A 257,368-nucleotide genomic window follows, 5' to 3' on the forward strand; every position below is an offset into this window, starting at 1 on the left:
CTCCTCTTCGCGGATGGCGAGACCCGCGAGCTAACGCCGACTGTGCGGCAGAATGCCTATTCAGCCTCGAAGGTGGACACGGTACCCCTGTGTACAGGGAGCCAGGGCCCTGCGTCCTCCGAGAACAGACGGAGTGGGCGGGGTTAGGTCGCGGGCGGGGCCTGGAGGGGCGGGGCTGAGAGCAGAGGGTTGAGAAGGGCCGCAGGAGTGAACCCTTGAGTCTGGGGACTTGGGAGAGAAAAGGCGGGGCCGTGCGTGTAGGCGAGCACAGGGACGGACAGCTTCCAGAGGAGCCTGTGCTACATTAGAAAAGGCGGGGGTTCTGAGTTGTGAAGGTGCGACGCTCCATAAAGCCGACCCTTGGGATGAGGGCTGGGGTCGCGCTGGAGCTCAGGAGTGGAGGGGTAGGTGGGGGGTGGGGCTGGGTCGTACTGAGGGGCGAGACGCGGGGGGGGCGGGGCCGTGGACCTTCCAGAGCAGAGGACAGGTGGGTGTTTTGTGAGTGCAGGCCGAGCAGAGGTGCAGGGAGCCAGCACCCGGGACCGAGTGGGGCCGGCGCGAGGTGGGCGTGGCTGGAGTGCGGGCGGGGACGGTGTGGGTGCTCGGCCCGGCTGAGGAGCGTGGAGCGGGCTGGGCTGAATTTCGGGGGATGGGAGGCCGGGGCGGGGCTTGGAGCCCTCCGAGGAGCAAGGAGTGGGCGGGGTCAACGCTCGGGGCGGGGCCTACGCCGGGCGGAGGCGCGCGGGGCGAGGCGTGGGCTGCTGCGCGTGAGCCGACCGGCCCTCCGAGCCCCGCCGAGCCCCGCCGAAGCCCGAGCCCACCCGAGTGCGCCCGAGCCCGCGGTCCCCGCCCGGGGCGATGGAGCCGGAGTTTGGTGGGGAGGCCGCTGCGCTCCTGCGGCAGAAGAGGGCGGCGCTGCGGCGCAGGGGGTGCAGCTTCGAGAGCCCCAGGTACCGCGGCCGGGAGGGGTGCGGCCGGGAGGGGCGGAAGCGGGAGCCGGCCACGTTGGGATGGGGGTGACGGTCGGAGGGAAACAGGGCTGCGAGGCGGCAGTGCAGGGAGGGGTCACAGGGGGGGACGGTCTGAGGAATCGGGCGAAGAGCCCGAGCCGAGCGGCCGGGGGTCGAGGGGGACTGGGCCGCCTCAGCGGCAGGTGCGGGAGGGGGTCACCCCAGAGAAGGCCCTGGAGCGTCGGGGACCCAGACCCGACGAGACTCCCGCCAAGCGTCGGTCCCGTGGCAGGCCCGGAGCAAAGCCGTGGCCCTAGGCGGATCCCGGGCCGTGGAGGATGTGACCCGGGCCGGCGGCAGCCTCCCATCCTCGCCCCGCGGGGAACGCACACCTGCTGCCTCACGGCCGCGCCCCTGCTGGCGCGGCGAGGCCCCCGGCAGGTGGAGCCCCTCATGCCCCTCTGCCCCGCCAGCTCCTTTCCTACGCCAGGGGTGCCCGTGCCCCTCCTGACCCCCTTCTTCTGGCTTGAGATGTTGGGTTCCTTCTCCTCCCTGGACCTTGACCCACGGACACGGGCTTGACGGCGCTCGCTCCGCTCCGCCACTCATTCCCTCGGAGAGCATTTTCCTAACTTGGAGCGCCTTCCCCGGCTCCAACGCCGCTCAAGTTGGCCCTGCCATTTCTCAGCTCCCCGCGCCCGCGCTTCTCGGTGACTCCAGCAGCTTCCCTCACTAGACTCCCGTCTTCATTCGTCCTCCTCTCCAATCCACATCCTCACTGGCCGCAGCAGGGGACTTACCAAAACTGTGAGCTGTGCCCCTCCGCTACCTAACCCCACCCACCCCACCTCGGCCTGCCACCGGGAACTCTCCATCTCCCTCGGCAGTGATGGGGACTGGGGTGGGGGACGAGGAGATAGGCGGTAGGACTCTGGTCCTCATTGAGGCCAAAAAGAGGGTTCACGTGCTAGGCTAAAAAACAAACAAACCAGGGTCCTAGCTACACACCTCGCCTCACAGCCCTGGGTGAGAGTATAAGCATCCCGAGGACAGGACCATCGCTGTCCTGGTCGCTGTCCCCCCCCAGAACTGGCTCAGGCCTGGGCCGTCACAGACATTTACTATCTGCTGAGTGAGTGAATGCCTGACCAGCTGGTACTACTTCTCTCGTAAGCCCCGCTTTTTCTCATCTGGGCCTTTACTCATATCATGCTCCCTCCTCTGCTTAGAGTAGTCTTTTCTCTGCTTGTTGGGTAACGCCTGCCCCTCCTCCTCTGGGAAGACGTCCCTGAACCGAGCTCTGTGCTCTATCAACAGCCTGCATAGACGCTCTTCCGTGGTATGTAATCACCTGGGTAATGCGTCTTTGCCACTGGACCGGGAGGACCAGACAGATGCGGTCCTTGCGCTTCTGGTGCTTACACTCTTGTTGCTGGAGGACGAGAAAAAGTGTACCAAGAGGCGAGGCTGCAGAGACGAGGCGGGAAGCTGGGGCCAGGGTTGAGGAAGGATGTTCCCAGTGAAACTCGCAAGTCCTTCTATAACCTGTGCTGTCTGATACTGTAGCCGCCAGCACTTACGGCTGTTGAGCACTTGAAATACAGCTAATGCAACCAAGAAACGGAATTAAAATTGTACTTAACTTTAATTAATTTAAATTTAAATACTCACATATGACAAACGTTTACAATATTGGACAGTGCCAGGTAGAAAATTTTTTCCTTCCTCTGAATTCCCACTTTGACCACCCCCTCCTTAATCCTCATGACCTTCTACCTGAAAGACTAAATGCTGTCTTGGCTTCCAGAGTTTTTGTTTTGTTTTCTTTTTCTCTCTATTTAACACTCCACGATATAATCGTATAAACCTTAGAAATAATGATCACCACTTTCTGATGTTAAAAATGTTAGTCGGAGGACAATTTATTTAACTCATCCTTTATTATTGTACATGCAGTCTATTGCCAGTTTTTCACTTTTACTAAAGACACATTGAATCCATGTACATTAGCCTGTGTATGAAGAGGTAATCATTTCCTTGAGCTAAAGATATAGAAATGATGGGAATTACTGGATCCAAGGAAATGAACATTTGGCATAATGCCAAATTGCCCACTAGGAAGCTGTGCGGTGCACAGTCCTCCCGAAACCACATGAATGTGCCTGTTTTTACTCATCTCATGCTGGGCATTATCGTTTATAAATATTTGCCAGAACTGTACCTTATTTTAATTTGAATTTCTTTGTCTAGTAGGGAGGTGAAACTGTTCCCATATTTATTTACAATTTGTATTTTTAATGAAATATATATATGCATTTTGTCCTTTTTTCCTTTGGAATGTTTATTTTTTTATTGAATTGGAGCACTCTATTTGTTGAGGGAATTAATTTTTTGTCAAATTTGTAGCAGATCTTTTTTTTCAGTTCATTATTTGCCTTTTAACATTGTTTATGGTATTTTTGGTCAATTTTTTAATTTAGTCAAATCTGTTTATTCCTCCTGTTTGTGTTTGATTAGAAAAGACTTCTCTAACTTAAAACATATCAGTGTCCATCCTCAGTTTCTGCTAATGTTTTTGTTGTTTTTAAACAACATCTCTGTTTAATCTGTTAATTAGAATTGTCTTACTTTTAAGTGAGATTATGAAGAGCCGCCTTCTGTTGGACAGAATGGGTTCTTGTTGCCAACAGAACTGACCTGTGAAACTTCTTAACCACACAAGTGCGTGGGTCCCTATTGCACGCCTATTGTTCCAGAAAGGCTGGGGTGGTCGTGGGGCACGTGGAGCTCGGGGAGTTCTGCAGGTGATTCTGATGGGCAGCAGGGGTGAGAGCCTGCTCGCACTGGTGGGCATGTTGCCAGATTAGCTGCCCTTACTCCCAAGTCCTCAGTTCTCATTTCCTACCATATCAAGTTTAAATGCCTTTACTTCATGTTTAGAATCTGGTTTAATAGTATTTACTCAATCGTCTCGTGGACGTCGGGGAAAAAGGCATTACTTTCAGGATGGCAGCTATCTTTGCTAAATATCCCGTCAGCTCTGGTGACTGGCCAGCAGACACAGAACGTTATGCCTGTAAAGGAGCAGCCCAGGTGTGGGGCATCCAGGCAGGTAGCGGTGAGGAAGACTAGCTGGGAAATCTGGAGGCGGCAGGGCAGGGCACTTATGCTGTGAAGCCGCTTGCCCTAGATGTATGTGTGCTGATGTTGTAGGAAGCATATCATGTAGCATTCAGGGACACAGGCTTTGGGATGAGACCGACCTGGGTTCAAGTTTCTGTCCTTTCACTTGCTGTGTGTATGGTCTTGGACAAGTTGCTTAACCTCTCTGAGCCTTGGTTAACTCATTTGAGAAATGACAGTAACACCTATCTTCCAATATTGATGTGAGCTTTAAATGAGCTGATTTAGGCAAAGTGCCAAAAACAGTGTCTGGCGCAAAGCATGCTACATGGTCACTTTTATGGACAAACGTGATTAACATTTATATGAAAATTCTCTGCCTTCCCCTTCCTTCGGCTTGTTAAAATTCTAGCTTTGCCCATCCCATTTTTCTTCCTCCTCTGCCCTCAGAGCAAGGGCCCGCCTTGCTTTTTCACATTTTTGAGCTGCAGATATGAGAAGAGGGGACAGAGGAGGAGGACAGTCGGTGTACAGGGTGCCGGTTAGGACTGGCTGGAAAAAGACTTTTAGAGGGTGTTTCAGAGGTGAGAGGTACAGAAACATCTACTTTGTATGAGGGAGGCCAACATGTCCCCTGTTGGTTTTGTTGCTTTAAGATATATTCCAAAACTATATCTGTTCTCTTTTTTGATTTTGTGGACAGTTCCTGAACCTGAGTTATTTTCACCTGCTCTTCTCTAGCTGAGCTGGATCATTTTGGCTGCAACACGTCATGGAGCCGACACACGTGAGCCATGGCATTAGCAGGTTTACACACTAGTGGGATTGATTTGCAAGGCGAATCCTAAAGATCAAAGAATCTCTACACTGATAACCCTGGAGACACCGCAGAGGTCAGCCCCGCAGACAGTGGTTCGCAGAGTGTGGCCTCTGGACCAGCATTATCCAGAAATTTGTTAGAAACGCGCGTTCTCAAGCCCCCGCCCACCCCTGCTCACTCAGAATCTCTGGGGCTGGGGCTCGGGAAGCTGAGAACCAGTGCCCTCTAGTCTGCTACAGTGGTTCTCAGTCCCGAGGTGCTTGAGAAGCAGCGGGAGGGCTTCTCAGACCGTGTCCTGGGCTTCACCTCCAGAGATTCCCCGTGTCAGGGTGGGCCTGTGAATTGTGTTCCCAATGAGCTCTCCTGTCATGCCGGAGCCGCTGGACCCAGGCTTGGGAGATGATAGATCCAGGGGCTCAGATAAGGTCATCAGTAATTCGTCTGCTTTTCTGGCTTGGCTTTCTTCTTTTCTAGGGCCTTTCCTCATGGAGGCCAGGAAGGTTAGTTATTCCAGGCTTACTTTCTACCAATGTCCAAACCCAACAGAATGATAGGACCTCTTTCTCAGTGGTTCTAGAATGTGTCTCAGGCTTAACTTTCATTGGATCTCTTGGGTTCTGTGCTTCTCCCTGAACCAATCATTTTGGTCAAACAGAGGAAAAACATGCTAATAGGCTGGGCTGGGTCATGCCCAGCCCAGAACTGAGGGGTTAAATCACTTCCATCCACAAGAGACAAAGAGGTAGTGATTGTCCAAAGGAAAAGTTACAGCACCGTTGGGTTGGCCAAAAAGTCCGTTATGTTTTTTCCATAAAAGAAAGGACACATTTTTCATTTTTACTAATAACTTTATTGATTTGGGTATTTTGAGTATGTTGGCTATTTCCCACTATTGGCTTCTAGTGAGTAGAGGCCAGGGGGCTGCTAAACATTTTCAAATACACAATGCATAAGAGCCCCACAGCAAAGAATTATTTGGCCAAAATGTCAGTAGTACCAAGAAACTTTGCAAACCACTTTCACAGCACCTTCTCCGTACACTGCACAAATCTCTTTTTGCATTTCCGTTGTGTTTTTACCTTTCTTAAAATAATAAAGCATAATACGCCAAAACTGTTGCTTATTTTCTTCCATCTTCAATATTAAAATGGCTAAACAAAAATTCACCAATTTCCATAGGTTTTTTCTTGAAGCACGCTGATATGACAGCTGTCACAATACAGTCTAACAAAACTGTTTCAAATGAAGTTAAAGACAACTAAGCACTATAGAGCCATCATATGGGAAAAAATGTAACGGACTTTCTGGCCAACCCAATATTACCAGGAGAGGGATGGATACTGGGTTGGAAAAAACAATTATAACTGGAAATCTTTCCCAAATACAGATGCCACCCCAGAGTCACAAAATTGGGGTTTCTGTATTTTTTTTAAGTTCTCGTCGTAAAGGACTACTAGTTGAGCGGTTACATTATGTTTATGCATTTAGGCACAGTGGGTACAGAGCCCTGAATAGACAGAAGACGGTGAATTACAAATGGAAAACAACATATTTTCTACTTTCCCAAATATTGCTTCCTCCATAGTGGCTTCCTTGTTAGAAATGCATCTAATCCACGCCTTTTAAGAACAAATTTGATGCCAAGACAAATGCTTTCTTGTTTCTGAATATGGCTTTCCAGGCCAAGACAGGCTCAGGAAAGAACAGTTATCCCTTTTGCATTGGGTTACCTACTTTTCTTCTTCCTTCTGTTTCTCTTAACTCACAGATTCTTAACAGATTTTTTTGTTTGTTTGTTTGTTTCTAGGAGTCACATTTTTCCAGGTAGCTTTGTAAACAAGTATTTTAATGTGAGCTGCGTTCATATTCTTCTTCCTTCCATAGTCTGTCATTATTCTTTTTGTCTGAGCCAGGCCTGTAAGTATTTAATCACAAATAAGTCTGCTGCTGTCAGTTTTCTTGTGGAAAAACAGCAGACTTCCTGGGAAGGACTATTAAGAGCTGTCTTGCATTGGGCTGACAGAATGGGCTCTTAGGACCAACAGAAGAAAATTAATTTTCATATTATGTCTGCTCTTCGATGAGAAGGAAAAAAACCATCTTTTACATTCACTAAGAGTTTATGTTAATACAAACCAGCTTCCTTTCTTGGAGGAAGACAATAGTCAAATTAGTTTTACACTGGGAGGTTAATATGAAAAATTATGTTTGGTTGTCTGGTTTCCAGAGCTGAAGGTCTGAACAGAGACGAGGTCTGGCAAATAATGCTATAAGAAAATTATAAGAGATTTGGCCTAAGCAGTGAGATTCACTGCTGGTTTTCCTGGGGCGGGATGGGGTGGGGATTCTAAAGCTACATGTGAATGCGGACATGTGGGAAAATACGGATCACACAACTGATTGTCACTAGAGCTAGAAAAATATTAAACATAATTAAGATAATTTACCTTCTTTTTCTGTACTGTCTGAAGTCTGGTGTGTATTTTATACTTATAGCACCCCAGTTCGAACTGTTCATATGTTAGGTGCTCAACAGTCGAGTCCAGTTTGTGACTACCTTATTGGACAGCGCAGGTGTGGACCCTCGGGTAGGAGATGTTTGAAGAACGCATCCAGGTTTTTATTTTGGTCTTCAATGTGACCGTGAATCACAGTGAAGTAACGGAAGGTCAAAATAATGTGGGGGAAAAAGGGATAACAGGAGTCTTTAGGAAAAGGGAATCCCTAAATAAACTTTGTGAGTTAGGAAGAATGATGATGATGTGATGAACTGTGGTCAACTGTTCATATAAACCCCAAGTAAAGGTCAGACTTTGAGACTTAAATATGAAACCATCGTGTCATGGATATATGATGTCATTAAAATTTTTTCTTATTTGGGGAAATTAGTATAAATAAGCAGTTAAAAAACAGGGAGTGATTTTTCTGTGTCAGATGTTGCTGATAGGTCAAACAAAATGAAGAACTAAGAACTGGCCACTGGGTTTAGCGTCACATGTTCATTGGTGGCCTTTGACGAGAACTGTTCCCTGGGAAGAGTTAGGATCATAGTCTCCCGGACTGGCTTCCAGAGATAATGAAGGGAGAGGAATCACAAACAGTGAATATCGTCAGCTCTTTGCAGAGGTGGAGGGGGTGTGAGTTGGAAAATTGGTTGTTTGATTTTCTTTTCTTTTTCTTTCTTTCTTGCCTTTGTCTTATAAAGGTGTTTATATCTGATGGGAATAGCCCAGTGAAGAGAAAAGATTTCAGTAGGGGAGGGGTATCTTACTGGAAAAAGAGGAGATTCACGGGGGCTCTCATAGCTGTCTTGTCACATTAGAAAAGGTGTCATGAAATAAGCCAGGCAATGAAAGAAAAATACCATATGCTATCACCCAATACAGGAAACTAATGAACAACACAAATAAATGAACAAAATTGAACAAGAAACAGAGTAACAGTTATCCGGGGGGAGGGGGAGGGAGGGAAGGGGCTAAGTAGGGGAAGGGTTAAGCAAAGGAACTAGTGTAGATGACCCATGGACATGTACAATGAGGGAGAGACTGACTGTGGGAGAAGGGCTGGGCTGGGTGGGGGGGAGCAACGAGGGAAAAAGTGGGACAACTGTAACAGAAAAACAATAAAAATAAAAATTAAAAAAGAAAGAAAGAAAAGGTGTCATGAACAAAGAGTCAGGCCCGCTCTGCTATGGCCCCGGCTGAACCTGCAGTCACGTGGGTTTGAGGGACAATTAGGCAGCTCAGACCGGGCGTGAAAGCGCATCCCTGCAGCCCGCGTGCCGCCCACCAGCGCGGCTCACTTCAAGGCACAGTGCAGTTTCTATTGCTGGAGAGGTGACAGCATCTATAGGACATACTGGTGTTTCTCGGCTTCTTTGTGTTTTCTGCAACATGCACAGTTGACCCAGCAGTTTTTAGTGGCACGCCCTAAAAGACTCAGAGCTAGTGCGCTGGTCCCGCTCTCCTTCACACTTGGATGGCGGGACTCCCATGTATTCCCCTAGGAGCGCACAGCCTGCCTGTCGCCCACTGGAGGGGATGCCACTGCACCCACCGGAAGGAAGCTGTGCCCTGCTCTGCGCTCTGCACAGGGCGCCGTGACCTGGCGAGCCCCAGATCCAACCTGACAGCCATCACTGTTGCCACCAGTCAGTAATCTGTTGCCTACCACAGAACGCACTTTGCCTCCTGGAAGTGGGCGAGATCTAACAGGGATACGGGGAATTAGATGCTTCCAGAGGCGTTGCCGGGCCAGAGAGCAGACTCCTGTCTGCGCTACCAGCAACAGCTCCACGCGCTCAGGACCGCTGTGCTCTGCGTGGTCAGAAGAGCTGCCACTTCACAACGAGAAACCGACCGGCCCAGAAGCAGCTGCCACCTTCGCTAACTGCACAGCCACGCTCCTGACTCTGCTCTGAGCACCGAAGCTGCCACTGCTGCTTCTGAAAGCGACAGACCCGAGAAGCTGCTGCCCGCAGAACCACGACAGCTCCTTCGTGACCCACAAAAGCCAAACGATGCCCTGGGGCCTCTCTCTGAGTCTGCCTGGCTCTGCTCCAGATCAAAGCCTCTCACAAGGGCATCTGAGCCCTGGGGTCCAAATCACAGGCAGGACTCTGACCTGCAAAGGAGGTTAGATGCCTACGCTGTAGCTTTCCAGCTCTGGCACACTGGGTGGGACCGACGTGGGGACTGAGCAAGTCGTCCCACAGTATCTGCCGCAAACAGCATCTTTCTTCAGTCCAGCAAAAGTACATTAGACTCCTTGGTAGAAGTGGGAAGCTTGCCGGGGAGGCTCCTGTGTACTGGAGGGCCGCGGCATCCCTGCGTGCCGGTCTCAGCTGCTGCAGAGGGCGAGGCGGCCAGAGCGGGAAACCAGGCTTCCAGGGGCGCTGGAGGTGGGCTTTCCAACCACGAGTGACAGTGATTCCGGACTTCGAGCTCAAACGGAAGTTAGGATGGAAAGGCCTGTCTGACATTTTACGGCCACAGAGAAAAGTGACTTCAGAAGAGCTGCCAGCTGTGAAGTATAATATTTTCTAGTATCACTGCCATTGACCAGGCCTGGGGTATTTTGCAGATGGATCGTCTGCTCCGTGCAATTGCGAATCCTCACAAAGCACCTGCCTGTCAGAGATTGGCAAAAAAAATTGAGCAGGTCCCACAGTGGCCTACTGAGGCCACCAATGACCCCATTCAAGAAAGGCCAAGCCCTGGCCGGCGTGGCTCAGTTAGTTGGAACATCCTCCTGGAAATCAGAGAGTTGCAGGTTCAATTCCCGGTTGGGGCACGTTCCTAGGTTACAGGTTCGTATGAGAAGCAAACAGTCAATGTTTCTCTCACATTGATGTTTCCCTCCCTCTCTCTCCCTCCCTTCCCCTCTCTCTAAAATCAATAAGCATGTCCTTGGATGAGGATAAAAAGAAAACAAAGACCAAATCAGCCTGACTCCCTCTTCCAAACGACTCTTTCCCTCATGTTTTTGGCATCCACACAGTCTCTTATCCACTCTACCAATATTTATTGAGCACGTCTACGCGCTGGGCGCTGGGATACACCGTGAGCAAGACCGACGGGGTTCCTGCTGTCGTGGAGCTAATGTTCTAGTGGACGAGGGTCGATGATGTTCCAGCAGGAAAACGCATAACTAGGACGACTTCGATTGTGCTGAGTGCTGTGGAGGAAGGAGGGTACAGGACAGGGAGTGACTTATGTGGGAGGGGGCAGTTTAGACTTGGGGACAGAGGGAATTTGTCCTCCCGCTGCCCCCGCTCTGCAGGGGACTGCTGCCCCCGGGGCTGCTGAGCCAGCTCAGGCCCCAAAAGCAGATGTTGGTTTGAAGAGAGGCAAGAATGATGATCTGGGCTTGGGTGAAGGTAGTCTTCAGCCCACAGTCTGAGCAAGAAATAATGTACAAGATCAGAAATGCAACAGAGTGGGTGTGGCTCCCGGAAGTTTCCCCCCTCCTCATGGAATTAGGCTGAAGCTCGGTGATCCGTGCTGTCTGCCCCATGGGCGACACTGGCCGTGCCCAAGGGGCCGGAACTGAGACCTTGCTGCCTTTGAGGCCACTTTGCTGCATTCAGGGGTCTCCCTGCCAGCGTTTGAGATGGCACGTGTGCCACAGTTGTGTGCTTGGTGGCCTGTTTCTTGCTGCATCGCTGGGCCCCAGCAGGCCTGGCTGCTCCACCCCCACTGCCCGCCCCCCCCCACGCCCCCCCCGCCGCCTCCCTGAGCTCTCCCTGACTTCCATGGCTCCCTCGTGGCCGACGGCGGAGGGCTCGCTGTGAAATAGGCCACATTTCTCGTTGCTGCCCTCATTTAGACTCAATACTCACACTCGGTACACTGAGGGCTTGGGAGTCACAGCAGAAGAGGAGCAAACTGGAAACGGTGGCTTCTGCGGGCTGTCCCCAGTCCAATTAAAGACCCCACACATGCACTCGCAGGCACCCTGACTTCTCCTCCTCAGGCCCACTCCCCACCACCCCGTCCCCCAAAGCACCGCCACGCTGTGAATCAGCTTTATTCCTGCCACCTTCTGGCAGCTTCATCCTGGAGCCTCCTGAAGTCTGTCTTGTATTATTTGATCTTTTGTTTTGAGAGAGTTCTTGTTCTTTCATTTTCTTGAGAAAACAAAGCTGTTACATTGTTTATCTGATTCCTGTTAAAAAATCTTCCGATCTGTACTCTTCATCTGCCTTTGCAAACCTTATCTCACAGGTCCTGTGCTCGTTTATTGCTGCCTGTTCACCTTTGAATCGAAGCAGCCCCGTCCGGGTCCGTGCGTGCCTGGTAATAACATGCGTAGCCTCACCTTGACCCCCTTCCCCGTTTGTCTGAGCAACAGCGCGTCTTCTCTTGCAGACCTTGAGCTGGAGCTCTGGCCTGAACACTCCTTGGGAGGCGGAAGGGGACAGGCGCTGTGGGACGGGCCACCCCATTGTGCTCCTCCCAGGCTCCCCCCCCCCCCCGACCACCACTGCAGAGGCCACTGTGCCTGTGGGACTCTAACCCCCCACTTCAGGGCAAACAAGTCTCCAAAGAGGGCCTGGGTTCCCGTGAGTTTCCAACTTATGGCCCTTCTTTCCGTTCATTCAGATATGCCTTTGGTTAATATCGTTCAAGGGGTTCAAAGAGCTCGTAAGATAAACTTTTCCTTCTCCCCTTCAGCCTTTCTCAGGTCAGGCCACCCCTCCATATTAGAAGCTGGGGCAGTGGGGGGTGGGGGAAGGGAAGAAGAAACAGCCCCTGCCCAGTCCTGCCCACGCTCCGCGTGCTCAGCTCCGCATCGGGCAGCCCGGCCCCGAGAGCGTTCCTGCTCATCTCCCGCTGACGTTAGAGGGAGAGCCCGCTGCCCGCTGCAGTTCTCCACGCTCTATTACGTGCGCAGCCCTTCACAGTTACCGCGTGGGGCTGGCCGTGTCTTATTTCCAGACGTCTCCTTTGAACGTTGGACTGCGTTTGCTTGTTCTCGTGGGTTCCAAAGAGCTGTGCAGATGAGCGCTGTCTCTGCTGCCTTTCCAAGTTCTTCAGCTGCTGACTATTTTAAACGCCGAGACAATTAAGATAAAATACGTCCGAAGGTTAGCAGGACATACATTTTTTATATCAGGAAGTTAAGACTAGGAAAGATAACTGAAATGAGCAAAAGGATTAAAATTAACAGTGAGGAGACAGAATCGGAACAGTGAGAAAATGAAGCTAAAGAATTAGATGAAAGTATAAAAAAAGAACTCAGAAACTAGGGGTAAAGTTATGGTAAAAGGACAAAATTAGATGATGGGAAAGGGTTTTAAAGAACTAGCACTTAAGCGTTTTAAAACAAAATTTAAAGTTTAAAGGGCTAGAAAATAACATGCTAAGACACAGAAATAATCTTAGTAATTCAAGATTATAATAAAATGAAAGACAGAGTGTAAGCTGTCAGAGGGGAGGCGGGTGGAGGGCTGGATGAAAAAGGTAAAAAACCCACCTCACAGACACAGACAATACCGTGGTGATTAGCAGAGGGAAACGGGGGTGGGTAGTGGGAGAGGGGGTACAGGGGGGACAAATGGTGATAAAGGAGACCTCACTGGTGGTGGTGAACGCAAATATAATATACAGATGATGTACTATAGAATTGTACACCTACAACTATATAATTTTATTAACCAATGTCACCCCAACAAATTCAATAAAAATAAATTTAAAAGAAGACATTATAAAGAGTTCCTTTTTTTTTTTTTTACATTTTCAAGTCAGTGGGTCTTGTTTGCCTGTCTGTCACTTGAGTGAGAGGTGAGTGAAGAACACCGTTCATTGGCCGAGAAGGGAATTTCCATCAGGAGGAGCAGGATGCCTGCATTTCCCTAGCAAAGCCACCCCCCCCCAACCCCCCAGCCACCTCCCCACCTTCCTCCTTGGGGCAGGCAGCCTTTAGGGATGCATTTCTGAATGTATTCCCATGAACAATCCATGTATTAATTCAGCAAGCGCCACTGCTTAATGCTCTCTGCCCTTCCTCTTGCAACATGGGTTTGGTCCTCTTTTTTCCACAGTGTTAAGTCCTTCTTACGGCTTTTCTTGGGAATTTCAGTGGGAAATGAGGAGATCATCTAAGTTCCCCTAGACTAACACAGTGATGGCCATGAGGTACCACCAGTAATTATTCCCCCAAAGTACTCCAGATACAGCTGTCCCTTACTGGGTGACCGTTGCCTTTTCCTCAATAAATCTGTGGCGGTTTAAATGCTCACTGTCCTCCTTGTTTCCTGGTCCCCGCTGACTGCATGGTGTGGATGACTTCACTCATTGCCGAGGGACTCGGTAGGATTTGGACGGTGCCTCTCAGTCCCCGCATGCTCGGGCATCACTTCGTGCAGTAAGGTCTTGGTGGGACACCGGGGTCCCTAACTTACTAATGGGGCTGGCCTCCCGGTAGCGGTACCAGCGTCGGCCAGTGACTGGCCTGTCCTCCTTGTTCTCTGTTCTCAGTGCCTGTCCCGACTCCTTCTGCTTCAGTACAGCGCGCCAGCCTCCAGGCCCACCGATGGATCCGCTGACAAAGGGTTCCTGTGGCGGTCAGGTCGCACAAACCCTTCTGTGGAAAGCAAAGTCATCTCTGTCCTTTGGCATCCAGCCCCTTCAGCCATGGTCAACAAAAGACCCTGAAGTAGAGTCCCAGGTCAACCTGTAAGTAAGTAAAAGAAACATCATCTGTTTGGGCTCATGTTCACTGTAACTTAAAATCCCTTAATGCTCAAGAAGAAAATTACCATTTGGGGGAAGAATAGGGAGGGAGAAGGAGTGGATATTGAGATGGAAGATTTCATTTTTGTCCTTACTGATGTCTTATTTGCGTATTTATTTATTGAACTTAGCAATATTCACTGAGCACCTACTCAGCCAGGCCCAGTGTCAGCCATAGCGAGCAAAATAGATTCGGTTCCTGCCTTCAGGGGATTTACAGTTCATGGGACAGAGAGCCGTCAATCAAATAACTACACAAATAAATGCTAACTAATTTGTGATAGGTGCTATGAAATGTGTTGCCTTGATTTAGTCAAGATTTGCAATGCCGCCTATGTGCCGGCAACATCTGGGGATGTAAGAAAATAAGAGATGTCCTTACCCTGAATATCAAATAGTATCTAGAGGAGGGAAGTAGCCAATATTGTTCAGACGAAGCGGTAATAATAACTATACTATAACTAATACGTTAATAGATTCTAAGTCCCATAGGATGGTAACTATGTTTTCCTGTTTACTCCCGAATCCCCAGGGTTTTGTTATGGTGTGCAATGGTATTTGTTGGGTGAATGAATGAGTAAATGATTGAAGAAGATAGTGCAAGAGAGGGTGCTTAGCTTTCCAGGGGAATCAAAGGCAACCAGGTGCCCTGATGGAATTGACTTAAAAACAGATGAGAGCTTCATCAATTCAATGCAGCAGCTACTGACCGATGCTTACTGTACTCGGTGCTTTTGTGAAGCGAGTTCCCGGCCAGGGACATGGGTCAGAATTACCTGTGGGGCTTACAAAACAACTAGTGGCTCTGAAGTGGCTAAAAGAAGACTCTTCAGGATGTCGTCTTCTCAAGGAACTTACAGCCATTCCAGGGTGACACCAGTAACCAAGTAACTTCAGTGCTGCTAGAAACAAACACACACCCAGTGCTGTGGGAGCAGGTCACCTGCTGGAGGACAGGGAGAAAGGGTAGCAGTTGAGCTTAGCCAGGCAGGGTGAGCTCTGCCGGGCAGGAAAGAGCAAAGAAGGCAACCTTACACAGAGGGAGCTGCAGAGCTAAGGCTCAGATCCATGAAAGCATGTCCCAGCCATGCTGGAAGGCATTAAACCAGCAGTCCGTAGCCCAGGCTGCACATGAGGACCATCCTGGGATCTTTAAAATAACATGGAAGCCTGCACCATCCCTCCAGGATTCCAAGGTCTAGGATGGGACACACATGGCAATATCTTACAAAGTTCCTAGGTCATTCTCATGCGCAACAAATGCTGAGAAAGGCTGCTTTGAAAAACGTGATCACATATAAATGTCACGAGTGTAGGTTCATGATACAGTCTTTCCTATCAGTCAGCTGGGCAACCACTGAGCAGCAGCCCAGCACCCAGGAATGGACAAGAGTCACACGCAGTGACTGTGCTCTTCACTCAGCCTTTAGGCAGCTTCGCTCAAAGTAGAACATCAACGTGCATTAGTACCCTACTCACACTCTAACAGTCTAAGAGAATTGTAACACATACACAACCATCAATGGGGGATAACGAACTTGGGTCCCAGAGTCTCAGTCTGCAGGTCCTGCAGGTGGGCAAGGGAATTGTCAGTGTCTTGCAAGGAAGGGTATCTGGAGCCAGTGGGCAGCAGGGCAGACAAAGTCCTCAGTCCAGCAGGGCAGAGCCTCTGGCAGCTGATACCAAGGGAGAGCAGCGTGGCGTGGAGCAGCGCTCTGGCGTGGGCAGCTGAGCTGTCTCAGCAGTGGTCTGGAGCCTGCCTCAGTTAGACTTTGAAAGTGGTGGACCCCCCCCCACCTTCTGGGTCTTTTTGACAGATGTCTTGGCACCCCTGATGCTAAGTCTGGAATTTACCCAGGAGCCTATGGGTGGTACATGGCTATTCTGCTTGACACCCCTGATGGCAAGTGTGGCATTTCCCCAGGAGCCTGTCTATGGGTGGTCCTGCTCTGCAGACATGGCTGTTCTGATCACATGTGCAGATACCTTAGGTGTGTCTCCTTGCCAGATGTATCTGCTCTGACTGAGGTAGTTTCTCTCTTGAACCAAAGTGTCATGGCTGATTGACAGCCATTTGGGTTGACATGAGTGGCTCCACTTTGTTTTTTATATTTTATGCTGTCTTGACCAGAGCAATGCTATTTTATTGGTCTTGCTTTCCACAATAAATCAATACAAAATACTTATGAAGCACCTACATGCCTAGCTAAGAGGTCTGAATTTTATATCTTAGGCCATGGGGAGCCATCGATAGCCTTTATGATGTTATGATGTAATGCAGTTTGTAAATGACAAGGTTCGCAGAGTTTGATAAATTTATAATTTCATAGCTATGCACAGTTCTATTGTGGATTCTTCAGGGAAACTTGGGAGTCACTGCTGTATTTTCAGAGCTACCACCATACATTCCACAAATGGCTCCTTAGGTCTATTTATGAGAATATGGGAATTGAGCGTTTCCTTGATTTGAAATTGAAATCTCAAATTTCAGTGAATTTTCTGAGCAAAAGGCTCCTGGTTTTTTGGAAGCCGCTGTTAACCAGAGCCCTGGGCAGCCCTGGCAGGCCGCAAGGAAGGAAAGGGGTGCCAAGGCTCCATCTGCCGAAGGTGGGGTGGGGAGAAGAGCCACTCGCTGTCCCTCCCAGCACCAGGCAGAGTTACAGTCCCCACAGTGGTCGGGCCGGCACCTCCTTTTCGCTAAACTACCGGCCCCACAATGCATCGCGAGGGTGATGCGGTCAAAGGGGCGGGCAGTACTGCAGCAGAGCCCATGAGAAACATCAGAAACAGCCCATAGTGGCATCTTCTGGGCCCTAGGGTGAACCTGGTCAGGGCGAGACCGAGCTCTGGTGATAGGCAGCCACAGGGCTGGCGAAACTGGGGGGTGGGGGGGGGTGGGGGGGGTGGAGGCGTTGAGGCTGGCAGGGTCGCATCAGAGGCTTGGAACTGATTCTACCAAGAGCCAGATGATGGGTTCTCCCGAAAACATGTAGGAAGATGTGTCTTTAGAAACTGCCAGTCTGTGGGCCACTCATTCATCAACTCATTCATTCAACGAATATTTATTGATGACTTGCATCATAGGCACTTGAGCAAACATCCTAAGTACGTTGACTTATTTAATCTTCACAAAAAACAAAAACAACAACAAGATGAGGCAGCTACTGTTAGCTTCATTTTACAGATAAGGAAGCTGGGGCCCAGAAGGCTAAGAGACTTGTCCAGGGCGCACAGCTTGTAAGTGACGGCAGGGGGTTGAACCGAGGGCTTTCTGGCTCCAGTGCCCACAGCCCAGCCTCACTGTACTTAGCCGTGCAACCAGGAGCAAAGTGTTTATGGGATGTCCTGTCCACAGGGCACGGTGGTACTGGGCAGCAGTGACCATAACAGTACTGTACTGGACACCAGTCAAGTTGACCAGGCACAAAGTTGGGGCTGGTGCTAGGCACTGTGGTGATACAAAGACCTATTCTCTGCCAGAAAAGGCTTCTGGTGTCTATTAAACAATTTCCGGAGCACTTGTGTGTTTTGCTGAACCTTGTGCTAGGCACTGGGGATGCAAAGAAAGCATCTCTTTCCAGATTAAGTAGGGGATTAAGAAAGTGCTGTTACCCAGGGAAGTCCAAGGAGATTTCTCAGTGGAGGGAAGACTTGAAGGACAGGAAGTTGACCAGGCAGAGGTGGGGGAGACCTTCCCATACATACGTGTATATGTGCAAAGGCCAGCAGCATTAAAGCAGTTTGGGTGTTCAGAGAACCATGAACAGCCTGATTTGGCCAGTGCTTCTTGGCGAGTGGTGAGCAGTAAGTCTGGGAAGGTAGACAGACGCCAGTTCACTGGGGAGCGGGAGGGCTTAGCCACCCTTCTAAGAAGTTTGATCTAACTCTTTAGGTCTGGGCGTAGCATGATCAGATTTGCCTATTGGAAAGGTAACTGGTGTCATGGGCAGCTAGATTGCAGTATGATAAGGCTGGTGGCCAGGAGACCTATTAACGTGGGCAGGTAAGATCTAGTAAGCAGGAGCAATGAGATTGATTGAAGACATATTTAACAGGAAGATTCGAGTTTACCTGGTAAACTTACAGGTGGTAGATGCAGGAGGTGAACCACAGAGTTTTGACTCGGGCAGCTGAATGGTTGGTCTTGCCATTAATAAAAGGACCCTGAGATAAGACAGCACAAAATCCAAGCTAGAACAAGACAAAGGTCACTGGATAAATGCCGTCAGGAGGAAGAGGGGTCCAGTTACATCTTTGGGGGCAGAGGTTACTTAGGAAAGTGTTTTTGGAGTGAATAACGTGAAATGGGCCTTGACAAAGGAGTAGAACCTTCCCTTCCTTCTTTTTCTCTTGAGTGGATTTTATTAGGCAGAGACGGGGGAGCAGGATATTCTAGAAGGCCTATCCTGGTTTGCGTCTTGTGTGGTAAAGTAGAAGGAAGCCTGGAAAGTCAAATTGGAGGACATATTACGAAAGATGCTGTACTTCATCCTTGGGACATTGGTTTTGAATGAATTTTGAGACAGGCAAGTGATGGATTGAGCTCTGATTTTAAAAAGTTAATTTCACAGCTATGCACAGTAAGGAGGCCAGGAAACCAATTAGCAGACGGACTAGGGAGGGGCTTGTTTGTTGTAAGTGACAGAAAACCAGCTCAAGAGAGTTCAAGCCAAAAAAGAATGTGGGGTCATGAAACCAAAATAGAGAAAGGGACAGGTCAGGCTGGAGGGGTGACCAGATCCAAAGACTCAAATGCTGCACAGTCCGTTTTTCTCTTACCCCCTCAACCACCCGTGCCTTAGCCCTGCTCCCCGAAGCCCTGAAAGAGCTAGTTTGCTCCCTGGTGAAGGGCCACTTCATTGTGACGCACAGGCTGGGAAGCGAGCTTTTTCATTTACTATTAGGGGAAATGCTAGGACCCTGTCCTCGTGTTTCCAAACTTCTGCTTCCCTCCCATGGAGGAAAGGCTGGGTGGCTGCCTTGTCCCCTTCCTTCTTTCCTCTCATGTTTTTGGGGTCTGGTTGCCCACAGAGCTGTGTGTTATTTCCTCTCTTGTTTCCATGGGGAAGAACACCCTGGAGTCCTCTACAGTCAGCTGTGGAGGCCACCTGCCTCGATCTCCCCTGTGGGAGCTTGACAGTGGAGCCCGGCACGGCACATCATCCCCTGGCAACCATGTGTCTGCCCCTCCACGGAGCAGACCCCCCACGGTGAGCTGCTCCAGGTCTACGCGTGGGGCGGGGGAGCAGGGACTAGGAAACCCACTTGGCTCTCGGGCTCAGTTAGCTAATGACACTCTGGCAGTGAGGAAACTGATATTTGGGTTTCCATTTGCCTCTCCTGTCACTAATCCGCAGCCGATTCCAAACACAGAGAAGGGAGCAGTTTGATTCATTGATCAGCTCCCAAAGCTCCAACAACGGTGTGACAGGCAGGGATCTGAGTGGGTCTGGTTAGGAGAGGTTCGTTGGGTTTTGTTGGTTTTGATTCTCTTGTCGTTCCCCATCTCAGCAGAGTACCTGGCACGCAGGGAGCGCTCACTAGGCGTATTTGCGGGCTGTAAGTTAAGGCTAACAGAGCGGAGGTGCCAGGCAGAAGGCTTCTGCACGGATGAAGGTCTGAGCGGAAGCAGAGAAAGTGGAACTGGAAAGGAGAGAAGCGGCAAGGGACTCAGAGACGCCGCGGGGCTCTGCGCACGTCCTCGGGGCCAAGTGGCACACTCAAGGCTCTGCGTTGCAGTTTGGTGGTCGTTTACCCAGGGGATGGGGTATGTAAAATCGGGTCCATTTACTCAATGGAATACTCTGTGGCCATAAGGAAGAATACAGGAGGTCCTGGTCCAGATTTGGAAAGATCACCGAGATACATGAAATGAAAAGATAACCAAGACAAGGAGCAGAGCTGTGTCTGGTTTGCTGCTGTTCGTGTAAAGAAAGGGGAGGGATACGTGCGTTTCTCTTGGTTTGTAAATGCATCCAGCACCTCGGGAGATAGCGCAGTAATGGTCCAGGCCGAGGTCGGGAGAGGAAGCGCAGGGCTGAGCGGGCAGAAGCGGGGCCTGGCGGCTGGTCAGACGTCGGGCGTGAGAGAATTCGGGCCTGACCGTGGGCGTGGGGCCCTGAGCGGTGCGGCCCGGCTCGGCGCTGCCTGCGGGGCTGCCACAAGGAATTATTTTTCCTCACGGAGGTCGTGCTGTTACTAAGAATGGCATCCCTTTGATGACTCGAGTTTTCCATTCTTTCAAATTTGACCATCCTCATGGGCCCACAAACCCATTTTTGGTGCTCACCTCGTCTCAAAGTACAGAACACCGTAAGGACACACTATAAATAGTGACTAGCTGTTGTTATTCTTTTAATCATTGCTTTGAAGGGACAAAGTGAAATAGTTCAGGCTCCCCTGTCCTAAGGGGCCTGTAGCCGACACTCATTTGTATAAATCCCATTTGGGCTGCGGAAGCAGGCCGCTGGCTTTCCTGTCGCCCCCTCTGGCAAATGTGCGCAGCGAGACTACGTTTCTGCCTGTTTCTCTGCGTTAGGTTTGCCTGTGATTCTGCTTGCTTTAAAGAATACCCCCTCCCCTTCCCTTACCACTCTCCCTCGCCCATGGCTTCATTTTCTTTGACTATCTGAGAATCAGCATAGCATAGTGAAGTAAAACTTTTCGAAAATCTTTCAAAAGTATAGTTTGACCTTAAAAGCACGGAAAAAGCTGCTTTACTTCCGCTACGTGCTCTGAATGTGTCTGGAGGAAAACAGGGCAGATAATCGTGGAGTGGATCCAAATTAGTCCAGAAAATTATAATACGTTCCAGGTATTATTTAAAAATTAGCCTGGGCCCTCTTCCTCCCCTAGGTCACCTCAAGGTGAAATTCAGTCAGTGCCACAAGCATTTATTTTTATGTTTGGGACTAAGAATTTTTTACACATTGGTATTGGCTATGAAGGAGAGCAGAAGATGCCACCTGAAAGTATGCCACTTTGGCCTGAGGATTATTTTGAGCTGAAGGCAATTGAGAACAAGCAGGCACTGGAAGAAATCTCTGCACTGCCCCATCTGCCTAAAAGTAGGGCAGAAGTTCCCTTTTGTAAAGGTTCCCCCCTCCGCTCTCCAGTATCAGCAGAGACAGAGAAGGCACCGGGGTGAGGCTCACGCGGACACCTGACTGCACAGCCCTTACAGACCGTGGGCTTCCCCCACGTGTTTACCTTCCCGTCACGTGCCGCCCTCAGAGGCCCCAGCTCCCTTTTCTTTTGTGAAGTCACGTCTCCACGATTTATCGCCCTTGGTTAAAAATGGTATATAAGTTCCCGAGGCCAGCTGCTTCTTTGGGTTTGCTTTTTGGTGGAGCCCTTATGCCCATAAAGTGAGAAATAAAATGTGTGTGCCTTTTCTCCTGTTAGTCTGTCTTGTGTTAGTTTAAGTCACAAGCGCCAGTCATAGAACCTAACAGGGTAGAGGAAAAGATTTTCCTCCCCACCGGCTGTGTTCCTAAAATGAGAAAATTTTGATTCCAGCAAATTCCAGCTTAGCCTGAACTTCCCGCAGAGAGCCCTTTTTCTCTTCCTCGGGGTGTTCTTCAAGCCCACGCACCTCCTCCCAAGGAGAGGTGTGGTTGCGCAGCCTCCATTTGGTCAAATAGCTACTGTGCTCAAACTAGACTCCATGCTGAGTGCTTCGTATGTGTGTGTGTGTGTGTGTTTGTTTTTGTTTTTCACTAAAGCCGATAGCCTTATGAGAAAGTTATAATGGTTATCAGTATTTGTTGAATCAGTTAGTTAATTAAGCCCCACTTGACAGTTGGCTCATGAAGAAGCTGTTTCTTGCCTGAGATCAGGCAATGAATTAGTGGTGGGTCCGACGAGGCTAAATAAACATCAGACAACACCTATGCACTTCTAACTACTGTATACATATAGATATTACTTTAAGTTTAAGATCAGAGTTCTATATTTTCTCTGCGTGACACTTGAAAATAAATTTTTCGTTGAGCTATAACTTGCGTGCAATAAATTGCAAGGATCTTAAATATACAGTTGGATAAGTTTGACACTGGCTGCTAATTCACTTTTTAATCTTCTGGTGTCAACTGGTCGCACTCAGTTGTATTGCTGTTTATTAAAAGGCACCGACTGCTAGACGTGGGAAACGTGAGCTTCATCATGAACCAATGGCTAGTGAATGGGGTCCCAGTTTGTGTGTTGTGACGGCTCCCACGGTAGTTCTCTATTTGCTCATTTACTGGCATTGTACGAACCTCTGAAATGAGTTTTGGGAGCTTAACCTGAGGCAACATTGGCAGTGTTCTTCTGTCCGCTCAAAAACAGATTTTGTGACTATGCAGCAGCCGGCAGTAGAACTCTGAGCACTGGGGTGTCCGTCTCTCCAGGCCTGATCCTAGAGGAAGTTACAAAGCAGTTTGTGTGTTTGTCCTGCTCCTTCTCCAGGGACCTGCACAGTGTAGCTCACCCCACCCCCTTGTCACTCTTGGCCCCTGTGAAAAGAAAACCCTAAGCTGGACATGATGACTTTCCTCAAACATTTGTTTGAAGGGCTTTCCGGTAGAAGGGATCTTAACTTGTTTTGTATGGTCCCAAAGGGCTGGCTACCTTTCATCCATCCATCTATCCATCCATCCATCCATCCATCTATCATTCAACAAAATCCCACTAAGAGCTAACTCTGTGCCAAGGATTACATTAGGTGCTAAGAATTTTACATTGGGTTAAACCAACAAGGCAACTACCAGTGTGGAGCTCGTGTCTAGTGGGGGAGGCAGTTGTCAACCCGATACTGTCTTCGTCATTTCTAGTCTGGGACTGGGGGCAGGGGGCCTGGGAGAATGAGAAGGAGTATGGAGAGGGCATCCCAGGTCCTAAGATGTAAAGGAGCTTAAGCTGAAGGAAAAGAGGCCTGGGGTGCTGAGAGGCAGGGAAGGGCGGGCCAGACGGGACAGGGGCCGGGGGCGTAAGTGATGGCAGCACTGTTAAAGAATCAAAGGGTGAAAACGTAGGACCAGCTGGTGGGAATTAAGGTGTGAGAGATTTCAACTCAGTATAGGAAAAAAAGCTGTTTAACAGGAAGAATGGCGGGCTTTGGGGACATACTGTGTTTGTTATCACTGATAGTGTAAGTAGAGACTGGAGAGCTGTTTTTCAAGCATCTGACAGTGAATACACAATCACAGATGACGGGTGGGACACCAGATGGTCCTTAAGTTTCTAGACCTGGAAGTCTCTCCCGCCCTCGGATCCTGTGATAAGGAGGCAGGGAGACAGGCAAGGCTACATAAGAGTCTGGGTTTGGAACAGTGAGGATCTGTCCGACTGAGGGACTGGGCTGGCTCAGTGTCGAGATGATCACTGATGATATTTGATGACTGACTGTGGAGTTTGAAAGGCAGGGAGAAGTCAAAGGTGACGCCATAGCTGGGAGACTGTGAAAATACTCATAACACGAACAGAAGAGGGAAGCCAGGTTATTGGGTGAGTTTTGGAAAAACCATACTGAGCTGCTGGTGCTTCTGGGAGAACCAGGAAAGGCAACCAAGCGTAATTAAGCACAGACGGGTATATGTGAGGCGTGTCAGTAATATTGATGCTGTGGAAGTAGATAAATCCTTCGAAGGACAGACCTTAGGGAGCACGGCAGGTTTGGGAACAGAAAAAGAAAGGATGAGATGCACTCCTGGGACTCTGTGGAGGAGATACTTCCATGGGCATCCTGTGGGTAGGGAACGGGTCTGCCAGCATTTCTTAGAATTGCCTTTAGAATTTATTTTCTTTAAAAGTGTGGGTGCACCCTGAGTGGTGTGGCTCAGAGGTTGGGTGTCATCCCACAAAGCAAAGGGTTACAGGTTCGGTTCCTGGTCAGAGCACATGCCTGGCTTGCAGGTTCAGTCCCTTGTCTGGGCATGTACGAGAGGCAACCGATCAATGTTTCTCTCCCTCCCTTCCCCTCTCTCAAAAAAATTAAAAACCACAACACACACACACACACTACAGATGCTTAGGTTCCACTCCTGAAGATTCTGATTGAGGAGGTCTAGGTGAAAACTGGGCATTTCTATAGTTAGATGAAAACTTGAAAGCTTTTGCAAGAAATGATAGCAGACTATCTTTATGACATCATGATGGTGAAGATTTTTTTTTAAGTCAGAAAAAAAAAAGACCATTCAAGGAGAAGACTGAAAATATCTACATTAGAATTTTAAATTTTCTACATGATAAAAGATATCAGGAAGGCAGCTTAAAAAAGAAAAAACACTCTCTGGAAGAAGACATCTGTAATGTATTAAACAAAAAGGAGTTGACATTCAGAATATACAAATTATTCCTGCAAATCAATTGAAAGAAGACCAACAACCTACAAAAAGGGGGTGGGAAAGGATTTGGGATAGACAAATCATAGGAAAGGTAGTTCAGATGGCCCATAAGCACAGGAAAAGATATTCAAGCTCCTGAGTTATCAGAGGAATGTAAATTACAACCACAACTCAGTGAGACACCATTTTATATCCTTCAGACGGACAAAATCCACTTTCTGACAATCCCAAGTGTTCACTAGGGTATGGATCAAAGAGACCTCACACGCTGCTGATGGGCGAGTAAGCTGGTATACAGTGAGTCCTCAGCTAACATCATCGATAAGTTCTTGGAACTGCAGTGAGACGAGATATAACAAAACCAGTTTTGCAATAGGCTAATCGATATAAACAGGAGTGAAGTTCCTACAGCATCTCATCAACGTTGTAACGAAACAATGTTGAAGAAAAGGGCATGATTTGAGGACCTGCCGAACTCACTCTGGAAAACAAGTTTGCAATATGTAGAAAAATAAAGATGCATGTGTCATGACCCAGCAGTTGCCCTCCTGGGCATGGATCTAGGGAAATGACTACACTTGTGTTCAAGGAGGCATGCAAGAGGATGTTCATTACAGCATGGTTTAAAAATGGGAAACAGCTGATCTGTCCAACGACAGGCAGAGCAAGGAGCCACGGGGTATTGAGGCCCTAGCGTACAGCAGCGTGAGTGGCTGCAGCAGAGCCCCAGGTACCAACATACACAAATCTCGAAAACAGATTGTTCAGCCACAGAGGCTAGTCACAGGGAAGACACGCACGGTACGGTATTCTTTCGTGTAAAATTGTGCGGCATTCCAAACAAGGCTGTATATTGTTTTGAATGAGTACATGGTCAGTACAAATATAAAAATATAAGCAGGAAGTACAAACCACATTATTTGGTAGTTGTTTCAGGGGAGGGGAGAGGTACACAGGAGTTTCAAGTCTATAATGTTCATTATGTTACTCTTTATTTTTCTGTCTTGAAAGAGTGCACTATAAAACAGAGAAGAAATCCAGGGGGTTCTGATACAAGCTGGGTTTGAGAACCAAGGGCTAGCTCCCGACGGGCATATGAATCCTTGGGGGGAATCTTGTTAAAATGTTGATTCTGTTTCATTAGGTCTCGGGTAGAGCCCGAGAGCCTGCATTTTTAACGAGCTCAGGTTCAAGGCCCACGTTCAGCAGCAAGGGTCGGAGTGGCCTTGATGTTCTCTAGGATTCTTGCCGCCTGGGGGACGGTCCGGAAGCACCCGCTCTGGGTGACATGCCTTCCTTCAGAGTCTGGGTGCAGCTGGAGACAGACGTGTGACTGAATCTCAGTGGGGAAATTCTGAGAACCTGGGGAGACAGGCTCTGGCAGGATTCCCCCAGAGAAGTCAGATTTGCAGGCGGGGGGCGGACGGCAGCGACATATGCTGTCTGCTGACTTTTTTCCTTACGTAAGTCTCAGCTCAACGCTTTGTGGCCGTGCGTGCACAGGCCTCCTGTGAGCGGGGCTTCCCAGACCAAACTACTCAGAGCTGGAAACCCCTCCAGTCTGGACGCTACAGGAAAGGAGAAGCCAAGGCCCCTGAAGGGCGGGGAGGGAGGGAGCACAGATGTGCAGACGTCACGCTTCACAGGCGTTCTGTGGACAGCAGTGCCGGGTTTCTGGGTTGTGGGCCCCCCGCTGACAGGGGTGGGACACGCCTCCCCGGCATCTGCTGTGGGCACCCGCCCCAAGGCTGCATATGCTGCTTAGGAAGGGGGTGGAAAGAATCTGTCTGACAGTGTACCAGACTGGCTGCACACAGGTGTTCTTTGCTTGCACAATATTTTTGTTCCTGCGAAGTCCTATGGACTTTATGTCCTCCCACTGCACTGAGAGTGCCGGCAGCAGGGACCACGCGCCTCACGGTACCCCACAGGTGCCCCGTGACTGTTTACTGAATGAGTGGAAGGCTTTAGGCTCAGATCCAGTTTTTTAAATTAAACTTTTTATTTTGAGAGAATCATAGATTCATATGCAGTTCTAAGAGACAGGAATCCCCTCTACCCAGTGTCCCCCAATGGTAGCATCATGGATGCCTTCCATTGGTCTTAGATTTCCCATTTCACACGCCAGTTTAGCTCACTTGTAAGTTCATTCATCCTCCACCACAGGCAAGACACAGAACAGCTCCATCCCCACCCCCACCTCCCTCCTCCCTCTATAATTCTGTCATTTCTGGAATGTTATATAAATGGAGCCGTGCAGTATGTGACCTTTCAGGACTGGCTTTTTCCCCTCAGCGTAACTCCTTGTAGATTTGTCCAAGTGGTCGCGTGTATCAGTACTTAGTTCCTTTCGGTTGCTGAGTGATATTCTGTGGTATGGATGTACCACAATTTAACTGTTTGCCTTTGGACGGACATCTAGGCCTTTTCTAGTTTGGGGAAACTATGACTAAAGCTTCTGTGAACGTTTGCGTCAGGCTTTTTCATTTCTCTGGGATAAATGCCTAGGAGCACTATTGCTGGGTCATGTAGTGACTGCATGTTAACTTTCATAGGAGACCATCTAGTGCCCTCCAAAGGGGCTTGGCTGGCCATTTTACATTCCCGCCTGTATGCTGGCCAGCATTTGGTATGGTTGCTATGTTTTTATTGACAGGGAGAGTGTCAAAGGCACGGGTAGGGAACATTATTGAAAGGAACCCTGCAGTGAGTTACCGCAAGACTTAATTAGTAGTAGAAAACCACGTAAGTTCCTGGGACACATGTCATTGTCAGCAGCTTAGTGGACACCGAACTACTGCGGGAGGACTGCGTTCCAGAATGTTTGAGGAAGGAGGGTTAGAACGGGAAAGATGACCAAGTAATGGTGAAGGTCATGTCAGATGTGCCTGAGGCTTATCAGAATGTCTAATGGCAGACGGGGCAGGGGTGAGAGGAAAGCAGGCAGGAGCCCACCTGCGTTCACGGAGAGCAAAAGTGAGCAGAGGTATCGTTTACTCAACAAGTATCCATCGAGCAGCCTGCCATGGGCCAGGCCCTCTGCAAGACACACAGGCGTGGTGATGGCCAGGAGAGGCAAGGTCCCTGGCAGAAGGACCAGCATTCCTTTAGTGGCTACTCTGTGGCAAGAGTTGTGATCTCTCTCAGGCCTCCCATAGAGACAGGAGTGACAGATGAGGACACAGCCTCAGTGAGGGGAAGTAGCTCACCTGAGCTCATAGGGCTGGTGTGCCTGAAACCCAAATGCAGGGACCACGTTAAGGTGGTGGAACTTGCTGCGGGGTGGGAAACCCAAGATCCTGGTACAGGAGCGCATGGTACTGCAACCCCAGGAGCCCAGCAGGGCCACTGGGAGGCGTCTGGGGCAGGAGTCAAGGGCTCTGAGTTCCCGAGACCCTTGCCCTCTGGAAAGCTTCCTGCTTACTTCCTGACCTCTCAAATCTGATGTCTTAAATATCTTCCAAAGAAGGCAGGAAGTCTTCCATTTCGTCACTAGAAGTCACTGGCATCTCTGGTATAATCAGCATCCCTGCTTTTCTGTGTCACTTACCTTCAGAAGGGAAGGTCCCCTCTGTGCAATAAGCTTTTCTAGAACCTGCTGTTAGAAGGTCCTGAGTTCCCACTACGTCTAAGTCTGTAGTCTGGCACATGGTTTACCCTCTCTGTCACTCAGTTAGAGGGATCCCTCCCGTCTGTCTATTACTACGGGCTTAGCAGAGAGGTTGCCTGACATTTCTCAAATTCTCTGCCGATCCAGGAAGAGTCCCCGTTCTTGCTGTTGGCTTTAACTCTTCCAGCAGGACTGGGCATGACTGAGGCCCGGGTTAGTGGGGCCTGGCTGGTCCTTGGGGTCAGTCACTAGTCTGTGGGTGAGCTGAACAAGGACCGGTATTGAATTTCAGCTTCCTTCTTTTTCCTCATTCAGTTTCCATGACTTTGCATCTTTGAAGGGGTTGTCCTGCTTTCCAGGAACCTGGCTTACATAATGGCAATTTTCCTGGCCTCTGCATGGAGCTGGAAATCTTTGCTTTCACCCTGGGCCGTATTTAGAGATTTCACTTGAAGGTCCTCAGCTCTGTCCTTGCTGTGAAGCATGATCCAGAGCCCTCATGCATTAATTTGCTAAAATGGAGGCGCTTATGTTTAGAACCTAGACCGCATTGCGTGTGAGGAACTTGAACCTTCCGGTGCCTTCTCGCACCTGCCTCGCTCTGGTAACATCCTCTTGGTCCCTGGTATTTTCCTGATGAGGTCACATTGTTCGATCAACACTCCGGGAGAAGCTGGGCCGAGCTGTAGCCCTGCCCCTGGCCCTGGCCCTGCCCCCAGAAGCTGCGACTTGGCCCCAGGTCTCCCTTTTTGCTGTAGGGGGCAAAGAAGGCATCTTATTTAAAACGCTTTAAAAAGTTAATAGTCGTTCATGCTGGACATTCCTTCCCAGGGCTGTCTCTAGCAACCTGAGAAGAAGCCATATTAATAATAAGAGTCATAATAATAGCTAGCATTTATTGAGTGGTTTTCATGTGGTAGACGTGCTTGGAATAAACTTCTGTCCGCGCTTTGGAATTCATTCTTTATAACCCTGTGAGGGAGGCGATACTGTCAACCACATCTTATACACGAGGCAGCCGAGCCCGTGTCTGACTGAAGCACATGCCCTTCCGGACTTCATCACGGCCTGGTCCGTTCCCGTCCAAGTGCTACAGGACGTCTCCGGGCTTCCCAGGACTCCAGAGCACCTGGACGAGCGGTGCTTTTCCAAACACTATCTGTGGGCCGCCTGGATCCGAAGTCCCTGGCTGCTTGTTCAAATCGCAGACCAGCTGAATCACAACCTCTGGGAATAGGGTCGGGGAATATGCATTTTAAAACTGCTCCCCCGGGGACCCCGCTGGACTCTTAAGTCCGATAAACACTGCTGTCCAATATTTCCTTTGGCACACGAATCACAGTTAACGGGCCGGCCCGAAACCAACCAAAGGGATTTACGAGGCTCTAGGGCAGGGGAGGCAAGCTTGCTCTGCAAAGGGCCAGAGAAGAAACAGTTTGTGCTGTGTGGGCTGCACAGGTCACTCTTGCAACTATCCCACGATGCCATTGTACCCCAAAAGCGGCCACAGGTGACCTGTGACCCAGGGGCATGGCTGTCTTCCAATACCACTTTGTTTTCAAAGACAGGCCTCACTGGCAGAGGAGGGGCACAGTTTGCGGACCCCCAGTAGAGTCATGCTGGCCCACCAGCCCTCAGAGGACCCTTTTTTGCAGGGTTAGTCTCCCACTACTTTCTGTTACCTATAGGGTTCTGTCAATTAAGATCAAATTGCCCGTTATCATAGGTCAACCCTGAATCTTAGTGACTTAGAAGTTATTTCTCACTCATATCGTAGCCCAATGGGGCTACTTCTATGTGGGATCTCCCGGGGGGTCATTTAGAGCCTAAGGCTCATCCTTGGCTCATCCCTCCTGGTGCTCACAGCCCTCTCCATTCAGCCAGCGGCTGAGCGAAGAGACCAAGGGTGATTCATGGGAAATTGGATGGCTAGGTCTGGAGGAGGTGCCCATCACTTCTACCCACATTTCACTGGCCAGACTTATTGTTTGGGATCCAGAAACAGAGCGATTTCTCAAGCCTGTGAGGCCCTTGGCCTCTAGACTCTCCATTGTCTCCTGTCGTTGCTCGACCTCCATTCAGCCCTTGCCTGGGCTCGCCTCTTCCTCGTCCAAAAACCTTGCTGCGGCCAGCACACAGCGTCGCTCCGCTCTGTCCGGACACTTCCCTAGAGATGTAGGCTCAGAGGAACAGGTCCATCTTCTGCATTTCTGCACGTGTAAGTTTCACCACATATTTTGCTACTTTATAACATAGATCTCCATCTTTCAGCTGCCCAGATCAGCGTCCCCATTGGCCGCTGCCTGCCTACTAAGCCCGAGCCCCGAGTTTTAGATTGTTGCTATGGTAGCGCTCACTGCAAGGCACTGACCTCTCTGTTAGCTCAAGGTCACACAGCAGCTCGCACAGGTAAACTTACGTTCTGTGTGCTTAACCAACAGCGTTCATCACTTGCTCGCACCATATTCTGGTACAAATGTTCTCAGGAGTGTGAGTTTCTACCTGGTCATTCAGAGACCCAGGTCTTTTCTATCTTGAAGCTCTGCGCTTCTGCGGGTACTTCTAGTCCTCTCCATCTGCTGGCCCTAGGGAAGGAGAGGAAGTGACCCCCAAGGGATGTGGCCGATGTCACTTCTGCTGATATTTTCTTGGCCAGAACGCAGTCATAGGGCCACACTTACTGCAAGAGGGGCCAGGAAATGTAGTCCAGCCACAGGCCCGAGAGGAAAAGAGAACAGGTTGTGGTGTGCACACAGCAGGGTGTGCCTCTTGGGCCGGGACTGTCTGGACTGCTGGATTAATGACCAGGGACCTATCAGGGAGCGTGTCAGCAGGCTGCCTGCCTTGATGCTCACAAGGGTGCTAACATGCAGTAGTTAGTAAGATCCAAACATGTGCAAACATCTTCATTAATGCACCCAACGTTTACTGCAAGTGCACTCTGTGCCAGGCAGCGGGCCAGTCGCTGGGAGCCTAGAGGAAAACAAAGCTTGTCTTGGAGCTCTGGGGGACCCCCTCTAATCACACCCTTTGTGCTGGAAGCCAAGGAGCCAGAGGGCCTGAGGGGGGGGGCAGTGGGGGGGTTTTAAACATGGCTGCTCTGAGTGCCTCCCGCAGCCCTAGAGGCGCACCGCAGGCGGGCAGCTGGGCCATGCCATTAGCCACGCTGGCCGGCTCCGCAGTGAGCGGGGAAAGGCAGTGAGGGCGAGGAGACGCACCGAGCGCGGATGTTCTGTTTATCTCTGTCTTGGATTTTTTAATAGGTCGTTGTTTTCCTGCTCTGAGGCTGCTCCAGGACACAGAGCTGTCATCCTTTCTGTGTGTGTCTCTGGCTGGGGGCAAAGTTAGGGAGCCCGCTGCTGTGTCTACAAGCAGCCTCTCCCCGGGGGGGATACTGAGGGCGCACAGGGTGGGGCCCAGAGCTCAGCATCCTGTTCTGCCTACGTTGCTGGCCCTTGGTGTTAGAAACTGCGGCTGGTGTCGACTGCATAGTGGGCGCCACAAGAACTGGAGAGGTCGCGGAGGTTTGGGCACGTAGAGCTTGCAACCAACAGCCATCGAGCTCTGCTCTGCCCGGGTCTCTGTCCAAGTTCATGGAAGCTCCTCCCTGTCACTCCGCAGCTCAGGGTAGCCCAGAAGGATCTTGCCACTGCTGTGCAGGGCAGTGGCAACATTCTCCAGGGTTTTCAAAATGAGCGAAGGAGATGGGGATAGAGGACCTATTTAACATGGACCAGAATAGGCCACGGCGGGCGGGGTGGGGGGGTGTTTACATCTCTTTCGGAGACTTTTTGATAGAAAATCATGTCACTGGGGGCAGGGAGATAAAACCTAGGACACCCTTGCAAGCGGCCTTCTCGTTAATTTGTTGCACATTTTCAGCTAAGGACGCGAGAATGACAAAAGGTTAAATTTCTCATTTAAGATTAATTTAGCCATCTCTGTGCAATGGTGGAAGCAGAATACCATTAGACTCTCTAATCTCATTTCTCTCATGCTGTCTTTCCTGGAGCCTATCAGACAGTGTCCTGGCAGAGAGTCAGTTCTGTGGATGCTCAGCCTCAGAGTCGGTCTCTTTCTGAAACGTGCCAAGAGGGCTGTAATTTAGAAAATGTAGCCTACCTTTTAAGGAAGGATGAAAAGGTACTAACTGTCCCTTTCTTTGCATGTCAGACCCCAAATGTTTTGGCTGTCTTAAACATGTGATTCCTGTGTAATTTTATGTCCATGTTTTATTAGAGTTATTTACATGACATATGAGAACAAAACTTATTAAAACTGTATTTGCAGATCTCTGATGGTTTCATGAATACCGTTTGGGTTCCTAACTAGTCGATACAATATGTGTCTTTTGTGTGTGTGACTACGTATTCAAAATGCAAATGCAGGAACAATTTTGCCCTTGTTTTAATTGCTCTTCTTCAATAATGCATGTGGTTTTTCTTCTCTGATTTAAGTCATTTTTGAGGGGAGGGGGAGGGAAATTATTAGCTATTGCTATGTAAAAAGCTAAATATACTTGGGAGTTGGATGTTTAGATTTTTTTTGTGTTAGCCCCAGTCTTTTTCATATTGTGATAAATTAGAGGGGGGTGGGGACTTCCAGGATTTTGAAGATTTTTTTTCCCTCCTACTTAAAGTTTTATTTCTCCTGTATAACATCAAATAATGCTGGTATTTTTATGTGGGATATTCGGGACAAAAAGGCTCCTTTAAACGAAAGGTAATTGTAAGCTTTGTCCCTTGTCTCAAGTTTGCCACAGGGTTTCTCTCCCCTTTGCTTATACTGAAATGAAATTACAAACCACCAGTAGCCCTGGAAATCTCAATCGATTCCAAGTGGCTAAATATTTAATTCAGTCATTGCCTAGACTTCTAGGCATGACTCGGGTGTTTTTCTCCTTCCCAAGGGCTCCCGGGAGCCGTCTCTGCAATGGCTGCTGAGGACTGTGTCTGTTGGAAGGAGGCTCCCCTGCAGTGAGGAGCAGGGGGCCAGCCTGCTCCACAGCAGCCCTTTTTGCAAATGGTAGTTGATTTTTGCAGAAGGTTTGTGACCAGATCGCTATGTATAATACTGATGAAGCATTTTTGTTCCAGCTCTGTCTCGGAAGACCTAGGCTGTAGACGTGGGGATTTCAGTAGGAAACATTATGGATCTGTGGAGCTGGTAAGTTTACACTGTCTGTTCAGTGGTAGTGCATTGATTTCGATTTCGAGGAGGCTCACCAAGCTTCAGATCTTTTGTTGTATATTTACTGTTAGACCATGTGAAGTACAGAATAAGGATTGGATGCGACTAAATGACTATCAGAAGACTATAAAAATCTTACCATCTTCGTTTGCTTTTATTGTTACGTACTTTTCATCTCTGTCTTTCAGTTTGTTAAAAACATGTTGTGGCTTGGTATTTTCATCTGTTATTGATATGAATAATTTTTAAATGATTTATGAATTAGGAAAGCATTTGGTTTTTATATTATCTTGTTCCTAAAAGTTTATAAATCTAGCTTTTGAAATTTAAGTGTTATTGAAATACATATTCTGATTTTTTTGTACCTTTGCTCTAGGTATATGATAAGAGTTAGGATATTTATGAGTTCTCTCTTTTTTTTTCCCCCTGTTAAAAGGATATCTGTTGGATTAGATAAATGGCTGTAATAGATGATCAATATTTGGAATGAAAATACCCACGTTTTTCTTAATGAGAGACATTGGGGTTTGTGCTATGATTTTTAAAAATAGTATCCTTTCATTCTGTAAGAGACATAATGAAGGCATATAATAGCCTCAATTCTTTTTAAAGACAGAATTATGATCGATTCCCCCAACTGCATGGCAATTTGAGCACATTTGTGCTCATAAAATCCTCTTGATTATTACTTAACATTATTAAAAAACATTAAATTTATTATTTCTATTTACAGAAAAGTGTTGATTGGATCCATTTGCATGGTACTCAATTATCCTCATTAATAGAAGCTACATTCTTACAGGGCTTCAGTAGCAGGAAAAGGTACACAGAGTTGTATATTAGTAGCATTCTACTTGAATTCAAGTATGTATTACAGGCTTGACTGTGTACCTGGCCCAGGGCTGAATGTTCCTGAAAATACAAGTAAAAGGTTTGATCGTTGTTCTTAAGGTGCTTCCTATCCTCCAGCTGGGCTGATAAGATACATAAAATATCTAAAGAATGAATTTAGCCACATCAAAGGCACATTGATCGGCTCAACCAGTGCCAGTCCTGTGCTAGACCCCATGCCACCTCAGACCACCACCTCTCCTGAAGGTGCGTGTGCGTAACTGTAATTCAGGGAGGGACCCGGCAAAGACTGTGAGAGGTATGCAGCAGGAAAGGTGGGGGTTGGGAGAAGGGATCTTGGGGAGGTGGCCTGGAAGACCTCAAGGAGGCCGAAGGATGTGGGTTGGTGGCAAGGAAGATAAGACAGTAGATATTTGCCCGTGTTATGACCTTTGGCAGTGGCGCATTCAAAGGGCAGCGAGCAAATGGTTCTGCCCAGCAGAGAGTGTAAGGCCGCAGAGCTTAGCGTAGAGCAAGCAGACTTCGGAGCCGGAAAGGCCTGGGTTCATTGCCAGCTCCATCATGTATTTTCTCTGTGGACTTCTCTGAACCTCCGTTGGTGCTTAAGACCTTGCGCTCCGAAATCGTTCTGGTTTGATCACGTTCTAGTGGTATGATCTTGGATTTCTTTCGGCCTCAGCTTTCTTATTTGTGAAATGGGCGTGTTATCTACCTTACAGAATTGTTAGAGGACTAAATGAGATAATTAATGCACAGAGGGCACAGCCCATGTGAACTAGCGATAGTAGTAAAGATGAAATTTGGTAGCAAAAGTAGAACCTGGCTCTCAGGTGACGATTTTGAACACAATCTAATGAATAGTATGGAGTTCTTGTACACAGTGAGAGTGGCATTGGGGACAGACGGCACAGGATGAAAGGTGGTCCCTTTACAGACATGGGAATCACAGAATAGCAGGCTGCGAAGTTCTTGAGAGCAGTGGTTTCAGACTTGAACAGGCATCAGAATCACCTGGGAAATTTACTAAAACAGATGGCTGGACCCCATCCCCAGAGTTTCAAATTCAGTAGGTCTGGGGTTAACCCAGAATTTGCATTTCTAACAAGTTCCCACATGATGTTGATGCTGCAGTTCCAGGACCACATGGAAGAAACCCTGTGTTTGGACAATCCCAGACTGGTCATTGGTTATCCCAGAAGTTCTGCCATCCATTTGGTCAGGTGTTTATTCTGGAGTGATGAGTGTGTGTGTGTGTGTGATTGACCCTTTAAAACATTGTAAAGGAGAGGAGAAGGGGTATAAGGAGACTAAATGGTAGTGGAAAAAAATACAATAAAGATTAAATTTAAAAACAGTAAAATATTGTAAATTTTAAATACATTTTAATATTCCGTGTGTAATTCTACCACCTTGCACAAGTGTTTTGTCTCCTTTTGGTACCTCCCAGGTTTTGTAGCTACAAATGCCATTTCTACATGGTTGTAAGCAAATCATATCTTTAATTTAGCACTCCTCTTTTTTCATCTAGCTCTGTTTTGTAAATATCTTCTTCTTGCTATTGGGTTTCAGTGTTCCCATTCTCATGGGCACGTGACAGCCTAACACGGTGATGGACAATTCTCTGCGTCAGCTTCCCTCCTTTTGTAAAACTAGGTGGTCTCTAGTTTTCCCATGTTAGAAACGACATGCAGTGGGGGGTGGGATGGTTGAGAGAAATGACATTTCGTGAAGTCCCATTTTTGTGCTCTCAGGTTTTAAGGAAGGAGACGTATCTCTCACCTACGAACCACAGAGGATTATTAAATTAAAACCCGTTTTATGTATTCTATGCTTATGAGAAGGTTCATTTACTTTTCTTGCACCTGGTTTGATGAATATTCTTGGGAACCCAGTAACTCTTGGGTGTCCTGGAACTCTGACACTGTAGGAGGGTACCCAGGATTCTGTACAACTGAAATTTTAGCATATGCTTTTCCTGACCTTGAACAGATTAGGAGGACGTCCTTGTGAAGAGCTCAGCTTGGCCAATCAAATCCATAACAAGGGCCGGCTGAGGGGCTTGCGTTTAACTTGGGTGTAAATTTGGTGAGACCGTGGGTGTTCGGCTCGCTGCAGACTCGTGGGAGAGGTTCTCAGGCCTCACTCGGGAGCTGTTTGTTGAAGGCCTGCCACCGTTAGTCGGGCACCGTGCCAGGAACCGAGGGGAGGACAAAGTTCTGCTCTCGAAGAGCTGCCGTCTAGCCTTAGAAACCAGCTGCCTCAAACTTCCAGTCCCCTGCTGCCGCTAAACTGGGGCCCAGCCAGGCTCCCTGCCTTAACCGGGGAGGTTACCCTTCCAGTGACAGAGACCGCCCAGTGCAGCTCCAGGATAAAGTGACTCCCCAACAGAAGTGCAGGAGGCAGCTGGGCCGAAGGGGCTGCGAAGCCACCAAGAAGCTCTTCCCTGCTTCGCGCTGGGCCCCGGGCTTTCTCAGCTTCACTTTCTGTGCGCGCCTGCTGCCCCGGCCCTCGCCCACCAGCGCCCCGACCCCCGGGGCCTCTCCCCGGCCCGTGCCTCCCAGCTGCGCCGCTCTCTTAATGCTTCTTTGTCGGAAAACATACACCACCTAAGGTCTGCCATTTAAGTGTACAATTCAGGGGCACTGTGTGCACTCACGATGCTGTGCAGCCATCCCCGCCATCCGCTCCCGGAGCATTTTCATCGCCCCTAACAGAAACCGCCCCCATGACCCAGGAACCCCGTGTTGCCCCTCCTCCCCAGCCCCCGGTAACGTCGGTTTGATTCTGTCTCTATGAATTCGCCTCTTCCAGGTACCCCATGTAAGTGGAATTATATTTGTCCTTTTGTGTCTGGCCTATTGCACTTAGCATGATATCTTTGAGGTTCATCCGTGTTACAGCATGTATCAGTGTTTCATTGCTTTTTATAGCTGAATAATATTCCACTGTGTGTATATACAGCACTTGGCTTATCTGTTTATCTGTTGCTGGATGCCTGGGTTTTTTACCCTTTTTCAGCTATTGTGAATAATATTGCCATGATCGTTGGTATGCAGGTATGTGCCCAAGTCCCTATATTCAGTTTTTTGGGGTATATTAGCAACGGGGGGGATGTACATTTTACATTTCCACCAGCAATACACAAGGGTTCTGTTCTCTCCACATCGTTACTCCCCCTCCCCTTTTTAATGGCCACACGAATAGGTATGAAGGGGTACCTTACGGTGGTTTTTGGTTTGCCTTTCACCAGTGAGTGATGATGTTGAGCATCATTTCATGTGCTTATTGGCCATTTGTGTATTAATACCATTAATGGTATTTAAGTTTGACCATTTTTTAATTGGGGTGTTTTGTTGTTGTTGAGTTGTAGGAATTCTTCATATATTCTGGATATTAATATCTAATCAGATATGTGATTTGCAAATGTTTTCTCTTCTTATGTGGGTTGTCTTTTTGCTCTGTTGACAGTGTCCTTTGCTGCACAAAAGATTTTAGGTTTCATGAAGTTCAGTTTACCTATATTTTTCTTTTCTTGCCTGTGCTTTTGATGTTATATCCAAGAAATCATTGCCAGGTCCAGTGTCATAAAGATTTCCCCCTACATTTTCTTCTAAGGGTTTTATAGTTGCAGCTTTTACGTTTATGTCTTTGGGCCATTTTAGCTAATTTTTGTATATGGTATTGGGTAAGGGCCCGGCTTCATTCTTTTGCGGATGGCTACCCAGTTTTCCCAGTATCATTTGTAGAAAAGACTGTTCTTTTCCCACTGGGTGGTCCTGGCACTCGTGTTGAAAATCCATTGACCTTGTAGGCAAGGGTCAATTTCTGGGCTTTCTCTTCTTTCTCATTGATTTATATGTCTGCCCTTAAGCCAGAGGGATGTTTTAAAATGTTAATAATACAATATCTTTTCTTTCTTGAAACCCCTCACTGGCTTCCCATTGCACTGCAGGTCCAGCCCCTTTACAAAGCCCTGCGAGAACCTGCGTGATTCCCTGTCCCGCCTTCCTCTTCCACCTTTTCTCTCTCCCCACTCACGCACCGTGCTTCTGACCTCTGGCCTTGTTGTGGTCTCTAGAACACACTGAGCTCTTCTCGGTCCCAGGGCCTTTGCACTTAACGTTTCTTCTCCCTGGAATAGGCTTCCCCAGCACTGCTCATGGCTGACCTCAGTTCAGATGCCACCTCCTCAGAGAGGGCCTCCCCAAGTACACAATCTAAAGTAGTCCCCCTCTCCAACTCAGTATCCTGTTGATTTCTTTATAGGATGTATCACAATCTGTATTTATTTTGTTTATTTGTTTAGTAGGTATTCCCTCGTCCACTAGCGGTGTCTGTCTTATTCATTACAGTGTTCTAGGCCCTGTCACATCCTGCTTTCTCATTAAATGTTCTTTATCGCTAAACTGATTTCCAGTTCCCCAGTCCTCCCGGTCTTACAGCTCTATTGCCCATTATAATCTGTCCATTCTTAGGCCCTAATTTCAAAATCCAAATAGAACGTTATGGATTGGCAGCTCTGGTTCAGGTATCAATCCCTGATTCAGACAGTTGGGTTCAAGGTCGTGGGATCATGTGATTTACATATGGCCTCCGATCTCCTCGGCAAAGTTTGTGGATAGGGCAGATTTTCTCTGAAGAGGATGTAGGCAAAAGTCAGTTTCAAGGAGCATGATCTGGGCAGGACCCCTCCAAAATGTGTCTTTTACATCCCCTCATATAGTAGATGATTTAAAAGCTCAAACTAAAATCACTGGTGAAAATTTCTTCCTCTGCTAGTGGACTGTTATCCCTGGCACTTGTTAAGGCCCATAAACAAGAATATAGACTATAAACTCCCTAAAAATAGGAATCACGGTTGTTTACTTACCACTGTATTCCTAGCACCAAGCACAATGCTTAGCAGGAGTTACTTAGTAAATATCGGTGGGATGAGTGAATGGTTCAATTTGGTTGAAATTGGAGAGTAGCCTAACCCATCAAAAATACATAAAGGAATGGAAAAAGGAGCCTCTCTGATTTCCCCTCCCCAAAATACAGTTTGGCTCATTAGCTCACGGTGCTTTCCACCTAAACCATGTGCCATTTTTCTCCTTGATGAGCCGGAGTCTGGTCTTCCATGGCAGCATTCTAAGCCAGGCACAGCCATTACGCCATCGACCATCCTTCATCACTTCATATTGAAATCTGTCAGCAAAAGCATAAGTTTGTTTGTAGCTTTTATTGATCTTATCTTGGCCTTTGACTCTGTGGGGAAGACACTGATGTGTTACGAATGACAAACAGCGTGGGCACAACCTAGACCTCTCCCCTGCCTCCATCTTGATACTTCCGGGGAGGTCACGATCTGCAAGTAATTTCAAGTCAGGACAAAACGCGGGTATAGTGTCCATTCCTGTTGATCCATTTATTTTTTTAAAGGTGCTCTCTCTTTTTTTTTTTTTTTTTTATAATTTATTTGTTTATTTATTTTATTTTTAGAGAGAGAGGAAAGGAGAAAGGGAGAGAAACATCACTGTGTGGTTGCCTCTCACTCACGCCCCCCACTGGGGACCTGACGTGGAACCTAGTCATGTGCCCTGACCGGGAATCGAACCAGCGAAGGTGCCCTCTTTTTTTGAAGATTTTATGTATTTATTTTTAGAGAGGTGGGAAGGGAGGGAGAAAGAGAAGGAGAGAAACATTGATATGTGAGAGATGCATCCACCGGTTGCCTCTTGCATTCCTCAGGCTGTGGACCTGGCCCGCAACCCAGGCCTGTGCCCTGACTGGGAATTGAACCGGCGACCCTGTGGTTCGCAGGCCGGCACTCAGTCCACTGAACCACACCAGCCAGGGCGTGGCCATTCCTTTTTAAACGTGCACCTTAATGACTAAAGCCTGCGTTGGACGCACTGCATGCTCCCTGCTGCATCGGAAAGACACATGGAAATGCTTCTCTCCAAGGAGAGCATGGGTTGATGGGATGGACTCAGGGAGCCTCAGAGGATGCTTGCCTGTACTATTTAATTATTATCAAAAGGGGAGTCTACGGTGGACTTGCTTAGCATCTGCAGAGTTTAACGTTTGAGGTTTTGACTGTCTGAGGACCCCTGAAGCCTGATACGTAGGCATCTGTATTTCTGCTCGGGCACCAATCTGAATTATGCCTGCAGGACTGTTGTGCAGAAAGACTGCTCTCGGCTAATGAGTGATTTAGTTGCCTGCCCAGCATCCCTAGCTCAGCGCAGGTTTTGTTCACTATTTAGGACTGAGTCGGCTTTTTCGTTTTTTTTCATAGGCATTTTATGGGAGAAATTATATTCTGTGTGGTATTGTCAAATTGAGGGAGCGGTGAAGGGACAGCGTACTTCCCTCAGGAACAGCAAAACATCAAGACCTTAACATTCTGCAGCTCGAATCTTACTGTTGACAGATGTTCTTAATATTTAACTGGCTTGGATCTAAGTCTTTCAGAACGCGTTGACTCATGGAGGCACCACAACATTTATCACAGAGCATTCACCACTAAGTTAACCTGGTTTAAAACTGGGGCTTTTTTTGGACATCTTTGATGCCTTTGTGGGTGATAGGAATGCTGACTTTGAACCTTTTCCAGATTAAAATTATGGCAACCGTTTTTGGTGAGGTAGAACTGGGAAACCTTAACCATTATAATTATTTATGCATTTAGAATGAAATCAGAAATCTTTCATTATTATTTTGTTATTGCTATTCTTAGTTTCAACATTTACGGAATGCTTACCGTGTACCAGTTTCTGAGATCAATGCTTTAGATGCATTTACCTACTTAGCCCCCCACAAACGACCGTAGCTGGTAGGTAGTACTTGGTTATGCCGCACGCTGCGGGGGCGCAGCAGGCATCTGTGGGTATTGAATGGAGCCCCATTTAACTGATCATCTCAGAGACGTCCCACGGCTTGTGAGTGCAGAGGTGACCCTGGAACCCGCTGACTCCGAGAGCCCCTGGGCCTAATCCCTTCGTCTTCGAGGCCACTGCTTAGAACCCCTCTGCCTACAGGCAGCTCTCTGAGGAAACCAGGGTAATGGTCCCAGCCAACACCTCTGCCGCGTGCAGCAGCAGAGAGGAGCTCTGGGCTAGGTGTTAGCCCAAGTGTATAACTTCAAACCCTCTTCTCTCTAAACCTTAACGAAAGCTTGGTTTTGAGAACATTTATAAAGAATGACCCAAAGAGCTGTCCATGCCGTAAGCGGTTTAAATTTAATTCCTGGATTAATCCTAACGATAAGGTAGCCACAGGCACTTGGCCTGCCGTTCTTGGTCCCTCTCAGGTTCACTTCTGTGGGTCTGCCCCTCGGCATTCCGCCTTCAGCTTGCACTGATGGACAGAGTGGCAGAGGGCCGTATGGATCTGCATGGCATGTGTCCTGTAGGGTGCTCTTGAGTATTGTCTCAGTCTGCCACAAAGTGCCACTTGTAAGAGGACTTCTGAGTGTCAGGACCAAAAAGCACCAGGCCGCTGAGAGGCCGCTCCGCTGCTTACCTCATAGGCATCAGAACCCTGCAAATGACGGGCTTTCCTCTTCGCATCGGCCTCTGGGAAGCTCGGAGCCCTAGCTTCAGCTTGTCTTGCAGGACTTAATAGCATGCATCTTATTCTTATTCTTTCGCTTTCAGTTTATTTACCACACCTACTTTTCCCTTGTTCTAAGCTTGCTCGCTATCTAATTTTATCCTTTGGGTAAGATACGGTTCAGTAAGCTGCTTTAACTATTTTCAGAATAAGGCAGAGCACAAACGAAACAAACGGTGTTTCTGTATCCAGCCCTTCACAGTGTATCTGCAGTTCCCTGTTGATGGAAGTCTGGTCTACAGAATGGTTATGGCCCTTGTCTCCGCCCCTCCCTCCTTTCTGAGATAGTGTGGTTTTATGACCTATTTTCCTTGGGGAGCATCAGCGACTCCTGACCAGCCATTTGGTGACCATCTTGAACACTGAGCTCTGTGGTAATGGTGTAGTTGGGGCACAAAACTAGACCAAATCCACTAGCTAATCACACACCGTAGTAAGAATACCAGGCAAGTCCTCCACATTTTCCCAGGCAAAAATCTTGGAAACAGCCACTTCCATGATATTCAGTACCAGCATGCTGGCTAGTTTCAAAACTCAGACTCCCTCCTGCAGGTCCAGGGTTGTTCATGCTCTTTAGTGGCCACACGAGTCACCCAGTCCTGCACTGCCATCCTCCTTCTCATGGTGGTCCTCACTGCTGCGACAGTGACCTCAGCTCAGCTCACGGTCTCTGGCTCCTTCAGCGTCTGCTGGTATCCTGGGGTCTTTGTTCATTGACCCCAGTGGTCCTCACCTAGTTGGATATAGTCCCCTGGTATACTATAAAAATACTTCCAACTTTTTAAAAAAGCCAATACTTATTTTATTTATTGGATTGGACAAAAAGTCTGCTTAGTTTTTTTCCATAAAATAAAAGACACTTTTTTTTTTTTCATTTTAACCAGTAACTTTATTGATTTGGATATTTTGAGTCTGCCAGCTATTTCCCATCTTTGGCCTCTAGTGGGTAGAGGCCAGGGGGACTGCTAAACATCTTCCAATGTGTAAGACAGCCCCACAGCAAAGGATTATTTGGCCAAAAGGCTAACAGCACCACGAAACTTCACAAACCACTTTTGACACGTTCGATCAGTCACGGCACCTTCTCCATACGCTGCACAAATCTTTTTGAGTGTGTGCGTTTGTTGCATTTTTACCTTTCTTGAAATAATATAGCATAATATGCCAAACTGTTGTGTATCTTCTTCCATCTTCTATATTACAATTGCTGTACAAAAATTCACCGATTTTGATGCATTTTTTAAAAATGCATGCTGATATGACAGGGGTCACCATACAATCTAATAAGATTGTTTTGAATGAAGTTAAAGACTAGTAAGCACTGCTAGGGACAGCTTACAGAAAAAAAAAAGACAAATGAAGTTGCCTGCAGAGCCTTCCCTCCTTACTCCTCTGAGCCTGCTCTTCCAAGGTCACTGAAGACCCCATTGCTAGCATACCCAGGTGACACGTCCAGCCTTCATCTCTCGGGACCAGGCTGCACAGGGGCCCCGTTAAAACTGCTCCCTTGGCGTGTGCGGCCACTCGCTCTCGCGTTCTTCCCCCTGCCCCCCTGCTTCGCCTTCCCAGCTTCGTGCGGCTCCCCTCTCTCCTGCCACCGGCCCTGACTGTTGGATGCTCCTCCTCCTCCTCCTCTGGGGCTGCCTACAACGCTCCCCTCACTCTGCAGGCTCTCCCGGGATCTCCCCTCCCCTTGGGGCCTCAGCTTCTGCCTTTAGACTGGTGACTGGCAGATCTGCGTATTCCACCCAAATGCCTGGCTGCCCAAAGGCCCCCTGGGCATCTCTGCTGGGCTGGCCCGTGGGCAACTGAACCCTAACATGCCCCACGCTGGACTCACCCTCGTCCCTCTTCCCCAGACTGCTCAGCGACTGGCACCACCTTCCTTTCCATTGCTAATTCCAGAACCAAGCAGTCCCCCACAGCCCAGGTCCAGCCGCGTACCAAGTCCTGCTGGGGAGACGTGCTGAACGCACTTCATGGCCAGGTTGCTCTTTGTTCACATGAGTGTGCACAGCCCGTGCCAGACAGCGACACAGGCGCACGTAGGAATGGGATGCGTGTGCATGGAATACGCATGTACCGGTTTAAATGTCACAACCACCTGCTGAGGTGTAGAGCCCGCTCTTACCCCCATTTGACAGCCGAGGGGGCTGAGAGCCAAGCTGTGGAGCTCGGTCCCCACCCCATCCACAGCAGGTTTTAGTGACCGCAGAGCTCTGTCGTGTGGCCGTTGTCACGGGTTGTCCAGTGCCCGTCCAGCGTCATGTGCATGATCCTCACTGGAAGAGTTTCTCTGAACTTCAGGGTCTGATTCCATGTATCTGAGTGGGCTGAAGAACGTGCCTTTTTCTCGGGAACAGGACTGCTTCTGTGTTCGCTCCTTTGAGTATGACGTTCCTGCCATTCCCCGTTTCCCCGAGCTCCTGGCACTTTCTCTTGCTCTCCCTGACTTCTCAAAGATTCCATTCAACGAGTTTTGATAAGATTACATCCAGTTTGTCAGAATCCTCAGCTGTCATGAACCCGAATCTGGGGGCTTTGATTTCCTTAATGCTGTAAAAAAAAATACCCCAACGTCCTGCTCTGTCCACGTCACCTTTATGCCTTGAAACCGGCAACCGACAGCCGCAGCAGAACGACAGAAAACCCCCAGCACTTCTCCTGCTCTGCGGCCCGACCTGGGAGGCCTTCCCAGTCTCACTCTGACCTACCTCGGGAGCCTCCCTCACGGTCCAGCCAGGCGGGGCTTTGCCCCCCAGGACCCCGGCCTCTGGGCTTCTCTGTGCCTCTCCCTCCTTCTAAAATACCTTCCTGAAACGGGCCTCTGCCAGGTCTCGGCTTTCCACACAGCATTCTCCGATTCTCGGGTGGGAGAGACATCGTTCACTCTCTCTGCTCAATTCTCTGCGTTTCTCGGTGGCACCTGCCGTATTTACACTGGAATTCCTTGTGGGGATCTCTTACCTCTCCTAGGGGGCAGAGCTCGTGGTCCTTTTTTGTTATCTCCCCAAGGGCACTTAACTCCCTGCCACATGGCTATGTGTGAGCTGCTAGACCATCAGTTTTGCTAAAAGCTGGTGTCTGATGAATTCTTTTTTCTCTTCTTAAATTTTTTATCTTACTTTCCATTCTCTGTGTGTGTGATGCTTGTGCATGCTCAGATACTGTGCTGATTGCAATAGGAATACATGCTCATTATAGAACATTGGAAATGTACTGAAAAGCACAGGAAAATTAAATTCATCAGTAACCCTACCACCTATGGATAATCACTGTTAAGATTTTGTGTAGGTCCCTTTAGTAATTAAATTTATAAACAAAGTGGCTTTATATACTTTATTGTGCTTTTTTACTTAAAAACAAAGTATAATAATCTTTTGAAGGCATAGATACTCTTCTACAAACAACTGTGTCTCCTCCCATCCAAATCTCGTTTCTTCTTCTTCATGTCGAATTGTGTTGGCTGTTACTCCAAAGCAATAGTAACTATCCCTGTCTGAGAGTTCCAGGTAAGATTTTTAGGCAAGACATGAATGTATCTTTTCTTACTCATTACCTACCTGAGACTATCTCAAGTTATGCCTTCCAGAAGAACAGCTTGGCTGGTTTTAAATTTCTGAGTCATCACCTCTTTCTCTTAAAACTTCACAAATTGTGATCTGTTATCATATTAGCTTCCTAGACCTGCTGTAACAAATCACCACAAGGCAAATGGCTCAAAATACACTTTCTTTCTCTCATAGTTCTAGAGGCTAGAAGTCCAGACCCATGCTCTCGCCCTCTGAAGGCTGTAGGGGAAAATCAATCCTTGCCTGTCTTAGTTTCTGGGGTTGCCAGCCACCCCTGACACCTGTGGCTTGTGGCCACATCACTACAGTCTCTGGTCCTGTGATCTCATGGCCTTCTTTCCTGAGTCTCTGCATCTGCATCTCCCTCTTTTCTCTTATAAAGACTCCAGCCGTTGGGTTCAGTCACTACCCCAATCCCTGTGCCCTCATCTTCGTTAATTACACCTGCAAAGATTCCCTGCACGTAAAGGCACCTCCTGAGACTGCAGGTGGGTGTAAATTTTGAGGGGTGATAGTCAGTCCAGTACAGTTACCTTCTGCCCTTGAGTATTGTGAAGAGAAGTCCGAGGCAGTTTAATTTATTTTCTTTCTTGGTACCCTTTCCTGCGTGGATTTTCTCAGATCTTCATTATTCTTTTATTTTAAAAATGTTCCCATGATTTCTCTACATTGTTTCTCTTTTCATTAATTTTGCCTAGAACATTGTGCCTGAGTGATTCTTAGACGCAGGTGTTTTGTCAGGGCTGAATATTTCCTTCTGCTGTATCTTCGAGTATTGTCCATCCCCCACCCCCACCCCCTTGAAACAGTTAGAAAGGTCCTTTTCTCTGTCCTCATACTGCCTTTCCTTTCTCATTGTATTTTGTTCCTTTTCGTTCTGGGAAAGCATCTCAGATGATGAACGTATCATTGTCCCTGATCCTACCATGACCACGTCGCTTTCCTCCTCCAATGAGGAAAATATTTGCATGTTTCGGTCCCTTTTTGTTCTTGTTCTTGTTTATAGTGTTTTGTTTTTCTTTTTTAATTTAATTTTATTTATGGTCCTTTTTTTTATCTCCCCCAGTTCCACAAGCCTTATGCACTTGTTGCAAAGATCACATCTTCTGTGTTATTGAAGACAATAACTGCTTTTCTAAAATTTTATTTTGGTTTTATGATTTAAAATGATATATTTCCTTTTTTAGCTTTCAGGATCATATGTAGCTTTTTTTTTCCATAGCTCCCGTATTGGTTTCATTCTTCTTCTTACCAAATCTTCAAACAAAGAGACCTGTTCAGACCTTGTACTTTTCAACAGACAGCACATAAAACCGGCCCTCAGCGCTCATCCTTCCAGGGGCTGCAGCCCCTCCGAGCTGCACAGCTGGGGGGCTCCTGGTTCTGCAGAGCTCCTTGATCGGTCCCCAATACCTCGCTGGTGTTTGTCCTCACTCTGCAGGAGTGAGACAAGGTGCTCTCCGTGCCCAGCTGAGCGCTGCTCTGAACCAGCGGCTCCAGAACATTCACATACGATGGGGTTTAGGGGCTAGGGGTGGCGGTCTGGTTGGAAGGGGGGGATTGATAATGTTTGCTCAGCATTTTACACAAGCTCGAGAAAACAGAATCCGTGTAGATTGAAGGACGGGATGGAGATTCTGAAGAGGCGAAATCCCTCCCCATCCCCAACCCCCCTTTGGCGGCCAACGGCTCTGCTGCCAGGACGCTTCCTGTCTTCCCCCCTACGTGTGGCACTTTGCTTGTGAAGACTGCTTTCTCTAAAATGGACTTTCTCCTCCTCCCTCTTCCTTCTTGCCCAGTGTTTCCTTGGCGAGGTGCTCGTACAGCTGCAGGCACCCTGAAGTGCAACACCCATGCAGTAAAGGGATGACCCCAGGGTCTTGCTGTGACTCTTTCTGTAGGACCGATGTCTCTCAGCCAAAAGGAGATCGCTGAGGGGAGGGTAATGGCCCCTCCGACTTTCTGTGCTGACCACAGGTTTGCCGTTTCAGGCAATAAAGTTGGTGACCAGATACGTTTTTCAGTTCTTTTCCATTGGCCGTGTGGTAGGTAGAAATGCCGTGGTGTTTGGGCCATAGGGTGGCCAGTCTGTCCTCAGGCTCATGAATTGTCACCTTGGGTGCTGAATCTTCACAGGTATTTTACTGGGAAGTTGAATCTCAGGGACGAGGAAACCAAGACAGATATATTTTGGAACGGAGGCTTAGATGACAGCACTCATCCTGACTTGCCTCCCATTTCTCAGTAAAACAGGCACAAAGGTCATCTCTTAACAGGAAGGCTATTTCGGGGATGGTGGCTGACGAGCCAAGGACAAGGCAGGAGACATCACACGGGAAGTGAAGCAGGAATGGCTGACAGCAGCGGGCGGGGGGCGTGAGGATGGAGCCGGGGTCGAGTGCGGGAGCTTTTGTTTCTCTGAGCACAGGCGCCCCGGGTGGGGCCTTTCTTGGCCAGGGTGCTGAGAGCTGGGGCTGGGCGCGGGGGGGGGGGGGGGGGGGGGGGCCTGACAAGTCGGCAGCGTGCGAGATCCGCGTGTTGTGCGGTGCGGTGCGGTGGCAGCGGGGTTAACCACGGGTCCCGGAGAGCGCGTACGGGAAGGAGCCAGTGTGGGCGGCGGGCTGGGTGCTGTCAGGGCACAGCTGTGCCGCGCGGCGCGAGCGTCTCGGCAGCGTTCGTGGTGCGTGGCCAGGCCCTGAGGTCGAGGGGAGTTAGTGGATGTGACAAAGCAGAAGGCCAGGAGCTCAGAACATCGGATGAGTCATCGTGATGGATGTTGAATTTGCTGAGGATGGTGGCGACTGATTGATGACTTTGTTTTAAATCTGAGCCCAGATCTGGGGCCTTGGTGGTTCTCCTTCTGCCAACATTTATTCTCCTGGCTGGAGAGTCCTCCGCGCCACCCCACCCCCAGTGTTCTGACATGCACCCAGCGGCTCCCCGCTTCAGCAGCTCGATCCCCAAAATAGTTTCCCTGTCCCCTGGCACAAGCAGCGTAGGCTCGAGGTGAGACCGTCTCCTCTGGTCCCTGCACTCCACTCCCTGGGCTTTCCCTGAAGGCAGCAGAAGTGGCCAAGGATGACCAGGTACAGGGCCTGGCGGCAGCACTCACCCTAGAGGCCAAGAATGACTCATTCGCTCCACATTCAGGTCTGGACCCCTCCCCACAACACACACCTTTTTGTGATGGAAACATTTAAACTTTCTTTCATCCCTCTGAGCAGTACTGGTACTTTCTAATTCAGGGGTGATGTGTGGCGGGGCAGGGGGCGGGTGTCTGCATATACCGGGTCAAATAGGTCTTCTTGACCCGTAGTTGGAATTTTTTTCTTTAATATGCTTATGTTGGAAATCGTTTCTCAAAGGTTCCATATGGCTTCCAGAATAAATTGCATTACAGCAATGAAACCTTCTCCAGTTCCCTGAGGCAGAGTTGTCTCTCCAGCCTCTGACCTCCCCCAGCACCCCGTTCTTGCTCCTGTTGTGGCATTTAACCAGGTTGTGTGCTGATTTATCTGTTTATGTGGGCGTCTCTCTGTCTCACTGGTCTTCATGCTCCTCCGGGCCAGGGATCGCGGTGCATTTGTCTTCATAAGTCCTGCGGTTAGTACAGGCCCTGGGAAATAGGTTCTTGGTGACATTTGCCAGACAGACAAATGTTTAAACAGAGCGTCCAAGAGTTGAAAGACAGCATTCGAATGGTTGAATCATACTAACTAATAATAAGCAGAGGCTTTTCTATCAATTACAGTACTATATGTGTTGTTTAACATTTCTTGGGCACTTCCTATGTCCAGGCACTGTTCTAGGCTCATTACACATTTTATTTTATTGAATCCTCTCCACAAGCCTAGAAGTGGCTACAATCATTGTCCCCATTTGTAAGATAAAAGAAAGTCAGATTTAGAGAAGAAAAATGAAGAGATTTGTCCAAGATCACACAGCTAAAAGTGTGGAACTGAGATTCGAACCTGATCGGTTGATCGCCAACACCCATATTCATAACCACTCATTTTAAAGAAAGGAGATGGAGGGAGCTGAGCCTGGAATATTATTTTAAAGATATACTCACGTAAACTTCTGGAGGTTTTACTCTGGGTCAAAATCCTGTTCCTGTGCTTTACCTACCTGAGTGTCACGTGCACAGTGCGTGATGAACAGAGGTTGCAGGGAATCCTAGCCCCGCTTTACGATGGAAACAGACACCAACCCAAAGAAACAGAGCAGTTACGTAGAGAGGAAAAATCCTTTTGTTTTTGAAAAATTATGTACTTGTATTAACTTAGGAAGTAGTCTCATTTAATTGTCTATAATATAAAAACAAATAATACTTTTATTTACAGTAGTTAATGAATAACATGCTCCCTGTTTTGTTTTGTTTTTTTCTCTTAAATTAATTTTTTAAATCAATACAAATAGATATTATTACCTGGAAGTTACTTTCTTCCAGAAACAAAACATGTACAACATTGGACGTTGCTGCAGTTTTGGCTGATGTTGGACGAAAGCCTCTGCTCAGGATGTTAAATTGCACAAAGTTCCTCTGTTTCTAGTGTATTTAACTCACTGAAGGAGCCTCACCCCAAGAAGCTGGCTTGCTGCTGGCCCCCGCGCTGCATCCGCGCCCGGCACGCCCCGGTCCTGTCCAGCAGGACGTCCCTGTGGAAACCTGCGGCCTGTCCAGTATAGCAGCCTCCGGGCGCTATTGCACTTGAAATGTGACAAGTACAGCTGAGGAACCGGATGGTTTTCATTTTAATTAATTTAAAATTAAATGTAAATGGTGCCATGGCTACCGGAGTGGAAGGTGCAAGAACTCGAAAGGAATCCCTCCCTGTCAGTGCCTGGCCGACACCAGCCTCTGCCTTTGCCTTTCAGTGTGTGGCCAGGTCGGATGTTAAGACAGAACCAAGTAAAATAAAATGAAAATTCTGGTCTCTTTTTTTAGCATTGCTGATGTTAAATGTATGTTAACACCCCTGAACCTCGGCACCAGAACAAACGCAGGAGAACTCTGCTCCTTCCTCCTTCTTTCGGGCGACGCTGCCCTGCGACCCTGTGAGTGAGCACCATGATCAGTTCTACAAACAGTTCTCGGTGTGTTCAGGTTTCTTTCTCGTCTTCAAATCATTTTCATTGTGGATATTTTCCTAGAAAGTTTTCCTTCCACTGAAGTGTTCGGTAATAGTCGCACAGGTTCGTATCTTATTCTCTCATGCCCTGAAAAATCTCTTTCCTCTTAGTCATGATGTTTCCTTTATTATCACTCTGTGGGCTTGCGCGTGTTCTTTGCTTTTTAAAATCCGACTTGCTGGTGACCTCCTAGATGTGTTTATTGATCCTGCTGTCTTTCTAAATCTGTAATTTCTGCTCTGATGTTTTATTGATTCCTTTCCCCTGCTTTCCTGGGTTTATTTCACTGTTCTATTTTTGTATCTTCTAGAGCTTAATGAGTAGGCCATTGTTTTTATTCTTTCTGGTTCACAATGAAAGCATTTAAGATTATGAGTGTTCCTGTGACTGTAGCATCTATTGAATTGCATGTTTTAATATGTGCTGTTCTCTGTCGATGTCTGAATAGTGTCCAATTTTAATTTTCCTGTTTGACCCGAGTTTTTTTCAGATGTATATTTTTAAATTTTCAATTTTTTAATCATTTGATTCAGTGGCAATATGCTAAAATATAACCTGTGCTTTTCTGTTTTAAAGAATTTTTTTAAGGTTTTATTTATTTATTTTTTAGAGAGAGGGCAAGGGAGGGAGAAAGATAAGGAGGGATACATCAATCAATTACCTCTCAGACGCCCCCAACTGGGGACCGGGCCTGCAACCCAGGCAGATGCCCTGACCAGGAATTGAATCAGTGACCTTTTGGTTCACAGACCAGCGCTCAGTCCACTGAGCCACACCAGCCAGGGCCTGTTTTATAGAATTTATTTATGTTTGCATTCTAGCCAATATTCGATGATTTTTTTTTAAAGTTTAGTTGCTGTTCTTGAAAGGTGGGTATACTCTGTACCTTGATAAATTAAATATTTGTCTATTAAATTATGCTTATTAATTTTATAATTTTATTCCTCTATAAATTCTTAATAGTTTTTGCCTTAACCTATCAGGAAGAAACATACTAAAATTTCCCATTGTAATTATAATTTTATAAACTGCCATTTATTTTTTGTTTTATAATACGTTTCTGTGATTCTTATATTTTGGGAGTGAGTGGATTTATTTATTCATGTACTATAACTTTTTTTAATTTGTATTTTTCTGAGTTCTACCATCTGATTTTATTATTCCCTCATCATTCTCTTTTTTTCCCCCAGTCACCATGAGTATTTTTGGCTTCGCTTTTCTTTTCCATGATTGTTTTATTGTATTTAATATGCCTCTTGCTGGTGGTTAGATTTCATTTATGTTCCCAATCTTTGAGTCTTATTTTCCTTTTAATGGGGGAGTGGAACCCATTCATCTTCTTTGAAATGCCTGTGCGGTTCTCCCTGTTGACTTCGAAGCAGGGCCCGGGTTCCCCTTTACCCATGTCCTCATTTCGCCCCACTTCCCTCACTCCATCCTCAGGAGGACAGACCTGGATGGATCAGATTAAAAACAATCTTCCTGGACTCCCGGGTGGGCGTAGCTGGAGCCAGCTGACCAGGCCCCTCCTCCCTGCGGTTTCAAGTAGGGAGATCTCCGACGGCCTTGCTCTCTACTTTGTTTCCAAACCTCTCGCGCCAGTGTACAAACTGGTTTTCTAATTTACTCCTTTAGGGACATTTTTTCTGAGTATCTAATGTTTGGTTCAGTGTGCTCGCTGGGAAATGTGGTGTACATTTCAAAACTCAGAAACCACGCTTTATATCTTGAAAGCAGATCCCACACTATACCATTTCATAGATCCAATATCCTCCCAAATTATTAGGATAATTAGCCACTGCCTGAAATTTCCTTGTGCTTTTGCAGTAAATTTGTTTCAAAGAACAGCTGCTCTGATACCTCAGATCAGTTTCCACCCTTTAAATTAGGGACTTGTCATAGGTTCAATGATTTCTTTTTCTTTGTTCTTCCTTAGGGGGTATATTAGTTGGCTTAGAACATCAGATTGCAGCTCAGAACAAGCTCCTTCACTGTCACATCCAGCCGGGCAGTCTAAGGCAGTAGGTGGCCGTGCCCCACACATTGGGGGTCTCCCAGTGAACTGCCTTCACTGTGGACTTCAGGTCTCTCTGGTCATTGAGGTTGTAGCCAGTGAAGAGGGAAGGAAGCTGTGGGGGAGGCACCTGCCCTCTCTGAAGGCCTAAGTCTCCACATGCCACCCGGAACTTTGACCCACTTTCAAGTGGAAAGAATTAAGTCGAATGGCCCCCCGGAGGGAAATGTGGTCCAGCCACATGTCCGGCCACAGCTCAGTTACCGTGGGAGAGGACAAGCATGGATTTTGGTGGCAGCCAGGACTCTGTGCCACACAGAAAGAGTTGGCAGAGAAAGTTCTAGGTAGTGCGGCACCGACCACTGAGATGGGTTCTAGGAGACACGGTGCCATTACTGAGCCCGGTCTCCTTCCAACAAAAGGAAGAGTTTACCGAGGTTTACAGTTTGGATTGGCCGGGTCAGAGGTTACGAGAATAATAGAAGGAAGACTGGACAGAAACAGCATCTCAGCTGTGCAGAAAGGGTTTTCCCCCTTGGTGTTATTTTTTTGTCCCCTGGTTCTCGGGAGCACTGTTCCCTTTCATATCAGCTGGCGTGCCAGCCCGCCCCAGGCCCCGGCCGCCAGGGCTCCCTGCCACGGCCCCCTCTGCGCCATTCAGCCAGCAGCCGAGCCAGCTGCAGGGCTGGGGCTGCCATTCTGCACACCAGACCAGGTCACTTTCCCAGTGTGACTGGAGGTGGCCTTCCCACCCACGGCCCTGACATCCCGGGTTTGATGAGGTCACCACTCAGGCTGACACCCCTTGGCATGCCATGACTCAGGGCACTTGGCCCGTCCTTCACTTTGTTTCTTGTGTAAGCAATGAACCCTCTCTGGTGTCCAGGACTGGCCTTGATCTTACCCCAGTTCTGTATTCCCTTGGTCATTTCAATAGGAATTTTTCCTTCATCTAGTTACAAATTTCTTGTTTGGTAAATATTTCGTGAATATCCATGCTATGCCAGGCAGTGCGCTTAGCTGGGGTGGGCCGGGGGATGCAGCACTGAGGAGAATCATAGTCCCTGTCTTTGTGGAGCTTCTCATGGGCAGTAGAGGGAGTGCATAAGGACAGACAGGTATGAAAGGAGCGACCCACAAAGAAACAGATTCATAGCTCTGAGGATACTCCAGAACTCCCAGCCGGCTCATGTCCCAGGCCCTGAGGTCAAGAAGTCCCCTGCAGTGGGGACTGCGGTGCGATTGCATGACGAGTAGGCCCTTCGTAGGAGAGGGTGGGGGAGGGGTGCGTCCCAGGCAAGGGAGTGATTTGCACACGGGGTACTGGGACAGACGGGATCGTGGGGTGATTGGATTTTACTGAAGTCACCCGGCCACGGTGTGAGCGGTGGGTGGGAGAGAAGCAATGGTAGGTGGATGCACGGACCGGCTAGGGGGTGGTTGCAGTCGTCTAGGCGAGAGGTGACAGTGACTTAGATGAAGGTGGCGACGGTGCAGATGGTAAAGGTGATAGAGTTAAACAGGTCGGCCTGAGGTCTGCGTTCAGTGTCTGTGGATTTCGTGCTCAGAGTGAGCAAAGTACCTTCCAACCATCAAATCATTAAGCATGCCCTTCCTTCCTTCTTCTTGAGCCTTTCAAGCAAGATAAACAATAAGCTTCTTGTTCTAATCTTAACAAAGGAAAAGGGCATTATTGCCTTTGCCTGGCAGTTTCTGAAATAGAGTTGGGAGACATTTAGTTTATGTATCTTGAGTGAATCATTGCATGACAATCAGCTCTTCTGCCAAGACTTTGAGTCCTGGACGAGACTAGCCGTAGTGAGGACTAGGTCTACCAACCTCTAATTCGGGGGGGTGTCCACCACCCTCTCCTCATACGCCAGTGTCAGATGTTACAGATTGATCGCAGCTTTTTTTCTCCCCAAGTCCTGGTGTGACCTCAGAATGCTTCCCCCAAAGCCCTTGAGACAGCCTATACCAATAATATTCACTTGAAACCTATTTGCTATTCCCTCAGAAGCAAAGAAAAAATTAACACTGAATCCTCTCTACTTCCCCCTGCGAATGTGGCAGTGACCCCAGGAGACCCCAATTCATCTTGCTCTTGTACTTTAGACACAAACCAGCCCACAAGATCCCTCACTTCTGACACTGCTACAGAGTTCGGGGGTCCCCAAGGCCACTCTCGGGTTCCATAATTTGCTGTGAGACTCACAGCACTTCTGAAAGCTGTTCAGCTCATTTACAGTTTATTACGGTGAAAGGATACAGATTAGAATCAGCCCAGGGCATTGCCACATGGGACAGAGTGCAGGAGCGTGAGCTCCAAATGCAGCTCCCAGCTGCCCCCTCCCCACCGCCACCCACCGTGGGGTCACGGACAGCATTAACTCCTCCTAGAACGGCGTGCATCTGTACATACGGAGCACTGCCAACCAGGGCAGCTCCCCTGAGGCTCAGTGTCGATAGGTAGATCTGATACCGTGTGACCCAAAGCCCCCATGATAAATCATGTCACTTTCCATGTGACTCAAAGTCCCCAGGTGAAGAGACACTCAGGCAGGGCATCCCAGGGCTCAGAGGTCAGCTCCCAGGAGCCAAGGGCAGAGGCCGGCCTCTCCTTGGGCAAAGTTAAGCTCCGTACTGCACAGCCGCAGTGGCTCGTCTTCAGTTGCCAGCAGTGTGATAATGGCACAAATAGCTGAACATACATAAAAGTCTTCTTTGTACGTGTTTAAAAAAAATATTTTGCAAGATAAAGATTAGGTGTAAAAACTGGACTTCACCACGGATATTCCGTGGAGGATGGTTAGGTAGCCAGGGAATGGATCTCTGGGGTCTGCCTGCCTAAGTGCACATCCCAGGTCCACCACATGCTTGTTACGTGTGGCCTCAGCTACTTATTTTTGCCTTTCTCTGCCTCCGTTTCCTCCCTTGTAAATGAGAATAACAGTGAAACCTTGTGTTGTTATGAAGAGAATGAAATGAGATGATGTTAAGGCTGGAAAAGTTCGTGGCAGAGTAGAAGCACTCGATACATTTTACATAAAATTATTTTTATATTTATCGTGGAAAAAAATTATCAACCTTTCTCAAATAATTTTCCCTGGGAAAATTTGTCATTTTTCCCTGAAATTTTTCATTTTCATGCCTTCATATCTCTCAACACGTGTCCAAATGAGATGACAGTCTTTCTTAAGAAATCGTGTGTCGTTTGACTGGGTCGTTCTGGAGTCAGAGCAGTGAGAAGAGCCCCTCTGGGCCCGTGTGCCCGAAGGAGTCTGGGATATGGAAGCTGCTGGCGGATCTGTGCCCTAAACCGTGGGCAGGATCCGAAGGCTAAAAAACAAAATCCATTTTTTTAAGATGTCATTTTTTCCAGTTGCTCCTGAGCAGCCTAGAAGATTTGGGAGCACATCAGTGAAATCTCAAGTCAGGAACTTTAGAACTGATGTGCCCTGACCTTCTTTCCACTCAGCTCTCTCTAGCATCGAGCCCCTTTGGTGGCAGTTTGCAAGCATCGCGCTGCCAGGGCTGAAATACAGTCCTCCCGCCTTGGCCGGGACTCATCAGCCTTCTGGAAACGGTTTCAGACTGAACGAGGCACAGGAGCTTCCTGCGATGGGAGCAGAGCCTTGAGCTCATGCCAGCCAGTGAGTGTTTTTCAGGCTTTCCTGTGCAGGCGGCTGGACTTGAGACTTGGCTTCCGGTTTTGCCATCTGTGAGCAGCACTTGCCCACCTGTGATGTGCATTAAGATTCTTTTTCCAGGGAGCATCGCCTTGGTGTTTTTTCAGTATTGGAACACGTTCCCATTTAGAATTGATGCTCTTCTTTTCCACTCCTGCGGGTTAGGTGTTCCTCGCCCTTCCGCTCCTAACGACTGTGGGGCCCACTGTGTGAGGGCCTGGTCGATAGAGCTTCAGAAAGAGCGTTAGCTTCTAGGCGGGGCCCCAGCTGTCGTGGGATTGGGCCCCCTGATAGGACGGATACAGGCAAGGGGAGTTGCAAATGGTGACCCAGCTCCCTAACTGCGCGCTCTCTTGTCCCCAGCTTATTTCCAGCGACGCTGATGGAGCCATCCAAAGGGCTGGCCGGTTCCGAGTGGAGAATGGCTCTTCCGACGAGGTAAGGACGCCTCCCAGGCCCTGTGCCGTCCCCAAGCACATGGCTCTGTGATATGAGCAATGCACGGGCCTCACTGCCGCAGAGACGTGCCCGGATGGAGGCCTGGAGGGGCTCACAGAGCGCTCCAGGGCTCCTTGTGAGGCGGGCCTGACCTTATTCTTTGTAAGGAAGGCGCTATTAATAGGGTGACACATGCCCTTTAAAAGGTCTGTAATAAAACCAGGTAGACACACAAGACCGGACCAAAGACGAGTTCACAGCCACGGCACCCTTTGTGAAAGGCCCCCAGAGTCCAGGCTGGTCACCTTGTCACTGCCACATGAGCGGTCAGGGTCCAGGAGACAGATGCAAAAGGCTACTGTGATTACGAAATGTCGTCTGTATTCACGGAAGGAGGTCACTCCTTGGGCCCAAGCCCTCATCCTGGGCTCCCCGGGGCTGCCTTGCCGGGCCGCAGGGACTCGCCTTGCTTTTCTTTCTTCTTTAAAATTTCCCGTGGGGTCTCCCCCAAGAACTGCAGAGTGCAGTGGAAGCCCCCAGTTTTTTCTTCCTTGCTGCTTTGAGAAATTGCCCAACATAGGACATCAGCACACCCCAGCCTTGGGGTCAGACAGGCCTGGGCGTGAGTTCCAACTCCTGCACCTCCTGGTCGTAGGGCCCTGGGCAAGTCACCCGGCCTTTCTGAACCTCGGTTTCTTCATCTGTACAATGGAAAGTGTCGGGGGGTGATTGAGAGGGTTCTGCAGGCTAAGCTCGAAAAGCTGCTAGCACTGTGCCTGGCTTATAGTAAGCGCTAATAAGTGATGGTTGTAATAGTAATAATGGCGGTAGTTGTTACCGTAACTAGCGCCTCATAGCCAGCCTTGCCCTCCTGACCACCCCTTAATCGGATTTCTGGTGAAGGGCTAGAGATGTAACAAAGAAGGCCCCAGCATTTGGGAAGTTGTTGCCCATCTTCACCTTTGCCTGACTTAGCAGACCCATTTACCCAGACACATACCCATTTACCCAGACGCGTACCCATTTACCCAGACACATACCCATTTACCCAGACACATACCCATTTACACAGACACATACCCATTTACACAGACGCGTACCCATTTGCCCAGGCACGTACCCATTTACACAGACGCGTACCTATTTACACAGACGCGTACCCATTTACCCAGACGCGTACCCATTTACACAGACGCGTACCCATTTACCCAGGCGCGTACCCATTTACACAGACGCGTACCCATTTACCCAGACACATACCCATTTACCCAGGCGCGTACCCATTTACCCAGGCACGTACCCATTTACCCAGACACATACCCATTTACCCAGGCACGTACCCATTTGCCCAGACATGTGCCCATTTACCCAGGCACGTACCCATTTATCCAGGCACGTACCCATTTGCCCAGGCACATACCCATTTGCCCAGACATGTACCCATTTACCCAGACATGTACCCATTTGCCCAGGCACGTACCCATTTGCCCAGATGTGTACCCTCGCCATTGTTCTGCAAGGCAGAGGGAGTGGAACCCACAGAGGAGAAGGAATTGCCAGAGAAATTTGCTTCTGAGGCTTGAAAAGCACCCTCCCCAAATGGCCCAGCTCCTGAGACGGGACAGTCTTATCACCACAGGCTTGGGCAGCGCAGGGGGTCCCCTGAGCTAATTCAGAAGCAGACACGCGAAGGCCTGGTTGTCTCGTGCTCAGGAGGCAGCAGCCACCACGCTGAGTTTCTACCTTGAGAACCTGAGTACCAGAGACCTCAGAGGCTGCTGAACCTCCAGAAATCCTTCTGCCACCAGAACTCTGCAGACCCTCAGCCCGGCCCAAAGGGAACCCACTGCCCGGCGCTTTCCCACCCACGCTGGCACAACTCGGCCCCTGCCTGCACCTTTTCTAGAGGAAAGCCACACCTCCCAGGAAAGACAGAAATGGAGCCTTCATGCGGAGGTCCTGGGGTCACCCCCCACTTTGATCATCAAATAGTCCTCAGCCGGTGATGTTCCCTGGGCCTGCCCTATGAGAGGGCGTGTTCTGGGACCCGGTCAGGGATCGGAAGTCACCTGGGGAGCGTGGTATAGTCAGGAGTGACGCTAGAGTCAGCCTGCCTGGGTCCCTCGTGGCTCCACAGCTCACCAGCAGCGTGGCCGTGGGCAGGTTACGGAGCAGCTTTGGAAGCAGATGGGAAAGGGATTGAGTCCACAAATCCCTGTGGCCTATTGTATTCAAAACGCAGTCTCGTCTCAGATTGCTTCTCTGGGAAACACGCTGTCAGGGCTCAAATCTGGTTTTAAATCTTGTTCCTGCCAAAGACACTGAGCATGAGCCCTCAGCTGGAGCGCGCCGGCTGTTTCTGGTTGATGGTCTTCAGTTAAAAGCATCTGAAGGAACCCAAGACTCGGGGAAAACAAACACACAGGCGGAAAGCCGGTTTGCTCTGCGTTAGCGAGAGCAGTCGGGGCGTTGGAGGAGCCCACAGAGCTGCTTGAGAGTTTTCAAACCCACGAACAAACAAATTGCAAAAGTTTCACTATCGGGTTATTTTTCCTCTTTTTATTGAATTTTAAGAATTCTCTATACAGTGCAATACTAGGCCCTTCTCAGATATATGATTTGCAGAAATTTTCTCTCCTTTGTGGGCTGTCTTTTCATTTCCTCAGCTGACTCCTTTGAGGCGCAGAAGTTTTTAAATTTGATGATGTCTAGATCCTCCGTTTTCTCCTTCGTTGCCTGTCTTCTCGGGTCCCAGCTAAGAGACCACTGCCTGGCCCCGGGATGCCTTTTTATAGTTACTGTGGACATTATCTTAAAACGTTAAGTTTGCCTTTTATTACTTTAAACACCGTCAGTGTCATGGTTTCACCGCCTGTGACTGGGGTTCCGCGCGTGGATTTGCTGTGGCGCTCTGCCTACGGTCCGCGCTCCCCCGGCACCTGTTCACGGGGCGCTGTGCTTCTCCGTGTGCTCGCGGCCTGGCTGTGTGCTGTCCGTGGCTCGGGTAGATGCTCTCGGAATTGCGTTGAGCTAGAGGATGCCCAGCTGCTGTTAGAGGATTGCCTGGTGGCGTGTGGGGGCCTGGGGAGGGGACACATATCAGAATTGGTGTCAGAATCAGAGGATTTGCATTCACTTTTTCCAGACACCTTTAACCTAAATTCCCAGCTTGAGGCTTTTTTAAAACACCCAAGCGATGGAGAAAAGAGCCACACATTTACATGGAGGCTGGCTCGTGGTCAGAAGCACTCCCCACCCAGCCTGCTCAGCGCCACGGCAGCCTTCCTGCTGCCTTTGGGCAGAGTGGTCTCCTCTGGTTCCTTCACGCCTTCAATAAATATGTGGACCTTTGGGTCCCAGCCTAGTGTGGCGGGGGGTGGGTCTCCTGTTAGACTGACCTACTTCAGTGGGTCCTGGGAATTTGATTCATTTTCACCTGTGCTGTTATTTACCTGTGAGGCGCCATCGTGGGGTAGCCAGGGCAATTTCAGAGTCAGACACCCCTGCGTTCAGATCTCAGCTCCACCACTTAGCAGTTTATGATGACGCCTGGGAGCCTCCATTTCCTCGTGGGTAGAATGGGTATAAATTCCCGCTTCGTACAAAGTCCTGCTTCATACCAATTCCGGTTTCCAGAAGCTGCCCTTCCCGCCCCCTGTACTTTGAACCTGCAGTTTGTATTTGTGCCTAAGTGCGGGGTTTGGCAGTGTCCTTAGTGTGTCCCATAATTGCTGGTTGTCAGGAGTTTTTATGACATCTTGATTTTGTCACCTGTCCTATTAGCCCACCCCCCGAGAAGCTTTAGATTACCTTGTGCTTCTGCTGCCATCTGTGCACTGATTCTGATTGTTAATTAAATGAGTGCGACCCTGGGGGGCTCACTGGAGACCTCCCTTACAGCTCTCTTGTGTGCATCAGTTAGTATGTGGCAGAGCAGGGGGGACAGCCTTTCAGCTCTTTACAAATCTGTCTTCCTCAGCATGGGGCGGATTCTCCGTGAACTGTTGGAATATGTAAATGAGTACCATCTTTTGGGAGGACAATTAGCAGTAATTAAGAATGCATATAGCATTTAGCCAGCAGTTCTACTATTCAGATGTGTATGCTGGCATTATTTAAAATAGAAAAAAACACCTGGAAACCACCTCACTGTCCATCACTAGAGGACTGATTGTGTAAATTATGATACATTTATACAATGGGATGCTTAGCAGCTGTTAGAAAGTGAGGTGGAGAGAGATGTAATAACCACAGGGAAATGGTTAAGACACAGTGTTGGACAGAAAAGCAAGTTCCAGAATGATTGGTACGGTATCATCCCACTTCCTTAAAAAAAAAAAAAAGATAAACATGCTTGATGATATGCAAGAAAGTTTCCAAAAGGACACCTAAGAATTTAACAGTCATTTCTTGTGGGGAAGGAAACGGGAGGTCAGGAATGTTGGAGCGCCTTTCTGCTCTTCACATATATTATACCTCTGTACTCAGTTGAAGTGTTTAATTTAAAAATGAAACTGTAGTTGTTAAAAAGAACGAGGTAGCTCTATATGTACTGACATAGAAATATTTGTAAGATATTTTCTGGAGTGACAGAAACAAATTTCACTATAATATCTATACTACTTGTCTCATGAAAATAAATCATATGTGTATAAACTCATGAATGTGTATATACGTGTGTATGTACATAGGTGTGTGTGTATGAATGTGAATGTGCTGTGCGTGTATTTATGTATAAAGTAGACACATCTTTGTAAAAGCATGAAAAGATCCGGGACTATCCAAACCACTCCGGGGGCATGGTTGTCACAGGGAACGGAAGTGGGTCGGGGCCCAGAGGATGGGGGACAGAAACGAATTTTAATTTTTATGGGATTTCACTTTTTTCAAGCAACTTATATTTCTACTCACAGTTCAAAAGGTTTTAGTTTATTGTTTTTGAAAATCCGTCTTCTTTCCTACCAGTGTCCTCTCAGCAATTTAACCTGGCAACTGAAGTTAAGGCCGTGTAAGTGCACCCGCTCATGAATCAAGCTCACAGGTGCCATATAGAACCGTGGACCTGCTCTGTAGTCTGAGTGTTGTGTGGGTTCCCTGCTTAAAGTCAAGTGTCAGAGGACATTCATGTTAAAGGAAGGTGTCGTGTGTGGACTTTGGCCAAGTTCAGTATACCGTGGCCAGATCCGGTCTTCCTCTGTCACATCCCACAGGCATCAATGAGGTAACAGACAATGAAGGCAACCAGGAGCTTTCGTGGGCCTTGGAATGCGATGCAGACGTGGTTCTGGATTCCTGAGTCACGGGGCTCCTTCAGCACGTCCAGGCACATCTGCAGCACAGGATAATTCAGGTTCCTTACCCCCCGGCAGTCCTTTTAGCAAATGATTCTCTACAAGGGTATAAAAGAAGGGCGGTGTTTGCAATGTCAGCCTTTAGTTGTCTGGAAGAGGTGCTCATCGGAATATTTCCCCCTACTTTTCTGGCCAAACTCTAACAATTAACGTGTTCCTGTGCCACTGTCACCTGAAAGTGCTGCAGACAGACCTTCCATGTCTCTGAAATCCCCTGTCAGATAGGACACATTTAAAATAGGATTTATTGAAAAATTAAAGCCACAACTAGGAACTCCCACACCCGGCCCATCTCCGCTAAAACACAAGGTGAAATGCTGAGCGTTGGCGGGGGGCGTGGAGCAACTCACTTCTATTGCTCATGGTGCCCGCTGGTGCGCCCCCTTCGGAAACCTGTTGGCAGTATCTACAAACCAGACCCTCTGCGTCCCATGACCCAGGGTTACACCCAGCCGAAATGCATGCCATGTCCCCCAAAAGACGGACCCTAGAATGTTCCCAGGGTCGTTATTCATAATAACCCCAAACTGGAAACAATCCATGTGTCCACGAACGGAAGAGTCGGTCTGTAGACTGTGGTGTCTGCACGGCGGACTGTGACGTGGCTACGGGAGAGAGTCACCTCCTGCTGTGCCAGTCACGTGGATGAATGTCACAGACACGGTGCTGAAGGACAGAGAGCCTGGCTCCGATGAAGACACACAACATGACTTGATTCTATGAAGCTCTAGAGTAGGTAGAGCGAATGAATCCCTGGTGCAGGCGTCAGCATGATGGTTACCGTTGGAGCGTGGTTGGGTATTGGCCGGGAAAATGCATGGATGAGCCTTCTGGGGCACCAGGTAGTGGTGATAAAGGTGTATACATGCTTTTAAAATTATTTAGCTGTTTAGGGGGCACAGGGCTTTGCCACCCCAAAATATGCCTTTCCAGGGATATTGGTTATTTTCAGCTGGTTATTTTTAAGAACACAAAAGACTCAAGAAGAGCTTTTTACTCCCCTTACGTGCGCAGAGGAGTTCAGTTAGCAAAGCCTGCTCCAGGGTTTTCCGGTTCAACTTGATTTTCTCAGCCCTCCTTCCTGCGCACGTGGGGCCTGAGGCTCACGAGGGGCAGTGAAGTCCCCACCCCCGAGCCTCCTACTGCGGTTCTTCTGCCCCTGAGTGTGGTGGCAGCAGAGCCGTGGGCTGTGCTGAGGCCTCTGAAAGCACGTCCTTAAAATGCAGGCGTGACTCCTCCGCGTGTCGTCGCGGGCGAAACCAACCCAGAGCAGGAGCAGGACGACGTGGCTGCCTCTCAGGGGTCATTGGCCTTCAGGGACAGGGCCGTGGCGTTCTCTCGGGAGGAGCTGGAAGGCCTGACCCAGCTCAGCAGGAACTGTGCGCAGATGTGATGTTGGAGAACTTCGGGAACCTGGTCTCCCCAGCCCGGGTCCAGAGGTGAGAAAGTCTTTCGTGATTGGGGGCAGTACTGTTGCCAAATCTGTGTCATCTGGAGACTACCAGTCCTTGTTGCAAAGGCCAGGAACAGAGGATTTGTTCTCTAAAGTAATACGGAGTATGTATAATGAAGACAGAAGTTATCAGTGCACTGAACACTGGGAAATTTTAACCACAGGTCAAACCCTGTTGATCAACAGAATACTCATCTTCCAGAGAACCAGAAGGTGGAGAAGTCTTTGACCAAATGTGCAAGCACATTACACAGCAGGTTACTTCTGCAGTGGAGAAGATAAACAAACGACGCAAATGTGTCACAGTTTTTAAGCTACCTTCATATAGCACTGAAGAAAAGAATATTCCTGTTGGGAAGGAAGTTTACAAATGTTTACCGTGTGGGGAAGTCTTCAGCAAAATATTTAATCTAAATAGACTTAAAATCTATACCGGAGAAAAACATAAACGGAAAGAATGTAGTAAAACATATCATTGGCCTTTAGGTCACGCTCTACACCAGAAAATATATACTGGAGAGAAGCCTTCTCAGTGCCGAGAACGTGGTAAAGCCTCTATCCACTCCGCAATCCTTACTGAACCTCAGAGGATTCATACTGGAGAGAAGCGCGTAAATGTAGGGAACATGGCAAAGCCCTTAAGCGGCCCTCAGCCCCCACTGATCGTCAGAGTAATCCTGCTTGAGAGAAGTCTTAGGAACGTGGACTGTGTGGCAAAGCCTTTAATCACTCCTCAACCCTTACTCCGCATCATGTCGTTCACACTGAGGAGAAACAATATAAATATAGTGTCTGTGCCAAATCTTTTAATTATCCGTGGCATCTTACCCAACATGACAGAATTCATTTCCAAGGAAAACCATACAAATGTAGAGAATGTGGCAAAGCTTTTAATCTGTGCTCCAAACTTATTCAACGCTGAAGAATTCATGCTGGAGGGAAAAAAAAAGTGAGGAATTTAACAAAAACTTTAACCATTTTCAGTCCTCATTCAGCATCAGGGAATATATATTGAAAGAGAAGCCTTCAAAATGTAATGAATTCGGTAAAGTTTTTAATCCTGATTCATACCTCTCTCAATATCAGATCATTCATTCTGGAGAGAACCTAGCAAATATTTAAAATGTGGCAAAGCTCTTGCACACCTTACTCAACATGAGAATTCATTCCAAAGAGAAGCCTCACGAAAAGAGTGTTGAAAACTGCTTTTTCGACATTCACAGATTGTTTGACACGTGAGAATTCATACTAGAGAAAAACGTTAATAAAGAAGATTATAGGAAATTTTCTAGCTGGTCCTACAGCTGCATTGCATATCAGTGACTGCACAGCTGGGGCAGACTTCTACCTTCATAAGAAAGAATGATCGACTTTTGTCCAAAACATACAGTTTACAAAAGCCCAAAGAATGTATGCCTGAAAATGGCTTTGAAGAGGTAAAAAATGTAGGGAAGTATGCAATTGAAACAGAATTTCAAAATATCAGTGGATTCACAGTAGGAAGTTAATGATAGTTTTCAGGTGTTGCTCTAAATTAGAATACTTACTATAGAGAATCATCCAAAATTTAAAAACATAGATCCTTACTTTTCAGTGTGCTTCAGAATGTCAAGGGGATGGATGATGTCTGGATATGTATAATTACTTAGATCATAAACTATTGGATAGTGACAATATTTGAAATGTTTCGAGAAGGAATATTAATGTGATTCCAGCCTCATACCAGTTGATGCTGCTATGTGTTTATCCCTGCTGTGTGCGGGAAATCACACCTGATGTCTTAAAGATCTGTGGACTCTTGTATATTAGGTGGGCTTCGCTCATATTTCCTCGTCCATGGAAGATCGAGGACATTGTAATGCACAATATATGAAGAAAATCTAAATGAAGTTGCTGTTTTGGGTTGAAAAAAAAAAAGAAAAGGAAAGAAAAGCCGGCTCCAGGAAGGTGGCCGACAGGGAGGAACCTAGAAAGTGGGTTTGTTAGGTTGTTTTCTGTGTCCCGTTGTTTCTGGGGACCCAGCAAGAGCTGTTCACCAAATGGTCCTCTTTCTCGTCTGCCTGTGAACAGCCTCCCTTCCCTCTGAAGTCCAAGTCACTGCCCCTCTTTCTCCTTAGCTCAGGAGGGCATATAAGCCCTGGCTGGTGTGGAGCGCCATCCCATGAACCGAAAGGTGGCAGGTTTGATTCCCAGTCAGGGCACATGTCTGGGTTGAGGGTTCAGTCCCCAGCAGGGCGTGTACGAGAGGCAGCCAATCAGCGTTTCTCTCTTTCTCTCCCTCCCCTCCCCTCTCTCTGAAATCAATAAGCATGTCCTCGGGTGAGAGGGAAAAAAGTGACATACGGGCCTCAACTGCCCACTTGTCCTCCGGCCTCCTAGTCTTACGGAACCCCTGTATGTACATACGTGATAACTTGGGTTATCTTCTGTTCATCTCTCTTGCGCTGATTTGATTATTGGACCAGCCAGAAGGACTCAGAACGGTAGAAGGAGGATTATTTTTCCTCCCCTAGATTTGTGCCCTTGACTGTCCGTTTCTACTGCGTGTCGTTAAGAAGTCACTCATTTTCAGAGTCATTCTTCCGGCGTCCTGGGATGAGGGTCTTTTTTTCTTTTCGGCTTAGTTTCCATTTCTTTTGTCGGTTCCTGTATCTATTCTTGCCTTTACACCTCGCCATGTGTGCTTTTAGCAGGGATGGGAAGTGTCTTGCTCTGCGAGACTCGCAACATTTTTGGTGTTGGGCTTTTTTCCCACTTGAGCTAAGTATTCAGTGAAGATGAACGCTAAGTAGGTAACTTTTTGATGATTAAAAAAGAACTCCTAATTGGATGGAGATATGGGCACGCCACTGGCCAGAGTGCCTGCCATCCGTCACTCTGAGCTGCTGTCTTATTCAGTTCTTCAGTTTGGCAATTCACATCTCGGGGCCAGGGCGGCGACTGCAGGAAGTCTAGAATCTGGGGTCATTTCCATGCCTTTGAATCCCCTCCGCAGTCTGTGAAGCCTGTAGACCCCTTCTCAGAATCACGTTTTTAAATGCACAAGACAAGGTACCAAGGGTCACAAAGGAAATCAGCTGTATTGAAACAGTTATCAAAAGGAAGGGAGGGGATCAGTCAGAACAACATGTATGAGTGTCCCATGGTCATGGACAGCAGTGTGGGGACTGACTGTGGGCACCGGCGGAGGGCAAGGGGGAGAGAAGTGGGACACCTGTAATGGAATAACAGTAATAATTTAAAAAATTAAAAAACAAAGTTATCAAAATGATTTTTAAAGCCCAGCATATGATACTATAATACATATGCTTTTTAAATTAATACATTAAATAACAAGTTTAGCAGCGAGTGTCATCATTATTGTAATTTTGAACAGTGAAGAGTACAAACAATATTTCAAGGTGTCTGCAATTGCCATAATGAGTTTTGAAAATATCTGTGATTTTTTTATGACATGGTTATCAGAGCTGTTTATTCTGCTGCAGGTTTTTGCATATATTCATAATTAGATGAAATACTCAATTTTAGTTAGAAGTTGGGGAAAAGAAAGTTTTTTGTTTGGTTGGTTGTTTTGGCCCCATCCAAGTTCATGTCTTCCGTGGGTTTTTCCAGAACCCCTGGTATAGAGCAGTGATTCCCGAAGTCCAGTGTTCATCAGAATCACCTGTAATGCTAGTTTAAAATGCAGATTCTAGGGCCCTAACCGCAGAAATCCTGAAGAAGTCTCGAGTGGGCCCAAGGGTGCACATGTAAACAAGTTCTGGGCTGCTGCCACCTCAAGAGAAGCCTCTCGGTGCCATGCAGGTGTTGGAGGCTCGAGAGGCTTAAGGTCCTGGTGGCTTCAGAGTCCCCTCTCCAGGTGCTGCTGCTGGTGCTTCCCAGGACCCAGGGCCTTGGGACCATGACACCGACCACTGGGGTCTGCTGTGTAAGGCCCGCTGCCTAGCCCGCACCTGTGTCCGGCCAGTGATGCTGGCGGCTTGGTGGCAGATCCCAGGGCTGTGTGTCGCTGCGTGCCGCGCAGGGGCCTGGTGGAAAGAGCTGAGGGCCAGAGTGCTGCCAGGGGTTTATGGCCGTTGGTCATGAATCATCCAGAAATTCTACAGGGAACAAAATCCAACTGTCCGCCCTTCCTGAGTCACACCGAAAGGTCAAAGCTAAGAGGCAACATCTTGAGCAGACAATAACATGAGCATCACCAATAAGGAACAGATGGATGTGGAAATACGACAAGCTGAGGACAGCATCACTTTCATAGTGTTCTGACCAGGAAGGCATAGCCTGACCCTAATCTTGGGGATTCCGGGCAAACCCCAAATGAGCAATGCTTTATTAAGAGAAAGGGAGCAGGGGGGTGCTGCGTTCTTCACGATTGTCAGTGTAATAAGACACAGAAAGTCTGTGAGAATGTTCCAGATTAAGGGAACCTACAGAGACATGGCACTAAACGATCCTGTACTAAAGAGGGGAAAGCTTTAAAGGACACTGTTGAGTCAACTCACAAAACCGGAATCCAGACGGTAGATTAACGTATTGTATCAGGGGTGAATGTATAAACGTTGATAAAGACCTGTTGTGGTTATGTAAGAAGATATCCCTGTACTTGGGAAATACATACCGAAGCCTTTAGGAATGAAGGGCTATTATCTATGCACCGTAGTCTTAAATGATTGAGGGAAAGTTCTCCGTGTGTGCACACGTGTGTGCGTGCATGTGTGTGCCTATGTGGAGAGAGAGAGCGACGAACAAACGAAGCAGTGGGATAAAATGTTGACAGGAGGTGGGTCTGATACAGGGCCCTCAGATGCTCCTCACACGCTTCTTACCGTTGCAGCTTTTATATACGAGTATACATACCAATCGCTGATGGCTTGAAATTCAAGAAAAACCGATAAAAGCACAGTAATACTGAGAAACTTTAACCTACTTTTTCACCGTCTGATAGATTAAAAAGGCAGAACATTGAAAAGGACACAGGATATGATGTCAGGGTTAAGATTTTTAAAAAGAAAGATGAACATCTCAAGTGGGAACTGATTTCCAGCTCAGCCCCGCTGTTCACTCTCTCTGCAGCCGGAGACAATGTACTTACACTCTGAAAGCCTCACCTCCCTCACCTGAAAGTCGGGGGTGAATGCGAGGCGATCTCCTGACATGGGCGGAGACCCTGTGGAGCTAATGCTGCGGCCTCGCTAGTGGCACGCAGAGCTCACTCGTTGCGTGGCCGTATTTCCAGAGCCACAAGAAAGACAGAAAGCGCCCCCGTTCCCTTTAGGAAGTAATATAGGCCTGAAAGCGTAACAGAGATACATACAGAAAAGAAACCTCCAGTTACGTCTCACTGACAAACATGATCCATCGATCAGTGTTTCAGATCCAGCAGTGAAAGCAGAGCCCGTCTCCGGTGACCTAGTAGGCTGTACTCCAGATACCTGACACGCCTCCAGCCGCAGGAGAGCTAGTAGTAGAATTCATTACGTTACTGAGATTTCCCCCCTCTCACCTGTTTTCTCAATAGTTACCCCAAAAAAGCCTTCAGTAAAATTTGACGTTTATTCCTAAGAAAACCATCTTTGGAAACTTGGAATTCAAGGAAACTCCTTCAACATGTTAAAGAAACTGACCCCAAACATCTAGGAAATCAAGAGGCATGTTCGAACCAGACAGGTATGTTCCAGACATCTGTCTGAAACACTGGCACAATGGAGTTTCAAACTGGGTATTTGTTATGGTTCCGTTTGGGCAAACTTACGTATGGTTGTACACATCAGAGAAACGTTAGCGGAAACCATACCAAACCGTTCATAATGATTATCTTTGGGCAGAGGATTCAGATTCTTCATTATGTTTATCTACATTTTGCCGCATTAAGTGAGTTGTATTATGATGCATTTTTACAATTCTACAGAGAATAGGAACTTGAGTAAGAGGCTGCAGAGGTGAATTCCCAGTGAAACGTGCCTTTCCCGGGTGACAAACAGAAGGGCGTGCCCCCAGGGGGCGCCAACTCCCAAACGTGTCCTGGACCCTTAGGCCCAGAAAGGGGAGGGACTTGAAACCCCAGCTAGAAATGGCTGGACTCCCTGGTTCACTTGGTCCCTCTTCCCGCACCCCAGGGTGCTTCTATGATGTGGATTCGGACTGGGTGTCTTTCCTAACAGCAGCCCGTGGCCACAGCCCTGTTTGTACGCTTTTAACGACGACGTTTCTGGTTCTTTGGCCCCGGATTCATTGCCAGCTTCTTGTTTACTTTCTAAATCAGCCTCTTAATCACGCACCTTCGTTCCATTACAGAACGCAGCTGCTCTGCCAGGTACCTGGAGAAGAACAGACGTGCACTTAGAGAACCCAGAGTACCACACCAGATGGTACTTCAAGTACTTTTTAGGACAAGGTAATTGTGCCATTGTGGTGGTTGGGAAGGAAGGATATTCAGGATGAAAACTCCTGGTACCCTGTCTGTGTGAAACTAACCAGCTTAGGCACAGTGACGTCAGGGCATTTCGCTTCCAGGTCAGTAGTAAGCTTTGTAGATCTGTAGTCTCAGCCCCAGGAGTTTTTCTCCCATGTATATATTTTGGCCAGTTGTTTTTGTCCCTAGGGAGTTGAAGGGGATTAGATGATCTGAATGAGCGATTTGAGACATAATAAGAATTTTCAGGGTGAAAAACAACTTTAGACTTAACAAGGCAAGTGCCCTGTCTTAGAGTGGGTTTTGAACACTTAATTCAAGGCAGTGAGGGTAAGAAATGGTTCCAGAGCTCCGGGGCCAATATGGAACTGCCGAAGGCAGTCGGGACCCCTGCCTCCACGGAGACTGCGGGAGGGATTGGAATCCTGGCTCCACGATTATTAATCATTGGACCTTACACCAGTTCCTCTGGCTTCCCTGAGACTTAATTTCCTTATGTGTAAAGTGAGGGCATTACTGGTACCCACCTGGTAGGTTTGGACAGATGTTTCAATGCGGTACACAGGAAAAACACTCAGCCTGATTGATGCCTGGCACATAGCAGGAGCTCAGTCATTTAGAGCGGTGTACATTTAAAATGAAGGGCTCTCCCCAGTTGGACTGGCTCAATGGATTGAGCGCCAGCCTGTGAACCAAAGGGTCACCGGTTCGGTTCCCAGTCAGGGCACATGCCTGGGTTGCAGGCCAGGTCCCCTGTTGGGGGCGCACAAGAGGCAACCACACATTGATGTTTCTCTCCATCTCTTTCTCCCTTTCTCGCCCTCTCTCTAAAAATAAATAAGTAAAATCTTTTTTTTAATTTTTAAAAATTAAATGAAGGGCTCACGGGAGCATAGCTGGAAAGGCAGAAAACAGGAGGGTGGTTCACGACAGAAGAACTGGAAGGATAATCATTATTGCAGGATTGGAAATGAGTTAGATACATTTCTTATCAGACTAATTCCTTTGTAGCAGGTGTGATGCTTGAGCTATAAAGTACGAGTGGTCAGACCCAAATGGTGTCCTTTTAAAAAAAATCTGATAATGTAGTTTGGCAAAGTGTGTTTTGTTATGAAGAATGAAATCAATGGGAAACTGTCAGCTTCCCAAATATTTGGAAAACATAGTGATGACCGGGGTGGGGTGGTGGGGGGGGTTGGTGCCTTCAGTTTGGATGCCTTCAGCTCCCCCCGCTGGCTCAAACAATAAGGGATATCGCAAGGGATACACAGAGAGGGCAGGCTCCGGGCTTGGTGGGTTCAGAGGCTCTGTGACGTCATCAAGGCCAGGCCTCCTCAGGGTCACAGGACGGTTGCAACAACCCCGGGCATCACGTCTACACACCAGCACCCAGAGTTCAGAGGAGGCCATCCTCAAGAGTAAGGAAGCCTTTCCAGAACCCCCTTGACGCATTTCTGCTCCTGTCTCATTGGCCAGAATTAGGTCACATGTTCATCCCTGAGCCAGGCACCAGCAAGGGGAATGGGAGCGCATGATTGGTAGAGTGCTGGGTTTGGGATCACTGTGCCCTGACCATGTGCGGAGGGCCGGTAGGTACCCCCTGAAGCATCCAACACCACCTGGAACTGGGGGGACCATCTGCATTGTCCCTGTTCTAACCCTGTTTCTTTTCCAGTCCATCAGAATTACATTGGAAATGACGCCGAGAAGAGCCCCTTCCTCTTGTCCGTGACCCTTTCTGACCAAAACAATCAGCGCGTCCCTCAGTACCGTGCGATCCTTTGGAGGAAAACAGTAAGTAACTGGCTCGTACCTAGAGTTCCGTCACCTCTTCACCTGTGTGCGGTGCTGCCTCTATTTATATAAACTTCCACGTCATGGCTAGGAAATTTTTTTCTGTTTTTGAGAAGGTTTAAGGTAACAATCTGCTGTGAAGTGGAGTTAGCTCCCACTCGTGAATTATGTCCCGCACGGGAGTGCTGGCACTCGGCCGACCCCACGCCACCGCAGTTGGGGCCAGCCTTGCCAGGAGCATAGCTGTTCACGAAGCAAAGCTTGTAAAAGATGATGTTGGAGAGCTGTGCGCAGGTTTCCTCAAGTGCGCGCATGATGGTCTTTTCTCATTGTTCGCCTGTTAGGAAGTAGCGGTGCCTTTACCCCACGCCCCTTAGCTTCTGCACAGGGAGGCTGTTTTCTGCCCACCCACCCCCAGCCTTTTTGATGTCTGTTAGTTATACTGCCCCAGTCTCTTCTGGTTTAAATATTCTCTTTGGACTACTCTGTCTCTTTTGGACAAATAATCAGTGTTTTTTATTCCTTTCCCCTCCCTGCTCCTCTTGAAGTAGATATTTGGGTGACTGGGAAGAGGGTTTATGAGACCTCATGGTGGCCGGAGAAGAGGACCATGGAGCCACGGGGGGGCCTCTGGGTTCCTTCCGGTTTCTGTCGTGGAGCGGCTGCCCTGGTCTCTGCACTAGCAGCCGCTGAGATGCAGCTTGTCCCCTCTGGCTTGGGGGGTCATTGGAAAGCACTGGTTCCTGAGATCCGTAGTCCCAGCCATTTGCCCCTTTGCGGGAAGTCGCTGCCTATTGTGAGGTCTTTGCCCTGATCCCAGGCCCCTGGCTCATCCTGTGCAAGCCACGGGCCAGATGGGAGGAGGCAGCATTGTCGCAGGCTCGTGCGTCTCATCCAGCTGACCACCCACGCTGGAAGCTACTGAGTTCCTGCCCCTCGCCGTGTTCAGGCAGGTTCCACCCGGACGTAAGATTCCGCGTGGAAGGCCCTGCTGGGAAGTGAGCTCCTAGTCCAGGTGTCCCTACGCGTCATCAGCTCTCGCCATGATGTGTTTGCAGCAGCCTCTCCGCCTCTTCAAGGCCTGCCCTCGGCACGGGGGAGCCCAGCACCCGCATCTAACCCTCAGCTTTCCAGGGCAGGAAGCGGTAGGTTTCACACAGCTGCTACTTCCAGGAATACCCCTTCTCAACGTCACAGCGTCTTCCCTCAGGAAGTAACCGTCGCGCCACCTCCTCGCCTGGGACTTTGCCAGGGCCCAGGGGAGAAAGAGTGGAGCAAATGCAGGGGGACGTTTTTGCTTCTTGTTTAACTTCCAAGGGCATCGTCACCACCACATCATGAATTGTAAGAAGCACTCTGAAGGGGACAAAGGCAGAAAATGACGCAGGAGGCCTGCTTAAGAGGAGACAGCTCAGGGAAAGCCTTCCGAGGAGGGGACTTTTAAAGGGACCTGCGGGATGAAGGGAGCCAGCCCCAAGGAAAACGGGGACGGGGCTGGGGGGGGAGAAGGGACAACAGATACAAGATAATGAGGTGCGCTCTGGGCGTCACAGTTGGCTGGGATCTGGGAGGGCAGGGGGTGGGCTTCAGACTCCAGGGCCACCATGAAGGCAGCAGCCCGGGGCCGGGCACAGTATCTGTCCCCTCCCATTGAGAACTGCCCGTGCCTTCCTCCAGAGCGCTGACCCGGGCCAGGTGTGTGCCAGCTGCAGGGAGTGCCGCAGGGCAGGGCGCCGAGAAGCAAAGCGGAGCGTTGGCCCAGGGGTCCGTGTTCCAGCCCTTTGCGCCCAAACCCAGTGCCGAAGGCTGTGGAAATCTAAAGAAGTGGGTGATTCACCCCCTCCTCCACCATGAGCTCACATTCTGTTATGAAACAGAGATTGTCAGAGGCATAACCCTGCTTGAAACAGTCTTGATGATCTCGACTGGATTTCTTCTAAACACAAAGGGAAGGTTTGTTTGTTTTTCTAATGATTCACACTTATAAAAATTCCATCAGGACACTATAGCAAGTGAGAAAGAAGAGGATCAAAACAGAACTGCTCAGAGATCATCACTGCTGCACCCTTTCTGACATCCGTCTGTGCACACGTGCACGGGCCACATGCGTGGGCTGATGGTCACCGTGCATGTCTGTGTCCCCGCTGTGCTCACTTTGTGTTGCCTGACATGTGCCTGGACTTGACGTTGCCTCTGCTTTTGTTCGTTCCACTGGAAAACACGAACTGGAAGGTGATTTTATTGGACCGACTCTGGAAAGTTCCAAAAGGGAGAAGATGGGGAGGAAGGGCTTGGCTAGTTCCTACTAGCCAAAGACATTAGGTTGAGCATTTTGTTTTTGTACTTTGCATTACAGAGATTTAACATTTAAATTTTTTTCCTGAATATAAAGGGATATTATGATAGAAATAAGCATTTCAAATACCATGTAATCCACTTCCTGAAACCTGAGTTACTCCCGTGGCCTTGCGTGTTTACGGGCCCCAGCCTGCCCCACACTGCAGCCACCTGTGTGAGATGCCTGCCCGTCTAGTGGAGGGTCTTGAACCTGACCTTCATGCTCCACGCATATGTGTCTGCCTTCTCTTCCCACCATACATTCCACAGGCAGTTTTACAGAAGCCAAGGGCAGCTTGAGGGGGAGCGTATGGAACAGAGAGGATCCAGCCCCTGCCTCGGGGGTGCCAACATCTTCAGAAACTGGCCACAGGGAGGGGAAGCCCAGCGCTGGTGGGGTTGGCAGTTTATATTTTTCTTCAACTCAAACTGTGTGGGTCCTTCATTCATCCCTTTCATTCGCCCAATATTTACTGAGTACTTTCTATGAGTTAGTTGCAGTGAGTACTCATTTAGAGAGGAGGAAACAGACTTTCAAGAAGCAAACGCAGATCCATGTAAAAGTACACATTACACACACCTCTTTGAGAGAGTCAGGTGATTTCTAGTTCAACGGGTCTGACTTGGAGCTATCGCATTTGGGTCCCACTGAACATGTGGAGACTATTTTCTTCTTATGATCTTCGAGGCTGATCTGACTCCTGACTCAGAGACCAAACCCGCTTCTCATGTGGTGCAGATGGCCCATCTGGGCGCCACAACACCTACGGCCCCGGGGAGCCGTCAGTCCGGACGTAGAACAGTGCCGTCATGCTGAAACCCATCAATGTTGGGAATGGGGGACAGCGGGAGAGGCCGTCGAGCCTGAGCAAGATTTTTCCATGTTTATTCATATATATGCCCCTTGAAGAAAAATGGGAAAGGCTAGACATGGGTCTCTTTTAAAGGACATGGGATGGCCCTTCCGGAGATAGAAGTGGCCAAACGTCTCACTGATTTGGTGTTTTGACTTTCCAGGGTACCCAGAAAATATGCCTTCCCTACAGTCCCACCAAGACTCTCTCCGTGAAGTCCATCTTGAGGTGAGTACTAATGAACAGAAGCCCAACACCAGGAGCCTCTGTGTTTTTTCCGACGATTATTCTGTTAGCTTTCTATCCTCTCGAGCCTCGACTACATGCCAGACAGTTTCCTAAGCTCTTGACATGCACTAGCTCATGTCATCTTCACAGCAACCCTATAAGGCAGGTACCATTACCCCCCCACACACACATTTTATAGATGAGGGAACGGAGGCTCGGCAGCCCGCCAGGGTCACCCCGCTAGTGTGTGGGGAGCTGCGGCCCAGTCCAGGTCTGGCTGGTTTTGAGCGTCACCCTTAAGCCTCTCAGGAAGGCCTAGTTGCCTGCTTCCTTTTTCCTTGCCCACATGTAGGTACTTTGTTTTTGGAAACAAAACAAAACAAAAAATCAGGAAAGATCTTTCCTTTCATTTTCTGCTTTGAAATAGAAACTCTTAGGTCAGCAAATGCTTCTCAGGGAAGAAGGCACTTGCTCTTCAAACAGAAAGAGTGCTCGTAGCTCTGCACGCCCAGCTGCCCCTCGTGCACCCCTTTTCCCTCCCTCCAGGTCCCTCCCGTGGTGGGCGGCGGTCTCGCCCGTGAATGCCGCCACTCAGAGCAGGCCTGTGGCTGTGTCACCAGCTCAGCTGTTCCAGCGCAGGGGCAACAGCTCGTCAGGCGCCGCGCTACGTGCTTCACAAGCATTCTCTCAGCAGATTTTTAAACCAGCTCCACAGAGGAGATCTGTGATTATCTCCACTCCCCGTAGGAGGAGTCGGAGCCTCACAGGAGGGAGGGGGTTTGACCCCGATCTCAGTCTCTCCGAACCAGGGGACTGGGGTTGGAACCAGGCTCACCAGCGTCCTATGGTGGGAGCGTGAAGGCTTAGCCCAGCTGCCCGATTCACTTTCTTCAGCTGCTCACTGGGTGTTGGTGGGGGGTGGTGTGTGCAGCTTCCCAGCTACAACTCACAGCTGCCAAAGGGTCCCTTACGGTGACACACTGGACTCTGGCAGCTAAGAATGCGTGTGGCTGGTAAAAGGGCACTGGGATTAAGAAGTAAAAGATGTCATATCTCATTTTTAAGCTTGATCTGGTCTCCGGAGTGCAGAGCGCGTCCTCCCCGCTCTAGGCCTTCGGCGTCTTCTCCTCGGCCTGAAGCCCGGGCGCGGGAGCACGGGAGCAGGGTGGCCTTCTCGGGCCCAGAAATAGCTCACTGTTCCTAAATGTTTACTTGCTTTCGATGTAACGCTTTGAATTATAGTGGCTTAGGATTGTTGTGAATCATTTTATTTTTCCTAAAAAGAAGTTACTCCAGCTTCTTTCTTCTTTATACTTAAAGACGAGGGATTTCACGGGGTTGCCATTTCAGTTAGTTGTAGGAGTGGGGCCCTCGCCTCGCAGCCCTCCGCTCACCGCCTGAGCGAGCTGCGCCAAGAACAGAGTTTTAAAGATGTGAAAAAAGAAAACTGCTACAGTTTCTGCCGGTTGAAGAAGAGAGTTTGTCTGCATTTGTTACAGTCATGACCTGGAAAACTTAAGAGGAAATTAAAATATAAATAATATAGAGTGAGATAAGCTAAGCCTGAGTTCAAATCTTGGCTCCACTACTCAACGGCTTTGTTATCCTGGGCTGAGCCTCCATTTCCTCGTCTTTAAAATGGAGATAAAATAGTACTTGCTTCACAGAGACTAAACAAGGGTGCCTGGAATAAGTCCTCTACAATATTAGCCGTTATTTTTATCGTTCACTTACAAATACAGGGGCCTTGGGGGTGGGTCTCAAAAAAAATAAGTCCTCGGAGGACTTAGGCTAACGGAGATTCACATCGCTTGTCCCACGTACAACAAAGAACGACCTTGTCAAGGACGGTCTTTTGCCCTAAGTGGCAGAGAAATTACCAGTAGAAGAAAGATGTATCAGGCTGTTTTAATTACATTTCACTTTATCATGAATTGCTCTGTAAATGTCACTGAACCACTGTTCTAGGAGATAAAAGTGAGAATCGTGACGATCAGTGAAGGTTGACTGAAGCAGATGCTGCCAGTTCCTCCCTTATCTGCGTGTCACGAGGGGACAGTTATGTGAGGAAAGTACAGTGTGGTGTCTGGTGACTGTCATACGTTCATATGGTCACTCGTGGATTCTTCCTTCATTGGTTTGTGCCGCCCGTGGGCCAGGCCCTTCCGTGATTTCCCAGGAGATGGAACTTAGCTTCTCTCAAGATCTGAGACTCGTTCCACAGTATTTAAGTTTCCACCACACTGTTCCTCATTCTGTCCATTCTGTTTCAGTGCCATGAATCTGGACAAGTTTGAGAAAGGCCCCAGGGAAATTTTTCATCCTGAGATACAGAAGGTAACGGAACTTGATGTTTCATGATTGTGTAAATTGGATCAGTGTTAGGTAACCCTTAGCCGAGGGTACCCAGCGGCGTCACCTGTGGAGCTTGGGAAACATCGTCATGCTGGAGCTCACACCTGTGATTCTGATATGCTAGGTCCAGGGTACAGGCCAGGAATCTGTTTCTCAGAAGGTCCATGGGTGACTCTGAGGCCCTACTGAACTATGTGGTCCTCTGTCCATGAGCCAAACAGTGTGTGTTCAGGAGGATCGCACCAGCCTAAAGCCATTCTTTTTACTGAGTGATGCAGAATTATGTGGAATATGAGATTTTTTTTTAATTAATAAGATATGAAACGTGCTTACCGAGCTGTAACTCGGGCAGAAGGCTGTGCCAGGTGCCGTAGAGGACAGACGGGCCAGAGAGCCGTCCTGTTCCCTTAGGTCCGCGCTGTTAGAGGAGACACTGTGCATTGGGAGAAAGCACCCGAGTCACAGGCTAGGTGCTGGGCCGTCAGAACAATGTCGACCAAACTTTTACCTTGCTCTGGGGCTCTCCCCTTGAAACATAGAAACACGACCATTGCTAGTGGTGCACAGCTATGTGACAGGGACGACAGGACGGGTGACGGGGGAGGGGCTGAGAGGCAGGCTGGGATTCCATCCCGGAGGCCCGGGAGCCAGGAGGGTCTCTCAGCACTTAAAGCTGCCCCCTGGGGAATGAGTAGACAGCGTGAGGGCACTCAGTGGGAGGATGAGCAGTCTTTGCCTGGGTGCCTTTCAGTTCCGTTCACTCGTCAAACAAAGCTAGTGGCTTGCAACTGAGCTCGCCCCAGACGTACAGCATTGCGAACTCCCGTCGCTTTGATTTCATTTAATTGTTAAAATAGTATTTGTACCCTGACTCAACTCCAAAAGGAACTGAGGCAAAAGCAGGTGTGGGAGGCTCAACTTGAAGCAATTGTAAGCTATGCTATGCCCCTAAGGAATTTTTATAGCAAACTTAAAAACAAATTAGAATTATAAATATGCTGGTACCAGTGTGCCTTCATTACTTCATGTGTAGGGGTTATCATTCTTAACCCTTTCCTCCTTGGATCCTGGGTGTGGCCCCCAGACTGAGTCCCAAAACCCACAGAGCCCACTCTGACGCTTCTTTGTGCAGCTCGCTGCTGAGTTCATTCATCTGTGCTCAGTTACCCTTCCCTTTCTCTCCATAAAATAACAGGACAAGTCGATACATCAGCCTCCTGCCTGTTTATATCAAAACAAGACTTTTGTGCTGTCCCTGCATGCATGTTTCGGCTTTCTTTCTTTTAACAAGTAACTATGCATGAGCCTTCCCCATCCTCCGTGTGTGTGTGTGTAGTGTGTGTGTGTACACACATAACTGTGTACATGTGAGTGTTCGACTCAGCAGCAGTTTCACGCCTGTTGTCTGGTTTCTGTAGATGTCCCTTCAGAAGCCTTAAGCCACAGGCTTTGGGTCTAGGGGAGAGCGTCCTTACAAATCCCTGGGTCCAAAAGTAAACAGAAAACAAGCCAATCACGTTAGAAAGAAGGCATCTTTCCACCAGGAGAGCAGGCGGCGTATGCTCTTTAAAAGTGCTATTTACTCTTTCTGGCTGCTCTGCTCTGGTAGCACTTTTCTGGGCAGGACCTTTCCGGAAGCGGTGTGTGATAAGCTAGCTTTAAATGGCTAGAGAAACCCAGGTGTCTTTGTGTCCGTTCCCACTGCTAGGCACTATCTTTGTAGGTAATCGTGGTCTAATAGGACGTTCTGAAATGACCGGGCATTTTACAAGAATCTGTAGAGCTGTATTTGAATTTTAAAAGCGCTTCTGAGGGGGTGGAGGGGGTGGTATAAACATCAGTAGGCTAACGCATGGCTTGCATAGAAAGTCAGAATCAAATGACCCCTGTTAAGCATGGACATGACTTTTCAAACTTTATTTGACAGGACCTGCTGGTTCTTGAAGAGCAAGAGGTGAGTAGTCTGACACACTACCTGTCCCTCTGTGCTCTGCCTCTGTGTTTATAAACGTGCTTCCGGCCAGACCGCTCGCCAGGCTCCCACGGTGGGAGTCTCTTTGCGGGCATGGCTTGTCAAGATGTAGTTCAGGATTTTCTACGCAGCTAGCTACCAAGATACAAAAACAATCAGGCTCCTTAAACCTGCTTGGACATATTCAGACTTTAACCTCGTGATCAGTGTGGGTAATAGGTTTTAATTTCCACTAAAGATAGGGTGTTTGCACTTTATTATACCCTCGCTTTACAGAATGCCATATTTATTGGTGTGTTTCTAATCCCTGCTGCCCCACTTAAAAAATGTATTGTGTTTTCTAAGTACATAGCTAACATAGGGAAGCACCTGAAATATTATAGACGATTGGAGTGAATAGAGTACAGTTCGTGCACACTACCCACATCTCTCAGTAAATACCGATCTCATTCGTCCAATTGCTCAGGACAAACTTGGACAAATCCTGGCCCCTCTCTTTCTCTCATATTCTGTATCTAATCCATCAGCACATCCAATTGACATGGCTTCAAAATATGTCCCTAAGTCAAACGTGTCTCGACATTCCCACTACGACCACCACCGTCCTCTCTTCCTGGACTCTGCAGTGTCTCCCTGCCCCCGCTCGCCTCTCTTCTAGTTTCCGTAGGGTGGTGAGGCCATCCCTGTGCTCAGAACTCCAGTGGTTCCCCGTCCCACTCAAGGTAAAGCCCAGAGTCCGTACCATGGCCTGTGGGGGCCGGCCTGATGCCCCGCAGCCCTCCCCACGCCGTCCACACTGACCTCCTTCTCCTTCCACCCTCTCAGGAAGAGCCTGCTGTCACTGCTGGGAGGAGCGTCCCCAGATGTCCTCAGGGGCCACACGCGCCCTTGATTAGGCTCTCTGATCACAAAGGCCTTCCAGGTCACCCTAGCACAGCGCGCCCTGTCTCTCACCCTCTGCCCCTCCGCACTGCTTTGCTTTTCTTCTTAACACACGTATGTTTGCTGATTTATTTTTCCTGTTGCCCACACTCGAATGTAAGCACCTTGAGAATAGGGACTTACTCAGTTTTGTTCACTGCTGTGTCTCCAGGTTCTAGAATAGTGCAGGGAGAGGGCGCAGATTACACATTTGCTGGTTGAATAAGTGAATTATGTATTGATTGGGTGAATTATGAAATATTGTGATGCCATTAAAAAGAATGAGGCAGGCCTTATCTACTAGCATGGAAACAATTCCATGATATGATACTTACTAAAAAAAAAAAAAAAAAAGAAAAATGAAGAAGAAGCAATTCACAGGGCAATACTTACAGTATAATCCTAGTTCTTATAAACAAAGATTTATGTGTATATTCATTCATTCGTTCATTGATTCAACAAATATTCGCTGAGCTCTTACTACGTGTGTTCCACGTGTGAGTCGAGGCTTTGGGGGAACCTCAATGAACCCAACAGCCTTTCTTCTCCATTTGTGTTCTGCCAAACCAACACTACAGAACTTGATAAATGGAAAACATGAAAGCTCCCCCCTCCCCCACTTCCACCCTCCCTCAAAGAACCCCTGTTAACTGTTATATCCACTCATATTTTTTTCGGGTCTCCCAAATTTTCAAAAATAAGTAGCTGACCTCTTTATCCACAATTTTATTTCCTTACTAAGGGGGTGTTTGCCCGAAAGAACAAGAGCGCTCACGACAGCGTAACTCATGCACAACAAGCACGTACCCAAACGCGTCTGAGGCGGCGTGGGCTTCCCCGAGAGCTGCGGGCCCAGGCAGGCCGACTCCATCCTGCCGGCCTCTCAGCCGGGAGCACTGGCCCCGCTCCACTGGCTGTACTGATAACTGTCAGCTCCGAAGGCGGGCAGGGAAATGCAATGAACAACATGAATGACGTCCCCAAAAGGCCTTCCGTCCAGTGAGGAGCTGTTGGTGCCCTGCAGCCCGGGTCTCGTTGGTCCCTGCATGGAGGGGCCCCCAGGAGCCAGCATGGTGTCCCAGGCTGTAACATGCGTGGACAGGGTGACAGATGTGTGGAACCATCTTTTCTGTGTGGATCACAGACATGTGGAGGCATGGCCTAAACATAAGCCCAAGGAACCAGGGGCGTCCAGTTTTAAAACAAGCCCTCATTGCTGGGTTCCCAGAGAGTCTTCTGGGAGCCTTGGGACTTTGGTTTCCCCTCATAGTTCGCTTTTCTCAGAAGAAATATAATTCCTAGAATGCTATTTATTCCCAAGAATGCAACTATACCTTGGTTAATAATTATGTTGAGTTTTGTACCAGAAGATTTAGAACTTAACAATGGAAAGTCCCGTGTAAGTAGGAATTACAAATATGACCGTATTATCTCCATGGGAAGTATCTGAGCAGGACTTCAGTTCCAAGAAGAGCAGATCCCATGGATTCCCCCCGCCAGTCACCTCCCTCTGGGGGTCCAGGAGTGGACCCGGGGCAAGTCCCCTCGTCCCAAGTCCCAGAGCTGCAACCAGCAGCCTCATGAAGCACTCAGGATTTTAGGGTGAACAGTTTGTTAGAATATGATCTGTGATGGTCAGGTACCCCCAAATCAAACTACCCCCCTAAAAGAGCCCCCTAAAAACCACCTTCTCCAGAAATATAGTCCCTTATCATCAGCACTGCCTTGATTTCTGAAGACAGGTGGAAACTCTGGGGTAGTCATTGACATCACTTGGGGAGGCCTAGCAGTGACATTCCCTAAATGAGACCCTGAAAGTGTCATTTCAAATCACAGCAGGGCCTTAAACAATGGAAGTTCATCCCATCGTTTCGTTGTAACATTGATGGGAAAAAAAACCCAGCCAATTCCCACAGTCTGTGCGGAGCCTGCATGTTCTCCCCCTGCCTGCACGGGTTCCCCTGGGGACTCCAGCTTCCTCCCACATCCCAAAGGTGTGCAAGGGAGGGGAACTGACATGTCTGCACTGTCCCGGTCTGAGGGAGTGTGTGACGCGCCCGTGACGGAAGGGCGTCATATCCAGAGTTGGTGCCTACCTTCTGCCCTGAGCTGCCGGGAGAGGCTCTGGCCAATCACCGCCCTGAACGGAAGCCAGCTAGTGGGAAAATGATGATCTGACTTGTTTTTATTTATCGTTCTTAAGTGTATGTATCACTTGTCTTGATTTCAGTGTTTAATATTAGAACCACTCTGGGTCTTTATTTAAAAGTTTGGTGATGGCTTTGTGACCAAAAATAGGCCGTAGGAACTTCTCTCTTGTTTGTATTAATTAGCCTGTGGCAAAATTGGTTTCATTATAAGTCATCGCGCTTAAAGTCACAATTTCCAAGAACCTACAGAAGACGTTAAGTGAGGACTTCTGTACTTATCGAGGCCTTGCAACACCAGTCTCTGGCACACCCCACCCCCAAAGCGGCACGGGTGCTTGGCACGGGTCCTTGGCAAGGGTCCTGGTAGCCGGTGCCAGTCCCAGAGCGTCCCGTGAAAGCTTTTACGAGGTTTGGCCAGCGATCAGGCAGCAGGGGGCCCCCATTTCTGCCTGTGGCTCGGCCTCCCTCGGCTCACAGCTGTCCTGAGAAGACCGTGCCCTGCGACTGGAAGGAGCACCGGAGACCCGGCTTCCAGCTCAGTCCTGCCGTTCACTTAGCACCAGCCCTGGGCAAGTCTCGCCTTCCCCGGGCTTCAGCTGTCCTGTCTGTAAAACCAAAGCGTGGATTCGGTGGACCTCAGCGTCCCTTCTGGTTCTAACAGGCTGTTAGTTCGTGGCTCGTCGCTCTGGTCAGTGACCCACACCTTCTGCCCTTGGCCTGCTAGCGGTCGGATCAGCTGGACCTGACCCCAGGCCTCCAGGCAGTCTGCGGGCTTGTTGCTCTAGTCCAGTGGGTCTCAAAGCGGGTCCCTGGACCGCAGCCTCAGCTCCACCTGGGGGCTTGTCAGAAATACTGATTCTTGGCCCCACTCCACTGCTGGCATGGAAACCCTGGAAGTGCAGCCCGGCACTCTTGATTTTAACAAGCCTTCCAGGGGATTCCGATGCCCGCTCAGGTTGGAGAGCTTCTGCTTTAGTCCCTGCTTGTTATTCTGAGAGGGTCCTCTGTCAGGCCCCAAACTACTGTGGGCGCTCTTTACGGGACTGAGGCAGGCTGCCTCCAAGCTTCCCCAGCTCAGTGGAAACTCCCTGTCCAGCAGAGGTTTCAGGATCACGGATGAGAGAGAACAAAGTTACCCGGACACTGTCTTTTGTCTGGGAGGAGGAGAGCCCCGAATGTCCCGTCCTAGTCCCTTCTATTGAGGAGGGTATTCGGGAGATACAAGGTCAGGATCATAAATTACCAGTCAGCTTCAAACGCGTGGGTTACAGTTAACAGTTACTGATTACAGGTAACGGTGTAAGGAACCCAGTGACCATTCTGGGTCAGAATCTGCTAGACATCCTGGTGCCATACTGACAATAGGTGCAAAGCTTCATACATTTTTCCAGGCGTTTGATGCCACATACTATTAATAGTTAGCTAAGAGATAAGAAAAACAGAGCAAGCTTCAAAGCATAATATGCATTCTTTAAATCTAATTCCCACGGGAACCCTCTCTGTGAGTGGCCTTCAAGTCATGCCTGCCTCTGGCCTTCCTGGTTTTCTGGTTGAGTCTTACAGGCCTTTTAAGGGCCTGGCTTGCAGCTGGGCTACAGTTCCCAAAACCATACAAAGTGGTCCCCTACAAGGGACCACTGGGGATGGGAGACATGGGATTGCTGTCATCGTTGCCAAAACAGAAAAGTTAGGAAGCATAGAACCCTAACGTGGATGGAGATACCTGAGAAAGTTCTAAGAAATTTACCAAAAACTAGTTTGGAGGCAGCTTGTGATGAGTTGGTTGTGTCTGACCAGTTCTGTTTCTCCTCTCATTTATCCTGAATCTTTACACATCCTCTCAGTATACCTGGCACCGTGGTGGGCCCTGCAGATTCCACAGAAAGTAAGACGCTTCCAGTCCGTCCTTCACAGGACTTAGGGTCTAGTGGCAGAAGCAGACAACTATGCAAGTGTAATAAAAGCATTACAGAGTGTGAACAGTGCTCTGAAGAAAATAAGCCAGGGGCTATGATGGAGAATAACAGTGGGGGAGGGTGGCTTCATTCCTGGAGATCAGGGAAGGCCTCTCTGGAATGGACATTGGAGCTGATAACCTGCGTGATGGGAAAGAGCCACCGCAGGAGCTGAGGAAGAGCTCCAAGTGCAAGTCCTGCCTCGTCTCTGCTCTACATGGAAAATCACTAGATATACAACTACTATTGCCCTGGCCAGTGTGGCTCAATGGGTTGGGTGTTGTAGACTGAAAGGTTGCCGGTTCAATTCCCGGTCAGGGCTCATACCTAGGTTGCAGGATAGGTTCCTGGTCAGGGCACATAGGAGAGGCAACCAATTAATATTTCTCTCCCTCTCTTTCTCCCTCCCCTCTCTAAAGTCAATAAGCATGTCCTCAAGTGAGGATTTAAAAAAATATATTACTGATGGGTGTGCCTCTGTCCCTCAGGTATGTTGGGAACAGAAGAATAACCAAGACCCTTGATGTTCAGAGCCTTATTTCTCCGGGACCCAGATGTCCTGAAGCCTAGCACTGTGCCCTCACCTCCCACCTCTGACCTTCGACCAGTGCTTTGAGCACTTCTGTTCCTTGTCTACCCCTTAGCTGATCATCAAGAATTCCCCCAGCTAGTGGTGGGCCAAATAGCCTTGTAAATGTTGATTCTCTTCCACACTTAGATTTTACTTTCTTATGAAACACTTCAAGAAGCTTGTTTGTTTTAAGTGTAGAGAATAATGTAATGAAGGCCTCTAAACCCACTGCTCAGCTTAAGAAACTATTACCTGACGTTGGGTATTTATCATTCCTGCAGGGTCCGATTTTAATCCAGGGTTGAAAGTTGAGGATGGTGAGCTGAACATCTGTACTGGCTACTTCTTGATTACCCTTTTCCCCCACATCTATCTTGTAACTTCTTACGATTAAGTATCTTTAGAAATTGGAGGAAATTAGCTTTACAAATAAATTGCCTACAGTTTCCATTTCTGTTTCTAAAAGACCCCACAGATTTCAGCCCACGACTGCCGTGTTGCGTATGGGGTCTGGGCCGCTGCTGCTGTGGGTCAGAGATGGTTCCAGTCCCACGGTCCTGGGGACTCGTCATCTTGAGCTCTGTTGTGCCGCAGGACAGACCTGACATCCTGCAGACGCCATTGGCAATGACATTCCAAATGAATTAACGCACATAAAAGCCTAGTTTCATCTGTAGGCTATAGAAGCGTGCAAAAATAAAGGAATGATTGTTCTTAATATTGGTCAAAATGGCCATTTTTCTAAATAACGACCAGCATGTCTCGTAACTGTGTGTACTTTGATGACGAAATTAAAGTCCCCACCCTTTGTTGTCCTGTTGTAAGGGCTCTGTGAATTTCAAGTTCGGGGTTCTTTATGCCAAAGACGGGCAGCTCACCGACGACGAGATGTTCAGCAACGGTGAGTGTCTCCCCGTCCTTTCTGCTGACAGACGCCCCCTCCCCCCCGCCTTGGTGCAGTCTTCACCAGCCTCACTGGGCTTGCCAGCTGAGTTGGAGTCTTTAACAGAAAAAAACAGCCAGTAGTTTTATACAATTGTGGGGTAAATTTCCAGGGTAAATTTTGTTCCGTTGATAAATATTTATCGGTCACTTAATGTGTCCCAGGCCTCGGCCCCGGAGAGGCAGTCTAACTGGAAAATTACACGGGACTTGAAGAAGTCACTTCTACGTGATCTCGGGAGCAGAGGGAGGGTTTTCTCTGTGATTTCTCAGGGTTGGGAGAATTATAAAATGGTGTCTCTTTTTGTTATTTAGCACGTTTCACGTCCAATACCTGTTTATTATTAGTGGAAACGGTAATAATGTTTTCATCTTGCGATACGAAACGCCCGCAATCCCAGCCTGGCAGGGGAGGACTGGGGTAGTCTGGCTCTGTGGTTTTCCTGTCCTTGGGTTGCTGGGGACCAGGGGCCCTTCTGTGCGGTATCGTAGAAAAAAACGAAGTGTGACTTCCCCGTTCTCCCTCCATTGCTCACACCTACAGAGCCTAGTCCATTTTCAAGCGACTTCAGTTAGAAAATGAGGACTTGCTGATACCATACCTTCTTCACACTTCTACCTCTTCCTGCAGAAACCGGAAGCGATGCTTTTGAAAAGTTTTTAAACCTCCTGGGTGACACAATCACTCTGAAGGGCTGGACAGGCTACCGCGGCGGGCTAGACACCAAAAGTAAGCTTGCCTCCGGGTCTGTTCCGTTGTGATTGGCGTAACTTTTGTCATCAGTCTCATCTGTGTTTGAATTTATACCCAAGACGGGGGGAGAGGACAAGAGGGGACATGAGAGCTTCACACCGAGGCTGGCGTGGGCGTCACAGGTCGCATTTGGTGGCTCCATTGAGCTCTGTGAGACTCAGCAGCCCTCACAGCCCCAGGGTGTGGCAGGAGTCCCTGTCTGCCCACCAGTTCTTACTCTGAAGCACCTCTGTGTGCTAGGACCGTGCGAGGCTCCGGGGACAGAGCAGTGGGTGAGCCACGGGGCCCTGCCTTTCTAGGGGTGTACAGTCCGGAAGACAACAGAGACACTAAGCAGATTAGTCCTAAGTCCTGGGAGGAACGAAGGAGAAAAGGTACAGAGGGCCACGGGGACGTTTGACTAATCGGGGGGATTCGACAGAAGGCTTCCCGAGGGAGTGGTCAGCGGGGGTGACTTGAAAGTCTTGAGGGGAGAAGAGAATTCCATGCAGAGAGCACCTGCAGAGTCCCTGAGGCAGGAAAGAGCGCATGTCCTAGACGCGAGAACATCTTTACAGCTGGAGCGGGTGGAGGGACTGGAGAAAGGGGGAGGGCGAGCCCGCAGGGAGTTGAGATCACAGTAATTCTGGGTTATATTCTAGATGGGATTGACGTTATGGAAGGGTTTTAAGTAGGGGGCATAAGGGGGTCGGGATGAACCTTTGAGCAGAAGGTGGAGAGTGCGTGGGGGTGGGCCGGGGGTGGTAAAGAGCTGGTGACGCCATGGCTGGGGGAGGGGGGGGTCAGAGCGGAGAGGGGCGGGCTGATTCAAGAGCAGGTTGAAAGGTAGAACTGGCTCGATCTACCCGTGGCTGGTTAGAGATGGGGACAAGGAGGAGACAGAAGTCAGAGGACACCTGGGTTTCTGGCCTGGGCAGCTGGGTGGGTGGGGCCCCAGCAGCAATATTGGGAACCTTCGAGGGGAAGCAGTTTGGGGATGAGGGGATGAGAGGGTGAAGGTGAGTAAGAACACAAGTTTAGACTTGGAATCATTCAGGCCGTCTTCCAACAGCCTAGTGTTCCTAGTTTTATTCGCTCTTGTCAGTCCTTGAGGTACACCAGGCGGGTGACGTGAAGCCCACTCGGCCTGAGTTTGCCAGGCTTCAGATGCAGGTCCCCTCACTCCCCGGGCACCCCAGCTCCCCACCAGCCCACGTTGGCGTCATTTCAGAAAACAGAACGGTTAGGCAGCGCGCGAGGCCCGAACCACGAGCGACTTAGCCGACAGCTGCAGCGGTGAAGTCTCCGGCCCTGGGTGTCAGGCCCTGGCTTCGCCCCAACAAGCCTCGGATGCCCGTGGTGGGTCTGGGAGCGCCCGCCATGCACATCCCCGTCGCCAGCCCTCAGCGCTGCTGCGGTCATGACGGCCGTCCCTCCGGCCCTTGCTGTGGCCAGGCACTCTGCTAAGCACGTTGCACGCAGACTCTGGCCAACATCCCTAGGAGCTACATTCTATCTTTTATCTCCATTTTCAAAGGAAGAAACTGAGACTCCGAGAGGGGCGAGGTGACCTGTCAACAGGAACATAGGCAATGAGACCTTGAACCCAGGTCCGCCAGATTCCAAAGCCTGTGCCTTTCCTCGCTGTGCAGTTCTGCCAGCAGATACTCCTTTTGTTTGTGGACACGGTCATTGTTTGCGTGTCTTCTTGTGCTAACGTCGTCCTGGACACTAGCACTGACTGGACGGCCAGGACCCGTAGGTCACTCACCTTTTGAGCCCAGACTTCTCATGACAGCCACCTCTCCAGGAAGTGAGGTGCGAATCAGCCAGCGAGCTGAGACGGGGCGCGGAGGTTCTCCATGGGGCAGGGCCCGCGCTGTTGCTTCCCCTCGGGGGATGATGACCTTTGGGGCTGTGCTGATGGTGCGCTCTGGTCCTGCGGTCTGCACACAGGGACTCCCTCCTCTGGCCCCAGGCTTCTCTGCGCCCATTCAGTGCGTGTCTGTGTTTTACAGATGATACCACGGGGGTCCAGTCGGTGTATACCGTATACCAAGGGCACGAGATCATGTTTCACGTCTCCACCATGCTGCCGTATTCCAAAGAGAACAAACAGCAGGTACGTGGGAACACAGGCGTTCTGAGGATGCCTGACTGCGGAAAGCGTCATTATGGTTTCATAGAATCAAGGACTGACGGGTGACAACAGATGAGCTGAACTTCTAGTGCCAGGTTAGGGATGCTGTTCACGGTCTCTATACTTGAACTTGCAACAAGCCTGAGGGAGAACTGTCCTCAATGGCGCCATCCCCGTAAAGGGATAAAGGGTGAGCGATAATGGTGCACATGCGTGTCTGTGTGCGTGTGTGTGTGTTTGCGCGTGTGAGAGCGACTTTATGGACTCCTGGAGACTGCTTTGCGTGTACATGGCCTTTTCTCTGGGGCTTCTCTCAGTGGGCCTTGCGTCCGGTCCAGGACGTGAAACACGTAGATTCGGAGTGTCTTGTGGACTCATGCAGGACGTTAGCGCCGTGTGCTTGGACTGTGCCATGTGGGGACAGACACTGCCCGAGACCCTCCTCACTCAGCCCCGGCCTTGGCCACTTCCAGGAGGAGAAGTTCCAATTTGCAGACACGTGCTGCTGGTTTTTGAAGAGTTGAGGGGAGGGGAGTTAATTTAACTTTTTGTTAGATGCATATCCATTTTGTACCCATTGAATAAATATCATAAACATGAATGCACAGTTGTTCAGCAAATATTTGTGAGAAATACAGGGACTGTGACCAGGCTGAGCACTTACCACTCTTATTTTTCTAAGACTTCAGCGGCGGACAGACGCAGAGCAGATCGGGGGGCTAACCCGTGGCGTTGCAGTCGTGGGGTACAAAGGTGCTCTGGGGACATGGCGGGGACGGGCAGGAGGGCTAGTTCTGTCTGGTGGTTTGAGGCCTGGGACAGGGAGCTGGCAGATTGTCTCACGGGCAGTGCAGACCCACTGGAGCTGTTAAGCTTGTTCTGGCTTGAGTAGGCCAACTCTGGGAAGGGACGGCTGAAGCAGGAAGAGCCTCGGCCAGGGAAGACGGCTCCAGGGGCTGAGAGTCACTTCCCCCGTCTTCCTGTGTGTGCTTGAGGGCGCCTGGTTACAGGCTCCACCTCTTAGGATCTCGAGGTCACAGGGAGAAAAAAGACCACGCTGTCCTCCCCAATCATCCTCAGTTGTACCGACGGCTGACGTCTCGGTAACAATATCACAAACTACTGTTGATGTATTTTACAATCCTCCCCAGCCCAGCCTTTTCAGCCCAGTTCATGCACCAGCACTGCCCATGCCCTGTGACAGCAGGGGCCTGAGCCAGAGGGGCAGGAGGGGGGGATGTGGCAGTTCAGCCTTTGACCAACTCAGAAGTCTTGAACCTTTCCTTTTGAGGGGGCTGTTGATGTACTGAGATGTGACAGTGCTCAGCGGGGACACTGAAACGTCCCCAGGTGAACCCTGGTGATTTTAACATGCTGCTGGCTCCTGGGTGGAGGCAGGGCCCTCCACTCGCCCAGCACCAGCAGATATGATGAAAATCAAAGCTGTGCATTTGCCTCTATTGCCAGGAAGACACTGTAGGTGGGAAGAGGGAAAAGAAACGCAGAATGATGGAGTGTGTCTCATCAGGAGAGGGCAGGGGACTACGAACTGGGAACCTCTCTCTGTACCTGTCGTGGTCTCTTAGGGGACCGAGGTAACAGTCAAACAGTCAGAGACTAGCCTGGCTCATAAAATCGCGGTGGCTTTTTGACAGCTAAAATACTGATGGAGCCACATCCCAAATCTGATGTAAAGAAACGAACTTTCACAGAGATTTCATAGGTTCTGGTATCACAATAACTTCTTCCATCTCTCCCCTCCCCCCACCCCCATACCAAACTGTAGTGAGGGCGTGGCGGGAGCATAGAGGTCGCCTCTCTGGGGCCTCGTCTTCCTCCTAACATGTCGTGGTGTCGAGCGCCGCTAACTCCCTCTGGTGTCCCAACAGCAGCATCTAGTACCGGGGAAAAGCGCAGGCTCTGTGCTCAGTCAGATCTGGACCACATCCCAGCTCTGCCGTGATCTAGCTCTGGATCTCGGCACGTTGCGTGCATTGCCTTGCCCAGGACTCAGTTCTTGGTCCTCTTCTTCTGCACTCACTCCCTCCCTTCATGACCTCATCCAATCCCCTGGCTGTAAATAGCTCTTATGTGCCAGTACACCCAAAATGACATCTTCAGCCGGACCTCTCTCCAGAACCCAGACTCGGTGGGCCAGATCCAGCGTTCTAATAACGTGTTATGAGAACCCTGCCACGCCCACTCACTTACCTGGTGTCCACAGCTGCTTTTGAACTGCAGCAGCAGCGCGGCATGGTTGCCAAGAGAATGTGCTCTACGAGACTGGAAATACTTCCTAGAAACAGTTGTTGACCACGCACCTAGGAGATCATTTTGGAAAGGTCAGCTGGGGTCAGATCAGGTAGATGCTGCAGACCTAAGGCATTTCTAAAGCACGCGTCCAGGGGATTCTGACATAAGGCCTCTCGTTTGGGGGCCTCGATACCAGGCTAAGGAGGTGATGAATGAAGATGAACACGACCAGAGAAGTGAGATGGGAGAGGATGGAGGCTGGGAGGCTGGTTGGGAGGCGTGTGCAGAGGACGGACAAGAGGAAATCAGGCCTGACTTTGCGGGGAGCAGCAAAGATGGGTAGTGGGGCCCGGAGGCAGGTAGTAAAACGTAGGGGGCAAGAGGTCCCGGGCGACTGGAGCTGGGGCTCTGTGGTCGTTGGGGTTGGCCGTCCTGTGCTGGTTTTGTAACGCAGTGCCGTGTCTGAGCGACCTCCTCAGTGATGTCATTTATGCCACATCCAGGTGGAAAGGAAGCGCCACATCGGGAACGACATCGTCACCGTCGTGTTCCAGGAAGGGGAGGAGCCCTCTCCGGCCTTCAAGCCTTCCATGATCCGCTCCCATTTTACACGTATCCTGGGCCTCTGTGGACACTCCCGCCCAGCCAGCTCGGGGGCAGCCTCGCTGGTCTGCCCTGGCCCCCCCACCAAGTGCTACCGCTGACTCGCATGTTCTTGTTTGTGTGGCGAGGTCTTAGACCCACCCCTCGGCACTGCTCCCTCTTCTCTCTCCATCCAGTGGAGCAATCGATGGATTAACTCCCGGACAGTTCTTGACTTCTAAAATAGCTTCTTTTTCCTCAGGTCGTCTATGAAATGAGGGAAACTTCCTACCATCCTTCGATAAGAGACTCATTAGAAAAATTGTAGTTGGATCCTCTGAGAAACTTGCAAGTGAGGATGAAAAGCCAAAATAATGTTTCCTTGTTGATTCTAAGCCCTAGTAACAGCTGCTGCATTGTTGGCTCTTAAAATTTGAGAAATGATAGAATTAATCATATTTTTATTTGCTTTCTCTCTGCGTCCTCTAATTTCTGTTTAGCTTCCATTGCCAGCAAAATTCTACTATGTCCAAGCTCAGCTCAGCCAGAGAGGCATGGAACACGGGCTGGCCAGCCCAGCGGACGCCCAGGGTGGCCCGCTTGCTCTGGGCCCCAGACCATGACAGTGAGACCCAAGATGGTACCTTGCAGGCTGCACATAATTAATAAAAGGCAACTAATAGACTCCAGTAAGAATGTCAGGAGACAGGACCCTTAAGACTCATTGCATTTGGAAGGGGGTTGCTCCTCGCACTTGGACTTGGTCACTGTCACCTAACAACATAGGGTGGGTTTTTTTTTTAAATTGAATATTGCCCAATTTCTTCCGTGAGGGCAGGGGAGAAAATGGAGTGCACCCACACTTCGCCGAGAGTCGTTTCTGCTCCCAGCCCTGCTTACTGGGCCCGCCGCTCTGCTGGCTGGGACGGAGGGCTCACATTTCCCTGCCTTCCTGGTCCTCGTGGGACAGAGAGCTTCTCCACGTCTAGGGCAGGACCCGGGGGAGGCAACCCTTTAGGTGACGGAGGGGTCCTCATTAGTTTTAGGATTTCCTTTAGTGACGTGTTTTAGCTTTGGGGCTTGGCACATTCGTGTCTGGACAGGGACAAGCAAGAAGTTCGTGCAGATTTCTTCCACTGAGTCTACACGTGGCCACGCTGGGGAACGGATGGCTTTTTAGCCTGAGTAAGCAAAGCCGGGCTGGGCGACGGCGGGAGGATCTGGAGGGGAAAAGGGAAGCTGTCTGGAGGTTCGCTACTGTTTTAGCTCCACGTACCCGACACAAGCCAAGCAGAGGCTACCAGAGGCTGCCGCCAGCCACATGGGTTTGTTTTGCTTTGTTTAGTCTACCGAAGCCAGCAGGAGAGAGAGGGAAGGTGTGTGCACGGTGGGAACATTTGAATTGCTTTTCTCTTCCAAATGTGTGAGATGAAATGTATGACTAATTTCCTGTTGGGATCTTTGCATTTCCAGACAACAGGACTGCTCTTTTCACTTTGCTGGCTTCTTCCTCGCTTAGTAGCTTTATTTATATTGCTTTTCTGAGAGATTTGGAGATTTAGCTCTTTCCCCAAAGGATGAACAGCCAGAGAGTGAGCCTGTGTCTCCCTGGGCTGTCTCTTTCAAAGGAATCACCCTAAGGGTGACAGGTGCCCTGACCACCAAGGGCAGGTCTAGGATGATTCTACACCGGGGATTTTCAAGGCACAAGCCATTGACGATGAGCATCAGTGTTATTGATTAATTTCCTTAACCATCACCACAGATATTTTTGCCTTAGTGAGGTATGATCAACAAAATGACAATTACAGGTAGGTACTGACGTCGTTGGTTACTTATTCTAATTCGCGTGTTTACTTGTTAATTTAGCAATCATTTTATGAGACTTTTGATATAGCTATTTCTTGATCGATTTGATGTGTCCTCACCTCAGAGAACTTTCTTCAAGGGTATCATCTCTTCAGGAAAGCCTAGTTCCATGTAATGTTGCTCTGTGCAGTAGACTCAGGGCCAGGGTTAGTTTGGAATGTCACTGTACTCTACAATGGGCACAGATTTGATATATTTGACCTTGACTGGAGTATCCTTGACTGGAGTATCCGCTTTCCTAGGCTACATCCTTCCTGTTTATCCTTCTGTTCTCAAAAACTACTCTGTGGAGGGTATCGTGATATTGTGAAAAGAGCATGAACTCTGAGCCAAATAGGGCCAAACAGGATCCCAGCTCCCCAACTCTGCCATTTATTAACTTATAGGCTTTGAAAACAGTGCTTGTCGTCTTCAAGTCTCAGGCAGTGAAAGCACGAAGGCAAAGACACTGCTTTGGCCTGTTAGTGAGAATCCACCGAAGTTGTGTCTTAAAATACCAGGGCTGCTGCCTGGTATGAGTGGGTGCCCAGGGGTGGCCTTTGCTGTTATTCCTGGGGTGCCTGGCCTTGCCCACGGGGGATGCAGGAAGACTTGGCCTCTGCCCTGAAGCACCTGGGAGAGCTGCATGGTGGCCGAGGTGGAATGAATGAATGTATGTTTCCAACACATCACAGGGGCCCCTGGGCCAATATAAGGTCCAAAGATTGGTGATTTGCGAAGAAAACAAATAACCCTGAAATGTTCTCTACGTAGGCTGAAAATATTTTCGGAAGAAAGCGTGCCCCTCTTCGGCCCACCTTTGCCGTCCCCGCCGGTGTTTACAGACCACCAGGAATTCAGGGACTTTTTGCTAGTGAAACGTAAGTTCTGTTTTGAAATGTTTTTGCTACTTGTTCTACGTCAGAATACCTTTGTTCTGGTTCTCCCAGGATGCTGTGTCAGCAGGTATCATTGTTCAGGCGTTGGTCCCACGCTGTGGTGGTCATTCTTCACACGAAGCGTGTCTAGCTTTCTGGCAGTCGTGTCCTTATCTGTACCTACCCTCCTACTCAAGGAAAGGGTCTTGAAACCTGGGGCTCAGGAGGTAAGCAGTCATTGCCTAGTAGCACTACGGACCCAAGTTATCAGTGGAACCCATTGATTTCAGTGGAACCAGTCAACAGCGTGACCTTCTTCAGCACCTTCAGAAGCGTAGGGTGGCAGGGCATGAAGGGTTCGGTTGAAGATTTGCAGAGTAGGTGCAGTGGGAGCATACCGGCTAAAGCTTATGGAAGGGGCATGTTGAAGTCGCAGAGGATGGAGCCAGGAGGGACCCGGAGGGGCTGATGGCCTGAGAGCCAAGGTAGAAGCCAAGGATCACAAGTCTCTGAATCCCAGCGTGGACTTACTAGGGGGAGGAAGCGGGCCGGGAGGAAAAGTCCAAGGTAACAGTAAGTGGCGTTTCAACAACAAAATTTGAACTTTACCCCTTATCCAGCTAAAAATCAGACATTTAAAATGGATATTTCTGGGGTACCAAGGAGAAAATACCCTCAAACAAAAGAAGTCTCAGTCACAGAATAAGAGGAACTACTAGACATTTATAGTTTCAATCCATTAAGCAATGTCTGGCCAACAAACCAGCCCGGCTTGTCTCCAGCGTGCAGCGCTTCCCAGGAAATGCCTGTCCCCAGGGCGTCACCTTCCAGTCTGTGAACACTGCCTGTCCTCTGGGACCTCCGTGTGAGAAACGTAATCGTTAATAATAGCTGACTTATTCAGGCTGATATGCCTAGCGCTGTGCTCACTCTTTATGTTTTATGTCATTTAAAAATGTGCAGCGACCCTTACAAGGAGGCCCCAAGGAGCTCGGCGGTTTGCTTGAGGTGTGCAGACAGGGCACAGCTGGGGCCCACGCCGGCGCTGCCCTGACTCAGGCTCCCGGCCTCTGCGGCACTCCGTCCTGCGCTGTCACGGAGAACTGCACACGGCGAACTGCACACGGGGAACTGCGCCGTCCACTTTTTTGACTCTTAGTGCCCAGTCCACTAAACCACTAGCTTTTCTTTTCCCCAGAAGAAGCTTCCATTAGGCTAAGAAGCTGAGTACTCTGCTTAGGCGATTGTTATTTTCTTTTTTTCTAACAAAACATAGCAAATGTATATATTTAACCCCCATTGATTGGCATCCCGGTGGGTTGACCCCAGGGTTGGATGGCTACGCGGGTGGGCAGATAGACAGGTGGACGGACAGATGGATGGACAGATGGACGGATGGGCGGATGCAGTGGGTGGAACGGTAAATGGGGCATGTCGGGTTTGTATTGTGTCTTCCGGTAATTAGACATACCCTCTGCTTGGGAAGCGTGCAGGCCAACAGGAAAGGTAAGGCACACACACCCGCGGAGTGTGAGTCTGTGTAAAGAAAGCTAGCAAGCCTTTAAGCTTTCTTCCACGAAGGAGTTACCACCGGTAACACTGGTATCGGGGAAGTGGGTGCTCTTCGCTATGGCAGGCTTCCTTGGGAAGGACAGTCTTCAATAGCATGTTAGTACTTATAACTCCCTTTATAACTTGATTTATTTTAGTAATTAATGGTGAAAAAGCCACTCTGGAAACCCCAACATTTGCTCAGAAACGTCGACGTACGCTGGATATGTTGATTCGCTCTTTACACCAGGACTTGATGCCAGATTTGCATAAGGTAACCTGGGTCCACGGCCCTCTTTCCTCTCGTGGGGTCTGAGTGGGGAACACAAGCCCTAGCGAGGGGTCCTGGGTACAAGAGCATAGGCGTCGCCTTGATCCCTGCTGTCAAGACAGCCCTGTGGCCACCGTGGCGGACGTCCTCGCACTGTTCCCATGACAAGGAGGGGTGCTGACTGTCCATGAGCAGGCGCGTGAGTTTCGTAAAGCCAGGGCCGGTGGAAATTGAGGTGCAGGCTGGGGTGGGCGTGTCAAACGGCCGTCCCCGGAGCGTTGGAGAGCGCTTTTGGGAGCGGCTGTGCCTGGTGGCGTTACTCAGCGCCATCATGCCACAGAGCTGGTGGGCAGGCAGAAGTGGGCGTCGTGGAGAGAGGCCGGCGCTTTTTTCAGGTTTTTTGGAGCATCTGGTTCGCTGGACTCCAAAGCCTGTGCCTCCCCACCTGTCGGCTCTCGCCCCTGGCACCTGACACGGCCCCTGCACTCCCATGGGCCCCCGCCGTGCCCAGTGAGCGCGTGGGTGCAGAGGGCGGAAGCAGGAGCGTTTGCACAAATAGGTTTGCGCTTTCAGAGGTGCCAAAGAAGGAGGCTTGGCAACCATGCGTGGACTCGTAACGTGTTTTCCTTTTTCTAGAACATGCTTAATAGACGCTCCTTTAGTGACGTCTTACCAGAGTCGCCCAAGTCAGCGCGGAAGAAAGAGGAGGCCCGCCAGGCAGAGTTCGTCAGGATAGGGCAGGTGGGTTGCATTGGAAACCTCTGGTCAAAGACGTGTGGTCATGAGCCCCATCCACACCTGCAAAGAATTGTACGTTTGCACACACGTGAGGGAGTGGGGATTGCTCTCCGGGTGATGTCAGGTTTTTGATAAGCCCGTAGGTGCAGATCTGTGCCGGTGAGAGGGACAGCAAGGTGCTGCTCAGAAGAGGGAGTGCTCCTGACAGAAGCAGGAGGCCACGAGGCCCACCTGGGCCCTTCGGGTCACAGGAGCACGCCCCATTTGCCTGCCTCCGGGAACCTTCTGGAGAGCGGGCAGCCCATTTGGGAAAAGGAGGGAGCAGAGTAGCAATGTCCTCACAGAAGACCTGAATGCCCACCCCACTGGTGGGAAGCAGTCGTCACACCCAGGTGGCTGCCAGTCTTGCCCCCACATGACATTAATGTTTCTAGGTTCTGAGAGGTGGCACCACTTTCTGCCCTGATCCCATGTCGTGATGGAGAAGAAGGCGAGCTGCCAGCTGCAGAGAAGGGTCTGACCCAAACATGGAGAGCAAAGCAGGGTGACCAAGGGGGGCTTAGAGGCAGAGAGGCTGCTGTTTCCCAAAACAGGTGCACTGTGTTAGGGGTCCCCGACATTGGTCCTTAGATAGAGATGCCTGACGACCTGCAGACATTCAGGAGGGGCCTGACAATTTCTCAACACTCACGGTTTGGAAGTCACTGTGCTGATATCCTGACTGGTGGAAATGGCAGAATGCCTTTGGGGTCATTGGGTTGGAACATGGTCATTAGGGCTTGGGCTGACTGCAGTCCTATCTTCAGTGACAGAGCAGTGTGGGAACTGGAAACTTTAGTCTGAAATTACTTCTGTTTAATTTTTTTTTTTTTTAATTTCAAATCATAATTGTTGATCCTGCTGTCTTTTACTGCCTGATGACACACTTTAAAAGAGATCTCTCCTCTGTAAGGCGCTAAAACTGAAATCCATTGTGAGGGTGGATGCTCCATCCAGCTTGGTGGCTTCAGGGATCTGCAAAAAAGAGGTGAGTTGATGATATTTTCAGGTTCAACTGTGAATGTCCTTTGTCCTCAGTGAAGTTACTCAGATGCTTAGAAAGAGGCTTGTGGGGCAGGAGGAAGAAGAGCTTGTCTGTTGCCCAGTCCTCAGAGGAAGCCCGGATAAAGCTGGGTAGCATTTAGTGGGAGCTCCCTGGGTCCCCAGTACACACGTGCCTTTTCACTCTCACAGGGAGCAGAGCTACAAACCAGGCCCCGTCAGGCAGACGGTTCCACGGTGCCCCTCAGGCCTCGAGAGCAGACAGCTCACCTGGACATCTTGACCAGATTCACGCTCTGATCCAGTCGTTCTGGGGTAGAGTCAGCATTCTGCATTTCTAACGAGTGTCATAGGCCACCATGACCACAGGCACACTTTAATCAGCGAGGTCCTGGGGCATGCTTCCACGCTTTCGTGTGCGTGCGAATCACCAACGGAGTGTCTGACTCAGGGCGGCTGGGATGGGCCTGAGAATCTGTGATTGTAACACGTTCCCAGGTGAGGCTGATGCTCTTGGTCAGAGGACCACGGTTGAGAATCTACTGCTTACTGGACAGTTCATTCAGCCAACCAAAAAATTCTTGTTTCCACCTGGAGAAAGAACTCATTGGTATTCAAGAAGGGAACAGGGGGAAAGAAGTTGCATTGTGAACTTCTGTTTGCATTATGTACTTAATTATATCTGTGCTCGGAATATGTAAGTTAGTTAAATGGGACAAATTTCCAGAGGTCACGTCACTAGAGAAGTGTCCATTATAAAAACGAAAGAATTACAAATACATTGACTTTAGCCATAAATGTATAGATGGTCTGTGTCTGAATTGCAGACCCTACGCGCATTGAAGTCATCATTTTGGGGGAAAATGATGAGCTCAAAATACAATGGATGCAAAAACCCACAACCCAACTTACACAAGACAGACAGCAAAGCATCTTTCCCAAAGCTGCAGAAATCCCCACTGTCCGCGTGTTCTTGTGAATAGTGGAATTTGCAGGATTGCCAGGCACTTTATAAATAACAAATTCCAGTAAGATTTAGTAACCTTCTTTATAAGAAGTTCTGAGATATCAATAAAAATGAAAGCCCATGGACCGGTAACATGTTCCCCAGTGAACAACAAAGAAAGAGCTTCCGTCTTTTGGATCAGTCCACAAGGTACCAGTGGGCCCCAGGCCATCGCTGGAGAAACGACCCTAGAGGGCCTTGTGGACTCCGGTACAGTTGGCTCTGGAGAGGCCAGAGTCCCACGTGTGGCTCCCAGGAGTGTTCTGTTTCTAAAGAACGGGCTTGGTCAGCCTCCTAGGCATCCGGACTCCCGTGGGCTGCATCGACCTTAAAGGGAGCAAGTTAACCGCCCTGCGCTTAGGCAGGGAGGCCCGAAGACCTCGTTCCTGCCCTGCAGAGTCCGTACGAGCCCCTCACGTGGCAGAAGGGAGTTCCCTGAAATGGCAAACGCCATCCATTCTCAGACCAGAGCCTCTGTATCTCTGACACTTTACACAGGATGTCCTCGCATCCTGGAGTCCCGGCCCCTTTGAGAATTCATGAAAGCATCATACGTGTGCACACTGGCCCATTAAAATGTACACGTGGCACATGCACAACACTGTGAACACAATTTCTGGGTTTCACAGACCTTGAGGCCTCCCTGGACCCTCTAGGCCCCTCAGGGCTTCTGGGTCAGGAACCCCTTGGCTGCATAAGTGTTTTGAACTCATGCCCTCGGCTCAGAGAAGATGGTGCCATTGAAAGCTGGTTGCCCATTTCCCTGTTACTAATGCTCTGATGTCTTTCTCCCATTTGGCATGAATATCGCCTTACCTGCTTTTTCCCGTTCTGCTATATAAGTTACAAGCTCAGAATTTCCAGAAATCTTCTTCTAGAAATGCCATTTCAATTCATGACCTGCGCCTGTGTGACCCTCTTACAGGTTATGTCTTCACATTTTTTGTGTGATATTTTCAGAACACCCTGGGCCTCATTTTAGCAATTAGAATGTTCATTCTGAGGCATGTGGGTTTCTTAAAGGGACAGCATACTTTTCTAAGAGACTGATGATACACACAGAATCTGCCCTCATCGCACATGACAGCCTTAAAGGTGACCTCAGAGCCACGCTTCTGCTTTGAGGACGTGTGCTTGCGTTCACCGGGTGCGCACCAACCCCGCGTGCGTGCAGGCTCTCGAACAGCCCTGGTGGGGCATCTCAGTGAGAGTGAAAGGGAAGAGGTAAGACTTCAACGTGTTCCTGGAAATCTTCAAAACCCTCTTCTCTTCATCCTTGAGGCCAAGATCCATGCTTTGGAGAAAAGTTAACGGTTCCGTTGAAAATGTCCACAATTCTAGCGGGAAGAGCCCGCCAAACAGGGCCTGCCACCTCCAGGCATCCACGCACAGCTCCAAAGCAGTGGGCGAGAGGGCCAGCTCTCCGCGCCTCAGATGAAATTAAAACGAAGGCCAAGAGTCCCGGGTGTGAGGCCGTCACGTGAGGGAACATAAGTAGGTTTCGTCGCCAGCACTTACCATATTCCCACAAACGTGTTATTTTTCTTGGAGATTGTGTAGCCTTGAATGGATCATTAAGCACTTTCCTGTTAAGATAGTATCAACTTCTTGCGTTGTGTATATTTTCATAACTTTGCTGAATCAGCAACACGGGAATCTAGCATTTTTTAAGAGAGTTATGTAGAACTCCTTTCTCTGACGGACTAGAATGAATTCTCCAAAACACAGGCATCCACTGGTCCAACTTTCAGGTGGTAAAGAAAAACATTTGCTTAAAAGTAAGTCACCAACACTTCAATTGCTGTGAAAGAACATTTGCGATACAGGGACAGGTGATGGTGTCAGAAACACATGACGTCACTTTTCCTATTGCATACGTGTCTGAAAGGAGGCTCCTTGGGGAAGGGAACCGGGCCCAGGGTCCCCCCAGCACCAGGTGGGGGTCCGCGCTGCTGCTCCGGGTGGCGTCCTGTACAGCCTGTGGCTGGGCCGTGCCGCCTTCTTCCCGGTGCACTTACGTTCCGATGCTTGTGTCCCCTCGCAGCCTTGGGAGCCCCAGTGTTTCTACAGTGATTTCCCCCACGAAGCCGTGTGTGCGGATCCCTGGGGCCAGGCCTTGCTGGTCTCCACTGATGCCGGCGTCTTGCTAGTGGACGGTCAGTGAGTAACCGCTCCTTCAAATGTCTTTGTGTGTGTGCCATGTAGTACTTCCCAGATGGGTGACCACAGGGCAGCTCCCTTTAGGGAGATGTGTCCTCGGCAATGAGGTTAGCAAAGTGTCATTTCCTTACAAGTTTAACCCCTTGTTTTCAGGACAAGCAGAGGGAATATTTTCTGAACCGGCAAGCCGGAACTTGAGTCGTGCGTGATAGGTCAGTCCCCTCCCCGGATCCCTGAGTGGTCTGTGGATAGCAAATGACCTGCCAAAAGAATCTCCTTTCAGCCAATACTTGCCACGATTCCAACCTTTCCCTTAAGTCAACAAAGACGTGTCGTTATTTAGGGCCACTGTCTCAGGGCCATGCTCTCACAGAGCCCTCTTCCTTTTTTTTAAAGTTTCTAATTCAAAAAGTACTTGGTGTCCAAAACAGTAAGGAGCGTAGATAATCCATTTTTGATGGATATAGAAACAATAAGATTTTGGCAGGAAGACAGATTTCAACTCAATATAAATCAAACTTCCTGACACCCGGGTGGATGAGCCTGCCTGGGGGCTAGTCAGCCCCCTGTCATCACAGATCAGCCGCCTATCTGACGGGTCCTTGGCAAGGATGCTGTGGAGGGCATTCAGCTTTAGTTGGGGATTTAATTTAGACTCCAGGACCATATGGCCCTTCCTGGAGGAGGTCCCTGTGGATTTTTCCAGGCTCCAGATGAGTGTTAAAGGGGCTAAACACCGGGAACAAGTGTCTCTCAGGGTCTTCAGAGAGAGCCATCGGCAGAGAGAGAGCATCTTCCAGGGGCGCACCCTGCAAGGAAGCAGGCTGCCCAGGCTCTGGCTCCCATAGTGACGTTTCATGAGAATCCTGAAAGCTGTCACTGTGACGGTGACATGATGGCCCTGACTCAGCATCAGTGCCAGGTGCCTCTGTAAAGACTGGACAGGTGGGCCAGTCCTCATGATAGACTTATTTCTGACCTTATCTGTTATTTTTTGATAGATTTTTTAATTGCATGCCCATAACATAATTTTTTTTAATTTATATATGTAATTGTATATATAACTAACTTATTAAAAGGCAGATAATTTAAGGTTCGTAACTTAAGAATTTAAATTAAATATTTAATTTTAGAAATTACAAAACAGTTAGAAAATCTGTGATCTGAAAGGAAACGTAGCCTCTCTGAGCCTCAGGCGTCTTCTCTAAAGTGGAGGTGGTTTTCTTAAGTGGCTGAAAAGTAGTTTTTGATCATGAAAAATGATGAAATGGACCAAATGGGGGTGATGATCATAACTACAACCAGGAAATTGTGGAGATTAAATTGTTACAGATGTTAAGTGCTTAAAGCAGTGTCTGCACATAGTACTAATTTATTAAACAGGAGATATTATCATTTCAATATCCTTGTGAACTTGCTAAATGGTAACAAAGTCCATAGATTTTTACCAAGAGTACAACCAAAAAAAGGGGAAAGAATATATTTTAAAAACACACACAGCATAGAGGTTTAGTCTAGTCTCTTAGTTTTATAGATGAAGAAACTGAGGCCTAAAGAAACAATGTGACCTGCCCAAGGCCACGCAGCTGGTTAGTGTCTTTGCACTAAAACCAGTTACATTTTATTAAAATTAAACTCTACCAATGTTACTGTCTTTACCTTAACACAGATCTCTAAAACTATAGACCTGGGTAAATAATTATGAAAAATTTTATGATTAAAAGAATGTTAAATTCTACCTGTCTGCTTTTGTAGGAAAGGAACTATGCCTCATAGTGACTATTTGTAAGGCTTTCCTAAAAACAGAAGAAAAAAAGAAGTTCCGAGTTGCTTCTGTTTTTTGAAATGTAAAATCTGAACCAAGATTTCCAAGTCCCTTTTTAAATGTTCGCCTGTATGGATGCAAAATTTAGTGGAGGTGTCAGATGTAAGGATTTTTGTGATTTGCCAGGAAATTCTTGGGTCCACCCACCACCAGCCGGATGTCCGGCTCAAGGTCATTGCTGTCTTTCCCCGGGCGATGCAGTGAGCGATGCTTCCCTGTTTGCTTTTGCCAAAAAGAGAGTAAGGCTTTCCTGGTGCTCCTAATTGTGCCCTTAAGCCATAATTCTCTCATTATTTCTTTGTTTACCTTTTTCTTGTCTAGGCTTAATCACATTACGAATTGTTTCCATGGGTGAATCTCTCCTTCTGTTTCCGGCTGCTTTGCTCTGCCCCATTAGCCTCTGCTTCATTTCATTAGACTTAACCCCTCCAGAGTCTGCCCCTTTCAAGGTCGTTGTGAAGAAATCGAGATCCTTGGTACTCTTAAGAGTAGCAAAGCCTACTCTGCAGGGAGGAGACTACACACTGACTAAATAGGCCATCGCCATTTGTTTTGGGTTTGCAGTAATAGAAAAGCCAGCTCTAAAAGATTATTATTTCTTCATGAAGAGATTACAAGAAAAAAAATTGTTATGAAACAAAACGTACGTGTTGCTTGCTCAGACCCCTTGCCCCTCTCCCTGCATGTGCTGTATGTGCATCAATGTGTCCAGCCGCCTGGGAAGGTTTGGTGGAGAATAAGGGCTCATTTACTCGACATAGTTGGAAAGCTACACAGTATCACCCTGTTTTGTTTTGTGCTTTACTTTAAATAATATTTTACTTATCAATTAAAGTTGATATACAGTATTATATTAGTTTCAGGTGTCCACCCCAGTGATTAGACATATGTAACTTACTAAGTGATCTCCCTGATAAATCTAGTACCTGACACCAGACATAGTCATGACGCTATTATTGAGTGTAGGTAGCACCGTGTTTTAAGTGTAAAATGGAGTGCTTCTGTCACTAATTCTTTACAGTGCTGTTGATTCTGAGGTCACACCATCCCTCTGTGGGGACGAGGCTGCTTTTAGGCTGCAGCACTGACTAAGAGCACAGGCTTTGTCCTTGCCCATACTGGGGTTCCACATGCTCAAAACATGGCATTGGACGAGGTATTAGCACCTCTGAGCCTCAGGTTCCTCATCTGTTAAATGGGAGTATTGGACGTTCCTACCTAACACGGTCACCGGGAAATTGAAATGAAATGACATGTGAAACACTTAGCATCAGGGCCTGGCATGCGGGAAGCCCTCTTAGCCCTGCCATTCACAAAATGAAATAATCATAGTTATTTAGTCAGATGTGACAATGGGTACTGAAGTGATTGTCCCATGTTTTGAAAATCAGAAGCCCAGAGAGCTTGAGAATCGGTTCCTCTTGGGGTGGAAGAGGAAGGGGAGTGGCTTGATGGCCTTTCATAGAACTTACATTTGCCCCATCATTCTGGGGAACTAGAGACAAGTCCTCTGTCAGGTCAAAGCTCAGCAGGCTTGTGTTCTGGCCAATCAGCTCTCACCAGCCTGTAGACGCGGGAGAATCCCTCTGGGAGTTGGTTATCAATCCCGAGAAGGACTTTCTCTGCTCCCATCTGGCACCATCCAGGGAGGATGAACTCCCAGATTTCTGGAAGAGGCAAGATGCTGAGGGCCCCTTGCACCTGAGTTATAACCAGACAAACAAACCCAACCCCACAGCGGAGCACTTGAAGTGTCTCACCAAGTACAGATAAGCAATAGGCTGGCCACCTCTGCCTAAAATGTCTCCACCGTCCGGGGACGTGATCGCCTAGCCCTGACTCCATGCCAGGCTCAGAACAGACCCTTTGCTTATGGAACAGCCTTATAATTCTGTTAGCCTCTGTGCTAGTGATATAAAATCCCAGTAAGCTCAAAAAACAGATCCTGCATACAATTACAGTGCCTTGAATCATCATGTACCTGGCATCTTCCGGGGTGTTTCCACTGTTACTTGGGCGTTTTCCTGTTACTTGGGCAATGTCACTGATCATTTCTCTCTTATTTTTGTCTAAAAAGGAGGTTTTATATTCTTATATGGAGGCATCCTGAAAATGTCTAGGTAAACTACTTTTGACACAGACAAAGGGCATGTTGGAATAGACTATGTTTGTAGTTATTTTTAAATGCAAAAGGAAATTTTAATTCTGCTTCCTTGAGAAGTACGCAAAATAATCTAAGATATGGTGCAGTTTCAAAAATTACATAGAAATCAGAAACTACTTAAGAGAACTGGCTGAGGTTTTTTAAAAAACGTAAACAAAAACAAACCAAAAAAACCCGGTGTTCAGTCCTCTGTACAAACCCCAGTAAAAACCGGGACTGAGAGGTGCTGCGCTTTCCCTGATGAATGTGACAAAATGGGTAGTTCGCAGGGCCTGCCTCTGCGCTGGCTGTGAGGGGTTTTCATGCCTCTGGGAGGGAGGAGACCAGTGCTCGAACCTATTGTACAGCCCTTAGGAAAGCTCTAGAAGGGGACCCCCTTCCATGCCCAGAGGGAACTGGGGTCCAGAACGACGCACGGGCACGTCTTCTAGGTCTGGGAAGCGCGGCAGGGCTGCAGTGTTGGGTAACCGGCTTTCCTTTTCCAGATAACCTCCCGTCAGTGCTGGTGTTTGACAGGACTCTGCCCGTCAAGCAGATGCACGTGCTCGAGGCTCTGGACCTCCTGATTCTCAGAGCAGACAAAGGTGCTACTCCCCTGTGGGTGCTACTCCCCCCCCGTGCTACTCCCTCCCCCCGGGTGCTGCTCCCCTCCTGGCCCGCTGTGACCAGCACCAAGCGTCATGGCGTCGGACCGCACAGGTCATGCCAAGTGGCTCTGCTCCTAGTGCCCAGTGCTCACGGTTCCTGGGTGGCCCATGGGGCTCTCTGAGGAAGGAGAGAGGGTGGGGGTGGGACATCCTTAAATGCATTGTTAGGTAAAGGCGGTCGGGGTCGGGGGGGGGGGGGCGGGGGTGGTTCTCCCGAATTCCGAATGCCCCGAGTCCTCATTCCTCCAGCACTGGTTGTCCCACACGGTCTGCCCCTCAGCTCTCCCGGCTCATTTTACTTCTCCATTCATCTCCTGGGTCTGCTCCCCCACTCCAGGGAAAGATGCCCGTGTCTTCGTCTTCAGGCTGAGCACCGTGCAGAAGGGCGTCGAGGGCAAGCAGGCCGCGCGGAGCAGGTGCGACTGCAGGGAGAACAGGCTGGAGAAAACCAAAGGTGACGCGCGCGCTCGGGGCTGGCCGGTTTCAGTCACGCGGCCCAGCTTGCACTGAAGTGGGGAGGCGTGGGGATTTGGCCTTGTGGGTTTGTCTTGCACTCGGAAGCATCACAAAGATAACCTCACTGCTCCCTTAGAGAGGCTCGTGTGATAGAAAAACCTGCTGAGGACCAAAGGAAGTCCTCGGCCCATGTCACCAGTCTGGAGCTGGGTCCAGCTCTGGTAGCAGCCCTGTGAGAAGAGCCCTCTGGGTTTTTAGACTTTGGTTTCCGGAGCGCTGATCACCCCTCACTTTAATTCATATCATGTTGTGAGTATGAAGCTGAGACCACAAACTCTACAATCAAGGGAATGTAATTTCCTTCATTTTCCTGTAACTCAACCCAGGTTTTACTCCAAGTCTCCATTTTGCCAGGTGGCAACAACCTTCGTGGTCTTACTGGCTGAGGCTTAATTTCCAGGGCCTTAGGCTTGTCGAGGCCTGGGGGGGCGGCCCACCTCCCATCACGTGACCGGCATCATTGTTCCCCCTCCCAGGCTGCCACTTGTATGCCATTAACACCCACCACAGCAGGGAGCTGAGGATTGTTGTCGCCATTCGGAACAAACTGCTCCTGATCACGAGGAAGCACAACAAGCTAAGCGGGGTGACCGACCCCTCACCGCTGTCCCCCCTGTCGGAGTCGCCTGTCGAAGAGTTCCAGTACATCAGGGTAGGTTTTCTCTTCCAGCCCCTTCTCTGCTGGCCAAGGTGTCACGAAGCCGACTCTCTCCCTCCACCTGAGTCCCTCATCCACTGGGCTTGTCCCACGGACAGTAGCCCACCAGGGGAACCCTCACCTGTCGCCCGTGTCCCCCTCAGGACTAAGGCCTTTCCCTTCTCCATCCAGCTCCCTCATGCCGTTGACCACCCATATGTGCTGAACAAAACAAAGCCTCTCTTCTCACAGAGGTTGCTTTCTAGCTGCAGGACAGCAGAAATAAGCAGGCTAGTCTGTGTGTCCTGGGATAACAATAAAAAGCGTAAGGGAGCTGAGGCAATGGACCAGGGCGGTGCACGAGTTCCGGAAACCCTCTCTGGGGGGGTGACCCTGAGCAGAGATCCAAACGGAAGGTGGGAGTGAGTGATGAAGGCGTCTGGGGACAGGGCGTTCCAGACCCTGCTCCGGGCACAGGCAAGGGGTGGGGTGGCTGGAGCTCAGTAAACAGGCAGGGAGGCCAGAGTACGGGGACCAGGCCACTGCCAGGGACTCTGATTTTGGCTCTGAGTGAAGGGGATCCTCTGGAAGGTTTGGAGACAAGAAGTGAAATGTTTTGCAAAGACTATTCTGGCCACGGGACAGAGGAGAGCATAGGGGGCCACAAGTAGAAATAAGGGGTCCTGCTAAGAGGCTAACGCAGGGTCCTGGCAAGAGACAGTGGAGGCTTTGGTGGCTGGAGAGGTGGGGAGAAGCCGTGGGCAAAGCAGCCCTGCTTGCCTTGGTCACTGGAGTTTGCTGATCAATGAAGGGTGGAACCTTGTCAGATAAGCCTCCTTGAGGGTCAAGTTCCTTCCCTGAGCTTACCAGTTCTAGAGTTTTAAAAACCATGGTACATTAAGGTGTGAGATAGGTCCAACCACTGGCTGCCGAGGCAGAGTATGCCTATAGGCAAACAGATTATTTTTGCCTTGAGTTAAAGCCTCCTGAATTATGCATACCAATTTCTGCTAACTTAGGGGGATCAAAGAGCATGACAGTTAAGTTAAAATCTTGCTTTAATTAGGTGGCAGTCTTCTTGATGCAGTGATTAGCAAGTTCAATGGCTGTCTGTGTAGAGCATGTACATGTTCCGGGCACATGAGCCCTGAAGTCAGGTTTCCTGAGTTCAAGTCTTGGCTGTACCACATATAAACTAGGGGACTGTAGGCAAGTCACGTGATCTTTGAGCCTCAGTTTCCTCATCTTTAGTATAGAATACAGTAGTCCCTCTCTATCGCGGCTCACTTATCGCGGCCTCCCTGTATCGCGGGATTTTTAAAAATATTATATTTAATTATTTGTCGCGGATTTTTTGCTATATCGCGGGATTTTGTGGTACTGTACAGTAAACACTAAAATAAATGTAAGGTTCCTACTTTGCAGATTTTCACCTATCGCGGGGGGTCTAGAACGTAATACCCGCGGTAAGTGGGGATCGCTGTAATGGCCTTCCCTACTTCATAAGGTTGGTATGAGGATTCAGTGAGAACAGTGCTTGGCACTGTGTTAAGTGCTCAGCAATGTTAGCAATTATTATTTTTTTATCATTATTATTATTAATTCAGAGGACAAGACCAGACTACCTGTGGGCTAACAAAGTTAGCTGTTTCTGTTATTTTTTTCATTATTATGATTGTTAAAGCACTGGACAGCACCAGGCTCTGAGAGGGCTAACGCAGACCACACCGCTAAATCACTTTTGTAAAGTTGTTCCCCAGCCCCTCCCCCGTGCTGTGGGCAGAGGTCCGGTCTTGAGGACAGGTTGTGGGAGGGAGGAGTCTGATGCAGTCCCTGCCCCCTCTGTTGTCCCTGCCGTCCCTGCCATCCCGCAGGAGAGAGGCCTGCAGGAGCCCGGGGGAGGGGTACCCTCTTCTAAGTGGGGGCGGGCAGGGAGACGATATCAAGATGGCTGCCCTGTGTCCCAACCCCTCTCTCCTCCGCCGCCGCCATCTACCACACAGGAGATCTGTCTGTCCGACGCTCCCGTGGTGATGACCTTAGTAGACGGGCCGACAGAAGAGAGTGACAATCTCATCTGCGTGGCGTATCGACACCAGTTCGATGTGGTGAACGAGAGCACCGGGGAGGCCTTCCGGCTGCACCACGTGGAGGCCAGCAGGGTGAGTGGACAGCGGCGGGGCAGCTGGGGACCAGAGATGGCCAGGGGTCGTGTCTTCTGCCTCTGTGATGCCATCACAGGATTTCTGTAAAGCCACAGGTTAGCTGTCCCACCAGTATTGTGCGCTATACAATTTAGGCTGCGCCACGTGGAGTCGCCATTTTTGTAGGTCAGGATGGTTCAATCCAATATCACAGTCCCCTTGCCCTATTCAGCTTTTCCACATCTCCCCCCTGCCATTCCATTCTTCCCAGTAAAAGAGACATGAAGAGTCAAAAAGCTAAATATAACTAAGTAAACGAGAGCGTGTGTCTGGCGGTGCAACCTGGAAGGGCCTTCCGAGAATGGGTTTGCTCTGCAGACTCACAGCGGGGGGCCTAGGCCGCTGGAGAGGGTGCAGCCCTGCCTCCGTCCCCTCGGAAAGGAAGGAGGGACAGAAGGAGAGCGAGGGAGAGCCTGTCCGCACAGGGCCCTGCGCCCCCAGCCTGCGCTGCAGAGAACAGCGACGCCGCAGGTTTGGACGACACCTAGGGTCCGCTCAGCCCTGGACTGAGGCTCTACGGGGAGCTGTGTGGGTCTGAACATCAGTGCCCCTGGAGGGCAGGAGCACTTACTGCCCGGACAGCTGGTGACCTGCCTGTCCCCAGAGCTGCTCTGGCAGCCACAGAGGGTGACTCAGCAGATGGCAGAGCTCTTCAGCCCATTGATTGCTGTGAAGTCGGGCAAGCGTAGTAACACCTGAGCCACTTGAAGTCCGCACTCCCACTTAGGGACCAAGGACACCGTGGAATGGGGACAGCAGAATTATGCTTTTTAAGAAATAAAAGGTTACACTTGTATTAGGACATCCTCTACCTAAATATTCATTAGCATTGCTAATTACTGCATTAGGAAGACTGAACACTTCACAAAAGCAGGTTTTAAGAAAGAAAAATCAGGAAAAACTCTAGAACTAATCAGGAGGCCTTCTTGTCCTCAGCTTATCTGTCACAGACCCACCTGTCGTTTCTCTTATATGCAGGTCGCTGGCACGCACACTTGTCTGCCATTGGGGTCGCCTGAGGAGCTTCAAAAGCGACCGTGCCCTTGTCCCACCCCAGAGATCTCGCTCGTCTTGGCGCGGCCTGGGCTTAGGGATTTTTAAATGACCCTCAGGTGACTCTGATGTTCACACAAGTTTCAAAACCACTGCTGTACACGGCTTCTCAGCTCTGGCCTGTGCCCGCAGATGAGCTACAGCAGAATTTCTGGGTTGGTGGTGCGAGGGAATTGGATGGTTTGTTTTATTTTTAAGATTTTATTTATTTATTTTTAGACAGGAAGGGAGGGAGAAAGAGAGGGAGAGAAACACTGATGTGTGAGAGATGCTTGATGGTTTTTATTTTTTAAGTATATTTTATTGATTCTATTGTTACAATAGTTCCAATTTTTTCCCCTTTGCTCCCCTCTGCCCAGCACCACCCCTCCCCCAGCAATCCTACACCCCCCCTCCGCCCCCCTCCATGCCCATGGGTCCTACATACAAGTTCTCTGGCTTCACCCTTTCATATATTATTCTTTTTTTTTTTTTAGATAATTAATTTTTTTAACAAAAAAATAACAATTCCCCCCCCTTCAGACTTCAGTTCGGTTCGGCAGCCGTCCGTCTCGAGAGACAATGGTGTAGCTTCCCAAGAGTCTATCTGCACCACCGAAAATGGCTGTGCAGTCCGACTCGGGAGTGACACGGTATCTGTCTCCTCCCGTGTTGAATCGACATCTTGCGATGATGCTGGAGTGTCCTCTCCAGTGAAGCTGAAGCTACAGAGCCTGGGCAGGGTGATATGGAGGGTCTGCTGTTGCCCATGCAGCAGACCCCCCCTCTCTTCGCAGCTGAAGGGTCCAAGGGAAAGACGGAGTCAATACAGCTTGGCTTCAGGTGCGCCGCAGGAGTTGCCGGTGGTGACTACAACGTCAAACCGCCTTAGGGACTCCGGCTCCGGATTTTCTGTCGGGGTTTACTCCCTTAGCCTTTCCCCTGAAGAGGTATGCCGCAAGGCAGCAGAGGTTTTTTGGAGTCAGAGTTTTCCTTCTCTGCCTTCAGACTTAAGACCCTTCATAATCTGATAAAGGACAATGGGCAAAGGTCTCGTGCTCCTCTGGCTGCTTCAAGCTGGGCGTGGTCGTCGTCCTACCTACCCTTGGGTCCAGAAATCCCTAATAAGAGTGGGGGGTGGAGGGGAGGGTGAGCTGCCCACATGGGGAAGGATCATGCAGACTCCAGGTCAGTTGGCTGTCCCCGGACCATGGCGTGCTTGGTTTAACAGGCTGGCGTCCTTGTTGTATTCTGGAGTAAACTGGATGTTTTTAAGTCCCTGACCCCCACCCCTGGGTGAGGCTGATACAGACCCAGTAGAATGAGTCTATCCTGAAACTCTTCCGAATTGAAAGTCAGGAGCGCCACCCATCCAGCCCAGCAGCTGGGAACCTGTCTTCGCTTCCCGCCTCCTAACTTCCGAGGAGGAAGGGCCCCATTTGGCCTTTAAAATGTCTTGCCCCACCATGGCCAGGTGGCTCAGTTGGTCGGAATGTTGTCCCCGTGCACCAAAAGGTTGCGGGTTCGATCCCCGGTCCGGGCACATACCTAGGTTTTGGGTCCAAAAATTTCTTGCTGCTTCTTGCTCTTCAGACTCTGAGACCAGCCAAAGGGGCAGGAAAATCATGGCCTAAAAGGTCTTGGTTCAGTCAGGCCTTTCCTTGGCAACTAGTTTCCTACGACTGCACCTTTATCTGGTGATTATAATTTTTTGCCTCTATTTCCTATTCTGATAATTCATTAGAGTGTTTGTGGATTTTTTTTTTCCAAGATACATAAAGACCCAGGAACAATTGAGTTAAAAACAGGTTTTTTTTAATAACATCCATGTTTTTTCTGAAAGCTATGAGGAACGGTTCTAAAATTTTCTCTTTTCTTTAATATGCTTTTTAAAAGAAAGCTGCAGAGGAAGAAAGATACAAAGCTTTTCCCTAAGAGAAAATGTCTTTTTAAAAAATGTTTCAGCCCTTCCCTGAGTGACAGAGATGCTCAGACCCAGGGCCTCGCCTTTGCAGGGCTCTGCGGTCTCACTGGGGTGAGAAGCCCTGGAGAAACGGAAAAGGCCATGAAGAACGTATTTTCAAATCCCTAAGACAGAAACAGCCCACGGGATCAGGACTGGGTCCTCACTGAGCGTTTCTGCAGCACCAGCCGTGGAGGCCGGGGAGAACGCGGCCCCCGTGGGGATGCTGTGGCCGCATTTCCTGCTTCTCTTCCTCTTCTCCACTTTGCCCAGCCCACTCGATTCCCATCTCAGGCTTCAACCCCACCTCCGGGTCTGAGATAGTCCTAGCTTCAACGAAGACATGCTTCAAGAAGCCCCACAGCAGAATTCTGAAAGTCAGCCCCAAGTTCATCTTACGACAGGCCGCCTGTGACCTACTGCCCCAGCTCCGACAGCCAGCTTTGGCCTCCTTCCCAGAACCAAGGTCTCTTCTGGAAGGAACCGCACACCTGGGAACGGGATCAGGTCTCTGGCTTATTCGCTGAGCCCAAGTCCCCCGGGGTTCCCAACTAGAAGCTCACCCCGAATCACACAGTAAGGCTGATCACTGTCCCAACAGGGGCTTCACCTTTCCGCTGGGGCTGGGGAAGGCAGGGAGCAGACTTCACTTGTTATAAGTCTGTGTTTTGAATTTTCACTCCCACCATATGTTACTTTTATCACTTTTAAATGCCAGTAAAAAGGACTTCTTTTTATTCAAATACAAGTTAAAAAGCCAGTGCCTCTGTCCTGCATTAGACCTACTATATCCAGATCCCTGGGAGTGAGAACCCAGGATATGCATTTTTTTAAGCTCTCTAGTTGGCTCACACATCCTCACCTGGTCAAGAAACGATGTCACACAGACTGACTCCTGCCGGGCCCCTCACCAGGGAGGAGACCGACTTATGCATCGAATCAGGAAGCGGGGCTCACCGCTGTGTTAAGAAAGGTCTGACGAGAAGCTATGGAGCCCTCAGGAGGAATCGGGGGGCTCTAAGCTGTGGTCCCTGGCCCTGATGCCAGCCCCGTGGTTGGAGCTCTGCCACTGCCTGCCCCGCAGCCTGAACCTCTGAAAACAGTTGAACTTGTCCACCTGTCAGCACAGTCCTGGGACAGTCCCTGAGAGCCCCACCTGATGCCGCCACTGCCCTGCTGACTTCTGCCGCCATGCAGAGCCCTCTGTCTGGACAGCTGCCAGGATGTCCTCCATCCTGTCACTGCCTCGTTGCTGCTCACCCATCGCCACCCCAAACACATCCACAGCCTCACCTCCAAACTACCAGGCCGTCCAGTCCCGCCTTCCCCACTGAGGCTCACCCTCCCGTAGTTGTAATAAACACAGCACCTCTGAATGGCCTGGCACCGTGTCAGAGCAATTCATAGGCATCATCTCCCAAAACCTTCCCCACAGTCTGGGAGAAATACCGTTCACATCCCCATTTTTGCAGAAAAGGAAACTGAGGCTCAGAAATGAGGAGTGGCTTATTTACCCAACACCACACAGCTGGTAACTATCAGGGGCAGACTTGAACTTGTCAGACTCTGAAGGCCAGGCCCCTAAACTGTAGTGGCCTCCACAACCACATCACAAAGCATGATGGGGACATCAGGTCCCAACTACAAAGCTGGTGCACCTGGCCCTTCTCCTGCAGGAGTTCACAGTCGGGCAGAGTGACCACATACATGCCCACTGGCTGAGATAAATGTCATCACACTGACAAGTACCAGGACACCTGAGGAGGAAGTGATTCCCCCGTCCCCTCTGGTCACTGTCAGCCTGTCCCTTGTTTCCATGCCTGTGGTTCTATTTTGCACGTTTGTTTGTTTTGTTCATTAGGTTCCTCTTATAGGTGAGACCATGTGGTATTTGTCTTTCGCCACCTGGCTTATCTCACTTAGTATAATACTCTCCAGGTCCACCCATGCTGTCGCAAAAGGTACCAAGTAACATTTGAAGCTAATAAGGTGGGGTTTTTTCTAAGTGAGCAAAGAGCCAAGAAATGGAAGAATGATCTGAAGTGGGAGAGAGGACAGGTGGGAGATGTCACATGTCAGAGCCTGTGGAGACGCAGACAGAGGGGTGGGCATCGGCCAGAGGCCTCCAGCCTGGGGAGAAGGGGATCTTTGTCAGTGTCCGTGATGGTGTGGAGGCCAGGCTGCGGGCACTGAACACAGGTGAGGAAGTGCAAGAAGAAGGCGGTTTTTAGAGGGTCGGAGCTGGGCAATGAGGAGGAACCGAGGACATCATCAGATGGAGCATCCTTTTCGCAAATGCAGAGACTGAGGCCCCGAGAGATGGGGTTGCGCAGGTCACAGCACTGGGTCTCCTGACACCCTTTGCACCCATCGCGTCCTGCTGCGTCCCTCGCCATGAGGGCGAGCGAGAGGGAGTAGAAGTGAAGACAGGCCCCGGTGGTTTTAAGATTCAGGCCCCCCATGTGTAAGGCAGGAGGGGCCCAGCTCAGCCCTGGGCTGCAGCACTAGGTGAGGGACTGGCGTGCCTTCGCCTCTCTGAGCCTTGCCGTCCTCACCTGTGTAATGGGTGTAAAAGCACCTCCTTCCCGGGGCTGGCGTGGGAGTGAAATGAATAACCCACAGGAAGAAGCGTGGGGAACAGGGCACGTCCCATAAATGAGGCCTTTGCTAGAGGGAGTGGACATGCCTGCCACAGAGCTGCTCACGGGGGTGAGAGACAGTGGGCACGTCCCGGGGGAGGAAGAAGGGGCCCGTGTATGGGAACCCCGGCTGCTACATGGCCTGGGGCTGCCGGAGAGGCGGGGCGCCTCGCAGGCCCTGAGTTCACGGGGCGCCAGGGGCCCGCGCCAGGCACGCGCCCCTCGGGGAGTCTTGGAGGGCGTCCGTGCCCGGCCCGCCCGCGAGCTCCGCCCGTTGTCATTGCAGGTTCATTTTGTTGCAGCGATTGACGTGTACGAAGACGGGGAGGCCGGCCTGCTCCTGTGTTACAACTGTAAGTGAGCCGCGTTTGCCTCTCTGTTGGGGGGGGGGGTTAAAGGGCCTTCTCCTTAGATTTCCCTTACGTGTTGTTCCCGTGGCCGTCACCGCACAGCAGGGCGCATCTGAATATGGCGTCCTTCCTGGGTCTCCCAGTGCGCCCCACACCTGCAGCCCCGTCTCCAGGCGGTGGGGGTGACAGGGCCACGGCTGCCGCCTAGGCGGCCCTCACTGCGTGCCACGTGCTGCGCTCAATGCACTGTAGCCCTTGTCTCTAATCCTCAGGTATGTTATTACCTGTAGTTTGGAGATAAGGTACCCGAGGGCGGGAGAGGCGAACTGCCCTTCCCAAGGTCATGCAGCTGCTGTTCTCCTTTTTGCTGTTTCTCATGTGCTAATGAAATCAGCCTCTACCTAGGTATCCGGTGTCCTAGGTAGCCAGTCAGGTGTCAGGGCGGGGTTGGACGGACCAGAAGTGCCAAATAGGGCCTTTAAGGATTTTCAGCATTTTGAAAGTTGATATGCTACAGTAAAAAGGATCTTTTATAGCTAAAAATAGTAACGTGTTTTCGCGGCTAAGGCTGCCCAGTCTAACTAAAGCAGGGAAACATATTTTTTCAGCCAAGAATTGAATTAATGTAGAGTGGCAATGCTAGTTACATCCCATGGGGGAGAGATTTTTGATTAGTTAATCTTTGATTAATAAGCATGGGAAAGCCAGTTATTAATAGAGAAATTGGTTTGGAAAACATCATCTCAGAATTCAAGCTTTATGGGGAACACTCTGGGAGGAGGAGTCGCAGCAGCCTCTCCAACAGGAAATCTCTCCTTTAGGACATTTTGGCCGCAGCTCTGTCTAAGCCCTCCTCAAACAACCAGTCCTAGTGGGACAGTGGGCGAGAAGGGTCCCCGCAAGGTGGCAGAGACAGGCCAGCGCGGGTCCCAGATGCCAGTGCTCGGGTGGCCAGGCCGCTGTGGCCCTTTGTCCTTGGCTTCTGGGGACAAGGGGCACAGGGGTCCCATGTTTAAAGTCACTTACACAAGATGTTAATCTCTTTACAGTACGGTCTTTTTACTTAACTGAAAAACCTATGAGAAAAACTTAAGACAGAATGCTTTAAACACGGATGTAGGTTTTTTTCCTTCTAATTTTATGAAGAGGCGGGTGAGACTTTAGGTGGGCGAGAGGTTTCGGGCAGAAAGGGCAGGTTTTTAGAATGAGAGAACGGTGCCGCAGACGAGAGGGGGCGTGGAAGCAAACGTGGCTGACACCCTCTCTGTGCTGCACCCGAAGCCCGCTCTACTCAAGCAGCAGCGCTCCTCGGGCGGAGCGGGCGGCCGGCCGGGGCCAGGTGTGGTCCCGCACCCATCTCCCCGGGGTTCACGCATCTTCTGGTCTCACCTCCGCACAGGACCTGTGGGGGTCTGTTTCCCAGATCCGCTGGCCAGCAGAAGGTCATCTCTGTGTCTGCAGACCCCACGTGGGTCAGGCCTAGGCAATCCCAGAGGTTCCCAGACCCACCTGTTTGTCCCAAACTGTGTCCCTTCCTCCCATGTGTTTGGGTCAGGAATGAGGCTTGGGTTTTCCATCTCCCTCTTTCTCCCAGAAGGTCGATGCTACCTGGGGAACAAGCCCTGGAGAACGAGTTGGTTTTCCGGTTTCCCAGGTCTCTTCTGTAACTCATCCCCACACACTTACTGGTTTAGCCATGTTCTTGTCTCAGACCCAGATGCCTGAACAGTCAAAGCCCTTTGCAGTGAGGTGCCCCAGAATTTGAAGCTGGTTTTTATCATTTAAGTCAGTTCCTTTCTATTAATAAACAAAACAAAATAATAACTTCTAGAAATCAGAGTTTGATATAGAAAAAATTTTATCTCAGATGTGTTACAGATGAAAATAGCTTATAATAGGTATTGTAACTTCTAGTTACATGTTATTTGAGAGAAATATATTTGCAAGATAAACTTTAGTGGGGGAAGTATAAATAGGACAATATGTTAGTGACATTCCTATTTTTTTGTAACTAATCTCTATTTTGAGTACCAGGGTCAGTCTTTGCTTAAAAAAAAAAAAGAAAGAAAGAAAGAAAACTTGGCTTGTAACTTCAGCACATGGTAGTGACCTCGCCTTTAAGACAAATAAGAAATTTTAGTGCAAAGGGTGAACTCTGTGTTTACTGATATGAATCACACAAGGAAAGCTAGAAAAGCTCACCCACACCCCTTCTTCCCGAGGTGACCACATGGAACCTCGCGAAGTCTTAACTTCCAGATAGTGATGTTAGGGGCGCAAACCTGCTTCTCATGACTGTTGTGAGGATTAAACAGGATGACCTATGGAAAGCCCAGCAAGATTTTACTTTTCCTGTTTTCCAGATTTATCAGAGTACTCATTCAAAACCCAATTTTTAACCCGTGTAGACTTTTCTACATGCATAAAAGGACTTTTCATCAAAGAAATGTGTTTTCCTATTGGAAATAGTGTCTGTCACCCTGTCCTCCACCTGCTGGATGGGGTACAGATCATACATGTGAGCTCCTTCCTAAGCAGTGACGTTCCTAGAGTCCTGCCCCCCGCCCTGGTAACCAGGCTGCCCCCTCCAGCCGCAGTGAACGACCTTCTCTGTGCCCAGCACGCGTTAGGTTCTGGAGCCTTGACAGTGAGAGGCCCAGCCAGGGACCATCTGCGCTCACACATTAGTTGAACATGAACAGTACACTTAAAAAGGATGGGTTTTATGTTAAATAAATTGTATCTCAATAAATTTAAAAATAAAATTGCATGGCTAAAACACGACAGGCTTCTGGAATAAAAGGGGCCTCTGTTTCTACACGAGCATCCTCCCTGTGAAGAGGCCCCGAACCACTGGGCTTGTGTTTAGAGCTCAGCGCAGGCCGGGACCAGGGCCATTGAATTAACTTGGCCTTAATCTAATGCCAGCTCGGGCTCACCAAGGTGAGATGGACACAGGGCCTCAAGTTTTCATAGTAAAACGGCGGGAGGAGGGGGGAGTATATCGCTCCCACCACTCCGGTCCTGCTGAGTGGGGCTCGGGGTGTGACCCGCCTCGCAGGAGGGCTGCCATCAGGTGCCCCTTCTTCTCTGCAATCAGGCACACCTGTGCTCTCCCCCACGTAGGCCTTCACCTCTTCTCGCCTCAATTTTCTCACCTGTAGAATGAGCGTAATAAAAGCGTCTACTTCATAAGATGACGCAGATTAAACGCGATAGTGTTTTTAAAGCTCAGTGCCTGGCACATGGTAAAGTCTCCCAGAGCAGCAGCCATGATTGCTGTCGTGGCACCGACCCCAAGAACCTGGCCCCGTGGTAATATCCCATCAGCTGTTTATGAAGAACGATCAGATAGGATGCTATTCCTGTTGCCTGTTGTTCGTTTTTCTAATTGCAGTGATCTAAAGTGTTGTCTCCAACAAAAATGAGTCACTGTTGTTTCATTGCAGACAGTTGCATCTATAAAAAAGTTTGTCCATTTAATGGGGGCTCTTTTTTGGTTCAACCCTCTGCGTCAGATTTCCAGTTCTGTTGGAACCAGGCTCCGCATGCAATTGGTAAGACAATCCTTTACCGTAACACTCTTCTCCTGCGTAGACTCGTCTGGGCAGTTCAGTCCTGTGTAAGCAGACTCGCACGCAGGCTGACTGCTAAATTGCCGTAAATCATGTGACTATGGGAACTCAGTGTTCTTTGTCTTCTTTAATTGCTTCCATTGTTCCCCTTTGGGGACTATTGTCTCCACTCTCAGTGCCTGGGCAGGCAAGCCTTTGAGGTCAGTGAAAGCTCAGCTTCCAGGCCTGGGCTGCCTCTCAGCAGCCTTCCGTTTCGGGGCCTCGCTTGCCTTTTTCTAAAATGCAGGAACAAGATGCGCAGTCCTAACACGCTGCGCGACTTCGGGGAGCAGCACAGCGCTTCCTGCGCCATGGCTGTATGTTTTGAGCTCAGAAGTCTGGGATCACAGGAACTCAGGCACTCTGCCTGCCCCTGAAGTGTCAGGTCCTGCATGGTGGTGCCCCATCTGTGTGGCTTAAGATCGACGGGTGGGCATCTGCCTGGTGAGAGTCAGGTCCGAGCCAAGAACGTTTGCGTTAGCACCGTTTTCTTCAATTTAAAAGTATTTGTTGTGAGGTAAACATCGTAGCGTTCTGACAGGAGAACAGAGGAACAGTCAAGGTCCTGGAGGACTGGCCTGGCTTAGTGACAGAGTCAGTGTAAAGAAAGAGAGAGAAACGGTGTGAAATAGCTTTCAGGTTCTAAGGCGCAACACACTTGCGAGATCGAGTGAGAGGCGTGGGGGGGCTAGAAAGAGTCACCAGGGTGCAGCCGAGAGAGGATGGGTTCACCAGGGAGGGTGCAGAGAGAGCGGCCTGGGTGAAGGCGGGGGGCATGCGGTGGCCAGGAAAAAGAGAAAAGTGGGATCACTGGGCAACCAAGGCAGCTGTGGTGTTCAGAAGTCACAATTGCCATAAAAATGATGTCAAGGCCTGGCTGGTATGGCCCAGTGGATTGACCGCTGGCCCGTGAACCAAAGGGTCACCGGTTCAATTCCTGGCCAGAACATATGCCTGGGTTGTGGGCCAGGTCCCCAGTTGGGGGCATGCGAGAGGTAACCACACATTGATGTTTCTCTCCCTCTCTTTCTCTCTCCCTTCCCCTCTCTCTAAAAGTAAATGAATAAAATCTTTTTAAGAAACTTAAAAAATAAAAACAGAATAAAAAGATGTCAAGAAGAGGGCCCGATCTCAACAAAGCCCGTGAACCCGAGGGACATGGGGAGGGGCAGTGAGGGGTGAGACACACACAGGAGGAGGAGAAGGGAGTCACTAGTGGCAGGGAATGATGAGCGAATGCGGGCCAGGGAGGGGGTGTGTCCGCTGCAGTCTGGATGGTAAGGGGGTGAGTCTCCCAGGACCTGGGCAGTGAGCCCCCGGAAGATCGGAAGATCAGCTCTGGGACTACAGGAGGAAAGGGGGCAGACAGACGTGGAGACAGCACTCCCCTGATAGAGGCAGGAGCTTGGCAGTGGAGGGGGAGCTCTCTCAGAACCAGGTCGCACGCCGCATGGAAGGAGACGAGAAGCAGCCAGAGGAACAGGAGAGGTGGAAGCTTCCAGAGAAGGGAGGCTGACCGTGAGCATGAGCTGGTCACGGCACCTCCACAGCCACAGATGGTGGGGGCGCTGGGAGCTGACACGCCCCGTTGCCTTGCAGTCTGTGCTTTCCCATACCTCCTGGCCTTCACCACCGACTCCATGGAGATCCGCCTGGTGGTGAACGGGAACCTGGTCCACACAGCGGTCGTGCCTCAGCTGCAGCTCGTGGCCTCCCGGGTGAGTGGGCCGGGGTTTTATTCCTGTCCGAGGGGCTTCGGGAGCCCCGAGCCCCAGGAGGTGTCCAGCGAGCGGGGACAGTCCTCTCAGGCAGTTGGGTAGGTGATGGCAACGCGCTGGGGTGTCAGGATGACGCCAGCAAGGAGGTGAAAAGCTGAAAGCAGACTCATCGGTTGGGTTTTCACGTGTGGACGTGTGGGCTTCATAAGCCCCCCCATTAGTCACGTTAACAGTGGTTTGGTGCCAGCGGCGCTCATCTGAAGAGACGCCCCATCAGAGCCTGGGTCAAGGACAATCCAAGCCTAGAAAATTAAGAGCAGTGTCAGCGCTTTCTTCCTTTGCCACTTCCTGTCCTCAACTTGAATTTGAATCCCGTGAGCTACGGCTGAGTCATCCGGGTCTAGTAACAGAACCTGAGCAAAACCAAGGCTGCAGGAAGGAAGATGACTTCCCACGGTGTCAGCCCACTGGGCCATGTGCAGAAGACGGTCTAGTCCCCTCCCCCAAGACAGCGCACAGCCTTCCCTGGGCCTGCCAGCCTGGGCTGGTCCCCTGCTGCACCCCCTGGGGCACTTTCTCCACCCTGACCTGCAGCACCTCTGGTGGTAGGTGCCCCACTATGGTGACAGTTCTGTGGCAGCAGGGACTGAGACACCTCATCACTAACATGGCACCAGCGGTAAAGGTTGAACCAACTCTCTGGGAAGTGTGTGTGTGTATGTGTGTGTGTCTCTGTGAACAGAGTTAATTCTACATGAGTTAATTCTATATATTACATATAAATATTAAAATTGCTTACAATTTCATGTAAAATATACACTGCTTTTATCTTAAAGTCGATTTCACCATTAGCTCTCACAAAATGCTTTTGTTAATTTTTTGCTGAAGTCTTAACTGTAGCCAACCTTATGGCTGCAGTTCAGCCAATGATTTTGCAGTTGGAGTTACAGCTCAGTCCATTAATTCTTTTTCCAGAAAGTTTCTTGTGACTCCATCTGATATGTGACTGACTATTAGACTGATCCTCACCCTCATACCAATCAGTCATTAAACCAAAGCATCTTTCAGTTACAACGTTAGACTCAACATACCTTTAATTTTAATCTTCATTATTAGCATTTTCTCCATCCCATTAAGTCTGGACAGTCAACATATCAAGCTCCGATTTGTAGCTTTGCCAGTTTCTGGGGTGTAAACAGTCCCACGTGGTTAATTTCGGGCTCCTGTGTGCCCATGAGCCAAGCAGGACTGACAGTGTTTCCACCACTCAGATACTATGGCAGTAAAAAACCTCAAGAGCACAGATAATGATAAGCGTAGCAAAATAATTAGGAGTGGTTGAATTTTGATATTTAGCACCTTGGTTTTAATGTAAGTTATCTAAGTTTAATAACAGCTGTGTTTAATGGCTTATAAAATCCCTGAAAGTCGGGGCTCCTGCATCAGCCCCAGCTGGCTCCAGCATCACCCCACTGGATCCCGGCACCAGCGTGACCTGGGAGGGCGGGAGGGCGTGTGGACCCAGTGCATGAGCGACCCACTTCCCCATCTCTGCGTGGTCCTGCCTGAGTCCCCACGTCCTTTCAGTCCTGACACTCCGGGGGCCTGACTGTCCTGTTGGGGGGCGTGTTGTGTTCGTGCCTGCAGAAGGTGTGTTGGCAGCCAGCTGAGAAGAGGCGCGGGGCGGGGTGGGGGGGTGAATACGCAGGGCCAGTCTCAGGGCCTGTGCGGGCTTTTCTGCAGGGACCCACCCTGGATGCGCCGATGGGGCAGCTGAGTGAGGACGGACGGCCATGGGTCCCAGCCTTCAGTACCCAGCAGCTCTGACGTCTCCCTTTCCTTGTAGTCGGACATATACTTCGCAGCAGCCGCAGCCAAGAACGAGGTCTGGTCTGGAGGCAGCTCCAAGGGCGCCAGTGGCCACAACTCTCCCCAGACACCCCCGGGCCGGGATACTTCCGTGTTTCCTTCTTCCCTGGAGGAAGGTGAAGTCCAGTGTTCACTGTCTTACTAATGGGTATTTGTAATCCATTCATGGTCAAATATCAACATGTGATTAGCCCCTAAGAAAGTCACTATTTAAACCCATGAAAACACTTGTATAAGAATGCACCAGCTGCATTCTTAAGAAACTTGGGGGTAACAGCAACAACAAAAACCCCATTATGAAGAAAATTGTTTCAGTGGGGAGAAGGGAGCTGAGAGTGAGAGAGATTCCAACCTGCCAAGCGAAGTTATTTTTCCTTCAAGGATTTTAACGACGGAGTAGGCTTTATAGCCACAAGGATATGGTCACAGAACCTACACGTTCCTCAGCACACCCAGTCCTGCACGTTACCTGGCTTCACACACGAGTCCCAGAGGCCTTTGCTGTGGTCACCGGTTGCCCTGAACCCCGCTTTTCCCAGCATCTCCCCACACCAGGCCCCTTTATGGCTCCTGGTTGCAGTAAAGCGCGGGCTCCCCAAGCAGCCTCTCTGCAGCTGGGGGCCCCGCAGCTGCTCATGGGTACCATCTGCTCTTTGCTCCTGTGCAGGTAACCAGTGGGGGTGCATTTTATCCAGCTGACCCATGATAATGGTGCCCTTAGGAAACACAGCTGTTGGGCACTGTCCCTTTCTCGCTCCCAGTGGGACTTAGGAGGTCAGCATGTGATACCAAATCTTCCTTCATGCCGTCCAGGTTGACATGCCAGAAATGATCCTCTTGTAAACAATATGAACTTTTCTTAAAGTTCTGATGTTCTTTTCTAAATCACATTTCAGGGGAAATTCAGTCCAAAAATCTGTACAAGATTCCTCTCCGAAACCTGGTTGGCAGAAGCATCGAGCGACCTCTGAAATCACCCTTGGTCTCCAAGGTCATCACCCCGCCCACCGCTATCGGCGTGGGCATAGCTGCCATCCCCGTCACTCACTCCCTGTCCCTGTCCCGGATGGAGATCAAAGAAATAGCGAGCAGAACCCGCAGGGAACTGCTGGGTAATGGCTCTCAACATTTTTGCTTTTACTCTTTGTAAATGTACCAGCTGGTTTTATCTTTGGATATTCATGATCCTCAAAAACAATGAGCTGAAAAGAAACTTTCCCTTTAGTAAGGGATTTATAAAGAAGTACAGTGCACCTACACCAAGGAATACTGTACTGTACACCCCAACAATGATGTCTTAATCTGTACTTATTGGTATGGAAAGCAGCCCAAACCAGGGGGGAAAAAGCAGTTTGTAAATAGTACAGTTTTTAAAAATATAAGTATCTACATATGTATGATTTCCTAGAAAAGCGACTAGAAGGACTTATATCCCACAGTTCTGAGACAACATGTTATATTTGTATATCCAAAAGTGTCAATTGACCCCGTTTATCCATATGTGCGGTGCGGGTCAGTTATCACCTCTCCAAGCCCCTCAGCCGTGGGGACAGGTCTGTGGGTGGTACCCATGCAAGACGCAGGCTCTGCCCTTCTCTCTCGGTCTGCAGTTGGGAGACCGAACTAGAGAAACATAAACCGCCAAGATAGCGGTGAAAAGGCTAGATTGTTACAACACTATTTGCTCAGAATCGTGAAAACAAAATGAGGGAAAATGGAAGTAATGTGTTAAGGCAGGAAGAATTCGAATTGGGACCTGCCTGGCGCAAAACAGTAAGGACAGTGGCCTTAGCACATGCCTGCCCTGCAGTCACGCTTCCTGAACAGAGAAAGGGACCCAGGCCCCCCGGGGACGCAGGCTTTGACACTGACAAGGTCAGTTGGCTTTGGAAGCTGGTGGCCTCCACTGTGCTTTTAAAATATGTGTATTGCTGTTTTTAACCCGCTAGTCCCTGTGAAAACTTGACCTCCAGCCACTGTTTTACAAGCCACTGTGCTTTTCCGAAATGGAACCAAACTGAGTTGCAGAATTAGTTGCCAGTGATAGGATTGTAGGCCTCCCCTCCTTCATTTGACTCCTCTGAGTCTCTCTATTTGTGTTTTAAAATTTTTTGGCAATACCTATATTCTTTATAATGGGGGGAAATCCTCCCACCACCAAGAAAACTAATTATTTAAATATACACCTTATCTTCCGTCTTCCTGACTCTATGCTAATAATGCACCAGTTCCCCACCAAGAGGAAAAGGGCCTTTTCTGCTCCGGGGCAGCCCGCTGGTGGTGACCCTCTGCCCTCTGATTCTCCCCTGCAATCCAGGCCTCTCCGATGAAGGTGGCCCCAGGTCAGAAGGAGCACCAAAGCCCAAATCCAAAGCCCGGAAGCAGTTAGAAGAAAGCCAAGGAGGTCCCAAGCCAGGGACAGTGAGATCAACTAGCAGCGACAGGTAAAGAACACAGCAGCCCCAGCAGCCCCTGCTCAGGGCGGTGGCCCTTCTAGTCACAGCACTGCCACGAGGCCCCTGGCCAGGCGCAGCAGAGCGTCAGCACGCGCTCCCCTCAGAGGCTCCCCGGGGAGCACAGCCTGCTAGGGAGGGGCCCGACAAGTGGGTGACCTCACCGCGATCCAACAAGTGCTCATCAGAATGCAGCGAGACACCTCTACACTTCTGCTCACCACACTTATTGACAGAGGTATTTTTAAAACAAAAATGCTCAGTAGGAGCGACGGGAAAAGGCACTTCTGCAACACTCGTGGGGGGAACGGCAGCAGCCACAGCCTCTCGGGATGGCAATTTAGTATCACGTGCCAGCGGATACTTGTTGAGTCCCACTGATCTGTCCCCTAACGTCCTCTGTGTCCCTCAAACATCATGTGTGCTCCGTCCATTCCACACGCATTCGCAGAGCCCCTGGCACTGAGCTGGGTGTCGGGGACATGGAGAGGACCTTCAGGGGCCTCACAGGCCCGTGGGGGTGGCCACCAAGGACATTGTAGCAAGTAGAGCATTCCAGGGCAGCAGGTGGTGCAGAGGAGCATCGGGCAGGGAGGGTCTCAGACACCAGGGGAGGCTGAGCGAAGTCTCACAAATCCAGTCAGCGTTAGCCTGGCCCAGAGCGGCTGCACTCACTCCTGCTTTAATGCGACAAACTTCTGCTGAGCCCTTCAAGGGCCCTGCCCTCGTGCACTTCTACATTGTCTTGGAGAAACAGACAATAAACCTATAGACAAATAAGCAGATTAAATCATTTCCAACAGTGACAAGTACTGTAAGAAAATTTTTAAAAAGATGAGTGATGGGGTGGGGTGGATAGAAGGTCTGTCTACTTTGGGGAGCAGATCAAGGAAGGCTTCTTTGAGGAAGTAGCACTGAGTTGAACAAGAGAGACATGGAGACACACAGAGGGCTGAGAGGAGGCTGGAGGGGTCCACAGCCCAGGGGTTCTGTGGCCCTCTGGGCAGGCGTTTCAGCCTGAGCCTCAGGCCCCTGGGGCCATGGGAGGGTTTTGACGCCAAGAGTGACAATACCACAAAGGGCACTTGAGAGAGGTAAATATGCCTCACACACGCCTCCGATGTCACCTTTAAAACCCACACCGATCAGTGAGGTAGGGCTGTGGGACTGCAGGCCTCAGGTTGTGTCAGGATGGGGGTAACTCCAGCATGTCCCCACCTGCCCCCCTAGTGGGTAGGAGGAGACAGGCTTAGGAGCACAAGTGAGCAGGAAACTGCCAGGCAGCAGGCCCAGCTCCCAGGCGCTCCCAGTGCTCCTCCCCAATGACTTTTCTCTCCTAGGACCACGTCGGGCTCCTTGGAAAGTCCTTCCACTGCCGAAGCCAATCCCGAGGGACACTGCCACTCGACAGGCTCTGACCAGGACCCTGGGGCGGACAGAGAAGGCAGCCCTGTCTGGGGCAGCAGCCCCTTCCAGCTCACAGCCTCCTCCGATGAAGACGTGATTGACTTGAAGTAAACGGAGCGCGCGTGCAATTCGCCACCTTTGATTTTCTTATGGAGGTTTATACTCTTGAACCAGTTCTGACTTCCTCTCGCAACAAAATGTGGCTTTTAGCCTGTCCGCAATCTATTGGACCAAACCTTCTGCACACTTGGCCAGCCTGGGTCCCTCTCTAGCGTCCAGTGCCATCTGTCTTGACCTGTTTCTTTCTGTTCTGGAACCGTCAGTCCCCTTGTAATACAGGTGGTAGATTTCACTGAGGTTTTAGATTGAAACTTTGAATAAATCAAAAATGTTCATTCTTACTTATGGCAGCCTTCTTTGATATTTTATATACCTAGATAGGAAAATAATTTTTTATTACCCTTTTCTTTTGTCCTAATGTGTTTCTTTTATAAAGAAAAGCCATTGCTTTTAAAATGTATTCTAAATAAGTTTTCTTTCTGCACCTGTGGCCCCGTTACCATTTCAGGTCACTGTGATTGGAACCAGCTCCATTCCTGCCTGTAGACTCTTGAGAAAAGCTGAATGGTTAGGTCTCAGAAGCTCCTTTTTTCTTCCTCCTTGTATCTCACAAAAGATCATAAGGTATAAGGAGGAGCTTGTTAAGAGTCTTAAGATTATTTTGTTTGGTTTTATTGTTACTCTGAAATCATTTAACCAGAAAACAATTATCAAAATTATCACTCAGGCTTCTTCCTCTCATGTGGGTCTGCTTTGCTTTCACGTGAATCAAATGATTACCTTCCTCTTGTTATTTATCTGCCTTTTGCTGCTCCCTCCTCAAAGTAAGAGGAAAACGTGGGTTTGGCCAAGTGTAACTGAAACAGTGAAATGTCAGCCGCTAGCCGGGGCAGGTCCAAGCGGGGAATCTAGTTTCACTGACGTTGTAAAAACTATAATGTATGAACGAGATAATTTGCCTCTGGCTTTAGTCTGATGATTCCATTTTATTGTACCTCTTCTCAACTCTATTACCCATCACAAGAAACTTCAAATCCTTCCCCGTTAGAGCGGCTCGGAGTTATTCTGCAGGTCTTCTCTGTAAGCGCGGAGTGTCACATGACCTTGGTCTGCCATAAGTCTGGGGCCTGCCTCCTCGTGGGCCTGCACACTGTGGGGAAAGGGCTCCACCCTGCCTATCGTACAAGCAGTTCAACGTGATGGTGAATGCAAGCTGAAGGCTGCCTGGCTCCCTTCAGCAGAAGGCAAGAGGCCCGAGCCAGAAAGTCAATTAGTCATAAAGTAAAGGCAGTGCCTTGCAGGTAGGCCCACGTGGGGTGGGTACAGCCAAGGTGTCTCTCGCGGCGTTTGCAGCATTCAGCATCGCCGCTCTTCCTGTGTGTCTTCTACGCCCTTTTCCCCTACAGGGAGGACACGAAATCCGCTACATCCTGTACCTCGACCTCACCACAGGCTTTGTGAATTAGGTTGTATTTCTTTTTGCTTTTCAAAGGCTGAGAAAGGGACAATGATTGGAACCTGTGAGTTCTCTGACCGCAGAGCTGGGCTGTCTCCCCTGTCCCCCATACAGAGCCAGGCTGAGTGGTTGCGTCACTGGGATCTGGCTGATGTGTTTCATGTTAAACTAATCTGTGAGCTTTATGAGTTTATAAGTGTGTGTTTCCTGTCAACCTTTTTTCCTGAAGTTTCTTGCTTCTCAGCCTGGAATAGAAAAACCAAGGGCTTTTAGACCATTTTCCAAAAGATGGGTGGTATCAGTCCCCCCATGATGTGACAAAAGCCACAGATCTGAGGACTAAATGTAGAAAGGACAAGAGGCGGTGCTTAGCTCACAAAGGGGAGCAGGAGGCCGCACCGGCAGCAATACCTGCTTACAGCGGCCCAGACGTGACTGCTGCACACTCACGGGGGAAGAGCGGTTTGCAGGGGCCCATGGCTAGGGCTGGCTGGCACTAGCTGGGCTCACTGGAGCATCCTGGTTACATAAGCATCTCCGCATACCCCACTGGTGAGTTACAAAATAAACTGTCTAACTGAGCAGTTTACCCAAGGAGTTTTGAGTCATTCACCCACTTTGCAAGCACCAAGTGCTGTCATTGGGGGAGGGAGAAGAGTAAACAGGTGATCACAAAGCTGTGATAAGAATTTATAACTGGAGCACGAGATGCTATGTAAGCACAGAGGGGAAGTTGCCTGTCTTTAAAGATACTGCACTAGGTGAACCGACTATCATGATGATATTGGCTAGCACTTGATCGCTTCCCATGTGCCTGGTGTTTATGTATATTGCCCCTACTCAAAACTCTCTTGGAAGACAGATATTGTCATCCCCACGCAGAGATGAGGAAACACAGGCCCAGAGAAAGATTAGAAGCTAAGCCTCTACTGGTAGCCCTGGTTCTTTCCAGAATTACACAGCACTGTCCTGCAGCTGCCTGCACTGAGGATGCTGGGTACAAACCGCACGATTCTCCCGAACCCTGACCTCGTCATCCTCACCTCCAGCAGTGACCTGGGTGGGCGGACACGTAGAGAGTTGGCTACCAACAGCCTCAGGATTCCCAGAGTTGGGAGGTATTTGGATGAAGATTCAAGAGTCAGGATTACCTGTGAAGTGAGTGGAATTTAGGAAGCATGGAGCTCACCACTTAAGCCCTGATCAGTCACACGAGTGGCATGTGGGACCCCAGGTCCCCAGCATCTGGAGGTCCTAGTCATCGTAGGCTCTGCAGCCCTCAGCAACCTGAGGGCTCCAAGTGATGACCTGAGCGAAGGCAGGCTGCGTCTCGCAGGGTCGCGCCTCGGCCCACCCATCCCCACCCGCCGGCAGCCGAGCTGGAGCGCCTGGCCAGGCTCTGCGACGGAGGGTGACACACAACAGTCATGTGGATAACTCCAGCCCTGCGGCTCTCAGGGGGCACCACAGGGCCAGGCGGAGGGGCCAGACTCCTCCAACTCAGGCCCCTGAGCAGCGGTCAACACGGAGCACGAGCTGCAGACGAGTTACTGGGGGACTGGGGCCGCGGCCCAGAGCGGGGACGGGAAGTCCCGGCCATGGCCCACGTGCTCCGCCTGCGTCCGGCTCCTAGCCCCATTGGTTGAAGCCGGACCGAGAGGCGGCTCGGGGGGGGGGGGGGGGGGGCGCAAGTGCAATCCTTGCCCTCCACCCTCATTGGCCGGCTCGGTCTGAAGCAGCTATTTGACCCCGCCTGGCTCGCATCACACTCCTATTGGATGATTTGCTCACGGCCCAGATACAAACTCCGCCCCCCCTGCCCATTGGATAACTCTGTCCTAGAGGCGGGTCCAGTGCGGTTCGCCAATCGGCTTTCATTGGTCTGCTTTGATTTGAAGGGCTGGTCTCAACGCAAAGGCTAGCCGGGCCTTGCGTTTGCATTGGCTGTTCCAAGACCCAAGCCCAGGGCCTCCCAGAAGCGCGAGGCCGGTGCGAACGGCAGTCGCGGGACCCTTGGCAGTTCAGGCGCCAGAGGGGTCCCAGCAAGCGTTGGCCGCGAACATGACGCCTGAGGACCAGGTGGAGACCCAGCCGCTCCTGCGGCCGCCCGGTAGCAGGTGAGCTGGCTGGGGAACCCGGTCCCGGGGCTCAGTCTTGCCCCTCTCCCTGCGTCCAGGCCGGCGCTGCTCACTGACCGTCTCACCCCGCAGCGTCCCCCGCGGCCGCCGCGTCTTCCTCGCCGCCTTCGCCGCTGCCCTGGGCCCCCTCAGCTTCGGCTTCGCGCTCGGCTACAGCTCCCCCGCTATCCCGAGCCTGCGGCGCGCCCCGCCCCCGGCCCCACACCTCGATGACAACGCCGCCTCCTGGTTCGGGGTGAGACCTCCACCTGGGACATCACCCCTTTCGCCCCTGAGACGGGCTCCGGGACCCCCCATACCCTCCCCCTCGGAGGGGGACTGGGGCCCTTCACGCCCATCCCCTCGGACGCGTGTTGGGACCTCCCCCTGCCTTGCTTAGGGCAGGCGCTGAGACCCTCCGCCCAGTACGCCCCGGTTCCCCTGCCAGGAGTCACCGTCTCCGCACCCACCATTCAGGGACCAAGTCCCCTTCCCTCCGAGGCCTTGCGGGGGGGGGGCGCGGTTGGGGCACGATCCCCTGGCGCCCCCTCCTCAGCCAGGGATCGCCCCCAGGCCATCGTGACCCTGGGGGCCGCGGCTGGGGGCGTGCTGGGCGGCTGGCTGGTAGACCGCGCCGGGCGCAAGCTGAGCCTCATGTTCTGCACCGTACCCTTCGTGACCGGCTTTGCCGTCATCACCGCGGCCCAGGACGTGTGGGTGCTGCTAGCGGGCCGCCTCCTCACCGGCTTGGCCTGTGGCATCGCTTCGCTAGTGGCCCCGGTGAGTGTCCCCTAGCCTCAGGCCCTGACACCGAGGAAAAGGAGCAGACCTCGGGGCGTGGTTCTGCCCTGGACCTCCTCGGGGGCCCTTATCTGCCTTATCTCCCTCGCCCACAGTGGGCGCTGCTGAGAGCTGTTATTGCCCCGGCTGCAGCTGAAGTGAGCTTCAGAAAGGTGAAGTCCTTTGTCCAGGCTCAGCCAGTCGGTGGCCAAGTGATTGCCGGGATCGTGCCGCTTAACCCGGCCTCCATTTTGCTCTACAAGTGAGATGGCGTCTGTGGGTGGTCAACAGAAGCCTCACGCTGTGACTTGGATCCCCCTGGCCATTCAGACCACTGACTACGGTTCAGCAGGCAATTCCTGTCAGTCTGACCTGGGGGCAGAGGCTGCTGCCACCTGCACACACGCCGGGCCCAGCACTGCCCTGGCTGACTCTGGAGCTGTGCGCACTGGCTGGCATCCCCGCTGTGCCACTTCCTGGGGCAGAGCGCCTCTCTGGGCCTCAGTTCCCTCCCCTCCGGAGTGAGGACAGGTTACCGTGTGCGGTGGGCAAGGAATCAGAGACACCGCACATCATCCCTGTCGTGGCTTGTGAAGGGCTTGGACCCTGGCAGCGGGGATTGCGGGGTGACCAGTGAACTGCTTGCTGCTGCCCATGGATTTGGATGACCCACCACCAACACCCCAACCTGGGAGACACGGAAAGCAGTGACTCGGGTCCTCCCCGGCCACCCCTTTGCCCCTCCCGCTCAGCTCACCTGTGCTTGTTGGGCAGCCGGTTGGATCTCATGCTTTGGGTTTTTTACTGGACAAAAACACACCGAAGTAAGGCATGGAGTAACCCAGAAGTACGGGCGAGGCCTTTCTGGCCCCTGAGCCCAGTCACCGGCAGCCATTACAGCGAAGAGTTCCTGCGTTAACGCCCAGGGTGCCACGCCAGAAGCCCGGGTGTCGCCTGGAGCTAGTTAGGAAGGCAGAATCTTGGGCCCCACTCCAGACCTACCACACCAGAATCTGCACTTTATCAAGGGAATGATACAATTAAATGGAAGTTTGCAAAGCTCTGTGCCCCCACCCACCCATCCCCCCGACACGCAGCAGCCACATATATACCTTTAATCCCCTTTAAACGCCTGCTACAGATCACTTGGTGGGGTGCGGAGGGAACGAGGAAGGCTGTGACCTGGGGCTTACAGTTAGGGGCCCATCAGGCCTGCAGCTCTCGTCTTAATTGCCAACAGGTCTATATCTCCGAAATTGCCTACCCGGAAGTGCGAGGACTGCTCGGCTCCTGTGTGCAGCTGATGGTGGTCATAGGCATCCTTCTGGCCTACCTGGCAGGTAGTTTTAACATTCTCTTTTGATCCCTATTAATGGCCAGGTGGCCACTTAACAGGTATAGAAACTGAAGTTCAGAGAGTTCACAGGACTTGCCCAAGGCCACACAGCCAGTGCCCAACGTGCTAGGTTTCCAGATCCCCTCCCTGAGGCCCTGGGATGTGTGGGTCTTGTGACTGAGTTCCTGAAGAGCTGAAGAAGGTGATGTCCTCATCTTCCTAGATGGAACCTGAGAACCAGGGGGAAGGGTGGGCTGTCAGGCCTGCTGGGTGCAGCAGGGCCTGGGCCATGTGCCCTGCGGCTCTTTCACTTTTACCAATTACCATCCTGGCCCTAATTCAGAGTCCTGCCCGCTGTCTGATTGCTGTGGGGGCCCAGCATGTACCAAAGCCCTACTGTGTACAGACACTGGCATTTGGGACAGACACGTGGGTATCAATACACCCATAAAATTATCTCCAGTTCATCATAATCTGTACTTGCATTGATCAGTTCCTGTGACTTATGATCCTCTGGTGTTCAGTGAAAAGCCCCCTACCCTGTTCCCCTTCCTCTCTGGGGAACCAACCATACCTGCCTCTTGGTGGCTTTCCAGAGGGTCTGCATGAGGACCAGAGGAGGACTATGCATATTTATTCTCCCGCCCTGAAATTTTACACACACAGTGCCACGTCATACATGTCCTTGCATAGCGAGTGGCTCGCTCTTTGTGTAATGACTACGTAAATACTCACTACGCAGACGTAGCGTGATGATGTCCCCATCATCATTTCTACACTCAGCAACAATAAGAACAGTATCAGTAACCAACTCAAGGGTAGCCATGCAGAGCGAGTGAGGTCCTCGCCCCTTAAGCTGTGCCCCTGGGATTGGCGAGGGGGCTGGCTCTGATGGCTGACACCCCCCCCCATCCAGGCTGGGTCCTGGAGTGGCGCTGGCTGGCCGTGCTGGGCTGTGTGCCCCCCTCCTTCATGCTGCTGCTCATGTGCTGCATGCCCGAGACCCCACGCTTCCTGCTGACTCAGCACCAGCGCCAGGAAGCCATGGCTGCTGCGCAGTTCCTGTGGGGCTCCGAGCAGGGCTGGGAAGAGCCCCCTGTTGGGCCTGAGCACCAGGTGAGGGGCTGGGAGGTGGAGCCAGGGGAAGGGTCAGTGCAGTATCAGCCCTTTGTAGCCAGGGAGGCCAGCACAGCCCATTCCCGAGGACGTACACACACACACACACACACACACACACACACATGGGCAGGGGGTACCATGTTGTCCTGTGTGCCAGCAAGCAAAGGCCTGCTTCAGCCCCGCTCAGCTGGGCCCTGGCCTTGAAGACCACTGGGAAAGCCTGGACCTTGACCTTACTGAAAGCAAAGTCCAGGCTGGGCCCCAGGGACGTGTGGGCCGACTTGAGGGGTTCTATGGCAGGGGATAAGATTGATGCCACTTACCTACAGTGTGACACCCCATTGTTTAGCCTTAGTTTATTCCTGTAAAACAGGAGTCCAAGCACGTGCCTGGTAGTGTGTTGGAAGAGGGGGTTCGTTGGGGCGGAGGGTGGCTCGGCCCAAGGCTGGTGGGATTCTGGACCCCCTGGCTCTTTGCCCGTGTGCTGTCTTGGTGGTTCCCCCAACAAGGACAGGAGGATCTTGTCATCCTTGCCAATGGGGAGGCTGGAGTGAGACAAAGACCTGTCCATGGCCCCAAGGCCCAGATGGGGCCGAGACAAGAAGCTGAGGCCCCCTCCCTCTGCCAGGCCTCAGGGTGGCGGGCCCAAAGCCAGGGTGCCCCTTGGGAGAGGCACTGACACCCCGTTTCTGTTGAGCAGGGCTTCCACCTGGCCCAGCTGAGGCGTCCTGGCATCTACAAGCCCTTGGTCATCGGCATCTCGCTGATGGTCTTCCAGCAGCTGTCGGGGATCAACGCTGTCATGTTCTACGCAGAGACCATCTTTGAGGAGGCCAAGCTCAGGGTAAAGAGGCCTCTTCCCAGTCTGCCTCATCTGGCTGCCGTGCGGGGGTGGCCTAGTCCCCGGGTCTTCACCTGACCTGCGTCTGCCCATCTCCCCAGGAGAGCAGCCTGGCCTCGGTCGTCGTGGGCATCATCCAGGTGCTGTTCACGGCCCTGGCGGCGGTCATCATGGACAAGGCTGGGCGGAGGCTGCTCTTGGCCTTGTCAGGTGAGGCCCAAGGGCTGGGGTCCAGCCCTTGCAAGTGGGGTGGCGCAGGAGGGTCTTTAGCGAGACCACTGCGTTGTGTGAGGCGGAGGGCCGGCGTCCCTGAGAACAAGACCGAGACTGGACGGGAGCGCATCTCAGAGAGCGCTCGCTGCCGGCCAGGCCTGCGCACGTGGGTCCCCGCATCGCACCTCCACCTTTGCACTGAGCCTGCAAAGAAGGTGCCATCAGGGCCCCAGCTCACGATGAGGGGACGGAGGGCCCTGCGGGGAAGTGGCTCGGAAGCCTGTGGTCTTTTGGGGCAAGTGGCTTTACCGCTCTGAGGCTCAGTTTCCCCTCTGAAATGGGGGTAGTGGTGGGCCATCGTGAGGAGTGGGGGATGGTCCGCGTGTGCCCCTCCGCGCGTGCTGAGACCCACAGGCGCCATTGGCAGGACGGGTTCCAATAGTGGGCTGACTGCCACCCTCACAACTTCTGCCCCTCAGGCCAGGGGGCTCTGCTTCCAGGAGCTTCTTGGAGTTCACTGAGGTTTAAGGTCCACGCCAGGGCTGGTAGGACTGGGCTGGGCTGGGGGCCGCCCAGGCAGGGCTCCCAGGTTCCGCTCACCGCCCCTCTCAGAGGTGATGAGACCAACCACATCGTGACGGCCACACTAGGTGAGACTCCTGCGCGAGCCTCATGCCTGGGCTACGGGCCGTGTCCCCCAGCCCCTGCCCCCCGCTGCCCCCGCCTGCAGGTGTGGTCATGGTGTTCAGCAGCAGCGCCTTTGGGGCCTACTTCAAGCTGACCCAGGGTGGCCCCAGCAACTCCTCACACACGGACCTCCTGGCGCCTGTCTCCATGGAGCCTGCCAATGCCAGTGTAGGGCTGGCCTGGTTGGCGGTGGGCAGCATGTGCCTCTTCATTGCCGGTGAGAGGGGGCCTGTGGGGAGGCAGGGCGGGGACCGATGGGGACACCCTGTCACTGCTGGGTTCCTGTGGCTCCCAGCAAGCCCAAGCCTACCCGGCCTCACCTGTCCATATAGGCGCCCAGCTCTGTGTGTCTAGCCCCGACTGTGTGCCAGGCACCGGGCCAAGCCCTTCTCTGACCCTCTCACTCAACACCCCCATCACACACGGAGTAGGCCCCATCGTGGTCCCATTCCAGAGGGAAGGGACCGGAGTGGAAGAAGTGGAGAGGGTGGCCTGGCACCTAGGAGCAGGAGGGCACAGACTGGAACACAGGCCCCCTCCGCCAGTGCCGGGCAGCCCCGCGAAGCTCCAGCCCCAGGCTCTGCGGCAAGTGGGGGGGTCTGGCCCGTGTGGCTTCTGACACCTGTCTTGTTCCCGCAGGCTTCGCTGTGGGCTGGGGGCCCATCCCCTGGCTCCTCATGTCTGAACTCTTCCCTCTGCACGCCAAGGGCGTGGCCACCGGCGTCTGTGTCCTCACCAACTGGCTCATGGCCTTTCTGGTGACAAAAGAGTTCAGCAGCCTCATGGTGAGTGCAGGCCTGACGGCCTCCCCCTCGCACGGTCAGCAGAGGGGCACTTTTTAGAATTCCTGTTGCAGAAGACTCGGGGTCAGTGGCCTCGTGTACAGGCTGCGGCCCCATCATTCCGGGGCTCCAGCTGCCTTAGTCAGGGGTGAGGGGGAGACAGATAGGCCGGGGCACGGGGGGAACCCTTCTTGGTGGCAGACAGCAGGACGGGCCCCCCGATCAGATGTCGGGAAGGAGGGCTGTGTGGGCAAAGTCTGGCTTCGGAGTCCACAGGCCTGGGCCCAAACCCCGTCTTGGCCATTTCCCTGCCGTGTGACCTTGGGGGCACTGCTCGCCTTCTCTGAGCCAGCTGCCTTGGCTGAAAACGGAGGAGGGTGAGGCGCCTTCCTCTTAGGGTTGATGGGAACATCAGTTCAGTTCAGCGTTCTGTTGCCTTCTCATGGATGGACCGGCTCAGACATGACCCCTGCCTAAGGGGCTTCCCAACCAGTCAGGGGGATGGTGTTGGTCGGCAGCCATTCATTCCCCCGTACATGCCACGTCCAGGCTTGATCACGGCGCCAGAGGCAGCCAGGGATGAGAGGGACGCAGTCCCCTTTATGACGAGGGCTGGGACAGCAGCAGCCAGTGCGGTGGTGGGGGCGGTGAGCCAGCAGGAGGCTGAGCTGGGGCCAGGGCGAGCATAGGAGGGTGGGTGCCGGGGCGGGCCTGGAGTCCGCCCTGGGGAGGGAGAGCTGCCAGGGAGGGGCCTGTGGGGCTGGGGCTGGGCTGGGAGGGTGGACAGGCTCTGACCAAAGGGAACTGCCCACTCTTCCCTCCGTGCCTGTGGGCCCTGCGTGTCCCTGTTTGCTCACACACCACTTGCCGTCAGCTCACGCGTTCCTTCGGTACCAAGAAGAGAGACCCCTCTGGGGGCAGGGACCTTGGAGGGCAGGGCCAAAGCGAAGTGCAGAGGGCGGGTCTGTGGGCTCTGGAGTCAGAGCCCGGGAATGAGGGCCCAGTGTCACCTGATAACGCGTCTCTGACCTAGGGGCAGTCACTTCATCATAGTGAGCCTCAGTTTCCCCGGTGCACAACATCCACACCTTGGCCAGTGCTCAGCACTGAGCCTGGGCGGGACCGGCTGGGGCCCGGGCTCCTGACCTTCCGCCACGGGCACCGTGGCTTCCCCTCTCTCTGCAGGAGGTGCTCAGGCCCTACGGTGCTTTCTGGCTCGCCTCCACCTTCTGCATCATCAGTGTCCTTTTCACTTTGTCCTGTGTCCCTGAGACCAAAGGAAAGACTTTGGAGCAAATCACAGCCCATTTTGAAGGGCGATGACAGCCCCTTGACAGGAGCGGCTGCCCCTCCTAGCTGGGCCTCTTTGGACTTCGGAGGGAACAGAGCCTGCCTGTGACTTTGACCTGGGCCTCCGCTGGAGCCCGGAGCCCCTGCCTGCCCCTAGGGAGCCAGGATCGAGGACCACAGCCCCTCAAAGTCTTATCCTCTGGGTCCCTGCTTCCCGCCCAGTTCTCTACAGCCCCGCAAGCCACGGGCAGGAGGTTCCCAGGCCCCGGGTCCAGTTCCCGCCACTGCTCTGAGACCGGGGAGGAGGAGACATCTCAGAGGGTCTCGTCTGCCCTCTGGCCAGTCCTCCACATGCCATCTCTGTCATGACACAAAAGCGACAGAGGAGGAGGGTTACTCATGGCTCCTTGTTTTCTGAAGAAGGTGCCTTTGCAGACTGGGTGGTGGCCCACGGTCTCCTCATAGGGCTGATTATCAGGAAAGAACTGTGTTTGCCAAATAAAGATTTGACTCAGACAATCAGGTCACGGCCTCTCTGTGAGCCGAGTTTGAGAAAGCGTTTTCCTGTCGCACAAGCCGGCCTTGCTGAGAACACCTACGGACTCACTGCCCATTCCGTGACCTGCCTTACTCACTTCCTGGGCTGTGCAGCTCCCGCATGTGCCCGCCTTGACACCTTCTGTTAGCTCTCATGAGGCCGGAGAGCGGGGCCCTGGTCCAGGGCAGAGCGGTGGAGAGAGTGGGACCCCAGGGTTAGTCTCCAGAAGATTCTGCTGCAGCTGCTCTGGTTTCAGTAAAATGGGCCAAGTAATATGCAGGGCAGCTCTCAGCTGTAGCAAAATCCAAATCCCTGGGAACCTTCCAGAAGCAAGGTCACATCTTCCATGTCAGGAGCTGTACCTACGTTGTCGTTCGTGCTGCATCGTGGGCCCTTGACAGGGCTGAGAACAGCCCTATAATGTTGGATGGAATGGTCTACAAACGCCAGTTAGCTTAGTAGCGTGGTTCGGGTCTCGACGTCCTGACTGAGCTTCTGTCCCCTTGTTGTATCAGCTACTGAGAAGAGTCATACATGCGGGCACTTCGGTAGTTCTGCCGGGTTTTACTTCAGGTGCCTGGGAGCACTGTTATCAGGTGTGGCGCACTTAGGACTGTTACGTTCTCCTGATCGATTTGTCCTCTATCATGAATGACCTTCTTGGTCCCTCGTAACAGTCCTTTTTCTGAGGTTACTCTGTCTGATACCAGTGTAAGCGCTTCCACTTTCTTTTGGTTGGAGTTTTGACAATCATCCTATACTTTATGATGGAATGCGATTTGGGTTTCTCTAAGGATTAATACTTCCACTTTATTTTTTTAATTTTATTATTTTTGATTATGCTATTATAGTTGTCCCAATTTCCCCCCTTTGCCCCCCTACACCCAGCACCCCCCACTCCCTCAGGCAGTCCCCACACCATTATTCATGTCCATGGGTCATGGTAGAACTTCTTCGGCTGCTCCGTTTCCTATACTTGCTCTTAACATCCCTGTGTCTATTCTGTACCTACCATTTGTGCTTCTTAATCCCCTCACCTCTTCACCCATCCCCAGACACCCCCCTCCCCACTGACCACCATCCCAATGCTCCCCATATCTATGATTCTGTTTCTGTTCTGCTTGTTTGCTTAGTTTGTTTTTTAGATTCAGTTGTTGATAGTTACGTATTTATTGCCATCTTTTAATAGTGCTTTTTCTTAAATATCTCCCTTCAACATTTCATATAATAATGGTTTGGTGATGAACTCCTTTAGCTTTACCTTGTCTGGGAAGCACTTCATCTGCCCTTCCATTCTAAGTGATAGCTTTGCTGGGTAGAGTAATCTTGGTTGTAGGTCCTTGCTTTTCATCACTTTGAATACTTCTTGCCAGTCCCTTCTTGCCTGCAAAGTTTCTTTTGAGAAATCAACTGACAGTCTTATGGGAACTCCTTTATAGGTAAGTCTCTGCTTTTCTCTTGCTGTTTTTAAGATTCTCTCTTTATCTTTAACCTTTGGCATTTTACTAATGATGTGTCTTGGCGTGGGCCTCTTTGCATCCATTGTTTGGGATTCTGTGCTTCCTTGACTTGCACGTCTATTTCCTTCATCAAATTAGGGAAGTTTCCTTTCATTATTTTTTCAAATAGATTTCCAATTTCTTGCTCTTTCTCTTCTTCTGACACCCCATGATGCAAATGTTGGAATGCTTGAAGTTGTCCCAGAGGTTGCTTATGCTATCCTCGTGTTTTAGATTTTTTTTTTTCTTGTTGTTCTGGTTGCTTGTTTTTTGCTTCCTTTTGTTCCAAATCATTGATTTGATTCTCGGCTTCATCCACTCTACCGTTGTTTCCCTGTAACTTGTTCTTTATTTCAATTAGTGTATCCTTCGTTTCTGACTGGATCTTTCTTATGCTGTTGAGTCCTCACTAACTTCCTTGAGCATCCTTATAACCAAAGTTTTGAACTCTGCATCTGATAGATTATTTATCTCCATTGTTTTTAGTTCTTTTTCTGGAGTTTTGATCTGTTCTTTCATTTGGGCCGTGTTTCTTTGTCCCCTTGTTTTGGCAGCCTCCCTGTGTTTGTTTCTATGTATTAGGTAAAGCTACTATGACTCCCTGTCTTGGTAGTGTGACCTAATGTAGTAGGTGCCCTGTAGGGTCCAGTGACACGGCCTTCCCTCTCACCCAAGCTGGGTACTCGAGGTGAGCCCTCTGTGTGAACTGAGTACACCCTCCTCTTGTAGTTGAGTCTTGGTTGCTGTTGCAGGTCAGTGGGAGCGATTTACCCAGGCCAGTCAGCTGCAAGGACTGGCTGTGACCACTGACTACCAATGTCTCCCCTCCATGGAAGATCAGCTGTGCAGTAGCAGGGTGGTGGTGCTCCAACATGATCTGTAGCTGTCCACTGGGTGCACAGGTCCTGGGGTTTCCCGGGTGGTGCAGGCCAAGGTCAGCCCCTGCCTGTGTTTTGCCCAGAGCCACCCTGCCTGCACTATAAAGCAGTCTAAGATGGCTGCTACTTGGGCTTATAGATTTCCAGGTGAAGCCAAGTTGTGAATCTAGGCTGGCTGCTGCTAGTGTCAGGCCTGGGGCCACTTAGCAAGAGGTATGGGGATTGGGGGCCCAATGAGGCTGGCTGTTGCTTTTTGAGAGGATTTAGGAAGTTGTGAAGCATGAGCTAAGACCAGCCATTCATATGGAAAAATCTCTGTTAACAGTTTGGGTGGGCTTATAAGTTGGGTGGTGCGCAGTCCCAGGGGATCTCCAAGGTGGGGCACACCATGTTAGCCAGGTTGGTGGAGTCTCAGCTATGGCACCCACCTGCTTGCTATATGGCTCTATTGGGGGAGGGTTCAGAAAAGGGGACATGGCCTCTGCCCACCTTTCTGTCTAGGAGAAAGCTGTCCCTCATCTCTTGCCTTGATGCTAGACACTTCAGTTCCTCCCTGTGTGCCACTGGTGCCTTTCAAGCTGCTACCCCAGTGCTGAAGTTCAGAGGGAGTGAGTCTGAGTAAGTTTGTGTGTGGGCTCTCTAAGAGGAACTGCTTGGGACTCCAGAAGTTTCTTCCACCAACTCGGTCCCCACTGGTTTTTGCAGCCAGAAGTTGTGGGTACTTGTCTTCCTGGCACTGGAACTCTGGGCTGGGGGACCTGATGTGGGGCTGGCACTCCTCGCTCCTGAGATATCCCTCCCAAGTTTTTATCCACCACACGTGGATGTGGGACCAGCCTGTTCCACATCTCTGCCCCTCCTACCAGTCTGGATGAATCCTTTCTTTAATTCCATAGTTGTCAGACTTCCATTCAACTCAATTCCTGACGGTTCTGAGTAATGGGTGTTCTATATTTTGGTTGTAATTTTGATGTGGTTGTGCAAGGAAGCGAGCCGTGTTTACCTATGCCACCATCTTGACTGGAGGACTTAGACTCAATACTTTCACTTTAAAAATGAGCTTTATTAAGGCATATTTATACATTATAAAATTCAACGATCGTTGGTATAAAATTTGATGGCATAGGTCGAAGGTACACAGCTGTGAACCCACCACCACAATCAAGCCAGAGGGCATTCTTATCACCTCAGAATGTCCTGGAACCTACAGATGTGTTCTGTCCCCATAGTTTTGCTTTTTCTAAACTTTCATCAAAATGCAGTCATACAGTTTACAGTCCTTTGAGTCTGGCCTCTAACCCAGCAGAGTGATTTAGACTCATCCGTGCCGTGTGCATCAGTTTATTCCTCTGCTGTCAGGTGGCAGTACCTTGGACATACGGGCTCGTTCCAGCTTTTGACTGTGATGAATGAAGCTGCTGTAAACATTTGCAACAAGTTTTGTGTGGAGTGGAACTTCTGGGTCAAATGTTTCAGCTTATGTTTAACTATTTTAAGAAGCTGCCAAACTGTCTTCCAAAGTGGTTGCACCATTTGGCATTCTCACCAGCAGGGCACAAGAGTTCCTCCTCCTCCACATCCTCAGCAACAATTCATACTCACTGTTACAAATAAAACTATTTACATAGTTAACTTTTCAAAGGTTGTCTTCTACTCTCTGATTTCCTCTGGAATCGCTCAGTCGGGTTGTTTACTTCGTGCAGCAGAAGCTGTGGTTTACCCGGTCCACAGAAGATGGGTCTTTGTACTGGATAACAGAGTAGAAATCTGCACTGCCCACCAATACTCACACTATCCCCCACCCAAAAAACTTCCCGAAGAATCCTGGCTGCTGCAAACCTGAGACAAGAACTGCCCTAACGCCACTCAGTGGCCACAGGTGGAGTTGCATCCGCTGAAGCTTGAAGCACTCTGCTACCCCCTAGTGGCCATGGGTAGACTCGTACCACTAGGACGGGAAACCTGCTACCGTCGTCTAGTGGCCAGTGTGGGGTTAGCACCTGTTGCATCTGTGACTGCAAGTAGGACCGCACCAACTCTAAGGGGCCAAAAGTGGAGGAAGCAGGAATGCAGGAAGCCTCTCGAAGCTGGAAGAGGCAAGGAAACAGATTATCTCCCCTAGACCCTCCGGAAGGAATATAACCCAGCTAACACCTTGATTTTAGCCCCATGAGATCCATCAGAAGCCCAAAGTAGAGAAGGGCTTATCTCAAAGGCATCTATGGCTGTGACTTGCCTAATGGAGTTAATCCCAGTAAGATTCACAAAGGACACACAAAGAATTACATTGGCCAAAACGCTACCAGCTGTGACTGAGAGGGACAGAGGCAGTACAACATGAAAAGAGACCTTAGGACCCCCAAACTCATTTCTGCTACCCAGGTGACTGCATTCCTATCGTCTTAATGTCAAAATGCGCCTAAAACTTAATTGGTTATCTGAAAAATTGCTTGGGCAGTGAAGAATTTTCATCCATGCTCTGAGGAAGCCCATTGAAATATCCCCTAGCGCAGCTGGGGAGCCTCCAAGGGACAGAATGTTCAAGAATCTCCTCTCGCAATCGTGTTGATCGAACACTCTCAAAGTGTGTTTCTGCTCCTGAAATTACTGAGGAAGTTTCCTCCTGCTGATAAAGAATTTATACTTTGAGAATTCCAGGCTACCAACCCGTGGCAGCCCTGTCACACTGAGGGGCCCTCATTTCCTTTACGCCCCTCAGTGGGGCTCAAGAGGACCGTGAAGGTGGCTGGGGTTGGACCCTCACCACCCGCGGCTCTGAAACCAGGGTCCCAGAACCAGTGTAGGTCTGCGCCTGCGCGAAAACTACCACTCCCAGGACCCTTCGCGGCAAGCCGCTTCCTGTCCCAGAGGCGCCGGCCGGGGATTCCCGTGGTCCTGAAGAGCGTGTGCAGCGTAGCCTGATGGGAGGTCGGTTCCGGGAGCAAGCCCTGGCGGAAGCTGTAGGAGTCGCGGTTCAGGAAGGTGTGCGGGTCACAGGCTGGCACCGAGAGGAAAAAGGCTTTGGCCAGGAAGGGAGCCGGAGATTTCTGGGGAATGGAGTCTGGCGGGGCTGGAAGGCTTGCGCGCATGACCGAAAGTGACGCGATTGACGTGCGTCCCCTGTGGCGCGAGACCGTGGTTTCTCGGCTCGCGCCGGTGCCCGGTACCCGTGGCCCCCTCGGTAGCCGACGGCGGTTTTCAGCGCGGTGTTCTGGTTGAGACCGAGCTGTTGGTTGCGCCTCGGGCTTCCAGCCGCGCCTGGCTGTGCCTGAGGAGAGTGAGAGACCTGGCTGGACAGGCCGCACCGGCGCTCCCGGCGCCCAGACCGCTGGCTCAGACCCGGCCTCTGAGGGGAGAGGCCGGAGAGAAGAAGAGGCCACGGGCAGAGCAGGCTGCAGAGCGGGGCTGGGGCTGCGTGAGGCGACGTTGACGCCCAGAGGACTGCCGGGAGGCGGTGTCCCGTGGTGAGACCCAGATGCTGGAGGAAGGTGAGGAGTGGTGGAGGGGACGGGTCGCAGGGGGTCCGGCTCCTTGTTGCAGCTTGCGCACTGTTACTCCTTTCCACTTGGGGACGGTCTTCCTCGAATTAAAAATTCTGGGGTCCAAAAAGTTTGAGGAGCTCATGCCTGGGTAATCTCTGAGTGTCCAACCCCTTACGACGATCTGCTTGATGGAGCGATAGCGAGAATGGGACCTGGGAAGGGCAGTGGGATGCACTCCGAGTCTCCGCTGTGGCTTCTGACCTTCCAGCTCCGGAAGCAGCCGGGGTGCTCGGAGCCGGAGCCCATTGGCTCCGCCTGCGGTGAGGGCGGCTTCAGCCCGGCTGGACCGTGAAGTGGCGGAGGGGCGGGGGGTGCTGGGGATTTGGGATCGGGGCGCCGGGAGCCCTGTGTAAGCTGCGGGTGGTACCTGCCAGGTCTCCTAACCTGGGTGCAGGAATATGAAGTGCCGCGTTTACCTCTAAGCCCTGTAAGCATCAAATGAAGGAGCGTTTCTGAAAGCATTTTTAACGCCTTGCAAAAGAGAACAAATGTGCGTTTACTCGTAGCCCCCGAGGCCTGCGCATTCCTCTCCTGGGTCCGGGGGTCCCCGTATTGGTCGACAAGTCCAGTTTGACATCCAGCACTATGTGTCGTCGTCCCGGGAGACCTGCGAAGGCAGGCGGTTACCGTCTTCTCCAAAGAGGAAGAGAAGATACAGTGGCGCGAGGAACAGCTCAGTAACCTGGGGTCTCTCCGAGGACCTGTACCCGGGCCTTTTTACGTCTTTTTCTGAGGACCCTACTATCTCTACTGTTGTTGGTTTTTTTTTCAATTGAGATATAATTGATATACCGTAATATTCACTTTTAAAGTATACAATTCAGTGGCGTTTGATACATTTGCATAGTTGGACGGCCATCACCGCTGCTTAATTCTAGAACATGTTCAACACCCGTTAGCCATTCCCTCTTCCCCCTGGTCCCTGGCGACCACTGATCTGCTTTTTGTCCCTATGTATTTGCCCGTTCTGGACATCACATAAAAACAGGATCGTCCAATGGATGTGTCTGACTTCTTCCACTTAGCATGATGTTGTAACAGGAATGAATGTACCCCGTTTCTTTTTCTGGCTGAATAGTATTCCACTGTATGGGTATGCCACGTTCGGTCTGCCCCTGGGCTGGTGGTTTCCAGTTTGGGCTATTATGAATAATGCTGGGAACACGCGTGCACAGGGCTTTGTGTGGAGAGGAACTGCCGTGTCGGGTGGTAACGGTTTGACTTTCTGAGGCACTACCACGCTTTTTTTCAGGAGGCCGCACCGTTTCCCATTCCCAGTAGCAATTTATGCGTGTTCCAGTTTCTCTCCATCCTCATCAGCACTTGTTCTCCAGCTTTTTAAAATTTTAGCCACCTAGTAGTGGGTGTGAAGTGGTACCTCATTCTGGTTTAATGTGCATTTGTCCAGCGATTAATGATGTTGAGCATCTTTTCATACACTTTTTAGCTATTTGTAGATCTTGCTTGGAGAAATATCTGTTCAAGCCCTCTGTCCGTTTTGAAATTGGGTTATTTATTGTTGGGTTGTAAAAATTGTGTATTCTGGATATTGGACCCTTAGAAGATATATGATGTGCAGATATTTTTCTCCCATTCTGTGATTCTTTTCACATTACAGTGTCCCTAGAAGCACAGAGTTTTAAAGTTTGATGAAGTCCAATTTATTTTTTCTTTTGTGCTTTTGGTGCCATATCTAAGAAACTATTGCCTGTTAGAGGTCGTAGAATATATATATATGTTTTCTTCTAGGAGTTTTAGCTTTTACTTTAGGTCTTTGATCGATTTTGAGTTCATTCCTATTAGGTAGGAGTCTAACTTCGTTCTTTTGTGTGTGTGTGAATGTCCAGTTGTTCCAAGAGCATTTTTTTGAAAAGCGTTCTTTCCCCATTTAATTTCTTGTTGAAAATCAATTGTTCATAAATGTGTTTATTTCTGGACTCTCAGTTCTTTTCCATTGATCTGTCCTTATACCAGTACCAATTTAGTTCTTATTCCAGATTGTTTGACTATTTCTGGGTCTCGCATTTCCATATGAATTTTAAGATCAGTCTTATCAACTTCAGTAAAAAAGCCAACTGGGATTTTGATAGGAATTGCACTAACCCAACAATGTTTGGTAGTTTTAATGTACTGTGTCATGCACTTCCTTTGTTTTTATTCCTAGGTATTTCATTCTTTTAATGCGCTTGTAAATAGAATTGCTTTAAATTTCAATTTTGGATTGTTCTTTGCTAGTAACGAGAAATACACCTAGAGAACTGTCTATTCAAATCTTTTGCCCGTTAAGTGGGTTGTCTCTTTATTGCATGTTCATCATGTATTCTGCAACCTTGATGAACTTGTTTATCTGTGATAGTTTGGGGAGACATTGAGATTTTTTTTATATACAAAGTCAGGTCATCGTGAATGTAGTTTTAATTCTTCCTTTACAATCTGGATGCCTTTCTTTCTTTCTTTTTTCTTTCCTTGCCTAGTTGCCCTGGCTATAACTTCCAGTAAAATACTGGATAGAAGTGGCAAGAGCCAACACCTTTGTCGTTTCTGATCTTAGGGGGAAGGCATCAGGCCTTCACTGTTAAGTGCAACGTCAGCTCTGGGCTTTCTGTAGACGCCTTTTCTCCAGTGCAGGAAGTTCCCTTCTGTTCCTAGTTTATTGTTTTTTTTATCATGAAAAAGTGTCACATTTTATAAAATGACCTTTTTGGTGTTTATTGAGATGATCATGTTTTTTTTCTTCCTTTGTATTAATATGGCATATTACATAATTTGATTTTTGTGTGTTGGACCAACCTGTTCCTGGGATGGACCCCACTTGGTCATATACCCCTTCTTTTGATTAGGCAAATGTCTTAAATTTGCAGAGCCACTTTCTCCAAAGAACTAATAGGTAATATTTGTAAACTATATACTTACTTGCTAGGCATTGTGACAATTGTTTTATCTGCATTTTCCTTTAACTTCAAAGCAACAACTTCACAAGGCATTGTTATCCCCATTTTACAGGTGAGAAAAATGAGACCCAGAGAGGTGCTGTGATTGCACAGTGCTGGTAAGTGGTGGGTCTGGGGTTCTTGGGGGTCTGTTATACTCTAATGCCTCTGTCTGACTGAACTGATGGGGTTCCCAAGGTAGGAAGGAGAGAATGGGGGGATTGCCGCCCAGCTGCACAGTGGCTGTGCTGTGGTCATCCCCTCATTATTCAGTATTTAGGCGCTGGCTTTTCATCTGACAGATGGTGCTGGGATGGGCACCTGTTATCGCAGCTTTGCATCATTTCTCAGTGGTTCCTTAGGATAAATTCTTACAAGTGGAATCTCTTAAGTGTGGGAGGGCCTTCTGAGGTCAACAATGTCAAGACTCAACAGGTGCAACCCCGTTGTCCAGAAAGGTCCCACTGTGTGCAGCTGCACCAGTGGTGAGGTGGCCCGTGGTGCTGCACGCTTAGCCAAATCTAGAATTAGACATTTTTTGAATTAACCATTTTTTGAAATCTTGAATTTAAAAAGTGAAAAAATTAATGTTGCTGCGTCGGTCATCAGCTTTTTAAAGTGAGTTTTTTACACCTGGTAAGCGGATTGCTCCAATCACACAGAACTGGGACGAAGAAGGCAGCCTGGGCCCACCCAGTAGGGGGAAAAGGAGTATTGCAGCCAAGGTGGAGAATAAGGGTCAGGTCATCCCTTTGCGGCTGAGGGAAGGGGGCTGATGTCTCTGAAAAGTCCCCGTGGCCATTACGGTTTAGAATAGACATGTACACCAGTAATGTTCTGGGTGAAGGGAAGTGACGCATCAAACCTGCCTGTGTGACAGCTCAGCCACATCCCGTCAGCCTTTTGGATTTCAGTAGCATCTTTTCTTCCCTCAAAGGAATTTTTAAAACTGCCTTTCTAAATTTTTTTCCAGGCTGGAAGACGGTATGTGGATCACTGCCAGAGCGGAATGTTTCTGAAGACTCATCCCAAGAGCCAAGGGCAGAGCTGCTCCCTGGGGAGTCGGGTCCCAGGACCTGTGAACTGGAGGGGAGCTTCCACCCGAGACCAGTCCTTTGTCCACAACAGGGCGTTGCTACAGAAGTGAGACCCCGCAAACGTGAAGCACGGACCCAGAGCTTCAGGGGAAACGCAGACGTAATTAAATCTGAGCAAAACCGTACCCGTGTAGCGAATGCGGCAAAGCCTTCAGTTACTGTTCCTCCCTGTCGCAGCACCAGAAGAGCCACACGGGGGGCGGCCGTCCGAGTGCGGCGCGTGCAGGAAGGCCTTCCACCAGAGTACGAACCTTGTAATCCACCAGAAGACCCACACTGGGGAGAGGCCGTATAAATGCAACCAACGCAGGTAATTCTTCGGGAGAGCTCGGCCCTCATTTGCCATCAAAGCGTTTACCCAGAGCTCCTCGCCCAGCCAGCACCAGAGAACCCACACGGGCTGAGACCTACTGGTGCGGGGAGCGCAGCCGGGCCTTCCGATGTAGCTCAGCACCTGTCCGCCACCAGAAGCTCCGTGCCGGAGAGTAACGGAAGGTGACCGTCACAGACGGGCCCAACAGGGGTTCGAAAGCCTCTGGGAACATCTTTCAGTCTGTACCCTTAGAGTCACATGCATTTGCACCTTTATTGAAGTCACTATTTTACCTGGAAGGTCCGTTTTTCTCTCAACATCGTCTGTAAGTTTCAACAGCAGGCGCTCCAGAGACCCGTTTGTAAGGATGTGTTCAAATCAATGAACTCGGTTCCTGCCTAAGGGCTAGGTGCTCTGGCAGTGGCTCTCTCGCCTCCAGTGACCACTGTTGCAAATAACTAATATTGGCCAGGCAAGAGCATTTCTCTCATTATGGGGTCAACAGGTATCTGATTTGGGGAAGTAAATTCAAGTGAGAAAGGGATTCTAGGGCCGTTAAATGCTGCAGTCTCACTGGAGGTAAGGGATTCAGTCCTTAATGCTCAATACACGAATACCTACACAGCTGAAACGTAGCAAGTGTCCAGTTTATGAACTGTTCCGGTGCTTGTTTCTAGGGGAAGTCATTGAAGCGGAGGTATCAAGACAGAGTTACTTAAATCTCTCCATAAGGTACATCCTTTTCTCTGGGGACCCTATCAGGGAGGGACAACCTGATGACAGTCATAGTTTCCCTGGGCCAGAGGCAGGTAGATCATCTTCCTACCTCGTGGGGAACAGCCATTTCCTTTTCTACTTTGTACCAACCTGAGTGCAACCCCGGGCATTTATACCAACTCCACACCCAGCTGGTGTGACCTCACCTCAGCCTATGTTTCCCTGGATTTTGGTTCGGTAAGCTTTTTGACTGCAGGACAGACTTCCCGTTGCTGGTCATCTGCTATAAAGGAAGCTTGTGTTGACTTTCCTCACCTGAGGCCTCTCTAGCTTTGACTGACACTGGGTGCCTTGACATGGGTCCTGGAATACTTTTTTCCTTCACTCACCTTTCCGCTAAAGGGTAGTTTGTTCTCCACCTGACTGCACCTGGGGTGACTAAAAACCGCCTACTGAAGGGCCTGTTAACAAAATCAGTGGGAGAGCAAAGAAATAACTAATGGCAAGGAAACAAATGAAGTTCTCGGGTCAGTCACTCCCAACTCCCTTTATAGTAGTGACAAGAAGCCCCTTCTTCCAAGCTACTCGGGTGTGGCTTATCCAGGTGCCCATGTGTCCATTCCCTGCATGTCTAATAAAGGGAAAGGGAGTGACAAGCTCTAAAAGTGATTCAAGAGAAACAAGGGACATTGAGGAAGACATAAGACAGTCTGTAACTGGTTTAAAGCAAATAGGTCCAGAGAATGGCAGGGCTAGACTACAGCTAACTTTAGAAGTACACTTGACCCTCACTTCCACATACACTCAGGATCGATCAAGAACTCACGATGCAAGTCAGGTTTCTTTGCTGTCCCGTCAGTGAACCCCAGCTGTGCATTGTAATGGCTATCAAAGCCTTGACTTATGGGCTCTGGGCCCCAACCCACCAAATAATTTGGTCTGAGATGAAGAACTTCATCCCCCATGTACTTGTGCTGAACTACAAATTTTTCTTCCGGCAAAGAACTATTTATGAAAAGCTCTACAAATGCCTCTACAAAAAGCACCGAGACTTCCTTTCCAGATGTCTTTCCCGAGCTAGTGCCATAAAGGGCAGAAATCTGTTACCTACGAAGAGCTTACTGCCCAGGGTGCTACTTCCACAGAATGGCCACTTTGGCTCCACTATCCAACACCTGAACACCGAGAACCTAGCTCCCCCAAGGAAGAGGCCACATCAAAAGTCCATTGGTTGTCAAATGATCTTTAATTGAAATATTTTCCTTTGTAGTTCTTAACTCTACGGGAAAGAAAAAAAGAAACCCTGTCAGTGATAGGACAAAAAATATCTTTTTTCTCAACCCCGCTACTGACCACTTCTAGAACTTCTAAAGTCACCTCGATGAATACATTAGCTCCTCCACCTTTCACCCTGGTTCTAAGCCAACAAAACTGATACAGAAGTCACTTACCGCCGGGCACTCCACTGCACCACTGTTGATGTCATCTATGATGTCGTGAGGGTGGCGGCCATCAACATTGCAGCCCACAGACTGGGCGGTCCCCAAGATCTCTTTAATGGTTCCTATCATTAAGATAAGGGGGCATCAGATGGCACTGCCAGCCCCTCACAATCCTCAGATACTACAGCAGGCAAGGAGTAACAGCCGACTCCCCTAATTCAGAACTCGGAGCTCCATTTAGTTCTGTAAGCCCTGAATGCATCTCCATGGAATCCTTGATACCCTGATTAAACACATCTGGCCCAAAATCTTCACCATGATCAAGCCATTTTTGCAAACCCAGAAGACACCACACCCCAAATTTTGGAACTTACAAAATCTAGTCTCCTTTTAGGTGGGAAAATGCTACCCCTCAGTGAACATGCCCATATCACAAGGTGGGTCCATGTTGTCCTGCTCTTACCAGAGAGCTCTCTAGCTAAAGATCGGTGCCGCATCTGTCGGGCAATGTTGACAATCTCATCAAAAGTGATATTTCCACTGTGCTTAACTGCAGGAAAAAAAAGGCAAAAGCTTCATCACAACCCAAGGCCACATCAGCCCACAGTTCCTCCCTTAGCCCTTGCTCGGCTGTTCCCATGCTTTCGGCACAGAGTTGTCCACGTGAAGAACAACCCTGTTTCCTAAGCTGGGGTTTACTATCAGCTCACCACTGGAATGCACCAGCCAACCGAGAACTGGTCAGGCGCAGTGGCGGGTGGCTGACGGCCAAACCAAGCCTTAACTGTTGCAGAGATGAGAAAAGACCAGCTAAGTTAATGCAGTTAGTTAAGCTCTAATTACTAGTTATCATTTTCAGTTGCATCGCCCTGCCCATTTCCCCTCTGCAGGGCACTGCCTGGCTCCACCAAATCCCTGCGCCGTCCTTAGGTTTTGTGACAGACAGACACGCAGCCACGTATCAGGCATTTACACACACCACCCTGCTCCCAAACCACTCAGATTACCGGGGAAAAGGCCACTCACTGTTCTTTTGCTTCTTTCTGTCTCGTGGGGGTTCTTTGAGGGCTTTGATGATCAGGGCAGAGGCAGAAGGCACTACCTCAATCTGCAGAAGAGAACCTCAACATGAATAAGCCCTACTCGACCCTCCAATTTAGACAATACTGCCATGTAACTTGGTTCTTAGAAGAGACCATGGGGCTAGACACATTGGGATTTGCTGTACTTTCTCAAATAATTTTTACAACCCAAAACACATCTTAACCTGAGACACTAAGTGATTTCCCCCAAAGTCACACAAGTAATGAGTTAATATTTAAGCACGTCTTTGACCTTGATCCGTGCTCTGGATAAAGCCTTCCCAAATAAAATTGCTCTCACCACTAGTGGCAGGTGGCCATGTCAGCGAAAACCTTCCACCCAGGAATCCCAGAGGGTTGCTACCCCTGCCCTCCCTCAGACCAAGTACCTGGGCCTGTCTGTTCTGAATGGTCAGTTTCACTGTAATCCTCAGACCCTTCCAATCACCGGTTGCTTTGGCGATGTCATCACCAACCTTTTTCGGAGACTGTAGAAATAAAGGCATGAACTCATACTATGCCCAAAGTTTAAACAGCCTGAAAACCTGCCCAGTCTTCCTCACTTGGCAGTACCCCAATCTTCCTTACAGAGCACACAGGGAACTGAAGCACACAACTGTACCTGCCCAATCAAGACATGGCGTCACCCAAGTAGAAACTGGGAAAATGAGGCTGGGGTGAGGTTTGTTCAGGGCTGTAAGCTGCAAGCCCAGGGCCATAACGGGGCAAACTCACTCACCTACCTTCCCTCTCGTAAGAACCTACGTGGTAGTGTAGGAAGAGATTTTCAACCTGGGTTACATTCAAATCTCCTGGACATCTTTAAAGCTACCGGGTTCCTGTGTCAGGCCAATCCAAGTCAATGCACAAGGCTGCAAGTCTAGCGTTTGCTACCCTGGGATTTCCTAGTGACCCTGGGAAACAGCTGTGCGCTGAGTGTCAGCTGAGCTAAGGGCCAAGAAGAGCAAGACTAGGGCGGGCGAGCACATGGGAGAGGTGACCACTGTGCAAGGAATAAAGGCCTCGTGCTACGCAGGGAAGCCCGAGCTCAGTAAACTGGAAAAGCAGCCAAATAAGGCTGGTGGTAGTAACCAGTAGGCTTAGGGCAAAGCAGGGAACACAAGCCATTGGAACGTTCACCAGAATTCTCACCCACATCCCACTTTATGCTCCCACCAGCGATATGCCTGTTTCCCTCCCTCGCTGGAAAACACAGGCTGTCCCTAGGCCACGTGGCTTCCAAGCCCCCATTTGGCTCCCTCAGGTGCACTAACAGCTGTGAAGAGACAGTGGAGGTTAAGTGAATGCTTCGAGGTACCGGGTTCCATTTTTCACACGCAGCCTCTCCACCGCACCTAGTGCCAGCCAGTTCAGTGACCCGGGGTCTTGGTCGGGGATGGGTATCTGCCGACGCCGATGGCACCTCGGCTGTGGTCGTGTTTGACAAGCCAGAGCACGTAAGAAACGCCCCCGCCCGCCCCCCCCCCCACGAAAGTGACTTACCAGGCCCAGGGGGCCGATCTTGGGGGCGAGGGCCGACGTGGCGCCCACTTCCCCGCCGGTGCACCGCAGGTACACTGGGAGGAGAGAAACCGGTGAATGCGTCTGCGAAAGCCCAGCCACAGCCCTCTCCCGGCATCGCTCCGGGCTGGCCACACCGCCTTCTGCCTCCGCTCCACACGGCGCCCAGAGCCTCAGCGAGGAGCGAGGCAGGCACCCCTTCCCTGGGCGTGGGCCGCCCCAAGCGCCACGTGGGGCCAGCGACCTTCGGCTCGGCTGCGGCCGCCGAGGCCCCGACCTACCTGGCCGGCGTGGAGGCACCCAGACCGCCGGCCAATCCAGTCTTAGGGGGAACGGGCCCGGAGACAAACCTTACCCTAAGGCGCGCGGGCTGCAAAGCCGCCACAGGTCTTCCGGTCCTCCCTCCCCATTTACACGTGGGCAGGCTGAGACCCAGAAAGCGAGTGACTCGGCCAGAACTTCCCAGGGCCCTGAACGCAGCGCCGGAAAAGCCGCTGCTAGGCAGCAGCTCTAAAGCGCGACGTGGGGAAAAGGCAACGACTGCGGAGGGGCCGCAGGCGCTGCGGGGAGAAGGGATGCTCTATCCCGCAGCCCCGGCCGCGTCTAAAACACGCACCGACTTTGACCTCGTTGGGGTCGAACTTCGGCGGCATGGTGGAGGCAGCTGGTGTCGGATGAACCCGGATTCGGGACGACCGAAGAAAGTTGCACCTTCGCCTCCTCCGAGCCGAAAACCGAAAGACCGGAAGGCGGCTCAGCTACGCCGGATATAGGCTGGAAAGCGCGGCTGTCGCGAGAACCGCTGTCTCCGCCCAGCCTCCCAGCGATGCCCTTGCCGCCATGTTGCTTGCGGGCAGGTGCCGGAGGCCGACAAGTGCAGAAACTGGCACCGGGTGAGCTGTGACTAGGGGCTCTGCGGGGGGTTCAGGGCAGTTCTCCCGGGGGAGGCAGACGAGAGAGGGTTCCTCCCAAGATCCCCGCCCCCGATTCCCCATTCTCCCTTACTGTGAGGGTCCCCATGGTCCCTGTCACCCAGTACCAGAGCCCCGCCCCTCCCCTGAGAGGTCCGCACACATTCCGAGAGCTCAGGTCCGCAGCGACCCCCTGGTCCCCTTTTAACCCCCTCGTAGTGTGTGCATTTTAGTTATCAAAACGATTTCGTTCGGGTCCAAATCCGTCCCAAACTCTTAATTCTAAGATTCTGCGGTTCTCAGAGTCTCAGACTTCGTCATCCTGGTCTGCATGACTTGCTGAGATTGAGTTTCCGTCGCCAGCTCCCGCGTTTGCAGACCTGCCTCCGGATCCTCCGGGGCTCGTGCCGGATGATCTGCGACCCGGCGTCCGTGACCAAGCCCTACGAGTGATCGGCCTTGCCTTCGGGTTCACCTGCGGGAACGAACGTCGGGGACCTGCCCGCCCCCAAAGCCAGGTCGGGCATCCCCACTCCAGTCAGGGAAGGATGGGTGTGGTTCTCCCCATCTGGACTGGACGTCGGGGGAGGGGATGGGTGCGGGATGGACGTCGGGGAGCAGGTTGGGAAGAGCTGATCTGAGAGGGATGGATAGTCATTGTGGAGGAGGTAGAGAGGGGGTGAGGGGAGGGCTAGTCATTGGGGAGCATCAGGGACGGAGGGGGGAGGGCTGCTTTTAGACTATACTCCATCCCTGCAGGCAGGTGGGGTGGGTGACAAGAGGGACCTGAGCCAGCTCTGCAGTCTTGGCCGGCTCCCCAGGCAGCCCAGGACCCTGTGGGCGGAGACCTGTGATCTCTCCCCCTCCCCCTGAGGACTGGGTGTCTAGCTCCTTAAACTGCAGGATGCCCTGAATAAATGTTTGTTAGATGCGCGATGCCACGGGGCTAACATTCATTGAGCTCCCGTTCAGTGCCAGGTACGGCGCTTTACAAATATGAGATCACTGATTCTCATAAGCCAGGTATTGGTAACATTATTACTCACGCTTCGCAGATGAGGAAGCGGAGGCTCAAATAGGTGGGCCAAGGTGACATGGTGGCTGGGTGTTAGATCTGGGATTTCAGCCCCGTCATATTTTATTCGAAAGCCCATGCTGTTAACCGCCAGCCTCCCTGGATCGCTTTGCCCAGTGTGGAGCGCTGACGCTTACAGATCCGGTGCAGGCAGGCGGTGCACACCTGGCTTCGGAGCGCAGGGCCGTGTCCTTAGTGAGCGCCGAGGGCTGGGTGGTTCCACGGGGTCAGGACACGAGGGAGCGGAATTCCAGACTGGTTTTGCTACAATCCGGGCTGTGTAATCAGGTCACCGAACTCGGTCACTGTAAACAGGGAAGTGGTGAGAATCAAATGGGATAACAACGGTGAGAGCGGGAAAGGACCTGAGACTTGCTTTTGAATTTTTATTTTAAAAATCTCTTTGGTTATGGTGTCGTTGAGCTCCCCAAGGTCATGGCTGGCTGATGTCCTGCCATGTTTGACTTCCTAATGCCACTCGGACAGTGGTTCAGGGGCTGGAAGTGACTCATCAGGTCAGTCTGTTAGAGTCCTCAAAGAGCAGCCTTGGAAAGGACCTGAGGAAACTTCTCTAGGTCACCCCCTTGTTGAACGTGAAAGAGAGATGGGAACCTAGAACAGGGCAAAAGCATGCCAAGGCCTCACAGTGACCAGTGGCAAATGTGGGCCCAAACCCCGGTCACCTGGCTGGCCACTGTGCTCCTTCCACCACATACTGATATTGAGCACCTGCCATGCCCGGCTCAGGACACAGAGTGATGGTCAAGATGGACATGGCCCTGCCCTCAAGGAACCGACGGTCCCACAGATCAACTCCGTGCTCTCTGTTACTGTGCTACCTGTCCTGGGTGTCAAGGAACTGTGACAAATTCCCCAGGCCCTAGCTCTTCTCCTCTACCCCAGTGTCGTGAAGATTGCGCCAGGAAAAAGGAAGGATGCCCCTCTTCTTCCGGAAGCGGAAACCCAGCGAGGAGGCTCGGAAACGCCTGGAGTACCAGATGTGCCTGGTGAGGGGGAGTGTGTTTCCTCTGAGCTCACACCCGTCTCCACCTCGGCCCCGTGAAGCAGGGCTCCTTGCTCCCACCCACCCCCCACCCCACCCCCACCCCCGCAAACAAGCCGTGCTCCCTCCCCTCAGCCTCCCCCGCTCCCAGAGGAAATCTCTGACTTAGAGCAGGACCACGAGGCTGCCTGGCAGGGGCCCAGGAGAGCCCTGTCGTTTCCTCCATAGACTGGTTACACCAGTTGTTCCCTGCTCGCATGCTCCTCCCGGCTGGCCCTCAAGCCCCTTTAAAACAGGGACAATGGTCCACCTACGGAATGGACTAGTTGGACCACGTGCTGTCCACGGGTCCCTTGCAGAGCCTTAATCCCATGTTTCTTTGCGTGGTTTGTCCACTCTGCAAGGATGTTCTGTTTGAAACATAAAAATTATTTTTCTCCTTAGGCAAAAGAAGCTGGAGCAGATGACATTCTTGACATCTCTAAATGCGAGCTCTCCGAGGTAAACGGGGATGGTGTTCTGGCCGTGAATTTGATCTGTCCTGTTTTTCCTTGAATCGTGTGACCCTGGGAAAGACAGATGTGGACTGGGTTTTTCAGAAGTCCAGAAGCACCAATCAAGAGGTGTCTCCTTAGAGCAGTGGTTCTCAGCCTTCCTAATGCCGTGACCCTTTAATACAGCTCCTCATGTTGTGGTGACCCCCAACCATAAAATTATTTTCGTTGCTACTTCATAACTGTAGTTTTGCTGCTGTTATGAATCGTCATGTAAATATCTGATATGCAGGATGTATTTTCATTGTTACAAGTTGAACATAATTAAAGCATAGGGATGAATCACAGAAACAATATGTAATTATATATGTGTTTTCTGATGGTCTTAGGCAACCCCTGTGAAATGGTCGTTCGACCCCCAAAGGGGTCGACCCACAGGTTGAGAACCGCTGCCTTAGAATTTGTCCTTGTCCAAAAGAGATGGTCTTTGGTCTCAGCATAGTCTTCGAGAGTAAGGAGTCTACTTAGAAAATGTACCCACAGATTCCTAGGAGAATCTGGGTTTCTTCAGCCTCTGCAAAGCACCCCTGATAGAACTGGTGATGGGGATGGGCTGGGTGGGTTAGGGCCAGCCAGGGCAGTCTCCTGCCAGCTGATTGGGAGGGCTGACCAAACCCCAAGAAACATTCCCTGCCAGCCCCGCCCCGGGCTTAGCCTCTCTCCACATCTGCGTTTGCAGTTTGCCTCCTGCCCTATCTCTTCCCTCTCATGTGTGCCACGCAGGAAGCAAATGAAAAACTGGCAGAAGGGGAGGCACTGACTCTTCTTTATTTTATCTTAGATTCCATTTGGGGCTTTTGCAACATGCAAAGTTCTACAGAAGAAGGTGAGACAAGTTATTTTCAGAGAATCGTTTATTGCATGTTTGGTCATTTGAAATCAAGTGGGACTTCGAGGAGCTCTCTGTCTGGCACCTCTGCTTTCTCTGATTCTCAACCTTTCAGCCTGAGGCACGTCTTTTCACAGCTTGGAGAGCCGGCCTTGGCATTGGACAGCCCAGGGCCACATCCTGGCTTTGCCCTCATGACTTGGGCAACTTCCTCACACTCTGACACCTTGGTTTCTTCATCTGTGACGTGAACACATTCATCGCTTTACTCTTGCAGAGCTGTAGTGAGAATCAAATGAGCGACAGGTAGAGAGGCCGAGACAGACAGAAATGCACAGAGGACAATCCCTGCCACGTGGTACACCCTGAGCAACCTCATTGTCATTAACTATAAAAACTGCACTCCCTTCCTTCTGGTCACCCGGGGAGCTGGAGTGTAATGGATGCCTGTTCAGGTCTTTGCAGCTTTGAATGCAGCTAGATCAGAGTATTTAAATAAATTATCTGGGTGAAGGTAGGTGAGAAGTGTTCCGCACCGACCGTGGTGAGCACCGTGACACTGAGGGTGCCCACGCAGGCATCGATGCCTCCCAGAAATGACACAGATTGCGCACTGACCACGCGCCAGCCCTGCACCAAGGGCTTTTGGGCCATTAGCTTGTTAATCATCATGGCAGCCCTGGGAGATCAGACCAATGGCACGGGGATCCCCTCTCAGAATGGAGGGTAGAATTAACCCTCTAAGGTCCGTTTTACCCTTGAAATTCCAAGTCTTAAGGTCATCTGATTCCACTTTGGCGATCCCTCCCCTGCATCCCACGCCCCCTACCCACGGTGTTTGGGAGAGCAAGAGAGGGCTGGACAGGGCAGGGTCGGGCCGACCTGCCTGCCCGCAGCCTTCCCCACCTCCTGCCCTCCAACCTGACATACCTGCCACACGTCTCTCCCACGCAGGTGTTGATTGTCCACACAAATTACCTCACTTCCCTGCTTCCGAAATCCTGCAGCCTCCAGAGTCTCATAACCATCAAGGTACTGGGGCCCTTCTCCCAGCCATCAGGGACTCTGCCTGGTGTTCCAGGTGGCAGCCAAGCGTCCCTCTGTTGAAGTGTATGCCAGACGGGCTTAATGTATAATAGTCAGCCCAGGGTTTGATCAGCGTCGTTTACTGGACACCTTGTACGTGCTGGGTGTGGGGTGGGGTTAGGAAGAGACCAGCCCCAGGCCTTGCCCTCAGGGAGCCTCCCCGCTGGGCGGAAGGACAAACCACAGCCTCGTAGCAAGCGAATGAGTAGAAAGCAGGGGGACTGATGGTCCCGGACAAGCTGGGACAGGACGGGTGTCAGGCAGCGTGCGGCCAGTGTATGAAAGCCCAGTGCCCTGGGCAACACCCTCCTGACCGTCAGGATGGGGACTGGGGTGTCACAGACACACAGTCCGTGAGCTGTGACGCAGGATTGTGCCACAGGACCGTAAGCGTGACAGTGGGCATGCGCACTAAGAGGAAAGACTGGCAACCTGGGCATCACAGTGTTTTTATGGTTAACGCTGCTTTGCAAGGATCCGGGGTAGTTTTTATATAATATTCTCCTCATTGTCTAACATGGGTTATTTTTGTAGTCAGAAAAAGATAACGTTAACGTTAACACTTATTATTTGTGTGCATTTCTATTTCATATGTATGTATGGTTTATATATATATATGTATGCATATGTCGATTCATCTATTTCTATATATATATCCTATGCCTTTTATGCTCATTTTTGTTGTTAAAAAACTTAACAATACAGGTAAGCAGAAAATGAGGAAAACATATGTGATTTCATACTCCAGGGAGCCACTATTCATATTTGATTGCATATTTAATAGTCATTTTCTATGCAAATATAGTTATACCATGAAAGACCCTGCCCAGGCTCTGTAGCTTCAGCGTCATCGCAAGATGTCGATTCAACACTGGAGGAGACAGATACGATGTCACTCCCGAGTCGGACTGCACAGCCATTCTCGGCGGTGCAGATAGACTCTTAAGAAGCTACACCATCGTCTCTCGAGACAGACGGCTGCCGACCGACCGATTTTTTCTGTTTAACAAATAAATGTTTTTGCATACCTTTTTCACACGACAGTAAAAATAAATATTTGACAAGTGAAAGGATGAAACAGGGTACTATTCTGAAAGAGGAAATGGGGGGGATGACCATTTAGTCGGAAAGGAAAGGCTAGGGGCCCCGTTTCAACACCAGAGGCCTGAGGCTCTCGCCTCTCGGGAGCCCGGAAATGGAGGCTGTCTCAGCTGGTCGCTGTTGGGTGTTGAGCGTGTCTTCCTCCCGCAGGTTCTGGATCTTCATCATAATCAGCTGACAGCCCTACCTGAGGATATCGGGCAGCTGACGGCCCTCCAGGTAAGGCTACAAGGAACGGAAAACCCACCTCTGATCACCTGAGTGAGAAATTGGAGCCACACAGGCCTGGAATGTTCTGGCTGTGCTCTGGCCAGAGTGCCACTTGGTGCCAGGTCCCCTGCCCCTTTGCTCTTTTTTTTTTTTAAGTATATTTTATTGATTATGTTGTTACAGTAGTCCCAATTTTTTTCCCCTTTGTTCCTCTCTACCCAGTACCCCACTTCCCCCAGCAATTCCACTCCTCTTAGTTCATGTCTATGGGTCATGCATGTAACTTCTTTGGTTTCACCCTTTCCTGTATTATCCTTAACATCCCCCTGTCTATTTTGTACCAACCGATTATGCTTCTTAGTCCCTGCATCATTTCCCCATTTCTCCCCCTCCCCCTCCCAGCTGATAACCCTCCGAATGATCCCCTTACCTATGACTCTGTTCCTATTCTGGTTTGCTTAGTTGGGTTTTGTTTTTATTTTTTAGATTCAGTTGTTGATAGTTATGAGTTTGTTGTCATTTTAGTGTTCATAGTTTCAATCTTCTTTTTCTTAAGTAACTTCTTTTGACATTTCATATAATAATGGCTTGGTGAAGATGAACTCCTTTAGCTTCACCTTGTCTGGGAAGCACTTTATCTGCCCTTTCATTCTAAATGATAGCCTTGCTGGATAGAGTAGTCTTGGTTGTAGGTCCCTTGCTTTTCATGACATTGAATACTTCTTGCCAGTCCCTTCTTGCCTGCAAAGTTTCTTTTGAGAAATCAGCTGATAGTCTAATAGGCACCCCTTTGTAGGTAACTCTCTGCTTTTCTCTTACTACTTATAAGATTCTCTCTTTATCTTTCACCTTTGGCTTTTTAATGATGATGTGTCTTGGTGTGGTCCTCTTTGGGTCTAGCTTGTTTGGGACTCTCTGTGCTTCCTAGACTTGTATGTCTATTTCCTTCACCAAATTTGAAAAGTTTTCCTTCATTATTTTTTCACATAAGCTTTCAATTTCTTGCTCTTCCTCTTCTCCTTCTTGCTCCCCTATGATTCGGATGTTGGCACATTTAAAGTTGTCCCAGAGGTTCCTAAGCCTCTCCTAATTTTTTTCAATTTTTGTTTCCTCATTCTGTAGTGGTCGACTGTTTTTTTCTCCCTTATATTCCAAATCGTTGATTTGAACCCCGGTTTCCTTCCCATTACCATTGGTTTTGTGTGGATTTTCCTTCTTTTCATTTAATATAGCCTTCACTTCTTCCCTTATGCGTTTGCCATACTCAAGCATATCTGTCAAGCCTGTAAGCATCTTTATCACAGTGTTTTGAATTCTGCATGTGTTAGGTTGGCTATCTCTTCTTCACCTAGTTCTCCCACTGGAGCCTTGATCCATTCCCCCTTTTGGGCCATACTTCTCTGTCTCCTCATCTTGAAAGGCTCCTGTGTTTGTTTGCCTCTGTGTCTTAGGTAGAGCTGTTGTTCCTGTTATGTTGTAAGGGGCAGAGCCCTAGGTATTCGTCAGTACAGGGCAATACATTTCACCACGTTGTGGTGCTATGTGTGTGGGAGGGGTCTGAGAGGGAACAGTGCCACTTGCTCAGCACATGCCCCTTTTCCAGGCACTTCTCCCACTTCCCATATGGGACTGGCACCCCTCTAGCTGCTTCCCTGGCCATCGTTCTCAGAGTGGGTGGGTCTGCAGATGTCTAGGACCGTGGGGGCCCTTTAAACAAGTGGATTCGTCTGAGAGACCAGCAGTTTCTTCCTCCACTCCAACCCCCACTGGTTTGCACAGTCAGAAGCAATGAGACTTGATTTTCCCTGGCGCTGGGACCGTGAGCTGCTCGGTCTGGTCAGGAGCTGGGAACGTGCCCCAGGTGTCCCTCCTGACTTTTTAAAATGTGTGATTGCACTTTCCGCCAGCCTGCTGCTGTTGCTGCTGCTGCCACCACCACACCGAGTCCTCTCTGCTCTGACCCCGCCCCTCCTACCTGTCTGGATGAGTATTTCTTCTTTATATCTTTGATGGACATACATGCAGCTTGATTTTCTGGAACATCTGGTTGTCTAGTTTTGAGGTAGTTGTGTTCCTTCTTAGTTGTGGAGGGAGACGCAGCGTGTCTGTCTACGCCTCCACATTGACCGGAAATTCCCCTTTGTTCTTATGACACCCAATGGCGCTCTTGCCGTTGCAGTCTGGGCTGTGGGCATCCCACTGCCATACTTTTGGCTTGTCCTTTTTGGGATTTCATCCTGAGCTTCCACAGCTTTATAGGAAAAGAGCACCCAGCAGGTCCACCGTTTAAAACGCTGAAGCCGCCAGCGCAGCTAAGCATTTCCTTTGCTTTATCTATTGATCCCTCACAGCCGCCCAGGGAGGCAGGTGTTGACTGTCCCCCTTTCATAGAGGAAGGAGCGTCTTTCCTTCTCACTTCGACTAAAATCCCTTCTCTCCGCTGTGCGCAGTCAGGCCCTGTGTGACAGCGCCACCTGTCTCTCCAGCCCCCTGTCCTGCTTGCTCCCCTTCGTTCCCTGCAGTCAGCTCCTAACACCCTCTGGCCTTCTGTCCCCACCTCTCCCAAGTCTTTTCCTTCTGTCTGTGTGGCTTTTCATCTCAGCCCAAATGTCCTTGAGGATCCTCTCCAACCTCCCTTGTCCGCCCCTATGTGGACCCCAGCTTATTTTCCAAGAGCACTAATTGCAACATAATTACTAACAAATGTGTCTAGTGGCCTGACAGTCTCCCCCACAGAAATGTAGCCCTGTGGGGTCTGGCCCTCGCCTAGCACAGGCCTCACACCCGAGGGAGATCACTGACTTGTGTGAACAACCCTACGATGCAGGGGTGATGCTACTGCCTTTTACAGAAGAGAAAACTGTCCAGAAAGATCACTGACCATAACTTGCCCAAAGCCACATAGAGAACGTGTGGCAGCACAGAAGTAAGGCCACCACTTAGAGCCACAGTGAATATCTTGGTGTAGGGTCTTTGGGGACATTTTTAATACCATTCGCTGTTTTGTGACTTTTCGGGACCTGACAGTAATAGCTTATAACCATCCTTCGGCTCATGAAATATTCATCTGCCACATTATTTTCAGCGGCTGCCAGCTTTCCACTGTCTCTATGTTTAACAGCTCCGCAGTGCGTCATCCTGTTGGCCTTGCTCACCTCACTGCACTATGTCCTGGAGGGGGCACGGCCCTCGGAACCCAGCAAACCCGGGCTCCGTCCCAGCAGCAGCAGCTGTGGCCTTGGAGCTTGGGCAGGTCCCACTGCCTTCATTCGGCTCAGTTTCCGTCTCCTGACCCTGGGAGCCTGATCACGAGCTGCCTCACCCCTTGGCCCCCTTCTCCCTCCCTTCCTGACATGGGCCTGTTGATGTGCATTTTGTGGTCTGTGTCAGTGATGGACTCTCAGCCAGAACTGGTTCAAGGTCTGGCTTTGCTCTCTTGGGCACATGATCCCACTGGTCAGGGCCTCAGTTTCCTCATCTCTCCAATGGGATCATGGCAATCTATACCTTCCTCACAAGGTTATCAGGAGAAGGTAAAGGGATGTGTGTGGTGTCCAGATGATTCTTGGCCCGAAGGAGGGGTATCACTGTCGTCTGTATGTGGGGCCTCATAATTTTTTCGTCTTTCTTAGGTATTGAACGTGGAAAGGAATCAACTGACGTATCTCCCACGTTCCGTTGGGAAACTGACCCAGCTCCAGACCCTCAATGTGAAAGGTAGGAGCCAAGAAGCCCTGTCTGTGTGACCCTCAGTCAGCTCTGTCCCAGCCAGCATCCCCCTGGGAGCTGTACAGCATGAGGGCAGCCCGTCCCAAGCTGTCACTGTACACGGGACTGACCTCCTGTTGGGTCGCTCCATCTCCATGGTAACCGCAGAGAGGACCTGTGGGCAGGAGGGCAGACAGCATTGACAGCCAGGCCTCTGAGACACCATCACTGGCATTTACAGCAATGGGTGTGGTGGGGAGAGGAGGGGACTGACTGATGAGAGCGATTTGGGAGCCACGGGAATGGTTCCGGGCGGTGCTTCCCACTCAGGGCACAGTGCTTCCACATTCAGAAATGCAGGGAGCCTCATGGCAAGTCCGTGAGGTCTGGAGAGGGAGGAGATGTTATCCCCAACTTCCCGATGAAGATGAAACTCGGAGAGCAGTGACTTGCTCAAGACCACCCAGCGTGATAATGACAGAACCAAGATTCTAACGCAGCAGTAGGGTGCCTGCCCCACCGTGCCCCCCGCCCTTTCGTTTCCTCTGGCTCTTTCAAGCACCTTCTGCGTAGGGTGCCTCTGTAACATGAATAGTGATAAAAATAATGGCGCCCCATTACTGATCCCTTACTGGGTGATAGGCACCTTATGTGCATAATCTCATTGAGTCCCTCAATAGTCCAATGGGGGTAAATGGTACTATTATCCCATTTTACAGAGGAGAAGACTGTGCCCCAGGGAGGTAAAGTCAGTTTTCCAAAGTCACCCGGCTACTAAGTTATGGAACTTGAGCCCAGGTCGCTGACAACCCACCATCGCGTTTTTCCTCACAGAGTCTCAGTCAGGGTCAGAGCGAGACACCCACCCCCCCCACCCCCCCGCAAGTCCTGGTGGAGGTCAGACAGGAAGCTGATGAAGGGGTTTGGGGTGCCGATCTCTCCAGACAATAGGCTAAAGGAGCTTCCAGACACCTTGGGGGAACTTCGAAGCTTACGTACCCTCGACATCAGTGAGAACAGGATTCAGAGGCTGCCGCAGATGCTGGCGCACGTCCGAACTCTGGAGGTAAGTGGGGCCGCTCTTGCCTGGGGCTCTCTCGGCCTGCCCACCTCCCTCCTCCCACGGTGCTGAATACCTGTCCTGGTCACAGGGCGCTGGGGTCACAGAGATCTCTTAGGGGCTTGCAGAGTGACCAGTGTGTGAACAGTTGTAATTATGTGGCTTCCGCTGTCATAACGGTGGCATAAAAACATATTTTTAGAGGGAAGAGATAATGCTAAATCCTGAGGGGGTTAGCACTTTATGAAAGAGGTGGCATTTGGCCAGACCTTGATAGGGAAATAAGCTTTAGGGGTACAGACGAGGGTAACAGGAGCATTCCAGACTCATACTAAGGCTAAGCACTTGACCTGCATTAGCTCCCTGAGTCCTCACAGAAATCCTCTAAGGCACATACTGTTGTGCCCCGTGGCAGATGAAGACTGAGGCATGGACCCTTTAAGGCACTTACTCAAGGGCCACACAACCAGTAATAGCAAAGACGAGACTGAAACCCAGGCAGTCTGAATCCAGGGCCTGTGCTCCCCGCCTCCGTGCAAGTTGGCCCCTGGAATGGGAACTCACCCGTTCACAATGACACACTCGGACCAGATGTCCCAGAATCCTCTGATGAGCCGTCAGTGAATTAGTGCTCCAGCCGGACCGCTGACCGTTGGCATCTGGGTCAGGAGCGTGGAGACCACAGACAGAGGTGGCTGACCCCTGTGACTAGTCCCTGCTGCCATGGCAGACGGCCTGCAGCAGGACAGGCGGTCACGCTGCGCACCCTGGACAGGCTAGAGCAGCAGGCCAGCGTGTGAGTGCTCCCAGCGATGGGGAACATGGCTGTCCAAATCGTAGCCACTAACCATGTGTGGCTGCGGGGCACCTGTGTGTGGCTAGTATGACCAAGGAACCACATGCTTGATTTTATTGGATTTCAGTTAATTTCTGCTTACGCAGCTACCCGTGCTCAGTTGCCACTTGACTAGACAGCGCAGCTCAGAGCGGTGTTCCGCATTCTGAAGCCGCCCTAAGACAGCTAGAAAGAGCTTTGTGATTCACTTTATATCGCTTCTTTAAACAAAAATCTAGGCTGCTTGGTGGCACCTTGGACAAATCTGTTTCCGAGACGAGACAATCACGGCAGCCATTCTTAGTTGAGGCCAGAGTCTTTTTCACGTATTATCCCATCTACCCAGCAGACAGCCTGCCAGGCCGTGGTTTTGTTCCTGTCTAGCCCGAGGGAGCGTGGCTCGGGGAGGTCAGTGGCCTGTTCAGGGGTGCACGGCCGACCCGTGGCAAGCTGGGGTCGGAAACCGTGGCTGTGTGACTCAGTGCCCTGCTGCGCTAAAGCTGCCCCTCCTGCTGACGACGGGAGAATCCCGGAGTCTGCGTCACCCAGTACAGTAACCGCTAGCACGTGGACTGTGGCCACTGCGTTGAAATTCTCTTTAATTTTAATCAATTAAAATTTCAACTTAAATGGCCACACATGGCTCCCGCCCACGGTACTAGGCAATGCAGCCCCGGCGTCCATGCTCCTAAGCCACCACACTCTCCTGTCGGTGACCAATGTGACCCACGTGGGGTTAATTTTCTTTAGATTCAGTTCCCCAGGATGAGCTTCTCTGCTCTTGGGCCTCCCAACCCCAGGCAGCCAGTTCCTCTGCTCCAGAGCAGGCCCTCCTCACCCCCGCAATTAGTGTTCACCCCTCACCCGGCGGGTGCAGGGGCTGTGCTGGCCGGGGCTAGGGAGGGGCACCTGAGCTGCTCTTCCCGCTCTGGTTTCCCGGGCTTTGTCCCTTCTCCCCTGCGGCCTGTGTCTGTTCCAGGCACAGAGAGAATCAACTCCTGGCAGGGGCCCTAGGTAGCTCTTGCTGGCACCCGGTGGCATCAGAAGGCCGATGGGAAGTGAGAGGGTGGCAGGAGGAGAGCTTGGTTAACCAGCACTCCTGCTGTGGCCGCGGGCAGCTTTGTGGGTGTTTGCGTGGACCGAGGTCCCTCTTCCCTGGGCTTCACAAACCTGTAAGCATGTAAGCTTGTATAATTTTTATTCTTTTCTTTTTTTTTTTTTTTTTAAGGTTTTATTTATTTACTTTTAGAGAAAAGGGAATGAGAGGAGAAAGAGAAGGAGAGAAAAATCAGTGTGTGAGAGATAGCTTGGCTGCCTTTCGCGCGCCCCCAGCTGGGGACCTGGCCCCCAACCCAGGCACGCGCCCTGATCGGGGATTGAACTGGAGACCTTCAGGTCTCGGGCCAGCCCTCCATCCACTGAGCCACACCAGCCAGAGAAAAATTTTTCTTACTTAAAAAGTCATACTGCATTGTTAAAAATTCACATATAAAAAAAAATTTCATGTATAAAGTACCCCAGAATCTACCCTTAGGGGAAACCACTTTGAGTCTGACATGTATTGTTCCAAATTTTTTTCCGTATGCTAATCTGAGACTATACAAATTCCTTTTTTTAATAAAAATGAAATCTTATTTTCTATGCTGTCCCGTAACTTCCCTTTTTCTTTTTTTTTTTTGCTTATTCAGTATTTATCCAAAAACTTTAGTGGAATGATTGCTGTGTGCTAGTCACTGCTCTAGGAGCTGGTGATGCAGGCGGACCAAGATAGCTTTCCCTGCCAGGCAGAGGAGAGAGCAAACACATTTCATAACTAAACTGGTGGTTCTCAATTGTGTTGAGCAGTGAAGTGAATGACATTTATAAAGAGGGGTCCCTTGTGTCTGCAGACCCTGAACCTGGACGCCTCATCCATGGCCTACCCACCACCGGAGGTGTGTGGTGCCGGCACTGAGGCCATTCAGCAGTTCCTCTGCCAAGGTAAGGCCAGGCACCTCCTCGTTGTCTCAGCGAGCCCAGGCTGGGGAGGCAGCAGAAACCACGGAGGCCGCAGTCCAGCAGGAGAGACAGCCACACATTTATCACACAAGGAAATATAACTGCATATTGCGGTTATGGTAGTTCAATGGGGCGTCAGGGTTAGGGGTCTCAGGGAAGGTCTGTCTGAGAAGGTGCCTCAGCTGGAACCTGACCAGAGAGAAGGATCTCACTAGCAGGCAGCAGTCGGTGTTGAAGGGCCTTGGAGGGGAGGCCGGTGGCTGGGAGCCACAGTAAAGGGAAGAGAGACGGGGACAAGGCGAGAAGGTGTCCAGGCCCCTCATGCAGGAGAGGAATTTACTTTTTATTGTGAAACAGTTACCCCAGCTACAGGGAGAAGAAGAGGCTGGGAGAAGCAAGAGTGGAGGGCGGGGGACCAGTGAGAAGGTCACTGGGGTCACCCAGAAGAGACACCACAGTGGATTGGACTTAGAGAGGTGGCAGTGCCGCAGAAGGAGCTGTCCCCAGGGCTACCACTGGTCCGGGCACAAGCAGGGGAAAGCTGTATAGGCAAACCCTGGAGGCAGAGTGGGCTCCCTCCCAGCCCACTGCAGTACAGCGAGTTGTGGTGTTTTCACTGGTGGGAGCGGCAGGAGTCTTGCCTTCAGTGTGTAAGAAACACAATATCCGTGGAGCACAGTAAAGGTGAGAGCAATAAAGTGAGGTCTGCCGGTACTCAGTTACCTCCTGGGAGGCTGGAGGGGCTTCTGTCACCTGTTGAACTTCCAGAGCACAGTCAAGACTCACATGCATGTATGCGACGAAGGTGACACTGCAAAGCACTGAGAAAGGGAAGCGAAGTGCGTTTCAGTAAATGATTCTGGGTCAGTTGGACATCCACGGGGAAAAGAAAGAACCTTTACCTCTTCCTTAAGTGGGAGACAGGCAGCACTAACGATAAAAGACTGATAAATTAGTTTTCATTAAAACCAAGAAATTTCCTTCAAAAAACACCATCTAGGGAAAGGAAAGGAAAGCTCTGAAGTTGGAAATGATGTTTGCAATACATATCCAACAAAGGACTTGTTTCTAGGAGAGAGAACGGGAGAGCAATAAGAGAAAGGCATGATCAGAAGACGTGCATGGGAAGATGGGGGCGTCGGCAGACATGCGTCGCCTCCTCGTGTAACCACAGAGAGAACTTCAACCAGATCTCAAAACAAATAACAACCAGAACCGTCAGAAAATGGAGCTGTATGGAAGTCCAACAACCAAGGAGTTAAAGGAGCCACATTCATCCAGACGGGTAGGAGGGGCAGAATCGCAGAGACAAGGTGGAGAGGGGGTGTGGCTCCAACCAGTGGCAGCGGTGGAAGGACAGTCCCACATTCACATGGTGGATACAAATCAGGAGGGATACCCAGGGGGGCAAGCGATCCCAGCCCCAGGCCAGACCACACAGCCCATGGTTCCAGCACCACGAAGATAAACCCCCAATATCTCTTGCTGTAAAAACCAGTGGGAGTTGGGGCAACGGAAGAAACTGTGGGATTCACAATAGTCTACTCTTAAAGGGCCAGGCAGCATCAATGTCCCCTCTCTGAGCCCCCCACCACAAATAGCCACAAAGTGATGAAGGGAGTTGCCCCACACTGGCAATTATCTAAGGTTCCGCCCCACACAATTTGCAGGTGCCTTTGCTACATAGGCCACGCTTCTAAGAGAGTCAAAGCAGCTCTACCTCATACACAGAATCAGACACAGGGAGGCTGCCAAATTGAGGAAGCAAAGGAATGTGGCCCAAATGAAAGAACAGAGCAAAACCCCAGAAAAAGAACTAAAGGAAACAGAGATAGCCAACCTCTCAGATGCAGAGTTCAAAACACTGGTGATAAGGTTGCTCAGAGAATTCACTGAGTACGGCAACAACAAAAAGGAAGAAATGAAGTTTACACCAAGTGAAATAAAGAAAAATCTAGAGGGAACCAACACTGAAGGGAAGGAAGCCAGGATTCAGATCAACAATTTGGAACAAAGGGAAGAAATAAACAATCAGATAGAAAGAAGAAATAAGAATCCAAAAAAAAAAAAACAAAAAAAAACGAAGAGAGGCTTAGGATCCTCTGGGACAACTTTAAACGTGTCAACATCCGAATCATAGGGGTACTCGAAAGAAGAGGAAGAGCATGAAATTGAAAACTTATCTGAAAAATAATGAAAGAAAACTTCCCTAATTTGATGAAAGAGATAGACATACAAATCCAGGAAGCACAGAGAGTCCTAAACAAGTTGGACCCAAAGAGGACCACACCAAGACACATAATAATTAAAATGCCCAAGGTGAAAGATAAAGAATCTTAAAAGCAGCAAGAGAAAAGCAGAGAGTTAGTTACAAAGGAATTCCCATAAGCCTGTCAACTGATTTCTCAAAAGGAACTCTGCAGGTAAGAAGGGACTGGCAAGAAGTATTCAAAGTAATGAAAAGCAAGGACAAGGTAAAGCTAAAGGAGTTCATCATCACCAATCCATTATTACCTGAAATGTTAAAGGGACTTATTTAAGAAAAAGAAGATCAAAACTATGAACATTGAAATGACAACAAACTCACAACTATCGACAACTGAACCTAAAAGACCAACCAAGCAAACAACCAGGACAGGAACAGAATCATAGGTATGGGGATCATTTGGAGGGTTATCAGCTGGGAGGGGGAAGGGGGAAAAATGGGGAATAGTGCAGGGATTAAGAAGCATAATTGGTAGGAACAAAATAGGGGGTGTTAAGAATAGTATAGGAAAGGGAGAAACCAAAGAACTCACACGCGTGACCATGAACATGAACTAAGAGGGAGTATTGCTGAAGGGAAGGGGTTACCGGGTGCAGGGGGGCAAAGGGGGAAAAATTGGGATAACTGTAACAGCATAATCACTAAAATATACTTTAAAAAACAAACAAACAAAAGACATGAGTAGGAATTTTATGAAAGAATATCTGGACAGTCATCGGTATCTGAAAAAAGGGCTCAACAGCATTTCAGTCAATTGGAAAATTAAAATTAAAACTGCAAAGAAATACTTAAACCCTACCACACCCACAAAAATGGCCAAGATTAATCTGTCCATACCAGGAATAATCAGAGATGGGGCGCAACAGGAGCTTTCATAACACTGCAGGTGGAAACGTAAATCAGAACTCTTCAGAAATGATTGCCACTGTGTCCTCAAGCTGAACTTTCAAATACCCTGTGACGCACCAATTCCATGCCGGGGTCGGCGCCCGAGAGAAATACAAGTGAATGTATGACAAAGGCCAGGTACACAGGTGCTCACAGCAGCACCATCAGTGACAGCCCAGACGGGAAACAACCCCCTGTCCATCAGCAGTAGAATGGGCAGTCTGTTTTCTACTCGTGAACACGACGCAGCGACCGAGAGCAAATGACGCTCCAGCGACAGCCCGGGCGAACCCCCTGCCGCACCTGGCAGCGTGCACTTGCGCACTGACGCACACTGATTCCTGCCTGTCCGGGCGCGCTCACCGTTAAACCGTGTTCAGGCCGCACGGGAAGACTTGGGGCTCTTTCTGTACTTGCGCCGTTATGTGCCGCGGTTTAAAACAGGAGAAGGAGCCACACCGCCCAGCAGCTGAGCAGGCCCCATGGCCACCCGGTGAGTCTCTGAGCAGCAGGTGGGTCTGATGTGCAGCCCAGGTGTATCTGCTGCGTCGTTTGAGAAACAGCCCTTCAATTTATTTAAACTGTATGGTAGACACACACGTGTGTGTGCAATTTTTGGTCCTGCTCTTTTAAAAACATTAAAGAAAAAAACCCACAAAAGATATACTATGTGATTCTGTGCTCTGCTGTTTTTTTACTAAAAATAAGTCTGTGCCTTTTCCTAACCTATGGACCTGCCCTGTTTCACGTTGCTCTGTAGCATTTCATGTGCTGGGCCCGTTGTTGTGAACCTGGAGGTTCTTCCCAGTAGCCCACCCCATGAACAGTAGCCCACACCCCCTGGCCCAGTATGAGTGCTCCTCCAGGGCAGGCCACAGTGGGGCTGGCACAGCAGTGGGGACAAGGTCCACATTGCCCTCTGAGGAGGTTACACGAGGTTACATTCCCGTGAGGAGTATCCGAGAGCACCTTCCCCCACCCCAGCCTGGCTAACGCTTGGTATTGTCTTTAACAGTCTTCTAATATGATGGACAAACAAGGGAGCCTATTATATTTCATATTATCTCCTTGATTATTTGAATATTTTTTCATACATCTACTGCCCAGTTTTAGTTTTTCTTGTGAATTGCCTATTTATATCCTTGGTGTGGCGGGCAGATAACTGACTACATTAAAATCTGAGACTTCTTTATCTCAAAGCTAGAAGGACGAGTTACCCCCTAGAAGAAGATAGTGGCAACATATATCATAGGCCCAAGGTCATTAGCTATAATATATAAAGAGCACTTACAAATCAACGAAAATAAGGCAAAAAGTACATAGGACCAGAAGGCAAGCATCTTGCCCAAGGTCTCACGCACAGGAAATCATGGGTGAGGCTGAGTCTGGAACCCAGCCTTCAACCACTAACCTCAGGCTTTTTTCCACCTTATTTCCACTTGGATGATAAAGAGGCAGGTGGTGTGTCTGTTTGTTCACTGAGCTGAAGCTTACTGAGCACTGGCCACATTCTGGCCCAGGCGTTAGGACTGGTGAGCAACACGAGGGCCCAGTCTCGGGCAGGGGCGCAGGGGCCTGAGGCAGGGGTGGGACAGGGTGCCGAGGAGGAGGGCAAGGGCGGCGGGAGCTGGCAGCTGTCTCCTCCCCGTGGTCAACCGGTGTCACCTCTTGCAGAGTCAGGGCTGGACTACTACGCCCCTTCTCAGTGCCTGCTGCCAGTCCTAGAGCAAGATGGAGCCGAGAGCGCCCAGGACAGCCCTGATGGGCCCATGGACAGGTTCTCCAGGGAGGAGGCCGAGTGGCAGGTAAGGTGCACCTGCCTGCTGGCACGTGGAGAGGGGGCGCTGGGCACTGGGGGGGAGCTCAGAGCTGCAGCCTCTGGTCTCCTCCGCCAAACTAAAACTCACCTCCACTCAGACCGACGTGCGTAGACTGTTCTGTGTGGCCAGCTACGGCCACCCCACCTCACCAGGTCCCCGCGCAGCAGCGGTGCCGCGCTCCTCCCTGCTGTCCAGGCCGGCTCTCCGAGGTCCCCAGTACACGCACACACATACAGACACTTGGGGAGATTGTGGGGCTGTTTCCAGACCATTGCAGTGAAACAGAGACCGCAATAAAGCAAGTCACGTGAATTTGGGGGTTTCCTAGTGCATATAAAAGTGATGTTTACACCATACCGTAGTCTATTAAATGTGCAATAGCATTGTGTCTAAAAAATGTACATACCATCATTAAAAACAACCTTATTGCTGAAAAACGCCAGCTTACCTTCCGTAAGTTGTAAACTTTTTGCTGGTGGAGGATCTTAACCTCAACGTTGATGGAAACCCAGCACCTGCGAAGTGCAATGAAGTGAAGCATGAAACGATGTATGCCTGTACATATGTTTCTCCAAACGCACAAATTACACGTAAGGACATGCGTGGGCTTGGGTCTGAGGACGATACACGGGGTGGGGTTTGGTAGCCAGGGCTAGGACTAGGAGTGCTCAGTGGGCACTTGAGTTTTAATTTTTTACAAGGAGAATATGTTTAGTTATTTTCTGTATAACTAAAGATTTAAGTCTTAAAACATTACTCCTACTTCAGGATAGGAACAATTCTATTTCCTTATAGGGTGCTGCTTGTATAGCGCAGACAGAGACTGGTCCAGAGGCCGAGGAGTAGGAGGGTACCCAAAGAGACGTGTGTGTGTTGATGTTTAGGTACAGAGGTCATTCGTGCTCCTTGTTATAAATCTAAACAACACAGAAATACACACTGTAAGTGGGCGGCACCCCCGGCCCTGCAGGCCACCCCTAGAGGTAATCACCCTGAACTGATTAATGACTTTTGTGTCGGCCTGGAGTTTCGTTGATGTTGTTTGTACAAGAGCAGACTCATGCCGCACACAGAGTGAGCAATGGCAGGCATCCTTCTCTGCAGCTATGCCCACGTTCACCCCATTATTTGAGTTGTGTAATAATTCACTCGTTGAAGTCGTTACCTGTTAATGGACATTTGCACTACTTCCAGTGTTTTCACGCTTTTGAACGATCCTGCGGGCATTTAGGCGGGTGCCCTTGTGCACCGGGGAGCGTTTGGGTGGGCCGGGGCTGTGTCCTGCGGGTGTGCTGTGCAGACACGCAGGGGACTCACACATCCCATTTCTTGGTCTCCTCTTCTGGGTGCCTGGCCTTCTCAGTGCTGCATCCCCAGAACTGTCTTGAAGACCTTCCTATGGTGGGCCAGCGCCATGGTTCTCAGCCCTCGGGGCCCACTGGGACCGCCCCTCAGCCCCACCCCACCCTGCGGATGCCGTGCTCTGGGCTGGGCTGGGGGGCTGCGTGGTGTCAGGCCGCCCGCCTTCTCTGACCGCTGCCTTTTCCCCCCAGAATAGGTTCTCAGACTATGAGAAGAGGAAGGTAAGAAAACGCCTTCTGTCCTCTGTCACTTTTCTTCTCCTTAAACATCTCAGCAGTTGTAAAAGGCTTGAGGAAGCGAGTTCTTCCTGCCTCTGAATTCGAGGGCGAAGCAACGCTTTCCTCTTACAGACATCACCCTAGCCCGTCCCCCCAGCCTCGGGAGGTGGCAGAGTAGCTCCATTTGACAGATGAGGAGACTGAGGCTCGGAGACTTTGAGCCCAGCTCCAGGCTCTAAGTCATTGGCCTCTGCCAGCGGACGGCCTGTTCTGTTCCCAGCGGGGCCCTGTGGGGTTGCTCCGTGTTCAGACCTGCGGCCTGCGCTGTGCAGCGCTTCGGGGTGGGTTCATGCTGCTCCCCAGTCCTCACCAGCATCTGCATTCCTGCAGGAACAGAAGATGCTGGAGAAGCTTGAGTTTGAGCGGCGCCTGGAACTCGGGCAGCGAGAGCACGCGCAGCTCCTGCAGCAGAGCAGCAGCCAGAGGGACGAGATCCTTCAGATGGTCAGGGAGGTTCGTGAGCGGCCCACGGGCCCCCGACTGCAGCGAGGTCCCCCTGGTGTGGGAAGGCAGGGGGAGTGAGCTCTCACCTCCACACCCCAGGGCCCGGGGGTCTTTACATCACCTAGTCCAGAGTCCTCCGGGGCCTGGCAAGGGGAGGACGAGGTCCGAAGTCGCATGGAAAGGGCTGGCAGGATGGGGACGGGAAACCCATTCTCCTAACCCCAGTCGGGGGGGCCCCTCCTTGTCCTACGGCGTCCGAACGGGCCCAGCCGCTCAGGACCCTCGCCTGTCCCGCCGCAGGAGCAGTCCCGGCTGGAGCAGGGCCTCAGCGCGCACCGGCGCTGCCTCGATGCCGAGCGTCAGCAGCTGCAGGCGCAGCTGAAGCAGACGGAGCAGTGCATCTCCGCCCGGATCCAGAAGCTCCTGCAAGACAACCAGAGGTCAGGCTGCCGTCCTCTCGGCCCCCGAGCCCAAAGACCCCCTCCCACGTGATACCCTTGGAGGAACCAGGATGGGGGTCCTCCTTCCCATCGCAGACCCCACTCCTGCCCGGGTTTTCGTTAGGATCCAGTCTTGGTGCTGCCCTTTGCATCACCTTAGGGCGAGAACACTGATGGGGCGTGACAGGCTCTGCCCCTTGAGGGGCGGCCACCTGCCAGGCCTGTGCCCCCCTGGTTTCCCACCTGTGAGATGAGTGGATTTAACGAGATAGTCCAGATCACCTCTGGTCCAATATTTTGGGTTCCGTTCACCCAAGTAGGAGCTGCTGGGAGCAGGTCTTGGCAGGGTTTGGGAGGAAGGGAGCTGGAGAGAGAGCTCAGGGGGCCGGAGAAAGTCTGGCTGGGGTCCCTAGAGGGAAGAGCTCTTTAGAAGCGGACCTTCGCCACACCCGCTGCCACATCCAGGCTTCCTGGTGCTTTCCGCGGGGTCCTCTGCCACCCCTGGCTGGCGGACCCTGAGCGCCGCACTCCGTGGGCACTCTCTCACTCCCTCTTTGCAGATACCCCATGAGGGTCTGGTTGTCACTATTGTTCCTCTGTCCCAGTGGAGGAGCCAGGGCTTGGAGTGGTTGAGTGCCTGCCCTGAGGCCGCAGAGCCCCCAGCCTGCTCACTGAGCCCCTTTGCTCAGCCAGTGCAGGGAGGGGCAGCTCCGGTGGAAGCAGACACGCTGGCGAGGGCTGCAGGGGCCTCTCCTGGGTTTCTCAGGTCTTCCGTGGGTTTCTCCGCAGGCAAAGGAAAAGCTCTGAGATTTTGAAGTCACTGGAAAATGAAAGGTAAGTGTCCTGCTCGGGCGCGTTCCCTGCGCCGCCTCCTTTCCAGGAGGAGAGGATGGGGGTGGCTTTGGGGTGAGGCTGTCTTGTGATTCTCAGGGGTTATGTTAGAAAGTTGTCCTAAAGCTCTGAGGAAGTTCACCTCATTAGAGACCATTGAAGTAAAAAGAACCCCTGTCTGCAAGTTTGGTGAAGTACATTCCCCTGACAGAAACTTAGGTGTGAGGAAGAATGTATGTGTAATGTCCAACTATATTTCCAGTATAAAAAATTACCAAAAAAGCTACATTTCTGGGGGGAAATGAATTTGGTTACATGAATTATGCACGAAAGAATAATCTGTAGCCATTTAGATCTTGTAGAAGAACATTCCTTTTTAAAGGAGACACAATACAGTGCCAAGTGGAAAAGTGGGGTCTGCAGTCTGTCCTTTCTTGGAGATACTCCGTACGTTTCTGTGCTCAGAAAGCGAAAAGACCCAGCCCCAGTGCGCACCCTGGATGTGTTTCAGAGGTGGGAGTTAGAGGCGGTGTTTTGAGTATTTTCCAGGTTCCCTGCACTGCGGTGCACCGCTGCGGTCATAAGGGAAGGTGGGGGCTGTGAGGGCAGCCTTCTCCTCTCCCCTGGTATTAACGGGACCCCTCCTGGCTCTCTCAGATCCCAAAGTAGGAGCGTGGACTTTGCTGCTGTCCTCATGCCCAGCCTTCTAGGCGCCTGGCTGCCTGGGAAGACCTGCTGTAGGGCACCCTCACCAGGGGGCAGGGCCACCCCATCATCCCACCCACCTAAACTGTGGTGCTTGCAGTAGCCGGAGGTGGTCAGGGCCAAGCTGTGGCCAACGCACACTTATCGGTTGCCCCTCTGTGCTGGGCCTGGGGTCCGGCCGCACCAAACATCCTTCCCTCCAGCGGCCTGTGGGCCTGGGGCAGAGGTGCTCAAGGGAAGCAATGAAGTCCGACCCTGCAGAGATATTAAGGGGTTTTCCCTCCATGCCACTATAGCCAGTTTAGGGTGGGGGGAAAATGTGCACACGCACGCAACATGCATGTCCATACATACGCATAATTTACCTTTTATATTTTCGTTTATGTTTTTATTTTTTTATTACAATTTCCATTCAGCACTTTTTAATTTTCATTTATTATATCATGGATGTATTTCCATGCCAGAAACCTTATTATTTGTATAGCTACAGGGTATTCCACTACATGATTATTTCATGATTTCTTTAATTAGCCCTCTGTTCATGAACATTTGGTTCCAGTTTTTCATAATCACAATTCCAGTGAATATCTTCTAAATATACCTGCATGCATTTACATGACTATTTTTGAAGGAAATAGTCAAAGGACATTTGATAGGTATTGTTACACTGCCCTCCCAAACATGTTCTTCCGGTTTCCTCTTCTCACCAGGGTATTAAAGGGCCCGTTGCGCCACCTCCGTGGCCATCACCAGTGGGGGTCAGTTTTCTTAATCTCAGCCATCTGCTAAGTGGAAAGGTCTCACATTTTCTAGTTACCAGTGATGTTAAGCATCTTTCCATATGTTTATTGGTCACTTGTATTTAAGCATCAGTGAGGTGGCTGTTTGCATCTTTTGCCCAGTTCATCTCTTTATGCAAGAAACTCTTAACTACAAGGCCAAAGGTAAACGGCCCCAGTGGAGGTGTGTGATGCAGCAGGAGCACGTGTAGGCTGGCACATCAAGGAGGACTTCCTGAAGGAGGTGCTGTTCATCTGATGGGATTCCCTCTTGGAAATGTTATGTTTGCTGAATAAATGGATGGGTTTTTTTTTCTAGAATAAGAATGGAACAGTTGATGTCCATTACCCAGGAGGAGACAGAGAACCTGCGAAGACGTGAGGTTGCCTGTGAGTCTCAGGGCGGGAAGGGTACGGGGTCATGGGAACAGAGCTCGGCTATATGGGGGGCAGGGGTAGACAGTCACTTACAGTGGGTGCTGAGTGCCAGCCCTTTGAGAGGGGAAGTATTCATAAGAAGAAGTGATATGTTTAGTGTGGTAACATTTTAATTTTTTTTATTGTGGTAAAATAGATATAAAATTTACCATTTTAACCACTTTTAATTGTATAGTTCTGTGGCATTAAGTACATTATCACGCAGCCATTACCACCCCCATCTCCAGAACTATTTTCATCTGGCAAAACTGGAACTCTATACCCATCATAACAACTCATGATTCCCCCTCCCCCCACCCCCGGCAACACCATTCTGCATTGTCTCCATGAATCTGATTACTCTGGGTTTCCCATGTAAGTGGAATCCTATGGTAGTGATCTTTTTGTTGACTGCTTCTTTCATGTAACAAGGTTCTTTCATGCTGTAGCTTATCTCTGAATTTCCTTCCTTGTTAAGGCTGAATAATATTCCACTGCATGGACATACCACATTTTGTTACTCTCTTCATCTGTCAGTGGGCATGTGGGCTGTTTCCACCTATTGGCTATTGTGGATAACGCTGCTATGAACATGGGTATACACATATCTGTTCAATTCTCTTTTAATTTTTTAACTTTAGTTGTTTAAAACCCAAAAATATACATTAACATTTAACTGGAAGAATATATATAAAAATGTAATAATATCTTTGGGTGACAGATTATAGGAGATTTTGTGTGTGCTGTTCGGTGTTTTGCAATTAGGCAATCTTCCAAGCTTAAGCTACTTTTATAGCTTAAACAAAAAGATTTCTTTTAAGGGCGACTATCAGGTGGGTGACTAGGTGAACCCTGCGAGGCCACGCAGGAGCGGCGGCCCCGTTTTCAGCCCCGTCCCCGTGTCTCTGCAGCCGCCATGCAGCAGATGCTGGCCGAGAGCTGCAAGAACCGTTTCATCCAGATGGCCTATGAGTCTCAGAGGCACAGCTTGGTCCGACAGGCCTGTTCCAGGTAAGGTGAGGAGGGGCTTCCTGAGGAAGGGGTTGGGGGGGCCGGCTCTGAGCCCAGGGAATGCCCTGGCCCCGGCCAGTGGAGACTGGTCTGCATGAATTTGCTAACTGGACCTCATGATTCTGTGTTGGGTCGTGATAAAGCAACAATACAAATTAAAGGTTTGTGGCAACCATGCCTCCAGCAGATATATTGGGACCATTTTTCCTACAGGCTCAGGTGGTTAGCATTTTTTAACAATAAAGAATTTTTTAATTCAAGTATGTAATTGTTCTTTGAGACATAATGCTATTGCACACTTAATAGATTATAGTATAATGTAAACGTAATTCTTATATGCACTGGGAAACCCAAAAGTCCTCATGATTCACTTTATTGCAACACTTCCTTTATTGCTGTGGTCTGGAACCAAACCCACAGGTCTCAGGTGTGCTCGTAATCATTACCACTTCTCATGCACTTCCTATGTGCCAGGCACGCAGCCAAGTGATATGCATCAGCTCATGGAATCTCTTGGGAGCTACCTTGTTACTAGCCCCGCTTTATAATCACAGCTCAGGCTCAGAGATGCCATGTGACACACCCAAGGAAACACAGCTCTCAAGTGACAGAGCCAGGATTCGAACCCAGGCAGACTGGGGCTGTGCTCTTGATTGTGGTGCACTCATCATCACCAAGGGTCTGCACAGGTCGGGGCAGGGTGCACTGGAGGGGACGGTGATGGGGCTGCCTTCAATGCCGATGGCCACTCTGGGTCTGACTGTCCGGGGTCACTGCAACACTGTGGGTTTGCCTGGTGAGGGAGCCTTAGGTGGCTGGCAGAGCCGGGTGAGAAAAGCCTGTTCGATGCTCAGGTGCCCCAGACGGGGACAGGCCAGGAGCCCTGGCTGCCTTTGTGTTTCTTCTTCCATCAGTGGCACAGCTGCCAGCCCCGCCGTGTCCTCGGGGGCGGGGCTTCCTCCCTCCCTTCCTGGTGTATGACATGCTTGGGGGCATGGGCACGTCTTCCGTTAGTATCAGCGAAGTCTCAGGAGAGTTCCTTTCCCTTTCTGAACCTCAGTTTTCATGTCAGAAAAATGGGGATAAAGCACAGGACTACCCTACGGTTGCTGGAGCATTTAATGAGCACTAGTGAGCATCAGGTCTGCCACGTAGGGTCCAATCAACAAACTTAAAACCAAGATCGTACCAAAGTGTGGACAAACATGAGGCTGCAGAGTTTGGATTTTTGTGCCAAAATCCCTAGACTTGTCCTAGGGGCCGAGAGGGCCGGGAATGCTGCGGTGGGGCGTGCAGACATGAGCGCGTGGGAAGGACAGCTTTCTCAGGCCTCGCGTGGCGCACCCGGGAGGCCTGTTCCAGTGGAGGGCTGAATGGGAGGACCTGGAGGTCATGTCCCCCGGCCCGAGACAAGGACTTCATCCCCTGTGTCCGGGGCCCTGGGATTCAGACAAACTGCACCCACACTGGGGCTCCATAAGTATCGTTGAATAAATAAATGGTTTATCGTGATCTCTTCCAAGGTGCCTGGCGCGTAGTAAGTGCTCAGAAAGTGTTGAGAGAGTAAATGAATTGCTGTCTTTCTGGCAGCATGGCTGAAATGGACGAGCAGTTCCAGCAGATTCTGGCGTGGCAGCAGATGGATCAGAACAAAGCCATCAGCCAGATCCTGCAGGAGGTGAGCCCTTGCCCCGGGCATGAGGGCGGACGGGGAACCCTGTCCCAGGCGACATGTGACACCAGCATGCTTCGTGCACTTGGTACAAGCCACGGGAAGAGAGGGACAGGGAGAGGCCTCTGCTGGGCACTGGAATCCAGAGACGACCCCCGCCTTCCGTGGTGGCACCCACTCCCCATGCTGCGGGGGCTCCGTCCTAAGGACTGATAGGGCAGGGAGGGGTCACACCGTGGAGGCTGGCCCACTGGGAAAGCGGGGCCGCCCGCCCGCTCAGCAGGCCGTGCGGTCTGTTGCAGAGCGCCATGCAGAAGGCTGCCTTCGAGGCTCTCCAGGTGAAGAAAGACCTGATGCATCGGCAGATCAGGAACCAGGTGAGTGGGGGGTGGGGCATGGCCCCCCTTCTAGACCTGTCTCGTTGGCTTTCAGAGTCATGCAGAGGTGGCTGGGCAGGTGGCAGTTAGGGTCGAGTCCTGGCCCTTCCCCGTGGCAGCTCAGCAGGGGCCTCCCTTCGGAGCCTCCCTTTCCTCCCAGAGCCCGGACAGGGGCTCTTGGGAGGCACCTGAGGCAGCCCTGCGAGCGGAGCGCCCAGCCTGTGCCCTGTCCTCCCCGTTTCCCACGCTGCCCAGGGCTGCGGGGAAGGGCAGCTGGTGGTCGTGACCCCTGGGGCAGCCTCTGTGCTGACCCTCCCCAGGGACCCCGTCCACTGTGAGCCGGGACAGATTGGATTTCCCAGCTGAGGGAGCAGTGAGGCCCTGATGTCAGCTGGGGGCGACCTGGGCCTGGAGGGGAGGGGTGCGCTCCCCTCAGGCTCTGCTGCTGACCTTCTGGCCCGCCCTGGGCAGGCCCTCCCTGCTGGGCTTTCCCGAGGGGGAGACGCGCTTGGTGGGCGGGAGACGGAGCGGGCTTTCAGGCTGTGGGAGTGCTCATCGCGTCATGTTCCGCCCACCCTGAATTTCACATTTTGCATGTTGTGTTTTCTTTTTATTCTTTTCCTTTTGGGCCAAAACCAACTTACCTTTTTATTTCCCTCTTTAATTTCAATCCCACATAGCCAGACATGAAGCTCATTCCTCTGACCAGGGGTTGATGGGGACATAGGAACTCAGGGACGAGGGTCATAGGGTCATAGGCACAGGGTACAGATCGCTGTGGGGTCTAACCCCCAGGGCCCAAAGCCCCCAATCATACCCTGAGCGTGTGCAGTGGCCCCTAGGCAATCTTACTTCAGATGCTTTCGACGCACCAGGCCAACTGCTCCCCTTTGGACCCCAAGCAGGCACATCCCAGGGAAGGGACTCACTCACCTACCTGCTCTGTGTTGTGGGGCGAGTTACTTAATCTCGCTGAGCCTCAGTGTCCTTGTCTGTAAAATGGAGGCAATAATACCCCCAAGTAGCTGGAGGAGAACTGATGAACCGATACACGCAGTGTGTCCGGCACAGCCCTAGCACAGAGAATCCGCAGTAACTATCAGCTGCTTCTGTTACTATAATTCAGCCACTTCCATTGCCCCCTGCTCCCCCCGTGACGGCTGTGCCGAGGAAGCAAGAGAACTGGACCAGGAGGAGTCTCGGGGAGAACCCTGTGTCTGCTCTGGCCTGAACCGTGAAGGAAAGCCCTTCCTTCACGCCCACTCTGACAAGGCCCCTGCGCCAGGACAGGCATGTCCACCCTCCCCCAAAAGCACTCAGGACCCCTTTACTCCAGAGATCCCCCAGAAAAGACTCTTAGTCCCCCGCCCTGGGCCATCAGAGAGCGGAGGCACAGAACTGAACTATGGTTAATGTGAATAAAAAACCCTTCTCATCTTCTGTTTAGATTAAGTTAATAGAAACTGAGTTATTGCAGCTGACACAGCTGGAGTTAAAGAGGAAATCCCTGGACACAGAGGCACTACAGGTATGTAGGGCTCCCCGGCCTGCCCTGTCCCTCCCCTGTCCCCGGATAAAGTCCCCCACCTGGTGCCCCCATGCCTCTTGGCAGTGGCTCCCCAACAGGCAGGGCAGGTCTCCTCTGTGGCCGTGATATTGGAGGGCGGCCTGATTCCAGAGGCCAATGGGAGCACAGGCCAAGGTTAGGGGTCCGGTCAGCCTGTTGCTAGGTAGGAGGGTCAGAGGAAGGAGGGCTTCATTGCCAAGGCTCACCCAGGTGACATCTCCATCTCCGCGTTTTCTTTGTTTCGGAGCGGGGCTGCTGCTGAGCTCCCTGTCTCTGTAAGCCATGCTTCTGGGGCGCTGGTTCAACTCGTGGGCTGGCAGCCTTTGGGGAAGGAGCTTTCTTGGTGCCCCAAGAGTGTCTGGAGGAGAGGACCCAGCTGTCACTGTGTCACTCCCTGCAGATAGCTTCTCCCTGAGCTCCTGCCTGGTGTCCTGCTCACAGAGGAGGGGCAGCAGGGACTGGCAGACAGCTCAGGACTGCAAGTCCGGGACCGGGATTCTGCCCTAGCACAGTCTTGCGGGGTGACCTGGGCAGGAAGGGGAAGAGGGGGGCCCTTCCCCTTCTCTGCATCTCCATCTGCCCAGCCGTACACAGAGGGCCTGTGTCAGTGGTGTGCAAGGACATGCGCCCTGCACCAGGCCTTGAGCAGACCCTTCTGTTCTCGGTGCAAAGTCCTAGGTTGTCTCATGGGCTTCTCCGCACAGTGAAGGAGCACTGGGGGCTGGCGTCCTGGTCTGAGGTCGGCCACAGATGTGCCGTGTGACCTTAGGCCGGTCACTTCCACTCCCTGTGCCTCCACAGAGCGGAAGTGATCAGAGGGGCGGACTAGCAAATGGAGAGCCTAGTGGGGGCCTGGGGAGGGTCCTCAGAGGGGAGGGGCTGAGCCTCAGGGCAGGTGCCCTTGTCTCGTGCCCTGTTAGAGTCTGCGGGCTCCCATGTTCAGGACCTCCAGGGCTTCCCATGGTCAGACGTGAGGGGAACGCGGACACAGACCAGGGCTCTGCTCTGTGGCATGGGCACCCCTGTGTAGAGCCTTCCGGGCTGGTGTGGGGTGACACCAGCCCTCCCCGCCATGTGGTTCCCCGCGCGCGCTAGTCAGTGAGCGGGCCTCAGGTGGCCGCGGCTTGCGTTTCCTCCGTTTGCTGTTTCTTACCACTGCACAGACATCAGTCGCTAGGCCCTGTGCCCGGCCTGAGCCCCGTGGGGAAGGGAGCTGCAGGCTTAGGAGCAGGTGGGGACGGGATGCCCTGGCAGAAGGACTCCTCGGCTCTGCCCCCGAGTTCTCCGCCGGAGACTGCGGGCAGAGCCTTGCGTTGAGTCAGGCCCTCCACGCCCCCCCGCCCCCCACTGGTGGCTGAGAAGTGAGGGAGGGGGTTCCTGCTGCAGTGCTGCTGGGACCTCTGGCGCCGCGGGCGCTGTGGGCTGCCAGCGGCACTGGCTGTGGCCTTGTGTTGCAGGAGATGATGGCAGAGCAGCGCGGGGCCCTCAGCTCCCTGCTCCAGCAGCTGCTCAAGGAGAAGGCGCAGCGCGAGGAAGAGCTGCGGGAGATCCTGGTGCGTTGGGCTTCCGTGCCTGCGGCGCTCGGGGTCCGCTGCCCTCAGACGCACGGTTGTCGTTCCTGTCACAGCTGTTCCTCAAAGAAAGAAAGGGAAGTGCAGAGGGGAAGAGCTCCCCTCCGAGGCCTGGCTGTGGCTAACGTTCTGCTGGGTCTTTTCCAACGTCGTGGTGCACGTTTATCGCTGTGCGTGCAGGTGCCTGTGGGCCGACGACGGCACGTGCCCCTGTCACCTGCTCCTTCCTGTCACTCAGCTGCTCCTCGGCATTCTTTTCATGGCGGCACCGGCGGCCCAGCGGCAAGCCTGTCGCTGAGCACTGAGACCGCGTCCCGCTCTGCTTTTCTGAGCAGTGCTCTGACCGTCCTCGTAGCTGAGTGTTCGAGAGCGGCTGAGCATTCACTCAGGACAGATGCCCCGGAGAGGACGCGCTGTGTCCAGGGCAGGCCCTTTAATAAGCATCTGACAGGAGTGGCCCCCCCGTGCTCTGTTCCCAGGGGTTTGGCTGGCACGTTCTCAGGGTGGCAGGGCCCCACTGAGGGGGAGGCTGGGTCGTGTCCCCCTCCAGACCCCAGGTGCGCCTGAGTGGTGAGGACAGAGGCCAGCCCCCACGCTGCGGCTGGGAGGACCGAGTCCTCCCCTGGCATCGTGGCTGCCCCAGATGTCCCCTGGCCCCCCGTGAGCAGACCCTGTGCAGGGCACGGAGACCAAGCCCAGCTTCTTCCCGAGCCTGGACGAGCCCGGACGCCATGTTAGTGCTCATGAGGAGCCGCCCTTCCTTCGTGGTGCCCGACTGCTGTCACCTACAAGTTGTGGTGATGTGGCCTGTGTCCTGCCCTCGAGGAGCCTCAAGGGCCTCACTGTCTAGGGGAGGAGGCACCACCTCTCCTGAACATGAATGTCAGGGTCGGGTTCCAGAAGAGAGGCGTGTCCACAGCCCAGGGCGGGCCAAGGCCAGAAGAGGGGAACCAGCTGGCAAGGCCTGGGAGTGACCCCCGGGGGCCCTGGGGCAAGGCCTGCGTTGGAGCCCTGCCCCCAGCGCATCTGGCCCCCTGCATGTGGCTGCGGTCCTGACCCCAACAGCGGGCAGCTCTTAGACCTCTGCCAGGCTGCTGATCACCCGGAACCTCGGCCGCTTCGCTGGGGGAGTCACAGTTACGAGAATTAAGTAGAAGGGCACCTCTCAGGGCACAGCACAGAGCTGCACGTGGCACTCTGAAAGTGCACGCTGCTGTTGGGGTCCCTTGTTCCCCACTCTGTCCCACCCCTTAGAGCAGGGCCAGACAACACTGAAGGAATACTTGTTGAAGGGCAGAAGGAAGGAATCTGTTCTAATAGCATGTTTATAATTCTCCACCTTTGTCAGAACAGTGGAGGTTGCTCCAGACGCTGACAGTGTCCTTGGAACCCTGTTTCCTTCTCTGCCTGGCGCCCAGAAGACCAGCCTGAGCTTTATGGGAGAAGAAGGTGGCGGCTTAGTGCTTTGTCATCCCCACAAGGGGATGAGAAAGTGTCCCCCCCAGACTAATGGTGCACAGAGCAAGGGGCCAGGTGTCAGCAGCCCGGGCTCAGGTCAGGCCCCCCGCCAGGTGGTGCTGTCTGCGAGATCGTTCCCAGCAGTGAACTGGGGACCGCGGTGCTTCCTGCCCTTCCCGCGTCTGTAGTTTAAGTGAAGCGATGACCGGGGGGTAAAGAGAACGGTTTGTAAAGTACCAGGCGCCACCCATGCGCTCAGGAGTCTCGCTCGCCATCGTCGCTGTTCTGGTTTCTATTTACTGATTCGTAACTAACAGGACCTGCTTCGTTCTTGGCAGATGGAGTTAGAAGCCAAAAGTGAAACCAAGCAGGAAAATTACTGGCTGATTCAGTATCAACGGCTTCTGAACCAGAAACCCTTGTCGCTGAAGCTGCAGGTGAGGACTGGTAGTGCCCACCGGCACCGGGAGCCGGGGGGGCCTGCGTGCAGAGGGCCCTGCCGTGCCTCGGGGATGCCCTGCTTCTTGATCCTGCCAGGTTAACTCCGTTCATAGTCCTGGTGGCCAGTGTGACAGGTCCTGGGCTAAATCCCAGGGCGTACGGAAGTGGGAGAGAGGGAGAGTTCGTTCTGGTGCGGAGCAGACAGGCGCTGGGCTCTGCCCTGTGCGACGAGACCCATGAGCCCACCGTGGGGCGGGGCCTGCTGTGCCCCCCAGCGCGGGCGGGCAGCGGTGCTGTCTCCAAGCCCCTGCCGAGCACAAGACAGAGGGGACCCCCCTCTCTGTCTCTGTCTACCTTCCTCTCCCTCGACACTTTTTATTTTTATTTTAAATAAAAATGGAGCCTTTCTATGCATACTATTTTGGCAACTCCTTTTCTCTTTTAGCAATAGTGACAGGCGGGTGGCCAGGCCTGTGCGCATCAGTAGGCGTCCTCATTGTTCCCAGACCACTGTGTAGTGTGGCATGTGGACAAACCCTCACTTATTCAGGCAGCTCCCCCGAAGGGCACGCAAGCTGCTGACCATCTTCAAGTTTACAAATACCGCAGCAGTGAACTTCCTGTGCATTTATCTCTTTGCGCTTACATATGCGTTTCTGTAGGGAGAAGTCCAAGAATACATGTTACACCTTCTGTATATTCAGACCCTTTGTTTGCTGTTGTGAGTAACGGCTCCTTGTCCTTCTCCCCATTCGTGGTGCCCGCGGCTTTGCTTGCGCAGGAAGAGGGCATGGAGCGCCCGCTGGCGGCCCTGCTGGTGGAGCTGTCGGCCGAGCACTACCTGCCCATCTTCGCCCACCACCGCATCTCGCTGCACATGCTGAGCCGGATGAGCCCCGGGGACCTGGCCAAGGTGGGCAGCAACCGCCTCTCTGGGGGGAGGTTCGGGAGGCGAGCTGGGCCACTGGCCCCGTCTGGCCAAGCGTCAGCTTGCCCTTCCTGCAGTTCTGGGTGACGTCTGCTGCTAACAAATGTCCCAGGGCCTCCTTGCTTCCGGACGGCCAGCACACCTTCCCCGTCTGCCCCCTACCAGCTGGGCGGGCCCTGCACGCCTTACGGCTAAGGAAATCCAGCAATGCGCCCCTGCTGGCCCAGACCACCCCACTGGCTCAGACTGGATCTTTACATGGGAGGTCCAAGGCAGGTCCTTGGGGGGCACCTGGTGCAGGCCCGACCCCACCCCACAGATGCCGAGATCTCACAACGGCAGCCCCACCTGAGCCGGGTTACCCTCGGGGTATGTCACACGAACTCCTTCACTCTTCCGAGAGATGAGGAACAACGGAAGCGCCCGTCCTTGTGGCGCTTGCCCGTGCCAGGCGCTGTCTGAGCGCTTTTCTCGCATGAGCCCCTTGAATCCGCCCCACAACCCGGGCCGGCAGGCCTCCTCATCGGCATCGTTTTCAGATGAGGAAACTGAGGCACACGCTAAGGCGGTCCTTTGCCTGAGGTCATGCAGCAGAGCCAGGACTCAAGTCGGGCGGTCCGGGCCAGAGTCCTCGCTGCCGACCGCTCTGCCGTACTGCCTGTCCCTGAGGCCCGTCCCTGGACGGAAGGCCTGCGCGGGAGCCGTGTCGCCCAAGCTCAGTGCTTGCGCTCTGAGGCTGAGGGTGATTCTAGTGCCGCTGCTTCTCAGCAGCGCGGTCCCCTCCTTGTGAACAGTGACAGAGGGTCCTGGCTTACTGGTCCTCATGAGGGTGATTCACGGTCAGGCAGGTGCGGCTGTGAGCACGGTCCCCGGCACGGGGGAAGCCCCTGTCAGGCCATCAGTGGTGTTGCCGTCCTCTGGGCCCCAGTTTCTCCCTCTGCCACACTGACGGCTGGGCCCAGGCACACCGGGTCCCAGTCGTCATCGTCGTCGTCGGCAGCCGTCCGTCTCGAGAGACGATGGTGTAGCTTCTTAAGAGTCTATCTGCACCGCCGAGAATGGCTGTGCAGTCCGACTCGGGAGTGACATCGTATCTGTCTCCTCCCGTACCGGGTCCCAGTAGCCTCCACATTTCTGGCCAAAGGTTCCAGCAGCCAGGAGTGAGGTCGTCCCAGTGGCTCTGTGCTGTCCCCCTGGCTCCCGCCAGCCCAGGCCACAGTCTGCCCTTCTTCGACCCCCGCAGGTGGGCGTCTCCGAGGCCGGCCTGCAGCACGAGATCCTGCGCAGAGTCCAGGAGCTGCTGGATGCGGCCAGGACCCAGCCAGGTACTGAACACACCGGCATGTGGCCGGGGGCCGGGGGCTGGCATCTGTTACCTTGCAGGTCGAGCTCAAAAGGCTGGTTCTAGCCCAGCCCTGACTGGTGTGGCTCAGTGGGTTGGGCATCGTCCCGCAAAGCGAAAGGTCACTGGTTCGATTCCCAGTCAGGACACATGCCTGGGTTGTGGGCCAGGTCCCAGGTTGAGGGCGTGCGAGAGGCAATCAATCGATATTTCTCTCCCACATTGATGTTTCTTTCCCTCTTTTTCCCTCCCTTCCTCTCTCTCTAAAAATAAATTTTAAAAATATTTTTAAAAAATAAATAAAAATAAAGGCTAATTCTAGGCCTGCCAGCCTTAAAGTTCCCTCCTAAAGGAACAGACAGGATTTACAAATGAGAAAATAGACACCTTCCAGATGTCTGTCCCCCAGCTCTGACCCCCCGCCCTCGCACTCGGGGTGGAGGTCAGGGCAGCATTAGGACCTGGGGTCACCCTAACCCCGACAGACAAAACCTCCCTTGAGCAGGAGTCGAAGGTGCCCTTCCACTTTGAGCCCATCCAGCACCCAGAGTGGCTGCCTCTCACCATCTCCCTGCAGCCCAGGGGCTGGCGGGAGCTGACCCCCGTCTGAGTGCCCCCACCCCCGTGTAGGATGCTCCAGCTGCTGTGGGCTTCTTCCTGGTGTGCCTGCCCCACTGGGAAGGGCGGTTCCTTCTTAGCTCCAGAAGGGATAGGGAATCCTCAGGCATTTTCCCACGAATTCTGTTTGAGTTCCCAGGACTCGATATGTGTTGTGTTGAATGTAGGAGCTCTTTACCGTGATGGTTTGGGGCACCTTGCCACCCTTACAGTGCTAGTATTATAATAGCCTTTTAAAAATCTTCATGTTTTTTTCCAGTTATAAAAAAAAAATGCTATTTGTAATTCAACCATAGACTAAATGAAACACACATTGTAACGAGGATGGGGATCGGGGCTAAGGAGATACTAGGGGGTGCTGGGGCTGTGTTTTATTAGGGCCCGTTCTGATGCACTGCTTCCAGGCTGGGCGCTGGCTCCAGGGCAGGGCAGTCGGCAGGGGGGCTCTGACCCGGAGGCTGGAGGGAGCAGTCACGAGGGCTTCTCGCTCCTCTCCCTGCGCCTCTGAGTCCTGATGGGTGGTGGCCAGCGTGTCTCCCAGGCCCCTGGGTGGAGAAGCTGAGCTGAAGGCCCAGTCCACCCCAGAGCTGCTGACCAGGGGCTCCTGGGCCACGGCTCCACCACCAGGTGGCCCTGTGGCTTTAGGCAAATGGCTTCCCCTCTCTGAGCCCCAGTTTCTCATCTTTGCAAGTGACCGAGCCCTGCTGCAGGGTGGCTGCTCAGGATCCAGGGGATGTTAGGGTTAAGTGACCCCGATAACCAGTGTTGTGGCCCTTCCTGCCCATGCCCCAGCATACCTGTGTCACAGGTGGGGCCGGGACTCGGGGAAGAGAAATGAGAGGGTGTTGGGGAAAGGTGTGTGAGATCAGAGGACCCCTCACCTGCCAGCTCACTGCCTGCTTGGTGCGGGCAGGACCAGGGCCGCCTGCCAAGGGTTGGGGTCATTGGGCATGACCCTGGCTCAGCCTCTTTGTCCCGTGCCCACAGAGCTGCTGAAACCCTCCAGGGAAGAGGTCCCCGGGGCCCTGGAGCCCACTGCCCCCGAGGAGTCTCCTGAGCCAGTGAGGCCTTCGGCTCCCCCCGCAGAGCTGGAGGTGCAGAGGGCAGAGTGTGTCGTGTGTCTGGAACGGGAGGTAAGTCTGGGCAGGAGTGGCCGCCCGCACTCCCAGCGCCGGCCCCGCCTGCGGCTGTCCCGCCTCTTGGGCAGCACTCTTCCCAAACACTCTTTTCTACTTGTGTAAGTAGACCGTATTCATTAGAACTTGTGGAACATACAGGAAATAAAAATGACCCATGATCCCATGCCCCAAACATGAGCAATGCTAACATCATTTTCTGGGCCATTTTTTCAAAAGAGGGTTTTTCCCTACTTAACAAACACATTAAGGAAAATTTCCCAAGTCATTAAATATCAACAACACATTTTTCTCTGAAGAAAACCATCTTTTTAAAAAGAACTATAACAGCCCTGGCTGGTGTGGCTCAGTGGATTGAGCACCGGCCTGCAAACCAAAAGGTCTCCGATTCAATTCCCAGTCAAGGCACATGCCTGGGTTGTGGGCCAGGTCCCCCGTTGTGGGTGCACAAGAGGCAACCACACATTGATGTTTCTATCCCTCTCTTCCTCCCTCCTTTCCCCTCTCTCTAAAAATAAATATCTTTTTAAGAAACTATAACAAAATCACCCTTATTGTAAAAATTAAACAACGTAGCATATAAGATTAAAATCCACCCCTCCCTCCACCATTCGATCTCACTTAGAAAAAGCGACCATAATAGAGCATTCGATTACCCTATGGTCTTCACCGGATCCAGGGCAGGCCGTGGTAGGTTATAAATTTAACCAAATTTCTGCTTTTGGGCCCCATGGGTTGGCTTCCAATTTCTTGTTACTACAAACTGTGCTGTACTGAACAGCCTGGAACCAAACTGGGAGCACACCCTGGATTACTGCCTTATGATAAAATTCCTAAAAAGAGGAAATGCTGATGCAAAGCACAGACGTGGCTTCTGAGCCCTAATGTTGGAGTCGTGTTTAGGTCGAGGGGTGGACAAGTACACAAGGATCACCCACACTGGGAACAGCCGTCATCCCCACCAGCAGGGCCGGTTCAAACCCTGTGGCCCTGCTGCACAGAGCGCACCACGTGTCACCCTGAGAGGGCGTGGGGAGTGTCCGAGGCAGGTGGCAGGCAGGGAAGGCAAGTAGTAAAACATCAGTTTTATTTTAGAAAGAAAGGGGTGGGGCCTATGGGTACTGATCGATTTGTAACAAAAAATGGAGAAATAGTGCCGAACTGCTAACAGAAGAAGAGCGCGGTTTTCGCTGGCCGTGCGCTCGGTGTGTGGTTCCGGAGCATCTGAGTGGCCCGGGGCGACCACAGCATCGGTGGCAGAGCCCGGACGCTCCCGCTCTCCCTCCACAGGCCCAGATGATCTTCCTCAACTGCGGCCACGTCTGCTGCTGCCCGCAGTGCTGCCAGCCGCTGCGCACCTGCCCGCTGTGCCGCCAGGAGATCGCCCAGCGCCTCCGGATCTACCACAGCGGCTGAGCGCCGGCCCGGCCCCCGGCCCCGCTCTGCCACCGGCAGGCCCAGGGCTCCCGCTCCCCCCGGCTCCCCCCAGACTAGTAAGGCCCCCGCTCGTCCTGGGCCCCGCCCCCACCCTTGACCTCCAAGCACGTCTGGGCCAGGGCAGAAAGTATTCCCAACCGACGACCCGAGTCCTGTGAGAGAAGACGGGGGTCCCTCGTGGCACTCGGAAGGGTCTGGCTGTGGAGAGGCAGCTGTGCCACCATCTGAGCCCAGGGGTGAGTGTCCCGAGGACAGTGCTGTCCCACTCAGCAGGGTGGTGGGAATGCAGAAGGGCCCGGGCTGGGGGGAGAGGTGGTCACAGGTGGGGCTGGTGTGGCCAGAGGCCACCATGGGCTGTCCTCTGATTGGCTGGAAGGGGTTCAGTGTAGCCTCATGCCACAAGCAGCATCAGCCCCCTTGCCTCCCTTGCTGCGCCCCCCCCGACCCCCCCACCAAGCTCCGGGCGCCTCTGCTCTCCAGACCTGCAGCACCTCACCCCGCACGGCTCGAGGGCAGGCAGCGAGCTTTGCAGACCCAGAACACAAACATCAATAAACCCACCTCCAGCCTGCTCTTCGGAGTCATCACTGGGTCTGATGGAGCCTGGGGAGAGGAAGGGCGAGGGCCAGGACGAGGGCCAGGGTGAGGCCAGGAGAGGGCTGGGCCTCTGTCCGAGGGAGGAGGCAGAGACTTGGAGGGGGAAATTAGCAAACCTCCCTTTGCTCTCGGGCAGAGACGCCTCGGAGGGGGGCGCACGCGGTCAGCCGAGCAGGCTGTGCGCGCAGCTGCCATTATCCCTGACGAGGGAGCCCAGGCTGAGGGGACTGAGTGCCCAGGACCTTGCCCCTGAATCGGCAGCGCTGGGTGAGCCGTGCGGCTCTGCAGGCTGCTCACTGCCGTCCTAGGAGCCGTGCGCCGCGGGCTTGCTGTCAGGTTGCACGTTTATCATCCCTTTTCTGGCAGACGGTTTTATGCCAAGGGCAGCTTGTGCCCTGGGCCGGAGGCAGGCCTGCTCAGGGCGCCGGGCCCGCCCTCCAGGCCGTTTCCCCGTCCGTCCAACAGGGGGCGCGTGCGGCCCGACGCTGAGCGCTCGCCGCGGGTGCAGGGCCGAGCGCCAGGGGGTGTGGACAGGCCTTGACGGGGCAGAGCCCTGGGCCCTGGTTCCCCTCCCTCACCGGGACGTCCCTCCATCCCGGGGGCTGAAATGGACAGACGCAGGCCCTTGTGGCCTGAGTCCTGCTTTCTAGGCAGGAGCTGGGCTGCGCCCCCTGCTGTCTCCCTCCCCCCTGAGACCTCTGATGGTCCTCCCCCCACCCCCCCCGCCACTCTTCGGGACCCTCTTGGTCAAGAGGGGAAGACTGGGGGCGGAGGTGGGCAGGGCCGCTTTGCAGAGCACGACCTTTGCCCTGGGAGAGAGGACTCTGGTGAGTCACCTTCCACAGAAGCGGGGTCCTGGGTGGAGTTAGTGACTTGCCCCCGACAATAGCGCGGCAGCCGGCGAACCCCGTCTCTGGCCCCATAACCTCTGCTGTTTCACACCCCAGCCCTGCTGACAGACCCTCAGCCACTGGCCACTGTGGACAGGCTGGTGCCAAGGAAGCCAACCCCCCCGCCCCCACCATGGTGACTGGCTGCCGTCCCACCTGGGAGGAACCTGTTTTTACTTGTGGATGAGGTGGGGGGGGTGAGGTGTCCCTGTGCCCCATAACTTCAGCCAAGGCTCCCCACCTTCCTGGGCCTCAGTTTACACGTTGGCGACCTGGTGATGCCGGCACGATCTCGTGGAGCTGCTGCAAAGCTCTGGGTCCTGCACATGGAGCACTCAGCCCACAAACAGGCGCCAGCTGTGCGAGCGGGAGCCGTGACGATGTTGCCATTTGGATCCAGCATGAGCCGGGGCCCACTCCGGCTGTGGGTGCCCCATGGCCAAGTGGCCTTAAAGCTGCCAGAGCCTCTCTTGGCCTGTCACCCGAGGCTCCCTGAAGAGCACCCGGCACAGACCTAGCTGGGAAAGCTGCCCGCGCTGCCAGCAGGCCTGTCGCCTCCCTGCTCTGCGTCTCCTCGCTGAGCGTGCGTCCACTCCTCTGTAAACGGGATTATGTAGGAACTCAGACCTAGAGGTACTGGGTCAAGCGATCCCCAAAAGCTACAGTGTGGGGACAGACGTCCAAGATGCAGTCTCTGGCCCAGGTCTCCCCTGCCAGCACCACACACAGGCCACTGGCTTTAAATAAAGCATTTATTGTAGCAGAAGCTTAAACAATTTGCATAATATTTTCAATACAATATCCAGGAAGGATGACTGGAAAACCCCAAAAGAAGGCACTAGAGGACAGCATCTTGAGACAGAATGTGTTGGTAGAAGAGGTTAGTGAGGGGTTTTGAGATTAGGGCTGGGGGGCACTGGGGGACCCTGAGCACCAGCCCCTGCTGCACGTCCTGGGGGTCTGAGGCCCCGGCCCCAGGAGACAGACGAAAGGGGTAGACGATGCAGGGCTGGGTTGGGGCCCCATCCTGAGGGCCCTGAGGGGTCCGGCTCTGCCCTGCTGGCCCTCCCCACAAAGCAGCAGGGGAGGGGTCTGGGGGCAGCCTCAGCTTGACTCCCACCCCCCCAGGAACAAGAAGCTAAAGGACGGTTGGCCCCAAGTGACTCACATTTGAAAAATGGCCTGGACTATTCAGGGCGAGGTGACTTGGTGACTCAGGCAGCAGGACCAAAGCACAGCCTGACCCCAGGCCCTCAGAGCAGCCACCAGTGGTGCCGGGCTACACCTTGGAGGTGGCCCTCGGAAGACAGAATCCACACCCACCAAACCCTGCCTCTGAGCAAAGCGCCACCCTCCCCTCAGCCCCAGCCCAGTGTGTGGGCACAGAGGGACTCCCCCAGACAGGACCCTGGCCTGCGAGCGGACAGAGACCGCTGCAGCTAGAAGTGGGGGCAAAGGCCTGAGGGCCACCTTGGCCTCCAGCAATGCTCTCTGCCCTCTGGCCTGCTGCTCACACAGCTCGCTCCGTCCGGTCCTCGGTCACTTCCTCACCCCAGACCAGCACATCCAGAGCCTTTCCATTCCATCCCCAGGCCTGTGGCCCCACCCCCTTCAAGAGGCAGCCCTCAGCCCAGTACCCCCAGCCTGGCTCTAGCCTGAAGACGCCCTCCTTGTGCTCCCCTCACCCAGGGAAAGCGAGGCCATGTTCACTCCGAAATTGGCCTCTGGGCCCAGCCTGGAAGAGCAGGAGGTGGGCCTCAGTGCTCCTGTTCCCGGCCGCAACAAGCCCGTGATGATGGGAGGGAACTCACGGGCTCTGAGTCACAGCAGACGATGCCTTTACCTCCCTCTTTGCAAGGATGGCAAGACCCACGAGAACAGGCCACAGAAGACAGGAAGGGGGGCACCCAGAGAACTGGGACCACCGGGTGCTCCCCAGCCCCCTCAGCTAGGCTCAGTCCCCAGCACAAGCAGGAAAGCCGAGCTCACCCCACAGAAGAGAAAACGGAACAACAAAGTATGACCGAACCCAATAAAGTGACTTCAGCAGGGCCCGTCCCTGCCCAGCCCGCCCCACCTCCCCCCCGAGGCACAGATCTGCGCTCCTGCCCAGAGCCAAGCTCGCCAGTGCCTTGCAGGGAGGGGCCTGTGTGCCTTGTCCAACAGAAGCTCGGGGGCGACCAGCCTAGAACTCAGTCTGTGCCCCTGCGCTGTCCTCGGTGGTGGTGTGGATGGGGGGGTGGCCGCCAGGGCTGGACACCTGTTCCCCAGTCTCCTGGTCACTGCGCTTGGGAGGCTCGAGGTCCACAACCTTTCCAGGCGGGAGTTGCCGGAGGGGCGAGGCGGGGGGCGGGGCTGCCTCAGGGATGGCCACAGACTGGGGGCTCTCCTGCACGGGGGCCCCGTTAAGCAGGAGAGCTGCCGGCGGGGGGCTCCCAGCCCGCAGTTCCTGGGCCAGCAGGCCACGGAGCTCAGTGACACTGTCCGGGGACGCAGGTGACAGTGGCTCAGAGCCGGCCTCGTAGGGCAGGCCCGCCTCCTCGTCCTGGACCACAGACACCACCTGCTTGGCACGCCGTCGCTTCTCTGAGATGGTGGCTACTTCCGGGACGCGGGGGCTGGGGCTGGGGCTGCGGCTGTCCCCACTGCCACCACCGCTGCCACCATACTCCTTACCCCAGTCGATGGGCGAGCCCTCGGCCAGCAGGTGCAGGTTGGGGTCGCTGTTGTGTAGGACCACGCTGTCCCGGTACAGGTTGTGCTTCCTCTGCACAGCAGCCTCCTTCACGGCTGCAGGGCCAAAAGGGTGGCGTCAGGACATTTACCACGGGGGCCACTGCCACCACCACACCCTTCCCTGTGCCCCAGCGTGACCAGCATCATCTCCCAGAGGCCTCCCTGAAGCCTGAGTGGGTGTGGTAACTGGGACGTGACTTACTCCAGGCCTCTCTACTAGGAAGGAGTCGTGATCCTAACCCAAAGCCCAAGCTGGTAATCACCATGTCACCCTGTCACTCATCTGACAATCCCCAAAATGCCAAGGACCCACAGGGAAACTAAGGCACAGAGACTCGATGCTACCTTCCTGGGGCCACACAGCTCACAGTGGGTCCATCTGGCCCGTAGGCATAAATCTCATGATTTTCTCTGCAGCTTAATGACCCCACCAGGAAGACCTCTGGGCGGCCTACATCACCCTCCCGGCAATAAGAATCCCAACAGCCCCTAAGGCGGTGGGGGTGACCCCTGCCCAGCTCCCCAGCGGCCCCCAGCGGGGCTGGCACACACCCTGCAGGATGTCCTTCATGACTGTCTGCAGCACGACCTCCTCGTACGTGTTCTCCACCAGGAGGAACCTGGCAAAGTCCTCGAAGATCAGCTCCTGGAACCGGGGCAGCTCCTGCAGGGCGGGGCGGGCATGGGTCAGGGCCTCGTGGCAGATGGGGTCTGCAGGCTCCGCCGCACCTGGGACCAGGAGGGGCTAAGGCCGAGGGGCTGAGTGGGGGGCGGGGCCGCTCACCGACTTGCAGGTGGGTGCCAGCTTCTTGAGCAGGAAGGGGATTGTGATCTGCAGCAGCGCCTCCCGGAAGAAACGCTTCCGCACAGAGCTGCTATCATAGTCGTATTTCTGCCGGGAAAGGGGGGGCTCTGGGTCAGGAGGACGGAAGGCCAGTGGTCTGATCTGTAGGGGACAGGGCTTGGGGCTGGGCCGCAGTGAGGGCAGGTCAAGGGCAGGGGCCGGGCCGCTCACCTTCAGCACCCGCTCCAGGATCCGCTGGATGGACTTGCACAGCTCCTCCTTGGTGGGCCCCTTCCCCAGCTCCTGGTGCAGGAGGGTCTCGAAGGTGTACACAGCGTTGTCCATTTGCTGTGGGACACACCGTGGGCACATGAGGGCCCCGGAGTGACCACAGCCCCTAGCAGCACACCTCCAAGGGGCTCCGCCGGCGGTCCCAGGCCAGCCCGGCAGGAGTGGGAGGCCTATGCACTCACTCACTGGGCCCATCCTCACTGCTGTGTGTGGCACAGGGCGCTGGGGCCAGTCCCTGCCTCAAGGAACTAGGAAACAGAGGTCCTAAACCCTTCAGGAAGCGGCCTGGGGAGCAAGGAGGGCTTTGTGGAGGAAGGGGTCTCTACGCTGAGACCTGACAGATGAATTCGAATTAGGCAGGTGCGCTAAGGCACAGGTGTTCCAAATGGATGGGCGAGCACGCGGGGCTGGGCGAGCACGCGGGGCTGGGCGGGGCTGCAGGGCAGCATGCGAGGAGGGTGGCGCCAGGGCTGCGGCCAGGGAGCAGGTGCTCTCCCTGGAGATGGGGACCGCGGAGTGGGGACGGGCGTGGGGTGTGCTGGCGCAGCGGCCCCTGGCGCACCTCACGCATGTGGATCTGGGCTCGCTGCTTGAACACAGACGTGCTGGACACGTCAAAACGCTGCTGTAGCCCGTCAAGCCGCAGCGGCTCCATCTTCTCATAGCAGCTCTGCATCTTGAGGGGGTGAAACGCCAGCTGGGACAGCTTCTCCATGTACTGCAGGGAGGCAGGGGTGCACGGAGCCTGAGGCAGGGCCGCCTGAGTGGCCAGGCAGCCCTCAGACCCACACCTTGCAGGGCCCTCGGAGTCGCGGCCCTGCGGCTGGCCCTAGCGCCAGGGAAGGCCACTGGGGACGGGGGCCCCGAGAGAGAAAGGGTGGGGATCTGGAGGCAGGAGGCAGGAGGTCCAGCAGCACCACCTGGGCCCTGGGACAAGGCTCCCGTCCCCGCTGGGGCACGGGATGACCTTGCACAGGTACACCATCCCCGAGCCTCAGGTGCCTCAGCCTCGGCATCAGACGGTTTCTCTTGATCTCTGAGGTCCTCTCTGATCCTCAAACCCCACGATTAGTACTGTCTGTGGACTCTGACTTGAGGTATGGAAGAGGAGGCGAAGGCTACAAGTTCAATTTTTTCTGCACCTGACGACCATGTGGGGGCTCCAGGCAGCCGAGAATCCCAGTTTGGGGGTCTGTGGAAGGGTGCCCACCCCGAGAACCAGCTAACTGAGGAAGAGTGGGAGAGCTGAGCCGTGCGTGGGGCACATGAAATGGCGCACAGGTGTTTAATTCTCCCCTTCCTCCCTTCCCTTCTCTCCCTCCTTCCCTCCCTCCCTTCTGTTAATTTCTTTCATATTTTAGCAGCCCACTCGGCTTATAGAGGCTGGTGGCAGAGGGTTAAGTTCCCCCTTCGCTCTAACTGCCGGCCCCCAGCAAGACAGCCACCAGCTTCAGCCCAAGGACGCAGCCCATCAGGCCCTGTTTACAGGCTACACCTGGAGGGGCGTGGCCCACGTGGCTCACAGCGAGGGCATGGCAGCAGCAGATCAGCCCAAACCCAGGAGGGGCTCCCTGTCTCCCAGAGTCAGGGGCCAGCCTCACCTCGCCCAGCTTGTCGATCCCGCCCTCGTTGATGACGTTCAGGTTCATGTCGGTGACCTCCTTGAAGAAGACGTCCCGCACCTCGGTGAAGCCCTGGCTGGTGGGCACCATGAGGGCCTCCAGGATGGACGAGATGTAGGGCTGGACATGGTTCCGGACACACACCTCTGCCTTGGGGAGGATGAAGGCTGTGCCCAGGGACAGCTGGTTAGCTGGTGGCCTCCTGGGAGCACCTCCCAGCCCACCAGGCCCCGAGGCCAGAGGGAAGCTGTTGGGTTGTTTTTTTAAAGAAAACCACCGGGGACAACAGCAACAAACAATGATTCTAGGGGCAGTAAAGACGATACATCCGTGGAGCCAGAATGGCAGGGTCTTCTGAGATCAGACCCCGATGTTTCTGAAACAGTGGTGTCAAGAAACCAAGAGGACTCCTAGTCTGAAAGTGCTGGCGGTTTCTGCTCAGCTACAGGTAGAAAAGAACATCGTTGGGGGTCTGCTCAGTTGTTGTTGTTTTTTAATGTAAAACACTTAAGTAGATTCAGTGAGCCTCTGGGTCTTACAGACACCGAGCCCAGCCCTGCTCTGGAATGGTGTGGGCTGCTCAGCGTGACCGTGTGAAAGGTTGTGTCCCTGTGGACAGGGACCGTCCAGGACATCCTGATCCTGGGGTGTGTTGATGTCCCTCCCTCTCTGCCCAGCGAGCCTTGTTTGTTCCACAGAATAAATGGCAGCTCTTGGAGTCCTATCCACTCAATGAAGACAGCCAGCGAAAAGTAACTCGTGGGCAACTGGCAGCTCTGGCCAATGCATCGTGGTGACGAGGGAGTGAAAGGCTCCCCTCTGGCTGGGAACAGAGAGGGGCATAGACTGACTTGGGGAAGTTAGACTCGGTGAAAGGGACTCTTATCACGAAGCTAAGCTGATATCTGCTAAAACATGAAAATCTGCGACTGACCAGAGGAGCAGAAAGCTGAGCCTCCTTGACATATACACTGAAATCTTCGAGATCTGGGTTGACAGAAAAACAGCCAAAAACCAACTTACAGGGGTCGGGGAAAACAAGGGCTCAGACTGGATTTTGATTTTTTTTAAAAAATCAGCGAATGAGGTCACTGCTGTGAAATGAACATGGATCTATGGAATAGGCAGGAGGGCCGTTGGCCCCAGCATGTCCGCCTGCCGAAGACACGCACGGCGGGTGGCCTGCCTACCTCGGATCTTGCTGGCCAGGTGCTCCTTGGAGGTGATGATCTGGTCCATGTCGGTGCGGATGACCGCCTCCATGGCCGGCCGGGCCAGCTGCAGCTTGGTCAGCACAGCCTCAAACTGCGCCTTGGCCTGCTCGTATACCATGCGGTACACGGCGTCGGAGATCTGCGGGCGGATGCGGTGTCAGCACCGGGCTGAGGGCGCCGGTCCGCTGCAGGCCTGCAGCCCCCACCCGCAAGCCCAGGCCACCCACCTGGATCCACTGCCGCTGTCGCTCCTGCGGTTTCCCCTTCAGCCGCGGGGCGAGCTCTACCTTCAGCTCAGGGCCCAGCTCCTCCATCACCAGGTTGCTCAGGATCTAGGACCGGGAGGCACAGGCGGGTGGGGGTTGGAGCATGGCCAGGAATGCCCATGTCCATGTTCCATCAAGTGCGGCCACTCACACCCCTACCTCCTTGGGGTCTGGCCCTTTGCTCCACGTCTCCAGGGCTCTCTCTCCTGAGTATCCTTCCCACAGGTCTCCGCTTATCTGCTTGGGGCTCAGGGGCCACACCTCAGGGCCTCTGCACATGCCACCTTCCTGTCTGGAACACCACGCCCCTTCCCGCCTTGGCTGTGCATAGAAGTGTGTGTGTGTTCATTTGTCAAATGTCTGTTTCTCCCACTAGACAGAGGATTCCATGGGGTCCAGGGCTATGTCCCTCCTGTTCACAGTGGCATCAGGGCACTTGGACCAGGGCAGGTTCTCAGGAAATGACTGAACAAAATAACGAGTGTCTCCACCTGCATGACCAACCTCAGGCTCCACCTGTCCAAATCTGAGCTTCTTGTCTCCGTCCAAACCTGCAGCACCCCGGGGCCCCACCTCTGTGCCCGGCCCCATCCTCTAGGCCCCGGGATAACTTCTGCTGTCTCCCCACCAGCCTTCCTGGCCTCACCTGCACCTCGTTCCCACATAGCATCTCCCAGGTGCCGTACAGCTCCTTCGACTGGCGGTATATGCGGATGGCATCCGTGAATGCGGGGCCCTCCACCTTGGAGTCTTCAGGGATCCCTGCCCAGGAGGGAGAAGGAGAGAGGAGGTCGGCAGGGTAGCCCAGTGGCCTCCACTAAGACCAACTGGCTGAGCCAAACACGCACACACATGCACATCCTCATCTGCGACCCCCACCGCCCTTGTCATAACTGGGCAGGAGAGTTGCAGTGACAGCCACAGGGACAATGACCGACCACCAAGAGCGGCAAGGCAATCCTCCTTGTTACTCTCCTTATCTCCGGAAGTCCGCCCGACCACCCCTAGACAGGAGCACCGGCATTTACCCTCCTTCTCAGGTGTCAGGCCACTGCTGAGGGTCCAAGGGCAGAGGTGGAGGCTCCCCAGACTGGAAGCCACCCCAACCTTCCGGGGGATGCTGCCCAGAGAGCCTCGTTCCCATCTCCCCTCCCGCCCCGCCCCTTACTCTACATCAGGGGCCTGCGCGTCCTCCCTGCAGAGGACCAGACAGTCGGCGGGCGTCCTCAGCTTTGCAGCAGATGCTCTGCCACGCGGCACGCACCGAAGCAGGCCCGGACCACGTGTGAGCGAACGTGATTCACAGCAGTGCCAAGGGGACGAGGTGTGCCAAGCCTGGTTGCAGCTCACTGAACCCAAAAGGGCCCACCTCCCCTTCTGAACACTGGGAGCCGGGACGCAGGGCAGCAAGGCAGGCCCAGCACTTGACTAGGAACTGCAGCGAGGACCTGCTCTTGTTGCCATGGGTCTGCCCTGGTAACTGCTGTGTGCCCACATCTGACTAGAAAGTATCATTTCTCTATTTTTGTTATGAGTGGCGGTGGCAGTGGCCCAGACGAGTGCGCCCCCTCCCCCGTGCTGGCGGGGAACCTGCACGCTGGGTGCCGGGAGGCGAGCTGCAGGAAGTCGCACAAGCCGCCGTGGGGCAGAGCGCGGTTCAGCGCCACAGCCGTGGGCGGCTCCCCTGGCCACGTGCCTCTGAGACCGCTGCGTCCCAGAGCCGAGGGAAGGGAAACTGAGCTTGTGCCTCCTAAACCCCGGCCCCCGCTGCAGTGACCTCAGGCTGAGTCACCGCCACAGAGAAAAAGCACCTCTCTAGCGTGCGGAGGACTCTTCCCCGCCCACGTGAGGCTGACCGCAGGAATCACTTGCCTGTCCGAGCTGGAAGGGAGCTCAGCGTTGGGGAAACTGAGGCCCAGCCCCCATCCCTGCAGTGGCAGCTCCCCAGGGTGGGAGCAGAGGGATGTCACCCCCATGCTGCAGGGACCGGATATCAGGCGGGAATGGCTGGAGCAGAGGGGTGTTGTAGCCACGCAGAGCCCCTGGGGTGGGTGCTGCCCACCTGGGCCAAGAGAGAAACCCCTCAAGTTCTCAGGAGGGGCACGGTCTCCCAGAGACCAGGATTCACCTAAAAAATCTGGGCTCTGCATTCCCTGCAGCCTCTCCCGCTTCAGGGCATTTATATGCTACAGGCCACCACGAGGTGTGCCAGGCCCGGCGCTTTCCAGGTGGGCGGGAGGAGAGGCAGAGGGCGGGGCCGCGGGAAGGGGGTGCCAACGATCGGCCCAGCTCTGGCCCCCAGACCCTTAGGGGGCTCCGCTCTGCAGGTGGAGCTGCTGAGCTATACAGAAGGGAGAGTCTCCCCTCCGGAGCTAGTCCCAGAGCCTGGCTGCTGAAGCCCTGACCCCCAGCACTTCAGAATGTGGCTGCATTGGGAGATGGGGACTTAAAGAGGTAATTAAAGCAAAATGAGGTCCTTAGTCTAGGCCCACCCCCCTATAAAAAGAGGAAATTTGGACACAGGAAACGGTCGCACTCAGAAGACACAGGGAGAAGGCAGCCCTCTGCAGGTCAAGGAGGGGCCTCAGAAGAAACCAAACCTGCTGACGCCGTGGTCTTGGACTCCCAGACTCCAGAATTGTGACAAAATTCACTTCTACTGTTTAAGCCACCCAGTCCGGAACTTTGTTATGGCCACCAGAGCCCCCTCAGGGCCTGACCCTGGGCTGAGACCTGGGACCTGACCCACATTCTCCTCTCGGAGCCTCTGAGGCATGGCTGTCTCGGCCCCACTTTGCCCAGTGAGAAGAGAGGCTCAGAGAGTCCGTTGCTGGGTCAAGGAAACACAGCACCAGGCTGGACCTGGAGACTTCCTGCCCAGGGGGGGTCCTCAGGGTCAGGCTGACAGAGGAAACTGCATTCCTCAGTCCTGGACAGCGGACAGGAAAGCCCTGACCTCTGCCCCCAGGCCCACCCCAAGGGCTCGGCTCAGTGCCCCAGCTGCCTCTTGCCACCCCAGCTGCTCCAGGAATGCAGGATGTGGGGGGGGAGGGGGCCTGGGATGAGCGGGCGGCCACCCAGCCTGGCCTCCTTCCCCACTCACCGCCCCCCACCCCCCCCACTTCCTGGCAGCCCCCTGAGCAGAGCAAGCAATTCCAGGCTCCACAAATTCCAGGCCCGGCCTCCGAACTGAGGAAGCAGAGAACTTTCCCACAGTCCTCAGGGTGGAGGAAAGCCTCGTCTAAAACCAGCCTCGTCGGCTCCAGAACTCCCTGAGCAGGACGCCCCTTCTCCCCTCCCAGCAGCTCTTCCCTGCCTCCCCGCCCTCCTGGGGCACAAACACCCCAGGGGCTGCCCTCCGCCCCCCAGCTGAGCTCTCACTCTGTGCCAGGCACAGGGCCAAGCGTTCTACACGAACCAACTCATCTACTCCTCCCAACAATCCAACTGTGCGCAAAGGGACCTGAATGGTGACTGTTCCCCACCTGGTCCTGTCCCCACCCCCCACCTGGCCTGGGGTCACCCTGCCAGGTCAGCCATTAGCCTTAGAAACCTGAAGAGGATGGAGCTGGGCCAAGCTGGGGGAAGAGGGGTGGAGAGGCGGAGGGAGGGTGCCCAGGCCAGGCAGCCAGAGCCCAGATGGCCTCCACCCAGTCCTCGCCTCACAGCCCCTGGGGACCTGGGAACAGGAGGCCCTTTGTGGGCGGCAGGGCCCGGCCCAGGTGGCAGGGGTTGGCTTGACTGAAGACCTGGTTCCTCCGCCTGGCAGATTCCAGACAGAGCAGAGGCGGCTCTGGAGAGTTGAGAGGACAAGTGGGGTGAGCTGAGGCACCACCTTTGTGCGGAGCCAAGTCTGAGGTGTGCCAGGCCAGCAGGGTGGGCAGGGGCAGGCACCGCTGCCCCAAGGCCAGGTCACTAAGAAGGCAGTTCAGGGGCTAGGACAGGGTTGTTCCTCCCTGGGGGGGCCCGGCCCGGCCCGGCCCTCCCCTCCCCTCCTCTTCCCTAAGGACACAATCATAAGTCTTTTGGATCAAACTCCTTAGAGCCCTATAAGGCTCTCTTGACCCCAGTGTCCCCTGCAACCCCATTTCAGGTCCCCAGTTCAGGGCCTCCTCTAAACTGCTCCTGCCTCTGGGCCACCCCTCATGCAGCTGCTACCTCTGTCTGGAACTCTCCTTCCTCCCCTGGAGGACAATTCATCCTCGGGCTTCAGCTGAATCATCACCTCCTCAGGAAGCTGTCCTGACTCCCCCCCACCCCCCAATACACTGGACCAGTATCTCCCCCCCCCCCATACATTCACACCCTCAAGGCGCCCCGGTGGCTCCCTCCTCTGCACCCAGCACAGCTGTGACTCATCACCCCTGGTATCCTCATCTGTTTCACATGTGTCTCCCCGACCAGGCTGTCAGCAGCTCGGGGGCCGGAACCACGTCTTCCTCCCTTGTTGCATCCTCAGCACCCAGACACTAAAAACGTTTGTTGAATGAATGAGTGAGCCAGAAGAGACCTCATAACTTCACAGATGAGAACACAGAGGCCCTGAGGGAGGAAGTAAACTTCCCAGACTACCTAGGGTCAGTGGTAAAGGAAAAAAATTACATAGTAAACTCATTTTTTTACACTGAGTGGATTCATACTGTAATCCTCACAAATCCCTCAGACTTGGAGGGATTCTATCTCCGTTTTCAGAGGCTCCCAGAGGTAAGCTGGTCTCCTAAGATCACAGTGCTAGAAAGTGGCAGACTCAGGACTGTGATTTCTGTGAGCCAGGGTCCCAGGGCACAGTCCAAGGGCACAACAATCATAACCCTCTAAGGGCAATTTCCTGAATTTCTTCTGAGCAACACAGAATTGTTTTCATCAAGGAAGAAGGTTAAGGGTAGCCTCCCAGTGGCTTCTTACAAATTCAGACGGAAAAGAGAACAGCTCATAGAGCAGGGTTGCCACACCGCACTCAGCCAGTAGGTGTCGCCATTCAGCACATAACCCAGGCGATGCCCCTCGCCCGCACCGCCCGGGCCTGAAGGGCACTCACCATTGTTGCAGTGCCGAACACAGTCCTGCAGGACGGCCTGCCACTTGTCCTGCTCGGCTTCTGTCATCATGCAGAAGTAGTAGTGACGTGCATAAGGATGCCAGAGGATGAGTGGGAACTGCGTAGGGCACTTGAGGATGGGGGCAGTGCCCGACTTTGATGTGATCCCTGTGGAGACAGTCCCCTCTGAGCAGCTGCTCTCTGCAGTGTCCCAGGGCCCCAATCTGAGCAGCAGGCTCAGGCGCGAACAGGGTCAGCCTGTCCTCGGTGACCAGCAAGTCAGTGCGGAGGCAGTATCCTTTCTTGCTGTGTCCTCCACAGCCTGGCTTAAAGGGGCCCTGGCATCTGTTTACACCCATTTCTTAAGAGCTGGTAATGCAGCCACGTTCACTCCCTCTTGGGGAACGTTCTAGACTCCATGTGGAAGGCACAAATAACACAGGGTCAGAGCCTTCGGGTTCAAAGGTTGAGCATTACCTTCTTGGGTTTCCCTTCAAATGTTAGCTATGGAGGCCAAAGTGTGGTTTAAATGTCCAAGGGGGAGGGGGGCATGGGGGATGGGGATAGAAAAAATAAAAGGGGATTTTTCTCTCTCTATTTTGTCTGCATGGATATTTGAGATCCAGTGAGATAAGTGGTCCTGGGCTATGACCTCCTCGCCACTGTTGTTAATAATAAAACAATGACGGTTCTTCTTTGCGCCCTGGCTCTGTCTGTGTCCTTGTGCTGGGCTCGGCACATACAGACCTCATGGGGTCCACAAATTACTCCGAGGTCAGTCCTCTGAGTGCTGTGTGGCCCGAAAAGACACAGCAAAAACAAAACCAGAGTGTGGACGGGAATCCAGAAATGCCCACTGCCACCAAACCCTCAGCCACACAAGGCGCTTTAGTCCCAAGCCCCATTTGGGGCACATGCTGCCCCCCAGGCCAGCATCTCCTCCTTTTCAGTTCCCCTGGGATCATCTGAGAGGCAGAGGTGCTCCTGTAAGTCTCCTGGGAGTCTGTGACAAGGTGGGCCAGACAGGACGCCAAGAACAGGACAGGCTGCTCCTGACTGTTCCTCACAAATGCAGTTCTGATTCAGCTGTTTACAAAGCAAGGCCACCCCGATCATCTCCTCCCAGGAGTCTCTCAAGGACTCGGGGAAGGGGAAGGATAGAGAGTGAGGGCCCCGTTGCACAGCTGTGACGGGAAGCCTCAGGAAGCCTCAGGAAGCCTCAGCAAGCAGGAAACAGGTCCAGCCCTGCTTCACTTCCCGGCCTCAAGCCTCCTCTCTGGGAGCTCAGGTGATGCTGGGCACCTACTGGCACCTCTAGGCCACGCTGGTCTTTCTGCAAATGTGGAGCCCGGAGCTCCAGGATCAGGGCAGGGCTTCCCTCTCCCCTGGCCAAATCCCCAGGCCTGTGAAGGGCATTTGGGCCTGGGATGGGTATTCCCTTACCTGGTAACGAGTTGCCAACCAGCTCCAGGTACTGGTCCAGGGAGGTGAGGATTTTGTAGCCTGCACTGTTGATGACAGATCGCGGCGGGACATGCCGCTCGTAGGCCTGGGGAGAGGGCAAGAGAGATGGTCCCTGGGGGATATAGGTAATGACCCAGCCAAATCCCATCTCCAGCTCTGGCTCCAGGACCCTACTCAGTATTGCTGCCCAAGGCGGGGAGGGCAGGGGAAGAAATAAGAGGGGTGAGGGGAGGAAGAGGGACACAGGGAAGAGGAAAAGGAGTCTGACCAACACGGTAACTAGAGTCAACATGGTATAACCTGAACCCGGGCTCAGGGCTCCAATCCTGGCTCCACCAAGTATCATCTGTGTGATGCTGAGGATTAGGCTCCCCCGCCCCCTATGCTTCAGTCTCTGCACCTAGAAAACCAGGCTAATAACGGTCCCTACCTCACTGAGTAGCCAGTCCACATGGAATGATTAGCACAGCGCCTGGCACAGCAGGGACAGTAAGCATGCTGAGGTTGTCACCTTCAGCACTGCTGTTACTACGGCCTCTATTCTCAGCAGCTACCGTGGCCGAGTGCGCATGGCACACCAGGCACTGTGCTGGGGCACTGCGTTCTTCACTGCACAGAGTTCACACAGTCCGGCAGGTGGGGGCCCTTATTAGCCACAAGTTCACACAGCTGGCACGTAGGGGCCTAGGACCTGAACCTGGACTGTCAGCCTCCAGAGCCCAGGGCCTCTGACCATGACCCTGAACTGTCTACCAACTGCCTGGGTTCTGAGCACCACACATGTGCCCTGTGGGGAAGAGTTCAGTGTGAGCCCTGCGTGCTCTCACCAGTGGCGAGAAAAGCGGTTCTGCTGCAGTAGCTCATACAGCAGGGCTGCCATGCTGCACCCCGCCACTAGGTGTCACTATGCAACATATTTCTTTTTATTTTCTTTTTTTTTTTTTTAGATTTTATTTATATATTTTTAGAGAGGGGAAGGGAGGGAGAAAGCGACACAGAAATATCAATGTGCGCTGAGCGCTCAGTTGCCTCTTGCATGCCCCCAACTGGGGACCTGGCCTGCAACCCAGGCATGTGCCCTGACTGGGAATCAATCCATCGTCTGTTTTCAGGAAGACGCCCAACCCACTGAGCCACACCAGTCAGGCCTCAACACATTTCTTGAGGGTAGCTTGAACTCTCTGGAGTTCTCATTACTGGCCAAGTGTGCTCCCGGATCCTCAGCAGCACCAATAGCACCCGAGAACCTGTTAGAAATGCAAATTACTGACCCCACTCCAGCCCTGGATCAAACTGGGGCAAGACCAGCCACCTGTTTTTTAGGGAGACTTCCAAGGCACTCCAGTGGCCTTCTGTCAATCTGAGAACCGCCGCCCTGAGGCAACAGGCTGCTCCTGACTCTGCTCCTCTAGCACTGATCTGCCCCGAAACGGGGGCTCCAGCCTGCCCTTCTGGCTGCTCTGGAGAAATGTCAGGTAGAAGAAACTGGGTCTGTGGCTCAGCCAGGAGGGGCTTCTTCAAGGGCCCAAGGACACTGAGCAGGACACAGCCTCTTGCTGCAGGGCAGGGAAGTGCAAGGGGGGTAATCGGGAAGGAAAGAGAAGACCACCACCCAGGATAGGCTGTTGAAGAGCAAGGAAGAGAGGGATCGGAGGAGGCCCAGCCAGCAAGGAGGCCCTGGAAATGGAGAGATCTGGAAGGATTTGAGAGAGATCCCAAAGGGTGGGTAGGAGCTAGGGAGTTGGTTATGGGGGCACCAGAGAGCTGGATGCCTGGATGGATGAACCTTATTAGAGAGGGCACCGTGAGCAAGCAGGTGCAGGGGATTGGTGGGAGAGGGAGGGGAGGGGAGGGTGCCAAGCTCTGCTTTGGCCCTGCAGACAGGGGGCAGGGGATGCTGGATGGCAGCTCAGGGTGGAGGTCTGGAGTCTCAGAGTTCAGAGGAGGGGGCTTGCCGTGATAGCTACTGTGAAGGAGGACAGCTGGGGGAGGGGAGCACGAGGGAGGGGAGGAGACCCGGTGCGGGGCTCGGTGCCAGGCCCCGAAGCCGGATGGGGTGGCGGCCTCACCACTTTGTTCTCGTAGAGGACCAGCCCGTAGTTGTGGGGCACGAGGCTGAAGCGGTTCCTCCACTTCTTGCTGTCCTCCTGGTACTGGAACAGGTTCCCCGAGAAGATGATGCGCTCATCCAGCGGAATCTGGGGGAGGGAGCGGGCGGAGAGTGAGGACGGAGGCAGTGGGGTCCCCTGAGAAGGCGACAGCCTGGACTGCAGCGCCCGTGCACCCACCCACTTAACAAATGCAGACAGTAAGGCTCAAGGCAGGGACAGGGTGCCGGGGATGGCGGGACCTGAACTCAGGCCGCGCACCACGATTCAGAACCCAGAAAGGACCCCACTCCATCCTGGCTACCTCAGGACAGGTCTGGGGCTGTCTCTGCAGGGCAGTCCCTCCAGCAGAGGGGACAGGGCCATGGACCAGGCCAGTGAAGACCCCAGTGCCTGGGCAAGTCTCTTCCTAGCTCTGGGCCTCAGTTTCTCCTCAGAGCAACAAACACTTGACCAAGGTGGCTCCAGAGAGCCTCCCCAGCTCTGACAGCAGACAGGGTGGCCTCCGCGAATCTGGGTGGGGATGCAAGGGACCTCAGTCTGGCTCAGCATTTGACCAGCATCCTGAGGGATTGGCCCAGGACAGGAGGCGCAGGCCAAGAGGGAACAAACAGGCTAACTCCTTGGGGGGGGGGGGGGGGAGCTCGGGGAGGCCAGGGCCCCTCACTTTCTCGGCAGCGTCTATCTGTCCCACAACAAACATGGTGCCTTTTGCAGAAGAACGGGTATCATACGTAATAACGGAGAAGGCATTATTTCAGTGGTGCCTGACCCTTCCTCGCTTCCTCGCTCTGCTCCTGGGCTGCCTGCAGCTGCAGTCAAGTGTGAAGGGACCCTCTCAAGCCGCCCCCAGGCCTGCCTCTTCACACGCAGCCCCTCTTCCCAGAAACCTCCCTGCTCCCCGTCAAGGGGAAATACCAAAACACTCTTGGAAAATGAGGGCCCATTGTACTTAAACAATAGGACCCTGAAGACGGCTTCCTACCCAGAGATAAAAATATTTACAGGAAAAGAAAATGATTCCCCCTAGCCCACCACCAGCCCACCACCCCCACACGCAGTGGCTTTGCCCAAGTCACAGGGCTGCTGTCCAGTGGTCTATATTTAGACAAGGGCCTACTCTCAGCCCACCTCTCAATCCCCAGGTCTTCTGGGAAGAGAGCAGAGAGAGCTCTCCCGACACCCCGCCGAGCCCCTGGCTGGCCCCAGCCTCTGCTTAGGGGAGCAGCCCCGACTCCGGCGTGGTGGGAGGCTGTGGCTAAGGGCAGGCCTTCCCAGGCCCGGCCGGGGCTCAGCACCCTGCCCCCCAAGTCCACCCCCAGATCCTGGGCAGCCCATAATGGGCGGTTGGTTGCGGATTTGGGTTTTATTTTTAAGACTTTCAAATGGCAGAGTCGGGTTTTGTTTCCATTGGAAGGGCTGCAGGAAATGAAACAGGACCGACAGCCCAGCCAAAATGTCTTGGACTCCGCAAAGCTCTCCATACAGCGGTGGGGCTCTTCGGCGGGGTGGGGAATGGTCAGCGCGCAGACCCCCGGTTCCAGCAGCCCAGGTTCCGGTCCCAGCTCCACTGCCCACTCCGGGGGAGCCTGGACAAGCGACCGGGCCTCGTCAAGCCTCTGCGTCCACAGCGGTGCTGTGGACATACTCATAACTCCTCAGACAGCGGAACTGCACCGGCTGGAAGAGCCGTGCCTGCCTGCTATTTTTTGTTTTTATTATTACTGCTTTTATTGTGTTGTTATTTTTATTCTTGCTTCTTATAAAAACAATGATTGATGTCATGATGATGATGATTAATATTATCATTTCTGTGATTATGATATCACACTATTATGACTTATACCCTGATGGCCAGTTTCCTGAGTGGCAAAGTGGGACCAAAAAATTCCTGCTGGTCAGGGACTGTGAATGATTTCTTTTTACTCTTCTTGCTTATATGTTAATTCTGTTTTCCTCCAATGAATATGCACCCTTGTAAGCGCTGAAGGCATTTCCCATACAGAGTAAAAGCTCAGTTCTATCAGCCAGCCCCCACTTCTATCTTGGGTTATTGGGACCTGGATCTCTGAGACATTTCTTTCCAAATGGGGGCAATTCCAGCTTTGCCCATTCGAAACAGCTCACCTGCCTCCTTTCATATCACACAGGTGTGCACCACTGTGCACCTCTGCCCTCTGTCTTCTGGCACACACCCTGACCTACCCTACACCCCAAGTAGGCCGGGGGTCAAAGCAGAAAGAGCCCTTGGCTAGGAATCTGGAACCTGGCTTGAGTCCTGTCTCCACCATCCCAGGCAAGCCATCTAACGACTCAGTTCTGGGCCTCTGCATGTACCATTGCCTTGGTCTGATATACCTCCTCCTATTAGGTCCTCGGCTGAAATGACCCTTCTTCCTCCAGAAAGCCCTCAGGGTCCACCCAAATGAGGCCAGGCCCCCAGTGTCTGAGTTCAGCTGTCATCTCCTCAGTAGCACCCACTTGATTGTATAAACAGCTGCTTACTGTCTGTCTCCTGGAGTGTCTGCGAGTGCCTTCGGGACCTGACCTGACACAGTCATCGTGTCCCCAGCTAGGGGCCTGCAGGTATCATCAGCAGCTCACTCACCTGCCCACATACTCCCCCTCCTCCCCACCCCACCCCCAGCAAACACCTCCAGCTGTTCCTCTGGCTGAGAAGACACCAAAGGGTAATAAATCCTCAAAGCCAGGTCAAGTGACGCCAGCTCCTGCCCCTTTGGTCTCCGGGTAAACAGGCACATTTTCAGTCCCTGGTTTTGGGGAGGAGGGGAGAAGAATGAAATGAAATAAAAATCCCATGGGTCTGCTCTGTCACCTCCCCTGTCCCCCACCCCCCTCGCCGTCTGCCCCCACGCCTAAGCCCCACGAAAACCCCGATCCCTCCACGAAGCTGCTCTGACTCCCCTGGCCCACTGCGGCTCCTCTATCTGGATGGCGCTTCCCAGATAGAGAAGCTGAGGCTCCGTGGGTGGAGCTGCAGCAGATCAGGACTTGCGCCCCCTGAGTCACCCCCTCAGTCACCTCCTCTGCCCCAGCCACACGCCATTTATCTTCCACTGAGGCCTCAGCACAGCCCCAGGCAGGAGGGGCCCATTTGTCAGATGAGGAGACTGAGCCTTGAGGGTTGAATCAATGGAGAGAATTTGAACCCGAGTCCCCGCGCTCTTCCCTGCCAGACACGGGGTTCCGGTGACACTGCCCCCAGCTCCTCACTGGACAAACCCTGGGCCAACATAATCCTATTCCTAACAGCGGGATGAGGACGAGGCCAGCGACGATGACGGTGTCAGCCGGCACTCACCCAACACCTTCCGGGCTCCAGGCGGCTGGCTGACTTGAATCTTTAACCCTCATAGCCGTCCTGGGCAGGACGGGTGCTCGTCCCGTTTTACAGAGGAGCGAACTGAGGCTCCAGGAGGTGAGCTAATTTGCTCAGGGGCACACAGCCAATAAGAAAAGGACTTGTCTTGATCCCAGGCCTCTGGGGAGACTCCACAGCCCCAGCACTGGAGGGGCAGACCTGGGGGGAGTCACCCGCAGCGATAAGGGGGCCAGGACAACACCAGCAGGTCACCTGTCTATTCAAAGCTGGGTGGGGCCCTTAGAGACCATCACAGCAACAACGGGAAACTGAGGCCCAGAGAAGAAAGTCACGTGTGGACGATGTCAGAGCCCGACTAGGACCCGCCCACGCCCAGCGCCTGGCCCGGCGCCTCTCACCTTCCGCCAGAGCAGCTGGGCCTGCGGCGGCCCAGTGCCCTCAATCTCGTGGCGCATGCTGTTGAACAGGGCGACACCATACTGGTCCTCATAAAAATGGAGGAACTCCGTCAAGATCTTTCTGGTTTTTTCTGGAAGGGAAGGACAAACAGAAATGTGAGGTCATCGTGATCTTTTATCCATGCAGCAACCCCGCCCCCAGAAGGGGGCATCTACGACACCCCAAATTCCTGCTCGCAAAGTCGTTTGCTTTCGTCAGCATTGCGTTTCTGGGCAGAATTGTGTGTCTTCTGCACACGCCCGGGTGAACCTCCACGCAAGGAAACGGGCCGTGACCCCAGAGAAATGACCAGGAACCAAGAGACGAGTGAAAAGACCTCAGCCTCAGTGGTCATCACTCAGCTGTGAACAGAACCAAGATTCCATTGTCCCCGTCAGGCCAGCATGTGGGGGGACCGGCACTTTACCCTGGGGCTGGGAGGGCTGGACACGGGACAGCCTTTTGGGAGGGTGACCGGCAGCTGCGGGCACAATGATAAGGACGTCAGGGGGAAGGCTACAGGTATGTGCACCAACGGAGGGCAGGTGTCTGCACTGTCACATAAAGAAGAGCGAGTCACAGAACCACATGCTGCACACCATCTCACTGAAAGTTATCCCTGTCCGTTCATGGACATGATCTATGCCTAGAGACTCACGGGAAGAGGTCGGGAAGGCCGCCCTCCAGACTGGGAAGGTGGGACCTCCGGCTGTGGGAACGAGGAGTGCAAAGTCCCTTCCATTTTCTGCTTTACTCGCTTTTATTGCACTTGAACTCTTTTACAAGCATGATTCTTCTCACAATAAACATTCTCAAACTGACTCATCTACCGAGTCAACAACCTTTTTGCTTGTGTTGGCTGTTGGCTTCTTTCTTCCACTCTGTTCAGTTTCTGAACAGAGAAGGCAGGAACTGTGGCCTCCAGAGCAGGCCCAGCGCACATTAGACACTCGATGTTTGCACAGCCAGGGCATCCCTATGTACGGAAGAAGAAACTGAGGCCCCCCGGCAAGGCAGCCTTCTACTTGGGAGAGACATCCTGGTGCTACATCCCCGCCAGGGGAGTGTGCTGGCTCACTGTGCAGCAGTCATTCTGGGCCTCGGTTCCCCCTGCACACCAAGAGGACTGGACTCAATGGACAGGCCCTGCTACCTTTGACAGTCTTGGATTCCAGGTTTCGAAGGCCCGGTCCTTTCTCAAAGGTGAAGGGGCTGACGTGACTCTGTCCCTCCCATGGCTGGTCTCTGGGTACAGAGGGTACCTGGTTAGGACAGCATTTCACTTAATCCTCTCAAGGCTTTGTGAGGTCGGGCTGGGCCACCCCACTTTACAGAGAAGGAAACTGAGACCCAAAGGGGTTAAGTCTTTGGTACGAGGTTATACAACGAGCAGGTGCTGTAGGTGGATGGGGTCCGGGGCCTGGCCAGGAGGTGGTGGCTGGGGAGGGAGGCTAAAAGCATGTGCCACATCCCCCACCTTGGGTCTCAGGCAAGCCACCCCGTGCACTCCCTCTGGAGGGACCTCAGCCCAGGGAACCCTCCCCACGGGCATGGCCCCGCCTGTGCTCCCCTTCCCTGGAATGAGGCATGTCTGCCCAGATCCTGTTCAGGGCAGAGGACAGGAGAACAAATGAGGAATTTGCTGTGAATGCCTATTTTTTAAAAACCATAAACAACCAGAACTCTCTCAAAGACCATGGGGCTTGTTTTGGAAAATGATGAGACAGGATGCGGGGTTGGGAGGTGGGGGGCTGAGAGAGACAGAATAATGAGTGGGGGCCAAATAGAGAAGATAGGATCCTAGATGACAATAATGTTGCTAAATCATGTGATCGTCATTGTAATAGTTACCACTGATTATTAACCCGAGCCAGAGGTGGGCAAGTTTTACATGCGTGATCCCAAAGAATCTTCCAGAAAACCCTAAGGAGTCAGGGAGGACTACTGTTTTCCCATTTTAGGGATGAGGGGGCTCATGGTCCCAGAACAGGAGAGCCTGGTTCTCCATCATCAGCCCACACAATCTCAGTTGGGGGTTTTGTCCCAAGCAGCCTAACTCCCAACGGGCTCTCTCCCAGCATGCAAGATGGGGAGGCCTGGACATTCCAATCTCAGGGGTCCTTCAGCCATGGCTCTGGGAGGCCTGGCCCAACCCTGGCGTACCCAGCCTCAGACAGAGCTTTATTTCAAGAAGGGCTGGAATCTGCCCTGACCCTCAGGGAGCCGGTTCCAGGAGGAAACTAGGAAACTGAACCAGGGACTCAGCGGCAGCATCAGCAAAGGCCAGACACCGCATCCAGCCAGGGTTTCGAAGGCTGCACAAGGGAAAAGGACAGGGGGGACAAGTCCAGCCAAGTGAAGGCCCACCCAGGCATCATCCCATGGAGCAACCGGTGTCCTGGAGGGCCATGCTGGGCGAGGCTGTGGGTTGCAAAGGAAGCCAGTGGAGACCCAGGAAGTGACAACCAGAATGAGGTGACCCAGACAGAGCCAGAAGGCAAATATGAGGCGGACAGCCCTGAAACATGCGGGCTGTGAGGGGCCGGGGCGGGCCGGATGGAATTCATTCTAGACTTCTCACGTCATTCAAGTAAGAGTGTGGGGCCAGGGGCCGGGGTAAAGGGCAAGGACTGGGGGAGAAGTCATGAGGCAGAAGGCAGAGAGAGGACAGGGTACGAACAGAAACTTGGTGGGGGGGCATCACTCACTGCAGCGGGACAAGAGGAGGCAGCCCCCCCTGTCCCCTGCACCCCCAAACAGACTGCAACAGCTCTGGCTCCCATCCCACCCAACTGCAACTACAGGCCTGTATCCAAGCTCAAGAACTGCACAGATCTGATGTGCTTTTAGATAAACACTTCTCTACCTAAAATTCCAGAACCATCACAGAGTGAAGAGCGTGCGGTCTCTCACTGCCCAGCCTTGCTCTCCCAGCTCGAGACCCAGATAGATTAGGATGCTCATATCAGTTGGGATTGACTGCAAACGCCAGGTAGGTGGGCCTGGCCTCCTTTTGATCACCACAGGCTCCCCTTAGCTCACCTGTGTCCTGGCACAGCCAGGTGCTGAGGAAGGGGGGTCCATTCACCTAATGGTTGCTGAGGGCCTGCTCTGCACCATGCCCCACAGCACTGGAAAGGCTAGGGGGCAGGGGGGCGGCGATGGCATTCCTCAAGGGGTTAAGGTTAAGGAGGTGGTGCTGCCAGTGAGCTGGGCAGCAAAGGGAGAGCTGGAAAGGGAAGCCTGTGGGGAAGGAGGCCGTGGTGGCTTCTTGGCAGAGGTAGCCCCAAGCGAATTCTTGAGAAATGTCCTCAGCAGCTTGGGAGGAACTGCCACAAGCTTGATACCACAGGAAGTACCACAGGAAGGCAGAGGATGAGGACTGGGGACCTTGGCGAGGCAGGAGTGGGAGGGGTCCGGCCCCCTTCAATGACAAAGAGCTGGCAGGGGGAAGCCCTGAACAGGGTCTCCCTCTCCGGCCAGAAACGCTACTCAGCACCCGACTTTCCCTTCCTGCCTCCCTACAGGGGCCATCTCCCGGGGCAGCCATGGGGCTTTCACAGCTTGAATTCCCACTGTCTGTCCCTGCCTGGGGGCCTGGGGGTGTTCCCGAGCCCTCAGACAACCCCTCTCTCCTCCACTCCTGCCCACACCAGCGCGTCTTCCTTCTTTCCATGGCTTCTGGAGACACCAAGCACCACAGATTTGGGATCTCCAAGACCAAGGCTCCTAACCAGGAAGGGGACAGGGTGAAGGCCTCACCTGAGGCCTCGCAGCCGACAGGCACTCAGCATTCAGGCCGCAGCCTGCTGACTCCCTCCTGATCCTGGCTCTGACCACTGTCCACTGGGCTCTATGCGCGCCCAGCCCCGGCCCAGAGGGCAGAACAGAAGCACGCTGTGGCCTCATCACCAGAAGCAGGGCCAACCCCGGGGGTTCTGGGCACAGGAACTGGGAGGCGCAGGCTAGTTGTAGGGATCCGGTTGCTGCCAGGAGCTGCCGGGGCAGAGCCCTCTGAGCGCGGGCGCCGGCCTCGCCTGCCTTCCACGTGTGCTGCCCCCTCCTCCCTCCGCCCTTGCACAGACTCAGCCCCGGGTCCTGCTGAAGAAGGCAGTGGGGCTGAGAGAGCCTGCCTCCAGCGCCCGGCTCCCTTCCCGGGGAGCACGGGGTGGGCGCCGGAGTCCCAGCTCTGCCAGACCCCGGCCCCGCAGCCGCCTAGCTCTCTCAGAGCCTCAGGCTCCTCATCCGCGAAACGGGCATCACCGAACCCACCCACAGTGCCTGCGGGCCAAGGACGGCTCGTGGGGTGCTCAGGTCAGTCCTGCAGGAACACTGCTGTTAGTCATAACGGCGCTCAGCCTACAACAACAATGACAGTTTTACTAGCAGGTATAAGTTTAACATTGGAAAAATCCAAAATAAAAAGGCTTTCTATAAAAAGAATCAGGAAAATAATCACAAAATGATAAGTGTGTGTAAGCCTTCAACAAACAGAGATCAGACAAGGGAGAGCCCAGGAGAAGGAAGGGACGGCGCCGGCAAAGGCGAGGGGGTGGGAGAGGCAGGCCGGGGTGGTGCAAGGGGCACCCGGAACTGGGGTTCCCATCGACCGCGGTGAGGCCCCCTGCATAAGCATCTGCCTCTGCCAGTGCCCGGGGCCAACCGCTGCCCGCTGGGGCCCCACAGAGTCAGGAGGGCCCAATACACACACACACTCAGGTTCTTCAAACGGCTCCAGAAACGAATACGGCGAATCAAGCCCACCCACTCTTTTACAGGCACATGAACCAAGACTCACAAAGCTTCATGGCTCTGTCAATCAGCAAAAACCTAGTGCTGTTCCGTGGGCTGTCACAGGAAGGGCCCGCCAGCGGGGGTCCCGATGCCCACATCAGCCCACGAGGGCAGCCCGTGAACTCTGGGAGCGGGCCCGAGTCAAGCCTTTCAGTGAACCGATTGAGAAAGAAAGGGATCTTGTATCTTAAATCCCTGGATCTGAGGATGAGTCTGCCCCCAGATGCCTGGAACCGTGTCTCCAAAGCCTGTCCCCTTTGGGACCATCAGGGGTGGCTCAGAGGGTCCTCCTCACCAGTCAGTCCTCCTAACTCTGCGCCCAGAGCTCCCATAGTTTACCAGGGGTGATACAGCCTCTGAGAACATGTGCTTCTTCAACGGCAAATGCGAACAGATGTTGTTACGCCCACTTTACAGTTAAGGAAACTGAGGCTCAGGGAGGCCCAGCGCCTTACTCAAAGGCACACAGCCTAGCAGGGAAGGAGGGGGGTGTCAAACCTCATCTCACACCAAAGCCCCTTCCTCCTCCAGCCACTCACGCTGCCGCACAATGGAGTTTTCAAAGCCCTACCTTCCACTTTCCTGCTGGGTCTTTGCCTGGTCCCAAGAGACAGGTAAAGCAGACTTTACTGTCCCCATTTTACAGATGAGGAAACTGAGGCTCAAGAGAGGCAAAGTGGCTTTCCCACAGTCACACTGTTGGCTGCCCTGTGAAGAGCCAGGACTCCATCCCCCCATCGGGTCAGAGCGGGCAGGGAACCTTCACACCTACCAGAACCTTACTTGTCCGTCTCCTCTGGGCCTCAGTTGTTCTCCTTATAAAATGGGGGGTGGGTCGCTGTTGGCTCAGCTGATCTAAAAATCTCAATGACAATCTAATCAGTACTGTCCTGGCCCTGGGAGATGACCAGGATGCTGGCCTCAGCACCTCCTTGGAGCTGCTGGTGAGTCAGCTGAGTGGGAGATGACCACAGCACCCCCCAACACCAGGCTGAACAGAAGAATAGGGGGGCAGTGGGGGGGATGCAGGATTCAGCACCATCTCCTCTGGGCGCACCAGCTCTGGGTTCACGTCCCAGCTCTGCCACCTACTAGCTGAGTGGCTGTGACCAGGGCACTTCCCTCTCTGAGACTCCGTTTCCATCTCTGCCGGATGGAATAACCGTAGGTGCCTGACTGGGTTATAAGATCCGTGAGCTAAGGAGAATAAAGCGCTTGACCCTGACGAGAAGACACATCACTAATGGGGTCTCCTATAAAGAGCCTCTTGTCCAAAGTTCTTCTGACCCAGGGAGAAGCCCCTGAGACAGAGGCCGAGTAGCCCCCACCCCAACCCCCATCTCCGGGACCAGATCAACAGCAGCCAAAGCAGCCGGAAGGATATTAATCTCTGATTTTCCAAACTGTCAGCGTTAAGGATCACGCTACTTCCTGTGTTCAGTTAGTGGAGGCTGGGCAAGACCTGGGGAGGCCCCAGAGTGGCCTGAAGTTCCCTGGAGAGTCCGGGTGGGCAGCAGACAGGTACTGAGCCCACTGTTCACAACAGGGAACTGGGGCTCAGGGAGCATAAAGTACTTGCTGAGCTGAGAACGGGAGGAAGGAGTGTAGGGTCCTCGGAGAATGGACCTAGAAAGGTGATGCCCTGGGGCGCATGGAATGCCAAGCTCAGGAGTTGGTTTGCTTCCTCGTGGCTCTCCCAAAGCCTAGCACACGGCACACCTGAGCTAAATCTTTTATCTGGAGCACCCCTCGAAATCCTCGAGTCAACCCCAGGACAGGCGCTGTCGTCCTGGAGGAATGTGCAGACCCAGGGAACTGAGACCTCCCTCAGCTGGGAAGCGGCAGGATCTGGGCCCAGGCCCGGGCCCCCCCTCCACGCTGACAGTGGGGTGCCAGGACTGAGGAAGAGGAAGATCTCCAGCCGTAACCATGTCAGCCTTGTGCCAACCCAGGGGGCTTCACACTTGTCCCAGCCCTGACTTGGCCTGAGCTGAGGGCACTGTGCCAGACCTGTTCCTGGCTCACCCGGTCCCTCCAGTGGGCTCCAGGGACACGCCTCACCACCAGGCCCGGCCTGGTTTCAGGGCTGAGAGATTTGCCGACTGAAACCGGGAAGGCAGTGCCCTGTAGCGGGGAGAGGGGGGGCGGGGGCAGCAGGCCCAGAACCTGTCTGCCTAGTTCCCCAAGCGCTGGGGAGCAGGGCCAGGGTGGGACCGTGGGGGAGACAGCCCAGGCCACCACCCCGCCCACGGCAGAGCCATCCACCCCAGAGCCGAAGGAACAGCAGAGACAGTGGGGCAGGGACTCCATTTCCCCGTGTGGTGGAGCAGGGAAAGCCCGAGGTCCAGAGAGGTGTGCCCGCTCTCCTAGGGTCACAGCAGTCAGCATGCGCGGCCCAGTGCCCAGCCCCGGGGGTCCTACTTGGCCACCCCTGTTATGTCTATTAATACGTAGTAGCCACAGCAGTTAGGCCCACGCCTCCTCTGCACCCAGTCAGGTGCTGCACGTTTACACGCTTATTTCAGCACTGTCCCCACTTCACAGAGGACAGTGAGACTCAGAGAGGGTAAGTGGCTTCTCTAGGACCCGACAGAAAGAGTCTGAGTCTAGCAGGGAACCGAAGTTGGGGCACATCCATCTCACCCTCATCTTCCAGACTGACGGCCTCTGGGGGCGGGGGTGCCACGCAGCACTGCCCTGCGGGTGGTCGCTGTCAGAAAGGCTGACACAGCTCCTGCTCGGGACCCGTAATCAGGTAATCAGGGGGGACCAGGCGGAGGGGGTAATGACAGGTTTCATCAGCCAGCCAGGGAAGGGGGTGGGCAGCCCGCTATGAGAAGGGACTGAACTAGCAGCTGGAACTCTGCAGAGCCAAATCCAGGATGGGGCAGGGCCCCTCGACCAAGACCCGTCCTTGTCCAGAAGGGGACTACCCTCCAGGGACAGCAAGGGCTGATCCAGGGTCACCCCATGAGTATGACCTGAAGAAGGGGGCTACTCAGAGCACCTGTAGGGCAACGGCAAGTACCTGGAACCCCACTTTCGGGCGCAAGAGAATTCCCAGTCCTCCATGCCCTGCTCCCCAGCACCGGGCAGAAGGGCAAAGGGGGCTTCCCAGCTAGGGGCCAGTACAGCTCAGCCCTGACTACACCAATAGTCACTGCCCCACAGACAGGCCACTCTCATGTTATGCTGGCTACAGCCTCCAAATTTCTACCCCCTTCCCTCTGACCCTCCCCCGTGAATCTCCCCTGCCCCACTGCCTATGGCTCCTCAGTATGGCTCAGGGCCCTGAGTGCCCCTCCTTGCCATCGGGTCCTGCACAGGCTGCTCTGCAGGTCAGGAACACTCCCCTCTCCTCCACTGAGCTCCCCCCTGAGCTCCCCGCCGCACCCTCCCTTCCCCCAGGCTGGTGGATGCTCCCCACCACACACACTCACACCCTCCACCCCGTTGCCTGCCTAACGCCCCCTGGCAGCACCCACCGCCTCGGGACAAGGCCTGGCACACAGCAGGAATGGGAAGAAAGCCCAGAGCAGGAGGCCAGAGGCGGCGATCTGGAGCCAGGGCCGCCCCCCGCAGGGCGACACCACCCCCATTGAGCAACCGGCCTCCCCACACACACCCCAGAGATTTCTCACTGCAGAAAGGGAGGCCTGAGCCCAGCCCTGGGGCTGGGGCTGCGTCCCAGGGGTGACAGAATGTGCACAATGCTGTCCCTTTTCCTCGGAAGGCGCCTGCCACCCACGAGGTTTCCCTCCCTGCAGGCCTCAGGTGCCCTGAAGGGCCCCTCTGCTGGGTCGCCCCTTCCCCGGGGCCAGGTACTAACCAGGAAAAACCTCTTGCCATAAATACAGCAGCCCGCAGCACATCAAAGGCCTGACAATGACAGCCATCTGACTGAGTGCCAGCCCTGTGCAAGGGACTTTGTGGGGAAATCACAATGGCCAGGAGGAGGGAGCTTTCACCATTTTCCCGGTGGACAGAGGAGGAAACGAAAGCAGGGGCCGGTTCAGGAGCCCAGCTCATGCCACACAGCCGGAAAGGCCCTGCAGCCTGGTGACACCCAGCACTCCCCACACGGGCTAGCACTCGGCAGGGCATCGACCAAATTTTCACACTGGGCCCTGGCAACCGCCCCAGGAGGTGGGTACGGGCCTCACCCCCGTTGAGGAAACAAGAGGCTGTGAGCCCCAGTGACGCATCCCGGGTCAGCCAGCTGTCAAGGGAAGGGGAACCCTCCAAGCCAGGGCCTGAACGCAGGCTCCAGGGCTGTGGGGACAGCAGCACATTGTGAAGGCCCCCGCCGCCCCCAGCACCCCCGGGAGACCGTGGGCTCACTTATCACCGAATTCTCAGCACCCATCCCGGGGCCTGGCAACCTGCAGCCCCAGAACATGTTACGCTGAATCAGGTCCAGGATCCACCAAGATCTCAATCGCACTTCCCTTCCCACGCCCCGCCTGCCCGCTTCCTCCCGACTCAGGTACTTCCCGCCTCCCTGCGCGCTCCTCGGCTGTGCCCCGAGCTGGAACTCCCTTCCCCGTCTTTCCCACACTTCTACATCTTAGCCAGATTTCCAGGCCTCACCCAAACATCTTCTCTTCCATCACGATGTTTGGCAGCCGCCATTTGCATACAATTATAATAACTGGGGCATGAGCTCATGTATGTAACACTTAGCCCAGTGCCAGGCACAGAGGCAGCTCCCTGTGTTAACTATTACAGTCCACATGACTCCAGTTAACCGTCACCCAGATGTAGTGTTAAAGCCTTTTTACAGACGAGGAACCTGAGGCTCAGCGAGGTGAAGGGACATCCCTAGGGAAGAACCACATGGGGACGGGAAGCCAAGCCCACCGCCGTGCGCCACTCTGCCCCAGCGCCTGCGCAGTTCACAGGGGGAACTCACGAGTGTCGGTGACTCCGCTGGGATATTCCTCACTCAACAGGCAGCGTCTGGGTCTGACAACAGGCCACTGGACTGGAGAAGGGCCCTCTGAGACCAAGTCCAAGCTCTCCATTGGACATATGGGGAAACTGAGGCTGGGGGATGAGGAAGGAGCAGCCGAGCTCCCATAGCCCTACAGCTCCTCGTGAGCACGGCATGGAGAGAAATTCAGTGGGAACTCAGCACCCAGAGAGGAAATCGGGCTCTCGTCTTGAGGTCTCTGGCCTGGAATGCTCCCCCAGAGCCCGCCCCCTCCATCTGGTCAGGCTCAAACATCACGTCTTCCTCCCCTGGCTCAAACATCGCCTCCTCAGGACCCCCCTCCTCCCGAGTCCTGTCCCCACAGCCTCCGCTGCCGCGGTCCCCACTTCTCCTTGGCACTCTCTGCAGATGCAATTACTGTGACCCCTTCGGCCAGGCTCCCCACAGACAGGGACCTCATTCTGCCATCTTCCCAGCACCCAGCTCCTGCCTGGCCCAGGTGGGTGCTCGCTAATCACGTGCTAAGTGAACAGCACCTGGTGGACGCCCACCCGGTTTCAGAGGCCAGAATGGCCACAGAGGAGCTGTGTGTGGGCCGCGCAGGCCTGGGAGGGAGACTTGGGGCAGAGGTTGGCTGGGCCTCCCCATCGTGAAGGCAGCTTTGGGGCAAGGCAGCAGGCCCGGAAGAGCCGGCCCGGATTTCTCACAAAGCTTCCTTTAAAGCCCTTCTCAGTGAGCAAACATTGAACCACACTCAGAGACCCAGGCCTGCTGGGAAGAGGGGCTCTGAGGCAGGAGGGCCTGAGGAGGGAGGGCCGGCTGGAGCACAGGCCCAGAGAAATGCCAAAACAAGGCGGACTGAAGACGCAGCCATCAGCTACTGCCCTTTCCCTTACACCTTGGAGGGAGGAAGTCAATTCCCATCTGGACGTGAACAGAGGGAAACAAAAGCCCTCTCATCCCCTGCGGCCCCTCCCTCCCCGCCTGGCAGCAGCCCCATGCCCACAGCCTACAGTTGGCAGCTTGTTCTGAAGCCTAGAACCCAGGCATCCCTGCTCTCTGGGAGCACAGACCCAGGCTGGGCAGGGTGGAGAAGGGATGCCAAGGGCCCCCTGCAGTGTCCCCCACCCAGGGCAGGACCGGCCTACCCACACCTCCCCTGGAACCAGCACTGTGCCTGCCCCGGAGCACGTCTCAGGTTGGTTCCCGAGGCTGGCATCCTGCACTGTGCCCTGACATGGTCAAGGCCACACCCCAAGCCATGAAGAAAGGACCAAAGGGTAGGTCAAAGGCTGCTGGAGCACGCCAGGGCTTCAAGATACCACAGGAGGACCAGCCACCTCGCACTGTGCACCGCTGTTCAACTGCCCCGTCCTCCTGCCCCCAGAGAGAGTCCTGGCTGGGGAGCCAGACAGACACAGAGCTGCTTCAGCAGCCTCACCTCTGAGCCTTCTTGGTGTTCTCTGGGCACGAGCTTCTCCCTCATAGTGTTTGCTGGGCACAGAGGCAGCTGGTCTGTGCTAATGGCAGTTTTCTGTGGTGTGTTTCATGCCAATTAATGGGGACCAGCAAAGAAGAACCAGAACAGCAGCTACGTGCTGTTCAATCTCTCTGGGCCCCCAAATGTTAACTAAGCAGAAAGGGAAGACGGAGAGAGAAATGCCAGTAAAGATTGTGAAAACAAACACCCAGCAAACCACATGCCTTTGCTGCCCACAGGCACACAGGGCTAAGGGAGAGGCCATAGATGAAAGTACTTTGAACTTCAGGAGGGCAGGACCACATGTGCCTTGCTGTCCTGGTGTCTTATATTTATACCCCACCCCCTTGTCTTACTGAATTGACTAAGACATCCAGATCGATGAAAATCCCCTAGGGTTTCAAAACCAACCTTGCTCGGTGCATGATGAATGATTCTGTAAAGGGCGGAGTACCAGATAGGAGATGCTAAGGGAAAAAAGGGAGGACTTAGCTCTTCTCCACAGACGAAAGAGTTGGATAATTCCCTGGGAAAACAGATGCTGGGAAAGCCCAGCAATAGCATGCCAGAGCCAAACTGGAGCCCGTGCTCCAAAAACAGATAAAACTCCAGGGAGGGGTTTCTATCCAAGATGCCGTGTGGACCGGGTGGCCCCTGGAGGTAGAGAGCTCCCCATCACTGGAGGTGTGCAAACACGAGCTGGTCGGCCAGTTGGCAAGGAGGCTGCAGAGGAGATTCTGTCCCAGGAGCGAGGTTAGCAGTAAAAACACAAACGTTGGGACCAGCAGACCTGGCTCTGCTACTGACCATGACTTCCTAAGCCTCAGTTTCTTCATCTGTAAAATGGGGAGAAAACTAGCACACACCTCAGAGCTGCTGTGAGGACTAAATAAGACACTGTGTGAGAAGTGCGTGGCACTCCGCCCGTTGGTCAGAACCCAATAAATGCCAGCTGCTGTTCTAATACGAACCAATGACTAATAAGGGCCAGTTTCTGTGGCCCAACCCTAACGGAGGAGGCTAAACAAAGGTACAACTCCCTGCATTTCATTAGCCGAGTGCCCTCTGATGCCAACAGCCTTTTCACCAAGTCCAGGTTGCACGCACGTGCATGGCCTGTGGGCAAGTGGGGGGGGGGGGGTGCTGCCTTCTCAAAGCCAGGGAGGGGGAGGCCAAGGGTGGGGGGGAAGATGAGGCAATATGAAAATTCACTATGTGTTTGCTGCTGGGCCAGAGGAAACCCAATCTGGGGCCAGAATGTCAGGGACCCTGAGCATGGCGAGGCCTTATGCAGATAGATGAAAAGCTTATTCAAATAACAAGACTCCAGCAGCTGCCCTCTGAGCCACCAGAGGATGAAGGCCCTGCCCCACCCTTGGGTCACCAGCTGCAGGTCTCCTCAGGCTCCAGAGGGAGCCAGAAGGTGGGGGAAGGCACCAGAAAAATCCCCTTGGAGGCCCTGCCAGCCTCACATTCCTTGTTCCAGGTGCCTGCATAGCCCCTATCTGCGCTCCGTGGGAACTGCTCTTAGCCAACAGGCCCAAGTTCTGGGTCCGCTTCTGGGGGGTGGGGTGGTGTCCCTTGCAGGTGAGTGAAGACTGGCTCATCATCTCCCCGGAAGCAATGCGGATTCCAGGTACAGACTCCAAGCAGCGATGCAGGGTCAAGAGCATTGGGCCCCGAATCGGGGCATTGACTGCCACCGGGTGACCTTGGGCAAGTCCCTCACACTTCCTGGCTCTCCTTCCCCTCGTCTGTCCAGTGAAGGGGCTGGACTCCATTGCACTGGACCCTCAAGGCCCTGGCACCCTCCGACTGACACAGGATGGGATTCCCTCCCCAACACAGGACCATATGGACAGGCCCTGAGGAGCCCGCTGGTCAGGCTTGATCAAATTGCTCCAAGTTCCACCTGTCGACCTGGGGTACTGAAAGGACCGTCCCTCCCAGTCACCGCCACCCCCAACCCCATTCAGGTCAGAATCACCAGTTAGTCATCTGCACAACTTCACTTTAATAATTAACTGTTTAGTATCTATTTCCCCAGTGAGGGCAAGGACCCTGTCTGTCCCGTTCATGATACGTCCCCAGCATGGAGCACAGCACCTAGCATATAAATATGCGTCCCTGACCGCAAGATCACGCCAGAGCACCTCGAGTCAGTCTCCTAGTCATCTTAAGTCACAGAGCGGAGGGGGTTTTCAGAAAGGCCAGCTCAGACTTGGGGACAGACCCTTCCCCACACCCAGGGGCAATGTAAGCCAAGGATTCTCCAATCCCAGTAGGGTGCTTCCTATACAGTTGGGGCCAGGTCTGGAGTTGGCCAGGCCAGCTCAACATTGCACATCAGCAGCAGAAAAGGTCACCACCCCATCACACAAACCAAGCTGTCACCTAAGCTCACATCCTCAGTTTCCTCTGCCAGCAGATTCTGTCAAATGATACAGCACCTGCAAGAGGCCTAGAAATCGGAGCTGAGCAGGCCCTGCACAGAGGTGTGGCCCTCTCTGGGCACAAGTGGTGGGGGAAGGACACCACACCGAGAGGCTTGGGGCTGCTGGACTCTCACCAGGGGCAGGCACGTCACCCTGCTTCTGTGTGCCCCACGAAAAGGAGACTCCAGCCCCACAGAGGGGCAGATGGCTCAGCACTTTGAAAAACAACTCCCGAAGCGTTGTGCACATGGGGAAGCTGCTGCCACGGCCAGCAAGAACCATGGCAAAACCACGTGTTTCTGGGACCTTCTGGTTCCCCAAATACTCACGCTCCCTCGGCTTCAGGCCTGTGCAGAGCTGCCCCTCTGCGCAAAACCCCGTCCTCCTCCTTCATCCTTAGGTCCTGCCCAGACACCCCATCCTCCAACAAGTCTCCCCTGCCCTCCAGATCTGAGTTACTGCTCCTCCCTGGGCTCCCAAGACGCCCTTACCCGCCCCCCACCTGGGCTGGGGTTCCGCGCTGGGCCTGTCCTCCCAGAAAGGGATTCTCGGGAGGGTGAGGACAATGGCTGCCTTCCCATCAGGCACACAGAGCCCCACACACAGGCTGGCACTGAACAAGCTCTCGAGAGTAGAATCGATGGACTAATCCCCACGGAAATGATGGCCGCTGTCCAACAGGGCACTGTTCACAGCAGTGAAACCCAACAACAACCCAAGTGCCCAGCAAGAGGGGTTTGGCGGAGCAAGTTGAAACGCAGACTGTTAGGACCTGATGGGATACCCTGCAGACATTCAGCACAGCGTGGAGGGGGTCAGAGGGGCTGCCGCGCACGCCGATGCCACAACCCACACGCTGTGGATGACGCACCAGGAAAAGGCCGGGAAGTCATTCGTTCTGTGTGGTAGGACTATTGGCAATTTTCACCTTCTTCCTATTACTTATCTTTACTTTCTCATGTTTCATTGATCATTTGTTTATGTAACAACAACACCTCTGAGGAAGCTCAAAGTTGAAAGCTCAGGCTCCAGACACTGAAGACCCACCTTTGGCAGACGCCAGCAGGTGGGGGCCACTGCGGGTCTGAGGGGCAGGTCGGGCTCACTGCTGGGAGGCCCAGCCCAACACCACCCTGTCACCAGAGCCTAGGACGCCTGGGCTCCTTCAGGAGGGAAGCCGTGACCTTGGCAGGGGCCCTGCACCCCCAGGGCAGCAACTCTCTCCTGACCGTTCCTCTCTGCACCAGGCGTGGGGTGTCCCTCATAAAGCTCCCAATACTCTCAGCAGTGGCTACAGCCAGCCCTGCTTTATAGACGGGGGAGCAGAGAGCTGAGGTCACGACACAGACAGGCAGAGGGGAAGCCCAGCCTGTGCCTCACACCCCTTCAGCAACCACACAGGTCACGTGAGAGCCTGGGGCCACGTTCTGGGCTGAGCGGCGAGCAGGACACCTAAGGATGGCCGCCTGGTGAGTCGTAGACTCCCCCAGTTGAATGAGAACCCACACCCACCCTCACTGCCTAGCACAGTGAGAGACCCCAGACCGTGGAATCTATCCACCGTCTCTGCTTGACGTCCCACGGGCTCATCCATCCACAGCCACAGTGCCCCCTGAGCGGGGCACAGGGTAAGCACCCAGGAAGTGTTTGTTGCTCTTCTTACTCAGAGCAGCAGAGGTAAAATCCTCTTTCTAAAGTCCAGCCACTAAGCGTTGATGAGAAAGGGCTGTCACTCCCTGGTTCCAATGCCAGGCACTCAAGGCTATACCAGGCAGGGCTCCCTATAGTCCCCAGCAACCCTCCAAGGGCAGGCAACTGTCTGCACTAAGCCACTTCCCCTACCTGTCTGTACCCCCATTCTGATGGCCAAAATCTATCCTGTCCTCCAAGACTCAACTCAAACATGCCACCTTCCAGAATCTTCCCTGCTTTCTACGTCTCTCCCAAGCCTGCCCTCAGGGTTCCCATCAGGCCAGGGTGGCTTAGATTCTAAAGCCAAATAGAAGAATCAAAACTGTCCCTAAAATATGATCAATAGGACTATTTTTTAAATTTTAATATATTTACCATGGAAAAGAAACCAGACAAGAATGAAGATAAATAAATAAATAATCCATTATCTCACCACCCCTAAAAAAGTCTCTGTTAATATTTCGATGCATTTCCTTCCGTATTTCTTTTCTGCACCTGTACAGACATATACACTTGCAGGCTAACAGGACTACATCTTCACCTTATTGGCTACATATCATGCCATTGAACATGACCTAGTTGTTGACGTCCCACCCCCCCGCCCCCCATTTAACCAATGCTGTGACATACACTGCCAGTGTGGAAGGGCGGAGCAGGTTTCACAGGGGCTTTGAGCCACCTTTCTGGGGTGGCTCCTTCCAGTGGTGGGGCTAGGGAGCACCAGCCCCCTCGGACAGCCATTTCCTTCCTGCCCAGCCTTCCGAAGGACCCAGCGCTTTGGTGTCAGAGGCCCCTGGACCCCACATTTCTGTCTCGGGAAGCACAAAGGAAGGATTAAGGAAGGATTTAGGGGACTCCAAACCCAGTCCCCCAGGCCAGCAGTTCCCTTTTGCACCTGCAGAGGCTGTGTTCGTCATCCTAACACCCAGGAGACCCCAGGTCCTGTGTGTGGCCAGCGGGACCCCAGCCTCCCACCTTCGTCACAGCTCCTCCCAGACAGGTCTTTTACCTGACAAGGATCTGAGTTACCAAGAGAGAAAGCACCGGGCTTGCTCTCCCACCCTCTCAGAGGACCCCGGACGGGTCCCTGGGCCGCCAGGAACCTGCCCCCTTATCTGTGACAGGAGGGCAAATAACAGGCATCGCTGTGACAGTCCCACAGACGGGGCTCCGCACAAGCCTGGCAAACGGGCCACAAGTACGAACTCTCTGGGAGGGTGTTCATTGCATCACCACGATTTGCCCTACAATCAGAGGCGGATTTAACGGCAGGCGCACCAGACGCACGCCCTGGGCCCCGACTTCTGAAGGGCCCCGCAAAACCCCAACTTTATACTTTTTTCTAACGACACCAAGTTTGGTTTCATATGTGCAATTTTTTATTTATTTAAAAATATGGTTAACATGTATTTTTATTTTCTGTGTCTCTCTCTTTTTTTTAAGGGGCCCAATATTTTCTTCTGTGCCCGGGGCCTCAACCGACCTTAATCCGCCTCTGCCTGTGATAATTATTCAACTAGTGATGGGCTGGTAACTATTGTTCACGGCCTCTCTCCTTGAGCTCTGCACAGACAGGGCCTGAGCAAGCTGGACTGGAGTGTCAAACACACACAGCGAGTCAGCAGGGGCACCAGGCCCCAGGCGTCCTGTCCCCTGCCTGTCACACCAGGGGCTCTGTCCTGCAGGCCTGTCACCTGGAGCTGCAGAGGAGCCTGCAACCAGGAGGAGGGTCACCTGACCAACAGCCAATCCCTCGGCCCCTGCCCAGGATGGGCAGTCTCCCCAGGCTCAAGGACAAGAACAAAGGGCAAAGCCAATGAGTCAGACTGAGAGGAATATGGCCAGGGGGAAGGAAGCCCAGTGCGGCCTGTGGTCCCGGGCACAGTGGGGCCCAAACCACTCCTTCCAGAAGGAAGAGGGGAAGTCGGAGCCAGCCAGGGCTCTGCACCTGCCTGCATCTGCCCCGGCCACCCCTCTACACCCCTAACCCCACTCTGCAACCACCAGACCTTTCAGCCAAGTAGCCTCGGGGTCCCTACGTGCTGCCGGAATGTAACCCTCCCAGCATGTATTCATTCTTTCACTGCTAAGGAATTAAAACCATTTAAACTAGTAAGTACTAATTACAGCTATTGATTATTGAGCATTGTGTCCCCGCTGTGCTAAGCATGCATAAGTGTGATTTGTAAACACACACCCTGTAATTTAAACTTTACCACCCAGGGAAGTATTACCACCATTCCCATTTTGCAGCCCATGAAACTGAGGAGTCCGACCAGAGAACAGCCCCAGGGGCACCTGGCTAGTAGCGGCTGGAGCAAGCTCTGACCCTTGAGGCCACACTGTACACCTCGGGGGAGCCCACTGACCCGGCCCTCATGGCGTTGTATCATAAAGAAGAATTAGAACCACAACCTGCAAGGAGGAGCCCAGAGGAGGGACCCTGGCTCAGCCCGTGCGGGTGTGGCCCAGGAAAGAGGGCTCCTGGCTGCGGGGGCCCGTCCACCGGTCCCGCAGGGACTTTTGGGCTCTGGAGCTTCACCCAGAGGGCTTTCCAGAGTCTTCTATCCAACCCCTCTTTGAGCCAGGGGGAAACTGAGGCCCCGAGTGGAGGCTAGACAGAGCTCCCATTCACAAAGCCAGACTCTCAGAAGTCACACAGGGGACTCAGGAAGAGGACAGGGGGGAGAGGAAGGGAGGGGAGTGAAGGGGCTCTGCCCCTAATCACACAGGAAGTCTGCTGGCCCTGTCTGGGGGCTCCCAACCAGACAAGCAGCCCAGCCCCCAGGCCGTGCAGCCGGTCCCAGAGCAGGTCCCCTCAGACCCTGCCACAACCTCCGCTAGGAAACAGGAAAGCTGAGCTGGGCGGCCGTGCCCGCCTGGCCTGGAAGGGAGGTTCGGTCTCCCAGGAGCAGGCCGAGTCCCTCAGGTCACTGAGAAGGGAGCCCCTCTCCCCCTGCCCTGTTCCTGGAAGCACTCTGGGTGTGGGAGTCGGGGTGCGAGGGGACTGTCGCTTTGGCTTTTCAAAATCTTCCATAACACCTCAGCGTCTGCAGCGGGGACAGGCCTGTGCTGTCTGCTCAGACACAGGCCCATCTGTGGGGCCAGCCCAGGGCCGCTCCCCTCTCCCTCTCAGGGAGGCCTTGTTTGTTTACTCAGTTCTCCAAATTACAACCTCCGCAGCCCCGCCGCTCACTCCGGCCCCGTCCGCCTGGGCCGTCTGCGGCCGTCCAGGAGGGCAGAGGGGACCCGGGAGCGGAAGCAGCTTCGTGCTGGGGTCAGGGCCCTGAGTTCCAGCGCCTTCTACCGCCTCTGAGACCCTGGGTGTGTCCCCTCCCCTTTCCGAGCCTCAGTTGACTCAGTAATGACACAGCGGAAGGAATGAGAGGCGGCTACGAGGAAGAAGGGTCTGAGCCAGAAAAAGAAAAGCCGCTGCCGCCCACCAGACAAATTCAAACGCAGCAAGGGGGAGCGGTGGCCGGAGAAGACCCCAGCAAGCCTTCCACGCCGGCTCACAGCTCCCCTAACCTTAGGCTCTGTTCACTTTCCTCCCTCCCCGTACCTCCGAACATTCCAAAAAAGCACACAAAAAAGCAAAAACAAAACGTGAAACAGAAGTGCAACTGTGAGCTCCCCCCCTCCCTGGATGTCCCATAACCCCTTAAGGCCCTGGCAGAACTCTCACGAAAACGGAATGGCCACTCATTGAGCACCTTCCCATGTGCCCAGAACAACTGCCTCCTGGACTCTTCACACACCCCAGAGGCAGGGATCACCTTCGGATTTTACCAACAGCCGACGGTCCAAAGACAGGGGCAGGCACAGGGAGAGGGGCCCCTCGGTGGCGGAAGCCAGCCGCCTCCCAGTCAAGGCCAGATACGCTGCCTCTTGAGTTGGGCTGACCATGTGTTTAAAGCCCACGTGCACTTTGTAAAAACATCAAGATCCGCTGTCTTTGGAACACAAACCACATCGCATCCAGCTTGATGGAGCTTCCTGGCTGGTGCGGGTCTCACGAGCTCAAGCCTCTGCTTCATCACTTAGGCCCTGAGGCGCCATCCCCATCACCCTCCTCAGACCCTCAGGACTGGCACAAAACAGCTCTTCCTTTCACAGCAAGATGGCATCGTGCCATAAACATGTGCTGGGCTCCAGCACTTTGCCTTCAGTATAGCCCGAGATCCACGGGCCCCCAGCAGGTCACGGCTACAAGGGCACTGGAGATTGTCCGAGTGCCCGTCCCATGGAAAGGGAAAGGGAGGCCCAGAGGAAGAAGTGCTTGCCTGCACTCACCCGCCCTGGGCCCGTTTGCCTCCAGCCTGCACCCATAAATGGCTCCTGGAAGGTGGGATGGATTAAATGTTGAACAGAGCACAAGGGCATGAGTACTTTCCTGCCCAAGGGACTCCTCTTCTAGAAGATTCTGGCTTAACACATTTGGCCAGACCCAAACAGCTCTGTTCTGCGTGGGGCGTGGGAAGAAGATGGGCAGCAGCTGCGGCCGGCTTGGCCACAGATGTGCGGGTGGGAACGTGGGGTTCACACCTCGTAAACCACAATCCATTCTTCCTCTGCCCCCAGTTACCACCTGGAGCCCCCGCCCCCGCACGTGGACCCTGCACGCAGTGCCCTGGCCCAGGCCCTGCACTTTGATCTCCCTGAGAGGAGGGACTCCCTTGGCCAGTCCTACTCCGGACTACGCACAACAGTACTAGCTAATGATACTGGGAGCCAACGCTATCTTAAACGCAAAGAGCTCTGCCCACATCGTCTCACTGATCCCTCACAACAACCTAGCAGGTCAGGGACCTGTCAAATAACAGGAGAGTTTAGATAAGATCTCAGAACTAGGTGCTCAGAATCCAGGCCTAGCCCACTGCCCACTCTGCCCCTGCAGGGGAGAAGGTTCTCGTACTCAGAGTTGCCTAGGAAGGGAATGAGCCTCCTGTCCTAGAAGGAATGGGAGCAGAGGTTACCACTGGCTGCCTTGATAAAACAACCTAGGGATCCATCAACACAACAGGGCCAAGAAGAACAGACCCCAGATCTCCCCAACTTTACAATTCACCGACACGGAGGCCAGGTTGTTCTCCCTTCTCCACACACTGTCCCCTGACTGTGCCCCACCCCCGTCCACACTGGCCCAGGCCCTCGTCTCACCACTGGGTCCTGTTCTCATCCTCCGTCATGCACAGCCTGTGCCACTTCTGCCTAAGAACGCCTCTGAGGCCTCCCCAGGACCCTCAGGAAAAAACCCCCTCCTCTCCGAGGCCAGTCAACGTGGCTCTTTCTCCCTCACCCACTACGCCAGGCCCCCCTCACACTTTCCTGCAGAAGGTCTGCCCCTCGGAGAAAGGCAAGAGCCATGTAGGAGTTTGCATATCAGCACGTCTCTGGTGCCCAGCACAGCGCCTGGCACACACAGGGGCTTAATAACTATTGACTGAATGAATAAAAGCACAAGAGCTCATCACACCCCTATGGGGTCTCACAGGCAGGCAGACAGGGACCCTCCACCTCAACTTCTCACACACAAACCCACCCAGTCCTGCCTCTGGAAGGCACCTGGTGTCCCTGCAGAAAGGGTTCTCAGAGGCAGAGAACGGGTCACAGATGTGGAGAAATGGCATAGAGAGGCACAGCCATTGGCCCAGTCACACAGCAAATGGTTGACAGGACCAGACTCAAGAACCCCCAAAGTCTAGCTCTGGGCACATTGCCAGGAAAGGAAAAGGGGTATGTTTCTACCTGTCTGTCTGTGTGCCCCACCCAATGGCGGGCACAGTGTGGACAATATTGAATGACTAACTGTGCTGTGTAACCACGACCCCTGTTGTATCATCCTCCCGGTACCTGCTGATGGCCGCAGGTGCTCCTCAACCTGGGGTGCATTAACTTCCGGGGCACACGGAAGGGGGCTGGGGGTGCCCGAGATCTGGACAGACCTGGCACATCTCCTTCAATGAAGTGCCAATCAGAACAGCTGCCATTGTCCTTTCTCACCACTCACCAGCCCTGCGCTGTGCTGCCTGCCCCATCCAGGGGCTGGCACTCTTTTTTTTTTTTAAGATTTTATTTATTTATTTTTTAGAGAGAGGCGAAAAGAGGGAGATAGAGAGGGAGAGAAACATCAATGTGTGGTTGCCTCTCATGTGCCTGCAACTGGGGACCTGGCAATCTTGATCCTCACTATCATCCACTTTCACAGGGGATGCTGAGGCTCAGAAAAGGTGACCAACTTGTCCCAAAACACCAGCCCACCCTGTGGCAGAGCTGGGTCTTGAACCCAAGCAGTCTGACTGCAGGGCCCTGCCCTGAACCTCCACACTCCCTGCTCCTTCTAACTCACCGTCCACTGTGTCACCAGGCAGTGGGCCAGGGGGAGTGTATCTCCAACCCTGGAAGGTTCCCAGCGGGTGGAACCAGTCACCTAGGAGAGGTAGGCACTTCCTGCTCTTCCAGTTTTAAAATCTGCGAGATCAGAAGATTGCAGTCTCCCTGACTCAGGGCCTAAAATTCCACCAGGAGGGGGCTCGGCTCTGTCCCTCCCTCAAGGCTGTAGACTAGGCGTCTGACTTCACCATTCCTTAGACCTGCCCCTCACCCGCTACAGAAAACCCTTCCTCCCCAGGCGGGGAAGTGGAGGGGGTGGGGCAGGGGAAGGGAAAAGCAGCTCAGGAATTTGTGCGACCCGCAGGGTGATGCTGCTGGAGGCCCAGGGCAAAGTGAGTCACGAGCTTTGCCTGTGGAGGAGGAGGGGGCGACGTGAGGCAGAACAGGGCCGCCCAGTGAGGGACTTGAGTCTCAGGATGAGTAATGGCGGGAGGGACAGATTTGTGCAACCTTCAGGAGCCTCTGACACACACTGGTCTGTTCCCACTCAACTGCTCCCCAGGTCCCCTCCCCCCAGCACCTTCTTCCTTTGGCGGAAGGGGGGTTCTTTTCCTCATAGCCCCCCTGCCTAATCTGGGCACCAGGAAATGTCATGTCACAAGTCACGGGTGGAGCATGGTTTTAACAGCTAAGACCTCGGACTTCCAGTCTGGGCCTGGGCCTGGCACTGACTTGCTCTACTGGAGTGCAGAGTGCAGAGTGAGGATTCAATGAGGTATACAGGCAAAGGAAGGCCTGGCACATAGTAAGTGCTCAATTAAAGGATGACTAATCTTTTTTTATTTTTATTTTTTAAGATTTTAATCAGAGAGAGGAAGGGAGGGAGAAAGAGAGGGAGAGAAACATTGATCTGTGAGAGATATATCAATTGGTTGCCTCTCCCACGCCCCCAACTGGGACTTGGCCCACAACCCAGGCATGTGCCCTGACTGGGAATCAAACCAGCGACCTTTCGGTTCACAGGCCAGCACTCAATCCAGAGCCACACCAGCCAGAGCAGGATGCCTAATCTTAAGGTACTGTTCAAACCTGACACAGCCCCTCCCTACTCCATCAACCACCATCCTCAGGCAGGAAACGACACCTCAGTGGAGTCCCTGGAGGTATGGGCTGAGGAAGCGGCCAGAGTAAGCCGTCACTTACACTCAAAGGCCAACGTCATCAGTCCATGTCCCCAGCTCACAGGCAGCCCCTTTAAGCCCACTCCCGCATGGAAAGATGCTCAGAGGTGTCGGGGGCTCTCAGGAAGGCTCCCTCCCCCCTTGAAATGCCCAGATTGGTGTAAGCTACCAGAGGAGAGCAGGGCCAGAGGATGAGTCTGTCCTCAGCAGGAAAGCTGAACAGAGCAGAAAGGGAAACAAACACTGTGACTCAGTTTGCTCACGAAAACCAACTGTCTGGTCACGGTGAAGTGGAGCAAGGTCCAACATCAGGGGAAGTGCTAAGAAAATGGCCTTTCTGTATGGATGGCCTGGGGGAGGTGGGGGGCGGCACAAGATGCAGCCTTTGGGAGGTTCCAGTGAACTATAAATCATTTAGTGGACGAAGCAAGACACAAAATGAGCCGTGGTCTCAGCCATGTATAACAATAAACACAGAAGGGAAAGCCCACTATACAATACAGTGGTTTTCGCAGGCGAGCAATTCCTACTCTTTTCTAAACTTCGCTCCTCGAAGGCAGGGAGGGAGAGCTGTGGCCCAGTTTGGGTTTAGAAAGGTCTCTTTGGCAGGGTGTATGGGAAGAATGGAGGGGTGAAGTGGGCAGGGTGGCGGGGGAGGGGGCGTGAGGCAGAAGGCAGCCCTCGCAGGCTAGGCTGGAGGCCTCAGCAGTGAGAAGGGACAGCGTGGAGGCTGGACAGAGGGGGAGGGCAGGGTCAACAGCAACAAAAGCACATTATGTAAGAGACACAGGAGCGGAGCAGAATCCCCAGACGCTTCACCCCAGGGACTGACCCAGACCTTGGCTCAGAGCAGCAGCCCATGTGGAGCCGGGCACTGCTTCCGGCCAGCCTGGTCTCTCTGCAAAGTGCAGGCAACAACTTACCTGGGTAGGGGGTGGCCGAAAGCAGACACCTCCGTCCCTTCACTCCTGGGACCTACAGCCATTTCCCAAATGTGGAGAGGTAGGTTTTTAAAATTAATTTAGAAAAAGGCATTCATTGTTTTGCTCAATAAATAAACAAGATACCCATATTGGGTATGCACCCACAGAAAGGGGTGTCAAATGTTGACAGCCTTGCCCTGACTGGTGTGACCCAGTGGGCTGGGCATCAGCCCACAAACCAAAGGGCTGCTAGTTCGATTCCTGGTCAGGGCACAGGCCTGGGTTTCGGGCCAGGTCCCCAGTTGGCAGCATGCGAGAACTGGTCAATGTGTCTCTCGCACATTGATGCTTCTCTCCTTCTTTTTCTCCCTCCCTTCTCCTCTCTCTAAAAATAAATATAGAATCTTTACAAAATGTTTACAGACTTTTCAGAGGCTATGTGTGCATCAGTACATCAAAACTGGACCCAGGGGTTCCATCCTGAGGCCTCTGGACTACTGGAACCAGGCACGGGATATGTGCAAAGTGGTTCAGGCAGTGTGGTGATTACTAGCCAAACGCTGGAAGCAACCCAAACGCCCCGTAACAGGGGACTGGGAAAATAAACGAAGCCACACACACACAGAGACCCACCGACAGAAGAATGAGCCAGAAACATATGTTCTGACATGGAGAGATGTCCACAAAAGTCAAACCACAGAAACGTATCATCGGACCTCTTTTTACAAGCAGCGCTACCTACATGTGTACACAGAGCTGTCCGTTTGGGAACAGTGACAGGCCAAACTTGAGTGATTGCTTCTGGAAGTGGAATTAAAGGGAGGGGAGATGGAGGGAGCTTTCGGTTTTCTCCCTGACACTCCCACGTGTGTGCGCAACGCCTCTGCAACCAGACGACGTTCGCAGCGGTGGCCGGGAGTTGGGGAGGATTGGGGGGAATGGACGTGACTCCTAAATGGGTAGAGGGTTTCCTCCGGTGGTGATGAGAATGTTTTAAACTTGATTGTGGTGATGCTTGCACAACTCTGTGAATATACAAAAAGACTGACTTGTATACACTTTCAGTGGGTGAATTGTGTGGCAGGTGAATTATGTTTCAATACAGCTGCTATTCTGAAAAAGAATTAGCGAGGGCAAAGGTACGGGCCTGGCGGGAGGGAGAAACACAGGTATGGGCAGACTCCCTCACCGGCCCTCTCAGGTAATAAACTTTAGGGTAGGATGTGTGTAAGGGGGTTCCTCAGCCCCCATAATGTCATCCTGGCTAATAGAATTTCTGGAGCAATGGCTGAATCCTTCCAGGCTGTCCTAGAGGCAGAAGGGCCCCTCCAGGCAATGTCAGGATTCTTGCCAAAGGCACATTACCCAGCCCCAACTTGCACATCTTGAGCAACAGTGAGCTCACTCCCTCACCTGCCCCATTTTGGTTTACGTGGCTCAGACCATATGCAAAAAATTCCTCATAGAGCTCCGACACGGGCCACCCAGACTCTTCCATTCTCTTGTCCTAGCCTGTCCTCTGGGCCTAACCCCACCTCTCCACATCCTAGTTCCTTGTAGGGTCCCCCTATCACTGCCCTCCCACTCCAGATACCCCACATCCATCTCACACATGGGCCAACACGGAAGGAACCCCGTCTCTGAGGTTTCTGAAAACCCAGAGGATTCTTGAATCCAGGGACCTTGACCCTAGGGACTGCACAACCCTCAGAGAAATGGGACCTAAGCCACAGCAACAACTGCCCTCTTCAAACCCCAAACACCTGGCCGCTCTCCTTGCCCACCAGAGAATCAAAAACAGAGAGTAAATGACAATCGCTATAACAGCAATTGTTTGCTGAGCACTTACTATGCGCCAAGCACTGAGCAGAGTTTCTTACCTTTCTTACCTTATTAAATCCTTGCAATAGTACCTCATAGGAAGAGACTATTATTCCCATTTTACAGATTAGAAAATTGGGGTAAATATGTTGGCCCAGGGTCCCACCAGCTAACACACTGGGGTGTCATTATGAGGACCCTGAGCTGGCTCAAGTCCGGAGATTTGTGGGAAAAATTTGGGATCGTTCGGCACTCAGAGCTGGAAGGGACTTCAGTCTCAGGTAGCACACCCCTTCGGTTCTCAACTAGGGAAACTGAGGCCCAAATAGAACAAGTGGCTGCCCGAGGTTACACAGGCCTCCCAGCTCCCAGGCCCCGCTCTTTCCTCCAAGCCAATTGCCCCACGAAAGCAGGAGGAAATCATCCTGCCATCAGCCCCTCTGGGGCCCTGGTGTGAGAACAAGCCCCTGCGTGCCAGAGGCTTTGAAATCCCAGGATAAAAGGCACCCTGACAGCAAAACAGCAAAACAGCACTGTGGGCAGGAGCGCGCCTGACCCCTGCCAGGACTTGCCGGCTGGCACTCACCTGCTCACCTGCTCGAGGGCGGGCCAGCCAGGCCGCAGAACCCTAATAGGCCTCAGCGCCCAGGGCACTGTGGGAAGAGGTGTTCTCAACCCTGACGTTTCTACAGGGGCAGCCCCAGGTTTCCTGGGCAAAGAACCAGGCCCCGGTAGGGAGGGTGCTGGAATTTTGATCACCTGGCATGGAAGTGCCCACTGCTCCTCGGGTGGGGTGAGGAGGTGCAGGATCACTGGAGGTGGCGAAGGCACGCCCTCATTCCCCTCCAGCAGAGATTTCTAAGGCAGCTCACTTCCTTGGGAGGGGCCTGGAGGCTTGTGGGCTTCCTTCCCTTCCAATCTGCCACCCCCACACTTCAGGAGCCCCCTCAGGTGAGCTTGGACCAGGAATTCAAGGTATTTGAAGGGGGTTATTAATAGCACTGAAGTGTTGAGAAGAGGGAGGCCAGCAGGCTCTGAGTGAGCACAACCCTCTTCCCCCCAGCCTGGTATCCACAAAACAAATCCAACCCTGTCCAGAAGAGGACACTTCACCTTTTGTGGTCTCAGCCTCCTCCCCTGTAAATAAATGGTGGGGGCTGCTGGTAGTTCTCGGTCCAGGAGGTGGGAGGAGGGGGAGAGCCAGACTGGGTGTGGGGAAAGGAAAAACCCCACTGAAGAACGTGAAGCACACCCCACCCAAGCTGGGTGAGGGGCCCCAACAGGAGGTCGTGAATGGACGGACTGTTACAGAGCCCCAGGAGGCTGCCACCGACAGGGAGGGGACAGGAAGACTCCGCCCTTGCCTTCCTCCTCCCACAGTCCTTGTCCCACAAGCAAGAGTTCCAGGACTTAACCCCCTGCTGGTCCAAGGCTGGAGAGTGTCTGACTCATTTCTACATCACCCTCATCCCTGGCCCAGCCCCAGCCTCTGGTACAAAGGGGAGCCTAGGCCATGGGCTCGTAACCACAGTTTCTGGACAAGTCTTCCCCAGCACCTTCTTTGTGCCCAGAAGGGCTGGCACGTGGAGGTAAGAGCCACCTGGTCCCTGTTCTCAAGGGGCGCTAGCAAGCAGAACACAGCTGTTGAAACTCTCTGCAGGACTGCAGGGCACATCAAGATCAGTGTAAGCACACACAATGCTCTGGCACACTGGACAGGGAGGGGCACATACAGTCGAGAGGAATGGTCTCCTTTCCACAGGCTGCCCTGTACCCCACAGGGACCAGCCACCTGTGCATTGGTGCTGCCTCTATGCCAGGCCGTGTGCTAAGCAAGCTACGTAAATTAGCTCACTTACGTCTCTCAATAACTCATAAATAAGGAAGAAATCATTCACCCCATTTCAAAGAGGAGAAAGCCGAGCTGCCAGGACATTAAGGGGCTCGTCCAAGATCTCACAGCTGGGAAACAGACGCTGGGGTTCCACCTGCGCAGCCCCACCCAGGAAAGAGAGGTGAGCCACAGAACTGAGTTTCCCAGGCAGCCTGAGAATCTCACCCTCTCCACATTCTCTAGGGCTGGGGGAGGAGAAATCCAGGAGTCTGCTGCAGTCACCAGGTTTCCTTAGGGAGCACCCTGCTAAGTCTGAGCCAAAGGACAGGGGTTCTGACCCCCCCCCCCCCGTGCACCCCATCTGCCCCGAGCCCCACTCCCCAGGCTCAGTCCCAGGCATTGATGGGCTCGTCCCTGGAAGTCTCAGCCACGTGTACTGGGGCTGGGCCCGGGCCCAGGGCGAGCTGGGGACTGGGGCAGTTAGGGAAGAAGGTCGGGACAAGCCGGCCGAGTGGGCCTGGAAAGCTTCCGGGAGCGGATACCCGAGGCGGTGGGGAGGCTGCGACCCCCTCCCACAGCTCGATGGGGTAGTGTGTTGGGGGCTCGGACAGGACCGGCTTAGAGGGGGGTTCCATCAGAGGAAGAGGGGGGGGTCAAGTCCCCTCGGGAGGGGGAAGGGTGAGCTCAGAATAGGTTGGGAAGGGGTGCCCAGACGTGGAGGAAACGAGCTTGGACGACGGACTGGGTCCCCAACAATTCCCGCCCAACCCTGGGGCTGACTCTCCGAGTCCCCTGTCCCAGCGAGAATGGCGGGCCGTGGCGGGGGCGTGGTCCAGAGGGATCCCGGTTGGACCCCCGGAGCGCGCTGCGCGGCGAGAGACTCACCTGCGATGTGCTGGCGCCGGGCGTCGTCCAGGTGTGTGGACAGCACGTCCCCCATCGTGAAGAAGAGCCACGGCCCGATCCGGCCGCCGCCCGCCGGTGCCCGCGCTGCTCAAGCTGACGCCGCAGGCGCCATGGAGCCCGGCCCGCCCTGCTCCCGCCGCTCCTGTCGCCCTCGCTGCGGCCTCCACTCTGATCGCGATCCCGCTCCCGCCGCGTCGTCTGGGGGCAGCCTCAGCTCCAGCCCGGCCTCGCCCCGCCCCGCCCCGCCCCGCCAGGCCCCGCCCCCGGACAGAGCCCCGCCCCCCCGGGCCGCGGGCAGGCGGGCGGGGCTGGGGGCAGGGGACGCCGGGACTGCAGGAGAGACTGAGACAAAGAGCACATCGAAGAAAGGGAGACCGGGGAGACGCCGAGAGGCGCCCCGGACCCGGACCGAGCCGAAGAAAGAGAGGGGGCTGGTGGGGCATCTGAAAGAACGGGAGGTGCCCTGGGTGTCACTCCCTCCCTTCCCTGCGGTGGAGGACGTGGGCGACTGGTAGGGGACACTGGGCCCAAGTGCGGGAACTCAGCGTTCGCGCCCCACTTCTCCCACCCCTCTTCCCTGCACCACGCCCTCTTGCCCCCTGCCCCGCGGGCCGCCGCCGGATCTCCGGAAGCCCCCCAGCGCTGACCCGACCTGCTCCAGGTGTGCCCTCCTGTCTTGCACGATGATGCAGTGAAAGGGGAGGGAGCAGGGAGCACTTGGCCTCAAAGGAATTCCTGGTCCCATCGCCGGGGAGGACATTCCTCGGGCTCAGCATATGGGTATATGCCCTCGGGAGGTTGCTCGTGGGTCAGGCCAAATGAGGAATGAAAAAAATAATAGCTCTTTACAGTTTGCATAAGACAGATGCAAAACCCACGGACCGGCATGGACTTAGGGTGCGGGTGGGTTGTGGGTACCAGAGGAATGTGTTTCAACTCAACCCTCAGGCCCTCCCAAGGTAGACGGGTTAACGACCGTGATTCCCAGGTCATCGACTGGGGTGGCAGAGGCCTTTCTTGGCTGCTGATACTCAGACCTCCTGCGCTGCACCCCAAAGGTCATCCAGGGCCTGCTTCTGACTCCAGTGACAGAGCACTCGCCACTTCTGCATTCATCCCACCCTGGAATCAGACAGCTCGTACTGCAAATGTGACACAGGCAGGAAGTAATGGTGATAAAAGTTAACGTTACCGAGCATGGGCCCTTCAGCCCCGTTAGCGCCACGGAAGGTAGGATTGGAGCTGATTCCTGCGATGTGGGCACTCACTCGTGCATTCAGTGGCTTACCGATCATCCAGCAAACAGGTGATAAACACCTGCTTTCTCGGCCTTCTGCAAGATGCTGCAGGTGACCTGAGAGGAAGCCCTAGCTGTCCTACCCACTCTGTGACCCAGAACCAGTGGTATTACTCTGACTCTCAATTTCCTTATTGGTCCGGTGAGAATAATGACACTTTATTGGGAGGATTAAATGAGATATCACAGAGACTAGCACAGTGCCTGGGATAGGACCAGGCATCTCAATAAAGACAACCTGCCATCTGTCACAGTCCCTGCCCTCAAGAGGGTATAGAAGCTTGAGGAAGGTGTAGAACATTCTGTTTTGAGGAAAATCCGGGGGGGGTGTGGGGGGAGTAGTACCAGAACTACAAGCTGAAAAACCAGACTTCTGAGAGTAGAAGCTGGGGGGCAGCATTCCAGGGAAGGGGGATGGCTCAGGCAGAGGCACAGTCTTTGAAAGGCAGGGTGTATTCATGCAGCAGTCATCAGGTGGAGTTGAAGTCAAGCTGGCAGGGATTACTGATTTCCTTTTACAGGAACAGAAACTGAGGCCCAGAGAGGGAGAGGAATTTGCCAAAGTCACACAGCAAGGCAGAGGCAGGACCCAGCCAGAGGCCAAGCCTCATGACAGCCAGTGTCTGGTTCTCCTTGAGCAACCAGAAGCAAATGATCCTCCCAGCCTCATTTTGTTTTTCCCATAGCCCTAACTATAGGGACCGGAAAGGCCCGCTCTGCCCTGGGAGGGGATAGCTGGAATAGCTGGCACCTGGACACCCCAGGGCGTCTCCTCGGGCAGACTGGAGGCCTGGGCCATTAGGGGTAGAGTTCTGGCAAAAGGCTGCTTCTGCCAGACCTCATGGTACACCCAGGCCCATAAACCTTGAGCACCTACACACTTGCTAGTGTGCCAGGCCCTTGGCGCAGGAACCCGCTGTCTTGGCTTTGGAGACTTTCTGCCACATGTCACCACTCGGGGCATCCATGGCCTCATATGTGAGAGGTAAATGAGATTGTGAAAGTGGAATGGCACTAGAAACCATAGGGTGTTGTACATGCATGTGAATAGCTTCCTGCAGAACTTGGGGCCAGTCCCTTCCAATTCAAGATTCGTTCATTCCACACACACACAAAACTGTTATCTAGGAATGGGGGTGGAGGGGAAGTGACCACAAAAAAATCAGAAGGGGACTTTTGGGGAAGACGGAAATTGTCTATGCCTTGACTGGGATAATGGTCATACGGGAGTCAAAACTCAAACTACATACAAATTAATGGATGCATTTTATTATATGTAAGTGATACTTCAATAAAGTTGACTTAAAAATAGAATATTATGGAACACCTATGTGTGTCAAGCAATCCGTCGTCGGCAGCCGTCCGTCTCGAGAGACGATGGTGTAGCTTCTTAAGAGTCTATCTGCACCGCCGAGAATGGCTGTGCAGTCCGACTCGGGAGTGACACGGTATCTGACTCCTCCCGTGTTGAATCGACATCTTGCGATGACGCTGGAGTGTCCTCTCCAGTGAAGCTGAAGCTACAGAGCCTGGGCGGGGTGATATGGAGGGTCTGCTGTTGCCCATGCAGCAGACCCCCCCTCTCTTCGCAGCTGACGGGTCCAAGGGAAAGACGGAGTCAATACAGCTTGGCTTCAGGTGCGCCGCAGGAGTTGCCGGTGTTGACTACAACGTCAAACCGCCTTAGGGACTCCAGCTCCGGATTTTCTGTCGGGGTTTACTCCCTTAGCCTTTCCCCTGAAGAGGTATGCCGCAAGGCAGTGGAGGTTTTTTGGAGTCAGAGTTTTCCTTCTCTGATGTGCCCTGACTGGAAGATCGAACCAGCGACACTTAGCTCGCAGGCCAACACTCAATCCACTGAGCAATACATCGTAGGTAATGGCAGCACTACATCAGTAGAGGAGATAACCAAGGTCTTTGCTCTTGCCGAGGGTATGTTCCTGTGCTGGAAGGAGAAAGTCAGAAAATCAATAACAGGGCTTCATGGAATGATAAACATGAAGACAGTAAAATAAAATGAGGGGGTAGAGTGACTGGTGTGGGGGTGCCACCTATGAAGGTGGTCTAGGAAGGCCTCTCCGAGGAGGTGACACTTTGAAACCTGAGTAGCAAGAAGAAGATCCAGAAATAGCTACCATGCGCGGGGCATGTTCCACACCAGGAATCGGTGCCACAAAGCGCCTCATCTACAGTTCTCACAATTTCTCTCCTGGAAGAATCACCAATTGTGAAGATTGTTCAAAGATGATATTCTACTGTATGCACATAGCAATCTTATTTAAACACTGGATAGGGGGCATGGGGGGGCGGGGCGGTGGCATGCCAGATAAAAGTGTCAGTGTGAGGCCAGTCCTCAGGGACCCTGGGGCCAGACACACCTACAGGGAAGAAAAGAGAGGGGTCCCAAAGCATCTACATTTTTTTACTTTGTTCCGGGGAGATTGAAGATTGTAAAGTCCTTTAAAAGTGGTCAGCATCCCACTACTTCATGTTAATCAATCAGGCCAGGCCCTGATTGGTGTGCTTTAAGGGGTTGAGCATCATTCTGCAAACTTAAGGGTCTTCGGTTCAATCCCAGCCCGGGGTCCAAGCCTGGGTTGTGGGCTGGATCCCCAGTTGGGGGCATGCGAGAGGCAACCAGTCCATGTTTCTCTCCCTCTCGCTCCCTCCCTTTCCCTCTGATTGATTAACATGAAGTAGTGGGATGCTGACCACTTTTAAAGGACTTTACAATCTTCAATCTTCCTGGAATAAAGTAAAAAAACCTAGATGCTTTGGGACCCCTCTCTTTTCTTCCCTATAGGTGTGCCTGGCCCCAGGGTCCCTGAGGACTGGCCTCACACTGACACTTCTATCTGGCACACCACCGCCCTGCCCCCCAACACCCCCACTCCATCCAGTGTTTAAATAAGATTCCCCCTCTCTAAAAATAAAGAAATAAAATCTTTCTTTAAAAAATAAATAAACAAACAAACCAGGCCAGTTAGATTTTGGGTAGGGAAAGAATGACATTTTTTAAAGAGGAAAAAAAAATGAATAGTTATCAGCACTGTATGAGGAAGCAGAAAAGGATGAAGGATTCCAGGAAATTAGACATCAGAAGAATTTTTGTACTCTAGAATGTTGGGAATCCCTGCCCTTACACTTGAGGCTGTTTTTGTGTTTTTGTTTTTTCTTTTTTTCCTTTTCAAAATGCATCTCTTTACTTTCCTCATAAGGCAGCCACGTATTATAAACCTTAAGCATGTGACAGTCCCGTGATTTCTCCAGAAAGCCCAGGGCTTCCACAGGCTTTCTTGGATCGAACGGCCAGAGGAGATCCAGGAGTCAAACTAAGCCACGTGTCCCTTTGATGTTTGTGTTACTGAGCACAAACTCACTGGATAATTTGTCTTTGGCATGATCCATTTCTATTCCTAAAAGCAGCTGTGCTTTCTTTTCAATGATTGTTCTCACCCCATCTTGAACAACTTCTTCACCAAACTCTCCTTTCGTCTGTGTATGTTCTGGAGAATAAGAAAGGCCTGTGTGGCTCAGTAGGGCACTGTTGACAAAGTGAAAGATCCCCCGTTAGGGACAGGCACCTGCAAGAGGCAACCAGTGTTTCTCTCCCTCTCTTTCTCCCTTCCTTCCCCTCTCTCTAAAAATAAATAAATAAAATATTGTTTAAAAATAAAGGGAGAAAGGAAGGAAGGAAGGAAGGAAGGAAGGAAGGAAGGAAGGAAGGAAGGAAGGAAGGAAGGAAGGCCATTACAAGTCCTGGTTCAGACACCAACTTTCACATCTGCGTGTTCAGGTTTATCTTTAAGAAGTTGGTTTGTCTTGTTTACTGCTGAAGGTGTCAAGGTGAGAGCCGCTCACAGCTTGGACGCCTGGGCCAGAGCTCGGCTCCCTCAGGCTCGCTCCATGGACACGCAGGTGCGTTCACTTGCGGCCATTTGGATGTTTAGGTTTTAGTTCTGAGTAAGTAAAGTATCTTTTCAGGCATTTATTGGCTATTTGTAGGGTTGTATTCTTTTTTTCAATTCCTATTTTTCTGCCTGCTTTTCTATTGGGATGTCTTTTTTCTTTTATTTTATTTATTTTTTTTTTTTGATCATTAAGAATACTTTCTAGCCCTCGCCAGGTAGCTCAGCTGGTTAGTGCTGTCCCAATATGCCAAAATTATGGGTTCAATCCCCAGTCGGGGCATATAAAAGAATCAACCAGTGAATGTATAAATAAGTGGAATAATAAAGTGATGTCTCTGTCTCTCTTTTTTTCTCTCTCTCTAAAAAAAAAAAAAGCAATTAAAAATGTTTTTAAAAAATAGAAATTTCTGTGTCCCATATTTAGAAAATCTCCTTCAATAGGTCAGAGGCCTAAATCTTAAAGAGAAAAGAGTTCTTTCTGCAGGGAGAATTTCTCAAGTCTGCTCTTTTCTAGGTCTCTAGGGGCCATCTCTGTCCACCAGGTCTCCCACACCCTTGCCTTGGCCCAGGCCATGGATCCTGGTGGAAGATACCAGGCTCGCGAACAAAGGATGGGAATGGTCCAGCTCTAAGAGCAGGGAGGGAGGGCTCCCGAAGCCCACCTGCTGGGCTTGCCCCCTCCCTACAGCTCCTGATTCATTAGTCCTTTGTCAGGAAGTGGCTTCTACCAGCCTGCCTCCCTGCAGGGCTCTATAGCACATTTAGAAAGAGTGACCCAAAGGTGAAGAATAATAATACTTTATTTTGAAAGGAAGGATCCAGAAGGTAGGGGCCAGAGCTTGGACAGAAGCCAGGAGAATGGGAAGGATTTGTCCCAGAACATCCAGAAGGGTCCCAGGCCAGGACCTTTCCCAGTCTCATTGGAAAGGACAGGGACCTCCCTTGACCCATTGGTCCCTCTCCCTCCCAGTTGGCTCTGAGCTCCAGCTCTGGCCTCCCCTTAAACCTGTCAGACCTGAAATAGCCCAGGAGAAAAAAAACAAACACCTCAGGTAAACAACAGGGAGTGTGAATGAATCAGGATTTTGTTTTTAAGAAATATCATGTGTCCACTTCTGTTTACCCAGTTGGCATGGCCCGTTGTGCGGAAGGCACCCTGGCACCTTGCCTGGGCCTCCCCTCTTTATTAACTGTTGGGTGGTGGTGGATTGAGCCACACCTCAGCCTGTTTCATCTGTCACCTGGCCTCCAGCGGCTAAACTCCCCTCGTGCTCCTCCCGGTGGCCGGCTCCGCCGCGGCACGCAAGGCCAGGCCCCATGACCACCACCCTGGTTGACTGCCCAGTCCCTGAATGGCCTCCCATTTGTTCCTCACCGGCAGCCGAGTGGATTGTGCTAAAGCACAAATACGACCATGTCATCCCCTGCTTCAGACTCTCTATGGCTCCCACTGTCCTCGAGATAAAGTCAGACCCAGACCTGAAAAGTGACATGAGGGCTTCTGGCAGCCTCTCCTTTGCCCCTCTTCCCCTCGCCCTTCCCTGAACTTTCACATCCTCAAAACAGCCTACGTCAGGGCTCGCACACATGCTGACTCCCTTTCCCCATTTTGCCCCACCGAGCACCAGCTATCCTCAGACCTCAGCTAAAACCGCCCTTCATCACAGAGGGCTTTCCTGTCTCCGCCTCCCCCAGCACTTGCATCGCAACGACACGTATATAATTATTTTGTGCAGTTATTTGTTTAAATAGATCTTCCTCTGTGATAACAAGGACTGTCCTCATTCAACATGACATTCCTCACGTCAGATGTAATGGGAGCTTGGGTGAGCACCCGCAATGTGCAGAATGCTGTCCTGGGCACTGGAGGGGAATGTGACAGTGGGCATCCACCTGGCCCCTGTGACTTGGCTGGCTCAGGCTGTAGCCCCACACCCACTTGACTCCTCACTGGAAAGCAAAGTCTGTTTGGCAGCATCTCTGCCATGCAGAGCTTCTGCTTGCACACCTCCAGGAAGGGGGTGCTTCCTACCTCTCCCGGTCGTGACTCCAGGTTGGACCCAACAGCACCCAAGTCAGACAAAGGAGTGTCCAAGTGCCTGCAAATAGTCAGGGAGTGAGAAATAATCACAACAGGATGATAAAAACAACCAGCCCTGGCTGGTGTGGCTCGGTGGATTGAGTGCCAACCTGCAAACTGAAGGGTCACAGTTCGATTCCCAGTCAGGGTCCATACCTGGGTTGCGGGCCGGGTCCCCAGTTAGGGGGTGTGTGAAAGGCAACCACACATTGATGTTTGTCTCCCCTTCTCTTTCTCCCTCCTTTCCCTCTCTCTAAGAATAAATAAATAAAATCTAAAAAGAAACAACCAAAGCTTTTATTCATCGCGGGCTCCTGCTGTTCCCAGTTCTGCCTCTTTAAGCTTCGCCCCAGGCCCCTTTTGGGGAGCTCTCATCTTAAGGAAGAGAAAACTGAGGCTGAGAGAGGTTTAGTGGCCCATCCAAGGCCACACAGCAAGTCAGAGGTGAAGATAGGACCCCCACCCAGCTCTGCCTGCTTCAGAACTACAACAGCCGTACCACACACCATGTCACCCAGACCTGGTCCCCTGCACTCATCTGGTTCTCAAACACAAGAAAGGATTCTCTGCCCACTATTTACCCTCCCGTTTTTCTTTTTCACTTAGCAGTATAATATGAACATCTTTCTTTTTTAATTTTTATTTATTTTTTAGAGAGAGGGTAAAGGAGGGAGAAAGAGAGGGAGAAAAACATCAATCTGTGAGAGATACATCTATTGGCTGCCTCTCACATGCCCCCATTGGGAACCTGGCCCGCAACTCAGGCTTGTGCCCTGACTGGGAATCGAACCGGCGACCCTTCAGTTCGCAGGACGGTGCTTGATCCACTGAGCCACACCCGCCAGAGCATGAACATCTTTCTATGCTAATGAATTTTTAATTTTACTAATTTTTAAGGGCTGCATTATATTCCATTGTATGACCCATTAAACTATTTACCTATGACCAGATACTTATTTTCTTAATTAGATAAATTTCTAGAAGTGAAATTACTAGTATAAACCTCCTTTTGAGGTTTTTGACACATGGTGATGAATTGCCCTGACGAAATGAGTGTAGCAGCCAGCGTTTTCCTGGCACTTGCCATGTGCCTGTCATATGTCCTTGTCAAGAAACCCTTGCCCTACTAGTAATTATTACTAATTGCCACTGTTAACTAGTCTTATTATGGCTTTGTTGAAATAATTGCATTTAAGTAATAAAAAAGTAAATAATAAAAAAATTACATATAATTTCAAACAAATGTCCATTTTGATAACACACACGCACAGACCCCCTTTATCACGGTGATTTGTGCACAAGTCCTGCCTCTCATCTCACCGCACCCTCCGGAGTGACAGCCCCTAAGAGCGGGGAACGTGAGCCGGGCCCAGTTCCTGACTTCCTGGCAAGTCCCGGAGAGGCTTGCTGCTGAGCCAGGGTTAGCAATCACTCCCAGTTCCTCTAGGGTCAGCCAGAAGGGGTTTCAAGCCTCACCAACCCCCACCTATTTCTTCCTTGCCAGGCTCAGTTTCCTGCTGGGCTGAAGCTACCCCTCACCAGCTGGTGATTCAGAGCCCGGCCAGGGTGGCAGCGCGGGCTACACAGGCTTCTGAGTGACTCAGCTTGCGGTAAAGTGGGACTGGGCCTGCTGGGGTGGGGCCACTCCACCCCAGCCTGGCCCCCTTTTCTCTCTCCTCTAGGTCTTGCTGATTTCTGTTCCCTGGGACTTTCAGACAGAAGGAGAATAATCCTGGGTTCTGAATGCCAGAGGGCCCCAGGAATGACAGAGACTTGGTTTCCACCCTCCTGGGGGACAGAACCTAGAGGACAGAAGCTGTTGCTCATTGCTGGGGAGGAACAGAGAGAAAACCCAAGAGGAAGGCGGGGAGAGGCGGGAGGGAGGGAGAGAGAGAGAGGGAGGGGTGTAAAGAGAAGCCGGGGTGGCTGCTGTGTGAACAAAGACTGATGAGCGGCCCAGGACCGGGAGCATGCGAACACTGGGCTGTCCAACCCCACGTGATATGTCCATGAGAACTGGCCAAGTCAGTGACAACAGTCTCGAGCCAGGGCCCCAGCTGGCGTGGCAAGTGCAGCACAGACTGGATTCAGCCCCTGTCACCCAGTCCCTCAGGCAGCGCTGTAGAGGGTTTGCCCCGTGTGCGTGTTATGCAGGGAGCCCTGAGCGATGAGGCAGCCGCAGGGATGGCACCTCCTCCCAGGGAGCACTTGGAAATGTGTCGGGGGAGACTGTTTTTAATTATCAATATGTCTGGTGTCTGTGGGGGCGGAGGAAGAGGGCTACTGGCATTTAGCGCCTGAAGGTCAGAGATGCTGAGCGTACTGCTGAAGTGGCCAGTCCTGCCCAGGGATACAGTGCTTTCCCCTGACCCCCAGATCCAGGGCTGCAACCCCTCTGCTGCCCGGTCACATTGTGAAGAGGGTCGTTATGACTTCAGAAGCACCTCCCAAGGTTCCAAGTAGTGTTAAGTTATTGTCTCCGTCTGATATATGAAAAGATGCTCAACTTCGCTAGCTATTGTGGAAATGCAAATCACAGCTGCAGTGAGATGCCACCTCACGCCCGTGAAAATGTTATTATCAACAAAACAAGTAATAACAAGTGTTGGAGAGGTGGGAGATAAAAAGGAACCTTGATTTGCGGCTGGTGGGAATATAAACTGGTATAGCCTCTATGGAAAACAATATGGACACTCCTCAAAAAATTAAGAATAGAGCCACCATATGACCCAACAATCCATCTGCTGGGTATCTACCAGAAAAAGCTGAAAACATTTATTCGTAAAGACATAGGCACCTCTATGGTCACTGCAGCATTATTCATGGTGGCCAAGACATGGAGACCACCCAAGTGTCCTTCAGTGGACAGCTGGAAAAAGAAGATGTGGACTACTACCCAGCCATAAGAAAGGATGAAATACTGCCGCTCGTAACACGTGGACAGATCCTGAGGCTATCATGCTAAGAAAAATGTTAGATGGAAGAAGTCAAGAAGTACAACGGAAAGGAACAAACTAACAAGGCGAACAAACACAGACACGGACAAAAGTATGATGTATCATATTATAGAATTATCCACTTGAAACCTAGGTAATTTTATTAACCAGTGTCACCCCAATAAATCTAATTTTTAAAAGACACGTTTTCTCACTGGGCTGGAACTTTCCCTGGTCAGGGATGCAGCTGTTGTTTTCATTCCTCATTCAGTAATCATGATGGCAATGACATGGGTATGAGACCCTGAGGCCCCTGAGTGTCGGGCATGTGGCCAGGTGTTGGATGTGTGACCTTTGTGATAGCCCTGTCACTGTCACCGTCTCCATTCCGCAGATGACACACAAGCTCCGAGAGGTGAGGGCAGTCACAGGAGTGGGAAGTCGAGAAGCCCGTTTTACAGCCTGGGTCTCCCTCCCACCAAAGCCCTACTCGCCACTGGTAGGACAGATGGGGAAACAGACACACAGACATTTTCATTGTTTCCCAAGTAGCCACTGGCAGAGCCAGGAAGAACCACGGTGTCTGAACCATTAATCAGGAGTCTTCCGTCTCCACCACTAGGATGGGGACCCATGGCTGCAAATGCATGTGGAGTTGTTTAACCGGAACAAAAACCCGAGGAAAGGCCCTCCTGTGCCTTTTCTCTAACATACTCACTCCAAGTATTTCCTGCTCCGGAAAATGCTAAGGCAATTCCTTTTACTTGCGTCATCTGCCTTTGTCCCCCTGTAAGGTATCATTCTGTAACTCTGAAGAATTCCAACAAGGCTAAACCCTTCCTGTCCTCTGGGGAAAACCCCTAGCTGCCCTCGAGGTGAGCAGGAATGGACTCTGGATGTAATGCAAGCTTCCTATGGCCAAGGACTGGCTCCGGCTGGCTTTCACCAGCCTGGCCTCAGTTTTCAAAAACTGGGGCTAATCCTCGCTCTCGTCCCAGTGATAGGAGGCCATGAAATCAGCCGTGCGCTGATGGGCTCATCAAAGGGGAGCTGCTCTAATGATGATTGTCAGCATTTGGTGCGGAAGACATGTGGGTCTACAGTGGATTCTAATTCTGTTGCTCAGGGTGGCCAGTGGCCAGTGTCATGATAGCAGTCTGAGCCAAGGGCCCTGGGAGCCTTGAGCTGGGAGGGTGTGGCATGAGGCAGGACAGCTTCCTGGAGGAGGAGGTGCTGTTTGAGCTGGGCCAAAGGGACGGAACAGACTTGCTGTAAAGAAGCCATGTATCCCTGAGCTCCAGAGCTCTAGGTGAGAAAAAAAGGATCCCACGGGACCTGGATAAGGCTTAAAGTGTCAATCAAAAATTAGGCAGACCACTCTGGCTGGTGTGGCTCAGTGGGTTGACTGCTAGCCTGTAAACCAAAAGGTCAAAGGGTCACCTGGTCAGTGGGGATTAGCTGTGGGAGAGAGGTGAGGTGGGGGAGGGCAATGGGGGAAAGATGGGACAACTGTAATAGAACGATATAAAAATGGGAAAAAAAAAAAAAAGAAAGGTCGCCTTTTCAATTCCCAGTCAGGGCACATGCGTGGGTTGCCGGCCAGGTCCCCAGTTGAGGGCGTATGAGAGGCAACTTACAGATGTTTCTCTCCCTCTCTTTCTCCCTTTCTTCCCCTCTCTCTAAAAATAAGGAAGAAAAAATATTTTTAAAGATTTTTTAAAAAGAGTTAGCTGGACAGTTTCTTCCTTTTCGTGTCTTTTATTCACTGAAACCTAATTTATATACATCAAATGCACAATTCTCAATGAGTTATTAAAAATGTTTTTGTAGCTTTATTGAAGTAGAATTAACACTTGGCCCACAACCCAGGCATGCACCCTGACTGGGAATCAAACCAGCAACCATTGGGTACACAGGCCCGTGTTTAACCCACTGAGCCACACTAGCCAGGGCCTTGATGAATTTTGATCTGGGTGGGTAATCATCACCCAGATGAAGACATGAAATATTTCCAGTACCCCCAGAGTGTTCTCTTATGCCAGGCCCTATTTCCCCAAAGGTAACCACTATTTTGACTGTTATCACAATAAATCAGTTTTGTTTGTCCTAGAACGTCGCATAAATGAAACTCAACAACAGTTCAGTACATTTCTGTTTGTGTCTGGCTTCTTTTGCTCAGCATTATATTTCCAAGAGTAACTTATGTTGTTGCCTACATCAGTAGATTATTCCTTTCACTGCTGTGTAGCATTCCGCTGTAGGCATACACCACAAAGTGTTTACCCATTCTCCTATTGTTCCTAGTTCGGGGCTATTATAAATAAAGAGGCTGTGAACATTTTTAAAATATTTTTTTTATTTATTTTTAGTTGGAGGGGAAGGGAGGGAGAAAGAGAGGGAGAGAAATGATATGCAAGAGAAATATCTATCAGTTGCCTCTTGCAAGCCCCCAACCAGGGACTTGGCCCCCAACTGGGGTCCTGGCCCACAACCCAGGCTTACGTATGAACGAACAACCCTTTGGTGTGCAGGACGACAACCAACCCACTAAGCCATACCAGCCCAGGGCTTAATTAATGCTTTTTGAAAGTAATAATAATACTGAGGTGCCAGTTCTCATAATGTGCCCATTGCTCCTGCTTCTCTGGGGCCAGCCGAGAGGGAGTGCTGTGTGATGACTAAAAAGCCAGGTTTGGGCCCTGGCCAGCGTGGCTCAGCTGATTGGAGTGTCGTCCCATAATCCGAAAGATTGTGGGTTCAATTCCCAGTCAGGGCACATGCCTAGGTTGTGGGTTTGGTCCTGAGTCGCGGTGCGTATGAGAGGCAACTGATCGGTGTTTCTCTTTCACATCCATGTTTCTCTCTCTCTCCCTCCCTTCCCTGCTCTCCAAAATCAATAAGCATGACCTCGGTGAGAATTCAAAAAAAAAAAACGTTTTGGGTTCAGACACTCTGGGGTTTGAGCCCCTGCTCTGCCACTGCGGCCCTAGGAATTTGGAGCGCGGCTTCAGCTCGCTACTCCTCAGCTTCCTCATGTGTAAGATGGGGATAATGTGCCTCCCTAGCTCACAGGGTTGCCTTGAGAGTGAACACATTGGTGCCCAGCCGATGATGGGCCATGATTACTCCTTTTGCTCTGTCATCCGTAACCATTATTTCTTGCTCATGCAAGTCCCCTGGGGACTCAGAAGGAAGTGGCTGTGGTGTGATATGGAACAGACCTCAAAGTATTCCTGGGTTTCATGACCATAATTGTCCTTAACAGCAGCCTAGTCTACCGATTACACAGTCATGCTCAGTCCCCCTGATACACGAGGGCCCATCTGATCTTGTGAAAAATCTTTGTTTTCAGACTGTCGCTCAGAATTGAACCAGGAAGCAGCTCTCCACGACTCGTCTCTTCCAAGGAAGACCTTGCAGGTATCGTAGCCACACCACACTGAGGCGGGGCAAACCCGCTACTAGCCCAAATATGGCTGCCAGGGTTGGTCCTGACTATGGAGCCAGGGGTACAGTTCAGTTTGCAGGTTGGCAGCCTTGGCTGTCCCTGCTCATGGGCCTCCCACACCAACCTGCCTAGGCTCCTGATCCCGCGGAACTCCTGGGGACACTTTTGGGCTGGGGATCCCTGGAGGAGCCTGGGACCTAAAAGCCCCAAGAGAGGCAAGGTCAGAACCTCATGCACAGCAGAGGCAGAGAAAACCCCAGGATCATCTCTGGGTCCCCTGCACCCTTATCAGGCCCACTGCCCTGGAGCTGACATGCCCTGGAGGGGTGCACAGCGTGCTGGGGTGTCTGGTGCCACCAGACACAGATGGCTCACCTCCCTGGAGCATCAGTTCTGTTCCCATATTTGGGACACCCACACACTGTCCCCTAGTGATTAAGAGCCCAGCACACAACCCAGGCATGTGCCCTGACTGGGAATCGAACTGGCAACTCTTCGCTCTGGGGGATGATGCCCAACCCAACCCATCGAGCCACACCAGTCAGGGCAGTGCTACAAACATTTGTTACAAGTCTTTTGTAGACACACACATTTTCATTTCTCCTGGTGCCTGGGCCACAGGTATGAGTGGAATTTCTGCTTCATAAGGGAAGTATGGCTTATTACTACAAGCTGTCAAACATTTTTTCAAAATGTTTGTGCCATTTTACACTCCCACCAATAATGTCCGAGAGTTCAAGCCGCTCCACATTCTTGCCACGTTTGTTATTGCTGAGCCTTTTAATTTTAGCCTTTCTGGCGATGAGCAGTGGTATTTCATGTGGTCTTGTCTTGCATTTCTCTCATGACTAATAACTCATCACGCTCAACATGCTTTGATATATTCATTGGATTTTATTTTTCCTTTAAGATTGTGTTATTATAAAAGTCAAACACAGGTAAGACATTCAACTACAGAAATATATAAAGTGCAATGAAAAACTGTACCTTCTCCCAATTTCACTCCCTGGCACTAGTTTACAGTTTATTGTGTAGCACACGCAGATACCATTGAACACACACACACACACACACACACACACTTACACTTTTTTAACCAGAAAAAAAATCTTCTTGTTTTTATTGAGCATAGGCTATGTGTGGATTTTAGGCTAAGGAACTGAAGTGCATCATATCACTGAATTTCAACAACTGTGATAAGTAGATAAGTAGATGAAGGCCCTGGCTGGTTTAGCTCAGTGGATTGAGCGTCGGCCTGCGAGCTAAGTGTCGCTGGTTCGATCTTCCAGTCAGGGCACATCAGAGAAGGAAAACTCTGACTCCAAAAAACCTCCGCTGCCTTGCGGCATACCTCTTCAGGGGAAAGGCTAAGGGAGTAAACCCCGACAGAAAATCCGGAGCCGGAGTCCCTAAGGCGGTTTGACGTTGTAGTCAACACCGGCAACTCCTGCGGCGCACCTGAACCCAAGCTGTATCGACTCCGTCTTTCCCTTGGACCCTTCAGCTGCGAAGAGAGGGGGGGTCTGCTGCATGGGCAACAGCAGACCCTCCATATTACCCTGCCCAGGCTCTGTAGCTTCAGCTTCACTGGAGAGGACACTCCAGCGTCATCGCAAGATGTCGATTCAACACGGGAGGAGACAGATACCATGTCACTCCCGAGTCGGACTGCACAGCCATTCTCGGCGGTGCAGATAGACTCTTAAGAAGCTACACCATCGTCTCTCGAGACGGACGGCTGCCGACGACGATAAGTAGATGAGGAGATTGGGACCCAGAGAGTTAAGACAGTTGCCATGGTTACTCACACACAGCTCATAGCGGCAGTACTTAAACCCAGGTCTCTAACTTTGAAACCACAGGTGGATTAACTGAGATGCTATCTTCCTACAACGTCAGATTCCCTCACTCATTCGTTTGTTCTTTCATTCATTCAACAGATATTCTGGGAGCCCATGCCCAGCCCTGTCCTGCCTTTCAGAGCCACAGAAGAGCTGAGGAGTCAGACAGGTAGATTGACTAATATCATTTAGGGAGAAAGGGCTGTGAAGGGAGAAGTAGGGGGCAAGCCTGACCCACATTTGGGGTGAGGAAAGGGTCCTGGAGGAAGCGATCCTGGAGGGCTGGGAAGGGTGCCCAGAGGAAAGAGGGCCGGGCTGCAGAAACAGCCTGTGTGTGAGAGGGCACACTCGCGGGTAGCCTCTCCCCTGGCAGGCCTGCGGTCCAGTGGATGGTCAGCATTGGCAGCAAGGCCCTGTGACCATCTTAAGGACCCTGGCCCCATCCTCAGCATAAAGGGGAACCATGGAACGGCTGGAGTCACGATTTTCAGATCCCAAGGTTTTAGGATTTAATTTCCTTCCTTTCCCATCCTACGAAATTTCTCTGCGCGTGGCTCAGACGCCTCTCAGGCACCAGGCTCCACAGCTGCCCCTTGGGGCAGATGCCTCCAAGCAGAATTCACGCTGCCCGGTCCGCCAGGAAGGAACACATTGCCCCCTGGTGGTGACTAGAGGGAAATCCGACTCCTGCGGGGTTTGGGGAAATGGAGACAGGGCAGGGGTCCACAGGCCCCGCTCCTCCCCCAGGCCTCCCCTCTCTGTCACCAGCACTACCACCCACCCAGTTGTTCAACCAGGGCTCACCCGCGAGCCCTCTCCCCTCTTTTTCTCATTTCACTCCCCCTCTGCCACTTGGCCTGTGTCTGCTCCAGGCTGATCCTCCCTCCCTTCCTTCCCCAGTCTTCGTCACAGCCTCCCAGCTGGTTCCTCTGCTGTCTGTCTGGACCACTTCACGGAAGCTAAAAATCTTTTATCTTTATTATTTATTTAAGGTATATACAGTAACTTGCACAAATCTCAAGTGCACAGCTTGATACATTTTTATACATGCAATCACACATGGAACACCCACCTAGGCCAACACACCGAGTATTTCCAGCCCCAGATGCCCACCTGGTTCCCCTCCCCGCAAAGATAACCAGTGTGCTCATTTCTATTACCACAGGTCGTTTTCCCTGTTGTTGAAGTGCAAAGAAATGAAGTTACCACACAATGTACAGTTTTTGTTGCTGGCTTATTACACTCAGCCTCATATTTTTGAGATTTACTCATGGTGTCATGTGTACTTATATATTGTTCTTTTTATTGCTGGGCAGTATTTCATGTGTGAGTGAGCAACCGTCTGTTTATAAATTCGACTCCTGAGGGACATGTGGGCTGCTTCCAGTTTGGGGCCGAAGAATACACTGAGCCCTGGCTGGTGTGGCTCAGTGGATTGAGTGCCAGCCTGCGGACCAAAGGGTCACCGGTTTGATTTGCAGTCAGGGCATGTGCCTGGGTTGTGGGCCACGTCCCCAGTTGGGCGCGTGTGAGAGGCAACTGATCGATGTATCTCTCACACGTTGATGTTTCTCTCTCTCTTTTTTTCCCTCTCTTTCCCTCTCTCTCTAAAAATTAAATAACTAAAATCTTTTTTTAAAAAAACGCATTGCTGTGTACCTTTGGGTACAAGTCTCTCGGTCAACACAAGTCATTCCTATTAGGCACATGCCCAGAAGTGGAACTACCAGGTCAGAGGGGAGGTAGCACATTGGCCTCAGCGAGTGCCGCCGCATGGCTTCCCAAAGTGGTCGTACCTACGTACAGCCCACCAGTCATGCATGGAGTACAGTGACCTTTGAAACTTTTTATTTGGAAATAATTTTCCACTTACAGAAAGTTTCAAGAATAAAAATAGCGCAAAGAGCACATCTGTATACCCTTTACTCGAACTATTAACTTATATCCTGGGAATCTAGGTATATACATATGTATCTATCTATCTAGATACACTCGCACCAATACACATATGGCAGGGGATTTTATGCATACACACTTATATAACATTCACATATTATATTTATGTACGTGTATAGTTTCTTCATAATCATTTGCATGTAGACTTTATACATCAGGCTTCTTTATCCCTAAACACTGCAATGTGTATTTCCCAAGCATGGGGATATTCTCCTACTTAGCTACAGTACAGTTTTCAACTTGGATAGAATTAATGTTGATTCAATACTTTTTATTTACTCTGCCTTTCACAGTCT

At 52.2% G+C, this 257,368-nt stretch overlaps 4 protein-coding genes, 2 long non-coding RNA genes, 1 other non-coding gene and 1 pseudogene across 18 annotated transcripts; 4 read left to right on the plus strand and 4 right to left on the minus strand.

The window, feature by feature from the left end:
• Positions 1-831: 831 nt before the first annotated feature.
• Positions 832-126,483, plus strand: GARNL3 (GTPase activating Rap/RanGAP domain like 3). 4 transcript variants are annotated; one of them, XM_090274747.1, is made up of 30 exons: positions 843-950; positions 13,875-14,072; positions 33,161-33,230; positions 56,474-56,548; positions 69,647-69,746; positions 71,440-71,558; positions 74,913-74,977; positions 77,251-77,314; positions 79,260-79,286; positions 85,727-85,802; positions 86,475-86,573; positions 88,595-88,698; positions 91,473-91,581; positions 93,317-93,362; positions 94,174-94,280; positions 95,987-96,102; positions 96,736-96,840; positions 97,790-97,864; positions 100,929-101,040; positions 105,519-105,617; positions 106,018-106,134; positions 106,673-106,848; positions 108,837-108,995; positions 114,958-115,024; positions 118,471-118,578; positions 120,235-120,353; positions 122,200-122,338; positions 123,119-123,334; positions 124,540-124,666; positions 126,016-126,483. In XM_090274747.1, exons 1-30 carry the CDS (start codon positions 859-861, stop codon positions 126,191-126,193), a joined length of 3,264 nt encoding a protein of 1,087 aa, XP_090130873.1. In that variant the 5' UTR covers positions 843-858; the 3' UTR covers positions 126,194-126,483. The 4 variants fall into 4 exon arrangements, with proteins under 4 accessions (XP_090130870.1, XP_090130871.1, XP_090130873.1 ...); XM_090274746.1 differs by having other exon boundaries at positions 13,902-14,072; XM_090274744.1 differs by lacking the exons at positions 124,540-124,666; positions 126,016-126,483 and having other exon boundaries at positions 832-950; positions 13,902-14,072; positions 118,540-118,578; positions 123,119-123,646.
• A 625-nt stretch (positions 126,484-127,108) lies between these two features.
• LOC150013737 (uncharacterized) lies at positions 127,109-129,200 on the minus strand. The gene is made up of 2 exons (XR_016510581.1): positions 128,750-129,200; positions 127,109-127,843 (listed from the first exon to the last, which is right to left on the minus strand). It is a non-coding gene; the product is annotated as an uncharacterized LOC150013737 (long non-coding RNA).
• A 311-nt stretch (positions 129,201-129,511) lies between these two features.
• Positions 129,512-137,287, plus strand: SLC2A8 (solute carrier family 2 member 8). Of its 4 annotated transcripts, XM_090274749.1 has the most exons (10): positions 129,517-129,715; positions 129,809-129,971; positions 130,289-130,495; positions 131,736-131,835; positions 132,748-132,947; positions 133,651-133,794; positions 133,893-134,001; positions 134,735-134,908; positions 135,331-135,476; positions 136,659-137,287. In XM_090274749.1, the coding sequence occupies exons 1-10, from the start codon at positions 129,660-129,662 to the stop codon at positions 136,794-136,796; spliced, it is 1,437 nt and encodes a 478-aa protein (XP_090130875.1). In that variant the 5' UTR covers positions 129,517-129,659; the 3' UTR covers positions 136,797-137,287. The 4 variants fall into 4 exon arrangements, with proteins under 4 accessions (XP_090130878.1, XP_090130875.1, XP_090130877.1 ...); XM_090274752.1 differs by lacking the exon at positions 135,331-135,476 and having other exon boundaries at positions 129,512-129,715; positions 136,659-136,806; XM_090274750.1 differs by lacking the exon at positions 129,809-129,971 and having other exon boundaries at positions 129,697-129,715.
• Positions 137,288-143,038: 5,751 nt separating this feature from the next.
• On the plus strand, positions 143,039-147,539 carry LOC150013739 (uncharacterized). The gene is made up of 3 exons (XR_016510582.1): positions 143,039-143,166; positions 146,224-146,269; positions 147,124-147,539. It is a non-coding gene; the product is annotated as an uncharacterized LOC150013739 (long non-coding RNA).
• Positions 147,540-149,507: 1,968 nt separating this feature from the next.
• Positions 149,508-153,037, minus strand: LOC150013740 (large ribosomal subunit protein uL11-like; annotated as a pseudogene). Its single transcript, XR_016510583.1, has 7 exons — positions 152,939-153,037; positions 152,305-152,378; positions 151,191-151,289; positions 150,746-150,827; positions 150,183-150,269; positions 149,729-149,841; positions 149,508-149,556 (listed from the first exon to the last, which is right to left on the minus strand). The product of XR_016510583.1 is annotated as a large ribosomal subunit protein uL11-like (transcript).
• On the minus strand, positions 150,348-150,477 carry LOC150013741 (small nucleolar RNA SNORA65). The gene has a single exon (XR_016510986.1). It is a non-coding gene; the product is annotated as a small nucleolar RNA SNORA65 (small nucleolar RNA).
• Positions 153,038-153,129: 92 nt separating the features above from the next.
• Positions 153,130-190,916, plus strand: LRSAM1 (leucine rich repeat and sterile alpha motif containing 1). Of its 3 annotated transcripts, XM_090274753.1 has the most exons (26): positions 153,130-153,215; positions 153,597-153,751; positions 155,212-155,315; positions 155,756-155,812; positions 156,647-156,691; positions 157,649-157,726; positions 159,032-159,100; positions 162,724-162,808; positions 163,744-163,865; positions 166,584-166,674; positions 171,521-171,651; positions 173,220-173,249; positions 173,637-173,759; positions 174,051-174,190; positions 174,980-175,024; positions 176,825-176,895; positions 177,834-177,933; positions 179,524-179,611; positions 179,908-179,982; positions 181,430-181,510; positions 183,007-183,102; positions 184,917-185,015; positions 185,801-185,932; positions 187,191-187,272; positions 188,895-189,040; positions 190,334-190,916. In XM_090274753.1, exons 3-26 carry the CDS (start codon positions 155,244-155,246, stop codon positions 190,457-190,459), a joined length of 2,184 nt encoding a protein of 727 aa, XP_090130879.1. In that variant the 5' UTR covers positions 153,130-153,215; positions 153,597-153,751; positions 155,212-155,243; the 3' UTR covers positions 190,460-190,916. The 3 variants fall into 3 exon arrangements, with proteins under 3 accessions (XP_090130879.1, XP_090130881.1, XP_090130880.1); XM_090274755.1 differs by lacking the exon at positions 181,430-181,510; XM_090274754.1 differs by lacking the exon at positions 157,649-157,726.
• Positions 190,917-192,701: 1,785 nt separating this feature from the next.
• Positions 192,702-239,796, minus strand: NIBAN2 (niban apoptosis regulator 2). Of its 3 annotated transcripts, none has more exons than XM_090274756.1 (14): positions 239,583-239,796; positions 211,232-211,362; positions 207,452-207,580; positions 205,362-205,467; positions 203,919-204,086; positions 199,527-199,642; positions 198,842-198,946; positions 198,591-198,753; positions 197,380-197,567; positions 196,341-196,523; positions 195,719-195,835; positions 195,488-195,595; positions 195,256-195,367; positions 192,702-194,757 (listed from the first exon to the last, which is right to left on the minus strand). In XM_090274756.1, exons 1-14 carry the CDS (start codon positions 239,635-239,637, stop codon positions 194,153-194,155), a joined length of 2,286 nt encoding a protein of 761 aa, XP_090130882.1. In that variant the 5' UTR covers positions 239,638-239,796; the 3' UTR covers positions 192,702-194,152. The 3 variants fall into 3 exon arrangements, with proteins under 3 accessions (XP_090130882.1, XP_090130883.1, XP_090130884.1); XM_090274757.1 differs by having other exon boundaries at positions 196,341-196,496; positions 239,583-239,795; XM_090274758.1 differs by lacking the exon at positions 239,583-239,796 and adding an exon at positions 222,440-222,591.
• Positions 239,797-257,368: the final 17,572 nt, after the last annotated feature.

The sequence above is a fragment of the Furipterus horrens genome, unplaced genomic scaffold, assembly GCF_987537825.1.
Source record: "Furipterus horrens unplaced genomic scaffold, mFurHor1.1.pri manual_scaffold_4, whole genome shotgun sequence".
In the NCBI taxonomy this organism is placed as follows: domain Eukaryota; kingdom Metazoa; phylum Chordata; class Mammalia; order Chiroptera; family Furipteridae; genus Furipterus; species Furipterus horrens.

What these genes read in the sequence shown, in the direction of transcription:
- SLC2A8 (XM_090274749.1), top strand. Translation starts at nt 129,660, where the DNA reads ATGACGCCTGAGGACCAGGTGGAGACCCAGCCGCTCCTGCGGCCGCCC. An exon ending in CCTTCTGGCCTACCTGGCAG is followed by an intron (nt 131,836 to 132,747) that starts GTAGTTTTAACA and finishes CCCCCCATCCAG; the next exon opens with GCTGGGTCCTGGAGTGGCGC. An exon ending in TTGAGGAGGCCAAGCTCAGG is followed by an intron (nt 133,795 to 133,892) that starts GTAAAGAGGCCT and finishes CCATCTCCCCAG; the next exon opens with GAGAGCAGCCTGGCCTCGGT.
- NIBAN2 (XM_090274756.1), bottom strand. Translation starts at nt 239,637, where the DNA reads ATGGGGGACGTGCTGTCCACACACCTGGACGACGCCCGGCGCCAGCAC. An exon ending in GACAGCGGCAGTGGATCCAG is followed by an intron (nt 198,754 to 198,841) that starts GTGGGTGGCCTG and finishes ATCCGCCCGCAG; the next exon opens with ATCTCCGACGCCGTGTACCG. An exon ending in TGGCACCCACCTGCAAGTCG is followed by an intron (nt 195,368 to 195,487) that starts GTGAGCGGCCCC and finishes CCCGCCCTGCAG; the next exon opens with GAGCTGCCCCGGTTCCAGGA.
- LRSAM1 (XM_090274753.1), top strand. Translation starts at nt 155,244, where the DNA reads ATGCCCCTCTTCTTCCGGAAGCGGAAACCCAGCGAGGAGGCTCGGAAA. An exon ending in CAGACTATGAGAAGAGGAAG is followed by an intron (nt 173,250 to 173,636) that starts GTAAGAAAACGC and finishes GCATTCCTGCAG; the next exon opens with GAACAGAAGATGCTGGAGAA. An exon ending in GTCCGACAGGCCTGTTCCAG is followed by an intron (nt 177,934 to 179,523) that starts GTAAGGTGAGGA and finishes TCTTTCTGGCAG; the next exon opens with CATGGCTGAAATGGACGAGC.
- GARNL3 (XM_090274747.1), top strand. Translation starts at nt 859, where the DNA reads ATGGAGCCGGAGTTTGGTGGGGAGGCCGCTGCGCTCCTGCGGCAGAAG. An exon ending in TGCAGCTTCGAGAGCCCCAG is followed by an intron (nt 951 to 13,874) that starts GTACCGCGGCCG and finishes CTCTGTTCTCAG; the next exon opens with TGCCTGTCCCGACTCCTTCT. An exon ending in AGATCAACTAGCAGCGACAG is followed by an intron (nt 124,667 to 126,015) that starts GTAAAGAACACA and finishes TTTCTCTCCTAG; the next exon opens with GACCACGTCGGGCTCCTTGG.